The sequence below is a fragment of the Antennarius striatus genome, chromosome 5, assembly GCF_040054535.1.
Source record: "Antennarius striatus isolate MH-2024 chromosome 5, ASM4005453v1, whole genome shotgun sequence".
Lineage (NCBI taxonomy): Eukaryota > Metazoa > Chordata > Actinopteri > Lophiiformes > Antennariidae > Antennarius > Antennarius striatus.
This window is the reverse complement of record NC_090780.1, coordinates 13,882,277-14,170,634: the sequence shown is the minus strand read 5'-3', so window position 1 is coordinate 14,170,634 and position 288,358 is coordinate 13,882,277. Positions and strand designations below refer to the sequence as shown.

The window sequence follows — 288,358 nt, the reverse complement described above, 5'->3', positions numbered from 1 at the left end:
TTGATCATTTTCATCAGCAGCTTCAGCCATGTGGACAGAGAGATGGAAACAGTTGGCATGAGTAAACTTTGAATTGGAATTGTTTGGACAAATACTTCTAAATTGATGACATCTTAAAAAATGTGAATGGAGCAAACAGCGTTTTGAAGAAACCCATTGGATGCTGTTGCAGTTGGTGGAAAATGTATTTATCACCTTGCACTAGTTCGTTATCTGTTATACATAATCTCTGAAATACTTTTTAAGTGCTCCTCTAAAAGAGTTTCCTTCGTTCCACGCATGCACACACTCTAACAAGCAACCCAGGCTAAGATTACCTATCACATTACAGCAGCTTTGTTGGCATGACAAAGAATGGAGTAAGCATTCACTCAGATGACAAATTCACTGTAATGTGTCCACTATGTCTGTCTCAGTACTGGGACTGCTGTTTTCCTTTCATTGTTGAGTTATTGCCCACGTTGTCATCAAGGTATCATCTAAGATATTGTTCAATGTCCTCCCTCACAAGACAAAACAATAAAAAGGTATTACATTTTGAAAGAAGCACTTCTATGTAATTCTTTTAAATATTGTAGAAGTATTAAGCTTTTAGTCATATGGACAAGTAGAATAATTTGTTTTGGACAGGTTTTCTACTGCGTCCCACTGGGTCTGTTTCATTGTGTCTAATTGGGTTACAATGGACAGATAAAGATGGAGCTAGCAGTGGAATAATGGCATTAGTACCTTCAGATTGAGCAGTAGAAATCAGTCATCAATCCAAACTCATTCAACCATGATTGACTAGTGATAACGACTTCAAAATGAAGAGCACTTTCCCCTCCATGTGATAACCATACATTTTAAGAACGGGAATTCACAATGTAATGGAAAGAGTACACTTTATGCGCATTGGCATCGGTTGTTAATCAATCGGATGGAATCTCATCATAAAACCAGCTTTCCATTGACCATCTTTCTTTTGAGCAGCGCAATTAGAAATGACTGAATGACTTTCAGTGAGGAGTGTGCTCTGTTCCTGGAATAATAATTGGTGACGGGGACTGTTTCCTATAAGTCAGCCAGAAATACCCATGTAAAAAGTAGAAATACCACAGACTTAGAAAGATAGATGAGTGTAACAGTAATAGTGAATTTGTGTGCAGCCGTCTCCCGAGATCTTCATTAAGTGACATCAGGCAGAAAGCTCGCCTGATAACCTTTCTGTCTGGAAGCCACCAGTGTCTACTTGAAGAAGACATCATTGGATTAGGTATACCCTCCCACAGGCCGAAACATCTGATATCCAACTGAAACGTACCATTATTAATTGCTAAGTGCAATTAAGGGTAGACAGATGTCAAACAGTGATTACACATCATCCCAGGCATACTTTAAGGTCTTACAGTAACCTGCACCTTTGGTCTTCTTTATAGACATTTACGCTTTTAAAAGGACTATCTTGGGAATCTGCAGTGCACTGGCATCGTGCCCGGAGTTTGCCCTGCCTCATGCCCTATGCCAGCTGAGATAGGCTCCAGCTCCCCGTGACCTGCACAAGTGGATGAAGCGGTCAGGAAAATGAATTAATTAATTAATAAATATTTTGAGAACGACAGCAGACTGCATACAAATATTCTTGATACAGTTCTGGCTGTGAGTCTGTAATGAATACGAGGTGTTATCAGATGCCTGGGAAAGTTATTCATTATTCAAAATTGTGTGTAACATGGTGTGACCATGACATTTGTTTTACAATATATTTTACAATATACGTATATACTAACAATACATTACATTAAATAAAATCTTCACTGTAAAGAATAAATTGGAGACGTGATTACAGAGGGAATTACACACCTGCAGCATTTTTGTTTATAAAAAGCTAAATAGGACAAAGTCTAGATAAATGTAAAGATAAAAAAGCAGGTTTCAGCATTTTGATTTGCACACTAACTCATGAGTTATTACCATATTTTCTGGACAATAGAGCGCGCCTGTACATAAGCAGCATCCACTCTATTTTTAAATTTAAAAGAAAGAAAGATATTTAAGCCGCACCAGGCTATAAGCCGCGGATATCTTTGTTGAAAAATTAGATATTTACTGCATATACAGAATGATTTTGTACTGTATGAGTATGGTCTGGGCCCTGATGGACAGGTTTTTACATCTTATAAATCTGAAACACCATGACGGCCCAGCTTTGAAATCTTCAATATCGTTTCACATGCGATTGTTTTTGCTTTCAGTCGGATCTGTATAGCGGATACACCTCGGCCACCTACTCTGTGTGTTCTCCCAGTCCTCCAGTACATTTCTTCTGAAAGCTTTTCTCAATTTTTGGCATTGCATGAGCTCTTCCCGCTGCTCCCTTCAACGTCATACCATAGATTCATTGACGCTAAGCAGTACGGTGTCCTTCCTGGATAGCAAGCTTCAACTTCCAAACTTGCATCATATGAACTTCTTCATGCGGTTTCCATTGTGAAGGGGTGACAATTTGAAAATAATTACCAGTTAGTAATTTGTCGTGCGTGTTATATCTGCTAGAGAAAAAGTTACATAGGCTGTTCTTCTTTAGACTTATTTCTTGGCTATTTTTATTCTAATGCTGGTTAGAACGCTTCTAGCATTGGAAGAAAAATCCATAGAATAGCTGCACTTTTGTATAAGCCGCATGGTTCTAAACTTAGGAAACAAGTAGTGGCTTATAGTCCAGAAAATACGGTAATTATGTTTGCAAAATATGTCAATGCTTTTGACTAAATACCTTTGAATTTTGGGTATGCAGGAAAAGCCTAGATGTCCTATAATTTATGCATATCTTTCATGAGTTTACTACACATGATCCTGTTATTGCCTCATTTCAAAATGTGACAAGTGTGAGGCAGACGGTCCAAATTATAATGTCACATGTTTTTGGGGAAAAAAAATAAAATTATATTTTTATGAGAAATCTACAGTGAAGAAAACTATTAGCAATCTAAAAGCTAAAGTTTTCTCTCCACTACCACACTGGTCCTTCACGAGAGCAACACAGCTGCAACATCAGCAACATTTTTATCTACTCTATCTCTGAATTTACTCTGTTAAGTGCTGCTTCAGGGAAACTTCATAAGATAGGAGATAGTGCACTGCCCGAGACAAATCCTCCTCCAGGCTCCTCTTTTTCTCAGTTCAGAAGCCTCCTCTTCTGAATCTTCACAGTTACTCTGTCTATCTTTGAATTTGTTGTTACTTTTAGCAGATTTTTTTTGTCTTTACACAAAACGAAGTATGGCCTGTACCATTCTTTAACTTGGCTAAAAGTCAGTCAGTCAGTCATCTTCAGATTACCACCGCTGTATCCGCTGCAGCGGGTCACGGGGAGCCGGAGCCTATCTCGGCAGCATAGGGCGTGAGGCGGGGGACACTCCGGGCACGACGCCAGTGCACCTCGGAGCCACACACAAAGACATACAACCATGCACACACACACTCACTCATTCCTACGGGCAATTTGGAACGGCCAATCAACCTGGAGCGCATGCTTTTGGAGGTGGGAGGAAGCCGGAGAACCCGGAGAGAACCCACGCAGACACGGGGAGAGCATGCAAACTCCGCACAGAGCGGGACTCGAACTCTGGGTCCGCCGTGTTGTGAGGGGGCAGCGCTAACCACTGCACCACTGTGTCGCCCCTTGGCTAAAAGTAATACTTGGAAATATTACTGTGAATGGAAAGGGTGGTTTTTAATTTAATTTAAAATAAAGCTTTCCAAGAATGATTCAATCCTAACCTATCAACAATTATTGAGAGTGTTGGTTAGCTTATTGTAAAGGTCCATTCAACTGTCAACATAGCTCAACTATTATAATTTTATAGTTAGTTTGAAGACCATCCTGAATGTTCTTTACTTCTACATTTGCTACTTTGCTCAGGTTCTATATTGTAGCTCTCAGCATATAAAAAACTAAGTTGACATGTATGTATTCAGAAGAGATGGGCAGTGACTGACATTAAACTGAAAGCAGAGAGAAACATTAACACAATATCTGATTGGATGGATGGCATAAAAATCTCTGATTTTTCTAATGCAAGTAAGTTTTATGGGCAATTACACCAAACTAATGCAACAACTAAATGTGATCTGGCATATTTGTTTTTTATTCCCAAATGAATGAATATTGTGTCATAGACATGTGATTGATATTAGCAAGAGTGAGATAATGTGTTGCTGTTATCAAAGCTGTCACGTCAGTGTTGCATTGAAAGGAAGTGTGCTGGTATGAATGAAGACGCTTGAATGCAGGGAGAGAGAAAGCAAGCAGTAATACAGTGGAAGTGGTGCTGTTCATTTGTCAGGAGATGGATTGCAGCCATTGAGAGGAGAAGCTTTTAATTTGGTTCTGGTGTGGTAATTAGGTTTCAATTCGCTGTGCTCACTAAGAGGAATGGGGAGGGTAATGAAGTTAGTCATCTTACTGTTTGTGCTTTGAGAGAGGAAGAGACTGGGGTTAAGTATGCAGAGTCTCCATTTGTTTTGTGGCTTTCTCTCTCTCTCCTGCTCTAATTCATTGTATAATGCTGTTTATTGTAGGTATTACAGCACTTGCATGCATTAGTTAAGTGGTGTCGCTACATTACTGTAATGGGAAGAGAACATGGAAACACACTGAAAACTGATCTACCACTTCTCTCCTGCTCACCCTTTTCAGTCTTAATAATGTCTCTGTGGAAAATATTCTTCCTCTATCTCACTCATTCCCCATCATTTCCCCAGTGTCTCCTTTCCTGGATTTTTTTGGGCTCATGTCTGGACTGAGTTGATGTCACTAATGGCTTGGTATAATCTACAGAAAAGACAGAACAGGGGAATCTCATGTTACATGACCAGGGTTAAAGAGGAGGAAAGGGAGAAGAACAGAGAAGTAGAAGCAGAAGAACTCATACATGTCTTGATAATAAAAGAACATGTGTATCATGTTTAAATCATGTGCTCACAGACATGACAGTTAGCCTCGGGTTCCTCAATAGCCACGTACGTCTGCAACTGCTTATTTTCTGTATGTCTTCAAGTTTTCTGTCTCTTTTTACAAACTTATGTTTTATGCATGTGTCTGTTCATTATATGTATGTTTGGCAAAGGGAACAGTAGCTACAAGGTGACCCCTGGGTGACCCCTAAGAAGCTTGTAGGCGCCGGGGTCCAGTCTGACTCTCGTCACATGATCTCCTGCTGCCCTCCCTCCTCATTTACAATGGAGTATTAATCTGAACAACACACACACACACACACACACACACACGCACACACACACACACACACGCACACACACGCACACACACGCACACACACGCAGACACACACGCAGACACACACACACACACATACACTCAAAAAAAGTCACATATACTTTCCAGAAAAAAAATTATCCACACTAAAAACACGTTCTTTGTCTTGGGGCCGTGTTTTCTGAATGCTTGTCAGCTGTAAAATGTGGACAATAGTCAGTATGTGACTTCCATTTTTCTTTAATAACTTGAATTTCATGATTCCTCCACAGAGCGATCCGTGTCTAATCTATTAGACTCCAACTGCTTCAACTTTTTTATAGCTATGAACCCATCATCACATTTTTTTGTTCCTGTTGTCTTCACCCTGTCTGTCCTCCTGACTCTCCCTCTCATTGATTTGTCACTAAGAGATTAGTGAAGTTAGAGATGGATGAGGTAGCCTGCAGTGAAGCTGGCCTTTGTGTTAATAGAGAACGTGTGCCTCCTGTCAGATTACTCGATCCGGTTTTTTTTTTCTCAACTAGAAGCAAAGCCCTCTGCACCATTTTATTCTATAAATCAGTATTTCCACAACTGGCTGATATAAGTCAATATCCTGTTCCCTGACAAGCCAAAGCTGCCTTGTTCTTAGTACTCCGTTTTCTCCCATGGTAGGGGCCCAGTGCCTCCAGCATCCTTGGTGTGTGGGCTGACTCAGGGCCAGCTTCCTGTTATAGAAATTTGCGGAACCACACTCCCCCCACACACAGGCATCTACACCCTTAGTGGCCCTGAAGCCGTCTGCAGGTAAGTGTGTGTCTCTAAATGTGCCATACATACTGTGATGGACACGCTGTAGAGTCAATAAAGCGGAAAAGGACTGGTCGAAATGAATGAAAAACATTATATTTGAGAAATAATATTTTAATGCAGCGGGGGTTAAGACATACTAGTAGTAATGCATGGGAATGCAGCACTGTATGCAGTGTAGTTTGTAGTATGCAGTTTTACACTGGAGCGCAGCATATTGTGAGGCTTCAGTAAATAGAAATACAGCACATAGTGTCACTTAATCCACAGCGATTGTGCTGGAGCTCTGTGTCTACATTGTCACAGCAATCTGAGTGGCATTGTCCATGTATGTGACCCGAGGCAGTGGTTCATGAAGGAAGTTTTTTCTTAAATGACAATAAAAAGCATAATAAGATGGTGTAAGTGAGCGGTTTGATCATGTTTATTTCACAAAGGATCCAGTTTAGAGGAGGTAGACTCTGTACTCTTGAGTACTGCCGGGTGACTGTGTGAAAATCTCTGAATTGGTGTCGGTGTTCACAGGATAGACATGTGGCTTTAACTCACATGAATGCAAGTGCACACTGCAGTAGAAAGGTTTCTTATTGGTCCATTGTCCTATCAGTGTGTGACATTGGATTATGTGTGTGTGATTGTCTATAATTGCAAATGTCAAAGTGTGTGAGCTGGGACTGATGTAAGGACCTAAGCTTGGACCCACATTGACTGTGGGACCCTCACAATGGCTGAGGTCTGGCTGCAGCACAGATAAAACATTGTACTAAAGCAATCCCCTAACCCCCACATGTCTTTGGTCATGGTATGGTGGAAGATCATGGAGGATGGCTGCTTGGATGCTATCTCACTTGCTCATCAGCAGATCGGGAGAACAAGCCAAAGAAGGTCTTGTGAAAGGCTTCAGTTGGACTGACAGCTCGATGGATGGAGGAGAAGAGGAAAAACTCTCAGTGTGTGTTTTCTCTCTCCCTCCAAATGTAGAAATTACATTTATACACCACTAATATGCAGCACATTATATGTATAATGTGCTGCATTATACATATAATGTGCACATATATATGTGCAATGTGCACACACACACACACACACACACACACACACACACACACACACACACACACACATTTATATATATATACACACACACGGTGGTATGAAAACATCTGGTCACCCCTGATCATTTTCAAGATTTTTCTTTATAAATCATTGGTTGTTCGGATCCACAATTTCAGTTAAATACATCAAATAGCAGACAAACACAATGATTTTTAAGAAGTGAAATGAAGTTTATAGGATTAACATAAACAAAACTAGGCAGGTGCATAAATTTGACCACCACAACAGAAAAATTACATCCATAGTTAGTTGATCCTCCTTTTACAGAAATAACAGCTTCTAAATGCTTCCTATAGCTTCCAATGACGGTCTGGATTCTGGTTGAAGTCAGTCAGTTCAGTCAGGTTTGATGGTTTCTGAGCATGGACAGCCTATTTTAAATCACACCACAGATTTTCAATAATATCCAGGTCTGGGGACTGAAATGGCCATTCCAGGACGTTGTTGTTCCTCTGCATGAATGCCTTGTAGAATTTGAGCAGTGTTTGGGCTCATTGTCATGTTGAAATATCCAGCCATGACGCAACTTCAACTTTGTCACTGATTCTTGAACATTGTTCACAAGAATCTGCTGATACCGAATGGAATCCATGCGAACTTCAACTTTAACAATATTGCAGTACCTGCACTGGACACACAGCTCCACAGCATGATGGAACCACCACCAAATTTCACTGTGGGTAGCAAGTGTTATTCTTGGAATGCTGTGTTGTTCTTCCGCCATGCATGTCGCCCATTGTTATGTCTAAATTTTACATTCAACAGTCCACAGCACTTGATTCCAAAATGAAACTGGCTTGCCCAAATGTGCTTTAGCATACCTCAAGCGACTATTTTTTTGGCATGTGCGTAGAAAAGGCTTCCGCCACATTACTCTTCCATACAGCATCTCCTTGTGCAAAGTGCATTGAATATTTGAACGATGCACAGTGACACCCGCTGCAGCAACACCATGTTGTAGGTCTTTGAAGCTGGTCTGTGGGTTGAGTTTGACCGCTCTCACCATCCTTCATCTCTGCTTATCAGAAATTTTTCTTGGCCTGCCACTTCGGGCCCTAACAAGAACTGTGCCTGTGGTCTTCCATTTCCTCAAAATGTTCCTCACAATGGAAACTGGCAGCTGAAATCTCTGAGCTAGCTTTTTGTATCCTTCCCCTAAACCATGATGTTGAACAGTATTTGTTTTCAGGTCATTTGGCACTTGTTTTGAGGCTCCTAAGTTGCCATTCTTCAGAGAAGATGCAAAAGAGAAAACAACTTGCAACTGGCCACCTGAAATACCCTTTCCCATGATTGGCTTTACCTGTGTATGCAGGTCAAGAGTTGAGCTTACCAAACAAATTTTGTGTTCCAATAATTAGTGCTAAAGGTACTCAAATCAATAAAACAAACATATACAGCATATACACACACATACAGCATATATGTACTATGTACTATATACAGTATATATATACATATATAAAAAAGAAGATGCACGTATCATCCATACTGTATATACTGTATATGTGGGGCGGCAGTGGCTCAGCGGTAGAGCAATCGTCTTGAAGACAGGATCGGCCAGCCATCGGGGGCTCGAATCCTGCTCCTGCCAGAACATCCAGCTGACGGTGGGAGGTGTCGGCTCACCTCCTAGCCACTACCGCCTACAAGATGCTCATTTGGGCGCGACCCTCGTGCACGACGCGTCACTCCGCCTCCCTTGTACCAATGTATGTCCTCTCTGTTGACTAATTGCATGCCCACAGCCCCCTAGTGTGTGCTGTGTTCAGGGGCCTGCAACCTGTAACCCTGTGTGTGTAATTAACACATACTGTATATATGTACATGTGTCAGTGTAAAAAGAATTTTCCCAAGAGGGATGAATAAAATATAGATTATTATATGTGTGTTTGCTCCTTATAATTTAATCCTTGAAGAGAATAAGAATAAGACATTTCAGGGAATCTCGACCAATTTTTAAGCGCATCCAAAGACAACAATCGAGTCAAATGAAGTCAGCTTTACTTACAAAGCCCTGAATCTCACCAGTTGTACATATCAGTTGGGTTTGTGATGAACAGCAGGGCTAAATATTCATGCTACTTACTGTTACCACTAATGTTTTTCTGTGATACAGATACATGGATGCTTATTGTTTACCTCTTTAGTGTACGAACTCTACAGTTTGTTGGATGTGGCGGTGCGTTTTTGATCGTATCTCTGAATGTTCGTAAGTCAAATTTTAAGGACTACCTATAGGTGTGTGTGTGTGTGTGTGTGTGTGTGTGTGTGTGTGTGTGTGTGTGTGTGTGTGTGTGTGTGTGTGTGTGTGTGTGTGTGTGTGTGTGTGTGTGTGTGTGTGTGTGTGTGTGTGACTGAATGACCAGTTAACGGGGTTAAACTGTTTGGGAAACACACATTTTCTTCAGACTCGTTACGTCGTAGCAGCTGGACTGCCTGCAGTGATGTCTGTCCTCATAAAATGACTCCTCTGCAGGTGACAAACAGTCCCATTATATCAGGGCTGTGTAAAGTACAATACAAAAGGGTGTTCTGGCCACGGCAACAATGGCAGTGAAATTAAAGATGTGAAGAAACTGCTGTGAGGAAATGGTACAGTGGGTTGTGGTGGGATACAGTAGGAGGAGAGGGATCTACTAGGTCACACACTCAGTCCAGCAGCAGCTACAGGTGAGACATATCCATGTCTCTTACTGTCCTTTCTCTTTTCACTTCCTCCTTTTTCTCTCAGTGTTCACATCCATGTCTCCAGTTTCTCCTGGCCCTATTTTCATCCCACGCCCCACCTAAGTCTGTGAAAGTGCATCTCCTGTTCATAGAAACCACTGATGCTCCTGTCTGTGAAAGTGAAAGTGTTTTAATGTTAAACACAAGGGTAAATAATAGCTTTACATTTACTATATGAGAGAATAGAGAACAACAAGCATATATACTCAAATTCATGTGGGAGACAGACCCTCAGCGAGGCAGTGGAAAGTTTAAAGGAGCCTCGCACACAAACACAAAAAGAGGAAGTGAAAATTAGGTTGATGCCATGGAGGCTGATCGGCTCCGCACTTGTCAGAATGGCAATCAACTCAAAGTAAAAAAGTGAAATAACAATGAGGAATAAGAAAAGACAGCAGTACGTGTGTCCCATCAGGGTATCTTTGCAACAGTGACATGCAGTGAGGTTCATGGTTGGTGAGGTAATGACTTCATCATAATCAGATGAAGATGTAGCTTATTCACCATTTAATAAGCAGCAGTGAGTGGGTTATTTTTAAAGTCTCAGCAGAATTATTAACACATACAAACTGTAACACACAAATAAGTACATTTGATTAAAAAAAACTTATGTTGTGTTGTTAACTACATGTTTTTTTATATGTTATGTTTACTTATAAATGAAGTCCATGCGCAGCTCCTTTTGAACAAAAGCATCGAAAAAATTTTGAGTTGAGATATGTACAGTAATCCTCTATTTTTATAGTAAGGTAAGGCGAGCGGAAAACAAAAGAATGGCTGCATTTGACTCGCTGACTATAGATTGCAGTTTGCGGTCACTTCTTACATGGCCAAGGAAGAAGACTGCTCGGCCGAATCCATGGGAGCAATAGCGCCCCCTAATATGAGGCACGAGAACTGCATGCCTCACTTGGTGCCTTTTCCCAGCGGTTTCAGGACTGCTCAAATCAAGAAAGACGTTACACACATGCAGCTGTTGACAAAAAAACCTGTACATTATATACATTAGCTAAATTATGGAAATTTTGTTCACAGAGCAAACGTGTTTGAACATTTTAATAGCGACATATAGAGAGATAGCATTATGGCCTCACTGTATAGCATGCCAAGCACAGGTGGTCAAGCCATTGGTCAATCCATGGTGAGGTTCGGCTGGCTGGTGCCTCACCGCAGGTCTCTTCTCAGTATTCAGCAATAAATGTGAAAATGCAGCGATTTTGAGTAGAAATAATGTAAAATTGGTTACATTAAACGGAAAATGACTATATGATACACATCATTGGATAAATATAACCATTTAATTTATTTTTCCATTTTCCATATTTTCCTTTTATGATGGCAGGTGAGACCGTGCCTCACCTGCCTCCCGCTGACCGCACGTCACTGCTTTGCAATCATTATGAGGTGAAATCTAAACTGTTTAACTTTGTTTATGGAATCTTTTGCACGTGTGACTGTGGGTCGTTGCACTTCCTGTTTTGCATTTGTGAGATACTCTGAGAAGTCATTTGCCAGCAGTAGGTGAGTGTTCTAATGAAATGCTTGGGTTTGGAAAAAATATCTGAATGGTGTACACTTCTAACAAGATCATCTAAAATACAGGAAATAACATTTAAGGAGAAAATGCCCTAACTCTTTAAGAATTAATCAAATAATTTGTCCATGCAGCAAGATAATTTAACATGTGCTAAAATTATTCAAAAATCAGTTTGCTTAGAAATAAAAAGGAGAGAGATAGTAAGACATTAAATTACTTAAACTCATGTTCCCATATCTAAGATTTTAAATCACTGGACCATTTCCATTCAATTAAATCCTCATCTTGTGATACTTTCATAATGTTCGGTTTGGTTGGGTTGTGTGCAAAAACTTTCCAAATTTGACAACTGGAGAATAAAGTTTACATTACACACTGCATTTGTACAGACCTGTTTGGATCCTGAATATTTTTCCACTCAGGTGGAAAAAAATCGAGGATCCAAAAATTAAAAAAAAAATTGGTATTTGAACATTCCAAAAAATTCAAATACCACATTAGCAATCCCTTAATTATATAACTGATTTATCACCTCTGACATAAAATTGGGAGAATTTTATTTGTAAATTCCTCAAGTTTTAATTTACACTCTCCTGTTATTTGTTTAGATTAATTTACAGTTTAAAATTAATATCAAATGAAAAATATTCGAAAAGATGAAAATGAGTTTACAATCAATTGGACAAATTCCTTATACGTATATACTGCATTGCATGACATTTTTGCTTTAAACACAACCTAGACAGATTCATTGGTGAATTAAGTTGACCGTGGAGTGTACTGATGCCTACACTGACCTTGAACACCACTGCATTTTCAAAGCACAACTACCACTATACAGTTGATTACAGTCCACCTCTTTCAATTACGTTGTAGTTTGGACACATATGAAGACGTAGCTTGAAAATACAAGGAGCAGGATTTTCAGCTATATAGAGCCATCCTCCTCTCAATGGACACTAATTTTCTTGACAACGAGACGAGTCACATTGTCTTCAGCCACGTATCTGATGTGCAGCTAGCAGGTCTGCTGAAGCCTATGCTAGCTGAGTACAGGCTAGACATGGGATACACCCCAAGGGAGATACCAGCTCATCGCAGAGGAGCAACAACGTTCACGGACAATTTTACAGCAACCAATTCACAATTCAATTCGCTGCATGTTTTTAGGGATGGGAGAATGAGAACAGAGACATGGGTACAAGATGCAAACTCCACACAGGATGGCCCCAGGTGGAAACAAATCCAGGACCTTGCTGTGAGGCAACGGTGAACCCACTTGTATTCTGTTGTTTGACCCCAGATAGGTACACAGACGTAGCTGTATGCCCTTTACCAACTTTCCTAGGCTGGTAACTTAATGGAGCTAGCAGCAAAATGCTTGCTTGGATGGATGTTCAGAATGAGAAAAAACTGTCTGTGTCACAAAATCTATCTCTGTTCTCTGATTACCATATTTAGGATCATCCATCATCCAAATTTTTATTATTTTAGTTACCGCAAGGAAAATGTGGTTAGCTTATATGCAACGGGTGTGCATTTGCACTTCAAAGTCTGTTCACTACACACACATGCACCAAAAGAGATTGGCATCAATGATGATTTTAAAATTATTTCAAAAACACTGGTTTGATGGGGTTTTTTAAGAAAGACAGAGGTGGGGGGGCTTTGGGGCTTTTCCTCTGCTCTGCAGAAGATGTATTAATTGTCTGAGTCAGACTTTTTATTTTGCATTAATTAAGACTAACAAATTATGCATGTTCAATGTTGCAGACTGGACTAAAGATGGGTTTATTTTTATCTCGGGGAAAACGTTAGCCAGGGGCAGCCACTCCCTCGGCCCTTTCTCGATCCACTACAGAATGTGTTGATGAAAGCAAAATGTGAAAAAGTACATTGGAAACAGACTTGGGGAAAAGATCAAATCATACATGATGATGTGACTTAAGTCTGTTGGAGCTTCCACTGCAACAAAATATTGGATTTGTTATATCTGTGTGAGCCAGTAAAGAGACTAATAATAGAAATGCCATACATCCATTCTGGTTTCCACATTGTTTTTATTCATATGAAGTTTGACTGGTGTTTTTCAACGTCTTCTTGTTTTGCACTGGTTTAATGGTATCTGACTAGAGAACTGTCACCAACTGCTAAACTTGATTAATCCAACTATGTGCATGTGTCTTGGATGAAAATGCACATAAGTTTCCTTTTTCTTTGGAAATATTGTTCAAATGTGGGCTAAGTTAAAGCAGGATTTTAGTTCTGCCTTTGAGTGTGTCTACCTCCGACAAGTACAAAAAAATTGTCTTTCAAGGAGGTCCAATGACACATCAGGTGCATTAGTTGTTTTCAAGCAAACATATATGGGTCAGTGTTGGTGCTGGCTGCTTGTAATGCCCTGGCCCTGCTTTCTACCTCCCAATCGAGATACTCCACCTCTCACGTATCCTGAAGGCTGATCCCTGGGCTATTTTTCAATTGTGTCATAAGATAGTGGGGCCCAGACACGCCGTCCCAGTGGTCTTAACACACAGGCCATTTGCATCCTTCTTACAGTGATAGCTCTGTGGAGCAGATGTATTTCTCCTTCCCTCCCTTTCTCTTTTCTGGACCCTCCCACCCTCTTTCATTGGTGCAAACAGCAGAAGAAAAGAGGTGATTGTTTGGAGACAAGAGGAATGAATTTGTCTGCCCAAGAGAGGAGAAGAAAAGCCGTTTGAAAGGGACTTGTCAGTGGTTGTGGATCAGGTGCTTGGAGGGTGTCCCACTTTTCAGAGAGAATGCACTGTGTGTCAGCATTTTTACCTTTTCTAGGGAGCTTGATCTTTATTCACAGTTTGAACGCCTGCACAGTTAGTGTGTACGTATGTCATCATAGATAAATGGGGATACATAGACCGAGATTCCTTCCCTTTTTTCATGACATCTCAGGGAAGCATTCCTCCTGTTTGGAGGAAGCTTTACCTGACTTTGTAAAGTTGATGTTGCATGTCCAAGATATTCGATAAGGTTATCTATCTGGAGAAAGCTTAGAACCCTAAAATTCACACAAGTCTTTAGATTGAGTGAGAGTTCTACGTGTGTCTCTGTGGATATGGAAGTGTTTTATTTTTCATTTGACCTCTGGGACACAACAGATTCTGTCACCTATTCTGAGGATCTCTGATCTCTCTTTTACCGCCCTATTATTGTTACTTTGTACTTTTTCTGCCTCCTGGGATCCCAGCAGAGACAACACCTTTGTGTGTCAAACCCAGATCTCCCTGAACCTCATCTCAAATTGCAGCATTGGTACGGTTCAGACACAACTCACTCACATTTTCTTTGAATTTAATGTCCTTATGTTTAGACAAGCATCCTAGTTTCATATGCTCAACATTGTTACCTCAAATGAATAAATCTGAAAAATGTATGAAGAAAATGTAAAACACAGTTTAGTTAAATTTTCCGCAGACAAAACATTTACATGACAGAGCCTCAAAATCAGCACACTTTATGTCATCTTACTCAAATTTCTCAAAATATTTCATCTTTGTGCCAGGGACCAGATGCAACCTCCGAACTAAAAACAAACAAACAGATAAAACTTTATAAGCCAGAACAAGACAATATCCAAATACATTTTTAAATGGTACAAAGACAATACATCTACAGTGGTATTGTATTACCAAACTGATTTTTACTTAACTGGATTTTGTAGTGGGTCTAATGGTTTTAACAAATAAATCAAAGTTCCTAACCTGTACAGCAAATGACTATCATCTCCTGTATTTACTATATTTTATTTTACCTAAAAGATCATTGCAGGGGCATCCTCATTGTATATAAAATATGTATGAATAAAAGCAACAATGTGCTATAGGAAGAAAGATAAAATATAGCACAAGTATGCTATATTTGAATTACAAAACAGTAATACAATCATCCAAATACAAATTGTGTTGCAGATTGTGTTTGCAGGTGTGGGTACTGTATATTGTAAGAGAATGGTAAACTAATTCTGTTCTAATCAGTGCAACACAGCAATAATCTCTTCTTAAAATTATCATTACTGTAATGCTATAGGTGATAAAGATCATTCTTATTAAAACTTAAGATACAACTAAGCAATGTTGGTCCCAGGTCACATCCAAAGATGGCCAACCAACCATTTGATAAAGGATACAGTGATGGACAATGTAGGGATGACAAGTTACTAACCTCAGGGCAGACTGAGAGGGTAATATACAGTGATTTTAATGGAGAGGCTCCAGATTTTCCATTTAGCATCTCTGTACTCCATAAGAAGCAAGTATATTGATCTTCTTTGTGTTTTTGGGTTTCCATACGAAATGCCAAGTATTGTTCGGACCTAAGTAAGCAGCATGTTCAAGTACTGTGTGAGGTTACGATTGTAACTCCGACAGATTCTAAGGTATTTTTACTCAGACCATTCTTAAACTTTCTTTGAATTTTCATCATAGCAACCTTTGTCAACATCATCCCTGTGGTTTGGTAACTGAAGTTCAAGTGATCAAAGAAAGATTGCCGAAGTTCAATGGGTAATTGTGCAGACATTGCAGTAAAATATTACACTTTCTGAGTTCCCCTGATGCCTACCGCTTGCATTTGAATAGTAAATAAGAAAACAGGGAGTGTGTTCCAACCATACAACTGTACTAAATTGACTCGTGCAGTTCTTCAGTGGGTTTTTTTTTAATTTTCATCCTGCTTTTATCAAGTTCAGTCTAGTCACCATTCAATGCAATGTCTGGATTAAGTTTTGGATCCAATTATTCTTTTTACTGATTATGTTAATTCCCTCATCTGGTCTTTATAATCTTTTTAGTGATGTAGATGAAACATTATGCATAATATTTTACAAAGGTTGTTTATGATGAATATTAAAAATAAAAATAGCATGAGAATGGTCTGAGTAAGAAGAGTAAGTGTTTCCAGTGTGAGAGGTCACAAAAGAGATTGTATGTTGCAATTTGGCTGACATTTATTGTGTTATCTAAATCGCTCAATGTCTGAGGATTTCATATCTGCATAAAGAGATCAGAAATAATTATCTGGTTTTCTCTTCATTTGTTAAAATCGTCAAATATATGGATTATATTGCTGCTAAATTTATTTCACAAATATGTCACTTCTTACAAAGCAAACTGTTGGATTCCTTACATCCAACATCGTCAGGCATCAAACTTTATTGATATCTCCAATGTGGTGTTCTCTGTAATCAACGATTTCATTTTCAGGTAGCTGCTAGGTTAATTTTCAGAACAAAGAACTAAAACTCTGTACAGGCTGATAATTGAGAACATCCTTTTGAGATTTTTGTGTGCGTTTAGAATAAATGAAAAATTATCATAGATAATGCTAAATTTACAGTAAATATATAAATAAATATATGTCATTTTCTTTTATAAAAAGAAAATGACATATATCATTCTAAAAAAGAGCATCATGTAGCAGACTTACAGAGAAGAGAAGTCCAATGCCCTAAGAGAATTGTTCATTGTAAGTTATGGGGGGAAGATGTGCTTCTTGTCAACAAAGGTTATGGTGGGGACTTCAATACATTAATATTAATAGTTGAGAAAATTCAATGGCTTAGATAATCACTGCAGTAACGCCAGCAAACTGGTGCTTATTCATGAAAAATTGGGATAGAGACTCATAAATAATTTAGTATAGAAAATTCTTTCACCCTTCAACAACTTCAAAGATGTTTCTCACATTTAACATGAGTTCAGCCTGCAGAGCAGGTATTTAAAGATAGAGTGGATGGTATCCCAAAAATGGTCAGAAGAATAATCTACCTTTAAATATTTTAATAATCCACCTGTAAACATTTTAATGAAATGATCCCACCCTCACAATCTATGCAGTAATTACAAAGTCCAGTGATTTCTTTCCAGCAATAACAAAATCCTTTTTGATTTCATCTATACTAATAAAAAATGTGAAATTAAGACATTGTGGTTATATGGTATTTTATTCATCATATTAATTCTTCAACCGGTGTACTTTTGGGACTCCCGAGCATTAGTGGAACAAAAACATAATTACTGATTTCATAACTTCTGACAGAGCCAGATTGGTAATCCCCCCTTGTTCTTGTCTTCATGCTAAACTAGAATAAATGAAGCTGTAGCAATAATTCAGTCTGGAAGTCTATGGCTTTGCACAGTTAGGCCACAGTTTATTTCTCACACCATCCTCTCATTTACACCTCTCATAAACACTTACTCTTGAATCCCTACTGTCATTAACTCTCAGTCAATTGATTCAGGTGGTCACCTGTCCAATAACAAACTATCATCTTACAGATATCAATTTAAATATGATTCACTGTACCTTTAGTCCTTTCCTGTTACTGTTATATCTGTCATCCTACCTGTCATTTCCCAGTCTTTACATATTCAACAACTTTATCACTTCATGAGCCTAAACATGCAGTCACAGCGGAATCATTAGCTGCCACCACCACCTCCACCAATCCCACCAGAGCTTGGACTTCATGTGTAGATGGTATTTATCCCACTGCTTTTCCAGAAAGATGCCCTACAATCACAATTTTCTTGAAGAGTCTTAGCATTAAAGATTTTCTGACAGGCCCATCAGCAAATATCTACAACAATAGTTGATGATTTTTATTTCATTTGATATATTTTCCTGATTGATAGACATGTTTGTGGCATTGCGCATTTTTGCTAACTCTCAGCCGAAAAACCACATAGGTGTATTACCAAAAATATTCAGTTGTTTCTTAAATCCATCTGGGTTCAACAGGCAAACATAGAAAACTACGTAGTACTTGATGCACATAGAATGGGCCTAAGACACAAATAAGCAGTACTAACAAATAGGCGTAGTTGCTAATATCTTTAACTTTGATTTTTATTAGTTGCGTTAAGCCCCACAGTGAGCTGGTGTCCTGTCCAGGGTGTACCCCACCTCTCACCTGTCCAGCAGACCTATCACCCGCAAAACGGAAAAACAGTTGTAGATTAAACAATTGCAATTGTCTCGTCTACAACAACATGGATAGATGGATGGAGAGTTGTGCTAAAGAAGAGTGACATTTACATTTTGACAGCATCTAAGTATGAAGGTTTAAACATTAAACATTGATTATTGAATAGAAGGAGCAGGAGGAATAATGAACTTGACCTCTTTATTTCTTATTAGTATAAATGTCGACCAGCTCAGAGAAAGCGCTTCAGGTAAAAATATATTCAGAACTGGGATAACAATATCCGTATTATGATTCAGGTGATATAGTAAAAGAAGACAAGAAGTGAAAATAAATTAATTATCTGAATAACAATAATTATTAGAATAACAATAATTATCATCATAAACAGTGTCAATGTTTTTGTTTTGTTTTTTCTTTTGTGAAAATTCTTTTAAAACTGTTCATCAAAGGAAAAAAAATAATCCAGCATATTTCATCTAATGTTGTGAAGGGGATTTCTCTATCTGGGACATCCCCTTCATTTTCACACATTTACAATATTCACAGTTACTATTCGGCACATGCTGATCCACACCAAGCTCAGGCCGTCAGTGGGGATTAAACTATGAGGTGCAATGACATTTATGTGTTAACATGAGCGCTCTTGCCTGACAGGAAGTCAAATATCTCACCCCATCAAAATATGTACCTGTAAATAATGTTAATAATAATCATATGTTAAAGAAAATGTCCTTTCGCCCTTAATACATGTATCCACCACTGACCATTGGCATAATCACTCAATACAGTCTTCACGACATCTCTGTCTGTAATACCATCATTCCTGCTCATACAACCAGGTCAGGTTCCCCAGCATTACTATACAATAGGTCTTCTCCTCACCCCCTCATCCCATGGCTGTCACCATATTAGAGTGGTGTGGGTGCCCAAAAGAAGGGTGAATCGGAGTGGGTGTGGGAAGCATATGTCCAGCATGGCTGAAAGGCGGCAAGTGGCTCATAGACATGTGTCCGGCCAGACAGGCAGTGCTGAAAGGAGAGCTCTTGTCATGCAGGCTTTTGGGAAATTCATCATAGCTCTCATTGCACCTCTTATTCTTTTTGGATTTGTTGGACATTTTGCGATTACGCGTCTGTATTCCCTCCTTTTTCATGGTGAGTGGTCGATTCACCTGTGCAGAGAGAGAAATAAAGTACATGAGTGATCAGTTTAAAGATCGTAGGAACAGTTTAAATCAAGAAGTTATGAGATAATCAGATCAAACATGGGGTAACTTTTGCTAAGCCCTTAAAGGATAACAACAAATATTATATATTTTTGTTGTTGTAAAATGGCCAAGAATAAGAATGTGTTAGTCCATCCATTAATCTTTCCATGGTACCTGCTTGGGATAGATAACCTTTAAACAAGTATATATATTTTCATTTAAAAAAAGAAAGGCTGCATCTTTTCCTAACTCTACTTTGGAACTGTAGGTTCTAGAAAGCGCAGCACTGTTCATATTATTGTTAACTGTGTGTCTCATTGATATGTTTTTAATGATTGTAACTCCTGCTCCATGTTCCATCAGGATTTGGTTTCACGGACTTTACTTAACCATCAGTTGATTGCTATCAACTCTTCATGAGATTTGTTGACCGTACAATCATAAAGAATACCGTCTGCAACATGCAACCCTATTTTGATGCCTCCAGTCTCCTATTCATAATGAGACTCGCCTTACGGAAGCCCCTCTCACCAACAGTCCCACCATTGTGAGACTCAAAAGGATTACGCCAACCATGGAAACAAGAAAGCACAAAGGAAACACCAACAAGTCCAACGGTGCCTGGGGTTAGAAAAACCTCTTCTCCATCTCTTCTTCCTCAACCACCTTCATCCACCAGTGTAACCCTCCTGCCTTCCCATCTACTTCACCCCGTTAGCTTTGCACAGGCCCAATGTGGCAATTAAACACAGACTTACGTTATGCAACTTGAAGTAGAGGCCGCAGGCATTGCACACTGGGTCTCCATTAGCATTGCGCCGCCACAGTGTGGTGGTGGTCGTCTGACAGTTAGCACAACAGGTGCCTGCTCGTCTAGCAGCAGACTGGAGAAAAATATGGATGAAACTTTGATTAGAGGTCAAAAGTGAAAACAACAAACAGGTCAACACATTGAACATTATATTTATTTTGTGATATTTATTGCTTTTCATTAAAATAGTTCCACACAACTGTTATTGAAATCATATGCTAATTATTTTATTATTCATTAAATTAAAATTCACTCATGAAAACTATGGTAAAAATACACAGTCAAAGAGGCACATTGTGACATTTTAATTAAAGTATGTTGTTTTTTCAGACAAACATCTCAAAAGCTCAAATTTTTAAGGAAGAGTACCAGTAAATACAAACAGACACCTAATTTTTTTTCAAGTGAGAGACTGACTATTCAAATAATTGTTCCTTTTGATATATGTATATGCAGACCAATTATTTACCTCCGAGATGATTTTGAGAGAACATTTTTAATTAAATTTATTACAATGTCACAAGGAGAATGCTTATTTGTTATATTTGACATTTGAAATGTTCCCTTCATACAACTGAAACTCATCACCACCGTATCTAAATTATGAGTGAGGAGCCCTTACAGCTTCTTGGTAATCCATTTCCTTACCCCTGAATCATGATTTTGGTGTATTTCATAAAATTAAAATAAAAAATTTAAATAAATAAATAAATCACATATTAATCTGCTCCATCAATCTGCATAATGGATGTAATAAATTTATTATCAGACAACATATGAAATATATAGTATAAAACTTTTTTCTATATTAATAGGTTCACTCTGAAAATCGAGAAAAAATGAGGGGAGTGTTGTTCGGTTGTAGATCAAGTTCCAAAACGTTTCCAATCATCTTTTTCTCATTCATTCTACTTTGCTTTAACTTCCATGGCCGGAGAGCTTGACCACCATGAAACTGCGTCTAGGTCCTGTCGTTGGGGGGACCGCAGGAGGAAACAGGCGCTGCTTTATCTGGACCGGTCAGATATCCGGATAGGAAACAACTGGAGGGCTGCTGCTGCCGCGGAACACAAGCCGCTGCGGCGCACTGCGCGCCATACGGAAACCATGCCTGAAATACGGCTCTGCATGCCCGAAGGACGCACACAGAAAAGCACTCATGTTCGACTACAGCAGGTAATTGTTTCAATGCCTGGTATTCCACTTTAGTGTCCTGTTTGTTCCGCACCGATGTAAACTCAAAAATTGACAAATAAGCAATCTGATCAAGTGAATCACCAAAACTATTTGAAAGACTTAAAATAGACCCGTCATACTATTTATTGTGTGTTTGTATGTTGTGTTGGCTTAAATAAAGCAGAATCGATCAACATAAACATTGTTGTCTTCAGATCAGATACTGTTTTCGGGTTGGGGTGACGAGCCATGTTCTCTTCAAAATAAAACTATTAAAAATGATTTCGAAAAGTTCCAGGTGTGATTGTCCACAGCGATACACACTCGTCTGTTAAATGTGGTTTAATGATCAGTGTGTGTTGACTGTGTAAACACGGGTTTGATTTCCCAGCTGCCTGCTGCTGCACCACACGACCATAAACACGACTAGTTCACTGGGTTACACCAACACACTTTGACTGCGATGTTTTATTTTGAAATGGAATTAAATTGAACTGAAATTTACGTCAAACTTTATTTTAACAGTTAAAATTTTAATTACATTTTTTGCATGACCATATAGAGCCAATACTTCAGGCTTGTCATAGTTATAAATCAACTAGAATTAGCTTATCATTTCAAAAAATGTATGGATTGAGTTTGAATTCTAATATTTTAATAACCATTTGTAGACATGAAACATGAAATATAACTGGTCTCACTGATTCCCAGTAACACTGATGTTTGAAGCAGATCATAATGGGAATATTTGAATCAAACCAAATCTACTTTGTTCCTTTTACACTGACCCCCTCACAGTCATTAGGAACCATGTTATTTCCCAGAAGTAAGATTTATGTGAGCTACAAAAAATACTCCTGTTTCTACCTTTATAACAAATCATTATCTCAAAAGAACATTTACTTTTTTATTTTAAAAGTTCAAAATATACTGATTTTGAGACTTGTATTTTTTGTTAAGCTGTGCAGATTTTCTGTGTCAAAATAAAATCAAATTTATCTCACAAATTTCAAAAAGTGTGATAACATTGTGAGCCTAGAGCTGTCAGCAGAGGGCCTGTGTTGTTAGGAAAGAACTTGGCCTGCTATCAATGACAGTATCAGAAGTAGCAGTAATAATGATAAGAGAAACAACACAGATAGTCCAGCTCTGCTAACTGTGTGAGCGCAAAGAGCAAGAGGTGACTGAGAAACACAATTTCTGGAAACTGATTGGGAAAATATAACTTTCCTGCTATTGTGCCCCACCACCACCCCCTTCCTCTACTTCCGCCTTACACTCTTTATTTATTCCCACCTTCTCCACACACACGTACAGTTTTTCACTAACACCCTACCCCCCCCCCCTTCTATAAATGATGAGACTCACCAGTCTACGTTTGGGTTTGATGAGTGGTCTATTCTGACCATTCATCTTGTGGTACAGCCCACAGGCATTGCACAGGTAGTGTCCGGTGCTGTCACGTCTCCACAGAGGTGTGGAGGTGGCTCCACAGTTGACACACTCACGCCCCTCTGATGAGAAACACACATGGAAATTTGTGAAAGTTTCACCTCAACCCACCTTTTTGTTCAATCACGGTTGTAAATGTGGTTTGGTCTCGAAACTGCGAAATGTCCAATATGTATGCGTAAACTACATCTTTGTGGTTTGTGTGGACACATGAAATTTTTTATGCAATTGGGTGAGAAGAAAATGCATTTCCACAAAAACCACTTCCAATTACAGATTTAATGTTTTCAGTTTGTTTGGCAATAAAGAGAAAGAAACTGTGTCTGTGTGCTATCAGGAGTCTGCTGAATCACATGAAGGGATTCTTTCGCAAGCAGATGCACTTCAGCAAGAAACACAATAAGCTGAAAAAGAAGATTCTGTAAAATCAGCCAACATAATTCCTTTTGTTCAAAACTATTCACCGAGTGTCTCCTAAAACAACCTGACAATGACGAATATATAATTTTTACTCTATAAAGGCAGAGTCCTCTAATGGCAGTTTACCAGATTAAATCTGACTAAAAATTTGAAGTAGTAAGAGCGAACAACAGCCTTCAAAGATCACAACACTGGAGTCAATTTTAGATGAATAAAATAGTAAAATGTTTTAAGTTATTAACAGCGAGTAGTATCATAATTATTTTAAAGTAATAAGAGTGAAAATTTAGAATTAGCTCTAATTTGAACATGTTCTTGGGATTAGGTCACCTTTACTTTGTTCAATAGCCTGGTTGAACTATCAAGTCTGGGAGTCTCCTACTCTATAGTCAACGTATTAATGTCTTATGTAACTGAGAAGAGACTCTTGGCCTAAATACTGAGGTTTTGGCTCTTTTCACCTGCAGATCTTCCTTTCACACCACTGCGCTGGATTTGGTTCATTGAGGAACTGCAGTCAGGTCAAACACAACATGCTTTTTAAGAAAGTTACTAAAGAAATGTCAATGACAGTGCTGGGTCATTACAAGCATTCATTGAAAAATAGCTTTATCCTTTACTATGACTTTGCTATTCCTGAGATAATTTTTGCATAAATCACAGTTTGCATGTTGCTGCTGCCTCACGTCAAACCTCCCTCCATTTAGAAGTTATGAAATGGCTTTTTGCAACAGTAAATATCCGGGAGAATGATGGAGGCTGCATTTGTCTGTAAATGTTGCTCCTCAAATATTTAATGTTATTTAAGGTGTTACGGGCAAACGTGTTTTATCATTCAAGATTGTGTGTCGTTAACGTTCATGAACGTCTGATTTTATATTACATTATAAAGCTTTTTTTTTTTAAATCACCAAATATCCTTATCTGATTTAAATATGGCAAACAGTAACACTGCGACACACTGCAAAGCTGCATAACATCAAAATAGTTTGTAGCGCAGAAAAGGAAATGTTCCGCAGGTGACAACAGGAAATATTTGTAAGCGGGTTTTTAAAAAAAAAAAAATTACTTCTAATTTTCCTTATTTTTTTGTATCAGACGTACTCACTTAATTTTCTCCTCTGACAAAACCAGCAAATTTAATTTTCTCGACAAAACATCCTCAGAATATTTTACATTATTTTACATATTTTTATTGTATTTTTGGATTTCGGTTCGTGGTGCGTTCACGGACTTACCGGTGCAGGACCGTGTCTTGCCTTTGTTCTTGTTCATGAAGCCGGGGGACGCTCCGAGCAGGCTCCCGGGGTGAAACAGACTGCTGCCGTAGTCGTGCGCCGCTGGGAGAGAGTAGGTGGGATAGGTCGGTATGGGGTGGTGGGTGGAGGGGGTCTGGGCGCTCATCGAGGCCAGGGTGCTTCTCAGCGGGCTGCAGCCCTCCATCTTCATCCCCTCCGTTAAAGACACCTGGTATTTGATAGATTCCTTCTCATCCATTCTGGTCGTGGAGGGAGATGCTGCTCCCAGGTCCGGCGACACGTCCTTTGGTGGCGTCGGGGGGAAAGTATACAGATGGGGGCTGGAATGGGACGGGGGTGTTAACTGAGACGTGGAGACTGTGTTTGAGTTGCTGCTGCACGGGTAGACGGCGGAGAGGCCCCCGGTGGACGCGGAGCCGTGGTGGTGCAGACTGGGCTTGCTGAAGGGACTGACGGCCCAGGCGTTGTGGTGGTGAGCCGACAGGGCGGCTTTCCCTCCGTCCAGCCATGAAAGCCCCGGGCTGTGGATGAGATGAGGCCGACAGACCTGAGAGCCAGTCAGACGAGCTGGAAAACAACAACAACAACACAGATTGTTTATTATAGCGGGAAGAAATCAGATCAAATGTCATGTAAGTTTGCAATGGAAAATAAACGCGAGTGGTCCAATGGGAAAGAAACAACAACAAAACCTGTAGAATCTACAGGTTTTTTAATTTTAAAAAATCCGGAGAATTAAACTGGTATTTCCTACATGTACATGTACTTTAAAAAAAAAGTCATTCCCGCGCTGTCGGGTTGCGTTAATTAAATCTGATTATGTAAATTAACACAACATTTTTTTAAATCAAAGTAATAAAGAAGCAACGTTGCCTGTTTATTCATAATTCACATTGTAGAGCGTCAAATAAGAGATATTGGCATTTGACGCTTAGTCGTCGGTTGTTTTGGAAAAACAACAGCTAAATATTTAGTCATGACACCTGCTGTCACTCATATCTGTCCAAGCTGCCCCACCATCTCAGTTGCTCCATCCTACCGTGCGCTTGGCTGTAGGACACTCTGGCCCTGGCAGAGTTGTGGTAGTACGGGTTGCCTTGTGAGTCCAGGTGATTAAAGAAAACATCCACTTCATCTGGGGGAAGGAGCTGCGTCGTGGGCTCCATGTAGTTGTGTCCCAGGCCGGGGTGGTGCGCGTCTGCGTGTTGCCCGTTCAGAACAGTGTGGTGATGCATCCAGCGGGGCTGATCAGCCGCCACATCCATCTCTGAAGCGCGTCGGGTTCAGCAGTATCCAGGCAGAGAAAAAAGGGTAAGCAGTACTTGTCCTTTACTCTGTCCATGCGCTCTAGGCGACAGATGTGTTTTGGTTCCTGTGACTTTCCCTTAGTTTGACACTGGAAACCTACAACAAGCAAACATCAGGTGTTAATAATTTAAAGCTGTCGCTCAGCCTTAAAGCATCAGCTCTTCAGACGCAGAGCTCCCGTGGATAATGCTGCGATGCAGCTTCATAAACATCCATATTTGGTTGACATGAATTCGTCTCCTACTTTTGCGCGTTTTCATTCAAAACAATCGGGAAGATGCGTTACTCACTACCAGATTATTGTATCCACAGCATCTGATCAGCGCCTTTTCAGGAAAACTGTCCCTCGTCCAGGTTAAGCTCCTGCTGGTGTTCTCTAGGTTTGGTGAGTGTTTGTCAGAGTAAACTCCTCCATCCACCGGGACTTAAAGCAACACGTCCACCCGTGGCTGACAGCGGGGCCAGGCTTGTCTCTCTCAAAGGCGGAGCCACTATTAAATTCTTCATTCAGCCAATTGCGCAGCAGCTTTGTAAAAGCTCAGAGGCGGTTCTTCAAGCCAGAAAAATCACTGAGATGTTTCTATCATATTCACGTGGATAGGTGTATCCTGTTGCTTTATGATCAAAGAGTGTAATGTATGATTATTGGTCCTGTCTGTGGAGATTCTGTCATCCAGGCCATAGTAGATCTCTGTGTTGAATCTAGTCTTCAGTTCTGAAGTGAACTGAAGTTTCGTGGATGAAAGTCTTCAACCTTTTCTTACAAATTCTGCTGATTTATTCAACACAGACATCAGCAGTGATATTTCCAAAGCACGGTAGGATGTAATATTCTATCCATTTAAACCAATAGATCTTCTACGTTTTTTCTAAACAACGATTAGGTATAATAATTTCTGAAAGGTAAAGCAACCACGCCAGTGGGTTGGATGATACCGATCTTAGATGAATCTATACTGGCCAACCCAGAGGCAAGGAGTCACGCCATAGCGCTGCTGTCCACATCCTTTATGTGCTTTTAGAAAGGAGACTAGAAACGACTCGCTCCCTGCATGAGAGTCTCATGCAGGAAACTTTCATCAGTGAGTTGTGTGTGGCACAGCTTCATGTGCAGCATTACCCCCAATGTTCCATCCACAGGATCGAAGAAGACGTTTAAAAATAGTATTTTCAAACAGATTAAATTCACTAACGATATGGTTAATTTAACACCTTTTTATTGTTTGTTTTATACATAAAGAAACAACAAAAATTCAACTTTAAATATAGGTAAATGGATTATCATTTTTATGGCGTGATGCGTGTTACGCAACATGTCTGTTCATCTTTTACCTTTGCAGAGATGTGGAATCTCTCTCTCTCTCTCTCTCTCTCTCTCTCACACACACACACACACACACACACACACACACACACACACACACACACACACACACACACACACACACACACACACACACACACACACACACACACACACACACACAGAGATTGGCATACAATAAATGTGCGAGGAGCGCGCCCAGCTCCGGCCGGGCGACTCGCCGCCTTCGTGACGCCGTTACCTGACGTCAGAGCATTTTAGTAAAGAAAAAAAAAAGAAATCTGAATTTCACTTTTTCCAACACAGAGAGAGAGAGAGAGAGAGAGAGAGAGAGAGAGAGAGAGAGAGAGAGAGAGAAGAACAATTTATTTTTAAAATCACGTTTATTCACAAAAGCCAAATTACCAGTTAATCACGTCGACACAAAACCAAAAGATTTACGCAAAAAGGAATTCACATTTAAAAAAAAAAATTATATAAAGAAAGAAAAATAAAGAGAATGTTCTGTAATCCCACAGGATGAAATCGAGCAAGGACACAGTCGATATTTTCATCGTGGCAGCATTAATAATACATATCAAGTTGGCCCACAGCCTCCTGACTGCTTTGATTTGGAAGCACTCCATGAATGATTCCTGCATGAAAAAAACAAGGTGGACTATACAGATTAGATTAGATTAGATTATAAATAAATTGAAAGTGTTCTCACCTTGTCATCTTGGAGACATACATAAAAAACAACGTGTATGCTATATCCACTTTTCAAATATTTTTGATGTGTTGTTTTCTCTCTTTTTTTTCTATGTCTGCCTATACCTTTCTGTCTATCTGTCTGTCTGTCCGTCCGTCCGTCCGTCTGTCTGTCAGGAGATCCAACAGTTCCAGAAGGGTGACCTCTCTGCATTTTAGTAAGCCAGTGGCCAAATCTTTCTTTAAACTCTAATACTGGCGCCAACATCCGCCTGCTAACTGAACTGTGATGGTCAAATCTCTTGATAACTGTGATGGTCAACGATGAAGCCCTCTCTGCTGAGGGACTGGACCCATAGACCTCGCAGACGCGCCTATTCTCATTTGTTTTCTTTATTGCAACTCATGTTAAACAAACGTAAAACGCGTTTTAAGAGGGAATCACATCCATCTACATTTAAAACACTTCCTTCGACTATGGCCTGTTCAGATCCACCACGAACAGCAACTCGGGGTAGAAATTTAAGGCTCTGTGAAGAACCAAATGTGATTATTTATACAGAGACCAGTCTTTTCAAATCGTCTTAAGAGGAAATCTACCGTGTAGAGTGAAGAAAGCGGAACACACCGGAGGGACAAGCGTGGTTGTATTAGAGCTCATCAGCATGATAATGTTGAAATACACATGCTTGGAGTGTGAGCCCTTCTGATCTGACGTGGAGATAAAACCTTATCGGCTGCGAACATCCACTTCCATTTTAGTATTTGACATTAATTCAATCCGCCTTTTTTAAACTGCTCTTTCTCTCACCCGAGCCCTGGAGAGAGGTGGCCATGCATGGCATCTAAATACCACTGATAGTCATATCATAAAACGAAAAACACAAATGAAACGTCACTATGTTATGTTATGTTATTTTATGTTTGTTATAATTTTGTCCTTTTTTTTTAGGTACTGTAGACGTTTATGGTGTGAGATTTAATCGAAATTATAATTTATTTATAATATTATGTATTATAAATAATACATAATATAATATATTTTATTAATGTCAGACGTATTTTTCATCTTTAAAGTTGTTATTAAAGCATCTGAACAATTATTTTCTCCTCTTTTTGACGTGTGTTTTTACATTTCAAGAGAGAAAGAAAAATCCAATGCTGGTAGGATCCTTGGGTCCCACTGATTTAACCCATCCTGGGGTAATTTTTCATCGGTGCTGGCTAATCTTTGTTCTTTGTGAAGATAATAAATAGCCTAATCGTTATCAGCGCGCTGCTGGAGGTGTCGGGGAGAATGGGGTTGATCGGCCCGGGAAATAGGCTCCAAAGTGCCGCGGAATAAATGGCATTTCTTATCTCTCCCTCCCAGATTATCACCGCCTTTTCAAACTCGCGCAACAAATACATCTATTGCTGGGAATGCATCATTTACTGGAGCAGATCTGTGTAAGATAGATGGAAGATGGGGGTGTGGGGATTGGGGTCTGCCTATTAATGGTCTGCATGTGCAAAGACTTTATTCGGTGTATATTTATACAGCATAAATACAGGTCACTTTTCCATTATTTTTGGGTTATCTGCATGAGCCATCTGATGTTCTTTGTTGTGATAGCTTTTTTTAATGGTGGATTTACTGGCGTTAAAAAGAACCGCTGCAAGACGGAAAAATATTTTAATATGTAAAATAACCATTCAAATGGTTATTTTACAAATGGTAAAATAAGACAGTGTTAGGTTATTTAACCGCGGGTATATAAAAGGTTACAAACAGAAGAGGTTTTATTTTGTTAATTGTATTTATCATGATATAAATAATTTCACTGTGTTCTGTACATGTATACACACACACACACACACACACACACACACACACACACACACACACACACACACACACACACACACACACACACACACCGTATATGTCAGTCACTATGTACATGAGTGTGTGAGGATTGATGCCTGAAAAGGTATTTTTCCATTATATACAAACTGGATGCTTAATAACTTGGCAGCTGCAGAAGCCCTGGGTGCTGCTGATGGTCTCCAGGGTAACAGAGATAACAGCACAGTCATTTTCCATATCTTACAGTCTATTATATTCAAGGATTAGTTCTCCTTCCTGAAAAGGTCAAACATAAAGTCAAACCAAACTGGAGTGCTCCTCCTCCTCCTCCCCTTTCCCCGTTACAGTGACCGAGTGTTTTCCATTTTTTTCTTAGTTAAACCTGTATGATGACCTTTGCTGACATGCTTTGATAGATGCACACCTCCCGGCACAGACAACGGTCCTCCTGGAATTCTCTTTTAATATTCTCAGGACCTGCAGTGTTTGTTTGTGAGGAGCAATGATTTATACTTCACTATACACTAAATGTAATGTAATGTATGTATATACAAATATAAATTATATTTGGTTAATTGTCTTTTGTCTGTTCCTTTTATCAATAAAAGCAAATATCCAAAGATATTATACTTCAATAATTGTTTTATGAAATTTATACCAGGCTGTTGTTAAAGATGACAAGATAGCGTAATTGTTTAGGAGACATTCTTAAAACATTCTAATTCAAAGAAAAGGTTTGAAGGAGCAAAGTCAAGAGGCAGTTCTGCTCGAAAATCCACAACAAATTTTAGCTCTAATAACCTGAGAAAAATTGGAGGCAGTCCAGTCACAATGAGCTGGTCCGAGTCAGAGAAATTACCATTATATTGTCTTGGAAATTAAACAACAAATGTATAATTTTATGACTTGACAGCACAGCACAAATCAATAATAATAATAATAATAATAATAATAATAATAATAATAATAATAATGTTATTATAACAATTTAGATATTATTAATTTTTTTAAGTTAGCATTTAGAGTTATGTTATGTTCCTAAATTACTCTAAATGTATTCTGTATTTGATCTCTTGTATATTAATTTGATTACCTCTGTTTTAATGATTTCATTTTGATTTCGTGTAATGTGACTCTCAGGAAGGTCACCCCCCTTCTTTTCAGCGTGAAAGTGTCTTTGTAAGAAGCTCGTAGAAGTTGCTTTCAGAGTCATTCAGAGGGAGACTCTCAGTAGTTCACTATATTAAAACGTATGTATTTGCTGCAACCAGACGGACAGCGACACCTAGGGAGAAGCAGCCGGTATGTTTAACAATGCAAGATGTACAGCGACCTCTTCCTTTTGGTTTTGGGTTTTTGATTTGTCTTTCCTTCCAAGTGTGTTGCTAGCCTATTGTCACAGCACTACAAATAAGCCATCATTTATATATTCATTCTTATATACAGTATATAGGGGATGCATTGAGAACTCCTTTCAGTGTTTTCCTCCAGATTCCATACACTGTCAGAGTATGACAGAAGAATCTGAATTAGTTGCTGAATAAACATTACTAATTTATTTCGGCGTGGTCCCTGGAAGTTTTGACGAGTACGTAAATGACGATGATGTCAGCAAAGCATCTAATGGGAGAATTTGGGTGTGTAATGTCTAATGGGTGTGTTTCACAGTGCCAAAATTAAAAGATGAAATGAAAAAATATCTCTTGGATGAATACAATACATTCATTCATTCATTCATTCATTCATTCATTCATTCATTCATTCATTCATTCATTCGTTCATTCATTCATTCATTCATTCATGCATTCATGGATTCCTTCATTTTAAACCGCTTCATCCGCTGTGGCGGGTCACAGGGAGCTGGAGCCTATCCCAGCTGACTGACGGTGTGAGGCGGGGGAATCTCCGGGCGCGATGCCAGTGCACTGTGGAGACACACAGAAACGAGATCAAATAAAAATAAATGTTTTAGTATAAGTATTTAAATGTACTGTACATTTCTGCCAGTTCCATTATTTTTACTTAACTATATTTTAAAACTAAACACGTTCTACATACAGTAGATCACATTTGTTGATATATTGAGTTACTATTCTCTGATTAAGATTAATAATCAACAAACCAACAATCAGTCAATCAATATATTTTAATGCTAGAAGGTTTACTGAAATTGACAAACAAAGAGTGTCTAATTTAAAATGAACACCTTGTTTACAAGGAATGAAGAAAATAATACACCTGAATTAATCAATATTTATAATCAGTACAACAAGAACAATAGTGATTATATTTATTCTAAACTGTTGAAGGATAATTCTGAACGTTGAATCTTTACTGTCAGAATATTTTTTGCATGTTACTCTGTTTTTATTAATTTTCTTAATGGCTTATCCTGTTTAGGATCACAGGGGTTGGAGCCTATCCCAGCCTACACTGAAAGACAAACAATCATGCTCATATTCATCATCACTTGAACATAGTAGTTCAATGGATGATGTAGTGGTGGGAGGAGAACCCACCCAGACACAGGAAGAACATGTAAACTCCACACAGAAAACTTGGATTTGTATGCAGGACCTTATTGCTTTGAGGCAACAGCGCCGCTATTGCGCCGCCATGTCACCCTTACTCTGTTTTTAATTACATTTTTTAGTTTTTCTTCTGCCTGAGGGATTGGCCGACTGATTTTGACTCAGGCAAGTCCACATTCTGTGTCAAAAATATTCCCTTTACATTAATGCCAGTGCAGCAATGCAGTGGTCACCTGTTGTGCAGCTTGTTTTCACCAGAAAAAAGATTGTGCTCGATTATGAATGTTTAAAATGACCTAGTCTCATGAACTGGGCTCTTCGTTTATAGTTGGTTTATGTTGATTTCAGCTGTGTATCTTTTTATTGTCATTACCTGATGTCTTGTTTAATTGTGTGTAGTCTTGAGAAGGATCTTTATTAAGTCACCCAAGGTCAAAGGTTCACTGGCTCACTTCCTGCACCGAGAGCAGCAGGAAGTGAAAGTTTATAGGACCTTGTCACTAACAACCTGTCAATCAGATTCTGTCTCACTGGAGCCGTCCAGGGAGTTGTAGAATTCAAAACACCCCCCCCCTCCCTTTTTTTTTACAGCACTGAAAGTTCACCCATTTCAAACCTTGTGCGTTTATTTTGTCTTTAAGTAAATCAAGTTCCAGTGTTTTGGTCCATGTTCAAATAAGTCTGGCCAGGGAGCTTCATTTTGTCACTTGATATTGATGCTTAATGTATTTTTCATAAGTGTGATATAAAATGTCTTAATTTTTAGATCAGTAGTCACTGCAGACTTTTCATTCCTCCATTGAGATCCATTAAAATCATTTTCCATCAGGAGATGGCTTTTGTGCAGTTGAAGCATTTCCTTGAAATTTCTTGAAATTTTCCATATAAATATAAATCACAACTGGCCAAGGGCTAGAGAAGGGGTACACCCCGGGTGAAACACCATCTCAACATGAGGCCACATGAAAGACAGACAACCATTCATGCACACACTCACACATACGGACAATTTGGAGTTAACAGTTCATCTAAGCTGTGTGTTTTTGGTGGTGGGAGGAAGTCGGACATAACAGAACATCTTGGATGAGCAGGCTGTTCCTCTGCCTCATTTTAATTGTCTTCTGTGGCAGTCACTGATCTCCTTCAGATTACACCGTCTACACAAGATGTAGTCTACCTGTGTGCTCCTACCTCCACTCTTATAGGTCACCCTATGTTCCTGCCTCTTCTGGAAGAAAGTATTCACTACAGCCATTTCCATCCTTTTTGCAAAGTCAACTACCATCTGTCCTTCTGCATTCCTCTCCTGCATACCAAACCCGCCCATCACCTCCTCATCACCTCTGTTTCCTGCACCAACATATCCATTGAAGTCTGCTCCAATAACAACTCTCTCACTTCTAGGTATGCTCTGCATCACTTCATCAAAGACCAACCAGAATTTCTCCTTCTCCTCCAGCTCACATCCTACCTGTGGAGCATACCCACTAACAACATTGAACATCACATCTTCTATTTGTAGCTTCAGACTCATCACTCTATCTGACACTCTTTTCACCCCCAGGACATTCCTAACAAACTCCTCCTTCAAGATAACTCCTACTCCATTTCTCTTTCTATCTACACCATGATAGAACAACTTGAACCTCGCTCCTAAACTTCTAGCCCTGCTTCCTTTCCACCTGGTCTCCTGGACACACAGTATGTCTACCTTCCTCCTCTGCATCATGTCAACCAACTCTCTACCTTTTCCCTTCATAGTTCCAACATTCAACGTTCCTACTCTCAGTCCTATACTCTTGGCGATCCTCTTTTCTCTCCTCCTACGAATACACTCTTCCTCTTCTTCTTCGACCAATTTCCACCGGCACCCTGTTGGTGAACAGTACCGATGGCGGTCGTTGTTAACCTGGGCCTTGAGTGATCCGGTATGGAAGTCATAGATTGGATTTGCATGTTTAATTTGGCAAAAGTTTTATGTCTGATGCCCTTCCTGACACAACCCTCTGTATTTATCCGGGCTTTCGACCGGCACAATAAGATACTGGCTTGTGCCCTCTTGCAACTACTTCAAATTGGATGATACATAGCTATTAATCATATGAAAGCAGAGATTCCAAAATATTCCAATAACTACAAAATTTAACTTTGTGAACAACTCAGTTTTTATACGGGGAAAACAGCTTCTGGAAATCTTAATGGTAACTCGCACTTTCGCTAACTCACTACACATACACAAAAACATCGTCCTGGACCCCACGGCGCATCTGAGCTGTCTTAAAAGGTGCCTGACTAAAAATAAACACGGTAACGTAAGAAAACAGGATTTACAAGACCGTCTGTGAATGGTTTTCCACGTTTCCATTCTTCGTTGAATCCTCTGTTGTCATCAGGTATTGTTCTTTTTTTTTCTTTGGCATCCATGGTCCATCACACATCCGCCGGTTTGTTTACAACAGCTACCCGCCTGGCAAAGCGTCGCGCTGCTACATGCGTTGCAAGCTATGACGCAATCCTTCATTGACAGAAACGTTAATATGTAGGCCTATTAAAATGTTAATATGTAGGTCATATTCAAGAAAGAGTGTCACTAAAAAATGTTTTATAAGTATTGAATTTAGATTCGGGGAGGACTTTGCTTTGTGTGTTGTAACCACCTTATCCACAGTGGTAACTTCAGTCAGAGAGCAGGTGACATACAAGGAACAGTTCAGATTTCTGGCATTTAATCAGTAACTTGCAGCATTACAGAACCTAACTTCGTGAACGACTCGGTTTTGTACAGGAAAACAGTCTCCGTAAATCGTATTGGTAACTCGCTCTATCGCTAACTCGCGGCACATACATGAAAACATTATGTAGGACCCCATGCCGCATCTGAGCTGTCCTAAAAGGTGTCTGACTAAATTTTTAAACGTCACAATAATGTTGATAACGTAACAAAATGAAGGGAATTTACAACAATAAGATTTGTTTGCAAAGATTTTTAGCAATGACTAGAATATCTGTCTATTGTTTTCTTTTCAGGATTATTTTTCTATTTTGTGATTAATCTCCAGGGAGTCGCAAGGGAGGCGCTAAAGGGTCGAATACGGCTCCGGAGCCGCGGGTTGCCGACACCCGGGTTAGGGTGATCGACTTCCTGACTGATTATTCCAGTCACTGATGTCTCCGAAACTGACTGGGTGAACCATAATAGATATCATATAGACATTTGAAAGGAGAAATTGAAGAGACTTCTCTCACCCTTAGGCTTTCGCTGATGTCTTGCAATATAAAAACTTAGGTTTTAGGTTGACTTTGGAGACATACAGAGTTTTATCCTCATATTTACCATACATATACATGTATCTTGATTATTAAAGTTTTACAGAAGCAGTGGTAGGAAACAAATTGCTTCTGTTGATTTTTGTACACAAATATCACTTTATTTTGTACAAGTGATTTTGTATTTATCATTTATATTTAAAAAAACAAAACCCTAGCATGCAGTGCTCCAGATGGTTTATGCTTCATGATCAGAATTGATTGTGGTTCATCTGTCCATCTGTTATAATTAATATATCATATAATATTATTATTATGAAGGTTATGACTGGATTTTAGTAGTTTTTGGTCTTCTTTCTGGTCTTGAAAATCTAAGTTACTGTATTAGCTTTGCATGAAAATTATTGAAATAGCTTTTCTTGGATGACTATCAAGCTAATATTGATACTAGTGTGTTTTTAAATTTGTTCAAGCATTGAATGTCAAAATTTCATAGAACTATAGCTTTCAGGTGTGGTGTCAGAACAGTTTTATAATTTGGAATATTCTGTATTTGTTTCCTTTATATTACAGTTTTACAAACTTATTTATTGTTCCATTCACCACCTGGACTCTTCAGGGATGTAACACCATGTTGAGCTAAACCCTCATGGTGATATTATTTGGTAGTGAAACTTGACCATGTTTCATCAAATCAACTCCATTTAATCCAACATCATCTCAGGATCGGTTCTCATTTACAATGACAAACTGATATTGATCTCCCTGTCAGAAATTGGTTCCAGTGACTCTGTCAAGCCATCATAACATTAGACAAGTAAAAGCTCCAAGTGAAGGTGAATTAGGCCTTGAAGCAGTGGACAGCCATTGTAATGAATCAAAGATAGTCACAAAAGCTCTTTAAAATGTGTGGGTTTCTAAATGTGTGAAGAACAAATTGCAAAAAAAAGTCTGACTGGAAGCAATTGATTCAGGACCCTGGTGGAAAAAGTAACCATGAAGAAAATTAATGAACATGAGAGAAGAAGCAAAAAGATCCAGAAAGAGAATACAATGACAATATTTTTGAACAATCTGTTTGCTATTTTTGATATGTGTCTAATATACATGTCAGGATATGGTGTATATAAATTGTTAGTAAAATAGAGGAGTATGTCACCTGAAATAGACCCTAATGTTTGTCTGCAAATACCAGCATTCAGCCGGTGAGTGAGACAACACGAGCAGAAAAGGGTGTGGGTGCGTAAGCATTTTTCTATGTTTTTGTGTGCATCTCTCAGTTCATTGTGTTCTTCAGAGAGGGAGAGTCAATGAAGTCCCTGACTTTTCCTCCTCCCGAGAACACATACCCGCTGCTTTGCTTAAGCTGATTTTCAGAGCTAACCCATCCTGCCTATTTGGCACACACACACACACACACACACACACACACACACACACACACACACACACACACACACACACACACACACACACACACACACACACACACACACACACACACACACACACACACACACACACACACACACACACACACAAATATACAGAGCGAATAAACAAGATTGTACATCTCTTCCATTGCTGTGTTCTTTGATCTGCTCAACTGTGTGGAAAGGTACCTTAGATATCAGCCATTCATTGCTGCTGCACACAAGCATGTACAGTACTCTCTGCTCTCTCTCTCTCTCTCTCTCTCTCTCTCTCTCTCTCTCTCTCTCTCTCTCTCTCTCTCTCTCTCTCTCTCTCTCTCTCTCTCTCTCTCTCTCTGTCTCTCTCTCTGTCTCTCTCTCTCTGTCTCTTAGCATTTAGATGGCTTTGCAGTGCCCTTTGATGCTGTTAAAATGGAGGACACTGAAGTCATGAGATTGCAGCTGCAGTCTGTTTTGTTGCTCTTCCACAACTCTGCAGGTGCAAGAAAGAGAGAGAGAAAAAGAAACGGGGCTGACCATTATACTTTAGACTGCTTTACCACATCCTCATTTCTTTCTTTGTGGCATGCACATATACAAACAAACATGCAGGTCTCATGGTTCAGAGTGTTTGCCAACACAATGTGCGCGTTGGTTGGTTTATTATTTTTGTTTTCCTGGTATCTCCTAGATTATGATGAGCTGCTTTTGACTTCCTGGTGGTTTCCTTTCAAATATGTTTGTGCCGCTCTGCATTATCAGATAAGATTACCCTTTGATTTCAAAAACAGAGTCTGCCTGATCAGCATTCTCAATCTCTTCACCTTTCCTCTCACCACAGTGTTTTCTCCATTTTGGTGGATTATAATGAACACAATCGAAGCCAGAGACGGATGCTCAAAGAGGAAACTGGTGTGAAGCATTATATAAATATTTTGCTAGACATAAGGTTCTCATCAGCCTTGTTAGATATATACAGTATATGCATTATAGCAAAACACGTTTAGAAAAGGTAGCGTGAGAAATTTGCACAAAATTATGAGGCACTGCAAAAACTGCTGAAAACCTCTATTTGGTATCTCTCTCTAATAAATTCGACTCTTGGAATTTTGGCAAATTTATACAATATTTCCAAGCTTAATTTCATGGGGGAGCGGGCCAGAATAATTTATTTCTGGTTAATGTGGTTTATCATTAAATGTCTTGAATTAAGGTTTAAATCACTCACATCCTTTTATGATTTAATCTTAAGTCAGCTCAGCAAGAAGTTCTAACCATTTATGAAATTCAAGTTTGTCTCTGTGGTGTGGCATGATAGTGTAACAGCTGTCTTTTATAACCAAACATAGTGCTCCAGTGGGCAATATGAAGACGAAGCACAGGCTGGGTGTCAACTACTTAATGTTAATTAATTAAAATTGTACTTATTGTAAGAAACCTTCACACACAACCCTATCTCTGGTGTCTATTGGCCCTACTTCAAAATTATTCTCATCTCCAAGTCTGTTTGCAGATCTAGAAATGACAAGAGATGGAGTGAAGCCTGCTCCCCCTCCTCCTCCCCCCAGCTCCTCACCACATCAGGATACACTTGTTCTGGTGGATTCCGGTTTCAAACGTAACATTGCCTTTCTCTGCTTTTCTGCAGGACCAGTATTAAAATCAGGCACACATTGTCTGTCAGTGACCCTGCGGTCAGAGAGGGGGAGCCTCTAACGAACTTTTATACTCACGCACCATTAAAACCTCACCCGCTCTTGCTTCCTCCCCTTGCACTTTCCTCCCTCCTTTCCCTCCACCTGACAGCTTACATGCGAACCCTTATCATGAGAGCAGATGAAGGAACATGAAGGTCTTTTTGCGATAAGCCACCATGTTGTTCTCCTCTTCTCGCCCCTTTCAAGCTGTCACATCGCTGATTCGTTTAGCTCTGCAGACATGCAGATGTTGATTCGAAATAGTCTGGATATTCTAATTCCATTCTTTATTGTGACATTAAAAAAAGTATTTACATTTCTTGAGATCATCCTCATGCAGTCTGAGTTTGTCCTTTGACCTCCAATCCAAGATATGATACCCCCAGTGTTGAGAAGATGCGATGCAGTCAGGCCTTTTATTACTTCAGGTAAACTTCAAGGGGAAAACTCATGTAAAGTCAGTGCTCTGCTGTTTTTGTAGTTATTCTAAGACAGAGCTGTTGCAACTATCAGTCTGAGAAATAAAAACCACTGCTAAATATCACATATATATACATATATTTAGCTTGAATACACGTACGTACATGACATAATTTACCTTCTCAAATTGCAGCTTTAACACTAACATTATGTTCTACCCAGTCATTCTTCTTGACTGTATATTTTCAAATATTACACAATGCATATTGTTCTATTCTTTCTATAGACACAGTGTCTCTGCCTCGTTGTGTTTGACTCAAAGTTTCTCATGTGAAAGTTCCTGAAAGACAAATGGGGAAAAAAAACCCTTAACTTTCATCTTTGTGACACAACATTGCCACCTGGTGCTGAACAGGTGTTCAGCACCAGGTGGCACCAAACATTCCTGTCTGGTGGAAATGAATTAGTGTGAAGCCTGATGGCTTTCAAACAAATGATCTGTAAAAGCAGGATGCGTTTAACACGCTACATGAAATACCTGTTTACTGTTTACTGTCCATGTAGACATGTGTGACAAAGGATTAGCACAAATTCTGTCAAGTGACACCATATGTGATAATCATGTGAGTGATAAAGCAGTTGGATGGATAAAACTTTTTTTTTCTAAAAAGACAATTTAATAAATAAATGAAAAGGTACATTTAAAGCTACATAAATTTTAAATCAGTTTTGCTGATTTTATCTGTCAAGTTTCCATGAGCATCACAACTATTTTAATCAATTTGAGTGTCAAATAATGAGAGATACTCGAAATATGGAAGGAAAGAGATGCTTTCAACAAGTTACAAAGAAAAGTTGTTTGCCTATTCAATTTAAAGAATTCATTTACACACAGTAATCAGTGCCACATCTTGCAGTGGAACTTCCCGCAGAGGAGGGCAGACCTTCTCAGAGGGATGTGCTAGCTAACCGCTGCCCAGGCTGGGCTTCCGGCCCTAGGGCAGCGCACTACACTGGTACCCTGCACATCTTGCAGCACCACCTCTATCACTCTACTACAGACACCATGTCAGGATACTGTGGTGACATTACGCTGGGCCTCTGTTCCTCCCTTGTCAACAAGACTGATGGATGCAGAGAAGACGAGAGGAGTAAAGAAGACAGCATGACCTATCGAAATTTACAGAAGCTGCAGCTCTGATTATGAAAATTGGAATTGTGACTTTTTGGGGGGGAGGAAGAGTCAACAAAAGAAAAGCAGAAAATGAGTAAAAATATAATAATAATAATAATAATAATAATAATAATAATAATAATAATAATAATAATAATAGAACGCAGTGGGTAGCGCTGTTGCCGCACAGCAAGGCGGTTCCAGTTTCAAGTCCCACTTTGTGCAGAGTTTGCATGTTGTCCTCATGTTTGCGTGGGTTACCTCCGGGTTCTCTTGCTTCCTTCCACTTGTAAAACATGTACTTCGGGTTAATTGGCCGGTATTATATTGCCCACAGGTGTGAGTTGGTGTGAGTGTTTGTATGTCTTTCTTCATGTGGCATCGCGGTGCACTGGCGTTGCGCCAAAAGTGTCCCCTGCCTTATGCCCCCAGTTGCAACCTGGGACAGCGGACAGAAGTGGGTGTAGTAGATGAATGAATGAATGAATGAATGAATGTCGGAGTAATGAATAAAAACAACAACAACAACAATAATAATAATAATAATAATGATAATACTACTACTACTACTGCTAATAATAAAAGTAATTATAATATAATTGATGCAAGGGACTTATTTTTAGTTGAGAAGTCCAACATTATACTACACAACGCTATGTAGAATTAAGAGATATCTTTTTCAAATTTCCATTTTTTTCAGTCCAAACTTAAAATTTAATGTAAAAATTTTAACTGAAATGTTTCTCTGGCTTTCTGATATGTTCATGAGCCACCAGAGGGCAGAACATGGAGCATTCTACTTGTACACCCCTGTACCTAAAGAGAAAGCTGATACATAACATAATGTAATAATTGTGTGTGTGCATGTGTGTATGTGTGTGTGTGTGTGTGTGTGTGTGTGTGTGTGTGTGTGTGTGTGTGTGTGTGTGTGTGTGTTGTGTGTGTGTGTTTTGAAATACAGTGGCTTGTTGTGTGTCTCTGTGTTCTCCCCCTACAGTCAGAATCAATCAAAATCAGAACCAAAATCCTTTATTGACAGCTCAGGAAATTGCTTTTTAACACAGCTGCTCTGTTTCAGCATGTAAGGACAAAGTCAGAATACAAATTGAATTTAGAATTAAGAAAAAAGAGAAAGGAAATTATAGATAAATAACAGAATGAATAAAATAATATAGAATGTACAGATATATAGATTTACCATCCACTTCATTATTACTCTGTCAGAGTGAGGCATTGTACAGTTTGATGGCCACAGGCAGGAAAGATTTACTATGGCGTTCAGTGGTATATTTAGGAAGGTTCGTATTATTACTAAATGATATCCTTTGTCCCATCAATGTTCTGTACAGTGGGTGGAACACATTGTGGTTAATATTAGGCATGCTGCTTGTGGGAGTGACTGACAGGTCATCAAGAACACTGCTAAAATAGATGACACACACTGTGTTAACACACAGTGTGTGTGTCACCACTCATAACCATGTTCAAACACATAGACAAGCATCACATGTGCACAGCTAAGCTCAGTTTAGGCACACACTGAGTCAAAACTCCCAGAAAAGCCTTTGTGAAGCGCAGCCAGATGGGGAGCCGCCTGCCTGACTCCAACTTCAATAAGCAGGTGAGACTGTGTGTGTGTATGTGCGTGTGTGTGTGTGTGTGTGTGTGTGTGTGCGCGTGTGCATGAGTGTGTTGACTTAATGGTAGGGGGTTGTTTTGTGCTTTAGTCTAAATCTCGTAACAGTCAGCATCAGTGAGTCAAGCTCAGAAAAAATGACATCGCCTACGATGGGCTTCTATTTGTTTAGTGTCAAACCACCAGCTTTGGGTTTATCTCTGTATTAATGCAGTTGAAGCCTGTGGAGAGACAGAAACGGCCCGTGAGCTCTCTGTCTCATGAATGATGCGGTGAGGTTCCAATTTATGGAGCTGTGCAGACCAAGCGACTGTTAAAGCCTCCTGCAGGCTCAGGAGTGTTAGCCTCAGAAAGACGTTATCTGACATGACATCATCTGACCTAAAATACTAAAATACAGAGCTAAGGCAGATAAGACCACACACAATCTCTGGGAGATGACTGTATGAACCATTTGTGTTGAGTTTTATTTGTGACATTACACCAAAATCCTCTTATAAATGTAGGCATGATTACATGTAGATTAATGCTTTTACAATGCATCTCGGTAATTAATACAGTACAACAGAATTTATCTTTAATGTAAAATAAAGATTTTGTATGTGTGACAACAACAAAGTCTACGAGCATTAATTGTTTATTTTTTATGACAAATGGTGTAAAAGTGTTTTATAAAGAGAAGTCCTTTACTACTGTGACATATACTGGTACCTGTTTCTATAGTCTGTTAGCTGCTGTCTGAATGTAACAAGTGGATTGCTTTTACGCTGCTCTACATATACTGACTCTGATTTCAAACTGTGCTTTATTGTTCTAAAGATGTTCCCAGACAAATCCTATGTCTTTAGGATTTTCCTACAAAGTTCCTGGGCCGTGTCTTCATCTCCACCCTCTTGAAGGAGTAGCGTTCCCCGGTTTGTCCGTCTGTCAGGATGTACCACGTCCCCCAGTAGATACCATTGGTCACACCACTGTAGCGCCCACGGTAATACCGTCCATTCAGATTAGCTGCCAGGCAGGAATCAAACCACCAGCCTGCGCCGTAGTACTGACCACAGTTCCCAGTTGCGTAGCGGTCGTGGTCTCGGTCAGCAGTGCTGAAGGATCTGCCATCATGGTTGTAACGTTTGCTATAGCTCAGTGCATTGCCTGCATTGCCGGAGTATTCCCGTGCTGTTAGGCGATATCTGGTAGAAACAGAAACTTGTGACATATTTGTCATGATGGTGCCACAAAACACAGAGATGAAAGTGTCCTTTAATACAGTGACATCACATTTTTATGTGATGTCATATAGTGCTGCAAATCAATGAGAAGCAACATTTAGAAGACAAAATGTTTTTGGTGTTTTTTGTTCATATTACAATCATAATAACGAGGCAAATGGAGGAATTGAGTATTTAACTCTTACCAAATGTTAGCAAAGGCATGTCTTTCTAATCCTTTAGGTTTTACCTCTGTGCATCTGAGGCCACTTTGAAGTTGTTATAGGTTGCATGACGCTTCTGCTGGTACCAGTCCTCCAGCTCGATGCGAAGTTGATGTTGGCCAGTGGAGGTGAGAGAGAAAAGTGCTGCATTCCCCAGCCAATGCTCTCCCAACAGACTACCAAATCCTTCCTGGTATTCCTGCCATGTCCTGTTAAAGTCCAGTGAACCATCCTGCCGAATCTGGATCACTGTCCATCCACCGCCCACCGTCTCCATATCACATTTAGCCTGAGCCAAAATAAAGACTTTGCTATAATTAAGCCGGAGTTTTTATGATCCACAGTTGACATAGACATCTCTAAAAGACAAGGGTTTAGATCAGGGTGTTGTGAATCTGAAACACCTCTAATGCTGGACTGTGTAAGTCAGGCTGGATGGTGTAGATCCCATTCTCTTTGATCCCAAGCTTGTAAATAGCTGCACAGTCTTGAGGATGTAACCTCTCCACAGGAGCAACTGAAAAACACACGAAGCATGGTTTAATGTAACTCATCATTATGGTCAAGTGGCATCATGTGATCAGCTCTCATGCCCTTACCTGTGGGTGGATTCTGTGTGATGCTTTTCAGGAAAAGCAGCAGGTCTTTTTCCCCCTCTCTTCCCATGGCTGTGCTCTCTGTCAATTCGGGGAGAGAATATGTTATCAGTACGAAACACCAGATTGTTGTCAGAGGTTGAAAATACACTGCCTGGCCAAAAAAAAAAGTCACACACTCTAATTTTTCGTGGGACTGTCTGTAGCTTTGATTGCAGTGCGCATTTGCAGAGGCATTGTTTTGACAACCTTGCACAACGTCACAGCATTTATTTCTGTCCAGAATTGCATTAATTTTTGGCCGAGTTCTTGTATTGAAGATAGGAGTCAAACCACTCTACAAGGTCTTCTCCAGCACATCCCATAGACTTTGAATGGGGTTAAGCTCAGGACTGTGGGGCCAATTGATGTGTCAAAATGATTCCTCAGCTCCCTGGACCACTCTTTCACAATTGGAGTCCGACAAATTTTGTCATTGTTGTCCTGGAATATGATTGTGCCATCCAGAAGAAAAAATCCCTTTATTGGATAGCCTGGTCATTCAGTACATTCAGATACTCAGCTGACTTAATTTTTTTGCTGAATAATATTGCTGAGCCTAGACTTGACCAACCGAAGCAACCCCTGATGATAACACTGCAATTTGCTTATTGAAACCCAAACAGTGACTTTTTTTTTGGCCGGGCAGTGTAGAAGCTTTGTCTTTATATAGTACACAGATGGGTTCCAGTGTGTATGACAACTCTTTTAAGCTACTTCACATCATGAGACATGCAGTGTCTCTGTGTGTGCATGTACACAGACTCTTCTCATTGTTTTAAGTGCAGCTGAATTCCTATGCACTCACCTATGACCAACACTTAGCAGGCCTCATTGAGGTTCTGTTTACTATATGTGGGGGAGTGACAGCATTGGCATATTTGTGTGTGTGTGTGTGTGTGTGTGTGTGTGTGTGTGTGTGTGTGTGTGTGTGTGTGTGTGTGTGTGTGTGTGTGTGTGTGTGTGTGTGTGTGTGTGTGTGTGTGTGTGTGTGTGTGTTTGGGGATATAAATGTGAACTACTCACGCAGTCTTTTGGCCATCACCCCAAGGGCCTGACTGTGACAGTGGAGGTCACACTCAGTAAGTACAGCTGCCATTAATGCTAGGATAGCACCAAGGGAGTTGTTGTCTTGGCCCCCATGACTCCATGGGGCCCCTGTTTCCTGGAGAGAGTGCATGCAGCGCTGCAGCCGAACAAGACGCTCTTTGGGGCCACTTGTCTGGAAAGATAGTACTCACAGGTACTCTCTGATAAGACATTGTGTCATCATAGCAATCATGAGGAAAAACTGCAGAATAATTTTTGTTTGTCATAGACAAAGGTATTAATATATTTTAATGTTTCAGACTGAAATATATTATACTATACGTGTGTGTATAAACATCCATCCATCAATTCAGAAAATTTCCTCTCAAAATGAATCTGAACACAAACCTCATCTGTCATTTCAACTTACATCAGCGATGGTAATCACGCCCCTCATACACCTGTTGTTGCATGAGCTCAGCTCAACCAAATGATGAGGACATTTTTAAAGCAGGCCTAATTTTATCCCTTCTTTAAATTCTGACTGCCCATGGCTGTTAAGGTGGTGCCAAGTTTGGAGGTGCTGACCATCCCATGAGAAATGACCTGTTGGCCTATGCCTGACACATTTGAAATGTGCAGTGGGTCAGCTCTTTCACTGAGACTATCAAAGTTTCTCAACCAAGGTCGAGAAATACTTGATTAAATGTTGCCTTATTTGTATTTTCTTAAAATATCACTGAATCTTAAAATGTTTCTACTCCAAAAAATAAAAAATTCAGCACATGACTGCCAACTTCACTGATGCCTCTTACCTTAGGCTGAACCTGAGGAAAATTGTGCCTGAGCTCCACCCTCCGAGGAGCATCTGAAATGGCTGGAAGTGCAACCCCCATGGTGCAGGCTGTTGTCCCAATTTGACCCTCACAGGCCCAGGTACCGACTCCTGCTTCTGGGCCAGATTGGATGGGTGCAGCCACAAGATTGTCCCTACAGGGACGGCGTGTGCAGGCTGGAGATGCATCTGAGGACAGCAATGCTCCCACATATAGAGACAGTAGAGGGAGCATACTGACAGAACCAAATGGCATCATGGGAAATTGTAGAAATGCACACATATCTTTGCGAACTCTTGACCTCCTGGACAAAATCCCTTTTTCTTCCTTGTCTGAAAGTGCCCCTTCAGATGGGAAGTGTTTACTGACCTTTTAGTTTAGATCTTTCTATGTTTTTTCTACTTTTCTTCCTTTCTACTCATTGTGCTTCTTTCATCCTCTTCTTTCTTATTTTCTTCCTCAATCCATCCCACTCCTGGTCCTCCTCTGTCCTGTTTTCTCTCTACTTGTGAGGTAGCTTTGGCTCAGATTCCTAGATAACTGCAGCACTCTTTGCTGTCTGACACAGACCAATGCACCCACCCCCTGATCCACAAACACACACACACACACACACACACACACACACACACACACACACACACACACACACACACACACACACACACACACACACACACACACACACACACACACACACACACACACACACACACACACACACACACACAATCTGTCCATCCACTTAACTCATCTCAGTCTCTCTGAGGTTCACGTTTAGGCAAATACACAGAATAGAAATTCTGCTCTCTTAACAAATAATTAATAAAATGCATATACAAACTTTTCTTTTCATGTGATTTACATTTTCACTTTCGTATGAGATTATAGCTTTTTCATATCTTGAATACTCATGCTCCGATGTTTTTAAAGTTTTACAACAGCCTCCATACCCATTATAGGCAGACTGAAACCTCTCCTTTCTCTCACTTTTTGATCTGCAAATGCAGCATGTATGCAGATGAAAATCCAGCAGATGCTTCAGGTATGTGACTTTTTTCCTGTTGTACTATTTTGTCACACACGTCCTTTTGTGATGCAGTATTTGTGTTGACAAACTGAGTTCCAAAGAGGCCATAAACATTTTACACTCTATAGGAGCAAAAGGGCAGGAATTCCTCTATAAACATCAGCCATCAGGATCCTGCAGAGCCACACTTCAACTAACAAGGAGTACAAACACATGGACATGATCTTACAAATGAACATGGATCAGGACAAAAATCAGGTTAAGATCTATGACAAGATCAGTAAAGAAAAACAAGCTCATAATGTGAAACAATTCACTTTATTTAGTTCAATTAATTTTTTTTGGACATGTTATAACAGATTTCACACCTTCATATTTGCAACATCATCAACAGCATCCAAAAAAATTCAGATTAATTAAATTCTACTTAAGTTCTTGATTTGTCCCACATGGGGCATTTCTCCCATAGGAAAATACAAAAACAAGATTAATACAATACTAAAAATTTGAAACGTATACATAAGTCACAAAAAAGAAGATGCTAAATTGCAGGTGTGTTTGGTTTGATCATTGAAATCAGTAGGCATTAATGAAATTACTTTTTTCTAATTGCCTTGTGTTAATATAGTCAAAACGATAAGTATATATACGTGATTTTATTAGACAGTTAACTGTCTGACAGATACAGTATTTCTAGTATAATCTATGAAGAAAAATCTATTCTCACTCCATAAACACACTCTAGCTTGTCATTTTCTTTGGAACACCAATATTTCTTCAGATGTCTGTTCCTTCTAGAGACTAGTGCACCAACCATACAGTGTTCATTACAGTATTTTTGTGTAAAACTGTATTTTTATGTACAGGGCAAGAACACAGTCTTTGCTGCATGAAGAAGAACCCTATATCAATGCCAGTGCTCGACTGAGGAGCAACGTATACATGTGACCTAATAACTGGGAACGCCGATTCACGTCATTCACTCGAAATGAGTTGGTAGCGCCTTCTAGTGGTTGATGGACGCAGCTCTCTGTGACGAGGATTTTCAATCTTGAAGGGTTTCCACAGCTCATTCCACTAAGCCTCTCACGTGACCTGAAGCCAATATTGGCTTTAGGGACATTTTTTTGCAAGTCAGTCTTTTCACGTAGAGTTCTACTTGAGTACAAATTGATTTGGACAACAATCAGGATTTACCATTGTACTTAAACTCTACCCTCCAAATCCAGGCTTTCATTAATTTTAACAAGTTTACATTTATGTGATACTTTGTGATCCAGAGACTGCTCAGTACCTGACAATAAACAGAGAGAATAAACATAACCATAAACACATGTATGACCCTGTCACCATAGTTAGTATTAAGGCATCATCTTTCCTGTGGTTCCGCCATGTGCCGGCAACCCATTTGGAGCGTCTCCTGGCCTCTGCTAGGATAGGCCCCAGCAACCCCCAGTGACCCGCATAAGAGGAAATTGTAGTATAGAAAATGAATGAATGAATGAATGAAAGAAAGGAAAATGAATGACATGTAAATGTTTGTTAAACATTTACATGTCATAAAAGTACATTACACAAAAATTTTAAACCTCTACCTTCTGCAGCAATAAAAAAAAGGATCCTGAATGTTCAGCACATTCATGATTCTGAGGTCCTCACTCATTTCAATTAAAAAAACGAAAAGAATTTAAAAATGTAAGACTTCGATTACTTGACATGTTTTAGATACACCAACAGACACAGTAAGTTAAGTTTTTCTTTTGTTATTCCTTTGCTAACAAGTAGTAGACTTCACAACTTAATGGAGCCCATTCAAGGAAACAAAAGAAAAATTAAAGAAATCAAAGAAAATGATTTAGAGATCAAATCGTTCAGCCAGTGGTGGACTCGCCTTTGACGGAACTTTTGGTTCGCTGCGTGTGACGTCAGACGCACGCGACGTTTCTCCCTTTTTTTGAAAGAGGAAGTGACAGAGGAACGAGAAGCTGTGGGGCTAGATGTCGACAGTCGCGTCGTTGGCAGGCAGTCATCTTAGCATTTTGGCAAATTTGTGAATCATTTGGCGAAAAAACCTGTGTGCCACACTAATTTATGGCGTGGCATTTGTAACTGTTCCATAACAGAGAGAGTGTGATTCTTGGAGATTTTGAAGGAGCTATTGTCAAATTACGCTGGTAACGAGTTGAGTCCCGGCGAGGTAGCCAGCTAGCCGACGGAACGCCTAGTTAGCCACGAACGCCGACTGATCTGTGCAACAATAGCTAGTTAGCTCGCAGTTTGGTCTGTAGCCTTCAAGAAGTCACAGCTCCGGTGTGCTACAAGTTGAAAGTAAGTTCTTCAGTCCACCTTCTCTTTATATGTATAATATATACTCACTTATTGTGTTATCCAGCGTCAAATTAACACCAGCGCCGTAGTGGCTAATGGTGGTGTAATGTCTTTTTGAGAAGCTGGTTGGCAAAACAAGGCCGACTTTGATTCCTTTGGTCTAGCTGTGACAAGAAAGGAGAACCAGGTGGATGAACAAAGCATCTAAACGTCAGTTCTAATGATACCTCAAAATGACAATATCCCGTTCGGCCTAATTTACATAGAAAGAGGGGGTGAGGATGAACGTGTCACTTCCAAACAACGGTTCCTGACTAATGAAGTGACGAAGTGGGTTTTGATAATGTGTTTTTAAAAGTGTTGAATTTTGAGTTTGTCAATTGAGAATTTGTCTGTAAGCAGACGATATGAATAACCTTTAACCTCTACCACAGTGTTGCTATGCTGGCCTGTCCTGAGTTATCCTGGTAGTTTTTGTTTTGGTTGTGACTCATGTCACACAAAATTGAGTGACAGAGTCGATCTTATGTAATTGTGCAAATTATTGGATGACATGTTTGTACTCTGTGATTTTTTTTTACTGCTACGCCTTTCTTTGAAGGGCACAAACAATTCATCTGAAAAACAAGATACTCGAGTTTTAATGTTAAGTACTTGTAATTAATATCAGCCTGAAATAGAAATGCACCATATCCATTACATGAGTTGTTATGAATGGGATACCATTTGAATGTGTTCTTATATTTATGTGGGCTTTTTGTGGGTAAAACTTTTGACAGACGTGGTATCTTACAAAATTGATCAAATGTTTAATCACAGAGTGTACCTTAGTTTGTTCTGCTGTAGTGGAGTACACGTTGTGTTGTTTTTATAGTTGAGGTCTGTAGAGTCATGAGAAAACTTTCCCTCAGTTATTTGTTTTTCCAATTGATGCACTACTATTTCTGTTACTTTACTGTATAGTACAGTAAAGTAATAGAAATAGTATTGCTTCATGTTGCTTTATTAGTGTGAGGGAAATACTCCCTTCCATTATTTTATAAAATTACTGTAGAGCACCTTATATGTTTTAGTGTAATGATTTTATCACATTTAGAATAATTTGTTCACCGGTTTCTATTGGCATTAATACTCTGAGAGTTTAAGGTTTATGGGTAACCCCGAGGTTTTGGATGATCTCTTTATCACATGGGAACTAAACGAAGACAGACATTACAGAACATAGAACTCTGATATGGCCTCCCTTCATGAAGCATTGGGAAATCTGTTTTCCAAACCTATATATAGTCCAGAGACTGTTTGTGTCAGAGATGAATGACTGACACACTTTACATCTGCACCCAGCTAATTATGTCCAAACCTGAAGGACAGTTTAAGCAGAAAGGTGTACGCTAAATTCCAGAGTGCTGTATTTGCTCGAATTTTTTAATTTTGAGCTTATCAAGATATATGCAGTCTGTCATCACTTGTTCAAACTTGTCTTACCACAATGTCAGTTAATATTAGTAAATGACTGAACTCAAAGAATCTTGTTTAATTCATGAATGAAGAGAACTAATTAAACTGATTTTCAACGAGCCCCTTCTCAGCAATGACAGTCGCCCTTTGCAAACAATGTGTGCTACCTTGCTGTTTTACAAAGGTTCAAGATCCATGTAGAAAGTTTCTGTAATCATGTGACTGGTCAGACTGTGTCAACTTTAGTTATTTACTGCTATTCATGCTTCTGTCAGCTACTCTTTACTGCAGTCTGGTAGGCACTGGATAAGTGTTCTGGATCCATTCAGAATGAGTACAAGTGCATTTTTTCAATTCCTGATAAAAACTTAAGCATCGGTGTTTCATTGGTAGCAGGATTTGGATTTATTTTATGTGATCATGGTTCTGTGTATTTGGTTCAAGGTTGTATTTCATCTCTTTGTCTGGACTTTTTAATCTGAGTGAGGCTTAGGTGTCATAATTCAAGTTACAACAAAAACTTGTTTGAGTTGTGGATTGGTATGCCCAGAATTTCTTTTGCTCATTGTACACAATGTATGAGGACTTCCCAGAGGATCTAATTGTGAATGTACGGTATTCGGTTTTCTAATGTTTTTTTCTATCCTTGCTACAAAAAATAGTGAAAGTAATCATTTGCTCCCACAACTACAATGAAGAAATGTTATAGTTTTGTTTCAGAATTTCGTTATTATAGTCAAAAGTACCTTTGCTACTTTTGGTGTAATAGTCATCTATTGTACTGTATATTACTTTGACTTAACAGCTCAGATAATTGTATTCAGGGGAGATGCTCTTGTAGTCAAAATATATTCCCATCAGACAGCAGCTAATGCTGCATACAGCATTAGCTGCTGTCTGCCATACACAGCAGACTTACTAAATTGTATTGTGTTGGCAAATGTGTGTGAGGGTGTGTGAGTGAGATAAAGCAGTCCCCTGTGTAACCAGTGCTCATGTTAACTTGTTCTGTCTCTTTGCACAAGTAGTAATTAACATAACCTCTCAGTTCTGGAATGTAGATATTTTTATGTATGTTACTGAACCTGCAGTTTATTTTGTAATATAAGGTATTTTCAGGAACCAAGACGTCATATTTTAAGCCATGCTGAGATCCAGGAAGGTAGCGATATTACTCAAGAAAAATAGAGGCCAGATATTATTAAGAGGGTCCAATGATCCTCAATTGTTTTGCAAAGATCAGAAAGAATTTGTGCAGTAAAGTGTGTTTTATGAAATCAATGTTTAATGTATTCCAAAAAAAACATTAAGAGGATTTATGAAATCTTTCTGTTGGGTTTTCCGCAGGTTCCGAAAAATTGTTAAATAAGGTATCACTAGGCTGCAACTACAGTATTTCTAAATCACACCAACTTGAAAGAGAGCAAGTAACTGTACAGAATCAGATCACTCTCCTGTTGGGCAATAAATCTGGACTTACTTACAAATATGACAAATTTGTTACTACCTGATGAAATTTTAAATTACTGAAAATTCATCTACCGGTACCTAAAATTGCAAAATTACAATTACTGTACTAACATACTGTATATTTTGCCAAGTTTATATTTTTGAATTGTACATTGCTTCAAATTCATGTTAAATGTACAGTTTGCAAATATGGTAATTTTATATTAATGGACTGATATAATTTGTCAGTTAATGGCTGATCATGGTCACACAAATATCAAAACATGCTGTACTAGCTGTCTCGTAAACAAAAAAATGTTGTAATTTGTTTTGACTTATTTATGAATAAGTCAGAATCAAATTTGGGTGCGAACTTGACCCTGTAGTGCAAGAGCAAAACAGAAAGAATGATGTTCTTTGTGATTTGCCCTAAAACCTACGGAACACATGACTGGAATGAACTGCATTCAGGCATTATTTGTACAGCGGAATTCAATCCTGCTGACAGGTCTTTAGACAAATATTTTCCAGAAGGGCCTTCTGCATAGAAATGGATTTAGTTTTACACACTGATTGTATTGAATTTGAAATTTGGAGGAATGTGGTTGGAGTGTGGCAGTGAAAATGTTTGGAAGCTCATTGGGTTCTCTATGTGCTAAACTTTGGTGTTGGCCTTTCAGCAACTGTGGAAAGATGACATCCAGGAAGAAAGTGCTCTTGAAAGTCATCATTCTGGGAGATTCTGGGTGAGTCACAGCAAGGCACATTTCCTCTTGTCAAAACCAGTACTGCAAGGTAGAACCAAGAAGCATGCCCTTGGTTTGGTGGAAAAACTAAAAGCCAGACTGTTCAGAGTTGAGTCACTGATGATGGTAAATGCATTTCCTTGTTTATAGTTTCCTATAAGTACAACATAGCAGTTTTCAACCTACTTCAGATTGTGAAATATGAGGAGTTTTTCAAAGACCATTTTAAGGGCAGTTGATGTTTTTCAGCAGTTCTTTAACTTTGTGATCGTAAATATGGAATGAAACTGTAATCTTTGAAAATCTGCCACATCTTTCTGATTTCTAGTCTGTTTGTTACAGTAATTCCCTACATTACGTCCCTCATTCTTTTTTCACTCAGCAACAGACCATCTCTGTGGTAACTGACAGAAATTTCAAATGTCTTACAACAGTTGCACCAATCAGGGATCAGATTAAATTTGTTTTTGGACAGGAATAATGCTGTTTAAGTTCACTGTATTTTATTGTTTTTAGTCTTTATTTAAAGTAATATTTATTTATGCTTAAAGTGAGTGGCAAACTTAAAGAAATGTACCGGTACTTAAACTAAAGTTTTCCATTGCTTACTGAGAAATTGACCACCCATACAAGATGCAGGTATTGTAAATGCTTTTTATTGTTGGTTTTCCTCTTAAGTTATAGGAAGTACTCTTTTAAAATAGAAAATGTGTATTTTAGAAAATGAGTACTAGTATTAATTTTAATGCCCAGAGTTTATAGTTTGATAGAAAAAAGCTTTATTGATCCCCCGCTTGGTACGGAACTACACTGTGTCCACACTACACTGTGTTTGTATGTATCTTCATCAGCAGTATCCAGAGGTGGAGACATAGTGGTTTTGAATTGTCTGTCTACAGAAAGTATGTTTTACTCTGCTGTCTGTTGCTTTCCACTCTTAGTGTTGGAAAGACCTCCCTCATGAACCAGTATGTGAACAAAAAGTTTAGTAACCAGTACAAAGCAACAATAGGAGCAGACTTCTTGACTAAGGAGGTGATGGTGGACGATCGGCTTGTTACAATGCAGGTACATCAGTTACACTATAACTGTAAAGGTACCTTTTTGATGCATTTGTTGCAGTGTTCTGTAATCAACAATGTTATTTGTTTGTTTGATTCTGTGGTTTTCTAGATTTGGGACACAGCGGGCCAGGAGAGGTTCCAGTCTTTGGGTGTTGCGTTCTACCGTGGAGCAGACTGTTGTGTGCTTGTGTTTGATGTGACTGCACCCAACACCTTCAAGACACTTGACAGCTGGAGGGATGAGTTTCTCATCCAGGCCAGCCCTCGAGATCCTGAGAACTTTCCTTTTGTGGTGCTAGGCAACAAGATTGACTTGGAGAATAGGCAGGTCGGTAGATAATTCTTACAAAATGAATTAAGTTTTTGCAACACTGCATAAAATGTCTGCGGGGGAGTTTTGGAGGGTCCACGGGGAGAGAAACATTGGAACTTTTTAATTTACTTCGACATGATTCAGTCTTTCCAAACTATGTTTGCATTATGATGATCTTACATCCATTTCACTGAAATATAGATTGAATATTGTTTCAAGGGCGTGTAATGAAATGGAAGAACTTGATTGCACAATGTATATTATAACTATGCATTTACTTGACTGAAATCACATGGAAATCAGTCGTTGTGTTTCTGCTACCTTAGAAGAAGACTACCACCCCACTACAATAACTTATATTACATAAAAGTCTCTAGAGACGGTCTTTTTTACATCCCGCTCCAATGCGTCGATGTAATTGTCAGTATTCGTGTGTCCGTCCGTCAGTCCACCAAACATCTTTCGCAACCGTTGCAGATAGAAAGATGAAACAAAAAGCACATTACTCGGGTGGCATAGGGGATGAAAATAAGATGATGCCCTTGACCTTGAGAAAACTATGCCAAGGTCAAATTTCAAATTTTGTACATTAAGGAACCAGATAAGATGGAAAGACGAGGGAGAAAGCCAGTGTAAGAACATAGATGAAAGTTAAGGGGCGGCAGTGGCTCAGTGGTAAAGCGGGTGGCAGAGCGGGTCGTCCAATGTTCTGTGATCGGCGGTTCGACCCCGCTCCCGCCCAAAAATGACGGGTGTCATTTTTGGGCGCAGCTCATTTGGGCGCTCCACAAAAAGGGGCTGCCCGCCACTCTACCTCCCTTGCATGCCTACAGGCCCCTTTGTGTGTGGTTGTGTGAATTACAGGGGCCTGTACACACTAATATGCATGTGATTGATAAGACTAAAAAAAACTAGAGTGTGCATTCTTAATTTCCCTTCGGGGATAACAGTATATAAAATTTTAAAAATTAAAAAATTAATGCTTTGATCTATGAAAGTAGGTCAGAGCACTAGCTTTGATCTTTGACCTATGCAAGTAGGTCAGGGTAAAATTTTGAATTCAGGGGTGTCTTGGGATGTTGCAGTCTGTGACTGCGTTGGTTCTTGTTCCATTTTAAACAGTAAAGTGAGGGTGAGATAAGGGGTTCTCAGTTGGTAGCTGCCATTAAATCCCACCTACTCAACCTTTGAGATTCCTCTCTGTATTAAAGTTTTCTTCTTAACCGTAAATTTCAGCTGCTCATATTGATAAATCCTTTCCTTCTCGTGTGCAGGTAACCACTAAAAGGTCTCAAGCTTGGTGTCAGAGTAAGAACAACATCCCCTACTTTGAGACCAGTGCTAAAGAAGCCATAAATGTAGAACAGGCATTCCAGACAATTGCACGCAATGCCCTCAAACAAGTAAGTAACAGCTAATATTTGTGTAATGTCCTTACAGGAATGATAGACGACTAAAGCTCGATTGTCTGACTTTGTTGGCTCACTTTTGCTAATAATTTTCTCGGCTTTGATGTCTGCCAGGAGACAGAGGTGGAGTTGTATAATGAATTCCCAGAGCCCATTAAACTGGATAGGAATGACAGAGCCAAAGCTTCAGCGGAAAGCTGCAGCTGCTAAGGGACAACATGGACCATGTTCTCTCCTGGTTTCCTGTAACACCCTCTCACCTGGTTACTTCACCTGCACCTTGCTCCCAAGAAAAGGACTTCCCTCCTGGTCTTCCTCCTCCACAGCATTGTTTCATTCCATCAACACAACCCCTAATGCAGTATACTGCACATGGATGTATCCTGGCCCATTTGAGTATAGACATTAATCCATTGATGATCATCAAGAAATAATACAGCAAATCAAATACCCAAAGGTCACTGGAGAAAAATGGCACCCATTCGACTTCAGTCTGTTGACTCTATCATGAGTGATCTCCTGACCTGCCCACCCATCATATTCCCTACCTGATTGTGGCCCCAAGTCTCATGCCGAGTGGGCAAGATGGAACCAAGTTCAAAGAGTGCGTTTGAGAACTCAGATGGACTGGCTGATGCTCTGTAATGTGAGATGATGTGGGCTAATTTCAGCATCCCATGTATCTTATAATCTCTTTGTCTTTGCCTTCTTTTGCTTGTGAAGAAAATAACCAGTTGAACATTTATAAATATATATTAATTAGCTGATGTTCTTTCGTAAGCCAATCTGAAACACTTAATGGTTTTTCTTTTTTTGCACTTGTGTTTTTTGCCTTTAAATCTAATGTAGGGATGACTGATTTGGGGCAATGTCTCCCACCATATGCCTTTTGGTAAACTTCAAATTATACCTCTTTACCCTGACATCGAACCATTGATCATCCATTGAACACTGGAGTGAATGTACTTCCTCTTCCCTTCCAGGTTGTGTGTAAATTGGTTTAGAACTGCCACACACTTCAGTAGAAATGTTTTATGACAATAATAAGCGCTAATAATATAGTCGCAGTACAAAAATGGATTAATCCCTTGATGTATTGATATTTGCCTTTTATTTAACATTACTTGCACTACTACCATTACTGCTGTATGTGTTTGGTCTGCAATCAGACATCGTTCAACTCTATGGAATTCTAATATGTGTCACCAACACGACATACATGTGTCTTCTGTCATTTCTTTATTGCTGTTCTCTCTCTCCCTCTTTCTGCTTGTAGCTCAGGTTGGCTAAGTACGTCTTATTTTTAAAGGATTGTGTATTACAGTCTGTAAATGGTAAACGGATAATAGATTGAACTGATCGGATGTTTTCTCTTTCCATTTACAGAAAATATTCAACTTTGTGAGCTATGGTATTACTCTCCTTTTAGAAAAAAAACTGCAATGCCAATGTTATCAATGAAAATTGGGATGTCAAATAATAAAAATCTTGAATACGTATATCAATTCTCTAGCATTATGTGTCTCAATTTCCTAATGCATCCAGACACTGCCCTACTTTTATAGTGAAATATATCATGGTAGTTTTTAGATTTTCATGAAATCTGAAATTAAAACATCATGAACTGGAGGGTGATGGCCTCAGAAGTCAGAACTAGCATGGACCACACAGTAACTCTAGAAAATAAAACAAGGGGACATCTAATATCCAGAATTAGTAATCACTAAAATTTTCTCATGAAATGCATTTGTCCTGACATTGTCAGGAGAGCAGTGGTCCCCAAACCAAGGCCCATAGGCCGGATGCGGCCCACCTCCACATTTGACATGGCCCCCGGAACAGTACCAGAAAAGTGCCCCCTGACAAAGCGGTCCCAGAGCTGATCGATCCATAATGGAAATGGCACCTTGCATTTTTAACAGATTTGACAGAAATGCTGAACAGCCTTAACTTGCAGTTACAAGGTCAGGGGAAACTCACTTATGACATGTATTCCCACATAAATGCATTTGAGGTGAAACTCGCGCTGGTTTTGAAACAAGTGAAAAAGCACAACTTCATCCATCTCTTCTGCTACCCAAAACCTCACTGCAGAGAACCCAATGGGTGTTTCTGGAGAAGAACCCCTTCGTCGGCAAGCCCAGCCTTCTTACCAGTTTGAGTTAACTGAGTTACAGAATTGCGATATTCTGAAAGACGCATTCAAGCCTGACAGTCTCATCAGCCGCTCTCCCACACGACATAACTGGAAAAGGTTATTAATGTTTGGTTATGGAAGACAATAATTATCTACATTTTGGCACCCCTACTCTTTTAGGCACTAGGCACTTTTATTATGAAAAGGTTAAGATGACACATGCATAAAAGTGGAAACAGAACGTAATGATTTGTAAAAATATTAAAACCACACACTTAATTGAAAACTGCACGAAGATAACATGAAAAACGAAATAAGAAATGTGAGTATTTTGAAAATTAAATAAATGAAATCATTTTCTGCCACCTCATCCGCCGTAGCGGGTCACGGGGAGCTGGAGCCTATCTCAGCTGGCATAGGGCCGTGAGGCGGGGGACACTCCGGACACGACGCCAGTTCACCGCGGAGCCACACAAAGACAGACAACCACGCACGCAGACACGGGGAGAGCGTGCTAACTCCGCACAGAGCGGAACTCGTGTTGTGAGGCGACAGTGCTACCCACTGCGCCGCCCAAATTAAAAATTAAATTAAATCGAAATTAGAAACTTGACGCCAAAACGCGTTTAAAAGGTAAATGTGGGTATATCATCGCATGCTGAAAAACTAATAAAATAGCAAATATTGGCTTAAAGTTGGAACTAAGTAAACTGATAAAGAAATAAACTGGAGTCTGAGCTATTGGTTCATAATATTTATGGCCAAGCCCATAATTTGTAATAACTACATTTCCGGTTTTAGCCGGAAGAGGCCTGACGAGTGGAGCTATTTCCGCCTTTAGCCACCTCTCTACCAGCTGAGAAATGGTAAGAAAAATTATACATCTAAATGTGCTGGAAATAGATGCAAATTATCAGATAATTAACTGAAATATTATTGGTATGACGTCTCCTTGACTATTACTCCATGTTTGTTGAAAAGATCGTCTCATTTCTAGTCTTTTTTTTGGGCGAGCTAAGGTGGTGGTGAGCTAACTTGCTAACGTTAGCTGGACGAATCCAGAACTAAAATAGAAAACAATTGACTTAAAAGAATGGTAGTACGCCCGGAGGCACAGAGGTTGTGGAGCCAGAGAGGTCGTTAAGATTGCTGTGAGATTTTTTCCTCTATAAGGACTGTGAACTGCTGTGATGGACAGTAGGATCTGTCCACATCTGTTACATCAGCTGACGTTGACACAGCCGATGATGCTTCCCCTGAGCTGGATAGATTCAGTTAAATCCTAAAGAGAAATCCAGTTTCTTCAGAGTCAACTTTCAAGATGTAATGTAACCTGAATGCATGAGAATCCACACCAACATGCTTCATCTGGACCTGGTCTATTAATTAACTGTAAGTGAAATGACTGATTCCCATGACGTTTGTCACAGAGCGCTGGTGCAGGACATGTGATCACACTAGTTTGTCTCGTTGTTTGTTCTTGAGGCATTTGGAAAAGTTGTCAAATAATTTTGATATTTTCTTACGTAAGAGTAAGTCTTGGTTCAAGTTCAGAGCAAAAACCTTTTTGACAGTATTAACATTTTGACAGTATTGCGAAAAATTTAATAAGAGTCAAAATTAAAACAAGGCGATCAGAGACTGCGACATCCCGCTGCACGCCTTTCAACATTTTACGCTGACCTACACATTCTTGTGCCTCTGGCTTCCTAAAAATGTTGCTTTTTGTTGTGTGATTATATCTCATCAGATATCAGAGATGTGTACCTAAAAAAGGTATACATAGCGCCATTGTCGTGGTTAATGCGTTCCAGGAACCACACGATTAACAAATTCCGCGATAGAGCGAGGAACTATTTATCTTATTATTTACGGTAATTTAAACGTTTATGAACCCTCCCCATACTGATATTAAACCACCTTCTATCTGTATTACCTTTTCCCATACTCTTATCGACTGTTTAAAGCACTTCTGTGTCTCACGGAAGTCCGTGACTCACGGAACGGAGCGCACTTCCGGATGTCGTCAGCCAATAGAATGCACGTACGGTATCACGTGACTGCCTTCCAAAAATCTGCAAAAGTTGAAATTTGACCTTTACTTAGTTTCCTCAAAGTCATCATGTCATTTCCTTCCCATTTGCGGCCAGAGTAATGTGCTTTTTCTTTCATCTATCTGTAATGGTTGTGAAAATATTTGGTGGACGGACAGAAGGACACACAAACACTGACAATTACAATACATCACCGCTTCGCAAGATGTAACAAATATATATGTGGCCCTACTACCAGTATGTGGCTGAGATAATAAATATACTGTTTATGGATTAATAGTGTTTACAATTCTACAAGTGCAATTTCTCATTGTAAGGTGGATGAGTTGATTCTTGCTGGCATCAATCGGATTACAGTTTCTAAAATGCTGAATTTTCATCTCATCATCTAGTTTCATCTTCACCAACTCTGTTATCTGTAATCATTATATAGTAAACCCAGAATTATTGAAACACCTCGTCATGTTCAAAACACCTTGGATTCCAGGCTTATACAGGTGAAGTAGTACTTAACCTAATAAAAATCCAGTGAAGGACTGAAGGATACTGCTATCAGGCGAAAAGAAACCAGAGAAGGTTGTAAAGTCTTCTGTTAAATCTGTTTGTGAATTACAACAATTTTCCTCAGGAATGATAACAGTCTGTTCTTTCATGCTGTCCCTCTTCAGACGGCAACCTTACGCCCGTACCTCAATGCAGTGCGTGCTACTCTGCAGGCGGCACTCTGCCTGGAGAATTTCTCCTCACAAGTAGTGGAGAGACACAACAAGCCAGAGGTGGAAGTGAGGTGAGTGTAAGGTTCCATTCAGGTTACAAGACTTTCAGTTTAGATTTTTTTTTTGTTCTAATCATATTCACTTGTTTTGATGACCCACACTAAAAATTACAATTGATCCATTTTGAATTTGAATTTGTGGTCTTCAATAGAAAAATGTGAAGCTCATGTATGCTCCTTGTGCATCCATTTAGTTTTTAACACAAGACACAGGTCACTTGTAATTGTGGTGTGAACTGTCAAGATAACTAAATCTGCTATGATGAGTTTTGTGATGTTGATTGTAGCTTTAATACAACTGTCTTACAATTTGAATTGTACGGAAAATGAATTGTGTGTTTCTCCCACCTTCAGAAGTAGTAAAGAGTTGCTTCTCCAGCCTGTTATCATCAGTCGAAACGACAAGGAAAAAGTTCTAATTGAGGGCTCCATCAATTCCGTCAGAGTCAGCATCGCTGTCAAGCAGGTCAGCAAGGAAGCTGTGATTATGTTTTCAGATCCTGAACAGTTAAGCCAAAGATTGATGCAAAAATGAGACCTGTATGTAATACAAGACTGACTTCTCTGTGTGAATATTGTGATTTTGCAGGCAGATGAGATTGAGAAGATTCTGTGTCATAAATTCATGCGTTTCATGATGATGAGAGCAGAGAACTTCTTCATTCTAAGGAGGAAACCAGTGGAGGTATGTGGGCAATGAATTGGGGCAGTCGCATTCAAATTATGTGGCAACTTACTTAATTTGCCCAGGAACATTTCAGATCCCCTGAGTAAGCCATGAATAAACCAGAGTCTGAATAAACCAGTCTGGCACTAGAGCTGTAAACCTCGTAAGAAATGAAGCAGATGATGATGATAGTGACTGCAGTCAGTGACAGATTAATTGTAAGGACAGGAATTCAGTTTTGCAATTACATGAATTCCCCTTGAACAGCTCAGTCAGCGGAAATCTTTTAGCTACAAATAATTTGTAAACACTCTGGAAATAGATTAATAGCAAAGAACAGGAATCCGTCTATCTTCTCGGGTTCATGTTTTTGTTACCCATGTCCCTTTCTTCATGTCAGGTACACTTTTGATGAGATTGTTAACGCTCTTCCTAAACCATCCATTTTCATTTTGCAGGGCTATGATATCAGTTTCCTCATTACCAACTTCCACACAGAACAGATGTACAAACATAAACTGGTGGACTTTGTCATTCATTTCATGGAAGAAATCGACAAGGAAATTAGTGAAATGAAACTGTCTGTCAATGCCAGGGCTCGCATAGTCGCTGAGGAGTTCCTCAAAAATGTAAGTTGTTTTTATTTCTTAATATTATTTGCTGACTCAGTTTAGAAAAATGTTTAGTTTTCTTTGTCTTGGTTTTTTTTTTTGTATTTGTGTTTTTGGGCTTAGATGTTGTTTTGTTTTACTTTTGCAGTTCTGAGAGAGAGAAAGACAGAGAAAATCCAGGAAGACATTCCTTTTACAATCTTGGCCGTCACTGTGGAGTGTTCACGTCGTGGGAAATAGAGGGAACAAAGTATCATCAGAAACATTAGATGCACAGTAAAGATGTACCACCTGATGGGGTTTTGCTATTAAACCTTAAAATGATCTTTTGCTGAAAAATATTAATGTTTGTTGTACATAATGAATATTCACACCTGATATTAATGTCTGTCTTTAGATTATAGGAGGGCCCTTAAAATAGATATTTGTAATCGATATTAGTGAGCACAGGGTAATACGGACTTTTCTTTAAATATCTTTAATATATGCACATGAATTTATTTTAGCTGTTTTGTTATGACAGACCATAAAAATTGAAGGCAATCAATTGGTGCACATTTCTTGTCACAAGATAGAGTTAACCCTATTGTAAATGGAAATCACTAAAATTATGGTGCTTGCTGGAGTGGAAATAAATAAAACCATTATCCTTTGTATTTTAGTCATGTTCAATCTGTTTTGGCATTGTGAGGTTATGAAACACAGACAGCAGGGCTCACACTTCATGGTTTATTGAGGATGATCATCACCACAAGCAAGGCATTTTGAAATACTTTCAGTACATAAAACAGTATCAAATGTATATTATAGGAATTGTACCAAGATATCAAACAAAACTCCACAATACATTGAATTATAGATAAAACAATAATGTCTGTACAACTCTTCAGTATCTTAATGTTTATCCAAATTGGCGATCATTTATAAGATAATTATAAAATGCTGCCTGTTCAAGTGTGCAAATTTGGAGTTAAAGATTTGTCAGTGCATTGTCCTTGAAAAAGTCCACAAAGTTGATCCCAAATCCCATGAGGTTCTACCGTCATGAAGATGGGCTTATTTTCAAATTTTAGATTTGAGAGCAACTTGTCACTTTATGCAAGATGCCATTTCAACTCTGTGGTGTATGACTTTCATCTGCACCTCAGAAATATTTCCTTGGCAGATTAACCAGGACTAGTGGCTACATCCTTTGTCTAATTTAGCAAATAGCAAGTCAAAACATTAAAAATACCCACCAGTTAAGGATAAAGGACTTTGATTAGTTACAGTATCCTCGTGTATTTTGGGGCTTATGAAACTTATCTTTTATACAGTGAAATTATCTTCAGAATACAGGAAGCAAACATCAATATGCATTGCACGCATTATGTAGAAGCTATTAAATATAACCACAGATGTTGTTTGAACAGTAACAGACAATCACAAATATTGGCATTTCCCTTTAGTTTTCCTCACAGATTAAGCTACAGCAGGAAAGTAAAGTCCACAACAACAGATGTAGAAAAATGGACCGAGTGAAAGTGCTTTGCAGTTTGAGACTGGGAATATTGTCCTTTTGCCAGAGATGCAGCGGACATGTTGGCAGTGGGACAGCACCATCCCATTATGCTGCTGGAGGTCCTAAGATTGTAAAACAAGGTTTCAGTGCAGAGGATCAGAAGTGAGCTGGGACAGTTTGCAGAGCGTCGTCTGTGGTGCGCTGCACATTCACATTCTGAAATGGTGATGAGAGGATGGATTAGAATCTGAAATTAACTGTATGTCATTTCGTGTTTATTTTTGCTCATCCAGTTCCCTTATATTCATAGATCAGTAAAAAGACTGATACAATTAAAGACATTTAGAGCAGAAGAATTGGTCTTTCAGGCATAGCTACATAGTTATTAAATGACGGCAGAGAAATTCTTAGTTATGGAAATATGCTCATACTGTGTTAGAGCCATCAATGATTAATTTAAAATAGGTGTTCATCAATCAAGACAGGTAACATTTGACAACTAGTTCACCAAGAACTTCATCTCCACTGACATGTGGTAAATGTATTTTTGTACCTCCAGACACATTACCAGAGTGCAGATAAACTTTGACAACAGAAAATCATTGATATTACAGGGAACAGTAACAAGAGAATGTCTTTAATCAGATTTTTATGTTCATATGTGAAAAAAAGTACATTTATGAAATGATGTAAATCTGTTATCCAATACCCAACTAACATCTGAGATCATTTAAAGCTGTAAACCTTTATTTCAATGCCAGTCTAGTGAAGGATTGACAGATTACAACGCAACAGTACTAAATGAGTTAACAGACAACATGACAATGTTTATTTAAAAAATATTCACATTACATATGCAACAAAAATCTATGTCAACATGAAGTGTATTGGTCTCATGTCGATTGTACACATACGTAGTTAAAGATCAGTCATGTTATACGAGAGACATGAAAAAAGTATACAACACAAAACAGTGTAATCTTCATTATCATGCGAACAGTTTAAGTAACACTTAGAAGTGATTAATATGCTGTGACTACGTTTTTGTAAGCAATAAAATGATCAATAAACCTTTAATTTCCCGTTCATTCTATCACTACATGATTGAAGTGTTACAAATACTTGCAGATTGTTGATAATCCACCTCTGAATCATTTACTTAGAACATTTAAACTAAAAGTTTGTTAGTGTTTCTTTTCAGTGAAATATTTTTCATGCAAATGTTTATTGTGTTTGTAGAGCAGTTCTGGTGCGTGATCATACTTTCGTGATGATGTTTTGCGTGTTATCATATCATTGCGTGTATCTTCTCAAGTAAACTCAAGGCCACCATAGAAGAGAACCCGACCAAAATAACCCAACCTCAGACACACACTAAGTCGATACACAATGAAATGAAAACAAGTATAAAATGACTGCTGACAAGATGGAGGTACGACATGTCACATGTCAGTGCTAGGAGATGCTTCAGAGGATTTTGGCGCTATCAGGGATTACCAGTGGATGTAAACTGAACATGGATTCCTCTGCGGAGTGTATAGGATGAGCACGGACTGCTGGACCCATGGAGTGCTGAGTCCAGAAGGAGATGTAAACTAAAATGATGGAAGACTCTACAGAAACCATTAAAGAAGGGCCCTTCTGATTTTACTGAGACATTCTCCTGATGGAGTCACTATGTTGAGACTGATTACACCTGAATCAGATTCAAGTTGTCATCTGCTGAAAGACACTGCTGTTTGCTGTCTGTGATACCCACCTCTGGTCTATCTCTGTGTGTGTTCACACAGTCCACACCTAAATAGATAGACTCTACTTTACACCCTGCATTGAGGGAAAAAAAAAAAAAGGATTATTAATACAACCGGCAGAGATAACTTTGTCACAACGTCATTAGATTGCAAATGAGAATATTTCAAAAAGCACAAAATAGTTGTCCTTTGAGACAAAAACAGGACAATTTAAAAAAGGATGATCAAATTCCAATATACAGCTGGAAATTCTCACCATAAGCCATGGGGGTCAATTTCAACACCGTGTGCAAAGGGCAATTAAGATAGGGCAACTCCACTGTGAAGGCAGACAGAGAAAATTACAAAACATCTTGATTCGTTTATATCAGCATCAAACCACTTTACATTAGGTTGCAGAGGGATCACAGTCGTTTTCCATGCCATGTTTTGTCATCATGGACCACAAGTCCTTCATACCTGCCGTCTTGTCCAGGAAATACGCGAGAAAACAACGCATAACAGCCTGGTGGCAAATGACCAGAACGTTCTCCTGCCTCTCCAGCTCCATCATCACCGGCTCCAGCCGCTGCACCAGGTCCTCATAAGACTGATGGGAACAACAGACCAGTCAGGGACGCACACTTTCCAGAACAAACAACTTAATCCACTAGGTTTGAGCATTTAGTTAGTTCACAACAGAAAAAATGTGTCACTGGAGATGTAGGTACGGATTGAACAGTGCACTGAACAGTCTTTATTCCTCTGAGTTTCCAGAAAACGTTTTTGTGAGCAAAAACAAACTTGAAGCTCAACTGACTCCGACGCATTTTTAGATCATTTCCTTTAGTATTTTTTTAAAATCAAATTAGTTTTTGGTGCCTTCTGTAAGACATCAGCCCACTCCACGTAGTTTATCGGTTGAACAGATGCTAATCATTTGAACTGAATGAGGACATATCTGAATGAATGGTTCTCACCTCTCCTTTAGGATAGCGGTAGCGGTACTTGTCTTGATCTCTTAGTGCAAACTCCAGTGGGTAATGCTCTTGGATCTCTTCATACATCATTTCCTCACACACACCCTTTTGAGCAGGTAAAAGATGCACTCATTCAGCTGAAAATGCTGTAAATGGTGTTAACTTTGATGAATGCAGAAATCAACATACAGCATCTATTTCATTTAGAGACTTCCACTGCTCATATGGCACCCCCAGGGATTCTGCTGTCTGGATGGTTCTCTTCATCTGGCTGGTCCACACTTTTAGATCCTTGATGTTCTGGTCCTGAAGAAATTTCCTCAGATGTTTGGCAAACTAGAAGATGAAGTGTTAATTTGCTTTGAATCCATCTTAACAAAATAATGACACCTCTCCACAACCATACACACATATTTTAGGCTGCATTTACATGTGAAGAATCTCAGAGAGAATACATTAAATATATATATCGACACCTCTTTTCCTCGGGAAGACAATCCAGAGTCTCCTCCAATCCGTCCCTTGATGTTCAGGTCGCTTTCACCATGGCGGCACAGGTAGATAGACCTTGGAGTGATGTGGATGTTCATCAGGTAATAGACGATTCGGCTCTGGATGTGGTCGAGAACGCGATTCACCAGGTACCGGCGGCCCACATCCATGATTTTTATATAGGATAGATCCCTGGAGCAGGAGAGACAAGTCAACCATTTCTGATCTTCAGGAGGTTCCTTTGTTTGAAGGACATCATTTTGTGTATCCTTACCTGTCCAGAATCTCGTCCAGAGGCTGATAAGAGGACTCATAACACTTGATTCTCTTCATAAAGTCTTCGACAGCTTCCTCTGTGTTGCAGTGGATGTAATCTGGGCTGCCCAATTTAACTTGCTACAGACAGACGAAGTGAGCAGAGGTAAAAAGAAATTGAGTTTTTCTTCATTCTGACATTTTCATGAAGTAAAGCAGCGTGGTTGTTTCTTTATCAGTCCATTGTACTCGGGCTGCTTGTTGTGTAGATGTATTGTTTCTGTTTTTATATGCGTTTTATTTATGCAAAAATGTTTATATCTGTTGGAAATGGGCTGTCAATGCAACAACCTTTCTTTCTTTGTTAATATAAAGGTCACAAATTATTAACAAATTTGAATACAAATGAAATACGTAATTTTTTCATAATGAAACAACATATCGTCTACTCCTTCACTTGTTGTTTTGAAACTCAAAGAATAAAATGAGACAGAGCTTACCACTATATTTTGTGCAATAACATCTGGGTCCTCACACACAGACTCCACAAAAAATACCTGGATTAACGAAAAAACAGGACAACCTTAGTTGTCTTCAAGTCAAAGTCACTTGTTGGATGCAACACACACCTTTTTTAAATTACCTTGAACCCATTCTGCTCAGCAAACTTGACGATGGTCTCTCTTCTTTCTCTTGTTGTATTTGTGGCATCAAAGACCTGAGACAGCAGGAAAACCAATCCTTATGCAGCCCTTTAGATCACATGACATTTTGATCATTAACTAACAGGACCAGCATTTAAGACTCACCGCCACCTGTCCTCCTTCAACACTCAGGTACTGCCGGACATCATTTAATGCCGCCATAGCGCACTGACTGTGGACAGATGGCAGACACAGTCACTGGTAACACAAGCTTTTCAAAACTACAAATCATATTCACATGATAATTCTGAATTCCAAAATCTGTGTTCACAATCCATGATAATGCATACCAAGTAAATCTGACTTCAGAATCTCTAGGGAAACTGGCCAGCAAAAAGAAAATTAATGTGGACTATGCTTTCATTTCAGAATAAAAAATATAAGGCGGTCCCAGATTCTAAGAACCTTTTTTTGCCAATGGCTTCAGAATAACTGACAGAACTAAAATTTGTCATCTCATCTACTGACGTATCCACGTCGTGGTAACGTACATTCCATTTATACCCATTTTTTCATTATTTGACTTCAGTGTGATTTCACAGATGGGCTCCCCACTTCTTATTTTCAGTGGGCAGAGAATTCTGGCTGTCTCTATGCTAACTGAGCTGACAGCAAGTGAAGGCAGCGCAGACTTACCGTCTGATTTTTAGACCTTCCTCATTATCTGGCCGGAAGAACTCAAAAGACTTATAGGTCTTCAAACACTCTCTCCGGTACTGGCCAACATTGAACTCTGTTGAAGGTTTATTTTTTAAAGAGAGTATAACTGGTTTGCACACCACATTAATATGTAAAATATGAGTGTGATTGTGTTGTAACAGCTACCTTTGGTAGGTACACCGATCCAATTTAGATACCGTGTGAGCTTCTTGGAAATGTATGTCTTCCCTCTGGCTGGAAGTCCAACGGTAACAATGAGGGTTGGACAATTTGTCATACATACTGTCAGAGATAAACAGAGAAACACAATATTTTTAGTGGATTAAAAGCTCTTCACATACATTTAAATGATAATTTTATTTCTGAAGATTTTTTTTTTCAGCTGTAAATATTTATAAGTAAAACATTTGTTGGAAAACAACATCATGACAGAATGAGCAGAAACATGTAAGGTTCTTTCTAAGTTTACTGTAAATCAGAGCACATTAGATTCTGACAAAACACTTAAAGGCAAACATATTGAACTGTATTAATAATATATATGATGTCACATTTGATGTCAGACTTGATTGCTGGAGATTTGCTGCTCCTCTTGGAGGAGGTTGAGGAAAGCCAGCGTTCCAGTGTCAGACGCTGGATCAGAGTGTCTGCAGTCTGTTTTAACAGAGGAGCCTGCAGAGATTGACTCAGCAGAAACGAGATGACCCGCAGAGAGACGGAGAGAAGACAACCAGCTGATTCCACCACAGCTGCACGGTCCCACGGCCACGCCACAGGCTGACACCTACACTACTGGAGTGGGATCGCTGGGGAACCCGATGCCTTCGTGTCATGCGTGCGTCATGTGGTCAGCTTAATCTCAGCCAATAATTGAATTCATTGCATGTGACATGACACTGGTGAAAACCGACCAGGTACGGCGAGCATGATGCAACACCAAGAACCCAACGGCGAGGATCGATGTTCGGCTTTTTAAATGCGCCACATCTGAAACAACGGCGAGTAAATGTTGCCAAATGGAATCCATACGTGGTCAAAAGTCAGGTTTAGGATAACACGGTTGAAATGAAATGTGTTCGCAGCAGAAAACATGTTGAAAGATGCCCTGCATCACGTCCGGGTCACATCCTTTGCGGCACTTTGCAGAACCTGAACCTCTCACCTCGTCTCTGCGCAATGTGGCCGTTTTTGCACGGCATCCAGATCTTCCTGAGCGGGTTCTGGGTGAGTTCCCGGGGGGAAGGCTCCACAATGAACTCCTCGTTGTCTAACATCACGGATGTTGGATGTTGCGCTGCTAGGGACACATTGAGATGTCGAGCTCCTGCACCGCCCGTCTGATTCTGCAGACCGGGGGGAGGTCAGCTGAGACGCAGCGGGCTCTCGTTACCGTAACGACTGGAGAAGGAGCGCAACGCCACGGAGGCGCAAAACAACCAGGCGATTGAATGAAATGCTGAAATGCAGGCTAAACAGCATTTAATAAGGGTTAATGTGTGATTATTGTGTTCACGTCTGAATTGTTTATCATTTTTGTTTCCAACTCTAATTTAATTGGCTCGTAAGCAGATGTTTTAAGACTGGAAGGGTATGTTGTGATACGAATAAGGTGTCTACTATTTGGTTTTTCCCTCTTCTAGTAATATAGATTGAAACGGTGAGTGCAGGTCATGGCAAATGTTGACTACATAGAGAACACACGTAGGTCTTTCTATCATTTTATAAACTAAAGAAGATGTAAACGTGTATCAATACTTGCAGAGACTCTTCTTTAGATATACTGTATTGTGTTGATGCCTTAGTCCTCTTTTACAATGTGTATTTTGTTGTTTGCGGGTTTCTGATTATTTTGTAAGGTCCTCCAGTTGTTTACTGAACCTTCACAGGTGTAACTGCAACAAAAACAATTCTTCAAATCATTGCCACACGTAGATCCAGAACATAAATAGAAGTCAGACACGTTTTCTAGGAAAATCTTTTTTTTTTAGTATATTACCGTAATCCGCAGTGAGTGAGCAAAAAGAAGCAGGAGAAAAGCAGAGTTAAGAGAAAAACAAAGTTTCTGACCACATGCAGCACACATGGGCAGTGAATGCAGCAGAATGTTGAGCCAATCAGAGAAGAGTATACAGATACTGCAACCAATAGGAGAGCTAGATCGGTGATAATGAGCGCATGCTCAGCGTTCGGAGCTCGTGTTCACTAAACGTTATCGAATCAGCACAATTAAAACAACAAGTTCAGGACACACTCCCACAGGTGCACTACCAGTAACTCCTCTGTAGATTAAATGTGTTATTTCACCAAGAAGGATTTAAAATTATGAAAAATATTCATGTTCAAATATACTGTACATTTTGATTTTTTTTGGTGAAGTTGTGTGTAGAAGTGGATGTTGAGTACAGATGCCGATTCTGGATCATTTACTGACTTAATTGAACAAGTTGGGGCCTTTTAAAAACATTTTTTACCAGTTTTGTTCCTGGATGCCAAACTTCCCCATCACTTCCCCTCTTTTCTTCCCCAACAAGTGCATTTTAATCTGCACCAAGCACAAGTCTCTCCGTCTCCGGAATGTTCCCGCTAACTTCTTCTACCTACATCCAGAATTTCTTGTTCTCCTCCAGTTCACATCCTACCTGTGGAGCATAACCCCTAATCATATTATACACGACACCCTAATTTTCACCTTCATCATTCAATCTGACAATCTTTTCACCTCAGATGCACTCTTGAACTGACTCTTCTCTTAAAATGACCCCTACTTCATTTGTCATGGTAAATTGATTTGAATCCTGCTCCTAAGCTTTTAGACTTAACAGTTTTCCAGCTGCTCTCCTGTAAACACAGTAATATTACCACATGCCAAGTAACAATAAAGACCTATCAAAACATCTCACATTTCATATAACATCTGCACATAGTGGTCCTCCACCATATACAATTGAAGCTTGCAGAGTAAAACATGGGTGCCTAATATATAACTGACATAATGACTGTAATGGGAAATCAGTTTTCCTGATAACTCCTACACTACTGATGATAAACGCATTGATTCTAAATGTTAATAATAATTATCCATGCTGAAAATTATCCATTTCTTATTTTGTCAAGGATCATATTTGGGTAAAATGTCATCATTTGGTCCAGTCGCGGGTTTAGTTACCAGGTAAATATCTCAGTTTGAATTCCTGTTTACAGTACAGTAACAATAAAAAAAATGGACAATCATCATTTTCAAAAAGCTAACCACAGAGCCTTGCACTATACTGCTAAGTGACTACTCTATTATTAAACCATTGGATATTCGTTTAAGGTCTTCTTTTCCTTTCGGCTTTTCCCTTCAGGGGTCACCACAGAGAATCAATTGCCTCCATCTAACCCTGTCCTTTGCATCCTCTTCTCTTACACCAACTATATTCATTTAAGGTACCTGACTAATACCAAATTTATATATCCAATATATCATATCTTCATCCTGATCTAAACATACGGACTTTTAGTAGTCTGCGGTGTTTTTAAGTTTGTCAGCCTGACACAATGTAGAGTCACAGCCGCTAGGTGGCACTGTGTGCTCGCTTTAAAAATCAGGGTACAATAATGCCACTTACAACAATTAGCCATAACATTATGATCACTTGTATCATATTGTATTGGTCCCCTTCCTACTGCTAAAACAGTCCTGACCCTTTGAGAAATGCAGTCAACCAGCCCTCTGAGGGGATGCTGTGGGATCTGGCAGAAAGACAAACAGCAGATCTTTAAGTCCTGTAAATTGGGAGACTGGAAGACAAAATCAGCACCTACAACCACTTCCGAACCATTTTTGCTTTGTGGCGGGGGGGAGCATGCTGAAGAAGCTACACCATGACTTGGTAGGCAAACATGTCAAATCAACTTCCACAGCAGAACATTGCCCAAAGCCTCACACTGCCTTTGTTGGCTTGCCTTTTTTCCCCACAGTGCGTCCTGGTGCCATGAGTTTCCTTCTTAAGAAAGGCCCATCGATCCAAGGGCTGTAAGAGTAAATGTGATTCATCAGACTAGACCACCTTCTGTTGCTCTGTAGTCCAGTTCTGACACTCACAGGCTCATTGTTGGCTCTTCAACAGTAGACAGGAGTCACCCTGACTGTTCTGTCTCTGTGCAGCTCCATACACAACAAACCGTGAATCTTGGTGTATTCTGACACTGTTCTACCAGACCCAGTATTAACTTCTTCACCAATCTGAACTATAGTAGCTTGTTTGTTGACTCACAACAAACAGGGCAGACTCCATCGTCCCTCACCCTGTCGCCAGTTCAACACTGCTTCTTCCTTGGAACTGTTTTGATAAATCCTTACTGCAGACAGGAACACCCCACACTATCTGCTCTGACCCAGTCATATAGCTATCACAATTTGGCCCTCGGCAAACTCGCTTACATCTTTACACTTGTCAATTTTTCTTGCTTTGAACACATCAACTTTGAGGACAAAATGTTCACATATTGCCATATAGAAATACATACTGATCTGATTTGAAAGCACATTTGTTTTTCGTTCATTTTAACAAAAAACAAACAAACGACAACTTCTCTTTATCTTAAATTGCTTTTGTTTCATTCTGTTCTGTTTGTCCTAACACTAAACTATACAGAATGGACGGTTAGAGCAATATCCATGCTTACTTGTAATCTTTATTGAGCAGCCGGGTTACAACACATGCGCTCTACTGCATCTCTGTTCACAGCAGTGTTATAATTCAATAATTCAATTCAAACTTTTATTGATCCCCAGAGGGGAAATTCTCTTTACACTCTCAGTACATGCATTTCTGTTAGTTTTCAGCGCATCACACACAGTGTTGTTACATTCAAATGTGTCCTCAGGACAACCCATACAAGAACTACAATCATATTGTAACATCTTTCCTTTTTTTCTTGAAGTTACATTCTTTCTTCAAAATTAAATAATTCTCAACATAAAGCATAAAGTCCATCCTTAACAGGAAAAATTACTTCGAAGCATCATAAATCAAAATCACCTCAGTGGGTTACAGTGCAACTTAACATTGGTATTTTCTTTCTCTTACACCAAAGTTTTAACAATGACATTATACATAAAAAGTTCCTTTTGTCCTGTTTTCTTGGTACAACACATCAACATAGCACATCATTAACATTACTTATTACACACCTTGTCCTTTTCTCACAATCATGTGTAGCCTGTCAAACTACCATGTTATCACTCACAATAGTCTCTCGGGTAATGGGGTCTAATAACCTGACGACCTGACCGTGTAGTGACAGTTTTCTGGTCTCCTACTTGAACCTGTTTCACCACGTCTTGTAGCGTGTATAACACAGTTCCTGTTGTGTGTGTGTATCTGGTGTACCGTAGTTGCGTCTAGGATGACGGCGGTTTCTCCTCAAAACACCTCCAGACTCCATTTTGACTTCACAAGATCTGTGACTTACAGATTTAATCACCTTACTCTTGTACTCTTACAAGAGTGTCCATGTCCTTCGCTGTGCGGTTGTAATATTTCTCTTGTCTATGTCTGTTTTCTATGAGTCCTTGTGTGTTGTCTGTTACCTTAGGCACTAACAGAATGTCTTTGACAGGAAGAAGTGTCCTGGTCCTCCTGCTCAAAAGTCTCTGTGCTGGGCTTGTATTAACACCTTGGCTCGGGGTATTGCGATGATCTAATATGGCTAGATATGGATCTTGTCAAGCTGCTGCAGCTTTGGCTGTTTTCACTGCAGACCCTGCTTTCCCTTTGCTCTGAGCGTATCCTGGTGAAGATGTTCTGTGTTCAAATTCCCACAGTTGGCTAAACCTCTTAAACTCCTGTGAGGCATATTGTGGTCCATTATCAGAAATGACTACATCTGGTATTCCTTGTCGTGCAAAATGAGCTTTCAACTTTCTGATAACTGTACTGCTCTTAGTGTCAGGTAGATAATCTACTTCCCAGAAGTGTGAATAGTAGTCAACTGTTATCAAATAGTCCTTGTTATGAAATGAAAACAAGTCAGTTCCCACTTTGGCCCAGGGTCTGTGTGTCATGTCATGAGGATGCAGTGTTTCCCTCTGTTGCTTAGGATCTACCGACCTGCATATGTCACATTTTGAGATGAAAGTCTTTATGCACTCATTCATCCCTTGCCAATAAACACACTCTTTAGCACGCCTGAGACATCCTTCAACTCCTAGATGAGAGGAGTGGATGCGCTGCGTGATGTCAGCACTGAGTTTGTCTGGTATCACTACTCTCTCCTCTGAAGACTATACCTTCCTGACAACTCAACTCATCTTGGAATGAGTGGTAATGTTGCATATGTTGGATGTGCCCTGAATTACTCTCATGAAAACCTCAGCAGCTGTGATGTACCAAATATTTGGGTCTGCCCTGTAGCTTGGAGCAGTCAGGCTCCTTTCTGTACCCGGACCAGAGCAACAAAACTACTCCAGCTGTAACTTGCAAGAGGGTGAGTGTTACTTCACTATCACCTGGGACCACCTAGAGAATGCAGATATTTGTGTCCACTTTTCAGATTGTCGATGTTTTATGTTTTCTGATGCATGCGCTCTGTTCACTGGTGCAAGCGTGTGTGTGTGTGTGTGTGTGTGTGTGTGTTTACCCTCCAGATTATAATGATTGTGACGAACTACAGGATATGATGGATTTAAAGACTGATGATCTTACACTGGTGCAATGGCAGTTACTTCATAAGAGTCATGTGTTTGTCCCCAGTTCCTAGACAGCAGTTCTGGGCTGGGCAGCCATGACCTTTGGCCTAAAACCCACTGAACACCGGTGGGGTGACCGAACAAGCGTGATGGACTGAACATCCTCCAGACTGGCAGCAAATCCAACTAGCTCTGAAAGAAGAATGGATACCATGACATGGCATCTACTGTAGACAGTTGTGACTGTCCATGAAGAGTATTACTGCTGTAATTCTGATGGAAGACTCCCTCATTACTGATTGTGTACAATGTTTTTTCAATCAGACACAGAAATCATATTTTTAGTGTTGTTTGTCTTTGTTTTGTTACTGACTGAATTACGATAATCATAGAGTTCATAAAACTAAATGCTGACTGCTATTGCCATATTACATTGGAATGTAAGCATCAATAGAAAATGTTTGAGCTTCACCAGCATTAATAAAGGACTGAAATAAACAACTAACAAAACAATACATACGCAGCAAACGCAACTTCGGGTTTGATCTTTTCTAATATCCTGATATCCTCTGTCACTGGATATTATCATATAAATTCCAATATTGTGCAAAATTTCTTGAGTTTTGTTCCTTTTTATACCAAAAACCAATGTCATGTCAGAGTGTAACATTTACATTAACATGTAGTTCTCCCTCTCTAGAACTCTTGGGGAGACTTTTAAAAAGATGACAGAATCTTGACTGCAGGGATTTGCAGGACTTTGTTATTTAAAGTGTTGCTGGTGGAGTTAAGGTCAGGGTAGTCACATTCTCCTGTACAATACCAAGAAACCATTTACTTTAGGGACATTGTTTTGGGCAGTTTATGGAAAATATCTTTCATTTTTCAATGACCTTGTACACAAAGATCAAAACATACGATTATGTAAAATACAAGTCACATAATTGGAACCAAAGCAGACTATGAGGACAAGGGTGTCGACAGTCTTTGGAATACGAGGAGTTTTATCAGTCCATGCTTTTTTGAATGTTGTTTGCATCAAATTTATAACACCATCATCATGAAGCTCAGAGTGGCGCCTCATAGTGGTCAAAATTATATCCAATCGTTCCAAAATACTTTAATGAAAAAAACTGGAAAGGTGCAGAGATTTTAAAAATATATCTTAGCTTGAAGCATGACTTTAAATGATTACATTTATCAAATATGTCTACAGTGCATTTTTGATAGCTATTAAAAATGTTTTGCTCATGACAGTTATTGCAAGAATCAGCTCCAAAATCTGATGGTTGCATGTATTCCACATTACACTAAGTTTAACTCTAATTTTAAGAGACGTTTATCTGCAAGTGACAGATATTGTCTTGGAAAAATAGGGATTGAGGGTAAAGCCCAGTCTTTTGTATAACCACCATTCTATGAAAAATAATCTACGAGTTTTGTTTGATCTTGCTATCAATGCTGGTAAAAAAAACATTACCTATCTAGAAGAGGTAATAACGGTAAAAATTCTGAGCTTAAAATGCTCCTAAATACAAATCATCTGCTGGAAGATCATAGTGAGTGGGCGCACCAGCACTGCATGATTATTACACATAGACATGGAGGCTGCAGCGCCGTCTGAAGCCTGTAATGAGATTCTGAGTGAGCGGGTGAACTTTCCCCCAGATAGAGAGCAGGCAGGGAGGGAGGCGCTGAGAGGGAGGGAGCAAGTGAGGGAACAGGGAGGAGAACGACAGATTTATGGTGATTATTCAGAGCAGGAAGGACTGAGATAAAAACAGAAGAAAACAATGACTCCTGAGGAAAAAATAGAAATGAGGGGAGTGAAGAAAAGGCTGATTTTCTGCAGCGGGCATCATCTAAGGAATGAATACTGTATAGATAGATACACACCCTGGAGAGCAACAGACTTCCATGTAGTGCATTCAGGGATGTGATCTGTGAAGCATATTCTTCTGTCTGCAGTCTTTAACACGACCCACTTCAGGAAAAAAAGCTAGCATGATGCTTTCACGGCCAGGGTCATCTAAAATAGATATTTATAAAAGCAGCAGGAGCATACAGCTAATATGACTGACAATCATACTGCCAGTATAAAGGCTGTTTTTTTTTTTGTCAATGCATAATCCAACAGTTCAACTTCACATAATATGTTGTCCTGCTGAGCCCTACCCATCTACATGTTGGCCAGCAGACAGGCTGACGATATCCTCCTCACATGTCCATCCTGAGCTCTGATCATCCCATCTACATCTGTCACAACACCGCAGTCTCCACTCATTTTAACAACTCTGACGTACTTCTCCCAGACCAGCAGTGGAAACCTCCCTTCAACAATCTCTACATCTGAACACCTTTACTAGAATTTTCCTTTTCTGCGTGACAATCATCAGCACAACAGTTGAGTAACGAAATATTGATCTGGCTCTGCAGAATACACAACCACAACAATGCCATTGGTTGGTTTTACAAAAGGTGAGTCATTACACTATGGGCTATGTATATGCCAAGGTATTGCCAAAGGTTCAGGTACCATTCATATACACAAAATCGTTTGTAGCATTCATAACAGGAACTCTCACAACAGGAAATGTAGTGGGGTGGACATACAAACAAACACAACAAAGTTCAGACCAGGATTCTGAATCAAAGATTTGACATCTTCTGAAATCTCCTTTCAATCTGTCTCATCCACTGCTACAAAAGGAAGTATGCATTTACAACAAAGACATCATTAATGTATTAGTTCTATGCATAACTTTGGTGGGAACAAGACCTACTGACAGACCACATACAGTGTGTTGCATTTATAACAATCGTCACTTTACAGGAAGTGTTGGGAGTTTTACTCTCTTTCTGACACACTTTATGGTAGAATAACCACCCGGTAGTTCCATATTAATGACTAAATCAGCTTAATCCAACAGTTTAATCAGATGGGATTCATGAGTGAATACAGGTGGGATTAGAGCTCTCTGACACCATACATGACGAGAGACGAGCCTGTGTTTACTTTCAGTCCAGTAATTAGCTCACAGGCTAGCAGCTGCACACAGACAGCGGACCGGAAGACTCCATCTACCAAAGCATCACTTGCATTCCCAAAGCGACAAACTAATTCTTTGCACCGTAAAACTTGCGGTATAAAGTGTGTTGTAAATGGAACGCTGTGTGTCGCAGGCCGCCCCGCCTCTCCTCGGTTGGAGCTGACAGCTCTGGAGCATGTCTACGTGACACAGGCTTGTTTACTTACTGCTAGCACAGCCGCTCCGCAGCGCCCTGAGCACACGGCCGATAAAGTGGCAACAAATACTTTAAAAAAAAATAAAAAACAACAACAGTGAGAACTCAGCGGGAACTGCTGCCTACCTGCTCTGTCCCGTATGTTTTTTGGGCGGCAGGAGCCCCTCATGGTGTCGGTTTGAAGCCTCCTATTCCCAGCCTGGTGGGTTCGGGTCCTTCCAGCAGCTCAAGCTGCAATGAATGAAGCGAGTGGAGAGAGACGCGCGTGTATATTTAGAAGCGCTAAGGCGCGCGCGCGTGAGAACGTACTCATGTTGTCGTTACAGCAAGGTCAGTGATTACCCAGCAGGAGTATGTATCTAACATTAAGAAGAAAGAACAGCTCCAAGGTTGTGTTCAGTGCTCTTACTAGGGTGGTTATTATTATTATTATTTTTTTTTATTATTATTATTATTATTACTATTATAATTACTATTATTATTATTACCGTTATCATCATCATTATCATCATCATTGTCATCATCATCATCACCAGCCTATTGTTTGTCAGTGTTGTTACTGTAGCTTTTATACATACTATAAATTTTAATCTTACTGTTAATGCACACGTCTATGTTCCTGTTCATCACTTCTCTCTGCATCTCTCTTTCTCTCCATGAGGGCTGTTGGGCTTCTGTAGAATAAAGAGTCAGTGTGTACTTCTCTTGGAAAGTGCCTTGATGTAACCTTTGTCGTGATTTGGTGCTATATAAATATAATTGACTTTGACATCACTTGTGTACTGTACATACCTCCATCTTCACATCTACTGCTATGTCTATTTTTAAATAATTCTCAACATGTAGACACCTTGTTTTTTTGACTGATTTATGGCAGTCTAGAGTCTGACGACACAACTTTAGATTCAGAAGTAAAAGAGAATCAACCATCATGACTCTATCCAGCTAATTCAAAATGACTAGAAGCAAACATGTTTGAGCTAAAAAATACATATGTGAGAATATCTTGGCTGGCACAGTGAAAAACATGAAAATAAATAGTAATATAATATGAAAGAAATGCTGGCTAGTCCACAACGCTATATCGTCACCAGCAGTTTGTAGCAAAACAACAGCAGATGGCCCACATTCTGGTCAACCATGTGACCGCTCTCAATCAGAACTGAGGTGTTTACCAGCTGCACCTCAGAGACAGGTTCCAGCCAGCCATTACTACTGCAGCAGATGCCACTGCCACCTGTAATAAACCTATACTTCCAAAACAATAGTATTTAACTACAACTGTCACCATGAGATCCGTTGAGTTTATTTTAGTTGCATGACTAACTACAACCCAATTCTGTTTCTGGCAGACCGATGTTGGGAATATGCCAACTGTGGATGGATTTGGGCAAAATTAGCTTTGGGACAGTGCCTGTTATCTGGCACCCTCTGAGGCCTGTTGACCTGTCACTACACAACTGCCGATGAGGGTTTTATCTGGGTGCAACCTGCAAAGAGAGCTCCGTCAAATCATTTACACCTTAACTTACAATCTCATGGGGCTGAGCAAGATAAAATCCAGGCCTGTGTGAGTTCACCGCTGGAGGACAACGATGTCACAGCTCTGAACTGGTCAGTCATGAACCCAGATTTGAATCTCACAAAAACTTGTGTAATTGACAGTAGCTAAATATTAATTAACATAGAGTGGTGCCTTCCCACAGGATGACATCAGGAGATTGTGCCAATCCATGAGAAGGTGAACTGGTGAAGTTATTCTGCTTTTTGTTCTGTCTTACGTTGAGAAGGTTACTGAGTTAATTAAGACAATTTTTAACAGTTCAATTCCAAAAGTGGGTATTTTTTTATTCTACACACTATCTAATCAAACGTTCAAATAAACACAGTGGTGTACCTTTGAATGTAAAGATTTGAAGACTTTTTGTGCATCATTGACCACATAAGCATCAGGTGGTGCCTGTAACTGCTTCTAAATCTCAGACAACAAAGGGGCCCCAGAAGCCTCTTATTTGCTGTGTCAGCTGGTCGTTGGTCATCACATAGGTGAAACATCAGTGAGGTGCATTCTGGATTACAATGTAATCTTGACCCTGAAGAGTAAAATGCAGTTCTAAATGTATTATTTATAGGTGAAAATCATCATAGAGGGCCCTGCAGCAACATTTGGCTGAAAGTCCTCATAACATGTTAATCCGAACAGGTTGAGGGTATAGGTAAAAAAACAACAACATTTTACATGTGTTGTGATTTGTTAATTTCTGTGCCATAAATGAAAATGTCAGTTTACTTTTACAGCAAGATGGTTCTGGGTTTAAATTCACAACTGAGGTCTTTCTGCCTTTCGATGTCCTGTCATTGTCTACATGGATTCACTTCTGTGTTCTGGCATCTGCCCACGATCCAAAAACATGGGTTATAGGTGAATTGCTATCACTAAATTGCATATTAGATGTGAAATTCTATGGGGGTTTTTTATCTGCAAATTTCTTAGGCCTTTGCGGATCAGTGATCTGTCTGGGGTTTACTCAGCTTTTCACCCAATGATAGCTGGGCTATGCACACTCAACTGCAACAACAGATTTCTCTGCCTCTGCCAGTTTCATGTGCAATGTTGAGGCCTACCTGCTTGTTTTAAGCAAACAATACAGCAAGTAATTCAAACATAAAACAGGAAGAAGGGAAGGGGAGTGAGGAAAATGGTTACGAGTTTGTATTATATTTACATGATGAAAAGTTTAGATACACCCATCAAGATAAGTCTATTGTCGTTCAAGGAAATGCTACAAGTGTTCCCATGTGAGCAACTGTACGTAGAGAAAAGGATTGCAGTTACCTCTGTGAATCTACAAAACATGCAGTCTGACATTCTAACCTAAATGTATATTTCTTTTTTAATGAAAAGACACTGTCTTTTTAATTTAATCTCCTAAAACTCTTAATGTTTTACCTTCATTTTCTTTATTATTGTACATTTACACTTCAAACAGCAGACACTGCAAACTGTAAACAGCAAAACCCTGACAGAAACAGATCTATGCATGAGTTCTCTCCTGATAGAGGTCACTGATAACATGAGAACAAGGCCTGTAAATAAGGGACGTAATGAGCTTAGATACCCTGTGATGAACTAGCACTTTACCCGGGGTGTATCCTGCCTCTCATCCATGGCCAGCTGAGATAGGCTCCAGCTGACCCATGACCCTAGAGTATAGAATAAAATAAAACTCAACATTATCTACGTGATCAGCTGACATGATTAATTTTATATACTCTATACTTATAATGTGCAAGGTTTCAGCAGGAAATATTGACTGTGGGTTGGACATATCATGGACTGTGGTAGGCCAGCACTTTCTGTCAAGGTTGTCACCAACACTACGACACGGGTAACTCTCCGGTAACCACCAATACTATCCTGTAGAGTCTTCTGAGGTCTGCCTGGATGTCTACTGCCTTCGACTTTGAGGCAGCACTATCTATGATTGAAGTGCTTTGCTGAATATGGCCAGACAGTGATCTGCCGAAGAGTTGATTCAAGGTCAATGAGACCAAGCCTCTCCCTCAGGACAGCTGCTCTTATGCTACTGTCTGGTCTTTCTTTGTAGATCCTCCAAGGACTCAAATATTAAAACAAGGTCATCCGAATATAATAACTCCCAGGGACAGCTAGTACAAAATCCCCTTGAGATGGCCTCTAAAACGATGATAAATAAGAGAGGACTAAGAATAGAGCCTTGTTGGACCCCATCTTTAATCACAAACTTTACTTCTGGTGTGAGTGTACATGGCTTGAAGTCTACCAACTACCCACTCAGGCAGATCAAGCTGACTCATAGCCTACCTCAACACTTCACGGGGAACACGGTGAAGAACGTTCTCATGATCCAAAAGCTTTTCAACTTTACCAAAGTATTTCTGTTGTATCTGGCGGACAACAAAGATTGCGTCACTTGTACTTGTTCCACTCACAAATCCAAACTGCAATTCATTGATAAGTTAAGTGTGAGACGTAATAAAAGCAGAGGTTGTACTGCTGTGTGATGAATTTTTAATGTCCTTCTATACTGCAGTCACATTTTATTTCCTATAATACTTTTATTAAGGTTCAAACCCATGGGTGAGTGAAGATTTTATGAGCTTATTTTCCTGAGTTTACTCAACTTATTGCAAAAAATAATTATCTTCTGGCCAAAAATAAATGAGTTATTGGTGAAGTGCAGGCAGCACAAAGGCCTTAGCAGAGGCTCTCAGAGGTAAATGTTTAAGGGTGGTATTAGACCAAACCTGGCAAGAGTGTATGGAGACCTGAGTGGAGAATAAAAATGGATTCCATTAAGTACCAGGAAATCCTAGACGACAGTATCTCTACCTCTGTGATGAAGCTGAAGCTGGTACCATTGGACAGTCCAAAATGACAATGACTTTAAATTGCACCAATGTTTAATTTTAGACAAAGTCATAAAACATTTGGAAGTGATCGTAAATCATTTGGTTTGAATCCTATATAAAATGTAGAAAACGAATGTTAAAGAAAGGAAGGTGTTCCTGTTTTGTACCAGAAAAAACTAGAGATGTTTGTTTATAAGGAGTTGATTCTCTCTGTATCAAACAAAGTGTACAGTAAGTTTCCTTTACAAACATCACAAAACACAGCTACAAACATAAAAAGAACAACTTTATTTCTTATTTTTGAGTTATTTTACAGATACAGAAAACAATTGAAGACACTTAGACTCTCAAGTGCAGTTTTACAAAGGGATAAAATGTAACAAACAATTAACATTACAATGAAGACATGCTCAGTCTGGATTTTCTAGTTTGGGTATTACTCTTCAAATAATCATTTTCGCATGCTCTTCAGAAAACGTGACTTCTCTGTGTCTGCTACACACCACTCCTTCACCATCTCCTCCGCTGCTAGCTCCTTGTGCCATTGGTCTTTTCCGTCTCTTGTTGAGCAGAGGGTTGTTGGACATGTCCAGGTCCTTGATCTTCACCTGGTCATAGTCAACACGCATGGTTGCCAGGGCGCTGGTCATTTCCTCCTGTTGGAAGCAGAAAACCATTCGAGGTGAAAATCGGTTGCTTTACTACCACCCTGTGGTCAGATTATAAAATTAAACAACTCAGTGAAGAGTGTCCCACCTTCACGTCATCCCACAACTCCTTGTCCTCTGTCAGAACTCGAGAGGTGTGGAGTGGGGTCGGAGGGACCACCATTGACTGCTGTGGTGTAAAATACATTCAAACTTTGTCAGCAGGGGCAAGAACGGACAGGGTTACAGACAAAGTGCTTCAAAGGTGGAAACTTACACTGATCCAGGGATGATTCACAAACTGTCCGATGGTCATTCGTTCATTGGGGTCAGTTTTCAGTAACTGAATGATGAGCTGTTTGGCTACAGGAAGACAAATAAAACAGTTAAAAAGTAAAAAACAATTAAATGGATATGAAAGGGGACCTTTGCTTTTGACATCCAGATATTCTACGACTTTTAGTGAAATAAATGCGATTGCAGTGCTACCAATATTTTAGAATAATAACATTTAATTAATTATATTTGTTTTAACTTCTCATTATATTGAAAACAAAATGAAAGTTGACAGATTTTTGGGTGCATCTTGATACACTTACACATGTACTGACCTTCACTTGTTTAGTCCACTGTGGGCAGTGGCAACAAGCTGGAACTACATACACTGAGCTTCTTTCTCCTCCTCATTCTTTTCTTCTTTACACATTCACATTCCATTAACAAACAATACTGACTTTGCTTCTCTCCTGGACGCTTTGTGCTTTCTTATCAATTAGGAGTTTATTGATGGTTGAAGATCTGGTGTTATTACATATTTATGATAGATGCAACCACTTTCAAATCTTGCAATTACAATAGCTGTAATTGTTAATTTCAGTGGACATGAGTGTGTGTCTCTCATTCTCACTCCCTTTCCCCCATCTCCATCTGTCTTTCTCCCTCTCAGGGCAGGCATATTGTTGCCCATCAGCAGAGCCGGGTCTGGTCTGCCTGATAAAAGGGCAATGACTTAACTGATGAGCAAAGATACTCCGTTGTGGAGCCTGCAGATGTTGAGCGACATCATCATCCAATTTTGTTTCTGTGTCACATTATGGATGGATTTTCAACACTTGTGAATCTACCTCTTTCTGGGAGAAATAAGCTCATATATTCAAACAGCCAACACATTCTCTCTTTGCTAACTTTGTTTTTACTTTGGTGCTGAACAGCTTGTGTTTAATTAGTTGGGTGTTTTATTTTGTTGCTGGAGGAGAACAAAAACCCACTTGTGACATGAAAGTGAAAGGTAGATTATGTAGTGGGATGAAAATCAAAACAATGTACTGAATGTCACCAAAATATTTTTTCATTGAAAATTAAGCTCAGGGAGGCTACAGTCACTATTTATGAATTCATACTCAAAGCCTGACCTTCTTCAGAAACTTCCACCCACTCGGGGTTGGGGAACTCATATTGTCCAAGCCTGATCCTCTGCTTCATGCCTGGTGAGATGGCTTGTCCTGTGTTTGAGTAGAACGGTGGAAACCCACACAGACTAGAACCAGAAGACCAGAACAGACCATTAACCTGGAACACCATAAAGTTTCTTTAGGTCAAATCCTTTTGCAGACACATATGATACTCACAGAATGTACATGATTACGCCCAAAGACCACATGTCACATGACTTATCATATTTCTCTGGGCCAAGCACTTCTGGGGCTGAATGAACAGACAGATACAGAAAACAGAAACACAAAGAAGTGGAAGTGCAGATAAAAGCAGGCTAACGTAAAGACCAACAACAACAACATGAGAGTGAATGACTGCCATCATGTCTAAGTACACATTTATAATGACTGTTCAAACTTACCAACATAATATGGAGTATAGCAGGGTGTTTGAAGGAGGTTTGTCAGCGTTGTCTCCTTAGCAAAGCCAAAATCTGTAAGTTTTAGTGTGGCGTTACTCTCCTTGGTGGTATAGAGCAGGTTTTCAGGCTGGAGAAGAGTGAATGGCCACGACAGATTTAAACAATGTGTTCAGATGGAAACTCTGATGATCTCTGACATGAACAACTTACCTTTATGTCCCTGTGAGCTATGTCCATGTTGTGAAGGTATGCTATAGCTGTGCCGATGTCATGCATGATCTCTGATGCTTCTGAATGGACAGACATGACACAGATATAAAAGTGTGCTTCACACAAAGGCAACCTGTGAATGTAGAGTTATTATCTCAAGCCCACCTCTCTCTGTGAAGGCCTGGTCGCCTCTGGCCTGAATGCGACTGAACAGCTCCCCTCCCTCCATACTGAGAGGAAATCAACAAAGAGATCAGAACTAGGACAGTGAGGGGACTCCTCACTGCGCATCACTTTAACCATGGTTCACAAAGCCAGTCAATGTGCCTCACAATTTACTGCTCAGATGAGCCAAGTCAAATTGGGCCATAGCAGACTCAGATGAACAAAACTGAATGGACGTGTCAGATGGAAAATCCAAAGCCAAATGCTTAACTTATTAATTCTTCCATTTTCTTCAAGACCAGATGATCATAATTGTCTCGTCTTTACTCAGTTATCTGAAATACATGCTGTGGGTTATGCTGGGGCCTACACCAGCTGGCTGTTGGTGAGAGATGGGGTACGTCCTGGATGAATCACCAGCTCATTGCAGAGCTGCACATAGACAAACTATTATTCGTGCTCCCTTCTATGTGTACAGATAATTTTGTGTATCTAATTCACCTAAGCTGCATGTTTTTGGATGTGGGAGGAAGCCGGAGAACAAGGAGAGACCCCATGCAGACACGGTGGAGTAATCGGTTGGATGGGGGGGCGGGGGTGACTTCTCACTGTGAGGCAACAGCACAACCCACTACACCACTGTGCCGCCCAACTTAAGAAATATTGAAGGATAATTTAAACATATTAAATGTAAATAATATAAAATTCTTTTCAATGCCACAGACTGAGTTAGCTGAGTTTAAGACATTACATATCAAAATGACTATGAAATGACTATACTACTATAATGTAGTAGTGCAAACTATTTCCATACTACAGCAAACTTTACTTCCTATCAATCGTCATGTTGACCAGGTGTGCAGTGCCATCAAGTTATTCAAGCCACATCAATGCATTAATAGTTAATGATGCAAATGAATCCTGTCAAGACGATACCGCGGTGAACAAACAGGAAAAGAACACTTTCAGTGGGTATTTGATTATCACCATCTGTCTGTCCGATGTTTTGTCAAACACCAAGTTTAATTTTTTGCTCAAGTTAAATATGGAAAGAACAAAATAAGAATGCATACGATGGTAAGGAGGATTGGAAATATAAACCCTACCCAAGGAATTTAAGATAAGATACAGGTGATGTAATTATGCAAGGTAGAAAAAGATTTCTGATATGTATTGGAAAAAGTGGCCAAACTTGAGAAATCTTCTTTTGAACCGGAAGTCAGCTGTGGGCAGAAATAACACTCCACTAGATATGATTTTAAACAGCGTGGTTCTGTGGCTGTTGAATTTTTCACATACTGTTTGGAGCAGCTTTAGGTCTGTTAGGACTTTAGGACTTGATCTCTTGCATAGACATAAAGTTGCATAACATTGCAGAAAACCACATATCAATTTTAGCTTAGATTTCTTTCTTTAACGGTCAAAGTAAGTGAATGACAGCTGCCCCCTATGCTCACCACTCCATTACGACAAGGAGACATGTCTTCCCCTGGTGCATGTTCTCATATAAACTGAGAATTCGGACGATGTGTGGACCTCCAGACGCTCGCCAGTGCAGCTCCACCTCCCGTCTGGCTTTTGGAGTGTCAAACAGGATCTGCTCCACAGCACAAAAACATTTAAATGCGTCTGTTTTATAGTTGACAGAAAGAAAGGTGTTATATCTGCATTAATATCCCCTATAAGACATCAATAAATGCATGCATTATTCTAAGGACGCTCAATGTCTTAATTGTGACTACTGAAGCTATTAATCAGCAGCAAATCAACATTTCAAGCAGATAATAAAAGCTTCAGACTACATTTGGCATTATGCTTAATTTGAAAAGACATTGTTGTGGCTGTGGTATCACAGTCAGTGGAGGGGATCATATTTTCTAGACATACTGACACCAAGCCAAATGCTGGTGGACACTGTGGTCAAATGGCTCAGCAAAATTCCACTTTCGTAAAGGCAGTATTTCAGCGAATGACAAACAAGAGGCTCCATTTCCAGTTTGGGTTTCCTGTAGGTTTTGCATGCTACCAACCTACAGCTGTCGACTGAATTTTTACCCCTGAGCTTCTGAGAATTTACATTTCTCAAGATGACCGTTAAACTCACTGTTTACATTAAACCGTATGCTTTATTCATGAATGATGTATGCTTTATGTTGAGAAGACTACAGTTATGTCAGACGAGGTCATGAAGTATTAACAGTGTTCAACAGCAGCGGACACTGTGTGGAATCCACTGTCAGCATGACAGTAAATTTGTTTTCAGGTATCTATGGTATGTTTTCACAGTTGAGTTCAAATTTTATTTGTGTCCTTCAAATATCAAAAACGTCACCTTTCTGGACAAATGTGTAGAATATCTGCATCAATATCAAGGACTTTGGACCTCGATTAGCACTTTTCAGGCCTGAAGTAAATTGTTGCTTTGGCATGCTGTCTGAAATTACCTGATGTTACATTCATCTTTGAATTCACCCTACAAGATACCACAAAATACAGATCGCCAGCAGTGCAACTAGACCCATTTTACTAGGGCAGAGTCCTCACTATTGATATTGACAGTAATGATTTTGTGTGCGACCACAGAAGGTCATATTTCAGTTTCAGCAAGTTATTATTTGGCGCACAATAATGACGTCTTGATTATATTATTATAATAATGATTTCATATGAACAACAGGAAATCAAGACTGGAATATTCATTGGCGTAATGGTGGCTTTTGCCCCGGAGGAGAGTTCCGTTTAGCATCGCCCCTGGAGCTCCCATCACGGAGGAACCGGAGGACTGTTTACATCACGAAGCAAACACACACCTTGAGGGCACATTTCTCTCCTGTTTTCTTGCAATAACACTCCAGCACTTTGCCACTTAATCCCAGACCGAGAACCTGAGCTGTGACTTTATAGTCATCTGTCACCGCATGTCTCCTGAACTCCACTGTGGAGTAAGCTGGAGGTGGGGGGTCGTGAGGATCGCTGGCCACGCTGCACCCCTGGCCGTCGGTGCCACTGTGGAGCGCTGCTGCGCTCTGCGCCGCGTCTGGATTAACGGACTGCCCCTCCTGGTTATGATGCATTTTTTTCCCCTGTAAAAGCCAACAATGATGTGGAGTAAATCACATCATATCTTTGTCATGGATCCTGTTATCCTGCTTCATCCGCGTACGTCCAGAGGACACAACAGAACATTTTCAAATTCTGTTGGGATGAAATGAGTTATGCAATCTGTGAATCCTCCTTGGAATACAGAAAAGGGCGGCGGTCTGAAACAGCACCGTTATAGTGGAAACAAAAAATGAAAAAGAGTCAGATTGGATGACTTGATGTATGTGACCTTTGAGTGCTACAAAATACAATAAATAACTGAGAGGAAGGAAAAGGCTAAATTGTCCGGTACTCCCGTGTGGTGCGCTGACGGCGGTCCGCCTCGTCCTGCAGGCAACACCAATTTCTCCGGTTCTCCACCGTCGGGGCGGGTCAGTCCCGAATCATGTTCTTAAAGGGACCAACGCGTAAAGACGCACGGCGGAGACCAGAAGATGGATCTTGTGACAGGTTGTGACACTCACTTCACATAGTAAATCTTTTTGTGATGGAGATAAAGACGAAAATATTTGCAGCTGAAGACAGAAGGACGTTGCTTTTTTTTTAATAGAACTGCATTGTAGTAAATCTGTGAACTCTGAAAACTATTCTGTCATAGTAGTAACATACAGTCACTACAGCAATTTAAGAAAAAGTTGTTAACAGGTAATGGCATATATGGTACATTTGACAATAAAGTTGACTATGACTGTGACTATGAGTAGCACAGCAGGATGGGAAGATGAATGAAGTGTAGGGACTGAACGTTGTAAAACTACAACCTGCTCATCTTTTTGTCCCATTATATCCAGCACAGCTCCGATAGGACAACCTTAACATTGTCTGTGTATTCTGTTGTTTGTGGAAGACATTCTGATGTCCTCATCAACAGCAATACCAGTCTTTTATTATTTTATCAGTATTTTTTAAATAATTGTTATTGGTAGCACTAGTAATACTTGTGACCAATAGCAATACAAAATATAATGTAATGATATTTTGCTCTAGTGACTAGAGCAAAATATCATTACATTATCATTAAATACAAAACATATGTGTAGTTTAAATGCATTAACATTCTTACAAAGCGTGTGACTAGTAGTTTATTGGAAATTTACAAGAATACAATAAAGAATTGTTTATGCATTTCTGTAATATCATCAAATTATAAAATACAGTTAAAAACTGAAAAGAACAGTTTTATTTTTGAAGATTGCTAACATTGGAATGATGCTGTCTATTGGCCAATTAGCCAAAGCTAATGTAATGCTAACCCTGTAGTGCACGATCCAGAATATGCTCATCCTTTACAGGGAAGGGCATGGTGACGCGCAGCTGCCTGTTCTCCTCCATGGTGCGCTGGATGGTCTCGTAGGCGTTGGAGTTTCCAGACCAGCAGCGACGGGCAACCTGTGGCACACAGAAACAGATTAGAACTGATCACTGATTACCTGTAATTTGATGCCACCCTGCTTCTCTTTTGTCCACTCTCTCTCACCCCATTGGACACGTCCCAGTTGAGCATCAGGGTGGCTCGCTGTGCTGCTTCCTTTGAGCCATCCAAAAGCAGTCCAAACCCTCCATTCATGACCTCACCCCTGTGGGTGACACAACAGATAAATCAGAAACAGAATGACAATGGTTTTAATGAATCGCATCAACTTTTCACACAGATTGCTCTTCATAAATGTCCAGTCAGCCTTACCAGCCAACACCACCACCGTTATGCAAGGCTACCCATGTTGCACCCCTGAATGCATCACCGACAAAGTTCTGGACTGCCATGTCTGTGAGGGGGAGACAGCGTGAGCTGTGCCTTTGTCTTTTTCAAGTTATTCTTACATTGTGTCTGCTTAATATGAATAGATGAAAAAGGGAGAGGACGATGTACAGAAGGATGATTAGAAGTCACAAACATTATTGTGTAATTATTGTGTGTTTCTCTTGAGTACCACCTGAGCGATTGAACAAAGAACCTCCAAAACCTGGTGATTTGCATTGACCAGTTTGTTGAAAGACAAGCTTACTTAAAGATTTAACGTGCTTATAAACCTGGATAGGATGTGTTGCTGAGCAGGGGGAGCCTCTTCTACAGGTATAAAACATGAGTCTGCACCAAGGGAAAGTTCCAACAATACGGAAATCATTATGGAATGCTCCAGTTGCCAAGAAGGGTTGCTCCAGCAGGTCCAGTGACTTAGACCTGTGGCCCTCACCTCCCATTAAATGAGGTGCAGCACACCCAGAAGTTTGCATGTGGGCAGAAGATGAAAGTGGAGGTGAGAACCTGATGGATGTGCTCCTTCACCAGGTTCTCTCAAACCAAGACAAAGGGCTCAGTGCTACTTTGACTTTAATTTGCATTTCATTTCCTCCTGTTGTGTAAAAAGTTGACCCAGTCAACATGTGAGTTGACCCACTTGGTTTACGACAGTTAGGTCAGAGCAGCCAGCTGCACCTCAGTGCAAGAAAGACAAAAGAGATGGTGCCTGATTTCCAGCAACATCCCCGTCTCCACGGCCAGTAAGCTCAGACTGGATGGAGGTGGATTGTGTTGTGCCATAAGATGACCGGCTGACCATTAGATGAGGTATAACTACTTCCCTTTGCTGTTAGCCTTTACCCTATTATGTATTATATACTAATTATGCTTTTAATGAATGTTTTTATCGTTATATAGTCTAGTTGTTGTCTGTGTCAGTGAGCAGCTGACCACTACTTGAATGTCCTCCATCATGAATCAAGTTCAGTTTCATTGAGTTGTGTGCAGCTGCAGTGAGCATACCTGCACAGAATGCCGATCCATCATAAACATTAGACGTTTCTCTGAAGGGGCTGTCTGTGCCGCTGACATCATGATGATCTCTGCTAATAACCACAGGAGCCTGGAAAACACAGTTGGGTGACATGACGTTTTATGTGACTCCAGTTAAAAACTGAACAGTAAAACCACAATCATCTTCTTAGCAGCCAAATCATCCTCTTACTGAAACTCTTCCGTCGGTGATAGCCTGGTTGATAGCCAAAGCAATGGAGACTCGTCCCTGCTGATCAGAGTAGAGGATCCTGGCTTGGGATCCCACAACCTAAAGATACAGAATACACAGTGGAAAAAAATAATTGTTTCAGCTGGGGTCTTTTCATATGCTTGCATTGAAAAAACGTGGTGGTTACATAGTCATGGGCATCAAGTAAGACAAGCAAAAAGTCTCATTTTAAGCTATTTGTAAAAGTTTGAAATTACTTTCAATCCTGATAAAACATCTCATCACACAACAAATCAACTCCCCCCTTGGTAGCTACAATTTCTCATGACGTGACTCACCATTTTGTGTTTTCCTGCCTCTCTGATCCAGCGGATGTTATCGTTGTACTGTTGTCTGATAGAATCTGTCACATTGGCGCTGATTTTCTCCAAGACCGTTGCAGCAATGTTGTCAGTAACAGCAAGATCCTGAGGATCTCCAGATGTGCACACCCAGCGAAATGGTCCAAAGCCCAACGAGAAAATGTCTCTGTGGTAAAGACAGAAGGAGAGAGATGAGAAACCATTGTCTCAATGTTGGATTAAACAGAATAAAAAGCCTCACCCCATAATGTGCTGGACATAAGAAGGGTAGCGGAACTCAGTTGCCCCTCCATCAAGCTTCTCTACCTCTGCTCCTACAAAAACAAAAGACAGTCTCTTTGTTAATCTGAAATGTACTCAAAGGTAATGATCACATTGCTGTGAGGTATGAGACGGTTTAATTGCTGACCAGCTCTCTGGGCCTCCAAGAGAAATGCGTTGCCATAGTCCCAGAAGAACATTCCAGCATCAGCCAGCTTGTTGATGGCATTAACATGTCTTCTAAGACTACGATCAAATGTGAAATATGTTATTTCAGCTCAACAGGCCTCCGTACAGCATGTCAGAATGCCTCGGTGAGAGTGCTCTCACCTTTCTTGGACCATGGTTCTGAAACGATTAGGATCAGTCGACATGAGCTGATCCGCCTGGCGGAAGCTGAGCCCAACGGGGCAGTAGCCGCCCTTAAACGGGTTGTGAAGGGAGGTTTGATCTGAACCCAGATCCACCAGAAGCTCCCCGGTGGTTTCATACTCCAACAGCAGCCTCTCCCTGATTACAGTGAAAAAGTTTGGACAATGATTCCAAAGGTAGCACAACAGCATCATCATGTTTCTCTGGCAGAAAATGTTCATTTCTCACTCACCACAAGTTTACAATGTTGCCATGGTAACCCAGACTAAGAGGGGTCTTGGAGTTCTTGGCCTCTCTGAAAGACATTAAAGAAATTCTGTTATCATAATTGATGAAAATATAAAGAAGAAGTAGTGACTGAATTTTATGTACATTTACTCAATCATACAAGTTTTAAACTTTCAAGGGAAATATTTAATTTGACAGCCACTGGTTGAAGTTACACGTCAAATAAAACAAGGCAATGATAAAATAACATCTTAACTTTAACCACTACAAATTATTGTAGTTAAACTAATTGTTATCAAACAAATTATTTGTATTATTTGCTAAACTAAGACAACCAACATTCAAAACAACACTCCAGTTTTATAAATTCTCAGCTACATCTTAGATAAAAAACATGTATTAATTAAAATATTGAACTTCTCTTGAATCATTAAACATCATAACACTTACAGAAGCTATGTATGTTTAAAAACAGAAGTTATGTTTTCCCAGTGTTCCTTTCAAGAAGATTTACCTTGACCTGGATGACTGAGAACATACATCAGTGTTTTTGATTCAGGAAAAACTGCTGAATGAAACTTGGTGGGAGAGGTCCAGATTTTGGTTCATTTTTCTACATTTCTTTCTGCTCTGAGGAAACAATGCATGAATCTTGATTTTTCTTTCAGAAATGTTTTTATAGGGGGTAGTATGTCCGGTAAATTGTGATTGAAGGGATATGAATTGGATATTGGAATTTTTGAATTGGATTTTAACTGAATTTAAAAACTTGGATTTTAACTTTCACTGAATTTAAAAACTTGGATTTTAACTAAATTAAAACTAAATTAATTTGAATTTTGGATTCAGGCTTCAGTGAATTAAAGCGATCCTTGGGCTTTAACGAACCTACAGTTCAGATTCCACCGAATACCATTCCAGTTATACATTCAGTACTGTCACTACTTTCACTATTGATACTTTCAGTAGCATGCTACCATATATGGGGCACCTCCATCCAATGTGTTACCTGATGCGTTTAATGCAGTAGTCAGTGCTGCTGGTGACCTCCATCACCCAGCCCTGTTCATGTCTCTTTCTGAGAGGAGCCTCATCAACCTGTACAAAAATAAGACCTTACAAACTGATGGAGTATTTCTGATTCTTGCTCAGTCAGCAGTGAGTACTGAAGCGAAATGACGATGCCAGCTGACCTCTGCTACGACGCCAATACAACCAGCAATGACAGAAGCCTTAGCCTGAGCTCCACTCATCCCCCCGAGGCCAGATGTAACAAAGACTCGGCCCCTCAGGTCACTAGAGCCCAGGTACCTCCTGCCAGCATTCAGGATGGTCAGCTACACCGACAAGCACAAGGACGGCCATTAAAAACAGTTTCAATGTGTTTTAAAATAAAACATTTAAGTTTCACATCCTTGCTAGTATGATGTAACTACTTGTGATCACTCTTTTCAAGTTGAGGGATCAAATATTTCATAATAAAAAAGCAAAGACTAAAATAAATTAGACAAAATATTATTCTGCATGAATGATTTTGTTTTTCTTTTGTTCCAGACAGCTGAAGTTCTGAACCATCCAAATCAAAACACTAATCCTCGCTGTTTTAAATGTTCCCTACCATAGTGCCGTGAACGATCCCTTGGGGACCAATGTAGCAGTAGCTGCCTGCTGTCATTTGACCATACCTAAAAACAGGCAAGCAAAATATACAATTATATCAAGGCATGAGCATCAGAAGAGTAGTAGTGGTGGTAGTAGTAGTAGTAGTAGTAGTAGTAGTAATAGTAGTAGTAGTAGTGGTGTTTGTAGTAGTGGTAGTAGTAGTAGTAGTAGTAGTAGTAGTAGTAGTAGTAGTAGTAGTAGTAGTAGTAGTAGTAGTAGTAGTAGTAGTAGTAATAATAATAATAATAATAATAATAATAATAATAATAATAATAAAACAAAACCAAGAAAAGTAGCTTAAAGTCTTTTACAATAAAAAAGATTGGGAGATTAAAATATAAAACATAAAAGGTAAAGTATAGCTAATTAACATCCTGACATAAAATAAAGGAGAAGCTAAATAACATTATGAAAAGCCCCTCTGAAGACTTACATTGACACCCCCAGGGCAAACATCTTTTCATACTGATCTCTGGAGGAGTAGTTTGGAATAACCTGAGTGACAAAACAAGAGTCACAGTTATGCATAGAAACGAGAGCATCGCATTACCACATCAGATGTTTGTTGTTGTTGTTTGTTGGGCAGTTACCATTCCATTGGTGATGATGGCGCGGGGTGAAGACGGCAGGCTGGGGAACAGACCCAAGGGATGTCCGCTGTACATGACCAGAGTTTGTTCCTCTGTCATCTCACTCAGGAAATGCATCACCAGTCGAAACTGCACACACACACACGCACGCACGCACGCACGCACGCACGCACACACACACACACACACACACACACACACACAAATATTAATATACTCAGACTCCATACATGAATACCCCTCCATCATTGGGGTACAAGCTTATGTAGATCTCACCTGGGCCCAGTTACTAAACACCTGCCCGTTCCCGCCATAGGTAACAAGTTCCTGAGGGAACTAAAGGTAAAGAAAAAAGGAATCTGTTATCGATGAGTTAAACTGAGGACGTGACACAGAGTTTTATTGTGCTAACAGCTCACCTGAGCCACTGCTGGGTCCAGGTTGTTCATGATCATTAGCATCAAGGATGCTGCTTGACGTGTGCGACAGGGATACTGATCAATGGGGTAAGCCCTGAGATATCGGAGAAGAAAAATCACATCAGTCAGAATATTCTGATTTTTCTAACATAGTTCAAATTGTTAAATTGTTAAAATACCCACTCAGAACTGATCATTGATTCAACCAAATACTTCATCAAAGTATTTATCACATGAACGTTCATAATGACCTAACACATTCCCTATCAGATGAACTCTTGTTCTCAGGTTGGCTCACCTCATGGGTATCGCGGGACAGAAGCGGTACATGTAGATGTGCCCATGCTGCCGCAGCTCTTGAGCAAATTCGGGTGCAAGTGTTGCATGATGGGAGGGGGGGAAGTAACGCAGTGCATTCCTCAAAGCCAACTAGAGCACAGAGGGATGTTAACAGTTGAATAGTAAACACATGCTATCATTAGCTTCAGTGATGTCTGGCAGATGAGTAAATCTTTGACAAATTGAATACTCATTCAAACACAACAAAACACTCACTGTGTCTCTCTTATAATAATTGACAGAAGCCTGTGCTCTGTGTTTGGGTAATCAGTGGTGGACCACAGAGATCACTCTTTGGGGGGGTGGGGTGCTCATGATCCAACAAAGGTGATGCAACAAGTCAGAGTACACAGTGTTGTATGGCAGAAGTTCTTCCATTGACACTTTTATTGTACAGCAAATACAATAAGATTACTCATATAAATATAATAACATTATTCTGTGATGATGTCTACCAACTGCTGATTTTTTCTTCAAAGGGTCTTTGGATAGTTTTGCAGATTTATTTGCAGTGCTTTATCACTGTGGAAAGTATGTTCATTCATTCATTCATTCATCCATTCATTTTCACAACAGCTTCATCCGCTGTCGGAGGTGGGAGGAAGGCAGACAACCCGAAGAGAACCAACACAAAATCAGGTAGAACATGCAAACTCCACACAGAGCGGGACTCGAACCGCCTTGCTGTGCTGCGACAGCGCTACACTCTGTCTGTCCCCAAGTGACAAATAAAGTCATTTAAAGTTGACTCACCTTGGATAAAAATCGTAGTATGTGCTTGATAGTAAGAATTTTGCTGTTCCATTCAATAAGTCAGGTGACTAATGGAAAGCCTTTAATAGTTACCAGTATTGTATAGAAAATGTATATTCACTCACCCGTTCCTCCTGTGCTGTAAGGTTGGGGGTCCGCGTTGGTGCATGTGGTATATTTGGGTCCCTACCTCTATTAAGGGGCAAAGGGTCCAGCGGTAAACTGCTGCATATCTCCTTCAAAGAAGACATCCTGCTGATATTTTTCTCACACACTTGAGCTGAGACCTGGAGAGTAGAGATCAAAAGGTTTACAAGGGTGCACCCTCACAACAAATGATCCTCTATGGAGAGAGAGGCAATAGTGGCTGCTAGGACTTTAAATGATTTCTCCTCATGATGTGCTCTCATTGGCTTATGATCGTTTCTCCCCTTTGAAATCCACCAGTGGCACGGCATGGATGGATAAGGGTATATGGTAAATATTGATCCCTAAGGGAGTTTACAGGAGCACATGGTTCAATAGACAAACACTGGCAGTGACCTCTGTCCTCAGTAAAAGGTTGACCCACAAAGGGGGGTGTAAACATCAACTCATTACCTAACCCCCCCCCCCCCCCCGAACTGATCACCTGAGAAAATACACATACAGAGCTCAGTGTGAGGCTGCACAAAAGAGAAGATCCCCTCTAGTCTCCTCTAGGCTCTTTATTTTGCCGGTGGGATGCATTAGATTTGTGTCCTTCCCGTTCCAGGCATTGCCTTCACATTATGATAGAGTGTTACCTCTCAGAGTTGTGGAGGAACAACAAGTTGAGGGATGCTCATTGATATAGTAAGCACTCTTGAATCTAAATGTCGGTTAATATATTAGTTTTGAAAAGAGTTTTAAAAAGATTTCAAAAGATCTATTTGACACCATCCTAAGCTGCTGTGGCTTCTGGTCTTTGCATTCACTGGCATCACAATGCTGATGGGCCGTCAGGGCCAGCAAAGCCTCCTCTGCTGGCATAACAACCAGAAATCATAATATTTATGATAAAAATAAATATTTTATTGAATTTTCCTTAAATATATTTCAATGTATGTATAAATATTATAAATTAAGTTAGAGAGTTTTTATCCAATCAGAATTCAGCAAGCTTGTGTTGGCAGGTTGAATGAAATGTAACTCATTTATACTTATGCTGCAGCCCCATGTGGCTTGGTAAAATAAAATCTTCAATTGAAATGTATTTTAGTTGTGTTTGTTTTAAAGTAGTTATAAATCAAGACTGAGATCTTGAATCTTTAAAGTATTTTCTTATTTTTAATCCTTTTTGATGCTCAATGTTTCAGTCGTCAGAAGGAGCAGAGGTCCCATTAAACTGGTAAAATAAATATTTATTTTTCATTGTTTAAATAATGCTTTTTCCATTTTTAAAAAAAAATTCAGGTTAAGGCTCTGCTACACGCTCCAAAAGCCCAAAGGAGATGTAAGGATGTTTGCTCAATAATTTAAATTCAGCTTTTTAGTTGATTAGAAGGAGACTTTCAACTCATGTTTTTATGATTAAGAGTACAAAATGTGTTCATTACATACATTTCATTTTCTGTGCAGCACTTCATGGATTTCATGAGCAACATAATACAGTTGTTTACACAGAGTAAAGGTGTAAAAAAACAATATATTATCCAGTAATGAATTATCTTGAGATGTCAAAAGTTATTTGCGGTTCCCAGTGTTCTCTTTTCTGCAGGAACCAGTTCCAAAGTGGTACCTTTACCACCCTTAAGTGGCAAAGGTTGCCCACCCCCGATCCAAACAATGACATTCAAGCAAAATCATTGAAATCAAAGTTACCGTCAAAGTTACCGTCTACAACAGTTGTGTGTTCATGTATTTCCTAACTAGGCAACAATAACTCACAAGAAGCAGACACATTTTATTGTAAAACTTTCAACAGTTACTTTAGTCATTTGAGACTGTGTTCAGTGCAGCTGAGGTACAAGATTTAATTCTGGATACAATTTATCACAAGACAATTGCGCTCAAGTAACACACAGATCCAATCACCATTTTGAACCACATCTGAGTAAAACGGTAGATTTTGAAAAACTCAAACTACTTTTCACTCTGAAGTCATGTCATATGTACTGCTTTCACATCGGTTCAGATGCCGATGTAGTCGATATGATAACGAAGCTAAGAATAGATAATGTACAAATGACAAGAATGTTTAAAGAAAAGTTTCACGCTGTCTGACAAGACTACTCACCTCAGTAACATAACTCCACCCTTCAGACTAGTGACTTCTGCTTTGTCTCCAAAACAATTCCAGGCTAAACTAGTAGAGCCGTTTGTAAGCGAAACAAAAACCTTTTCCATTAATAGTGATTTCTCAAGTACATATACAGTATGTCGTTTTTGTAGATCGTCCATGTCTTCAAGCTGCTCTTACACCTTGCAGATCACAAGTGTTGCTGGATCCTATCCCAACTTGATTTGGGCAAGGGGCGGGGCGGCTGGACCACACAAAATAACCACTTGTGCACACAAACTTATATGATCAGTTTGGACACATCAACTCACCATAAACTGTGTGTGTCTGGACTGGAGAGGAAGCTGGAGAACCCGGAGACAGAAAAGAATCGAACCTGGAACCTTGTTGCTGCGAAGCAACAGTACTACTCACTGTGCCAACCTGCTGTGAGTCTCCGTTTGAGGATTGTTTGGATTATATTATGCTTTAATCCTACATCTAGTCAATTGAAAAAGAGTGAGCTCCAAACTGTGGCTGGTACACAAATGATGAAATTGGGGTAATTCAATTTTAGAGAACATTTCTACTGTCAGATATGATAACAATGGTAAGCTTTTTTCCTACCTGTGATAATATACACCAAATCCGATATTCTATGAGCCAACACCATCACAGTTTTTCTCCAGTGCTGAACGAATGACTTGTCAGATTTCAACTCTCATGTCATGTTACCACTAAAGCTTATCATTAGCTTTCCACTGAGTTCTCTGTGTTGAGTTGAGTGGCTTTAGAGTCTGGATCAGCGGTAAATGTTGAGGCAATTCCTGCAGATGCAGAGTTTTCAGAGTTCTTGTCTGCTTCTAATGATTTTTCTTGAGGTAAATTGTCATCGTCTTGAGGATAGAGCTCCGGGTAACGCTGCATACACTCCTGCATGGCCCTGAACTGCTCCAGACATTCAGAACCCTTCATCTCCTCCTTGCTATAATGAAAACAGGAGAACGCATCCTTAAACTCAGTTCCACAAGGTCCACTGGCCATTCCACCCAGACAGGGGCAGTTCCAGTTGATCTCCCCATTTGGAAGAATCAGACCTATGTGGAAAAACTGCTGACATTGAAATGCATTTTTTAAAAAACTTTATCTGAATTGTAGCCTGGCAGCCAGAAGCAGATTGTTGCTGCCTCACCTTGGTCCTCATACGGGTCAACGGTGTTTTCTTCTATGAGCTCAGCGCTGCTCGGCATTTCATGGTCCTCTTTGGTGACAAAAATGATTCGGTCTTTACCTTTTGTGCAAAATGAGGAAGGACAAAATGCATTAATGGCTGTTTAAATTTTTACAGTGTCCTAAACATTAATGACTAGACCCTAACTGACTAGTCATCCAAACTTTTTTTTTGTTTCTATTAGCTTGTTAATTGTATATCACAAGTTATCAGATAATAAACTGATATTTGATTGGATGGCAAAAGCAATTTTTCTTTGCATTTTAATTACACTGGCAAGTCCAATAATAGTTAAGAATTTTTAACTTAAGTAAACCCATGAGACACAGATTCAAGAAGTGGAATCGGATGTGATTGTTTTAAATCCAGATTGTTTTAAATCCAGACATTTAGAGAACGTTTACACACAACAGTCACCTGAGATTTTTAAACATGACTTTTCAGCACCATCTGCTGCTGTAAATCAAGACTTAGACTTACCAACATGAGTTGGTGTGGCCCGGAAACAATTTACACCCAAATTTGGTTCTGAATAAGATCTTTTTTTTCCCTTTCTAAACAAAATGTTTTAATAAACAGCTTTCTACCTGGATCCTTTTTATGCTTGTATGTTTTCTAGTATAACAATAGTTAAATATCGCAGACAAGTTCTAATGACTATGGATACAGGTCAAGTCATTCTCGAATAAAGTGGAAACACTTTAAAATTTAAATTAAAATCGGACGGTCAGAACACGTTTCTGACAGAAAAAAATTGACGACAAACACAAACATCTACTGAGTGACTCTTGCGGTGATATTGCGTGGAAAAGCCTTTACGCTCGTGGAACGCTTCGTGACAGCGGTTCTTGTCAAGGTTAAAGGACGTGATGTTCGCGTTAGCACACAGAGCTAACACCGCCTTGTCTCTGCTGACACATTTAACGAGCCGTCAGGATCTTGTAAATACACCTGAAACAAATGTCATGTTTTAAAGTCGCGCCGACATCCACTTTTAATTCAAACTATCACTGAACTTCAGCTCCTGTTCTTCCGATTCCAGATGAGTACAATTAATAGTTACCTTCTTGTCTCACCGAGTCCATTTCCCCACGTCGGAGCAGATTAATTCTGCTTCTTTATTTACTGTAAAAGCTCACTGAATAACGATTCCCGTTGACGAACAACACAAAAATGTAAATGTCACAGAATTCACGCTCAGCATCAAAAATCTTAGTTTTCATAACTGCGCCTGCTTGAGCGTCTAACTTCTTCTCTGGTTTTCAGCCGCGCAGGCGCTCAGGGGCACAATGCTGCCCCCACCTGTTCAAAGTAAGAACAGAAACACGTGTATAAAGTGTATAAAGACAAAACCTGTCACTGCACCTAAATGCAACATTCTGCAACAAGTCACACACCTCTTAAGATTAAGTGACATGTACAAGACTCCAAAGTTAAAAGTTTTTTCCACAAAATGTTTTATTGAGAATTCTCTGTTTGTTCTGAAATACATTTATCTTTACATATTCAAAAGATATTTATCTTACATTTAAGATATTTAATGCACGGTCTATGTACAAAAAAATCAATGAATTGACACAGCTGTGGAAATGCGATTAATGCAGGGGCACTTAAAGCAAACCAAAAATTTGAATGTGAATAATGAGTAATACTTTTGCTCCCTACACAGTAAAAATAGTTGTGATAGGTCATCAGATTGGTATTCATGTAAAGTTGAAAGTTCTTTTGAAGGGTGGATGAACTCCAATAAACTCCACATCTTATAAGACGCTGTTCAACAATCGAATCGGATAATGACAGCACCAGATTCAGCATTTGACCGTTCAACTCCTGCTCCACATCCTCTCAAGATAGTGTGACAGAAAAAAAAATTATATATATATATGCATAAACAAAAACAAACAAAGCAGACAAATTGAGTGCTTTTATGCACACAACAGGCAGTTGACCTCATCATCCGGTCGGGTAAGCTTCCATACTGAAGCCCTGTATTATCAGTCTGAAAAAAAGGACCACACCCGCAGGAGAACCTTAAAATTAATCTTGGGGAGCTATAATCTTAAGTCACGTAGAAAAACTGATGAAGTACAACTGAAAAGTCAGTTTTTGTGTTATATTTGAAGATTTGTGGAGGAAATATGGAGTTGTGTTGTCCAAACACTTTGCGATATTCCATTGGGCCTGAGGTTCCTGAAGTCCTCAAATGTCCTAAAAATTCAAAAGTTGAGGATGCAGGTGTTTTACACACATAAATGTAAAATTATTTCTAGAAGAGAAGGGCCCCCATGCTCCCGACTTCACTCTGTTCTTTCACAAAGATCTCAAAGTACTGATAGATGATGGTCACAGCCAGAAGGATTCCTGTGCCAGAGCCAATGGCTCCGAGAAAATCAGCCATGACTGATAAACCACCAATACACAGTCCACCAAACGCAGCAGCAGTAGGAATGTACCTAGAACACAAAGCAACATGATTCAGATAAAGAGAAAAATTGTTTTACCATTCTATCTTTGCCAATTACATATTAGCCGACATAACTACATCTTACGAACTACAATAAAACCTAGAACTGTACAACAGCAGATCTAGTCCAAAGGAACAATGTTAAATTAACAGTGTGTATATTGTCATTTGAAGTGAAGGAGTGCCAGTGCTGGACAGAGATAACAACTATCCACTATGTTAATGTTAAATTGGCAGACAAACATTCATTCATTTTCCCCCTTTAGGTTAAAAATAAGCAGGCACACGTTAATGCAATGCTGAGGTTATAGAGCCTTTTCACACATCTCTGTCAAGGGATCCCTCAGCTCAATATGATGATACACTATTGATTACAGTCACTCACAGCTACATGGTCTTAACAACAAGATTATGAAACAGAATAGAAATCCATTCAACTTTCAAGGACTAGCATAACCTGAATGAGAACATACACCAGTATGGCAAGTCTGAATTCTGTAGTTGTGCTGTACCGCAAAAATTAATGTATTGTCTTATACTGTATTACTAAAAACTTCGACAAGACCTGCATACACACTCAACAACACCTACAAAAAAACAACTTATGGACAAAAAGAACCTCTTTTTCAAAAGTCTTCATAAATACATGCAGACTAACGAAAACAAACTAGAACCAAAGCAGTCACAGACTGCAACGTCCCGCAACACTCCTGAATTCAAAATTTTACCCTGACCTACTTTCATAGATCAAAGTAAGTGCTGTGATCTATGGTCTTACACTAGACTTCTCCCTCGTCTTTTTATGTTATCTGGTTCCTGAGTGTACAAAAGTTGAAATTTGACCTTGACCTAGTTTTCTCAAGGTAAAGGTCATCATCTCATTTTCATCTCCTTTGCTGCCCGAGTAATGTGTTTTTTGTTTCATCTTTCTATCTGCAACAGTTGCGAAGGTATTTGGTGGACATACTAACGGCCGAAGGAATGGACGAACACCGGAACACTGACAAATACTGTACAATACATCACCTCTTTGAAGTGGGATGTAAAAATACTGACAAAAACAAAAAGAGAAACTTAGAACTGTAAATCATCTGGCATCGCTACTCAAACTAGGAGGCACGGCCACTCCTCAATAAAGCAATGAAGGCCAATTTTCAAAATTCATATCCTGTATTTCACGATTGCGTGTTTGTTTTAAGAATGTGTTCAGAAACTATACTACAAAACATTTAATTACTGAGTGACTTATTGTTATTCCAGAGATTCATATTCCCATCTCATACGTTTTCCCTCTGAGGTTTGTAGGGCTAATGTGTACAGATTTAGACCTCATTACAAATTAGTGTTTAAATCCCATGTTGATTCTCAAAGGTCCATCAGTGCCATCTACTGTTTCAGGACCTTTAGTGACTGTATGTGTGTGTATGTCCTTGAAGTCAAAGTTATACCAATGTTACCATTCCTGATTCTACCTTCATGTTACAGTACTTCATTTAAATTAATAATTTAATTTTAAATTATGTGAAGTCACCATGAAAGTGTACATTCACTCCAAGTGATCAAATTGTTCAGTGAATTATTTGTCCGATTGGGTCTATAAATAAAAAGAAAAATATATCAGCACATGAAATAGTTTCTAATTTTACCTGTTCAACTCATGGACCATTGAGGTTTCTCTGTGTCCCCTCATCACCATCTGCTGCTCCTTCAGTTGTTTTGCAACCTTGTTGAAATTGAACAAGATAACTTTAAAACACAATTTAAAAAAACCCCCAAGGCAGTCAGAGACTGCAACATCCCGCAAAGGGTGGGTCAGGGTACCCTGAAAGTAGCACCTGACAAGTACATAGCTTTGACCTTCCAGGTTAGGTCAAAGCTATGCACTAGCTTTGACCATAGATCAAAGCTAGTGCATAGGTATATCAAAACACTAGCTTTGATCTATAGTCTATAACTGGCCTTCTCCCACTTTCTATCTTATCAGGTTCCTGAGCGTACAATTTGAAATTTGACCTAGTTTTCTCCAGGTCATGATCATCATCTCATTTTCATCCCCTTTTCTGCTCGAGTAATGCGCTTTTTGTTTCATCTTTCCATCTGCAAAGGTCGCGAAGATATTTGGTGGACAAACCGACAGACGGATGAACGAACACTGACAATTACAATACATCAATGTTTTGAAGCGGGATGGAACTAAACTGCTATGATAACCTATTCAAAAGTGGTTATAACTTACATCTTTTGCAGAAGAACCTGAAACTTCAATCCAGGTTTTGGAGAAGAAGGCACAAGATCCAAGCATAAAAACAATATAGATGACTGCATGGACTGGGTCGTCCAGAACAGAGCCAAATGACTCAGGGGGGGAGAGGTAGTAACAGAGTCCACCTACAGGGTAGGCACGAGCTGGACCACCCGTTGAAGTGTCCTACAAGCATGTGAAAAGAAAAATTCCCAATGTCAGAAAAATTTTAGGCTTCTGAGGTTATCAATTCATTTTTGATGTTGATTCTTTACATAATTTGAACAAGCTGAATAAAAAGTAACATGTGTACTTACAGACCATGTACCAAGCAGATTAACCAGAAAATTGCCACTGAAGCGCGTGGAAAGCATCTGAGAGATGACATACAAGTTGGACACCAAGGCAGACTGCAGGATGATGGGAATGTTGGAGGTGTAGAAGAGCTTGATGGGATAGGTATTGTACTGGCCACGATAGCGAGCTGACTTGATGGGTAGATCGACCCTGAATCCCTGTGAGGAGAGGTGAATGTAAAGGACAACCGCAAAAAAATACAGTACTCCATAAGTTTATAATTATCTTGTCCACAAACAACTCCTATTTCAAACTCAGCTCACCTGAAAGTATATCACTACTGCAAAGACAAACACTGTGGCAATGAGGTTCATGAGGTTGGGCAGGTTTTGTCTGTAGAAGGCTTCCCTCAAAGCACGCACTTTGTCTGTTCTAGTGGCCAGCAGATGGAAAAGAGCAATGATTGCTCCCTCAAATTCTGTGCCTACGAACACAAAATGTCACAGAAATTAGGCAAATATCTGTAAAGGGCAGCAAAGCAACAGTATGGGCTGATCACTGCTATAGCATTTACATTTGATAATCAAAATCACATACTCAATAACACTGCTCTTACCTCTTCCAGTGTTCACAGTCGTGGGGCTGAAGGCTTTCCAGACAATTGTCTCGCAGATGTTAGTAGCAATGAACAATGAGATCCCTGAACCAAGACCATAACCCTTCTGGAGCAACTCGTCCAGCAGCAGCACAATCATACCAGCAACAAACAGCTATAAAACAGGAGAGACAAAGTCAGCTGAAAAACTACTGAGGCAGTCACATGACAATATTTCAACACAACTGACATTTATCTAGAATCTGTTCTGCTTCTTCTGATTATGTACACATAGTGTGACCTTTACAAAGTAAATCTAATTTTAATTTACGGTTACCTCAAATCCAATTCCAACCATACAACAATGACTCTATGAATCTCTAAGCTGTCCTTAAAACAATTGTGTGAGTAAAATGATAGTTTAAAGCAGTAGCATCATTTTCATTCTCTATAATACCATGATCGTTACATGTTGATTAGCTTAAATGCCAGCACTATCATCTGAGAACTTGTCAATAATGATAAATCAACAACTTACTTTAGAACACAGAAAGAAATGTGCAGTTATAACCCACATCTCTTCTATATTATGAAACTCTTTTGTCATATCATAATTACATTTCAGTGCACATTGAAAAGTTACAGCAATTAAATATACTTTATATACTTGAATAAACATTTAAATTACACAACTGGTACATAAAATTCCAATTCTAACCTGAATAATGATGAGCAGACAGATTCCTGCACCCATCTCTGAGGGATCGCCATACATTCCTGTCATCACATATACGATGGCTTGTCCAATGGTGATAATCATTCCAAACACTGAAATTATTAAGGGATTAGACAATCTGCAGGCAGAATTACAGATCTTAATGATGACTTAATAAATCCCCCACTGATGACAGCTTACATTTCTGAGCTCCATTGAAGAGGGCTCTGTCTTTGGGTGTGTCTCCAACCTCAATGATCTTAGCTCCAGCAAGCAGCTGCATTATCAGGCCTGAGGTGACAATAGGTGAGATACCCAGCTCCATCAGGGTACCTGAGGAAGATATTCAAATTACTAGTTAGGAGCAGAAGCGAAACCAGTCGCTTGATTATACATTCAACCATTAATCAGACAAATACCTCTGTTTGAAGCCAAAATTACTCTCATCCAGTAGAATGGATCTGCAGAGTCTGACGACATAATGCCAAAAAGTGGGATCTGGCAGAAAAATGTTCAGTGTGAGAATATTGTTTTAATCATTAATGTTTAGAAATCACCGTTAACCCCCCTCCCCCATAGCATTTCCTGTTTAAATAGTTTTACAATGGTTTGGATATAGATTTTAAATATGAAATCAATCAGGAGAAGATAAATTATATAAATGTATAATCAACTTTACTGATCCCCTGTGGAGAAATTATTTGTGTGTGTGTGCATTCAAATAAAGGGAGGTAGAGGCCAAAGAGCAGCTTGTAGAAGGATGTTGACTTGCTTAAGGGCATCTCAGCAGTGCTAAGGGGGCGAACTGGCACCTTCCACTGACAGTTCACGCGTTCAAGTCCACATAGGACTTGAACCCAAGACTTGGTGGACTAAGTAACTAATGCCCCATCGATCAATGATTTTTATGTCATCATGAAAAAACAATTGATGAATTAAATATTGATAACAGTTATCTCCTCAAATTTGGTTTATTTTGTGACAGCAATCATGGCTTACATTCGCTTTGTTAACAATTTCAAATGGTGACACTTACCTGGCAACACACCAGGAAGATGAAAAGAGTTATAGCAGTCCATAATACCTTCTCTCTGAACTGGATCTGTTAAGACAATCAAATGAAATGAGGTTTCATTATAAAAACATCAGAGGCTTCATAATAAACATGTGCACCAAAGTACAGTCATGTTTTGTTTTTTTGTCTTTTTATTACTAGGGCGAATTTAAGTAGAACGAGTGTCATACACACCTTTCTTTCAGGTTTTTGAATTTCTGGCAGCACTGCACAGAACGGCTTTATCACCTCCAAGAACTTGACTGGAAACATACAGACATGAGTGTTTAACCTGAGTTCACTAGTAAGGGCAGGTCGTCGGAGGGACGTGGCAGTGGATGGTGGGCGGACTCGCGTCGATTTGAATTTACAATAACCAACACTAATCACATTTGATCATGAAACAATCCATTTTATACCAAGGTTTTCTAGATATTGTATACCTTTTCATAAACCTGTTTCTCATTAGCATTAGAATGGTGATCTGTGAACACCACGCTCAAGATAACGCCGGTTATGCTATGCGTCGTCATCACTAGACTCTCACCGTCTTTGAATGAGTGGCTAACAAGTTAGCTTTGAAGATGTTTCTCGCCAAAAAGAACCACTTGACACATGTATTAAAAGGAAATTAAAAGATCTTGTTTCACAATTTCACAGAACCCACGAACAACTTTTCATCACTAAATAGTCAGCAGCACATAAGCAACTACCAAACTAGCTAGCTAGCAATGTAAGCTAGCCTGCTATCAATGCCATGCTAATACCGTTAGCGAACTAAGTTATCCAAAACAGTTGACAGACATTTTAGGCCTTTCTACACCGGCTCTCTATATAAATACTTATGCAGCTCGAATGTTGAAGCCATACTCACTGCCCATGCTGACTCCCGACAGTCCACCGCTGTGCTCCTGAACTAGCGTTGAGTAAACCTGCCTAGATTCAATCACACGACTGAACCACCAGGAGGTGAGGAGAGGAAGAGAAGCTTAAAGACACGTCACCACTACAAACACTAAAGCCAGCCCTTTAAAGGGGCCGTGTCCGTAGAGCAGTACAGTATCTGCATTGGAACGGTGTTTTATTCTTATTGTATTGCCTGCATTCACTGGGACATGGCTTTTGTTTTCTAGAACAAGGAGAAGAAACATCCTTTAAATTAATCATCCCCTTGGTGAAATTATTTTTCCACTCACAAACTATTTTCATACCCACATACACACACACACGCTCACACGTATATATATGTAACTAAGTATATACTGTATACAATATATGGGGGCGGCGGTGGCTCAGTTGTAGAATGGGCGGTAGAGCAGGTCGTCCAATACTTCAAGTCCGGCAGTTCGATTCCTGCTCCCGTCCAAAAAAAAACCACACTCAGAGGTGAGCTGACAGTAGGAGGCGTCAGCTCATCTCCGGAGCACTGCCGAGGCGCCCCTGAGCAAGGCGCCGTCCCCCTTTGAAGTTGCTCATTTGGGCGCACCATGAAGGAGTTGCCTACCACTCTACCTCCCCTGCATGCGTACAGGTCCTTTGTGTGTGTGTTAGTTTGCCACTCATTTCCCTGCGGGGATTAAAATCAGTATATAAAATTAAAATGAAAAAAAAAGATCTCTATATTGTATATATATACTATATATACACAGACACAGACACACACACACACACACACACACACACACACACACAAACACACACACACACACACACACACACACACACACACACACACACACACACAGCTGACACACACATTGTATTATATATTTTATTGACAAAGTTACATATTACTTAGATGATTTTATAAAATTCTGTGGTGCACTGGTGTCACACCCCGAGTATACCCTGTCTCACCCCCCCCAGTCGGCTGGGATAGGCTCCAGCACCCTGCGACCCATGACAACGGAAGAAGTAGGTCTAGACAATGGATAGATGGATTTTTTAAATTCGTTCATTCATTCATTCATTCATTCATTCATTCATTCATTCATTCATTCATTCATTCATTCATTCATGCATTCATTCATTCATTCATTCATTCATTCATTTAATTATTTATTCATCATCTGATCTGCTTCTTATGCTTTTTGTGGGTCACAGGGGTTGGAGCTTATCCCAGCTGATTTACAGCAGGGGACCCTCTGAGTGTGACAATGGTGCACTGTGGAGATTTTCTAAATTTGATTTGTATTTTAAAATTTTGAGTGGCACATATTATTTTTTTAAGGTAATCAGCAGTTGGAGAAGCTACGGTTATGGCTTCAAAAAGTGAATCTAAAATAAAAATCGACAGGCCTGTCTCCACCAGAGAGCAGCAGTGACCTGACGAATGAGGACGATCCAGTCCAAAGGACGCCGACTTGTGAATACAGTCTGTAGAGCCTCTCTCAAGCCAGTCTATCAACAAGTGTAGGGCCACGCACACTCAACTACTGTACAGCAGAACTGAAGAATGCCAAGTCCATGGAACAGCCTTGAAATAAATACTTAATATTTATAAACATGATCCATTACATATAATCCTAGCTACACAGTAGTGTGCAAGTTCATCGGTTGTTTTTGCATTTAAGCAGATGTGCAATCAGCTGAGACTGCTTGCTCATGGAACCACAGAGAAATAAATAACAATTTCTAATAGTTATAGGACACAGGTAAAAATAATTTATCAATGATGATACCTCAGTTCTTTACTTACTGATGTCATGAAACCTGGAAGGAAGATCAACAGCCCTAAGCTATTTTCACAGAGTAAACAGACAAACCGGACTCTCCAGTCATATCCCTGTTGATGCAAAGTTAAAACAAGCCTCAATATAAAAGTCTAAAAACAGACTATGTACACATTTTGCCGTATAAAAGGAAAGTTTATGAGCAAAACTCAACAATGTTGCATTTAAAGTTTTGGCTTTGAACCAGTCAGTACCAAAGCAACATCTGAATCACATGACCTGATGAGGTGGCACTGCAAGACAGGTTGGTTGGCATTGGTTTGTTCAGTATGAAGAAACAAAGGAAAAATAGAAAAGGATCTACATGTGAAAAGGGCGTGTAGGAAATGGTGCATCATTATTATTCATTTTGACTGCTGCAATTGAGTTGCAATAAATTTATTGAACCAAATTTAACCAATTTACTGTATTTTCTAAACAGGTAGTTTCTCCTTATTTTTAAACTTTAGGAAAGCCCACTCCGTGTCCCAACATGTCTTAAAATTTGATATATGGTCTTACTCACACTGGCCTTCTGCCTCATCTGTCTATCTTATCCGGTTCGTGATTGTACAAAAGTTGAAATGTGACCTTGACCCAATTTTCCCAAAGTCAAGGTCATCATCTCATTTTCATCCCTTTTTCCACCCGAGTAATGTGCTTTTTGTTTCATCTTTCTATTTGTAGCCACAAGAGAAAACAAGACTTGTATGCTACTATATTGTAGGTTGGACAGTAAGAAGGGAGAGACTGATCTATACAGGTTGGCAAGACAGAGAGACAGAGTTGGGAAGGACGTGCAGCAGGTAGGGATGGAAGAATATTGACAGGTGGCAGTAGTGTGATGGGAAGATGGAAAGAGTACTTTGAAGAGTTAATGAACAAGGAAAATGAGAGAGAACAAAGACTAGAAGATGTGCTTGTTATGGACCAGGTAGAAGCAAAGATTAGTCAAGATGAAGTGAGGAGGGCGTTGAAGAGGATGAAGAGTGGAAAGGCACTCGGTCCTGATAATATACCTGTGGAGGTATGGAATTGTCTAGGAGAGGTGGCAGTACAGTTTCTGACTGGGTTGTTTAACAGGATCTTAGATGGGGAGAAGGTGCCTGAGGAATGGAGGAGAAGTGTAAGATTTTCAGGGTTGTGGCAACTACAGAAGAATAAAATTGATGAGCCATACAATGAAGTTATGAGTAAGAGTAGTTGAAGCTAGACCAAAGGCAGAAGTGCGCATTTGTGAGCAGCAGTATGGTTTCATGCCAAAAAGGAGTACTACAGATGCAGTATTTGCTTTGAGGTTGATAGAGAAGTACAGAGAAGACTAGAGGGAGCTGCATTGTGTTTTTGTAGATCTGGAGAAAGCTTATGACAGGGTGCCCAGAGAGGAATGGTGGTATCGTATGAGGAAGTCTGGAGGGACAGGGAAGTATGTTAGAGCGGTGCAGGACATGTATGAGGACTGTAAGACAGTGGTGAGGTGTGCTGTAGGTGTGACAGAGGAGTTCAAGGCGGAGGTGGGACTGCATCAGGGATCAGCTCTGAGCCTCTTCTTGTTCGCTATGGTGATGGACAGGCTGACAGATGAGGTTAGACAGGAATCTCCATGGACTAGATGCTTGCAGATGGCATTGTGATCTATAGTGAGAGCAGGGAACAGGTGGAGGAGAAGCTAGAGAGGTGGAGGTTTTTCCTTGAAAGGAGAGGAATGAAGGTTAGCCGCAGTAAGACAGAGTACATGTGTGTGAATGAGAGGGACCCAAGTGGAAGAGTGAGGTAACAGGGAGAAGAGATCAAGAAGGTGGAGGATTTTAAGTACTTGGGGTCAACAGTCCAGAGTAATGGAGAGTGTGTAAAAGAGGTGAAGAAGCGTGTACAGGTAGGATGGAACGGGTGGAGAAAAGTGTCAGGTGTGTGGGGGATAAAAGACTTTCCGCTAAAATGAAAGGAAAGGTGTACAAAACTGTGGTGACACCAGAGATGTTGTTTGGTCTAGAGTAGGTGTCACTGAGGAAAAGACAGGACACAGAGCTGGAGCTAGCAGACATGAAGATGCTGAGGTTCTCTTTGGGAGTGACCAGGATGGGTAGGATCAGGAATGAGTACATCAGAGGGACAGCACATGTTAGAGGTTTTGGAGATAAAGTCAGAGTCAGACTGAGATGGTTTGGACATGTCCAGAGGAGAGATAGTGAATATATTGGTAGAAGGATGCTGAATTGTGAACTGCCAGGCAGGAGGCTTAGAGGAAGACCAAAGAGGAGGTTTATGGATGTAGTGAAAGAGGACATGAACAGGATCTGCAACGGTTGTGAAGATATTTGGAGGACATACTAACCGACAGATGGATGGACGAACAAATGAATGAACACACGAGCACTGACAATTACAATACATCACCGCTTTGAAGCGGAGATGTAACGATGTGCTAGCTGAAAAGAAGCTTTGACTTTGATGTAAAGTGGAAGAATGTCACAATTACAGCTGTTATTTACTGCTTGTGTTTTTTTCACTGATTCAGCTCATTCTTTGTCTTGAGAATTTAACCTCTAACCAAGGCAACTGTTCCTTTCTCTTGTTTTGAAAATTAATTTACACCCTCTATCCAAACAGGGTAACCTCTCTGTCTCAAAAAGTGAGATATAACATTCATCTGCAATTTGTTTGTTGTAAAGTTTGTATTTGTGCTTTTCACATCTATTGTGTTTTCAAAGCTGATTACCACTGCAGTAGATAGTAGAATTCTGAAATAGGGAGGGAGCAGCAGATGTCAGGGGCTTTAGAAGGGTAACAACTGGTGTTTACGGTGACATGATAATGTGGCCTCTGCTATGTTATTGACGTTCTTGGAGAGTAGGGGGGACAGTGCATCCACACAAGGAATGGAGTGGGTGTAAAGAGTCACAAGATCACCATGAGACCCAGCAGTGTGAGTCTCTCACTGCTCTGCTGTTGTAACCCACTTCAATTATTTCCATTCCCCAAAAACAACAGTAACTTAAATGTCTGTAACTTTACTTCATATTGTTATTATCTCCTAAATATTGCTCATATGACTGATTTTCATTTTTCAGATTATTTCTATGTACTGCTGGCTTGACTTTGAATATGCTCTCATATTGTATAAAATGCTGTCTTGGCATTAGACAGAAGGCTGATAATCTCCACGCTTGTAGTGTATTCTTTATGTCCAGGGGGGTCAAAGGTTGCAAATTTTAACTGTTGGATTTGATTGTCTCTATAATCCACTGAAGATCCAGCAGACAGAAGTACGTTGTGTCCTTGACCTCATGAGCTAAGTCAAATAAACATGAAGGAATCAAAGAAGCCAAGTCATCTGTGAACCAAATTTTTCACAGATTTAAAGGGTTGATAAAGAACATCTTGGCCCTTTATCTTCACATACAAAAAGTAATTAATTCCTGAAGGTCTGATATGGAGAAAAGGTCTGTGAAAGTGGCCTGCTGAGATCAGCATTCTAACATCAGCATGCTCATGTATTCAATGGCTTTGTTAGCAACTTGATAATAAATAGACATCATGTCAAACATTCACCATCTTTGTTTTTGCTAAATCTATGCTAATTAGTTCTAAATGAACCAGAGCAATGACTAGTGAGGATATTACAATTTTCATGCATTCAATTACAAACCAAAGCATTCAAAAATTCAATTTTAATCTGATTCTTGTAGTTGATGAAATAGCAGTCACTTAAGTCATTCTGCACAAAACATGGAAATCTGTCTTATATTTTTGAGATATTTCAGCTGAACTGACTTCATTTCACTTACGGACTGACTGCTACCCATAAGGTATGAAAGGTAAAATGGCAAAGAAATCATCAACGTGCCTTTAATCTGGCTCAGAGGGAAACGAGTGAAAAACATAAATTAGGTGGTCTAAAGTGAGCAAAACCTTTCTAAATCATCACACCATCAGACGTGATGGGGTTAGAATCGAGGGGTCATTTGCTGTTTTCATTTTCTCTGTACCCCAGATCTCTTTCTAACGGCTGCAATGCTTCTATCTTATGTAACCAGTTTAAAGGTTCCCTCATCAGCTCTTAACATAAACACAACCCTGACCTTGTTCTAATGAGTGGTAAATAAGTAAACCTCTTAGGCGTTGCAAAAGCTTGAATAAAAACAATACACAGAGATGTACCGTACACACATTAGACTATTGCACTGCTACAATCTCTGTCATAGTAATTAAAAAGTACTTATTGACACAAGTGTACTGCAAATAAAGGTTGAAAGTATGGCTGAGGGCTTATCACTGGAACACACCTGCTCCACCCACATACAGACAAATCAACTCACTGTTAGCCATCTATGGGCAGCACAATGACTTCATGGAGAGTCTGACATCACAACAGGTCATGAGGAGGAATGTATACATGAGGAGGGTCAGTGTCACAAGGTTTTACCCTGGAGACGCACACTGACAGGAGGATGAGGCCACAACATAATGCAAATGTTTACCATCGCTGACTGAATTGTAGTCATCGGACTTGATCCAGATTATTGCAGATTACAAACTGTACACTCACAGCCCTACTTGCCTGTCTTGTCCTGTTGAAGTTATTTTGAGCACACACACACCCATACACGTCACAGTGGTTGCTGTTGGGAGTGTGCACGTAAATATATACCAGTATATTTGTTCCTCTTATTGGGGAGTTTGACTGGTCAGAAAAATGTCAATTAAAAATGTCCACAAAGGATTCACTCAGTCACACCTATCACAAGTTTGCATGCTTATTAGAGACTCTTATTTAAAGTGGAAATAAATGTCCGGTTTGAATGAATATTCCTCTCTATAAACTGGACAGTGGCATTGACACATGGACATTTACACATCTGATAAAATCCAGATGAGTTATGAGTTTCTTCTTTTTCCTATTTTTATTCCAGGTACCTCTCACAGGCTCTCTCTACTTGTGTTATTTGATTTAATATAATTTAGAGCATATAGCCAGCCGGTGAAATGAAAATCAGATTAAATTGGTGTATGAGCACAAGGATGACAGATAGTTCCATGTGTACTGCATTATACAAAGCAGTAAACATCTTTTCACACTAAAGACTGCAATGGTAAATATCCATGTGACTTTGTACATCATTAATTATTGGGCCATACAAATTGCTCAACTGCTAGTACTTCAGATGGGGCAAGGGCTCAAGTTAAGGAAAGATCACTGCAAATCAATGTCAAGTTGTCACATTTCCTGTCCTGATGGTCTTCCCTGGATGAAAATGCCTACACAAAGACAACAAGGATTGCTGATTGATCAGATAATCATGAAAACATTGTAAATGGTAAACAATCGTATTTACAGCAACCAGATGTCAGCGCATCAGTGGGAGCTGATGTGCTGGTGCCCAGTCCGCACCAGATGCATTAGGAAATGTATTACTCTTGCAATCCAGTCTTACAACTCTCTTATTTTGGCAACATGGTGTTCAAAAGGTAAAAGTAAGAATAAGTGAGATATGCTGAAAACAAATGACTACAACAACAACTTTGTAAGGTTATTACATTTCAACTGCTGTTCAGTGGACTTCCAGGAACAAAGGTTTTGGGGGAGAGGTCAGTCTCTGCATGAAGACTATGTCGGCAATGGTACTACTGCTATGGAGATAAAAGTTTGATACAAAACCATTATAAAAAATGAATCAACTGTGAGGACAGAGTGCAGAGTATTCAGGTTAATTATGTCATAAATTTTCCCTCTGATCGGCTACCATTTTATTCCTCCATGTGGCTGCTTGTAATCTGATCAATCTGTTGACCATGGTTCAAGGTGAGTTGCGTAATGAGCTGTGACATCATAGTCTTGAAACATGTGACATGTGTCTATCGTCTGAAATGGCGCTTCACAGCAGAGTTGTTTGTATAGCTTTAACCTCTAATAAACTGGTTGAATTGACTTTGTCCCAGAGACAAGTTTGGGTTATAGACTCACAACTGCCTTCACAGTCTCAGGTTTGGTTTACTGTCTGCTCTTGACCATGGGTGTGAAAACAACCTGGTTAGACTGTTCCTTCTGAAGTACATCTCTATGCTACTGGCAGTGCACTGTGTTAAAATAGTACTGGCTATTATTTTTATTTGCAGTATTTAGCAATGATTCCCATTAGGATTAATGTGTATCCCTCTCACCATTGAGCTTTTACAACTTTAGACAAACGGATACATTAAGGTGTAGTCGGACACTGAGATGACACAAAAAATGATGTTAGATTTAATAATTTTATTGCACCATCTTCTCACATAAACATGTCCAGTAGTACCTAAATAAGTTTTGATTTTCTATCATATTTCATTCACAAATCTCAACAGCTCAAACACTTCCAAAGTAAAAAACATCTCATGAGACCTAATTCTCCATGCAACACTGTCTCTTATGTACATCTGGTCTTGATACAGGGTGTGCACTGATATCACCTCCACAGAATGGCCCAAGGGGCAAGGCATGCAGCAACATAGCTGCATTCAGCTGTAGAAATAGCTAAACTGGATGCACAAAATACTCTGTTTAAAGGTAACTTAAGGTAACTTTAAATCAACACTGATCCTTACAATTAAAATAGAATAACTTTTCCATTAATATAGATGTGTAGCCAAGAAATGAGTTATGTTCCTTTTATTTCTTTTGTTAAAACATAAATCTTACACCTCATTACCTTTTTTGAGTATGTACAGAAATAAGCTATCAACATTGCAGAATTTGATTCATTATAACAGTGATACCATTTTGGAGATGTAACCATGGTAACCTCAGCCAACTGGTGTCACGTGCACAGCCACTGTTTCATATGAATTCAGATGCACTTTGCTGCAGCTGCTGTGCGGTGAGGAGTCACATCCTGTGTCACTGGTTGGTTTCACAGGGAAGTGTCTCCTCTGTCAGTCAGAGACTGCAACATCCCGCGAAGTAGTACCTGACAAGTCCATAGCTTTGACCTTTCAGGGTAGGTCAAAGCTAAGAATGGTTGCGAAGATATTTGGTGGACTAACGAACAGACGAACGGATGAACACACGAATACTGACAATTACAATACATCACCGCTTTGAAGCGGGACGTAAAAATCTTTGAACTGTGAATACGTGTCATATCATGCACTCAGATCACTGCAGGTCTCCTTGCAATGAACACACGAGCATTTGTGCATACTAACACTAAAGAGCGGTGCATTCTTGCCTTATCTTAAGAGTGATATTTATCACATTACTGTTTGGCAGTGGGGTCAATCAGTTCATGTAGTGCATTGTGAAATCATTGAGATGATCCAGTGACACCACGCAACAGTAGATTGTGAATTCAGTGTTGGGCTAAATTATATTCTCTTGCAAGATTAGGGAATCAAGCAAGAATCTAGTGAAGACAAGAACGTATCAGTTTTTACTGCTTCACATAACCTAGTCATAGTCATTGTATTAAAATTAGTTGCATGCCAAGTATCATTCATTCATGTTACGCAATATCTCTGAATGAGAAATGAGGTCAAGCCTTCAATGTATTGAGGTGTAGAACTGCTAAAAATACCGAAGTTGTTGCTATAGCAATGAATCCCTGTCAATTTTATTTCAGCATAGCTACACATACACAAGACAAACAACCAACACAAAGAGAAAAAAAAATCAAAGGAAGAAATGTCTCAATGCTCACTGGACCAGCTGTCATCAATTATAAATTAAATATACCTTTGACCATCATTGTAAAAATCAATTGAAGAAGCTTGAGTCTCTTTTTTTATTTTTTAATTCCATTGTAAAAATAATTTGAAAAACTTTTAGTCTTTGACACACTAGCAAAATATACTACAGTAATCCAATTCTATTTGGATGTCTAGATGGTGAGAGGAGCAGGGAATGTTTGGTTACTATTCGTGAACAAAGATGACCTCTCTCAAAGTTTGTTTGTTCTTTCTGTTGATGATGATCTCAGCTCATAATAATAAAAATGTCACAGCCCCAATTCCAGTTTACCCTTGACTCCTCTGTATCCTGCATTCATTCCTATTCAATCCACTCATTCCTGTCACCTGCTTCCCATCCCCAATCAGGCTCCACTCTACTGAGCGCCGCTCAGACCTCAGGTTGCTGATAGATTGATCAACTAATCCTACTCTTCAGCTTTCTTGGACTTCCATGTGATTTTGTTTGTTTCCTGGATTTTGCCTGTTTTCCTGTCCTTGCCCGATCTTCTGCCAACCTGTTGTAGGATTTTGATTAAAACTGTAAATGTGGACTTCTCCCTGTAAACTGCAATTGGGTCCTAACCACACCCGTGACAACACATAATACACTCAAGTTGTCATTGTTAAAAAAAACCTGTTAAGCGAGAAATGGTTTTAAAAAATCTGTCAAGCGCCACCCATGTCTCTGCATTTTGATGGTTTGTAGATATTTTTTTGCAATGCTTGAATTAATTACTAAATATACTGTACAGTGTGTGATATTGATATATGGGTTATCATTAAGCCCTGAATCTGTCTGTTACGGTACTTTGTCCATGAAATGTTAATGTGAACTGAGGCAGATAAGTGCTGTGTAAATCTCTAAGGCCATGCAGTTTGGTTGGGCATGATTCACAAAACTAGCAAGTCCTTTGTGTTAATGTGTAAATGGCTGTCTTTGCACACGTACACTGCCCGGCCCAAAAAAAGTCACCATTTGGGTTTCAATAAGCAAATTGCAGTGTTATAATCAGGGGTTGCTTCGGTTGGTCAAGTCTAGGCTCAGCAATATTATTCAGCAAAAAAATTAAGTAAGCTGAGTATCTGAATGTACTGAATGACCAGGCTATCCCATAAATGGATTTTTTCTCCCGGATGGCACAATCATATTCCAGGACAACAATGCCAAAATTTGTCGGACTATAATTGTGAAAGAGTGGTCCAGGGAGCGTGAGGATTCATTTTGACACATCAATTGGCCCCCACAGTCCTGAGCTTATCTCCATTCAAAGTCTATTGGATGTGCTGGAGAAGACCTTGCAGAGTGGTTTGACTCCTATCGTCAATACAAGGACTCGGCCAAAAATTAATGCAATTCTGGACAGAAATAAATGCTGTGACGTTATACGAGGTTGTCGAAACAATGCCGCAGCAAATGCGCACTGCAATCAAAGCTACAGGCAGTCCTATGAAATATTAGAATGTGTGACTTTTTTTTTTGCTGGGCAGTGTGAAGCGGCAGGGATGAGGATTAGCACCTCCAAATCTGAGGCCATGGTCCTCAGCAGGAAACTGGTGGACTGCCTTCTCCGAGTGAGGAATGAGGTCCTTTCACAAGTGAAGGAGTTTAAGTATCTTGGGGTCCTGTTCACGAGTGAGGGAACAATGGAGCGTGAGATTGGACAGAGAATTGGGGCAGAAGGAGCGGTATTGCAGTCGCTTTACTGCACTGTTGTCACAAAGAGGGAGCTAACCAAGAAGCAAAGCTCTCCATCTACCGTTCAATCTTCGTTCCTACCCTCACCTATGGTCATGAGCGATGGGTCATGACTGAAAGAACGAGACCGCGGGCTCAGGTGGATAGCTGGTGTCTCCCTTAGAGATAAGATGAGAAACACTGCTGTTTGCGAGGGGCTCAGGGTAGAGCCGCTGCTCCTTCGTGTGGAAAGGAGTCAGTTGAGGTGTTTTGGGCATCTGGTGCAGATGCCTCTGGGACGCCTCCCTAGGGAGGTGTTTCTGGTACGTCCAGGTGGGAGGAGACCTTGGGGCAGACCAAGGACCAGGTGGAGGGTTTTTTTCATATCTCAACACTGGCCTGGGAACGCCTTGGGATCCCCCAGTCAGAGCTGGTGGATGTGGCCGGGAAAGGGAAGTTTGGGGCTCCCTGTTGAAGCTGCTGCCCCTGCGACCCGATTACGGATGAGCGGTGGAAGATGGATGGATGGATGGAGTGTATAAGCACTAATCAAACAACATTCCATGACCTTCTTTAAGGTTGGCAGCAGATATGTACGCTACGCCAGCACAGAGAAATGCATTCATTTGTCAGCAATGAGCCAGCCATTTATTTAAAATGGGTCTACCGTGGTGCTGAAGAGTAACAGTATCCTAGAAATACAGCCAGTTTCTGTTTACATACCATACTTATCTCCAGTCTTCAACTATTGGAAATGCAATTAGGACTGACAACAAAGCTGCTGATCCTGAGTTGCTGCAACTTTCACTACAGAGTTCAGTATTTGAACAGTCGACTGAGGTCATCGCTTCTCAGCTGTTTGTGGTTGTTGACTAGCGCCTTGTAATTCTTCCATGTTAGTGTTGCAGCTTAATGGAAGACTTTGTTTCTTGTTTGAAATGGATAATCTGACCCCTGGTGGAAATCTCTCCATGATGTCACAGAATGGCAGCCAGGCTAAAAACCTAAACTGCTTAATGATGAACTCTGTTACTGTTATTATTCACTCTAGTGAGTTTAGGAAACTTTGAATTCAGAATGTTTCAGCATACTTGTGAAAACATATTACACATTTTAATCTTCAAGATCTGCATTCAATCAGGATCTTTGTCTTAGTGGTGGAATGTTATGAGTTATCCATATCTGAGTACTGTACTTATATTTTGTTTTGGCCTTTATTATTTTTCATATTTGCAATGTGCTTTTTTTTTTTTAAAAAAAGGTCAAAGGTCCAATTTTTTAATGTAGAATTTTTTTAAATCCACCTCAATAAACCAACTCCATAGCAAACATTTATCCTCATCTGTTGCCATTTTTGCAGGATATCATCCAGAAAAACAAATAAACCATAATTGATATTTACGTAACCTTCTCCTGCACCTCCAGGGAAACATAAAAATATTATAAGCATAATTATGCTAAATCTCACCATCCCAAGACTCTTTTTATTTCTTAGCCCAGAAGACAAAGTAGCTTATTTAACCTGACACTGACTAATCTCCACATGCTCAGAGTTCAGACATGTCTGAAAGACCCTGCATATAGCTCTTTCAGTCCTCAGCAGTTAGTGTAATGAAGAGAGAAAACAAAGTGATGCTTGCACTTGTATTGTAAAACTCATATGAGGTAATAGTTAACCGTTTTCTATGGGATTCAACACAAAAGCAGGTTTTGACATCACTGCCTCCTTTTGTTGTGGCAACTCATGTATATGCTGTCAGCTAGTATTTACACACTTCACTTCCCATGAATGAATAGCATTTCAGACACTATACAGCTTGAATCAATACCAGACAAACAAGTGATTTTTACCACAAATGAATGCCTTTATTTTTCCAAGACACTGTGAACACACAGGTATATAAGAGAGGTATTGGCTCTTGCAATAGTAATAAAATAAAAATAAATTGGTATCAGAGCAGAAGATTAAGAGTGGTAATATGGAATGTAGAGGTTTCCATTATCCCAAGTTTTAAACAATCCTTTCAAATAAATAGCCTCTATATATTTGTAACTAGTGTTTTAAATCAATATATTTTCCTTTTAGTCAAAGTTTCAGGAATGAAGAGGAGAAAAGCAGATGAAAACAAAGACAGTGACAAAACAAGGACATCAACCACATAACAAAATCATTTATAGGCAAAAAAAGGTACAGGGGAGAACAATGAGAAAGTAAGTCCCTTAATGATTTTGTTCGTCCACCAGAAAGTGTAATCCAAGTGCTTGTCTAAAGATATACAAACAGAAATACAAAATGTCCTTCTCAAGAGCTTAAGTTGCTACAAGGCTGCTGACCTATCCAGCCATGGTCAGCATGTTACAGGCAACTTATCCACTAATAATGTGCTGTGCTGTTATGGACCAGCAGTCCAAATGTAATCCAAAACAAACAAAAAATGCGATTTCACAGGTAAAGCACCATGTCTGACACCTAAAACTACACTTGAGCTTCAACAACCTCTGGTTCACTCTTTCTCTCTTGGAGAGAACATAATAAAGAACTGTCTATACCAGAGTTAGGGAGGCCTCAGGATGCTACAGGAGTCACTGTGTTTGTTGAAAGATCCTGCTTGGAAAAACACCTTTTCTACCACTTTAACAAAGAAAAGGACCAGTCCCAAAAAGAGGAAAGTGCAAATACCGGCACAGACAGCCCTGTTCTCTGGCAGATAGGGGAGGGCTCAGCAACGACCACGCGAGCCCTTCCCTTGGCCCTGAGGTATCTGACGTTCCATCCAACTTCAGGAGGGTCAGAACCCTTTTGTAGGCGTAAGGATGATGACCCTTAGACAAGCAGGGTTTCACCTCAGTGGGCTCTTCCCATGATGAAAATCTAGAACACTGCTGACTCTAGCTAACTCAGTCAGTACTATGATCCTCCAGCTGGGAAATGATGGTGATCAGGTTCTGGAGCCCAAAGATGAAGCCACTGTCCTGACCTTCGTGTACCACACTGTCTTCTCCATAGTGCCGACAAGTGGTGTGAGCAAAGTCAATCATGCGCACATCTACCATCGGACTGCTTGCTTCTCCTGTGCTTTGGGAGCGACCGCTAACGCTCTTGCTGCTCCCTCCGGCCACACTGGCGCTGCTACCAGATGAGGAGGAACGAGGGTAACCAAAGGCACCCCTTTCCTCTTCATCTTCTTCTTCTTCTTCATCAGACAGCTCATCCTCGTCACCGTCTTCCCCACCACGGTGTCTGGGTCTACTGGATGTCCTGGGAGTATCTCCATCGTAAATGACGAGCAGAGAGCTGGAGTAGAAGCGGTAGGACTCGCAGGACTCCAGGACAGCTTGCAGTTCTCTGAGTCGGCGCAGAACTGGGGACAGCAGCTCCCGGCGCAGACGACGCCCGTTGTGGAAAAACTGGTAGATAGCTTCCTTGAAGCCAGCAAGGGTCAGTTTACGGCCGTGGTACTTATTCATGAACATCAGCTGGCCCAAGTCTGACTGGTACACCTGAAAGTCACAAAGACACATTAGCACTACAGTTCCACATGTAACTAACCTCTCAGGATATCAAAGCAGAGCAACTGTGTTGAAACTTACCTGCATGCCACAAAGACGTACTCCGATGGAGGCTGATGTACTCTGCTGACACTTGCGAATCTGATGGGCTTTCTTCTCTTCTGATGCGTCATCCCCATGTTGGCGAGTTCCCATCTTTAAGTCTAAGACGCATGGTACTGTGTAGCACCAAGTGAGGTTCTCCAAAAGAATAAATTCTGTAAAGGGAGTTAAGGAACATATGGCCATACAAAACTAATACTTATATGTCAGTGTGTTCTGGGACGGGTACTGAGTTTTGAATAGTTGAATTGTAATATCAAATAACACAAAGAATGCACAATTTTTTTTCCTGTCGTACATACGTTTCTGCACATAGTAATATAGTACTAGCACCAGAAGGTGTCAGAAATAAAACAAGAGGCTGTTTGTAAATGTTATTAACAAAAGACGAAGTCTGCATAGCTAACACCAAGCATATGGGGAGTGTTTTTGGTTAGGGTCGACTCCTGCCGTGTGATTATTGTTCAGGATTTAAGCGAAAGAGCATCATGCTTATATCAACATCTGAGACCCCTGTCACAGTATACCTCGGCTGCGGTTCATTCATGAAAGGATACTGTATTGGTTACGGTGCTTCGCGTTCTCCTTCATCCGCTGTAAGTGCTGCTGGTGACATTTGAGACTCCATGGATTGTGTTTGATCTGTGACACCATGTTGCCTTCATCTAGGCTGAAGTACAGGACCTCTGCCTGCTGCTGCTGAGGAATCTCATCACGATTATAACTGAAAAGGTGACAACACAGGGAAATCTCAGCTTTGGGAGTACAGAAATTGTTCACAAGTGTCTTATTGTTCATAAAAACATCACAGTGCCGAAGCAGGTGCCCTCACCTCATGATCTTGTCGTCTTTACGGCTGTGTCGAGCCCTGTCCTTGCTGTAGTTTTCATTTTCCATAAGCAATGAGGACTGTTTCTTGTTGCTCCACTTCAGTATCTTGCTCTTGGGCTCCCCGTCTGCAGAGGGATCTTTGTTTTCCAGGTCCCCTGATTCACTATGGAGGGGGTAGGCAATGAGGCAAAGGTTCCCTTCCTCATCCTCTTCAAAACTTACTGACACTACACCTGCAAGAGTGAAAAAAAGAGCAAGAGAGTGATTTTGAGTAATACTATAATCATAATTCATAAAATGATAATCGTCTACACATGCAGACATTGAATGCTATGTGGATGTTGATGTTACAAACATAAAACAAAGATGTGATGTCTAAAAGGGACATTAGTTAGTGGAGGATCACCTATCAGTGTTCATATGGTATATTCCTGAAGAAGCAAGACACTAAATGCCAAGCAAAACAAAACTGTTTACTCAAAATGAGTAAATGCTTGTTTAATAACTACAATACGATAATCAATGACGTTTTAAATTAGTGTAAAACCCAAATTAAAATAGCGGATCATTTCTGACTTACACAAATATCTAACAGCTAAGTGGCCCCCAGAGAAGTATTCCTCATCCACTTCTCAAATAACTCGCACTGTACTATAATTTAAAGTTATTCTATTCAAGACCACAGGTTTCCCATGAAACAACAAGTAAGCCTGCATTGAAGCTGTTTTTTGTAGTATGATTAGACATCAACCTCAGCTATATCAAGAGGAGTAGACAGGCAAAACGGAAACAGTAAACTTTAATCCCACTAAACCGACACTGTAGTAGACCCCCTTCAGCACCCACTGAAAGTCCCTAAAAGGGCCTGCACATCGCCAGTGTCTGCACAGCGTGGGGGAGGTGAAACACTGAGAATAAACATCGCAGCTGCAGCAGCTGATACAGACAAGCCACAGGAAAAGGGGAAGTGGTCCAAGCTGAGACTGAAAGCTGCACAACACAACATAGAACAAATTGCATGATACACTTTGCATCCACCAACAAAAGTGGTAGCAAAACAACAAATCAAAAACAATGAAACAACAGGATCGATTGCATTTTACTCAGAAAAAATCCTTAGCGGACAGAGCCAGTTTAAAAAACGCATCAGAAATGCCTGTTAAATGGCGGGCAGAAGGGCCCGGCATCCTCAGCTCTTCTGCAGCCCGTAGCCTGGCTGATGTCATGCGCACTGACATCACCGACTAGCAGGAAGGCCCTGCCTCTGAGCCTGTCCTGGTAAACTGCGCCGTCATCATGCCACCTTTGTAAGTGTGGGAACCTGTGAGTCACGCTGACATACTGTAGTTCACGAGAAGGGCCCATTAAATAGTAAAAAAGAGCAATCGTTGTGATCTTCACAATCCGATAAGGATAAACTGACCATAATGTTTTGGCAGTGGCCGAGCAGAATTGCAGATCACTATCAATGCTAATCCTTTTTTAGATTCCGAAGTCCTGCTTGTCCAGTCCCTGTTTCAGGTCTGTTACCTGGAAGTCCAATCCTGTGCACCCTTTGCTTAATCTACACTGATTGCTAGACATCTTTTAATGTGCATTAATTGTATTACAAAAAAAAACAAACAGTTTACACAAGGGTGTCCCAGAAGCTATTACAATCGCTTTATAATTCTATATTGCTGCATTATATTAACACACAGTGAGAATTAGTCATATGTCACCATGAGCATTAGCATTTGAAGTCGCAAGAAATCCTCCACTCTTATCTCCAAATCCCACTCCTCATGTGCTAGTGTGTCTTTTTTTTAGTCCCATGCAGCATTATCGGAGAGTCAGATACCACACCAGCATCTTACCTCCGTCATATCGCTGCCGTGAGATGACTATCTGTATGTACTAGGTTCATGATGACTGTGCTCGACCCTGGAGACATCTGGGTAACACGATATTCCAATGAAAAGCATGTGAGAGAATGAAGCATGGAGTATGGAGAATTTGGTATGACCACATTCCTATAATACACCAGATGATTGTGAACTGCAGACTGGTAGGTTTGTTTAAATTTTGTTTAGGTGGAAGTGTATCTCATCCTGCAACAGAAACTGACAGGGCCATAGAAAAAGCTCCGGAGGTGCCTCCTCCTGGTAAATAGCCAGGCCATCAGTTTAAATACCACTTGAATCCCCTCCCTCCTGTCCACCAAGTACACACGCACACACACACACACACACACACACACACACACACACACACACACACACACACACACACACACACACACACACACACACACACACACAACCTTGAACCCTGCGGTAGCTTTCACACTGAGTGCCAATGTACTCAAGTAACATTTAACAACCAACGAAAAAACCTCCATGTCCCCCGATAAAAATAGAAAAAACACCAGTGTTGCTGTTCCGGACATCATGTTCGATGAGGCCTCACCGCAACCACAGCATCGAATCCACTCCCAAAATCAAACATTTTAGCCTTCTGATTGAAACGAATGTATAACGTGTGATGTACATGAATTAACACAAACAATAAATAGACAAAAAAAACCCTAACACGTGATTCACATAAACATAACACATACAGCCAACATGACAACCAACGTGGTCTCCAGGTTGAGGATGGAGGGCTTCCTACCTTTATACTGGGGGGTGAACTTCCTCATCTCCGGTGGAAGGCTCTTGTAGAACTGGTGCTCCCGGGGGATGAGCGGCTTGCAGATTGTTTGCTCCCCAAATCGTAGCACACACGAATGGCCTCCCACCTGATGGACGAAGGGTTCAAGCATTACTCCTTTTCCGAGATAAGGAGTCCCGTCCGCCTGCATGAGGGCTTCCAGAGCGGGACTCATCCTCACTCCGCATCGGATAACTGAGCGGGGGGGACCCACGTCGTTCGGGAGGCAAGAGGCTCGGCAGTTCGTCAGATTCCCGTTCCTAGAGCTTTTACCGCTTGAATCACAAGAGGGCGCCACTGAAACCGAACGCAGCAGTGAAAAACAAAGGGACGGACAAGAAAGACAAACAGCGGCAAAATCCCTTATTTCCTCGTCGGAGGACAGTTTATAAAACTCCTCCGTTGAATTGGATACTCTTTAGGTTTGAATGTGTCATAAAACGGGACAACAACAGCTTCAAAGCTGCTTAAAACGTTTCCAGGCAATGGACGTAACCTTCGCGACGCTCTCTTTTCTGTAAATGAAACTGACGTTATAGCTGACAGGGAAAAACAGCATACGCACCCAAAAAATCCCGCCCCCTTTAAAAACCAGCCAATCACAGATCCGTATTGGTCGTTGGGAGGAGCAAAGTATGTAGGAGAGGCTCGAGCAGATCAAGCAAACAAAGAGGAAGGGAAGAGCGCAGGGGGAGGGGAGAACAGGAAAAATACTAGACACGAAAACAAAACACTGATGGTATTTTTCTTTTAATTGTTCTGCAGTGAACTTGCAAGTTTCATCGTCCTTGTTGTTCTGGAGACCGGCTGTTTTTCTGTTTTCATCTAGTTCTTGCAACTTGAAAGCCACTGACAGTTGAGAACATAAATACGTAGATGACAAGGAAATTGATCATAAGCAGTTTCTTTCTTATTACATTTTCGTATTTTTAATATATGTAACACCTGAACCAATGTTCAGTAAAAACTGAATATTGGTATTTCAATTGCACAATTATCTACTATACAGTGAATATATAAAGAAGAAAGAAAGTCAACTTTATTGATCCCCTATGGGGAAATTATCTTTACACTCTTTTTTACATGCGTATATGTATCAAACCATGCATACAAAGTTGTGTACAGGCCCCTGAACAAACACAACACACACTAGGGACCCGTAGGCATGCGGTTAGTACAACTGTTGGTACATGGGGAGGCAGAGGGAAGGGTTGCGACTTTGGGGTGCGCCCCAAATGAGCAGCTTGTGAGTGGGACGGCGCCTTGCTCAAGGGCGCCTCAGCAGTGCCCTGGAGGTAAGCTGGCACCTCCCACTGTCAGCTCACGCTCCGAGGATGTCTGGTGGGAGTACGATTCGAACCGCCGATGTCTGGGCGATGTCTGGTCTGAAGACTGCTGCTCTACCGCTGAGCCACTGCCACCCCAAATGTATATACTGTATATAAATGTATATATATATAAATATTTTTTGTGATTATTTGTAACACATGTACACACACACACATACACACACACACACACACACACACACACACACACACACACACACACACACACACACACACGCGCACACACACACACACACAAACTTTGGGCCAGCAGGCATGAAAATATTGGGAGGTAGAGCAGCAGGCGGCTCCTTCGTAGTGAGCCTAATGAGCAATTTGTGAGGGGGCGGTGTCTTGCTCAAGAGCAGTGCTCAGGAGATGAACTTGCACCTCCCACTGCCAGTTCATACCCTGAACTTTATGGTCCACATGAGCCTTGAACTGGCCTACCCCCAACACCAGATTTAATGGACAGAGCTCCTGCAATACAAAACTGATTCAAAAAATGCTTAATAAATCCAAATAAGTTTGAGATGACCGTATAAAAAAAAAAGATAAAATATCCTTCATCTATGTCCTCGGCATGACTGGCAGATTGCAGAGACTGAAGTACCATGTTTACAACTTGGAAGCACACATTACACATATGCCATGACAACAACAGTGTGTCCTCTGAGTAGGGTTGAAATTCTCCTAGCAATGAACTCTGAAGTTTGACATGTACTTGGATGTGAATTCTCTTTAGAAGCTGGACACTTGCGATCATGATAATTCACCACATGAGACCCCATTCAGACCAAAAACAAACTTGCATTAAGAGAGGACTAATAACTGAAATTTAGGGGCGGCAGTGGCTCAGTTGTAGAGCGGATGGTAGAGCCGGTCGTCCTATGTTTCAAGATTGGCGGTTCGATTCCTGCTCCCGCTCCCGGAGGTGAGCTGACAGTGGGAGGTCAGCTCACCTCCGGAGCACTGCCGAGGTGCCCTTGAGCAAGGTGCCGTCCCCCTTACAAATTGCTCATTTGAGGCGCACCAAGAAGGAGCTACCTGCCACTGTACCTCCCTTGCATGCCTGCAGGCCCCCTTATGTCTGTGTGTGTGTGTGTGCTACAGGAACCTGTACTCACTAAAATATGTATGCATGCGTTTGAACCACTTGCTAGAGTGTGCTTTCTTAATTTCCCTTTGGGGAGGAAACCAGTATATAAAATTTAAAAAATTAAATAAAAAAAAAGATTGTCAATCTTCTGCAGCAATTACATTAATGCCTTTGAAAATTTTCATCCACTTTTAAATGAACACAGCCATGCACAGATGAACAGAACCCATTCCATAGGGAACCCATATTGTCCTACACTTTGGCAGCAGATAATAAGTGAGTAAACAGCATTGATGCTGCTGATGGTGTGAGCACAGAAAAAAACATAGAGGATGAAACTGTGATTTTTGCCTTTGCCTTTAACAGGATCCACTTTTGAAAAAAAAACCGCCTAATTTTTCAGTGCACTTTTGCAGCATAACTTAATTCTTAGTTACCAACCTGGCCCTATAGCAGCAACTTTTTGGGCGACCATTACTATGAAAGCTATGTGTAAATGGAAAACAGTAAGAAAACATAATAACTTCAGTTCTAGCCCTAAACCAAATTTGTGTTTTTGCCATGATTGGCATTGAGCAAAGAAAAACATATTTGGTGTTGGCTGTCAGACTTCTTTTCCTTTCGACTTTTCCCTTCAGGGGTCGCCACAGCGAATCATTTGCCTCCATCTAACCCTGTCTTCTGCATCCTCTTCTCTCACACCAACTACCTTCACGTCCTCTTTCACTACATCCATAAACCTCCTCTTTGGCCTTCCTCTAGTCCTACCTGGTAGTTCAAAATTCAGTGTCCTTCTACCAATATATATCCACTATCTCTCCCCTGGACATTTCCAAACCATCGCAGTCTGGCCTTTCTGACTATATCTCCAAAACCTCTAACATGTGCTGTCTCTCTTATGTACTCATTCCTGATGCTATCCATCCTGGTGTTGGGTGTTAGTAATGGCTTTAAAATACTGCAAAAACAATGATTAAAATTAGAACCAAGGCAGTCAGAGACTGCAACATCCCGCGACTTACCCTGACCTACTTTCAGGGTAGGCAAGTGTACCCTGAACGTAGTACCTAACTAGTGCATAGCTTTGACCTTTCAGGGTAGGTAAAAGCTATGCACTAGCTTTGATTTATGGTCAAAGCAAGTGCATAGGTAGATCAAAGCACTATCTTTGATCTATGGTCTTACTCACACTGGCCTTCTCCCTCTTTTTTCTATCTTATCCGGTTCCTGAGTGTAAAAAAGTTTAAATTTGACCTTGACCTAGCTTTCTCAAGGTCAAGGTCATCATTTCATTTTCATCCCTTTTGCTGCCCGAGTATTGTAGTTTTTGTTTCATCTTTCTATCTGCAATGGCTTTGAAGATATTTTGTGGACTAATGGATGAATGGACGAACGGATGGACAAACATGCAAACATTGACAATTACAATACAACCCCTTCATGAGATTTAGCAAGTCAAACACAGGTAACTGAGAGATCTTTAGATTTACAAATCAAGATAGAAATTTCATTGTGAGAGGCAGTTGACCCGACTAATCGGAGTGGTGTGCCAACCCAGACAAAGCTGAGGTAGAGTAGAGCAGCAAGCTCAGACCATTGGACTGTTGCAGCCTAATCACATACTAATCTCTGATGTTCCAGTTCTGCACTGGGATTATGGATTGGAAGAAAGGACCTTAGATTCAGGCAATGGTGGGATTAAATGATCAGCACTTGAACACAGCGTGCACTTCTGGTTCACTAGTCTTACAGGTAGAGGCTCCCTGGTAGTCAGCTGTGAAATGTTGAACAAAAGAAGACAAAAGACAATGTGCAGAGCAATGAGTGTGATTGTGTGTTCAGAGGTACATGTTGTGTTTCCCAGGCATTCTGACCCCTGGATAACCAGAACAATGCTGACTTAATCATTCCAGTCCATCTTTCAGGAAAGACCTCAGGGGGTGTTTCGTATTCCTGCGCAAAGGATTTATTTGTGTGATGATAAATTGGCCGAGTGTGCAGAGTGGGCCTCAGCACTTAACATGTGCATATTTTTGTGTGTATACAGTGCACCCTTGCGCATTCACGTATTAACGCTCACGACTCCACCCTCATTGTTGGCCGGCAGTCATGTGATATCGTACGCACATTCTATTGGCTGACAGCACCCGGAAGTGCGTTACATTCCGTCAGTCTTGGACTTTCGTGAGACACAAAAGCGCTTCAAACAGTCAATAAGAGTGTGGGAAAAGATAACACAGATAGAAGGAGGTTTAATATCAATATGGGGACGGTTCATAAATGTTTAAATTACTGTAAATAATAAGATAAATAGATTCCGATCTCGATTGCAGATTCCTTAATCGCAAAGAACGAGGGCGCACTAATATGGAATTTGTAACATCATTTATGCCCATGCATTATGAAAGTCAGAAGTCTCACTCTGAAATATAACTTCTGCCTCTTTTTTCAGGATTAAAACTGTATGTCTAGCATAGTAGTCAGTGGGGAAGGTAGGAACACTACTGGCAAGAGCTTTTTCACTCAAGGAAAAAAGATTATCAATGATTAACCCACTAAAAATCACAATATTACATTATGAATTATCCAAGACAATGTACCATGTGTGAGTAGTCAACTCAACAAGGACTTAATGGGTCAGTGTTATGTAAGATCTGCACAGTGTCCTCCCATATCATGGGTCCTTACCCTAAGACAATGGGTTTCTACTGTACCAAGTGGAGCCTCCAGCCAGCTATTGAAATGAAGTGTTGCAATGCCCAAAAACCTCATCTTTGCATACTATATAATGCATGGATGTAAACTTTCTGCTAAATCATTGAGATTTTTAAACCTCACCATCAGTCATGCTTCAGAAATCACTACATATATTAGACAGAGAGAGAGAGAAAGAGAGAGAGAGAGATAGATAGAGAGAGAGAGAGAGAGAGAGAGAGAGAGAGAGAGAGAGAGAGAGAGAGAGAGAGAGACAGACAGACAGACAGACAGACAGGCAAATAGATAGATAAACTTCATTTATCCCTACATAGGAATTCCCAGATGCTTAATTTTTGACAAATTAAGTATTTCCCCTTAATTGATCACTACTATTTGCAAGGCCTTACAAACTGTTTGTAAATTGGTGTGTTTTTGCACAAAATAACATCATGACAGATAATAAATGCAACAGTATTGCAATAGATCCTGAAAACCTGACTGACCATCTTTGCTATGAGAACACCGTGAGCTTTGTAACAACTGTATTCAGTCACTTATGTGACTGCAGTTTGACCCAGTTTCCATGCTGGTTATACTGAATATTGTATGCTAATTGTAGAAAGCTATTCACTTGTGTAATGACACCTGTAGTCGGGAACGCCCTCATAAGAACTTTGTTTTGGCTCCTGGGTGTGCTTTGTAGTTTTCTGTAGACAGACAAGATCAACAAAATTAACCAGTCATTACACATTCTTGAAGTTCTATCTCCTGCATATATATCTATATCCATATAAATATACATATAGATACACGTACACTATATAGATAGGTATGTAGATAGATATAGATACTCTTAAGAACTCCTTCATCCCCCCCGAGCCATTAAACTGCTCAACTCCTCTTTGGGGGAGTTGAAGAAGAATGAAGTCCACACGAGAGCTGAGGGATGACACAGACAATACAGCAAAAACAATACAACACTATAGACATTTAACTATACCCATTATTTATTTCTATGCCTATTTATGATTTTCTATGTATATATTCTTGATGGGTTACTTATTACTCTTTCTATTTGGTGTTGTACTACTTTCTATGTGCTGGTGCTTTCTGTGTGCTTTTTCTGGGTTTTGTGTACTTACTGTGCTGTGTGCGACGGAGAAATTAATTTCCCTGACAGATAAAGTTATACTCTACTCTACTCTCCCTACTCTATGTCTGTACATATCTACTGTATATCTATCTACACCTATATTTATGTCTAAATCTATGGAGAGAGAGAGAGAGAGAGAGAGAGAGAGAGAGAGCGAGAGAGAGAGAGAGAGACAGAGAGAGAGAGAGAGAGAGAGAGAGAGAGAGAGAGAGAGAGAGAGAGAGAGAGAGAGCGAGAGAGAGAGAGAGAGAGAGAGAGAGAGAGAGAGAGAGAGAGAGAACAGACAGTTGGTATTGACAACTGTTGCTGTCAGTGACCCCAAGTCAGGGACAGATTTGTTTACGCTTGTATTCTCCAGCACCATCCATGCTCTTGACTCTTTCCCTGTGCTTACAATGGAAACAAGTGCTTCTGAAAAAGGATGGCATTTCCACTATGTTTTGTAAAAACTTTGATGTACAAACTTACATGTTCTGAACAGTTTAAACTTTCAACAGGACTTTTTAATGACAGGACTGCAGGCCAGTCAAAACATCAAATAATTAAATAGTATTATCTACCATATACGCACTCAGAATTGTGAAAAGACAACTAAAATGTCGGATGTAATCCCTTATTGGTTCATAAACTAAAAATAACAGCACATCAAATTTGGAATATATGAGCTTTCTGTGAAGAAGATTTTTATTTTATTTTTGCAAAAACACTTAAATCACATTCAAACATTTTACAATTCTACATTAGATGAAAGCACTAAAGTGCTTCAGAAGAAGAAGAAGATTTTTTGCAAAAAATCTTCAATCACATTCAGAAAATGTAGAACATTTTACAATTTTTCATTAGATGAAACTTCAAAAACACTCAAAAAACACTAAACACCAATAAACAAAAGGAAATACAATTTAAAAATTAGTGCATTATATCAGGAAGTTTGCAAAAGTGAGGTGGTCATCAACTAAAGTGCATAGGACATTTTTGTAACAACAGATGTTCCTAAAGTTAATCAGGTCTTTTGTCATTTTATAGAAACCAAATTCTAGTTTTAAGCGACATCTGATGTTACAGCAAAAAACAGTAGCTGCTTCTTGAACAGTATTGTTTTCAATTTTCCTCTTCCTAGAAGAAGAAGTGTACTTTATTGATCCCCATACGGGGAAATTACATGGTCACTCAGGTTAGTCGAAGTTTGAAGTTAGTGAAGTTTCCTCTTGCAGAATTAGGTTCACTGTACAATACAATAACATTCAGTGTGTTGGTGGCCCTTATAAAATTATGGTCATTCCAACAAGCTGCACCTCCCCTTCAGTGGACTAACAGAGGAGTTCAAAGTCACCTGCTCCAGTGAGGTGATAATGTACAGGGACTCTGCAGACACAAAGGTGGCCTCAGCAGGGATCCTTGTCAAGACTTGGAGGAAGTGGCAGGAAGTGGTACAAGAAGCCGTCAGCAGAGCAGAGGCAAGGCTGAGGTATAGAACCTTGGTCGGAACCATGGCAATGGGAAGGGTAGGGCGTGGCAGCTTTCCCAAGCCACGCTACAATCGTGTCTGTGGAAAGGAGAAGCGCCAACTGGTCAAAGATGAGATCCGCGCAGAGGTGGAGGAGGAACGCTGCAGCAAGACGGTCGGCATGTCCAAGCAAGGTGCGTGGATGAGGTGGGAGCATGTGGATCCTCGCAAACTCACCTGGGCAGAGCTCTGGAGAGCTGAACCTCTACAAATAAAGTTTCTCATACAATCTATCTACAATGTTCTCCCAAGTCCTGCCAACCTTCATACCTGGGGCCTGGTAGACACTCCGCAGTGCAAATTATGGCAGAGGAGGGGCAACATGGAGCACATCCTGAGTTGCTGCCCAAAGGCATTAGGAGAGGGGCGGTATTGCTGGAACCACGACCAAGTTTTAAAATCCTTGGTGGATTCCATCTGCACAGCGATACAGAACAGCAAGGCCCAAGTTGCCCCAAAGCAGTCAATCATGTTTGTTAAAGCGGGCCGGAAGGCAAACCACCACCCAAACTGTTCAGGAGTGCTCCTCGCTACCGCAGGTTGACCTGGGAAGGCAACTCAAGTTTCCAACTAACATACCTACCACTTCACTCCGCCCAGACATGGTATTTACATCGGAATCCACCAAGTCCCATGGGAGGACCGGATTGACAAGGCCAATGAGCGCAAGAGGGCCAAATCTCTGAGCTCACCAGTGAGTGCCAAAGAAACAGCTGGAAAGCCCACTGTGAGCCCATTGAAATCGCATGCAGAGGTTTTGCTGGTCATTCACTCCAGAGAGTGTTCAAACTCCTTGGAATTAGAGGACTGCAGTCGAGGAGAGCCACCAAGATAATCATTGAGACCGAAGAAAAGGCCTTGTGGTGGCTGTGGATCCGTAGGGGGGATCCGTGGTGTGCTACTTGGACACAAGCCGGGGAGTGATCGCCCCTGGCTGGGTCGCCCGGGTGAGGGTATCTGATAATTAAAGACCCAAAACACCCAATGAACTCAGGTTCATCACCAATGACGTGTCCAAGTATCACCGTAAGGTGTATTGAAGACCAATCATCGTGACACACACAACAATAGCACAAATGTACTGACTGATTAATTACAAATACGATCTCCAAATTCCAGCCTGTGGAATAATGTTATGTATAATTTGTAACATAATGATATGAATACTATGTTAGTAAATATTCATTTGATTTAATTATGACCTTACTTTGAAGTGCTGCTTTAAAAACCCCCCACAAACAATCACAAACACACCATCACACCCTGGCAGTTTCTTTGTCTTCTTTCTTCTAAACTTCTTTGAACTGTGAGACATATTTTTACAAGCAAATATCTCTATGTATTTTCTTAAAAATATATCCAAAGAAAAGAATTCTGTTGATGGCCCACATTGTCTTAATATTTAACATGAGACTTGATCCACAAAGCCTCTTGCAGTAGAGAATGAAGGCAAGTCAGAAAATGACCTGTCTTGTTTTGTTTACACAGGGAGAGGTTATGAAAAGCAGAGGCTGAAGCAGAATGATAATTTGACCTTTGCTTATACAGATTCATAATATTGGAAGATGTATTGATGTACGTTTTCAGACAGGGTACATTAACAGCACAGAAATATGCACTAATTAAAGTGTTCAGGTACCCCAAAATTGATTATACGTATCAGCCAGTTGGGTGTATTATTATATTACTTGCTTTGGAACACCGATGTAACATCAGAAGATTTCTCTGTTTCTATAAGTGCATTCCTGAAACTCATTAAATTGTGACACATGTGATTCATTTGTCTAAGACCAGAGGACAGCTAAAATGAAAAGCTACACCTGCATGATCATTAAGAGCATGCCTCCACTTCAGGTGACTGTAGTGTTTATAATCACTGCACTTTCCATAGATTGTTAGGAATAATAATTCTTACGAACTAATGCTATCAGCGTGACATGTCCAGCCTATCAATGACCAAATACCTTGACCCTAGACTACTTTTCAGGCAGCAGTTGTCTGCTCCTGGTAAGTGTGCAGGGGATTGGTCTCGTTAGAGGAGGGGACCCAAAGGATATCTGATGGCAAACAATGATGTCACCCTGTAATATGAGGCACGTGGATTTTTCTTTTGTAGTAATACTTTAGTGAGTGCGTGGACAACTCATGCACACACTAGGAGTGTCACAGTTTATGTTTCTGTCTATTGTGTGGGCCATCACTCACTTGCTCATGCAGAAAATAGTGAAACGTGTGTGGCCCAGATTGCACACCCAGTAAATCAATTCTAGTTCTGCACCAGTACATCACCATGGGGATAGTATTGAAAGGACAGCATTATTATGAGCAGTGCAAGAGGACATTGTTGAGATTTGCTGGACTGAGAGATGTTTGGGATGCAGACTCATTTACTGAAGGAGGGTTTACCATTCCACAAAGATATGTAATGTTGACATGTTGACATGTGAAAGTGTGTCAGCTGCCATCAAACAAAACAAACCAGTCTTGATTTCCTCTTCATTATTACCCTTTTGTTTGCAAACACACAGAGGATACGTAATACACTTGTCTTGTCTAAGATCTGGTTTACCAGGTTCTGATTGCAAAAGTCCTTTGGCTACTTTCTGAGTTCCTGCATGAAAACTGTTCCTGGAGGGTTAACCCACCCTCTCCTGCCCCACATCCTGCCCGACTCTCTACTCTCACATTCACGCCTACATCCTGTCAGTCTCATATATGTGCACCATAATGAATCAGCTCAGTTAATCTATAGCCAGTGTAAAATTTCACACATCTGCTCTGCAGATCATTGCAAACAATGTCCATATTTATTTTAACAGAATTTGCTCTAAATAACAGTCAATATTTTGAGTGCATGAAAGTAAAGATGAACACATAATTAGTGGAAAAAAAGAGCTTCTGCTCATGTTTGTCCTGCTTCACAGATTGCTGTTCCTGTCATGAAACAAAGTTCCTTTTTGCTACAATAATCCTTGCTCTGCGACCTCTCACTGTGCACATGGTCTTAGTAGCAGTCAACACTCTCCCTCTTTGGGAGGAGTCTGTAGCCCTCTCACAGTTTCTGATAAACCAAAACAAGAAGTTAACTTTGAATTCCTTTAAAATGTGACAAACCAAGGCTGAATCCATGCACTCCAATCACACTTTACACTTACTCAAATCATCTATCTATCCATCCACAGCAGTGTACAGGTGAAGAGTTCATCACATGATAGACAAATACATGCAAATGAAAATCAGTACGAGCCCTTCCATAGGTTTACAGCTGGATAGTCAACACCGTAAAAGAAGCTCACAGAGAACAAAACACAAACAACATTTTGTTGGGGCTGGTGAAATAAGACCTTGTTTAGGTTATTTACAAAGTAACTAGTATAAAAGTATTTTAACAAGATGCAGCTTATTGGAGAAGGCTTTTTGGATCCAGTCCATACTGACAGAGAGCAGAGTGCTGCATGCCTGAAAACCTCGGTGGGTGGAGACTTTTGAGAGGAAGAAAACAACTTTCTAACTTTATGGTCGATGGCAGTTTTTCTTTATCTTGGAACATGAAAAGCTTTATCTCTGTTATCCTTCTCTGCTGCGTTTGCATAACCTGGAAGTAATAAACAGCAACAGAGACGTATGAATATTAAAGTTTTGACTAAACATTCACATATGTGCTTTGTGTTTTCTGGTGTTGTTTTAGTTTTTTGTGATCTGTAAGATGTTGTGGATGTGACTGAGGTTTGAAATTTAGTAAGTTAGTCAAAATGATAACATTAACTCTGAGCGTGTGTGTAGCTCTCATGCCTCACTGTATATAAACAAGTTCCATATGGCCCAGCAAGCAGACAGATAAAAAACAAAAAAGAGTCCGTGTTCTCTCAACAAGACCACTCCTTCTGCTCTCCACATGTTAAGACATCACGTGGCAGCCATGACCGCCAGAATCCAGAGCCATAATATTTTGATTTTCACACACACACACACACACACACACACACACACACACACACACACACACACACACACACACACACACACACACACACACACACACACACACACACACACACACACACACACACACACACACACACCAGTTTATATACCTTTTCTGACCGTAAACTTGTGCACATAGAGGTTTCATGCCAAAAAAAACAGAGCAGTGAGACATTTAACATTCAAGTAACTTCTACACAAAGTTACAAGGAAATACTTCAACATTCAAAACTCTCATACGACAAAGCAAACTCTAAATTCAAGCAGAATTTTTCATTTGATAGAATGTATCTTGGACCAATTCTCCGACTTCTAGTGTGTTGAACACCTACTGATTTATTGTATTTCAAAGTTGCAGAGGTGAAAGTGGAAGAATAGTTTCATCTAAGACAGACTACTCCTGCTTTTTCCTGCAATTCATATTAAACAGTCAAAATATAACAGTGGATATTTTGTCTGACATAATGTGGTGGAAGCTTGTGACAGGATAAAGCACGATCCTTTTATGTGCAAAGTTCATGGAGGTGAATACAGTGAAAAGCAGTGGTTTCACTGTCCGATGTACACCAATTATTCCAGGAAAAATGGGATAAACATCATCTGTTAAAGGTCAAAATCAAGACTCCTCCCCACTGGGCTGTCTTACAAAGTGTGTTTTTGTTTTCAGTCTGCCAGTGCATTCTCGGGAGTTCCCTCTCAAATCAGTTTTTATGCAAGTCCGGGTGCGCACGTGTATGCATCTTGGACAAGTACATTCATGCTTGCGTCAGTGCAACTGTGCAGTCTTTGGAAGGAAGAAGCGTATACAGAGTTGTGTTCTGCGACATTGTGCAACAGCAAATAAAACCCACTGAACAGTAATCTAAACCCATTACAGTACATTATAACAGAAAAGAAGCAGTATCTACAATAGTATGGAAGGAAAATGAGAGACATACCACAGATTGTACAGATTATCCTTCAACATTCAACAAATGTTGAAGGCATTTCTTGCCACTGACTTCTCCTTAGTGTTAATGCCTGATGAATGTCCCTGAATTTGAAAAAACGTCATTCAAGGGTGCTTCTCCCGCTGTTCGGATAGAATCGCAAAGCCACTAGAATCTCAGTGAGCTGGTTTCAGTGAGCTGGTTAGCTACATTAAACGACAGTTGTGGACATATATGACTCTAAATATTTGTTGATGAATATTTTTTATACTTCAGCGTTTTTCTAATTTAGTTCGTTTGTAAATTGTTACTTTTATATCTGAACAGAGTAACTTTTTCTTGTTGTTGCTGTTGCCTATATGGCCTGGACACTCTTTTAAATGACATCATAAGTTGGGACTTTTCCTATATTGTTATACCTTGTGGGAATCAAAGAACATTTCTTGAATACAGGTAGTCGTCGACTTACGACCGCGATTGGGCAGTCAATGATGACTGAAGTTTGACTGAACATTACTTTCACTGAATTGTCAGTGAAAGTAATATTCAGTAATACAAAACTGCTACTTATACATACCTAATACCTTCACTGTTCTGAAGGTAAGAGCTACTAGAACACAAGTTACTTAAAAGTATTGACCTTTCACAGCATGTCAATGTTAGATGTCCCATCTCAACATATGAACAGAAATTCAAATGGGACAACTCTCTCTCTGTCTCTCTCCACGACTTCTGTATGACTACATGAGACATAGCATAGCATGACTACCTCATCACTTCCATTTAATTGTACTTGGTGCCCTTGATGGTCAGCACTTCAATACTGTTAATTACTATAATCATAGTGAGAGCAAATCAATATCCCACATAGGCAAAAGCACTCTAGTTTGGGCTTCTATTGACTGTGTTCCCATTCTGGCCTGAGAGAGCAATGAGATAGGTCATTGCCCCATTGCAAGTTTGAGAGTTTTGAGCTGACCAAGCCACCATGCAGTTCCTCAGTCTCTCCAACCTAATCCATGTGTAAGTGGAGTCTGTTTCTTCATTCTGTTTTTTAACCAAATAGAACCAGGCTGGGTCAAGGTGACTTATCTTGTAGCAGAGATCTGTGTCTTCAGGAACAGCTTCAGGGACCAAATGCAATGCAATTGTAGAAGATTAGTAGAAAAAAAAAACAGCAAACAAAAGACATAATTTCAGTTTGTGTGGTTTATTTATTATTATTTATTATTATAAATATTATTATTATTATTATTATTATTAGTTTTCATGTGGCACTCTGAGCTTTGGTTGTAGGATATTAAAACATGTTGTTGGAGCTCTGTATATCTTGCCTTAGTGAAGCTATGCAACTTAATAAATACCTCATGTGTTGTTCAAATCACTCCGAAATGGTTAGCCATGTACCTGTGCATATTTGAAAGTGCTGACAAAATGTCCCTGTGTTATGAGTAATACTGATAAAAACCAGATCATGTTACACCCTTAGGCCTCATTATGGTCAAGTTTGTTTCCGGTTTTTGTCAAAGTTCTGTTTTTGTTTTGTTGTTTGTATAATTTGGCACTCATCCTTGTCTCTCGTTTCAGGCACATTACTTCCTGCCTGTGTGTTTTCCCACCCTGCCTTGACTGACTTCACGTTTTTCGGTGACAACATGTCACTAGAATTCTCTTATGTTCCCTCAGATTTAGGGCTGGCTTTGTAACTTTTAGCCTTGTTTTTGGTTTATCCCCTATTATTCTGTTGCTTGTTTTTTTGGACTGACATTTTGTGCACTGAGTCTTGCTCTGACTTAAAAACCTTGTGTTGTAAGAGACCTGCTTCTGAGCCCTCTTTTGTTGGCTCTAACAGAACAACTATTACCTGTAATGATTGAGTCATTCTAAATGAAAATGTCAACAGAACAAACAGATACAAAATGTGCAACAAGTAAATTTGAATACCTTTCATAACCAGCTATTTTCTCAGAAAGACACTTTAGCTAAGCGGCACACTGGCGCAGTGGGTAGCACTGTCGTTTCACAGCAAGATGGTTCTGGGTTCGAGGTTTTATGTTCTCTCTGAATCTGCATGGGTTCTCTCAGGGTTCTCCAGCTTTCTCCCACCATCCAAAAACATGCGCTTTAACTGTTTGTGGCATGTAAATCAATTTCAATTGCCAAATTTTCTGTGTTGCTATCATCGAGGCGGGGATTTATCTGTCACTAAAATATTCAACTGCTTCTCAAAATGTTCATTGATTTAAAAAAAAAAAAAAGACTCAATGCTTTCTAAATATTTTTGATCAATTGTTTTATTTATTTTCATTTATTTGTTTATTTACTTTACTTTTGAAAGACCAAATACATCATTTCATTTTTCTTTAATTTGCTTAGAACATACATTAGTTCGCTGGCATGGTTAATGCAGTTCATGTTTTCATTAATTTCCTTCACCTCTTATGCTATTTAGCATAAGCAGTGAAGCATAAGCATAAGCCTGAACGGTCATAACAGCATAGTTTAGCGGGAATCTGTGGAAATTCCACAATAAAACAATAATATCAGACTTCATACCAAACATATAAAAACAAATGTATTGGTATTTTAAACCAAGCACACCCAATATAGTCAAAAATCAACGTGGTGATGAAACGACTTTGTGTTGGCAAATCATGGATTGCGCTGGGCGGGCATTGAGAAGCCATAGATGAATGTTGGCAGGCTAACTGGAGAAATAAAGATAACTAATTGTTAGTGATGGGCAGATGAACCCCCGTGAGGCACTGAAGCTTTTCATCCCAATCGGTTCACTGCAGTTCGAAGCTTCATGAGGCTTCATTTGCTCTAGTATTACATCTACTGGATGCTAAAATATCAGCTGGCATGAGTTTGAAGTGGAATAAAAATGTCAGCAAAATAAGGAAGTATGCAAAACATGTATATTTCAGTGATGGCAATACACTGTGTGTGTGTGTGTGTGTGTGTGTGTGTGTGTGTGTGTGTGTGTGTGTGTGTGTGTGTGTGTGTGTGTGTGTGTATGTGTGTGTGTGTGTGTGTGTGTGTGTGTGTGTATAAAAAATCAAAAATCAAATAAATGAATCTATTAATAATTCCCGTAGGGAAATAACTTTTGTTTAATTCCAAATGCTTGCACATGTGTACAGTACACACACACACACACACACACACACACACACACACACACACACACACACACACACACACACACACACACACACACACACACACACACACACACTGGCAGTATGGAAAATGATCATTTGGACATGACGAAAATGAAAATACAGTAAACATGTACAGTGAGGGTAGGGTGGTTGGGGTTGGGGTACGGACAATGATTGTGCTTTTGTAACGTTGAGGTATAGCCAGTGACTAGGCTTGGGTCATATCACTGGAACAAAATTTTTGTCCACTGTGGCAGGTCTTAGGTGATTTGTTTTGTTTTTTTTTAACAATATTTTCACTGCCATAGAAAACACCCGCCTTATGTCGCTGTCAAAACTTGTGGCACAAACCAAACCACTACCTGAATCTGACCCATGTCCACACGTAGCCACATAAGTGGGTTGATCAACACGTTTATAAGCATAACAACTCCGAGAACGGGACTGGGACGTGTGGAAATTCATACCGTTCACTTTATGACTCATAAAGAAAGAAACAAAAGAACAAATATCCAACTGTCATGCATGTTCATCAACACGTCTTTGACGTGGAGAAAATAGCCGGTTTTAACTCCGTCCATTCTTTGTGTAAATGTAGACACGTGTCACACACTAACGTCACAGCGGTTTTCGTCGCAGGAAGACACCCCCGGATAGAAAAAGTTTCGGTTATAGCATCCATACGTAAATGCATACCCGCCGTTTTCAAAAAACTTCACTTTGTCCAACGTTTTGTCCAGGATATCTGCGTTGTCGTCTTGGCATTGGCGTAACAGCAAATAAAACCTCTCTTCCCAATGCCTTCGGACATATTGTTCACGTGATTCCTTCTGGCGCAGATGCGCCGTGATTGGTTGGCGCTGTGATTGGTTGTGCGCTTGATTGACAGGTAGTGGGTGGAGTTAAAAAGCATGACAGCGTGAGGTTTTCAATTGACCTTATTCAAATACCGTGTTGGCCCGAATATAAGACAACCATAATTATAAGACGACCCATTCTTTTTCAAGACTCAAGTTTGAAAAAAGACCTTTTGAACACCACATACAGAGGGAGTTTGGTTCCGTCTGTGAGGCAGGCTAACATGACGGTAACGCGGCTCTTGTCATTTCCAGTGGATTTGATAATAACAGATTTCTCACCTTTCTTGTGTACAGTGACAGGTGTTGGAATGTCAAAAAACACAGGCGTCTGATCAGCATTGCCAATCTGATCCAGTGGGTAAGAGTTGATCACATAGCGCTGAAAAGACAACAGCTTCTCTCCAAACTCAGAGGGCAGGCGCTGGGCTAGACTTGTTCTGCGTCGCAGCGTTAGTCCATTACGCCGCATCATTCTTTTACACCAGCCGAGGCTTGCTTTGAAGTAAGCGGTGGGTATGTTTAGCTCTTTGGCTATTTCCACGGCCTTGAGCTGAATGACAGCTTTGCTGATGGGCATCCCGTCCTTTCGTTTCTCGTCCACGTACGTGCACACCCTCCTGCCGAGTTCTTGGAAGCGGCCGCTCTGAGGACCGCGGAAAGCTTTTCTCTGACGGTGAGCATTTTTTAAGCGATCTTTTTCAACTCTCCAGCTCCGTGCATTACACTCTGTGACACCATATTTCACAGCCGCTTTGCAATTGTTTGAAGACTCTGCCTCATTTATCACCATCATCTTGAAGTTTGCATCATAACGTCTCCTCAGCTGCTGGTTAACCTGGCCGATCTTTGACCCACTTTTCTCCAGCTTGTCGCTACGTTTCTCCATTTTCTGTTATGTCTTCTCTTATTTTCTTCTCTTTTCTTTCTTACCGCTATTTTTTATTTTTCTTCTTCATGCTACCGCTATTTTTATTTTTTTTCTTTGTGATGGAGGTTTGCTTTGGCCTGGGGACTTAAGTTCAGCATTCGCTTTAAAGATATCTGGCGCCATCTAGCGTTGTGAATGGATATAATGTCTAGACCCCGAATGTAAGACGACCCCCACTTTTTCAGTCTTATTTCAATGCAAAGAACACCGTCTTATATTCGAGCCAATACGATATATAGGTTGGGGGACATTATAACATCATAGTTATAATAGCAAAATAGTCTCAACTTCAAGTGGAATCAAGAACCAAGGCAGTCAGAGACCACAACATCCCGCGACTTACCCTGAACTACTTCTAGGGTAGGTCAGGGTACCCTGAAAGTACCATAGATCATAGCTACTGCATAGGTAGATAGAAGCACTAGAAGTCACATTGCTCTGCATGAATATTTTAGTGTAGATTCAACACAGTACGCCGATTTAAAAAAACAACTATGATCCAACTGTGATTACAGCTCCACAAGGGTATATTGACTTCCCAGTATTATGTTACTAAGGCCCCGTCCACACGATGACGGATTTTATGAAAACACAACTTTTCTGTTTGGCATGCTTATAGCTGTCTTTGAAAACGCACTGGTGCGTTTACGTGTGGATGGAGATTTTTTTGATAACGCTGTCGTGTGGACACAAATCTTTTTCGATGCGTTTTTAAAAAGTTGTGTTTTCTAAAAAATCCATCATCATGTGGACAGGGCCTTAGAATTGTTTTTGAGATATGTCATGTGGATCTGGCCAAGAACTCCATGTTCATTATTGGGTCTTATTTTAAGAGAGATAAATGTCTGCTAGTTTAACTATTCAATTGGCTGCATTAGCTCACACTGTAAACTACCTTGTTTCAGTTTCTCCTGGGCTGTAATAGGAGGGAACATGACAGACCAGAAACACTGCCAAGCCTCGACTTCAGACATTAACCCTTGTATGGCAATCTCGTTTGTGTTAACTCGCCTAATATTGCTGGTCCCGAGCGCCCGCATCTTGAGCTGTTTTTTCAGACAATATAGCTTTTAAAAAGTAGTGGTAGATATTGATTCTATTACAATGACAGACAGTGTATATAGTTTTAATTCATTTTGGCATATACAGAATACTATTTTACAGAAAAATTAACTGAGTCGTAATGGATGCAAGAATTGTGCCAGCAGGGGGGCAGAAATGATCTTGGTCCCATTTTGACACATGCTAGAAACACATACATAAACACTCATTACATAACCTCTCAATTCATCCATGATTCCATGTTCTTATTACCTTCAGGCTGGGTGGATGTAGACACAACATATATAATTTAAATGTGAAGCGAGTCTTCACAAAAAAACAACCAGCAATCAAAACACAGTTGCATAATTTTTATTTCTGTAAACATTAAAAACAGGTCTCATATAATCAATAAGACCAACACCAACTCAAATCAATTGTCTCCATCTAACCCTGTCTTCTGCATCCTCTTCTCTCACACCAACTACCTTCATGTCCTCTTTCACTACATCCATAAACCTCTTTGGTCTTCCTTTAGGACTCCTGCCTGGCGGTTTAAATCTCAGCATCCTTCTACCAATATATTCACTATCTCTCCTCTGGACAGGTCCAAAACGTCTCAGTCTGGCCTCCCTGACTTTATGTTCAAAACCTCTAACATGTGCTGTCCCTCTGATGTACTCATTCCTGATCCTATCCTGGTCACTCCCAAAGAGAACCTCAGCATCTTTATCTCTGCTACCTCCAGCTCTGCCTCCTGTCTTTTCCTCAGTGACACTGTCTCTAGACCAAACAACATCGCTGGTCTCACCAAAGTTTTGTACACCTTTCCTTTCATTTTAACTGAAATTCTTTTATCACACATCACACCTGGCACTTTCCTCCACCCGTGCCATCCTGCCTGTACACACTTCTTCACCTCTTTTCCCTACTCATCATTGACCCTAAGTACTTAAAATCCTCCACCTTCTTGATCTCTTCTCCCTGTAATCTCACTCTTCCACTTGGGTCCCTCTCATACACACACATGTACTCTGTCTTACTGCGGCTAACCTTCATTCCTCTCCTTTCCAGGACAAACCTCCACCTAGCTTCTCCTCCACCTGTTCCCTGCTCTCATTACAGATCACAATGTCATCTGCAAACATCATAGTCCATGGAGATTCCTGTCTTTAACCTTGTCTGTCAGCCTGTCCATCACCATAGCAATCAAGAAGGGGCTCAGAGCTGATCCCTGATGCAGTCCTACCTCCACCTTGAACTGCTCTGTCTCCCCTGTGATCTCCATCATCAATTGGTCAAAAACAGTCACTATCCTATCCTAATCCGTTCATTAAATACTTTACAAAGCTAGAGAATAACAAGATTAAAATTTGAAAAATGAAATAACCTAGATTAAAAATAAGGTCTTTAATATATATAATAAGACTACAGTCATGATGTGAAACTATTAGACACTAGACCAAACCAGTAAGGTGAGCCTTTTCTTCACCATCCAATAAAACAATATTTTTAGCTTGGGAGGAGGAAATGCATTTCTTGGTCTCTGTGGTGATGGGATCTGCCTGAGAACATTCTGTGGTAGTGTCTCACAACTGAAAAGGAAACAACTCCAACACACTTGCTTTTATCTACAAATATGTTAAATGAGATAATTCTATGAGGTAGCATAATTTTCATGCTCTAAGCAGTAGTACTCGGTGCACTGCTTCCATGCTTATTCTAAGTGCAAGCGATGATGAATGCACATTTCTGTACAGGGTTCATCACTTTCTCTTCTCTGTATCCAAATGTCTCTGTATACAAATTTTACTCTTTGTTCTTTAACCACAGATTATGTTGGTGAAAGGAAAGCATTTCTTTTTCAGTTTGATCATTTATTTCTAACTCATGGACACAGTTTTTTCTTTAGATAAAAATATCAAAATGTTAGCATGTCACTCCTCTCAGGCCATAGTAAAATGAAATACCCTCTCAAGGATTCTTCTCTCGAGCATATTCTCGTCTTTTGCCACCCACATCTCACCTACACCCCCACCCCTCCCGTCTCTGTCTCTCTCCCTTATTTGCTGCAGTGTGGAATTTTCCAAGCGCAGCTATTGCTGCAGTGCTCAGTGTGATGGTGTGAAGGAAGACGAAAGGAAAGGACACAGGAGGAATGGCGATACTGCTTAACAAAAATTGCACCAGAAAACAAAAACAAAAAGTGGACAATAGAGTAAAGACAAGATAATACCAGACAGGCACAGAGATGTTGAAGCATCTGAATGGAGAACCACTAACACCCAGTGTGGAGGTGGACATGTTTCAAGATAGTAGCAGATGGTGAAAAAATATTATGAATTAGAGAGAGTATAACTCATCCTACACACCATCGTCCTATGCTGTTTGGCTTCTCTCTCGTCTACCACTACTTTGCACTCACTGATCTCCTTCAGATTACACCGTCTACACAACATGTAGTCTATCTGTGTGCTCCTACCTCCACTCTTACAGGTCACTCTATGTTCCTGCATCTTCTGGAAGAAAGTATTCACTATACCAATATCCATTCTTTTCACAAAGTCAACCACCATCTGTGCTTCTGCGTTCCTCTCCTGGATACCAAACCTGCCCATTACCTCTTTATCACCTTCTTGCACCAACATGTCCATTGAAGTCTGCACCAATGACAACTCTCTCACTTCTAGGTATGCTCTGCATCACTTCGTCAAAGTCCAACCAGAATTTCTCCTTCTCCTCCAGCTCACATCCTACCTGTAGAGCATACCCACTAACAACGTTGAACATCACACCTTCGATTTGTAGCTTCAGACTCATCACTCTATCTGACACTCTTTTGACCTCCATGACATTCCTAACAAACTCCTCCTTCAAGATAACTCCTACTCCATTTCTCTTCCTACCTACACCATGATAGAACAGCTTGAACCCTGCTCCTAAACTTCTAGCCTTGCTACCTTTCCACCTGGTTTCCTGGACACACAGAATGTCTACCTTCCTCCTCTGCATCATATCAACCAACTCTCTACCTTTTCCTGTCACAGTTCCAACATTCAACGTCCCCACTCTCATACCTGTACTCTTCACGTTCCTCCTCTCACTCTTCCTGCAAACACACTTTCCATTTCTTCTTCTTCTACCAACAGTAGTCCAATTTCCAGCAGCACCCTGCAGATGAACAGCACCGATGGCGGTCATTGTTAATCTGGGCCTCAACTGATCTGGTATGGAAGTGATAGATTTGATTTGCATGTTTGATTTGGCAAAAGTTTTACGTCGGTTGCCCTTCCTGACACAACCCTTTGTATTTATCTGGGCTTGGGACTGGCACAATAAGACACTGGCTTGTGCCCTCTTGTGGCTACATTATTCAGACATAGAACAAAAACTGAAATTGTGCATCACATACACAGGTAGCATCACCTAACTAAAGAGTAGACTCAGACATAACACTGAATCGTTAAGATCATATAACTATACTTCTTTCACAAAAAACAACAACAAAAAATGAAAACTGGGTCCACAATTAGACAGAAATAAAGTTGCCTGGGAAATGTCTATAGTTTAGGGTCTTTTTTATGTATGTGAAATTACGTGTTATGTATGCTTGATTTCAATTTTAAAAACACATGACTCTTTGCCCATAACTCAGTTATTATAATATGATAAAATGTAAAATGTGCATTCATTGATCAATTAGCTACTAAGGACAAATAGTTCCCTGCATTTGGTTGGTTGGAGTCATACTGTAGTCACATACTGCAACATTTTTTGTGTGAAAGTGGAGGAGGTGATAGGAAATGTATCATGGGCCTCTGTGGTGCTGGGGTCATAGATGCAGCTGAGGTCATTAAGTGGGTGAATGTGTGAGCCAGTTGCTGGTGCAGTATGGTGGGACAGAATGATAACTGACATTGAGGGAGGGGGTTAATAGAGGCACTACAGAGTATGGCCATCATCACCAGTGAGGTATAGGACGTGACGTCATTTACCTGTTAAGGCGACTATTCAAGGCTTCTCATCTGCAGCATCCACAGTATGGAAAAACATCCAGTACTAAAAACAGACACATACAGCATACACACACACACACACACACACACACACACACTGAAATACAAGAACAAACTGAATTATGTATGTATGTATGTTTGTATGTATGTATTTACTGCATGTACAGTGTGCCCCCGTTCTTTGCGGTTAATGCGTTTCAGGAACCACACGTGATTGAGGAATCCACAATCAAGATTGTAATCTATTTATCTCATTATTGACGGTAATTTAAAAATTTATTAACCCTCCCCATACTGATATTAAACCACCTTCTATCTGTATCACGTTTTCCCACACTCTTATTGACTGTTTAAAGCACTTTTGTGTCTCACAAAAGTCCGAGACTAACGGAACAGAGCACACTTGCTTTCAGCCAATGGAATGCACGTACGGCACCTCGTGACTTCCAACTAAAAATCCACGATGAGGTGGAGTCGCAATCGTTGATGTGCGAATGCGTGAGGGTGCACTGTAAATATGTATGTGTTTTCTTAAACACTATAAGCAGTGTAAATGTAAGAGAATAGAAAAATAGTATATAGTTAAATAATGTTTTTTTTTACTTCACTTTGTAGATTCTGAAATGGGTTATGAATATGCTCACCATTGGATTGGGGTATTAAAGAATGGTGTTTTAGCCAAATGTATGGACATTTAACACCAGAGATGAGTTGATATTAAATTTTAAATAGTGACAACTTGACATTAAATAGTCAAGTTGGCATAGATTCCAAGGTTCATCCAAGATAACAAATACCAAGCAGCACAAATATGTAGGTACAATAGAGGGCTCCCCACTCCTTTGTGACTAACTTCATTATTTTTTTTTGCTCTCTTTCTGTTACCTGGTAGTGAGTAGAAGGTGCTTTATGAGAATCCTGATGGTTGGAGTTTGATGGCTGGTGCCACAGATGCCACTCTTGTATTTGTATGCACAAGTTTAGGAATACTGAAAACAAACTAAAAGAGGAGAGCAGGATGGTCTAGAGTGGTTATCTCCACTAACTGAAGATACAATAAACCTGCAAATGTTGAAGGGGGACAAATACTGTAGATATCACATTAGATTCACTCTTAAACACATTACTACATCCAGCTTGTTCTGTAGGAATGTGTCTCAGCCTCCAGGAGTTTCAGCCTGTCTGACTAAATTTGTCCCATTGAATAATCCTGAGAGTTGCATAACTCTGACCCAGAACCAGCCTTGACAAGTACCACTGGTAAATCCCAGAGATCAACAGAGGGATTGGCAGAAAGGACAGAGTGAACAATGGCTAGATGAAAGAGAAGGGTTTGTGGATGTAAAGCTGTTGGACGGGAAGCCAGCAAAGGGCATTTGTCCCTTTCCTTTGAGAGCACAGACTGGGCAAGAAATGCGGTGGCGTCAGACAAACATACATAGACTTACACCGTAAAAACAAATGTCACAGCAGACATTTAAATGGACTGTCTTGATTGCATTTTCCTTTAAGGAATGTAATGATTGCAGGGCTTGGGACATTGGAATGAAGTAATGAATCTAGGTGTACGAGTTGTCAAGTGATGATGAAAAGGTTCCCTTAAGAGGTGGGAAACATTAAAAAAAAACAACATAAAAAAACTTAGAAAGTGTGAAATAAAAGAGTAGGGCCAATCCGGAAATGTTAAATTTGACAAAATGATATGAGCAACCTTTAAACACAGAGCTAAAAAGTGTATACAATGTGTTCCAGTGAATATGAGGACACATTTGCTCTTAAGGAGCACAGTTTAAATATATATTCAGAGAGAAAGGGGAGATGGCATATGACCCCTTTCCAATTGCATCTCTGCATACATCTCTTGGATCAGTTTTCACTTTTTGCCCCAAGTGAGTTACCTATTACAGAGAGGAGAGGAGGATATGTATATATGTAATACGTTTATCAGTCAGGTGCAAAGGAGAGAAACAAGCAGTTGAAAAAAAACACATTTTCTGCATAACATACAATTTACATAAGAATATATATAAATGGAATATATATATAATATATAATATATATATATATATACACACATATACCTGTATACATATACACATACACATACATATATATGTATATATACATATATACAGTATATATACATATATACAGTATATATACATATATACAGTATATATATATGTGTGTGTATATGTATATATATATATATATATATATATTGCTTGATGACGGTGAAATCTAGTTTAATTTTGCAAGGTAGGCAATATGCTGCTTTATTACTTTAAAAAACACTGTTAATACAAGAGATGTTGATCCATCCTGCTATTATGTAATGTCCACAAAGATACTGCACTTATTTAACAACAGCTTTCAGCATTAACCTGTCAGGTTAAAGCAACCTAAAAGCATTGAAAAACTCATACAAAAAGGAAAAGACAATAGTTGTACGTTTTACTCGCAAGGAGAACAGGTAGAGAAGTGCTCAGGTACAAATCTCCCCCTCGTTCTGAGCATCTCATCCGAAAACCTCTGCGTTTATTTCAAAATGGGCCACTTTGTCGTGATGAGTTTAATATTCAATTGTGAATTTTTTCTGCCCATATCTAATTTCTTTGCCCGCATTCTTACCCTACTCTTAAACTGACCTAGAACTGCCATCTACATTCTCACTAGTTAGACTTTAGGACAACATCCCATAACTGTATACATGGATTTGAGTGAAACATGCGTAAGTTAAGAACAAAAGTAAAGGCAGTGACAATGTGTGCATTTAGAACATGTGTTTAATATGCATTCAAGTTTAACCAGCCTGAGCACAGAGTTGTCAGAAACAGTTGGGGTATTTACTTATACGTATGCACAGCAATATCTTCTTTCAAACCCCTGTATGTAACCCTTACAGAATTCACTCCATGGCACACTGGCCTCCCATGGAGCATGTTCAAACCCTCAGCAGCCAACAGTCACCTCTCTCTTATGTAACGTGAAAATTGAGATGTCAAATACTCTGTCACCAGTCAAAGCCAGCACTCCTTCTCTGGAAGACACTAAAAATATTATTGTTCAGTCTCAAGAAATGCAAAAAAGAACAATTTGAATATAAATAAATGTGAGTGCATTCATGTAAAGTACTGATACTCTGGGATTTTTCACTTTTTTGCATGAGCATGTCTTTTTATCAGCCATTTATCTTCTGTGGTGAGCCAGTTTGTCGGCAGTGTAGGTGGAACCCCGACTAGCAATCAATGATGAGAAGCAAAAGCAAGCACAATGGGGTCAGTGACAGTGACACTGTTGACAAGAGGTTCACATAGACCTTTCACTTAGATAAAATTCAGTCTAACTGATCTATGTCTGCATGGTAGAAGTACACAACCTCCAGTAAACATTCGGTGAGCGTATTGACTTTAACAGATTGATATTAAAAGACGACTGAGTTCTTGCAGGGGTATGGTTCATTCTTTCTGCAGTAAAGGTTGAGAGAAGCTTTGAATGGGGGTAATTATATATGAGATATGTAATGATGACTCATGCTGACATGCTTCAAGATAATTACTACTATCTGAACCACAATTTTAAATATAACCCTAATGTACTTCAACGAGATGTACATGAAAGAGTATCTCAGTCTAATACATTTGCACTAGTGCTATCCTTTGGTTTGGATTCAGCACGGGACTCCTGACACATCTCATGTTGCTCCCTGGGAACTCTTAACAATGGTAGGTGTAATCAGAGACCTACTCCCACAGGAAAGAAAGAAGCTGTTGTTTATGTTTATGTAAAACTTAAGATTTTACAAATATTCACAAATGCACACACACACACACACACACACACACACACACACACACACACACACACACACACACACACACACACACACACACACACACACACACACACACACACACACACACACATATGTATATAAATGTATATGAAAGTACATATGTATATACCTGTACATATGTGTAATGTAAATGAAAGGTTGTTGCTTCTGTCTGCCAGGAGTCACTCCAAATTTGAAACCATAAATCACAGCAGGCTACATACAACACAAAGGTACGGAATGTGTAATACTGCATGTGTTACGTGGTATTGTGTGTCAGTGCCCCCTCAGGGCTTGAGCGCCTCACTCATTCATTATAACCCCTTCACCTTGTGTTCTGCGACCCAGGGATGATAATATAAAACCAGGGAACCTTTGATGAATGATAACTCAGTCGGCTACTTAACACCTCAGAACACCTCACGCGATGTGCTCATACACTGCTACATAGAATGAGTTCAGTGAGATAATACTGACCCAAAAGACTGGTTTTGAGACTCCCAGGAGAAACAGTAAGAATAGAGTCTCAGTCATATTTCAACATGGGCAAATGATAAGAACGCCTGAGGTCCTGTTAAGTGGGGCATTGGTGCTTTCAATTAGCGATCGTATCAAAGGGTGCTATTTTCAAGAAGATGGATCAAGTTCGCAATCAAAAACAATCTGAGCTAGAATAGTTAAAATTAAGGCCCCATTCCACTACTTTACTAAAACTAAGGAAGAGTACAGTCATAAAGAAAAACTGAGTCAACATTTAACACAAAAAAAGAAAAAGCATAAACAGGAAGAATAAACAGGACCCACATGAGAAATAACTTTCAAAATAAAACAGCGAATAATGAAACACAAAACCCAGGACCATAAATAGGACAGCCTAAATAAAAGATGGCTACTGCTCCGGTAAGAGATGGGCATGTATTTTACATATCTTCACAAATGAAAATGCTAAAATTTGTAGGAATATATGAATAATATTGACATAAATAAATATGCAATCAGGCTGTTATACTCTGTAAATCACTATTCATTGTGTTTTTACCCACACTATTCTAATGCATTTTTAGACAATAGATTTGTAAATCTTTCATACAGTTTGTGTTAATTTTGCCCCTGTTACATCCCCAGAAGCAGTGATGTATTGTAATTGTCAGTGTTTATGTGTTTTTCTGTCCGTCCACCAAATATCACAACCGTTGCAGATAGAAAGATGAAACAAAAAGCACATTACTTGGGTAGCAAAGGGGATGAAAATGAGATGATGACCTTGAACTTGAGAAAAAACTAGGTCAACTTTTGTAAAAAATTTTGTACATAACTCAGGAGCCGGATATGATAGAAAGATGAAACAAAAGGTGTTATATTCAAAGAGGCAAGGGGAGGAAAATCAGATCATAACCTTAACCTTGCAAAACTAGGTCAAGCTAAAATTTTCACTTTCATAACTTTTTAGGTACACATCAAGCATTCATTGCTGTGACCATTATGAAAGTAGGTCAGTGTAAAATTTTGAATTCAGGGATGTCGCGGAATTTTGCAGTCTCTGCCTTGTTCTGTCCTGCAAATGTGTTCAGTTTTGTCACTAGTTCATAACAGCAGCAGCCAAAGGCTTGTATAGTGCATTACCATTTTTCGAGGGATTCCAGAGAAAACCAGACATCCAGTCTAATTTCCAGCAGAAAAGAAATACACTAGCAAACGGCTGAGGGAGTGAGTGCTCTGACTGTTGTGCTTGTTGGCTGACGCGTGAAAGCCTGTGATATTTATCGTAACCATAATATAACTTATCTACTTATGATATGACGAGTTGTGTCCCATTTCCCAGATTTCAACCATCACCCCTCATAACTTTGTTGTGTTGGACAAAAAGGAAGCAGCATTCAAAACTGATGCATTAAAAGGAGGTATTGGGCTTGGCCCCAACACTTCACAAGCTTGAATATAAAAGCACAAGATGTAAATGTGATGAGATTTTTGTATTTGAATCACCCAACCTTTAATTAACTCCTGTGAATGTATAAGAGCCTTCACTGTTGCTGTGGGTTTTTTTAGACAATGCATTTGTTTTCTGTGCAGGACTCTAGTCACATAATTTATGACAAAGTCAGCAAAAATGAAGTGAGCTCAGGGAAAGTGCTCGTTATTACCCTGGTACAAGAGAGTGTGATCTGTATAAACAGTGAGGACGACAGGTGAATATGTCATTAAGTCTACATAAACACAGGAGGGCTGGAGACTGATTGGTAGTCTTGGAAAGATGTGGTTGCTTTACCAAGAACTTCTAAATCATCAACTGCTGTGCTGACAGTCCTACGTCATGTCAACTGGCAAAGCAGTGCCAAATGCTACGAGTTCCTCCCTGTTGGCTACAGGTATTTAAAAGATGACACTCCTGTCTCTGTGGACCTGTAGACATCAGAGTTGGGTCGCTGGGCTTTAGATGGATCAGGTTCCCTATCATCAAAAGACTTAAAGGACTCATCAAGTCATAATCTGCATTCCGTCAAATGACAGACAGAACTGTGATGGCTTTGAAAATATGTTTTTTTGTTGGAGTTAGTGCTGAGTCAGACTCCAGCACCATTATTGTGTGCCTTCCTCACTTGAGTAATTCAACCCAATTGCAAGAGGAACATGTCGATCTTGTAGTCACAGCAACAGTAATCCTTGACATAACACAGCAGGCCTTCATGCCAGCACACTTTTGAAGTTATTCCCAAGCTATAAATAAAGACTCTCCAGTGCAATGAGAATTTGAATGAGAATTCTTTCACCCACATTGAAAGACTAGTAAAGCAAGTACTTCTCAGTAGAGAGTCTGCACTCCTGTGGCATCTGTCTCACTGGGTCGCATTATGCTGCTGTCCATCATCGACTGGAAAGAGATGACAGGAAGGGGGAGTAGAGAAGAAACACCCGGCACATGCTTTCTACCAAATGGCGTCTCTGTAAAATGACATTTCCAAATGCATGACTTACGCCGACCGGGGAAGTTTCTTGGTTTCTTGGATGACATTCAATGTCTGGGTTTGATGATGATGATGATATCTTGGCATCCTCCAGGTGTTTGAGTTCACTGATATGCTGCCTGAAGAATATGTTTTTTACATGTGGGTATGGTTTGACGTACTTGTAGTTCCTTGACAAACTAAATCAGGTGTCCCAGTTTACTTTGATCACTTGCAAACTAACACAAAAAAATTTAATGCTGTGGTCCTAGGGCAAAAAGTTGAATCAGATTCAACCTTTGAGGCAACACAACCCTACATCACGCAGCAGTGTGACACAGGGTTGTGTTGCTATCACACAACCAAGTGAGCAGATTATGTTAATAGTGCTGTTGTTAATGTAATTTACAACTCAGATTTTCTGCTATGTTCTCTGGTGCCTAAAACCACACTGTACTGCCAGGAGACTGCATGGAAAAGCGTCTGCGAAAAATTTGTTATTCCCATAACAGGAGTCAGATATTGGGTGCTGTACAAATTGATGTCATGGTCTAAATGGTTATACCAGGTGTGTCAAAGTAAAGTGTCACAACTATGCGCTAATGAATGCAACTACTGATTTTTTCTGTATTTTGCCCACAATGTAGTTTGAGGAACAAACCAATATCATTCATTAGCTGATATATTTGCTTAGTTATGTGATTGGCTGTATCATTCATATAGCCCAGCCATGTTGGGTTGTGTTTCTTAGCTTCTTGCTGCACTGCCAGCGTGTCTTCTTCCAACACCCCTGTGGTTCGCATGGCTAGAGCCTACTCCCACTATTTACATTCAGAATAAATAAGATACTCTTCACTTTAAGTACAGTGTTACCTCAAGATCTGGGTTTAAACTGTTTTAGGACTGAACTTGTAAGTCAAACAACTAAAATACCTAAAATAACTAAAATACTTTTAATCCATTCCAGTCTTTTTAAAAAGCACCAAACCCATATTTTTATCAACCAGTAGACATGCATGCTTTACCTAGCACATACAAGCTACATCTTTACTTCGCAAAAGAGAAAGAGATCCGGTCTCAGCTGATGTTGTATCCCTCCGCCGGTTAACAGTGGTGTCCCGAAGCATGCCTAGTACAGTATTTCAGAATTTGCTCAAGGGTTAAACAAAAATATGGACAGTGCAATGGCTCGTATCAAATGACTCGTACTGTATATCGAGCAGCTCATATCTCAAGGTTGTACTGTACCTGAATTGCTTGAAAAGGAACATGAATCTCCTCCTATTGTCTCACTTAAATGATCTCAATTAAAATGTTTATGAACTATGGCACAGGGATAATCTGCTGTGCTAAACTGTACCAGACTATCTTAAGTAATGATTTAAAATACACTTTTTCTCTGATCATGCCATTTTTACTAACTCAATGACCTAAAGTAAACATTATTAATCAGACAAAACGGTCAACACCACATAGGTGTTTGTGTATTTGGCACCAGGCCAGCAGCTGACTACAGCCACATTTGATAGCAACACTGTGTCTGTTTTTTGTGTGCCAGTGTATTACAAGGCCAAGTGACTTCTATGGGCCAGTACACTGATGTCTACTTGAGGGAACAGAAGTGCAATCTGAGGTCTGAAAAGAGGAACTATAGCAGGGAGTGATCTGGGTAAATACAGGAAGTGCTCATCCTGTTCTCTGTCTGGAGTGCTGATGCACTAACTAAACATAACTGCTGAGTCTATGACATCTGAGTCGTCACGCCGTAATCATAACAAGAGAAGCTGATCTGGCTGAAAAGATGCACTGTGTGCACATACACACTTCCAGCGTGCACACATGAACTGAAAATGTCTACACAGAAAATTTTCCTGATGACACTATCTGTACATTTAGTGCAGTCTAGATAATATATCCATGTGTAATAATAATGTGTAATAAAGCAGCATTTCTTCCAGGAGAGTACTCGAGACCACTCTGTACTCATTTGTGTTCGAAAGCTCTTTTTTGCGAACCAGACCGCTAAGGACTACTGTCTTTCTTTCTAAATCAAAATAAGCATCTTCAGATCACTGCTGCTCTGGCTTGGTGGCCTGCATGCTGATCTCGCTCTGTCTTTTCTTCATCTTACTTGCTGATTTGGGTTAGGGTTGGGGAAAAGTCTTCTCTCTCATCATGTGTTGTGGAAACAAATAAGTGGCTGCGCAAAAGTGTTTTAATGTTGGTATTATTGTGACACCCTTTTTATTTTAAAGAATTAAAATGAATAGGTAACAGAAAATAATTCCAAGATCCAATCTTATCACTTTCCATGGAAAGACCCAAAGACTAATTTAGCACCAATATATTCAACTCTGTTAGTTACGCCTGAATTGGCTTTTTGTGCCAGCTAAAGTCGTTGATATGAGTGTTAATTGCTATATTTGGTAGAGACTCAACTGTGGTAAAAACCTGACTGCTGTACTCAGTGAATGATTAGAACACCATGCTTTAAGCACGTTCAGTGTTGAGCAGGCCAGAGCTGAAGTTGACCTCGAAGAGCTAAAACACACCAACATGCTAACGCTACACCCTGTGTTATAGCTCATATTCTTTTAAGGTGTGACTGTTAAGGAGTTTCATTATGCTTAGGAGTTAATGATTCACAATGAACTACAGTATTTAAATGTTTTTTTTAATAATATCTTGAGCTTACTGTTGGAGAATTACAGTGACAGATTTTGTTGTTTAAAACAACTCAAGTTAAATTTAGTCACTTCATATACGTGACTAAAAAAACATTTATAATAGCAATGAAACCAATGTTGTTATACATATTAGAGTCATTTGAAACAAACTTAGGTTTTCATGTAAATCAATACTGATCATTTACCAAGTATATGTCCGTAGCTTAAAAGAGAGGAATATTATTATTGCTGTTACTTATCTGTCATCCCTGAAGAACACGTGTTATTATCTTTAGAAATATTATGTAATTCTTCAAAGTAAAACCACATAAAAAGTGTTTAAATGCAGAATTTCTCCAAATTAAATAACAAATCCAAACACACTCGCTCCTTCTGTTTGCTATGCAAACACGCTAACACACACACACACACACACACACACACACACACACACACACACACACACGCACACACACAAAGAACAGCACTTGTTTTGATCGGAGTTCACAGAGTTCAATTTCCATTTGCTAAGGTGTGTATAAATAAACTAAAGAGCGACATCTGAACTGTTAGAGCATCACTGGCAAAGAAAACGTGGTGAAATACTGAACAAGCGGTGAAGACTAATTAGGGGATGAATAATATATTTTGTTTACAAGGTTAAAAATACAGATGGTGGTCTGACAACAGCCTGTACAGTAAGAAGATTTTGAAAGAACATTTACTTCTTAACTCACAGACTACTGATCTTGAGATTAAAGATAGGTTGCAAAAGATTCATAGAAAAACTTATAAAGTCACAAAGTCCTGAAAATCCATGAAAGAAAGTGAGGGAAAATAGTAAATTTGGTGTGTGATTATGAAGTAGCAACAAACTGCTCTCTAGGGTACATTCCAGTAAAGAAATTATGATATTGATATACGGTTTTATATTAATTCAACGTTGATATTAATATTACTACCTTATGCCACTGTATCAAAAGCAAACTCTGTTCTTGCATTAGGTTAAACTTGTGTACATAAAGTCATTTGTATGTTATAAACATGAATATACTATAATATATATATATATAATATATAATATATACTATAATATATAATAGTAAAACATCATCTAGTGTATCCTATTTTTAAATGACATTTACCACGAAGACATTTAATGTACTGATTATTGTACAATTTCCTCCGGGATTAATAAAGTATCTATCTATTATGTCATCTCCAACAAAATGTGTCATGCATTTTTAACTTACTGTATTTTTACAGAAATACCCCAACTATACACACATTTAACAAATATCACCGTCCTGTACGAATTAAAGATTGGATCGTTGTACCATACAGTAGACCAATAATATATTGGACAATGGCGCCCCCTGCTGAAAATTTAGTCACATGGTTTCTTTTCAATTACTGAAACTCATGCTTGGAGCAGTGAACTAAATGCTTTCTGATTGTGTTAATAATGAAACTTTGCGCTCACAGAAAAAGGAAGTGAAGTTCAAAACCAACATTGGACAAAATATGTCAATTTTTAATTATAGGCGTGTGGCAATTTTTAGATTGCTGAGGTCTATTTCTACTCTATATTTTGTTCCGCAACTTACACAGCATGGGGGATTTAAAACAAAAAACAGGGTTACGTCAAAGATCACATTAACGTCATCTTTTGCTACTAGATTAGTAGAATGTCCCACTATTAGATACTGTTAAAGTACATGGTGACACACAATTTTGACTTGTAGATTATGTTATAAATAAAGTATCTATCTATCTATCTATTTACCTGATTTCTGATGCCAAATGTCAAAACTCACATAATTATTTGTTTTATCCTTTAGAATGTTATGTTATGAAAACAGGTAAAATAAGGATAGACGCAGAGTTGTTGCCCAAATGGATATCTGAGAACTTTAGAAAAGCATCTTTTATATTAAACTCATTAATAACAACAGATGTTTATCATCTGTTTGTCACATGGCCAGCTGGGACAAGATCCATACATAGGTACATAGATGTCATTTACATACATGTACCTACTGTGTGTTACTTTGCCACCCTGCAACTTAAAGGAATTTAACTATTTATGACTGTAATGGTGATCGCATGTCCAGTCCTTTCCGATAGAAAGATGAAACAAAATGCACATGGGCGGCAAAGGGGGTGAACATGAGATGATGACCTTGACCTTGAGAAAATTAGGTCAAGGTCAAATTTAAACTTGTGTACACTCAGGAACCGAATAAGATAGAAAGACGAGGGAGAAGGCCAGTGTGAGTAAGACCATAGATCAAAGCTAGTGCTTTGATCTAACTACGCTTTGATTCAGTGACGTGCAGTGAGATTCATGGCTGGTGAGGCACTGATCTCATCATAATAAGATTTACAAACATATGAACCTACAGTGTAACTCAGTCACCATTTAATTATCAACAGTGAGTGGGCTATGCTTGAAGTCTCATAGCAGAATTATTTACACGTACAAACTGTAACACACAAATAAGCACATTTGATCAAAAAATAGGTTATGTTGTTTCCTACATGTTTGTTTATATGTTACGTTGACTTATAAATGAAGCCCATGCGCCGCTCCTTCTGAACAAAAGAAGCGAAAAAAAATTATATAGTAAGGCAAGGCGAGCGGAAAACAAATGAATGGATCCCAGGGATTTGTCCTTGGCAAAATCTCTGGGATCATCAGCGCCCCTACCAATGGGGCACGACAGCATCGTGCCTCACGTAGTGCCTTTTTCCAGCGGTTTCAGGACTGCTCAACTCAAGAAAGATGTTACACTCATGCAGTTGTTGACAAATAAACACTGTGCATTATATACATTAGCTCAATTATGGATAGTTAGTTCACAGAGCAAACGTGTTGGAACATTTTAATAGTGACATATACTTTAAAGAGATAGCATTACGGTCTCACTGTATAGCATATCAGTACAGCTACTCGAGCCATTGCACAATCCATGGTGAGGTTCAGCTGGCTGGTGTCTCACCACAGGTCTCTTCTCTGTATTTCAGCCCTAAATGTGAAAATTCTGTGTTTTTGAGTAAAAATAACCTAAAATTGGTGATGTTGAACAGAAAATAACTTTATAATACACATCACTGGATAAATATAACCATTTAATTTATTTCTTCCATTTATTATTTTTTTCCTCTCATTATGGCAAGTGAGGCCGTGCCTCACTTGCCTCCCCTGACCACACGTCACTGCTTTGATTTACCCTGACCTACGTCAGGGTAAAATGTTAAATTCAAAGACTGCAAGTTCCCACAACATACACTGACCTATCCTGAAAGTAGATCAGAGTAAAATTTGAATTCAGGGTTGTCATGGAATGTTGCGGTTTCTAACTGCCTTGGTTCTAATAATAATAATAATAATAATAATAATAATAATAATAATAATAATAATAATAATAATAATTATTATTATTATTATTATTATTATTATTATTATTATTATTATTATTATGAACACATCAACTAACATCACAAAGATGGCTGTTGGGAATTTTGGTTGTCAATCTGCTTTTGTTAATAGACAAAATGTTACTCCACATACAGTATTTATGTTGAGCCTAATATACTCGTTGTTTTTTTGTGTAGTGTCACATCAGAGGAAACTTGTCCTTTTACGAGCTCCAGTAGAAGTCAGGAAGGGAGAGAAGCTGATTTTGCAACTTCAGAGAATCATCACACTGCATCTCAATAAGTTCTAATTTCAAACGCTCTTCCACTGCTATGACAACTCGTTGTTGTGTCCCTTGAACGACTGAGATCAAACAACTCTTCTGTAATTCAAAAGTTTTCATCGACTCCCCGCAGAAAATGAACAGCTGCGTAGAGTCTTTGGTATCTGTGCTTTTGTCACATGCAATTAAGTAAAAATCAAAAGAAGACGTTTTTTTGTCACACTAGGTGGTTTAAGTTGCAAACAAGTCAAGGCAACTGTGTCTCTGGACATGCTCATATTGTTGAGTTCCAACGTCTTTTCATAATTTATGTGATTTTAATGAGGTAATGTTTTAAGAATTCACCATCCTTACACCCCATAGCTGACTATGGTGACATTGTCTTGTATGGAAAAAATATTATTGCGTTTGCAGGCTAACTGCCATTTTGTTTAGCCTTCTCTGCTCGATCAGCATGGATGTAGGACTAACATTCTGTTTCAGTACTCATGCACACAATATCCTTTTCACTTCTATAAGGACTTATTCATTTTCTCATATTTTTTGTTCTTTAAATTCTCTTTCGGCGGCACGGTGGCACAGTGGTTAGCGCTGCTGCCTCACAAAACGGCGGACCCGGGTTCGAGTCCAGCTCTGTGCGGAGTTCGCATGCTCTTCCCGTGTCTGCGTGGGTTCTCCGGCTTCCTCCCACCTCCAAAAGCATGCGCTTCAGGTTGATTGGCCGGTCCCAAATTGACCATAGGAGTGAGTGTGAGTGAGTGATTGTTTGTCTCTATGTGGCTCCGTGGTGCCCGGAGTGTCCCCCGCCTCACACCCTGAGACTGCCGGGATAGGCACCAGCTCCTCCGCAACCGCGATTAAGCGGGTTAAGAAGATGACTGACTGACTCTCCTATTGGCAAATTTTCTGGTTCAAAGCCCTGGTTTTTATGTTCTGCACTTGTCTGTGCGGGTTCTCCAGCTTCCTTCCACCATCAAATACATGCAACTTAGATGTCTGTGTAGATTCTCAGTTATCCAGGTCATGATTATCCAAAGCTGTTTAAATCAATCCACTGGACTTTAAGTACGTTTCTTAAAGTCCAGTGGATTGATTTAAACAACTTTGGACATGCAACTTAGGTGACTTGGTCACTGGAAAATTTTTCTGTAGGTGTGTGTGTGAGTGGTTGTTCGTTTTTCATGTGGTTCTACAATGTGCTGGCGACTCCTCCAGAGTATACAACCGAGATATGCTGCAGCATGACTCGTTACCCAGACGCAGATAAGAAGATGATTGATTTAATTAATTTGGAGGGAGAGGTTGATATATTGATGAGTTCTCAATGAATATGAGCAGGTCCACTGGTGGTGACAACTCAGTCAAGTAATATTTTGATGCCTGAGTCATATTCCATAATATTTTAAAAATAGATTAAAAATAGATTGCAGATGGCCCATGGGCCGTAGTTTGGACAAACCTGCTCTATGAGGCATTTGATCAGCATGTATCATCAAATGCACTTTATTTACATCAATTTTATCCTTGTCACCATCAATTAGTATTTGTTGGCTATTCCTAACTCAACACGTTAAGTTTTTTTCAACATATAAATGTGAAGACATGTTAGCTGAGTGGTGATCAGAGGCAAAATTATAGAATTTCACAAGGTCAGCAGTGGTAGAGAGTAACAACACTTCATGTTATCGTTCTGTTCGTTCTTTTTTTTTTGTAGTGGGGCTCTGCGGCGATGCAGTGCTGTCCCTTTATTAGTCATAAGATGTCTTGTTGCCAGCCTCCCTTCTCTCTTCTTCTCTAATCTCTCTTCCTTATTGTCTCTCATTCTCTCTCATCATCTCTTTGTTCCTCAGTCATCCCCAAGGTGACTTTCCTTCCTTTTCAGATGCTGCAGCTTTCCCTATTTTGTTCAGGAGGGACTGAGTATGGATAAGACATGAGTGCATAGGAGTGAAGAGAAGGAGAACCAAGAGAGGAAGGGAGTGTGTGAAGGAAGAGGAGATTGATAAGATTATCAAGCAAGAGGGAGGAATCTATAATGCTGTTTCACAGGAAAAATCAGTGAGGCAGCAAACACTTTCATATGCAGCACATGAGCAAACAGATTTTTTTCTGGCAACAAGAGACTGAGATATCAAAAAAGATGTTTACCTTTCCTCTAAATAAGTACCGGTGATTAACAATTATCACATCACAGTTGGGCACGGCACTGTTCAGTGTATGGAAGTATGCAAGTATGTGGGATAAAGTTTCTAATTTTAGGGATCTGAGAAAAGACGAGGAGTGAAGAGAGGGACAAGAAGGAAAGGGAGGGACAGCTAGGAGAAAAGAGACAGAATAGATCAGGAGGGCCCACAGGAAGATGGAGGGAGGAATTTCTGAGCAGGATGAATCAAAGCAGCTTCTAGATAAGATTATCTTAATACAGCTGCATTGGTAATAAAAGTCCAGTAACAAAATTTTCTAAGGACTGTAAATCATCACACAGAATTTTCTTCTTCCGTGGCAGATCAAACTTCTGAATTCCAGAGCAGTCTACCATTCAAATGAATCATCATACAAATGATGTTTGGTGACCATTCAATATGTAATTTTCTGTGAAAGTGAAGAATTTGGATTATTTCATCCTTCATTAAAGCGGTGACGTAATTGTCAGTGTTCGTGTGTTCGTCCTTCCGTCCGTTCGTTCACCAAATATCTTCACAACCGTTGCAGAGAGAAAGATGAAACATAAAACACATTACTTGGGCGGCAAAGGTGATGAAAATGAGATTACCTTGACCTTGAGAAAACTAGATCAAGGTCAAATTTCAACTTTTGTACACTCAGGGACTGGATAAAATAGAAAGACGAGGGAGAAAGCCATTGTAAGACCATAGATCAAAGCTAGTGCTTTGATCTACCTATGCAATAGCTTTGATCTATGGTCAAAGCTAGTGCATAGCTTTGATCTACCCTTAAATGTCAAAGCTATGCACTTGTCAGGTACTACTTTCAGGGTACCCTGACCTACCATTCGCGGGATGTTGCAGTTTCTGACTGAAATGGTTCTTATTAAGTTTGTAATTATTACATTGAAAATTAAAACAGTAATTTTTTCTTATTTTTTCTCTTTGTTAGTTTCATCACCTTTAGGTTCAGTGAGCTTAAAACTGCCCATAAACACATTTCTCTTCATTCTAAAATTATAGCAGGTATTGTTAAAGTATGAAAATATAAAAGTAAAAGAAAATTGAAAATGCATTAAAATCGGTGTTTTGAATTTTCAGAGACATATTGGACATAAAACATGTGTGAATAGACACAGTAAAATGAAAAACTAATACTTAGATCACCCTTTTTAATACAGATTTGCCATTGTTCTATATAATGACACTTAATATAAATCTTATACAATACTGATATTTCCCTATACACTTGGTCATAAATGTACAGTACAGTGCACACATACAGTATTAACACAAATACATATATTTCTCTTTAGAGAAACTTATTAACTCGCTGAGAGTTCATTATCATGGCTGATTTTCTGTCCGGCAGATGATTGTGACCAAAACAAAACTTTTTCTTTTTGGACAAAAACCAGAAACAGAAATTTCAGTATTTACATCCCTGAAAAACATTATACATTAACAAACAAGCATTAATGTCTTCTGTCTGGCTCACACAAAGTGTAAAAGAGGTGGTAATTGTGAGTCCAAAGCTCAACAGGCTCTCAGTCTAACTTTAAAGAGTACAAGACCTACTTAATGAGATAAATCTTTACCTACTGTAACACCCATAATACATCAGATGGTTGATGGGCTGGTTTTTCATTCTATGTCCAGCATATTCAGAATGAGACATGAAGCCCTGAGGAGAAAGAGAGACACATACTGTTCATAATGCAATATGTCCAGAAGCCGATAGGGGCCTGTCTCAGCCATTCAAGGTGCCGTCCAAAAGGAGTGACTCTGCTTTCCAGAGCAAAAAACTGCCAGATGAGGAAATGCTCCACGCCAGAGGTTGTTACATTCACCTGCACTCACTGCAGAGACAGTTTCCCCCAAGTATCGCACTTATTCACAGTAAGACTGGAGGGATTTCATTTCAGTAGTATTACAGTGGCCTGCATAATTACAGTTCTGCGTAATTTGCTTTCATATAATGCCCATTGGCAAGCTGCTGTTGATCTGAAGATTAACGCCCTATATCTGAACCATAAAATAAAAACATACAATTCTTAGTTCACATTGCTGTTCACATCCAAGGAGCCATTGCTTTGTACATTATTTATTGCACATAATTATTGACACACACATACACACTGCTGTAAAATTAAAATGTCAGTTAAAACTTGAACACATTCCTCTCAATCACGGTGCATCCTGGAAATGAAATCTGAATCTGTTTTTCCTGGTAGTTTTATGTGACCCTGTAAAGTTTGAATCTGAATGTTTGCACCTGTAATTTCCCTGCTGCCCATTACACAGTATGTGCACTCTATCACAAATGTCAATCTGATAAGACTGTAAACATCTCCAGGACATTCAGCACCATGAGGATATATTAATGACTCAATTAAGGCATGACAGAAGAAAAGCAAAAGGAACACAGACTTCCATTAAGATATTTCTCACTGAGATAAATTGTGCATGTATATATTGGTGTGCTTTCACAGTTAATGACTAAATATACTTCAGTGTGCAAGTTTACATCTGAGTGTGTTTATATGCGTCTATCTGTGCATATGTACATGCACATGCAAGATGAAGGTGCTTACATGAGCGACAATGAGAATACATTTACTATCATTATCCTAACCCTACTCAAAGGGTGTACACTACTATTTTTAGTAGCCAAAGTCAAGTAGTTTTCATAATTTAGGGCGAGAGTTATCATGGAGATGTAGTGACCACCTTGTCAGTCAGGAATTGGACTAATGAGGCCCTGTGTAGGGACGATGGAGAATGGGCTCTAATTAGAGCTTAAGATTCACCTGTTTCCACATCTGCATGGAATCAGAAGTCATGGGAATCGTCCTGACCTTAATAAACTACCTCATTCTCATTTTTCTCACATCCATGCTCAAATCCATGTGCATCCCATCTACAGCAAATTAGGAAGATATATTAAATACATGAAATACACGCACACAAACACACACACACACACACACCCTCACCCACCCACACGCACGCACGCTCGCACACCACAGTCTGAAGAGCTGCCTTATTCCCTCACTACATCTGTGAGGCATCGATCGGTGCCATCGCTGGCCTCTACCCGTGACTTGCGAGCTTTCCTCTGGCCTCCCCCTTCCACCCAGGAGTTATGAATAACGGTCCCCCCACTTGGAGCTGGGTCCACCTGTAGAAGGGACACTACCCTCTTCTTGACTCGAGTTTTGAGGGCACGGCGTAGCTTCTGCCTGGTGAAAGCATAGAGCAGAGGATGAAAAATAGTGGTCCCATAAGCCATTGCTAAGAAGCAGAGGCGCAGCCGCACCAGGTTGTCACTGGGACCCAGACACAGAATCAGAACATTGACTGCAGACAGAGGGGCCCAGCAGCCAATGAAGGTGGAAATTATTATAAGAGACATTTTCAGGACACGACGTTGACGTTCTCGGCGGTCTCTGTGTCTGCGTACTGCCCGCCTCAAGGCAATGATAGCGGAAACTGATGCCTGGACACCCATCGAGGAGGCAGGCAGTGGTGAGGTGGCATGGGTCTGGGCCGAGGCTGAAGCTGGGACCGGAGAAGCTGGAGTGGCTGGTGTGGTTGCGATGGGGGTGGTGGCAGCAGTACTGACAGTAGTAACTGTTGCTCCACTGTCAGACATCCCCTGGGGCATGGAGGAGAGGGGTGGAGGTGATGTTGGTGTCGGGGTAGGGGAGGGAAGAAGAGGAGGATGGGCGAGGTTCTGGTTCTGATTCTGGTTAGAGGACACTACCTCTGTGGGCAGGCTCAGACTCTTTCTCTTCTTGCTCCTGCAGCGTATCCTGCAGGTGGAGTCCTTGGCACGCGTACTCCTCATCATGTGGGAGCCAATACGAATATTGAGGGCTTGCAGTATCCTGGAGTACGTGAACAACATGACAGCCACAGCAATGAAGAAACATGGCACTTGAAGTAACAAGTGGTAGTACATAGCCAGGCCTGTGTAATATCCCTGCCCTCCTACGCACAGAAGTGTCCTGTTCTGCCAAGCTGGAGGTGGGTGTTGAGAAGGGGAGAAAGGATGACTTGTGGGTAAAGAAGAAGGGGAGTGGGAGGAAAAAAGGGGGGTCAGTTCAGTAGTAAGCTCAAAGTCACTGTTCTTTCCTTCCCCTGCCACATCCTCATTGTCCTCAGCCCTTGAAGAGAAGAAGTCCCCCTCAAGGAAGGGCAGGAAGAAGACAGCAAGAGACACAGCCCACACTGCTGCCAGAAGCAGCGCTGCACGTTTGGGGGTCAGCAGACGACTGGCTGGACGCACTGAGATATCATATCGGTCCAAACTTATCACCAGCACATTCACTGCTGTTGCCACACTGGTGAATGTGACACAGGCCTCATGGAAGCAGCACAATGTGGCCAGGCTGCTGACTCCATTCTCATTAGCAGGTAACAGGATCACAGCCACAGTCAGTGGCAGGCAGAGCACGCAAACTAGTATGTCCAGCACATGCAGGTTGACTGTGACAAGGTTGCTGACTGAATCCACCAGGTTGGATTGAGCACAGTATAGTACAAGTACTGTCAAGTTGCTACTGAAGCCCAAAACCAGCTCCAATATAAGCGCAGTGGTCAAAGACACCTGGAAACCAAAAGGGTAGGGTGTGCTCCATCCCTCCTCTACGCCTACCTCACTCCCTCCATCCAGCAGGCTTACCCCCTGACCATCACTGGTCTCTAGGAGGTCACGATAGCCTTTGGTCTCCATTGACACCACTGCAGTCCGTCACACATAGCAACAGCAGCAGCCACACCAGACCATGCTCTGTCTCTCTTTGGCTCAAATGAGGCAGTGATGAGGATGACAAGCAGCTCCCTGGTTGATTCTATAAAAAAAGAAAAAGAAAAGGGGTAAATAAGAGACAGAGGGCAGAGAAAGATCAAGCACTTACAACTCAGCTTGTCTCACATTCACTCAAAGAAACAATGTTCAAGGAGAACAAGTTAGTCTTGCCAGATGTCATAAATGAAGGGTAGCTATGAGTTGACATATTGATGTGAAAGTGATCTTGGAAGTAAATAGGAGTGGAGACAAATTCAAGCTCTTGCTGATGACCCATGATGTCTCACTGGGCTCGAGCAGTTAGACAACAACATGCTTTGCATAGACAATTGCAGCAGCTCAGACGGGAAGTGGAGCAAGATATCCCTGGGGGGCCTAGGAAGGTTTGAGCATTAAATGAGGCCTAACAAAGGACTCAGGAGGATCGCACCACATTTAGATAAACCAGTGGGGATTCATTTACTGCAGGGGTGTCAAAGTCAGATACAGGCAAACCTCGGTTTCCGACCACAATTCATTCCGGAAGGCTGTTTGAATACCAATTTATTCGAATTCCAAATATGTTTTTCCCATTACAAATAATGTAAATGGTCTTAATCCGTTCCAAGACGCTTTTTTCAACATAATATCCATCCATTTTCTGCCGCTGTATCCGCGTATTATGTGTTATTTCATAATATCATTTATATATCAAATTGTATAGTAATGAAACATGTCAAAGAAATGTAAAAGAAAGAAGCACACACGAGAAAGAGGGTGTTGAGTACGATCCTGTGACGCTCTTATTTTTGGACTACCTGTTGTACCCGGAAGTGGTTGCATGTAAATATAATGCTCTTGTTCTGTTGAGTGCAACATGTGTAATGTGCCAGTGTTCAATTGTGTGTTCAGGTGAGCGTAGCGGGCTCCGATTCAATAAAGAAGAGAAAAACTTATTTTGTTCTGCTTACCATTCACCACACAGATTCCGGATGAGCAAGTCTGGTATCGTAACAGAAAGAAAAAAACAAACAAACCATCAACGTAATCAGGTTGGCCTAAGGTACGAGTTACCGTCGTCTTTTAGACAAGTTTACGGTACCATAACTCTTACCATAGGCAATGGAACACAATTTAGGGAAAAATTATTGAATACAGTAAACTAAAATAAAAAACACATTAGAGTTAAAGCATTAGAACAATAAAGATAAGAATTTTTACATTTGTGGTGGTGAGCAGTGGGCATACGTGAATGTTGGAGAGGGAGAGGAGGAGGAGGATGGATGTTACTGCGTTTGTTTCGCATTTGACTTCCAAATTTTGTTCGACTTCTAAGACAAAAAAATTCCGAATTCTTTGGTCGAATGCCGATTTGTTCGATGTCCAAAGCGTTCAAAAACCAAGGGTTGCTTGTACAGAGGCTCCTCTACGTACGTTCATTCGTTTTGTTTTTTTGATTTTACGTTTGAACTGAGTGTTAGATAATTTTGTAAAAAAAAAATTTTTGTGAGTGAATTTTTGAGTTAAACGCACTCCCCGTAGTATGAGACGTTCAAACGATCTTACGTTTGACACTGCATCCATTGTTTACATAGCGCAAACGACAGACTGAATGTGCCTTGCCTCTTCCCAGTTCATTGCGTGTTACCCTTGTGTTGAGACGTTGTATTTATTTGAAATTAATGTTATCATTTTATAATGTTATGTTTATAATTAGATTTAGGGGTGTTTTATAAGATATGGTAATAGAATTTATGGATGTACATACAGTATGAACCGTCACACATTACTGGAACGTACAGTAACAACTTACGTTCATTTTCACATTATGTTCGGCCATTCGGAACGTAACTAAAATGGAAGTTGAGGAGCCTCTAGACATGGAGGGTCAAAAAAACAAATTTGCTACAAGCCGAGGGCCGCACTGGTTCAATGTTTATAAATACATATTGAAATGAACATAGCCTATTGAACCAAGAACTAACACAGTGAATATTATTTAATGATGAAATAAATAAAGCAACATTTGCTATGGCTCTGTCAGTAACTTCAAGCGGAAACCTTTTCAACAGGCAAAAAGCAAATAAGTAAATGTCCTTCAAAAACAAAATATGTTCCTTATATCAAGATAAATGCATAAATTAAATTGTATGCATTATAGACTGAAAATACATTATTGTACATGCACAATAATATTGTGCTGCTCTACGATCCTACCAATCATCGGTTTCAAATGGTAAAAAAAAAAAAAAAAAAATCAGTTGTATTCTTTCCCATGTTTCTTATCTGCAATTTTCTCTGAGTCCATTCAACTGACATAAATATGTATAAATAAAATAAATTACAAAAATATATGGCACGTAGACAAAACAATACTTCACCTCAAAGAGACATCATGTCTTATAGAAACAAATGTAAAAATTTAACTGAATTTAAAACTGAAAATGGGTTACTGCTCGTGATGCTCACTTGTCTGAGGCCGACCCATTTGATGGTGCCTCATCTTTCGTTCAAGTTCATGAATGTTCAGGCTCTGAGCTGAGGAAATCCTCAGGACTGAGTGAAGGTGTTTATCAGTCAGACATCTCCTGTGTGATGTTTGTTCAGCTACATCAAAGAGAATAGTTGTCCAAATAGGTCTATGTGACGAAACATAGAGAGCATCCGAGCAGCTTGGATGCACAGCTGGGGAATTGTGTCGGGGATGAAACCTGCAAACTTAGAAGACACACAGGGTAACTTTTTACCTCTCTGAACATGTACTCTGACTCCCACCTGGCTTGAAACCCCCTGCTCTCAGCGTCCACCTTCCTTTTAGCCAGTTATGAGGAGGGGAGTAGCTAAATCCGACCTCTGCTATGACTGCTGATAAACATCCATCCATCCATTGTCATGACCACTTCATCTGCTGTCGCGGGTCACGCTCACCTATCCCAGCTGGCTTAGGTCAATTAACCTGAAGTGCATGTTTTGCAGGTGGGAGGAAGCCGGAGAACCCGGAGAGAACACAGGGAGAACACACAAGCTCCGTACGGAGTGGGGCGCAAACCCGGAACCGCCTTGTTGTGCGGTGACAGCGCTACCCACTGCGTCACCATGCCGCCCTGCTGATAAACATTGAAACCCAAAGCAGTGACTTCCACTACTGTCCACTACCAGCCTGCAGGCCATATCAGCCTGCAGGCTGGTTCCAATAGTAATTAAAAATCATCTGGCAGGCCATAAATAATTTGCCACGGGCCAGATGTCGCCCGCGGGCCTTGACTTTGACATATGTGATTTACTGGTTAGTTACAGATCATGCTCCATGTCGGTGGGTTTCTTGCAACTGTGTAACCATGCTTCTTATGCTTCTTGAATTTTATTATTCAGAAATGACGCTTGATAAGACATGAAAATCAATTCTGTCCTGTTAAAACGACAATATATATGTTTTTCGAAAGATCCACCTGTGCTTAGTGTTCTGATGGACCGCCCACTATGCTATCAATATAAATGTCTGCACAAACCCAGCAAATGCCAAATCCTCCATTTGAAATCCTGCATGTTTTCTGCAATTAGTATAAACTTTCATTGTCTGTCACCTAGGAGAGTGACATGGTCATTGTTCGCTGGTAGAGAGACTGTGAGATGAATGTCAATGTAGCAGGAACCCAACTGACAATGGAAGCAGTTAATAGTTCTCACAGGGAGACGTAATGAAGATGAATGGATCTATGTTTTACAGACAGTGGCACTTTAACAATGCTCCAGGAAACCAGTCCAGAGATGGACCTGCTATTTTTTCCCTATAAAATCGCTTTTCATCTTTTCTATTTCTTACATCCCTTATATTCCTTTTTCAGTTTACTGGCTAAGAGAACATTAAATATATACCATGCTGTTAGGTCTGGTTGGATATTCTCATGTCCTTGGGGAGAAATCATTCAAACTGTTGGTTGATTAAAGAGAAGACCATTTTTCATATACAGCAAGAAAATCTGTTCACTGACTTTTTGAATGAAGAGCTACAAGTGTGCCCATACCAGCAGCACTGACCCATCTGTTATTGCTGTCAACCTTTCCTCTGTAACAGCTTTTGTTCTCACCCTCCTATCTGCCCTTTTGCCTTTGTTTTATTTCACAGTTTTTCCCTTCATTTGTCATCTGCAAAGACCTCCAGGCAGAACAAGACCCAGTGTTGAACAGTGGTCTATCTTAATCCACTAATGGGTTCCATGGGGTTTACGGTGTTGCTGGAACATTGATTTAAAACATCATCAATCTGCCAATTTAAGAAGCCTGAGGCAGGCTAACAGAAGCACATTCCCTGTCTCTTCTTCTCTCCGTCACATGAATGCTGTGCAAAAAAAAATTGAGTGAATTTATTGAATACTTTATTCATCATCAAGTGTAAGAAAACATCTGATTTTATTTCTTTAACCCAAGGAAACAATACCATGATTTCTGCAACATTTGTGAACAAATGCAGTAGTGTTTCAAAAGTTGAATGTAAATTAAATAGATTCTTCCATCCCAAACACTGTCAATTTCCTGTGGAAAATTGTCCTCTGGGTGAAACAAAATACAGTTTAATAGATTAATTTCACGTCCTTTGAGTATGAAGTGGTCAGTTGTTATCCAACACATGTTTAAGACCATTCGCCTTGAGCTTATAGCTCATGAATATTCAGTTTACTGTGACCTTATCATGGCATTAGAATCAATTGTTTAGTCTTTGCTCCATCTGGTCAACATGCTGACAAGGAGAATATTAGAGGAAAGAGAAGCACACTTAAACCACATGGTCCAACGCCAATCAATCAATGCACGTATCAATATTCCATTTGCAAAGCAGTATCTGCATCTCACAGGTAGGTTACTTGTACTAATTAGTGTCAGGAAAATAATTGAACTTACTGCCACCAAATCTGTAAAACTGCATAAATAACATTGTAAGCATGTCAAGCCTGAAGGATATCAAAAGACAGACATGTTAATTTTTTCTGTGTGCACCAGAGCAAAACTGTCTTGTAATATCCATGCCAATCATCTGGAGAATGATTATGTTCTCCTGAAACAATCGAGCAGAGCCTTAACAAGTATTACCGTATTGGCCCGAATATAAGACGACCCTGATTATAAGACGACCCCCCCTTTTAAGGAAAATAATTACAGTACTCGCCTCCCATCATTCTCCGTACATTAAACTCTGCGACACCATATTTCACAGTCGCTTTACAATTGTTTGAAGACTCTGCCTCATTTATCACCATCATCTTGAAGTTTGCATCATAACTTCTCCTCAGCTGCTGGTTAACCTGCCTGATCTTCGACCCACTTTTCTCCAGATTGTCGCTACGTTTCTCCATTTTCTGTTATGTCTTCTCTTATTTTCTTCTCTTTTCTTTATTACCGCTATTTTTTATTTTTCTTCCTCGTGCTTCACCTATTTTTATTTTTCTTCTTCTTGACAGGGGTTCGCTTTTGACTGGGGAGTTAAGTTCAGCATTCGCTTTAAAGATATCTGGCGCCATCTAGCGTTGTGAATGGATATAATGTCTAGACCCCGAATGTAAGACGACCCCCACTTTTTCAGTCTTATTTCAATGCACAAAACACCGTCTTATATTCGGACCAATACGGTAATTATGCTATTTCATGACTGAAGGTAAGAATGCAACAGTCAGTCCTGTGACAATACATACTTCATTCAATGTGATGAACTGGAAAATAGATAAAAAGGGCAACAGATAAAACAGAAGACTTTGTCTATATTTACTCGTTGTTGGGTAAGAGAAAATGTATTTCATATGATGAACTGCTGTAGATGAGTCAACACAATGATTTGTTGTTTCCAGGAAGAAGGTGACAAAAGAGGGCAGTGAACTTAACACTGTCATTTTCATGAGTGTTGTTGTGTTTCAGTGGGAAATGTCAATATCCAGGTTTAATTCATGTTGTAGGTCAGTCTCGGGCATTTTTTTTGGTTAATGTTAACAGAACACAACCCACGGTCCATCAATGTCTGAAAAATGTTTTGGTTCTGATGAGTGAATTGCGTTCTGATGAGGTCTGCTGCATTTGGAGATTTTTTTGCAGCTTAAGGCATGGCTGAGATTCTTCTAAGAACCAGTATAGTTGGTGAAATACACAACACTCTGTGACCGACCTGTCAGAACGATGGGTGTCAGAGGAAGCTAAAAGCATGTATTCAACAACATGTTTTATTCAGAAATATGCCAAACAGGCAATATAATGTGAAATGTGTTTTATGATTGTTGACAGTTTTGGTAGATGGTAACTCGTTACAATAAGAAGTCACCCAGGACCAAATGAGGCATGAAGGAGGAGAAACTAATGCTGATAATCATTACTTAATGAGTTACACATAATCAAATTGTAAAGAGCAGTTACTGATTAGCTAATTAAGCAACACATGAAGAATAGATCAGCCAGGATAGCTTATGACTAATTATTAAGGCCTTGCCTAAACATATCTATTGGAAAACAATACACAGTAGTTGATAATGATTAGTTAAAGAAGCCTCTCCTCAATCATCAATCAGCAGCTTCAGTTACAATCATGCACTGAAAGCTAAACAATTTGATTGCTTCCAAATGGAGTACCTACAGAAGTACCACTATTTATAGTTGATTCTGGTTTTGCAGATTATTTCATCCATTATGGTGTCTCTGTTAGAGTTTTTTCCATACTTTTCTCCAAAAAAACAATAAAGCATCTACGACCCACTGTTAGGGTTATTATAGGTGGTGGGTAGAAGATGACAGGTTGTCAAGACATTTTCACAATATCAGAGGATAAATGGTCAAGCAAATCAGGTTGTCACTCTTCCTTTTTGAACAATCTTTCATGCACTTTGAACGTAATATCTAAGCTCTTTTCCTGCCTAGATGTTTTTTTTTATAGGAGGCTGTATTGTTCCATTGAATGTAGCTGCAAGAGGGCACAAGCCAGTGTCTTATTGTCCCAAGCCCGGAGAAATACAGAGGGTTTTGTCAGGAAGGGCAAACGATGTCAAACTTTCGCCAAATCAAAGATTCAAATCAAATATATGACTTCCATACTGGATTGGTTGAGGGCCGGGCTAACAACAACTGACATCGGTGCTGTTCACCTACGGGGTGCTGGTGGAAATTGGATTACTTTTGGTTTAGGAAGGAGAGGAGGAAAGTGTGTTCATAGGGTAGTGAAAGAGGACATGAAGGTAGTTGGCATGAGAGAAGAGGATGCAGAAGACAGGGTTAGATGGAGGCAACTGATTCGCTGTGGCGACCCCTGAAGGGAAAAGCCGAAAGGAAAAGAAGAAGGCTGTATTGTTCCATTCATCACTTAAACAAATATTTGCTGTTCATTCAGCCCAGACAACATCTAAAACACCATGGTATAAGGCATTTCATTCTACTAGAATATTAATTTTGTTATGCATGTAAGATGAGAGTGTCTATGCTAAAAGACAGGGCTTAAACTAACACTTGTCACTTGTGTCTTCTTCTCTTTTTGGCCTTTCCATTCAGGAGTCCCCCAAGAAAATTAGTTGCCTCCATCTAACCCTGTCTTCTGCATCCTCTTCTCTCACACCAACTACCTTCATGTCTTCCCTCATTAATCCATAAACCTCCTCTTTGGTCTTCCTCTAGGCCTCCTGCCTGGCAGTTCAAAACTCAGCATCCTTCTACCAATATATTCACTGTCTCTCCTCTGGACAGGTCCAAACCATCTCAGTCTGGCCTCTCTGACTTTATCTCCAAAACCTCTAACATGTGCTGTCCCTCTGATGTACTCATTCCTGATCCTATCCATCCTGGTCACTCCCAAATAGAACCTCAGCATTTTCATCTCTGCCACCTCCAGCTCTGTCTCCTGTTTTTTCCTCAGTGACACAAACAACAAAACAACATCGCTGGTCTCACCACAGTTTTGTACACCTTTTCTTTCATTTTAACTGAAACTCAGCACCCTGTAGGTGAACAGCACCGATGGCAGTCGTTGTTAGCCCGGGCCTTGACCGATCTAGTATGGAAGTCATAGATTTGATTCGCATGTTTGATTTGGCAAAAGTTTTATGTTGGTTGCCCTTCCTGACACAGCCCTCTGTATTTATCTGGGCTTGGGACCGGCACAATAAGACACTGGCTTGTGTCCTTTTGCGGCTACATTAACACTCGTCACTTGTTTAAGCTCATGAAAAAAAATAGGATAAGGTTGTCACTGATACAGATGATACCTACTTTTACTCCAGTACACTGTCAAAAATTCATCAATGTGCAATCAACTTTTTCATACAGATAAAGAGTTTAAAGGACAATAAAAACAATTTGTTTTTGAGGGGTATTTTTGTTAAACTCTCCTTTTAAAACTTTTAAATGATCATTTTACTCTGAGATTGTGGCAACATAATTGTAACAAAGACAAGTTCTTTAGTTGTATTTACTCACACCACATCACAGCAGCGAAAAGAATCGATCAAAATGTCACAAAGTAATCACAAGTTAGGGTTAAGGTTTGGGAAACTATCCCAGCTGAACTGGCGCATGAGGTGGGGTACAGCCTGGACAAGTCACCAGCTCATCACATTAAAAAAAAGAAAAGCCCTCAGACTCAGTTTACTGTCATGCAGACCACTGTATGATTTGAATTTTTGTAACCCAATATCAAAGGATAGAAACAATTTTGACTTGCTTCATACAAGATACACCTCAGACAACTACACTCAAAAACAAGCCATTCGTGTTTTATACTTGTCTTAAATTATGCAGAAACAGTTGGTTAAACCTGGTGCCATGACTGCTGGCCATTGTGCTGTACTGACTCACCACTGGGTCAGAGTGTCATGGAAATGCATAGAGACATAAAGGGAGATATTCTTACCATATATTAAATATTTTTCATATTTTGATGCATACATATATTCTTATATAAAGATTGATAGTGTTTTGTTACTGAAGAAATCTGAATTGGTGGGACCTAGGAATATCAAATCCATTTACAGTTGTTAAAAAAATGCAAAAGTATTATTTAAATAGAGATCTTGCTCTGAAAAAATGCCACTCTTAAACCAGACACCAAAGGTTCCATTCAACATTGATTTTTAATTATTGGAGAAACCTGTAAGAGTCTGCAGAGAGCTCCTATAATGGTTTGCCATTATAAAACTCAATAAGAATGCCTTAAAAATTGAGAAAAGAAGCACGGCAAGTATTTCTGAAAACTCAGATGGACAGCCATCAGGTCCTGAAGAATTTCCACTTTGCACACTCTTAATTACTTCTGTGACATCTACAATAGGGATATTATCCTGTAGTTTAGCAACCTGCACCAGATTTATCTTGGGGATATCGAAGTTATGGAAAAATGGTCTCAGATTTGCAGACTGGAATAATAGCAATGGAAGCAAGAATTTATTTCCAAATGGTTTTGTGTGCTTCAGACCTCTTTCATCACAGATTATGAATATGTACTGATTCTCAGTCCTCTGACGTAACTAATGTGCTACAACTTTCCTTGCCTTCTCTCCATATTCTTGTGTGTGTGTGTGTGTGTGTGTGTGTGTGTGTGTGTGTGTGTGTGCGTGTGTGTGTGTGTGTGTGTGTGTGTGTGTGCGTGCATGTACAAAATGTACGAAGTGGAGTGTAAAGATAATTTCCCCATGGGGATAAATAAAGTGGATTTAATCTTTGTAATCTTAATTATTTTCTCATTAAGGTGGGCACTAATGCATAACATTTAATAATACTTGTGGGCTAGTGAAGTGCATTGAAAAAAGAGAAGAAAAGTAAATTCACATTAAAAAAAAAGTAATCAAGCAGCAGAATAAATTCAGATGCAAGTGTTTTGACAAGAGGCATTTTAATAAATAAATCACCAGGATCCTCCAGATTCTTAATATTATGAGATTAAAATTTACAGGGTTAGCATAGAATTGCTGAATGATTTACAGGAAACCTCATCTCCTCCTTGGGTCATCACATGCATGCTCTGAGGAAACTGTCTCTGTACATCTTTCACTCTGTTACTACTTGTTTAGGGCTACTATAAAGGCACACCATTATTTTCACCTCATTCCTCAGTGATCTACGTGACAATGACAATGACTCAATGACTTCAGTGTGCAAATTACTTAAATGTCAGCACTATGTACATATTTCTGAAGTGGTAACAGCTTCCCACAGAGGATAGTGATTTTTATAATTAATTTCTATAGTGATTTCTGCGTTAAAAGCATGGTGTCGCTGTGAGTAGCGCTGGTGCCTCAGAGCAAAAACGGATTTGATTCCTCTCTTTGCAGAGTTTGCATGTTCTCCCAGTGTGCATGAATGGTTGTTTGTCTTTTGTGTGGCCCCAAAATGAGCTGACAATGCGTCTGGGGTGTACTGTACCGTAAAAAGAAAATACCTTAGCCATGAGCATTGTCCATTTTATCTGAGTGCAAATGAAAATCTTGCTTGTTCAATGAGGATACCATTCATGGAGATTCAATCTTTTTCCGTCTTTGGTGAATATTTCCTTGTAAACCTGTAAAATATCACTGCGAAGTAATGAGACTGGATTGGACAATACTCTTTCCATGGAACTGAAACCATCATTGACATTTTAGAAAGGAACGGGAAGAGAAGACATACGGGAAATCAAGGGTGAAGACCAAAAGAAAGCAGAATGATGGTGCATGCACCACACTGACTTATGGATGTCTTAAGTATTCTTAAGTTCTGCAGTGAGACAGTCGATCAAAACCTTAATTTTCCCACTCTATTCATCCAGCAGCGCTCACAGCAAGCAGCCAGCTGGGCAGCAGCACCCCTGGCAAGCACCCAGCAAACCTGCATGGATTAGCCAACAGCACAACCACTCAGTCAGAATAACAGCATCCCATCCTACCTAATGTGTTTCTGATCAGGGCAGATTTTTACCATGAGAACACACATACTGAATGCTGTTTCTATACTACACATAAAACCAACATTACTACTGATGTGGAGTCAAGCAACAATTCTGAAAATGGGTTATCATAGCTCCCAACACAGGAATACCATTTAACCAATTATTGCATCACATCTATCCACCCACTGCAAGCCCACCACTCTCTGCTGATACAGTGGAAGATGGATTGCCACCTGAGGGGAATGACATCTAGTGTACTTAAGAAATGCTGAATCCCAAATGCACTTAAGCTGGAGACAAGTTAGGAGAAAAGGACGGGGGTAATGGGAGGTAAGATGGAAGTGAGAGGCAGGTGATGTGAAGGTCTGATAGATGGGGAGGACGCTTTTGACTGTGCAGATGAATGCTGAGTTGTGTGATTGCTGGAGAGGAAAGTTTGCTCCCTGCTCACTACCACTATCTATCTGTTTTTTGAATGGTCCCAGTTGCACCACCTCATCTTTCATGGCTTAATGTTTTTGCACTGTGTAATATTTTAGAGCAATGTCAACCCCTAGTCTTATGTTCTGTGACTTGTGGACTGGGATGTAAAATAAGGACTCTTAAGTCCAGTCACTTTGCACCTCACATTTCTGACAGGCTGCTAACAGAACATCAATAAAGAAGCTAAAGAGGGCAATCTGGAGGACCAAGGGAAAAACTTTTTCCGGAACATTCATAGCTCACATTATGTGATCACATCGCCTGAAAGTCTGCTTGATGGATATCATCAAAGACACTCATTGGGATCCTAGAGCGGGTTGTCCAATGTTCCTAAGATCGGCGGTTCAATTCCCGCTCCCGTCCTTCCCGCCCAAAAAAACACCTAGCGTGTGAGCTGACGGTGGGGGGTGTCAGCTCACCTCCGGACCACTGCCGAGGTGCCCTTGAGCAAGGTGCTCTTGAGCAAGGCGCCGTCCCCCTTCACAAGTTGCTCATTTGGGGCGCTCCACAAAGGGGCTGCCCGCCACTCTTCCTCCCCCCGCATGCCTATGGGCCCCCTTGTGTGTGCATGTGCTACAGTGGCCTGTACAAACTAACATGTATGCATGTGTTTGCAGTATTTACTAACAACAGTGTGCTCTTAATTTCCCTTCGGGGATCAGACCGGTATATAAAATTTTTGAAAAAATGAAGACGAAATGAAAATCAAGTGGGAAAGCTGTTAAAATTAAAAAAGTTAAAAACTTTGGATAACTATTATACTACCATGTGTTTACTAGTCCTTGTCTCAATATACTAAACAATCAAAATGAATAGTAATAATTCATTACTATTCATTATAAATAGTATGATAAAATGGAGCAGCATTATAGCCTTCCTTAGCCCAACCAAAAAGAAAACTTTTTGTCTATTACAAGGATTTTGCAAAATATCATTAAAATATTTGAATTTCCAGTAGATATTTTTGGTGATCCTGGTCATCATCTGTATCCTGAAATTTTAATGGTTCTTCACCAATCTGGGATAAATGGTTTTAAAAATATTTGTTCTAAGTGTTCTAACTTTATGGACAGTGCCTATCTATAATTCTGGCACATTATGGAATCAGTTAGGTGTCAAAATTGATGCATGTTCAAAAGTTGCCCAGCTAAAGGCAGAGGAAAAACGTGATTAAAATTAAATATTGTTTTCTTTTAACTATTAGTCTAATAATTTTACCAGTGTGATTTCAGACAATTTCATGTTTGAGTACTTTTATAATTAAAGCCAAGCTATCATGGTACTGGTGCTTTTATGTGCAATGATATAATGGGGTACCTGAGCTGACTTGGTGGAGGTTTGCACTCTTTGAGTGCTACATGGTAGAAATTTTATTCTACCGCTAATTGCTCCTACCTAATGTGGCGTAAAGGGATTGATTGTGGTTAGGTTCTGTCTCTCTTGAGTTCTCAACTATAGTGGCACCTTTCATCAGGTGTTAATGGATGTAATATGGGTCTAAAGGGTGTGTTGCATGGGCCAAGGAAAAAAACACCACATTGTAAAGCTGATCCAAATCACAGTGGGACACAAATAATTTTTCACATTTATGAAGGTTGTAAAATCTGTTCTGAGTGTACCCCCAAGTACCTTAAAATTCAGAACACGGACGGAGAGTTCACGAGTGACAAAACAGGCAAGTGTAAAAATTTTACACTATACTATATATGATAATTGTTAAATACAGTATAGGTCAATTAAAAAAAAAAGTGATTTATCAATATATTACATCATATGTAAGTACAAGATAATATATAAAGAACAAGAAGAAAACAACAATTTTGTTGTTGAAGAAGCTTTGACCCACTCATCAGGTAAAACACCCACATAGACATATATCTATACTACTAAACTTACACAGCAGCTCCAACAAACCACTCAGAATTGATCTGATTGTAATTCTGAGCTGTACCGTGCTCAAATTAACTATCGTGAATCATGTGCTATTTGTAACCAAAATATCTCCAGCGTCAGTGGAAAAACAAATTCAACAAGTAAGAGTAAACCAATTCTAAATGAGCATAACCATTCCTGTTTCATTTATTTTATGATTCATCATACGTAATTTTGGGATTATATAAGTCATATATTGTGTTTGAGTTTATACATTTGCACAAGATGGAAGAGTGAACTGTACTGAGTTTGTCAGAACTATGTGCTCTGAGTGTCCTTCAGACTCCTGCTGTTTTGGCTGTGCTGTGAATAAATAGCCCAGACACGGTTCGAGGTCTGTGGTTGCATTGACCCTGTTCTAATCATGGCACCAAAATCAAAAATGTCTGTGTTTTTAAGCTTGACTTGCTGTTAGAAAGAAAACTGTCTGAGCTGTCCTCTCACAAGTGCTCTGCTAAATACAGACACTGAAAACTTACCTGAAAAAGATGTCTCACACTTCTGTTCTTCTATTTGTTAACATTTTTCACATTTTGTTTAAAATCACTGGTTTATTGATTTTGCACTTGAAAATGGGTTAATTTGCCATATGTAGTTTTATACAGACTGTGAAAACCATATTGCATCTTATGGGTCTGGAGGAACTTTTCTAACCTGGAGTGCCTTTTTTCACAAGGTCATCTGAGGAGAACTGAAACAAGGATTCAATGCATTTTTTCATCTTCACCTTAAATTTGATCATAGATCAATCTCTATACTTCAAAATGTTCTGTTCTGCCATCTGAAACGGTCTCACTCAATCAGTAAGTATTGAATGAGAACAGAAGACGTCTGTGACACCCCCCACCCCCCCCAAAAAAGAAAAAAAAAACCATTTGGAGGTAATGGAATGAGAGGAAACGAGGAAGTGAAGCTGATGAGGTGCTGGAAAATAAAGACTGAGGTTTTCTGTGGCATGTTAAAATGATTGAGCTATTTCCCTCAACAAGGCAATTAGAGCTCAATTAATGGCATCTATCTCCTGCAGACAAGGCATCATTGGCCCCGAAAGAAGGGCATCACTGCAGGGATCTGTACTATTACACATAATGACTGAGGTCTAACCTGTGGCAGGGAATCAACATACAGATGTACACATACTGACACACAACCTAGAAGATCAGTGATTCCGTTTCCATTCCCAGGTCAAGAGGTTTGAGTAGAAAACCCGGGATGGCACAGCAAGTTACGGATTTCCATTTTAATGTCTGCCATCCTCCAAAAAAAGCCGGCAGATGTATCTGCAGCATGAAATATTTATTATATTATTCTTTAACATGGCTTAAAATCTGTGCACGAAAGCAGCTGCATTCCTGTGTACAATCTATAGTGTGGAAGACAGTAAGTAGATGGAGTTTCTATGTTGAATCTCTGTCTTCCTTTGATACTCTATTGCATCCTGGTGTCACGGCCATGAATGTTACCTGGTTTATCCATTGTCCCCGTTGGACTGCATGTGTGTGTGTGTGTGTGTGTGTGTGCGCGCGCGCGCGTGTGTGTGTGTGTGTGTGTGTGTGTGTGTGCGTGTGTGTGTGTGTGTGTGTGCGTGTGTGTGTGTTTATCATTCCTGGTCTGTCTCTCAATCACCTGGAGCCTGTTCACCTACACACTGCACAGCAATCAGCTCATCAGTCTGCAGTATATCGACCACTTACCGCTAGAATGCTGTCTCTACTCATGTGGTAGTTTAAATGTCTAAGCTTTTCATTTACATTCACAACAAATTCTTCAAAACTTTTTACATAATTTTTGTGTGTCTGTCCTACGTGACTCTTGTCTATTAATACTGATAAGTAGACAATTACATATGGATCATTATTAAGAATTCTCAATCAAATAATTCGTTTAGCACTGAGGCTCCCACTACCTTGAGCTTCCTTCAACTACGCAGCTGCTTTCATCTGGAGAGTGAAGCAGTAGGTAGAATATTTCCCCACCAGTAGCATCAAAGCTTGTCTATAAATACATGCACAGACGAAAACACACAATGACCCATTTGCAAAGCAAACACACACTGCCACCATGATAGTGACTGGAAAATTGAAATACATGATTAGGACTGAGATTCACAGCAGGGACTATACTGTACATGGAAAGGATACACACATACACATGTGTACAAACACACAGCAAGACAGGAAAGGTAGACTCTACTGTACTCTTTACAATAATCTGGCCATTTCTATTCAGTCTCAATGTGATTTTTAATTTGGACAATAAAGCATCTATAATATATAAAAATGACAAAATCCCTGAGAGATTTTGAAAGAATTTACACAAAAGACAAGCTTTGACACATCTATACATTAGAAAAGAGAAAAAGGACCAGATGAACTGTTGTTATAATAATTATAATAATAATAATAATAATAATAATAATAATAATAATAATAATAATAATAATAATAAGAAGAAGAAGAAGAAGAAGAAGAAGAAGAATGTCCATTCTTGAGTAGTTAAAAAACATATCCATTACAAAGTTTAATATGTTAGAGAAATATATATTGAATGAAGAGAAATAAGGAAACACCCAATTGTGAGGAATCAAATAGAATAACAAGAGGACATACTGGACAATAGTCATCATTATCCCTGCCACATCGTGCTGATTTCTAAAGATAAAACTTGTGAAAAAAGACATTACTGAAAGAAGTGAAGTGATGATGATAGATGAGTAAAAGCACAGAGTAATAAAAAATGTTAGCTCAGCGTGGGAGCAGCTGTTAGCATTAAACATCAACATTAAGATACTAACCATGTTCCAGATTGCTCCGCAACTGTGTATTCAGCAGTGCTTGATAAAACTTGTTGACATGGACAAACTATCAACAGATTGTAAAAATTACATCAATGCTCACAGATCCAGTACAAATATTTTTCATGGCACAGAAGCACATACAATACAGGTGGACTGGTTGCTTTGAATTGCCAACATTCTTGATTACAATTGGTTGCACCAAGTCAAGAGAAGTGCTACAGCAAAGGAATGATGGAATTTTAATAACTTTTTCATATTTATTTTTAAACTTACGGGATGAGTCTTGAAGAATATATAGTGATATAAAGATAGACAAAATTAATTTGAGGACAGTAAATGAAAAAAAATGTCTACCAAAATGTTAGAGAAGACTTTTATAACTCAAAAAAGAAACACTTGATTCCACCCACTATTAGACATACTTCATTCATTCAGGTCAACTGATGTAAAACTAGAGGACTATGGAAATAAGTGGAGAACTTGTTCTTTCACATCTCAGCCGGGAGAGACCCATCACAGAGGACTCTGACTCACCCACATCTTTCCACATTTCTCACATTTCTCATCAACCCGGGACCTGATTCAAACAGTCTGTCTCGTATTCAGCTTGGTAAAACAGGGCTGAATCACAAATAATAGAGTGTACTATAGACTCTAAATCACTTCACGTTGTTTCAGTGTGACACCCAAATAAGATGTATAAAAAAAAACAGAAGTCAGGCACAGAAAATTCAAATGCAGAGAATCCGTCAGAAAGAGTGATCTCATGGGATCATGACAGAAACTAGAATGATGATTATTGTGCGATCATTTCTATCATACTTAAACGTTCGGGGAAGCACTTACACATTTTGAAGAGCCGAGTCTTTAAATGCTCTTTAATATCATCGACGGACCACCTCGATGTCAAGCGTGGCGTATCCATGTGACTGAGGCATTTATCAACAGTCGTGGGTCCGTGGAAAATGTGAGACTTGTGGATACATGCCCACTTGTACCAAATCAACCCAATCAGGTCTGTATCTAACATACATTTAGGTCTTATTTCCCCGCACAAGTGTTGCCAGGATTGTTCCTGCGCTGAGGGGAAAAGACTATTTGTGATGAAGTACTAAAGGATTCTCTTTGTCCCACAGACGCTTCATACCCGAAAATGCAATCGAAGCTGTTCTCAGGCCCCGCTTTAAGTACTGGGCTGACTGTGATGTGGTTTGTTTTTTGAGGGCTCCAGACTGGAATCCAAACAGTCCAAACAGGTCCTGTTTTCCCTCCAGCACACATCCTGCCACTGGTCTCAGACTGTATTCCATAGAGAGTCAAGGTCCCTCTCAAGTCCGGTTGTGTCATTTTAAAAACACACCATGCAAATACGGTATTTGTAAAGACGTTATCAAAAATACTGCTGAGGACAAAATGAGTGCTATTCAAATAAATGCTGTAGTTGAGTGTTAAACTTACCGATTTGTTGAGTGGGAATTCACTTTACATCTTACTGCAGGAGCCGGTGCGGTGCGCTGCGCTATCGCCAACACTGGACCCCGATTCACTCCAGCGCTCTTCAGGACAGCCGGCTGTCAGCTACGTGACCAGAATAATTTCCCTCCGTTTTGTCATAAATATTACAGCGGGAGGGGGAAAACCCTCCACGTCTGCAGATATAGAGTGCAGCAGCGGCTGGTGCCCGCTCACAGATCAGAAAATAGGCCTCTAACAGGGTTTTACGGTGTTATTTTAATTCAGCCACTCCACAGCGCGCCTACACATGTCCACTTTTACGCAGCGGACTTTACAACACCACATATTCAGACCGACGATTGTGCGCAAACGGCTCGCCAGAGCGCAGTTACTCCATCTCCCTGATCTGCAAGCGGATGGGGCAAAGACAGTGGGAGGATGGAGAGGGATTTTTTTATTTTTTTTTTTGGAAGGGGGAGGAGACAGGGATGCTGGTGGAGAAGCGGTGGTGGAGGTGGTGGTAGTGGAGGGAGGTGGGGATGGGACGTGTGTGCGTGTGTGTGTGTGTGTGTGTGTGTGTGTGTGTGTGTGTGTGTGTGTGTGTGTGTGCGCGTGCGAGGGAGTGATGGGTAGCCTTTCACAAGGACAATCTCCTCAAGGGTGAATGCTCCTCTGTAGTAATTCAACAAGATTTCCCAATTACTTGACTCCCCCTCCATCTCCCTCTCTCAAACCATATCACACACACACACTTGGTGTAAATTCTCACTGATGTAGTATCCACCTGCATCAGTGACACGTTCCACCTGATCTCCCTCAATGGAAAATGACTGGGTTCAGGCCTGACTTGGTAACTGGTCTATAATTCTACCCCCCACTGTGGAGGAGACATTTGGAGGCTTCTCTTTGCTCCACACTGCAGCTGATAGTGAGAGTCTTCTTTGTTTACACTAGACCTCAAAACTCCATGCGATAATTTCATTGCCAGGGGAGGATGAATTAATTAAAGAGCAGACATGTGAGGCATTATCTCTTTTTTTACCTTCCATTATCAGCACACTGTAAAACATATTTTCCCAGCTGCCGTACAGTGAGCAGTCTGTGGCCGCTATCAGGTGTGCGTAGGGTGAGGGTTACGGATTGTTACATTTGTGACCTTGAGCACCTTGTAAATGTTAGCTGTCTGTCACTGCAGTTCTTACGATTATCCCCAGACTGTTGTTTCAGTGGGGGGTGAAAATTGGCGCGTATGTGAATATGATAGATAAACAGAATGGGAGTAAGATAAAGGTGTGAACACCTGCAGGCTCTGAAGTCTTCACTGTTTTGAAAATTCTGTGGAGGAATGTGTTCTTAAAATGTTTAAATTGTGACAAAGTTTTCCCCAAAATAAACCCATGAAAAAAATGACATTTGATAATTGGATTTCATGAGTTAACAGTACCCGAAATTTCTGTTTGACCCTTGTTTGCTAAGAAAACTGAGGTTGATGGTTTATGGATAATGGTTGATGGTTGCACAACTTTAAAAAATCCTTATTCATATCTCTGAAACTACATTAAACCAGGGGTGAGTTCCATTTCCACCTTTACATATTTATTTTCCTCACTAAACCAAACATACTCTTTTCTGTATTACTGCTGTCATCATTTTCATGACATGTGCATTGTATATTGTATATTGTGTTATTTTATTTCTAATGTCATAGCTTGGTAAATATACTCAGTCATTCTCTTTACTGTAGTTTTTACTCTGGTGTCAATTGAATTTACAGTAGAGCTGCAGCCAAACAAAGCAGAATGTCTCAGAATATTTTTCTTCTCATCTAACATATGTGACTATTGCTGAAAATGTTAAGCTATGCTTTCAAACAATGAGCATTGGAAACAACTGAAACTAGATTGCTATCTTGTGTAGGTCCACCTCAAAAAGGAGATCCACTCTCAAAGCATGTGCTGATAAAATAAAGATTCATGACAAATACATGTTATATAAGACTATATTATCTGGTGCTTGATGAAAGCTGTATGATTGATTCAGGTCTGTCTCAGAATGGTCGGATTCGCTGCTGTGCTTCACATCGGTATAAAAAATAAATATCTCTTAAGAGTTTGTGAATAAAAGATGGTGAAACATAACAGAATAGCTGTTTTTCCACATATCCTAGCTTTCCTGATGCAGTGATCCCCTCTGTAATCTTGCAACCACATCTTTATTTCCACAAACTCAGAAACACAGTGAATTGCCCTTGGTACTGATCTGAATATTCTGTGAAAACAGTCACATACAAATGTAATGCTAGCCAGTGATAGGGAGCATCTGCCAAACACCCACATACCATATGCCTGCGTCACTTAGCCAAGAAAAAAAATGCAGAACAAACATCTAAACATGCAAGCACAATAAGCAAACAAGAAGACACATGAAGTTGACGTAAAAGCTCAAAAACGGACAAGTGTTTTTAAAAGCATGTGAAAATGCTCACTTACTATTCACACAGTAAGTGTTTCTGTTTTGGAACAAACTGTAGACCACAGTATAAAAAAGCACAGCTAATGGGAATGTTGTCCTCCTCATAGTATGTTGTGTGTTTGTGATTTGCAGTACTATGATACAGTACTTTGCAGTACTTTGTGATTTGCAGTACTATGATACACCCTGTATATTTACTGTTTTGATGTACACACCTTGTGTCTCCTTTGTGTATTCCATCACCTCATCAATTTAACGGAATTCCTCGTAAATGCCTTTCAGCAACACCAAGGCAAGGGCATGAACTTTGTGGATGTAACTGTGGGATTAAGCACTGGCAGCAAAGGAAATGTCCAGTGAAGAACACCTGAATGAGGCATACAGCTGAGTCTATAGAGAATCTCTCCTGTGCCTGCAGAAGATTTTGTTCGATAGGTTCATAAAATGCTCTAAGTTCAAGTACAACCCTGCTTTTTGCTTTCATGGAGTGATGTCAAAACAAGTGACCCTTTTCTCTAATGTGTCAGAGCAGAGAAAACATTTCCGTCACATTTCAGTCTGGTTGGAAACATTTTCAAGCTGCCTCCAGTACATAAAGTGAGGACCAGACCTCTTTCAGATCAAGGATGTTTGTTTTTTTATAGCCAATAACGCTCAGTGCTATAACCTCCATGTTTCAATCAATAAAAAATCAGATCAGTTTTTCATCTAAATTTATTGTCTTTACAAGGCTTTGAACATAGAACATATGGACATGCCTCTAGATAAAGTAAAATGAAGTGTTCATTGGAGTAATAATATGTTTAATTTTTGGATTTACTGTAGCGTTTGTGGGTTAGTGAGTGTGTCCCTGTGTTCTGCCTCGCAACATGCCTCGCAGTTTAAAGGGTCTTTTACACCATCTGTCTGGCAGGGCATCAAAGAGCCCGACAAATCCTCTGGCAAACCAGGAAACGTCAAGGCCTGGGGTCAGCCTGTAGGCAGCACCACTGACCCATCCCAGAAGGGGGGGGGGGTCACACCAAAGCCAACATTACAGCTATTTTTACCCTCTGGTTCTCAAACTGGGGTTTAGACACATTTATAATTTATTGTATTGTTAGTTAGTTGCAGCATCACATCATAAAACTTGGAGAATTTGATTTGGGCACCCCACCACCCAAACTGATGACTACTGTCAAGATGAAGGCATTGAAGTGTCAAAGTCATCATGGTGACTTATAACAGACTGGACAGTTTTACCCAGCATACAATAATTATTGTACTTGTACAATAATTTTCAATAATCATGATTCAATAATCTGCACAATTTACAATCAAAAACAGCAAAATTGCACAAATGTCGATAATGTGAGCTTTTGATAAAACTTTCATTAACAGTTTCTTTTTTTTATTAAAGCCTCTTTTGTGCCATTTCTCCTGTGTAGAGTTGGGGGTCTGGAGCCTATCACAGCCGACAGTGGGTGGGAGAAGGGGTACACCCTGGACAAGTTGCCAGGATACAGGGCCACTGTCAACACACAGAGCTAGTATCTGTGTTTAGATATTTTCACTTGATATTATTCCAGCTAGTAAAACTGGTTGTGGTGACAAAATGACTTCTGGGGCTTCATGCCATACATTAATTGACAATGAGTATGGCTTCATAGAGAGGCAAGGATGGCATCTGAGTCAAAACGTAAGCTGCATTGCCACCAAGCTTACAGACATGAATGGGAAATTGACCCTGTAATGACAGCAGTATAGGCTGTTGGTACTGTGCAATGAAAGTCCAGAAAGTCACACAATAAAGCTCGACCAAGTTTGTCATTTATAAGTGGTGTCTGTTTTTATTAATATTTAAAGTAGTTTCTTTTGTATTTTTCCAGCTTTGTCATTTTTAGAAAAGATGAAGCACAGAATCTAACACTAATTGCTTCAAGCTGATCAATGGGTTTTGACTCTGCAGTGACTCAGAGAAAAAGATGTTTGATTGATAGTCTGAGATGGAGCTCAGCCTACACTCCATACAAGAGGAGAGTATTCTCTCTCAGTGGCGTTATTCTGCAGCTGTTGTAATAAAAAGGTAAAACTGTGAAATACTCTACACAGTATCTACAGCAGAAGATTAATGAAGGATATGGCAGTGACACCCCCATAGGAATCAGGAGCCAAGTTTGTGCCATAATTTTCCCTAAATACATGTTCCCATCTGGCAACGCCGTTGAGCAACAAAAAGCACACAGGGAGGGCCAAGGTTACACCTGTAAAGCTCTGTGCTGGTGAGAAGGTATTTGAGCACACAGGGCAGAAACACAGTCAATCCTGATCTAATGGCCAGAGAGATCCAGCATTAACAACACTGTTTTGCAGGACTGGATGAAGAAAAAATATCAGAAATCACTGTCTGTTACTTTTAAGACTCATCTCCAACAGATGAGTCAGGACATATATTGTAACTTGTGGTTCCCAACATGAGGGTTGAAGACCCCATCAGGGTCGAGAGACATCACTGTACCACTGAGCAGTGGCTTTGTAAATCTGAACACGTGATCATGATGCCTCACCAGCCATGATCTTCACCGCACATCACTGGTCACTCTACTGTATGCTCATACAGATGAGCAGTAAAAGCACTGAACAGCAGAAGTAAACGGCTAAATTGCTTGCAATAAAAGTGCTAGCATGTTGGTATTATATTCACTTCTTCAATTTAGCCTCTTTAGATTATAGTACCAAAATGTGCTAAGAAGCACTAAACACAGTATGCCAGTGACAGAAGCTAATGGGAATGCCCTGACCTTTAAAGGTCATATGAACATTTAAAGATTAAGGTTAAGTGGTGACACTAAATTACCCCAAGTTTGCCCTCTAGGAAGTCAACTGCAGGAATTTCTATTCAATCCAACAACTGGCCAGACAGAATATCCCAGACCACCAATAATCCTTCAATAATTAGTCTAATGAAATTAACTTAATTTATTTTTAATTACTGCTTCCCCAGAATTTCCCACTTGCCAAAAGACAAAGAAGGATAAACCTGGGTGTTGATAGTAAGGATAAAAGCTTCATATTCAGAGATAATTGGACAGGCCCTTCACTGCAGCACACTTACATTTGACCCTATTAGAGTAAAAGATGGCCAACCAGAAGAGAAAATTAATGAAGCTTATGACAAGCTATCCAAATTTATGAGATTGTATGAAAGGTGAAAGGAGGTAGTGAACAGTGAGACGGTTTGTGAAAGCATTCTGAGTGACTAAACGACCTTGAGGTGACGTTTGAGAAAAGACAAACATTGAGCATGGGGTAGACAGAGAGGATTACAGGTGAAGAGAAGTACAGAAGACAGAATGAAGAAAACAGAAAGATGGCACAAAATGCAGAAATTAAATGAGTGTGAGACAGTGAAAAACCAAAGATCTACATTTTCTGTTTGATCAGAGTCCTCAACTAATATCCTCTATTATGAACGAGGAGAAACCAGTTTACCTTTCAGCAGCATAAAGAGGGGAAGCAGGGCAGAGGAAGGTGCATCGCTAAATGCCAACTCTGAAGTGTATTTGTATAGCTCATGGTGTCCTTCCCGCGCAGGGGGTAGACTGACAGCTTGATGTACCCTCTCATTAGTGTACCCAGACCTGCACCGTGGGTCTAATATTGACTCCACCATGACTGGCCATTCACCTTTAGCTGGTGTTTGGTAGTGACTGTAAACTATCATTTTATTTGGTCACCCTACTGTGAGTCTACTGGCTGCTGCTGTTCAAGTGAATCTAATGGGCTGTGAAATTAATTTTATCTCATCACACAATATGGTCACAGAACATTTCAGGACTATCCCATCTCCCTTCAGGCTAGATTTGGAAAAAGCATTTTCATCCTAAATTAAATACAGTGAAGTCTCTGAAAAAATGCTCAGATATTCAGTTAACAAATTTGAGATTGTAAATTTCAGTAATAGAGAAACATTTTCTTGTTTGATAACGACTTCATAACTGGGCACATAACTCTGCATTCACCTGTGCTCCTGCAGTCAAATCCAGTCAAGGTATTTCTGGTTTGATGAGACCACAAAGGGACGGTGTGATGGATGGAAGATGAGACGTGCACTGACCTGTCATTTCAACCTCACTGCCTCCACGCCCTGGCCCTCCTTCCTGACCCCTGCCTGTGTAGTCTGCTCTCCCCGGGCTGCTTCTGACATCCATGTTTTCAGCTGAAGTCTCTTGTTCCCTGTTCCCTGCTCAGGGCCTGTACACACTAACATATGCATGTGATTGGATTTGACAAACTAAAGTGTGCTCTTAATCTTCCTTCGGGTATTACTAAAGTATACAAAAAATATACATATATACAGCCTTTCACTTCCTCCTATCTACGGCTGAGCTCCCCGGTGCCCCATCTGCATTCATAAGATTGATAACAGCATGTGGTCAAGATTCTAAACAAGCCACTACTACTTAAAACTGGTATTAGACTTTTATGCCAGTTTTTCTCCAGAGCCCTAGGGTGCCATTTGATGAAATATATGGCTTAAAATATACCAGCGAGGACATACAGCGTAAGAGATAATCTGTCTGTGTGTCTCCCTTTCCCTCTCAGTTTTTCAGACGTGGTAATATTAGGGTAACAGAATTATTTATGTTATTCAAGACACAAAGGCAGTTATTTAGTGAGTCTGAAATGATCACATGAGGTTTGTTAGGGAGCAGAGGCCGAAGATACATAATAAGATAATTATCCTTTGGGTGTAAAAAGAAAAAAAAGTTTGACGGATGTTTGAGGGATTCAAAAAAACCCCAACAGACAAGGACAAATTACGATGTTCCAACACTTGAGCAAATAGACCCAAATCTGGGACATAATGTGGATGGGGGAGATTTAAAAAATATTTAATATATTACAAGATGCAGAGACAAACCATGGACACACCAGAGCACACCATTCCATCCTACTAGGGCCCACTGTTTGTACAGTATGTTATAATGTGCGTGTTTTACAGGATCCTATCTAATTTTTACCTTGCTGTCTTCCAATAGCTGGCAAATTCCACCACATTTCTATTGTAAGATTTCTTACAATAGAGAGGAAATCAGTCAATCCCAGGAGGGGAGGCAGAAAGTGGGGGTGGGGGTACATATGTAGAGAGGAGAGGAGGTGAGAAACTAAAAAAATCTCAGGCCATTAGTAGTTTGAGGATAAATTGAAATAAAGCAGAGGCTGTTGAATGACAGCAAGGAGAGATGAGAAATGGCATATGCTAATTTTGGCTTCTGCGCTTCAGATTTCCCATGAGGGCCTCCAAATAATGCTGATGCATGTGACACCCAGGTGGCCTGTGTTTATCACTGCCGTAATGAAAAGAATATGCTAATAGCTGACTCATCTGTGGATGAAATTTTTAAAAAAAAAAGTAAACAACACCTTTGCAGCAATCTTTAAGTTTTTGGAGGAGTCGGACAGGGGGGAGCAGAGAGAAAATACAAAGAAGAAGCAATGAGTTGTTCTGTGCAAAATCTTGATAATTAGACACACTTTAACATACAGGCAATGCCTCCATGGCATTGAAATTACATTTATCAAGGCCTCTTTAGATACAGAGAATTTTCAAAAGACATTATCCACAAATCTGCCACATAAAATATGAGGTGAGCATAGATAGCAGCAGTGTTTAATACCCATTTCTAATTGAAACTGCTTCAGTACTGCCAGCAGCCCAGAGGGGTTAATGCAAACGCTCAGATCAATGAATGAGTAAATGCTTCAACTGGTACAACCGTGAGTTTCTAAGTGAAGGACTGACAGGACAGAAACTTGTGATGTCCCATTCACACTCACAAATCTTAGGAGATAACCTAGAGAACTCTCAGGGTCAAAGAATCAGGGAAATCTGCTGTGAAAAGCACACACAAGCTTTACACTAATCCCATAGTGCCTGCTTTTCATTTTTGTCCTGACTCTCACACATGTGCTTATAGATGAGAAGCTTAAAACAGTGCTTCCAACATCTTGTTCAATAGACAGACATGTTCAAAAGCGTATAGCAATAAAATTTAGATTGAAGATACATGTGAAGTATATGCTCAAATGGCTCAGGGAGTAAAAGCCAGTGTGAGCACATTTCTAGCATGTTTCATTGCTACAGCAACAGCCTTTGTACTTGTGGAGAGAAGTGGGTGGCAGAAAAAAGAGCAAGATAGAGAGGAGTGACATGCAGAGAGGGGGAGAGAAAGAAAGAGACCTCTGCATGGTTTTTCTTGGTGTGGTTTTACCAATGACACTCTGCCAGCCTGAGGCCCTGGGGCTTTAAACAGTAAAGGTCACTAAAGAGTAAAAATGAACAGCTCCTGAACGTACAGTATTTGTGCAGATTCTGCACATCTGACGGCAGTTCTGATTCACACAGGCAAGGGGCGCCACCACTGAGAAACATGTGTTAGGTCCTCCACAGGACCATGGTAGCTGTGAAATACACATGAGGACTTGCATGTTGAAGGAGAAGGGGGGTTCAATCCCCACTGTATTTAAATGACAAGTGATTGAAAAACATGCTGACGTATTGTGATATGGGCTAATAGAAATAGAAGTCATTTGACTTAGCTCCACTTGCAACACTAACATTTTTACAATGAGGAGAAAAAAATCTCCCCATCTACAGTATATATTTGAATAAGCTCACTTCAAAAAGTCTCACGCTGTCACGTTGTCACCAACTCCACCCACTACTTGTCAATCAAGCGCCAAAGCAATCATGACGCCCAACCATTCACGGCACATCTGCCAGAAAGAATCACGTGAACAATACGGTGTAAGACATCTGTTATGTTAGAAGAAGGAATAACCATACATGGACTTCCCAGTTAACTAAACTTTAGAGTGTCACAACTGTTCCAACAATTTTCATGTTTTGAGCAGAGTCCAAACAGCAGGAACAACACAGAAAACGGCAACAAATTTTAGCTGGCAAGCACAAACAGTCTTTCCAGCTATGGTTTCCGTTTGGAATGGGACAATCAAAGTAGTATCCAAAATGCTCCTCGGGAATCTGACAAAAACGCTCTTTAAGTAACTACATACAGTTCTGTTCATGTATACAGAACTATCACTTCTCTAAAAATTTTGACAGGTCCCTTTTCCTTTAATGTTAGCTCCTAATCCCTATCTCACGATTGGTTAGCTTTCTTTCTCCAGTTAGCCTGCTAACATTCATCTACGGGTTTCACATCCATCCATCTTCCACCGCTTATCCGTAGTCGGAACGTGAAGGCAGCAGCTTCAACAGAGAACCCCCACAGCCACGTTCAGATTACAGTTCATCCAGCGGTTTCTGACCGGACCAGCAGATCTGACGTGTAGAGAAGTGGCCTGACCCTCCAGCAGCTGGTGGACAACGCCGGGCCAGCGTTGGCGGATGCCCAGGATGCCCTGTGAGCTCCCTGCTGAACATCCAGTCCACCAGGGTGGCTCAGAGGGTGCTACAACTGTGGAAGCAAAGACTCTCCATGAAGGAGAGAAGCCTCCTCCTGGACTATAGTACAGGGACTGTGCCGGACAGCAAAGATCCTTTCCCTGAGGTCCACATCAGTCCCCTGTTTGGAGGACTGGGGGGTCCTCTCCTCGGAGATAAATGACAGATCAGCCTGCACACGGCCAACAAAAAATACTGTACAAACAATGTGTAAAAGTAATCAACAAGAGAAGCCTGTGTGACAGAGCACCCACTACCTGGGCCAACAGGATGACGGGAAATGGACCTGACCCACAGTGGAGACTTCTGTACAAACCTCCCCTCAAGAAAAAAACAGCCGACCTCCAGTGGAGGATTTTACATGGTGCCATCGGTTCCAATGCTTTTATCTCTGTTTTTAACCCTGCGGTGTCCAGCCAGTGTCCCTTCTGTCCCCTTCGTGAAACAGTCTTTCATGCTTTCAGTGAGTGTAGGAGACTTGCAGTGCTCTTCACTCTTCTAACGAATGTTTTTAATTTGTTCAGTGAAAATTTTAGTATCAGGAAATCCATCTACGGTGCTGCGTACAATAAATCGAATCAAAGAAAGTGGCAGCTTTTAAATTTTGTCTCTGGAGAGACAAAACTCGCAAATTATGTGACCAGGAAGAGGAGAATTGAAAACAATACTGTTCAAGAAGCAGCTACTGTTTTTTGCTGTAACATCAGATGTCGCTTAAAACTAGAATTTGGTTTCTATAAAATGACAAAAGACCTGAATAACTTTAGGAACATCTGGTGTTACAAAAATGTCCTATGCACTTTAGTTGATGACCACCTCACTTTTACAAACTTCCTATTATAATGCACTAAGTTTTATATTATATTTCCTTTTGTTTATTGGTGTTTAATGTTTTTGAATGTTTAGTGTTTTTGAAATTTCATCCAATGAAAAATTGTAAAATGTTCTAAATGTTCTAAATGTGATTGGAGTTTTTTTTGCAAAAAATCTTCTTCTGAAGCACTTTAGTGCTTCATCTAATGTAAAATTGTAAAATGTGTGAATGTGATTAAAGTGTTTTTGCAAAAAAAATAAATCTTTCTTTCCTTCTTTCTTTCTTCAGTCGGACCGGAGTCCACCACGGTGTTTGAGGGTTACCGCCCCTTGAGGCACTCAAGACCTTGAGACCACAGCTCTCAGCTGCAGCTTCAGCAATGGAAGCTTTGAACATCAACCCTATGGAGGCTGCCCCCAGCCTCCATAGGGATGTACGAGAAACTCCTTCGGAGGTCTGAATTAAAGGCCTCGCGGACAGAGTGCTCCTCCGGATGTTCCCAGTTCACCCACACAACTCGTTTGGGCTTACCAGGTCTATCCAAAGTTTTCCCCCGCCAAAGGACCCAACTCACCACCAGGTGGTAATCAGTTGACAGCTCTGCCCCTCTCTTCACCCAAGTGTCCAAAACACATGGTCGAAGGTCAGATGATACGATCACAAGATCAATCATTGACCTCTGACCCAGGGTGCACTGGTACTCATTAGAAAAAACATTAGAGAAAGCCAAAAACGAGAACTTATTATAAAACAAATTCAGGCGAGCCTTACATTTACACATAATTTAGCGTAGTGCAGATTTTTGAAGGGTAGTCTTGAGTCATAAAATCAGTGTGTGTGTGTTTGATTGTTCAGAGAAAGAAAGTCCTTAGGCGACCCAGAGAGGTAGCGGAGAGAATATCACATTAATTAAGGTTATTTAACCTCCCCTTGTGTCATAGAAGTTTGCAATCAGTTTTCAAATAAGAACCCCACAATCATCGACAAACACACACACACACACACACACACACACACACACACACACACACACACACATACACACACGCGTGTACAGTTCAACAGAAATAATGGATAAACCAGGTAACACTCATGTCTGTGACACCAGGGTGATATAAATGATGAAAGGAAGAATGTCTTGAACTCAATGAGGAAAATAGTTTTTAAATTAAGTTTAGTTGTGAAGATCAGGATGCCCTCACATTAACAATTCCTCCTCTCACCCTCCTCATCACCAGGTCCAAGCCTCTCACATCCTATTTTAACCAGTTTTCAGTGATCTGTCATGCCTCGAGTGTTCTCTCTCCAGCTTTAATTCTTCACCGCCTCATAAGAATTTCTAGGTAAGTTCGCTCAGGAAGACTAAACCTTGCACACTTGGATCCCAGCATTGCAATATTCACACCTCTCATGCGGTCTTAGTTTACTGCCATCACATTTTTATTTGGTTATCATCTGTTCACATCAGCCTTCAGGTCTCACCACCTCCACCAGCTCCTTGGTTGGAAGCATCTCATTTGTCTAACTACTTTATTTGGTAATCTACCATGCGACAAAACTTTGTTCCTTTTTGTTCCTCATTAAGATGAAGCTCAATTCAATTTTCTGTCAGCTGTTCTCACCGTCCTTCACTTATTCAAAGGTTCAGTAATTTTGTAGCAATCCTGTCCTAGAAGAGTGGAGGTTGTTACAGCAGCTTGTCAAATGGAATGAGATGACTAAAAGCAGAATATGGCTCCAATAATTTGGTGGCCACATATTTATGTCCACGTGATTTGTATGTACATACGTTTTATTTTTCAAATTATCTGAGCTTGAATGAAGCTTTGAAAAACAAATTAGAAAAGAAATAATTTTATAACTACTGTACATTGTACTTATAATTATAACTAATTATATCTATATACTGTATATATACAGTATACTATATATATATACTGTATATAGATAGATAGATAGATAGATAGATAGATAGATAGATAGATAGATAGATAGATAGATAGATAGATAGATAGATAGATAGATAGATAGATAGATAGATAGATAGATAGATAGATAGATAGATAGATAGATAGATAGATTAGATAGATAGATAGATAGATAGATACAGAGAAATACAGAGAAAGACAGAGAAAAACAGAGAGAGAGACACACACACACACACACACACAAACACACACACACACACAAACACACACACACACACACACACACACACACACACACACACACACACACACACACACACACACACACACACACACACACAAGCCGGAAACCGTGGAAATTCCACGATAAGACAATATTATCAGACTTTCCCACATGAGAAAACGTTTGGTTTCTTATGTACAGTCTGTTTGCATTATATGGCAATAGACATTAAACAGAAAATAGAGTATTTTTTGTGGTGACAGCAGTTTATTTAATTCCACGATGCTCAGGAGTTCTTCTTCACATGATTCCTTCTGGCAAATGCGCTGTGATTGGTTGGGCGCTTGATTGACAGTAGTGGGTGGAGTTAAAGCGTGACACTGTGATGTTTTCAAGTGAGCTTATTCAAATATATAGGTGAGGAGATGGTATTTTCCATTTCATATTTAGGTCAAATAGTTAGGTCAAGTAGTTAGGTCAAATATTTAGGTCAAATTTTTGCAAACATTGTTACAAAATTCAGAATTTGTACTCAACAATTTCAAGCTAAAGAAAAAGAAATGGAATATGTAATAATTTAAATTAAATATCAATTAAATGTTTCATGGCTTTGAGTAATTTTTAATAAATGACATGCACGACAAAGAATGTCAGCAAGAACACACTAAATTTGTGCTCAGACATTTGTTTCACCACAACTCGCACAACTCAGGTGATGTTTCATGTGATTATTATTATTAAGTAAAGAGAACACATATACAGTATTTAATTTTGTTGGTGGGGGCAACTACACCTACTTATCATAATTATGTATATGCATCTAAAAATACTGAGTACATGATTTTCTGATGTTTTGGTGGATACATAACAAATACCATCCCATAACAGGATACACACCCATTGTTACTGTATCACTATCTTTACTATATGATTATTCTGTTAATTTAGTTATGTGATTGTGCTAAAACACAACACAATGCCTCATTCTGTTTCTCACCTCCACCTAATTTGCTTAATTCCTAGCATGTCTACACCACCCACGCCTCAAACCTCCCTGCTACACTCATTGTGACAACTTCATACCATTCTCTATGTACTGTACCTGTCCCTTAGGCTGTGTCTACATAACAGACAACAGGAGCATACTGAGCTAGTGGGAAAATCCTCCCTGAATGTAAGACAATGAATGTAACTTCAAATGTGCCTAAACATGTAAAAATAAGCAAATTAAAGGAATTAATGAGATACTGTACACACTTTTAGGGCCCTTACCTAACGTGTGTCATTTGATTCAACTCTCTTCAGTGGATTTTGACATGTTGACAGATCTTACGAAACAATGATACATGACATAAAAAAGAAATCTTGTTCTTGCCTCAGCGTAAGTGACAGAAGATTATGAGAGGAATGACAGACTTGTGTCAGGCCTGTTGAGGTGTGATGCTGCAGATACTGAGTCAGTACGTCTTCATCAGGGGAAATCAAGCAAGAGCAGAGAGCATGGAAAATCAAGGAAGGAGTCATGACCAATAGGCAGAAAATGCTCTCATTAGGAAAATGATGACATTAAAACATCTTGATTAGTCACACACGCACGCGCACACACACAGATAATGATATTGTATGTCTTAATTTCCATTATCCTCTTTACTGAAAAGGATTGCAGTGAATTTTCATCAACAGAAGTACTCATTGTGTTCAGTTCTGTAATTAAGACCTTATTTAATTTTAGTTGTCAAAGAGACTAATGAGAAGGTCCTGGGTTGACAAGTGTAAGAGATTAACAGATAAAATCAGAGAACAAACTGAACTTGTTTTTGTCAAACAACAGGTTTATTAGAAATGCATAATTAAATGTTCCATAATTCTATAGAATCAAAATAGTTCATAAAAGCAAAACATTTCATCTCCAATAACAGAATAAAATGAGCTCAGGGTAGGTAAACATGAAATTTTGATCAGAAACACATTTTTCCCAAACAATAAAAAACAAGCTTATGTACAAAATAATGGTGGAAAAATGCTTGATTCTTCATATTTAATACAACCTCTATTCACAATGGTCATCCAATCATAGCTCTGCCTGCATAGTTGCCATCTAATGAAACAACATTTTATTTGAGTGATCAGGGGTTCAGTGGCCTTGTTCATTCTCTGCATTATCAAGTCACATTGTCAAGGCTTGGTGGGAGATGAGTGAGCTGATTTTGACTACGCTATAGAACAAATTCAGCATAAAGACTGCATGCATAGAAAACAAAGAAGAAAAAAATGTTTAATCCCAAAGAGCACAGTAAAAAGGATTAAAAGATTACAATTATGTTGAATGCTTTAATTATGTTGTTTTATTTTCTGCTTTTAGAATGGATCCATTTACTTATTGTTTGTTTTTTATTATTTTGATGATGTTAGCAAAAGGAAAGCTGTTGATATGCTCCAAATTTCAAATTAATTCAAGAATTCTTGATAATTTGGGATTTATGGCACGGTGCTTTATATTTTATTAAAGTTCTAATATTGTGATTTTACAAGCAACAATACTGAATCCTGAATCATTTGCAACCAAACTGACTTGTATTACTTTGCAGAGAGCCAAACTACAAATATTTATACCGGTGACTTCTGTTGAGCGGTAGAAACATTTTGTTGAGAAAACCATAGAAAGATTTTGAGCAATGAAGCAAATAATTCCAAAGCCCTTAAGTTGGAACTCACTCGGAGCTTAAGCCATTTTTCTGCTTACACAGTGACATGAAACTTGATTTGACACATGATGAGGCACTTGGGAAAAATCTCAATTGATTCATTGTTAATTTTATGCATTTACATTAAAAGGTAACATTTTAAATGTTTTCCATCCCATCATTTGCTATTTGCCACTAACGATGACTGTCAGCCTTTCAACACTGTGGTGACATAACCTGAATCTGCTTGTCTCAAATTTAGCTGCAATAACGCTATCAAAAATGAAAAAAACAAACAAACAAATACAGTATATTACTAAGACGGAAGAGTCACTTGGTAATATGAACATTAAGACTTTAGGATATTGAGCCAACATGTTTAGTTCCCAAACAGATATCTTTATAGCAAAGGAAGTTTAAGTAGAATATTGTTATCTATTAAATTGTTCAATGCACTGCCTGCTGATTACATTGAATCAAGACAAAAAAATGTTAATTAATGTTACAAGCCAAAGGCAGTGTACAGATTTACTGCTGATCACATAGCATCAGAGGCTTATTAGTATTCCATTACACTGACTTTAAGTGAATAATACCCTCAGAGACTCAGTACAGTTATGCAATATGGATGCAGTGCTTTAATGGTTACAATCTGTTTAAGATGGGAAAATGGTCCTGTTACCCTGAGTAACATTTATCTGAATCCTTTTTTAAACACCTTTTCTGTCTTCAGTCAGTGCTGAAAAATATGTATTGTGTTCCTTAGATATATAGTAGCTGTATATTATTCTGAACAGACCTGATGATGGGCTCCACAACGCCTTCAACAGCAGCACAGACTTGTAACTTGACTCGCAATCATATCATTTGTCTCACGCAGATGTTAGCTTTCATTATTTGTATGCAACATGAAATGGATAAAAGTCCTGAAGTGCTTCAAAAATGTTCGTTCCAACAAAGAATAAAGTATTGTGTTAACCTAAAAAACCTATTGTCCTTTTATATTTTATTTAAGTATTTATTATTCTTTTTAGAAGATAAGCACCATGTTACCCCCTCTGAACCATAGGTTTCATTTTGGCTGGGTTTACAGAAATAATAAATAAACAAAAGCAAATCTTGACCACAGACATCAGACAAAATATTGATCTATAAAAGCAACACCAAGGCCAGATTTCCTGTGGCTGAGGAGGATTTAGTCACAATCACCGAGATTTCTTCAAACGAGAAGGACCTGCATGACAGATTAAGGGTTAGTATCCACACATACACACAGTGTGTGAATGTGCGTGTGTGTGTGTTTGAGTACCTTCAACCTCCCCAAGACAGACTTCTTCACACTCCTCCAAGTGAAGGAAGCGGTTGCTGTTTCCTTCACAGCCACTGTAGATGAAGGGCCTGCAGGCTTGGACCTGACTGTTGAAATACCATTGCAGACTGTACCGACCACAGGGCCCCTCCTCCATGGGCAACAGGCACACTTCTGCTGAAGCTACACAACACACACACACGCACGCACACACACGCACGCACGCACGCACGCACGGACGCACGCACACACACACACACACACACACACGTCAGGAGCTTACACACATAGAAGGGAACAATGAGAAAAGGCCACGCCAGATGGAAATGAACAAAAAAATCAATGATGAAGAGTATAGTGGCACCCAACACAAGCCTTCATGATCACAAGGCTCAAAACTCCAAAGCAACCAGTTTCTGTCAATGTTTCTCTGTGCTGAATGACGTCAGCTGGAACCTATAGGAAAAGCTCTGATCCACGAGGCTTCTTCAGTCCAGTTGACTTTATTCAATAGAGACTTGCCAATACCTGGAGGAATGAGAATCTCCACAGACATCTTTCATTTGTTCTTTTTGCTTGAAGTAACTCACCATGACCCAGTCTAAGACATGCAGGAAGGGCCAAGCACAAGGAAGGCATAATCATCCTGAAAAATTTCCAAAAGAGGACGACAGAGGAGCTGGTTTACCTTTCTCACTGACTCTCCTCTTGGCCCTGACTGATCCAGACTCAACAGCTTTCTGACCAGCAGCTACTGCGGCTCTCTTCATCCCAACACTGGCCATTTTGGTTTGCTTAACTCTGTCTGTCCTGTCAGTTTTATCTATATGCTTGACAGCCCCACCTGTCAACACACACAGAAACACAAAACTCATACAAACAGATACAGATCGGCACCATAATTAACACATTCAGAATAAATGCAAAGTGAAAATACATTCATGTGGTTGCAGGGGACTGGAGCTTGTGAAGAGTCATAAATTCAGGATGGTGAGTGCTTGAAGGAGGCTGCGTGATTAAATATGCACGAGAGCAGTGCCACAATGTCATGAAATGAGAACAAACCCATACAATATATCTGATACACTGTCCTGGCGGCAGAAACTGGAATGATGTGACTATTCTAGTATTATTATTGTCAGCTAGTATGATCTTAGGGCTATTTATACGTACAACTATCTTCTAACCCACTGCTCCCGATGATCTCGCTTTTGCATTCTATTTTTATTAATGACACAATCATTTCTGTCACTTTTTATGCAAAGCAATGAGTGGAATACTTTGAAAACCTCCCAAGAGAAACTGTATGAAAATGAGCTTTGTTATCTCCTCTTTTAAATGGCTGGATCTCACCAATCTGTGACAGGTGGTGTTCAGTCCCCCCTCCAGTGTGGCTGTTTTGATCTGATAGAAACTCTCAGTCACTTCTGACACAGATAGCATACAGAAAACATGCATGACCTAGTTCTGTTTCAGCTCTTCAGGATTCAAATCTTGCATTTATTTGAGGAACAGCAAACACCAACATGAGTTGATATGTTTCTTTAAGGATCGTGCACAGGCTGTGTTAAGTGGTGCTTGGTGTGATGGAAAATGTGCTTATGAACTACGTGATAGCTTTGACACAGTATAAAACACAATACCATCACTCCCACTTGCAGAGGGAGGGAAGTAGATCAGCTCATCCAAGGGGTCATCGTAGGACTCGATGGAGTAGATGTGCTCGTAGTCGGGGTCATTGGTATTTACCACCACGTGCAACTCACGGCCTGAGAGAACAGCATCACAGGTCAACAGAGCCTTCAGCTCCCTGATGACCCCCTGACCTTCAAATATTCATTTACACAGAACAACACCATCTGTCCTTGTGTGGATATGTTTACAGAAAAAAAAAACGTGATATGTTGGACATCAACACACATGGAGTCCTCGGTTTTCTTGAGAAAACCACCCAGAGTTCAGAGGCCTCCAGACGTAGCACCACCAAGTAAACCTGCTAGACAGGCACGGAGATGGACAGACAGCCTGAAGATGATAGGCAGTGGACAACACACTCACCCGCCTCACCCCTCAGGGCCAGCTGTTGCTCTGGTGTGGGCCGAGCACTGACTGGGGGCTGGGACCGAGGTTGTGGGCCTGAACCTGAGAGAGTTGGATAGGACAAAGAGGCACGAACGAAGACACCAAGGGAGCAGACAGACCAGGAGGGACCACATCAGGTGTTACACAGGAGGGAGGAAGAGGCCAGACAGGTAACATGATGAAAAAGGAAGGACAGCACATCCCGGTAGTAAAACATTCAGCCAACAAAAAACCCTAAGCACCAGGAAATCATTCCCCAATCCAACACACATCACCTAAAAGGATTTACAGTTATGGCAAGACTGTTAACCAGAGGGACAGTCTTCCAAAACCTGCCTTCAATCCTTTAAGGGCTCCAGCCAACTTCTATATGGACTTGTGTCTCCAAGAACATATCAGCTCTGATCCGATAAAAGACAGCAAATTCATCATTACAGACATGGATGTGATGACACACACACACACACACACACACACACACACACACACACACACACACACACACACACACACACACACACACACACACACACACACACACACACACACACACACACGTAAATAATAACAAATCAAACATGAGTTAAATGTTGCTTTTGGTCTCATTTTATGCTATGTTGTTTATTTGTCAGCAGTCCTGTGAAGCTGCGACAGCTGGTTCACAGAACCGTTTTTCTTTAGTTAACTACCTTTAAATGTATAAAAAATCTTAAATATAATACATTTTCATTGACTCATTGATTGCAGTTGAATTAATTTTAACCTCGGGGTGTGGAGGCTAAGCCAAGCTTTAATCCGCTGAGGTATTCCATTGTACTTACATGAATGACGCACTGATGTACTTCCTGGTAATCAAAAGTCTGACAAAAGTCTGACACGCCCAGAAACCTAACCCGGCCAGCATTGGTTCCTCCTTATACCTGAGCACCAACTATCCCCAGGACACCAAGTAAATCATTTAGCTCCTACACGGGGACAAACCCATTAAAAAAAAAAGAATATCTATATATATATATATATATATATATATATACAGTATATATAGAGTGACGTGGACATTCATGAACGTCCACACTGAAGAGTCTTTTTTTGTTGCTGTTAATGGGTCAGCTGTGCGTTCGTTCTCTGCTCAGAAGATCGCCGAGATGTGAATAAAAGATGGCGGATGGCCGAAAAGGCTGCATGAGGTCCGACAGTGACAGTGGCGCTTTTACGTCTAGGTGTAATATGCCAATAACTGTAATTCATAGAGCGTGTGCAGGGATATTTATATTTACTTCTCTGTTATGGTGGAGGGGTTTTATTCACCGAGCACATGCAAGTGCGTGTGCGCACACACACACACACACACACACACACACACACACACACACACACACACACACACACACACACACACACACACACACACACACAAAAGACAATTAAGAAACACTGCATTACGCTTCAAAAGTACGCCCGTTGATTTCTTATTTTTCTTGATTTAAAAAAAAAATTGCCCTGCACCCTGAGCTTAATATTAAAACCCATGAATAAAAAAAAAAAAAAAGCAGTTGGATTGAGATTTAAATACAAGTAAGGAGAGGACAGAAAGCATCCATGGACTATGAAGATATGGCAGGCAGAGATATTTTCAGATCCATCCAGGAGGAACCAGGTCACCAGTGTTTTTCAACATCTTGTTATTTGTTCAAACATTTCCTTCCCACCAGGAAATTAAAATCTAAATGCAAGAATGAAGGCGCATTCACTGACGCATATGTAATATAAAAGATTGACGGTTCCCACTGCAGACTCGGCAGAAGCATATGCGTTATATACCACTGTGACTCATACTAAATCACAGCCCTTCTGTCCACCCTTCTCTGTTGTGCAGCAGCTGAATGATGAACTCACCTCCACAGGCTGAGGATCCAACAGATGGACAGAAAGGGAGGAGGAAGAGAACGGATAATGAAGGTCAGTTTAAAGCGCTATGGCATTGTTTCAGATTCTTTTCTAAGACAATCTTGTAAAGTTTAGTGGAGGCTGTGACTCATGCACTACACTAAACAGTTTGAAGAACTTTATGTTAAAAAATAAATAAATGAAAGACTTACCACAGTGCTGATTCATCTCGGAGCGGACGTACTCTCTGACTTCCTCCTCCTGAACACAAAATAAAAAGAAAACAAAAATAATTACAAAACAATATGCCTTTAATATTGTCTCTGCATGTGTGTGTGTGTGTGTGTGTGTGTGTGTGTGTGTGTGTGTGTGTGTGTGTGTGTGTGTGTGTGTGTGTGTGTGTGTGTGTGTGTGTCTGCGCGCTTTCGGTGTCAGCATCTTGAGATTGAGTCCTGCTGTAGGGCTCCGGCACTGACCGTCATGCCTGGTTCTCCTCTGTCTCCCTTGGCTCCATCTGGGCCCATCTCTCCCTGCAACATGGACAGGAATTAGGACACACCCCAAGCACATTGATTCATCACACAGACACAAGCTTAGGTCAAAGTCCAAGAGAAAAGTTGATCTTAAGGATTCTGACCATCAGCATTCTGTCCTTGTTATTAGATAATAATGTAATAATATGATGTTTTTAAGATGTTATTTTCAATTTCCCATTTTTGGTCCAAATTCAACTGTAAGAGTGACAACGGCTCACAAGAATGAAATGATTTAGAAAAATTGTGAAACATGTGACACTACAAATTTTGCAAGTATTCAAGTGCTGTATAATGTTAACATTTTTATTTAAATGTCATAATCCTTCCAATAATTTCCCAGACACATGTGTTTTCTTCCAAAGCTGTCAAGAAATCAATTAGTATTCTTAGCGTGACACTAACCATTTCACCTCGGTCCCCTGGGATGCCTGGGATGCCACGTGGACCCACAGTCGCCGGACCAACTGGACCTCTCTCCCCCTGACACAGGCAAAACACCATGACAACATTTTCAAATGATTCTGTAGCATTATTAAGACTGAGCAGGTTTCATTTGGCTAATAACTCCCGAACTATACAAAGCACACGTCAAAAATTATGATTAACCTTCTGATGATCCTTCTCCAAATGTATGAATTACGACAAGGAATGTGCTCAATCAGACAATTTCCACTCCATGTATGTTAATTTATAAGGAACACAATAAAACTGTGCTGTTCTAGTTACATTTTGAAGAGAACACTTTTAGCTCAGGAAGGCCCCGAGCATCAGGACCGCCAACCAACGGCCTCATCAGCTCACATTTTGTCACTGGTCCAAAATACAAGAGAAAAGCAGCCAGCACCAGTGTTCTCTCACACTGTAATGAGAATAGTTTTGACTTTATCCATGCAGATTTTACAAGCTGAGCAGCTTCTCAGGAGGCTGTCAGTGTGGCCCCGCTGACAGTGACGCCTAAAGTTTTGAATCCGGTTGTCTTGTTTGCTACTTTCTCACTGTCGACTTAAATGAGCTGAAACATCAGGCCCAACATGTCTAAGCTTGACTGTCCATTTAAATTTCCAGTCCCTATTCTGACTGGTTCAGAATGCCTAATACTAATACTAATACTAATACTAATACAGTGGTATCTCTACTTACGAAGGTGTCTACTTACGAAATTTTCTACTTATGAAATTTCTCAGCAGGAAAATATTACCTCTACTTACGAAAGAAATTTCGACTTACGTAATGTAAAAGCACAGTATCGGCTGATACTCAAATAAAAACACAGTATCGGCTGATTCTCGAATCTCCCACAGGTTCCTGAACGCAACATTGTCATAGCTGCACTGCCATTGGCTATTATCTATTACGTATCTTCCTGGCATCCCATTGGCTAAGAGGGATGCCACTCCACCTCTGTGTGGCGCTAGAACGGTGCTTATGGAGTGTCTCGGCATTCGGCACTCGACCCGTGAGGTAGTCTGGTAGTTTTGCACAAATATAATAACTTTTTCAGTACGTATTCGCTATGGACCCCAAAAAACGTGACGGAGAAAAGAGGAAAAGAAAAGACGAAGAAAAGAGTTTTTTGTCCGTACAAATAAATCAAGAGATAATAGAGGAGCATTGAGAAAGGGATGCATTTGGTTGATCTCACCAAAGAATACGGCTAAAAATCTACAATCGACACGTTATTAAAACAAAAGGACGTTTAAGGCATCGTGAGATAGGAGCGCATGAATCAAAGAGGGCAAAAAACAATGGAGACAGCTGTTGAAAGGTAAATAAACGTCATTATTATTCTTTACTCTACTCTTTGTTTTTTGAGTTATGCACAACTCTCATTTATTGTATAATAATCTCATCGTAACAAGTATTTGTCACATATTTGATGCATTTTTATGCTTTATCAAACATTTAGGTCGGAATTTTTGTGGGCTTGTAACGGATTAAAGCATTTGCATGGAAAACGCGTCTCTAATGTAATTTTCTACTTACGTAATTTCTTCCGGAACCAATTAATTTCGTAAGTAGAGATACCACTGTACTAATACTAATACTAATACTAATACTAATACACTAATACTAATACTGCTGTACATTTCCTGCTACTGCTGTTTCTAAAACTATAACTACTACTGCTACGACTACAACTACATCTAAAATAAGTATTTCACATTAAGTCCGTTAGTCACATCATCCTTCATGTCACATCCCAGTACTTTTCCACCTGCCCCTCCTCCTCCTCTGTTTGCCCGCCTCTTCCTCCTCATCAGGCCAACCCCCCTCACCTGTTGCTGCTGCAGCCTCAAGCTGCCAGTCAACTCTCCATTTATTCTGCTCCCCGCCATACCTTCTTTGCCAGATTGTTCATCAATTATTATTCTGATTGAGCTCTTTTTAATGTTAGCCATTGTTAATACACACAAACCGAGCAGCAGGAAGTTTTGTTAACTCTCTATTTTTCTACTTCTCACCAAAATGTAAAATTATCAGTCAAACTGATAATAGTCACCTTCTGTCCCTGAAGACCCTCTGGACCTTTTGCACCCAATGGTCCCTGAGATCCAGTCAGGCCGGGAGCCCCATCCACACCTCTGGGACCAGGAGGTCCAGGTATCCCTGGTGGGCCCTACATGATCCAGAGACAGTTATTTATTTCAAGTAGGTAGTTGTGCAGATGAATGATTCTGTACACACAACATGTAATTAGCCTAACTCTTAGTTTTGTATGTATGTAAGTTAAAGTAACCAACTCACCCTTTCGCCTTTGTCTCCCTGAGTCCCTTTGGGTCCTCCCAGCCCATCAAATCCGCGGTCTCCCTACACAGACAGACAAAAGGTTGCGCTTTCCACCAGGACGAATGTTTGGTACAAATAAAATATTGAGGAGCACATACCTTAGGACCAATTATCCCCTCTTTTCCAGGTATCCCTGGGGCCCCAGAAGGTCCAAGGTCCCCCTGGAATTCACATAGAGCAGACACTGAGACCTGATGACACCTGTTTTTCTAATATCGATCAGTCATACCTGTTCGCCTTTTCTTCCTGGTAGGCCTGCCCGTCCATGAATACCAGCGTTCCCCTGAACATAACCATAAATTCATTTAAAGTGAATGTACCTTTATTAAATGGACTTAACACACATAAAAAAAGGAATACAGTATCTTTTTTCTTCAGTCGTGTGCACTACCATTCAGCAGTTATATGTTAAGATATTTCAGTTTAATCAGTCACTGTTTGGACAGAAAATACCTGTTGTGAATATGGTAGCAGCCAGTGAGAAAATATCCCCACAAAATTTGATTCATGCTCATTTATTCCTTTGCATTTTTTCCTCTGACTCAACCATATTTTATCTATCTTTCTCAATCACACCTTCTCTCCTTTTGGTCCATCACCTCCACAAGCACCCTTGGGTCCTCGGTCACCCTGGAAACACAGAACTCTGTCATCAACAAAAGTGCATCAAGAGATGTATGAGTCATAAAGCACCCAGACAGAGTGGCCATCTTTACACACTCTGTGACTTCCCACTCTGAATCATTAGATGTTCACTTACTGTTGACACAGACTCAAGTTGCATGTGTTTGAACACAGACAGTTGGAAAGCTGACTTTCTTAATGTAGAATTTTCAGATATCTGTTCTTTATTTTTGTACTTTACTTTGACTTCCTACAGTTTAAAATAAATATTCATACTTGGTTTATATTTTCAAAGCAGATTAGTTACTTTAGAAAAATATTTTTTTGTACTTTTACGTGCCATCCCGAAAATAAATTATCTGAACTTCAATGGAAGTTAAAATAACAAAAAGAAATGATCCATCATAGATAGATCAATCATTGCATACGAGGCATGACAGACAAAAAAACACACAGACACACACACACACACACACACACACACATGAAGAATACCTTGATTCCTCTGATTCCGATCACACCAATCTCTCCTTTGTCTCCCTTACGACCCATCAGTCCATCTTTACCTGATAAACCCTGGAAGACAAATCTGAGGTCATCTCTCATTCTTTTAGGTACAAAAAGAGAAAATTATACACAAAAATCTGTATTTGTATGAACAGACCAATTCCCCAGGTACTCCAGGTTGGCCGGCTTCTCCCTGCAAAAAACACACGATTACAGAGAAATTATTACTTGTACCTACTTCTGATCATGTTAATACTATACTGATAATGTCCCATACCATACTCTTTTTAAGTAATTTCATGCAGCTGCCAAAAATCAAACTACAATCTATTCAAAAAAGTATTGCCCCTAAACTGATCCATGGTCTTTGAAAACACGCTGTCTTTCTGGGCTGGCCATTAAATGTTAATGAGCTTCCTCTGTCAACACCGTGCACATGACCCTACTGATGTCTGAATGTGACTAATTGTGCATGCACCACCATGGACATGCTCTTATGCACATGTGCACACTGTAACTACGGGCACTTTTACTTTTAACTTTGTTGCTAGTTCTTTCTGTATTATTTTTCATTATGACTGGAAATTTTCATCTATTCATGGAGGTACTTTCACCCCCAGTCAGCTTATCGTAAAACCCCTTAAGTCATTGTGTTGATGGGAGAACTGACTGGGAGAACTGAAAAATATCCCTTGTGGAACTGTGAAAAAACATTTTTGAAGATTGGAAAAGAAATCAACGGAGGAGACAATGGATGAGTATTGAGAGCAGATAATAAAAACCCTGTCTCCCGACAATCATCATAGACAATGAGAGATTACTGGCTAACAGCATGAAGGAGCTAACAGGACTTGTCCAGAGTCAAACAGTGTATCGAATTTTTGGTTACTGGTTAAACATGCCAGATAACTATGTTTTCATTAAAGGATCTTCCCACAAAGTTTGGTAGCATGGAATTGTCCAAAATGTCTTGGTACACTGAAGCATTCAGAATTCCTTTCACTGCAACTAAGGGGCCAACTAACTACAGCTCCTGAAAAAAATCCTCCCACTCCACAATCTCCCCTCCATCAAACTTGACACTTGACACAATGAGTAAGTATAGTTTACCTGGAAACCGTCAATTCCAGACTCGTCTTTTAGATCAGTTTCTCTGCTCCTCCTCTCTGATTCTCTCTCTCCTAATCTTCTTTTTCACAACACTGAGCTACTCTCTGCTCCTCATCCTGTCTGGTCTTCTCAATGTTACTCCTGATGCCCAAGCAATTTTACTGACTCGACTTCTTCCCCGAATCCTATGTGCTCTATGTCCTCACAGGTTTTCCCAGGATCACCCCTCATCCAGTGCTGTGGACCTGCTCCTCTACTGCCTCCAGCATCATCCATCATCTAATCATTGGCTGGGGTTCTGCTTCCTTCTTTCTTCCTTTGTCATCATGCATTCATCAATGTGTCTACCCCATTTCCCCCTTTCTCCTCCATTCCCAATCTTTCTGTCTCTCTTTCTCCTCTCTCTCTCTCTCTCTCTCTCTCTCTCTCTCTCTCTCTCTCTCTCTCTCTCTCTCTCTCTCTCTCTCTCTCTCTCTCTCTCTCTCTCTCTCTCTCTCTCTATCTCTCTCTCTATCTCTCTCTATCGCTCTCTTTTTCTCTGTGACACCAATGTGTCAAGTCTGACAACCATCCTCCAGAAGCCAGGGCCTGCTCGAGGTTTCTGCCTGCTAAAAGTAAATTGTTCTTGCTAATGTTTGCTCCTGGACAAATCAGTTAGGTTTCTGTAAATAGGCCTGAGAGACTGATAGAGCAGCTCTATATGGAAAGTTCTATGAGATGACATTATTTGTCATGATTTGACGCTATATAAATAAAAACTGTTTTGATTTGACAGGTGGCATCCGATCACGGTTCAACACCAGAATTCACTGAGCGATCCATTCTTTCACAAATATTTGCAAAAGCAGTCTGCATGCCTGGTTTCCTGATTTTATACACCTGTGGCCATGGAATTGATTGGAACACCTGATTCTGATTATTTGGATGGGTGAGCAAATACTTTTGACAATATAGTGCACCATGTATATACACTGGCATTCTCTTATCTATTCTCTATTTAGGATTTCTTTTGACCTCTTCATTCTTAAATTGGCCTTATTCTGATATTCTCTATGTTCTTTTCTGGAGCAGTCAGTAGGGTTAGGGAGGACTACTATATATGTAGGGACTTGAAAAAACATAATTGGACACTTTTAATTACAGTGACGATCAATACTGAGTCACTTGCCTTCTGTCCACCGGGGCCACGGGCACCTGGGAATCCAGTGGATCCTCTTTCACCTGGCTCTCCTCTCAGACCCTGATGTCAAAATGTAATGGATCATTTGCAATCAATACAATGACAATCTCATCTCAGATTTGGGTTAAAGTGTTTAGGACACTGATTATATATTATCATCGAGGGATTCATATTTCTGATCCTCTTTTGACTTTTCAATGACCAGTCAATTGCCTCAGCCTGGTAGACCCCCTGAGACACATGAAAAATGACATTATATCATCCAGCTGTGACTTTAATAAAACACTGGCATCAGGGAAATGCTCTGATTAAAATTTATACATAACAGGAAACAAAAATTTCTGGACAATTATTAAAAAATCATAAAAGTTGATATCAGGCTCCTAAATGCAACAAATCTTGTGATTCTCTCTGCTTCATGCCAATGAAAATCAGTTGTTGACTGGAGGAAAATGTGTTGGTGTCTCCTGAAATATTTTGCTCGCTCTCATTTTCACATTGTGAAACGCTGCCAATTTGGCGCCATGTATCTTTGAGAGTGAATTGGGTGTGCTGATCATTCCCAGTTCCTCTAGTTACTCCTGTGATCATGAGATCATCAGAGCAATGAAAAAGCTCCAATGAATGAAAAAGCTCCAAAAAAAAAAAAAAGCTCCAATGAAAAAGACGTTGAGCTCCAGCTCAACGTCTCCAAGACAAAGGAGATGGTTCTGGATTTCCGGCGGGCACCTCCCTCTCCACAGCCGGTGATCATCAATGGCAGTGAGGTGGAGGTGGTAGAAAACTATAAGTACCTGGGACTGCAGCTAGACAGCAGACTGGACTGGTCACTCAACTCCAACTGTGTGTACAAGAAGGGGCAGAGCAGGATGTACTTCCTAAGGAGGCTGGCCTCCTTCAACATCTGTTCTAAGCTCCTTTTCATGTTCTATCAGTCCGTAGTCTCCAGTGTGCTGTCATACGCCATTGTGTGTTGGGGTGGGGGGGCCAGGAAAAGAGATATGGACCGTCTGAACAGACTCATCCGCAGAGCGGGCTCAGTGGTTGGGCTGAGCCTGGACTCTGTGGAGACGCTTCTGGAGAGCAGGACCATGTCTAAAATTAAGGCCATCATGAACAACACCAGGCACCCCCTACACACCACCTTCTCCCAGCAGAGAAGCACCTTCAGCGGCAGACTGCTGTCACACAGCGCCTCCACAGAGAGGCTGAGGTCCTCCTTCGTGCCCCGTGCCATCAGGGGGTACAATGACTCTCTCAGGAGGAGCGGGGGGGAGGTGGCGAGGTCAGCACGGGGTTGAAAATGGATTTAATTTAATTTAAATTTAATTTTATACTGTTGTATATATATATATATATAAAATTTATTTATTTATTTTTTATACTGTTTTTATATTTTAATTCAATTTTATACTGTTTAGATTTTATTTTATATACTGTAATATTATTATATTTTATACTGTTTATATTTTTAGTTATAGTTTAGTATATAAGTCCTGTTAGTGCTGCATGTGCCTGTCTGTTAGTGTAATGTATGTCTTGTGGTATGTCCTGTGATGTCAGTGTTTCCTTTTCTCCTGGTGTTTATCCAGTATTATTTGTTAAGTAATGCCTGAGCAGTGGATATATGCAATTTCCTCTGGGATTAATAAAGTATCTATCTATCTATCTATCTATCTATCTATCTATCTATCTATCTATCTATCTATCTATCTATCTATCTATCTATCTATCTATCTATCTATCTATCTATCTATCTATCTATCTATCTATCTATCTATCTATCTATCTATCTATCTATCTATCAATATATTTTAAAAAGTAGAAAGAGGCGAGTTTGTGTCCAATGTGGGAGTAGTTCCTTAATCTCACAATCCAACTATAATAATCATGCGCTAGAAAGGAGTCAAACTACTACACACAAGAACTTTCCAAAGCTGGGATGAGAATATGTTAAAGTTTATGCACATTCCACTATTTCATGATAGATCAATGGATCAGAAATATAGTTAAAAAGTAATTAAATTTGAAAATGTTCATTAGTCTCTCTTTAGGAAAAAACAAACAAAAAACTCACGTGCTCCCCTGTGGGACCCTCCTGACCCTTCACCCCCTTTTCTCCTTGCACACCTTTGGGTCCCCTGTCACCCTAGAATCAAACAGTGAAATCAACCACAAGTAAAACCAAATATATGCTGTAAGAAAAGTGGACATTCTTCTTAAAGGAAGCCTTTGGACCCATCCAAACTTTCACTAACTGCTTCGCCTTTGTTGCCCTTTTCTCCAGCAGGTCCTCCCACAAGTACTGTGTCTCCCTGTGAAAGACAGCGATAAGTATCGAACATCACCCAAAGAAAAAAATCTTATACACAATGTGCCCTTTGTTACATTTACATTTTGATATTCTAACCCATTGACATTGTGTGTATTCATATATTCCGTCTGCTCCCTACAGAGCAAGTCTCATAAAAGAGCTCTTTCTAAATAGCACCATAGACACAAATACCTTCCTCATTCTTCATTTCTGTGTCACTGTTGCTTATCAACATAAACAAAGGCCAGATATACAGCCAGCAGCTGGGCTTAGTGGACATTGAAACAGACACACCTTCTCTCCTTTGTCACCCTGCAGCCCAATGTCTCCCTGGAAAAAAAAAAAGATCAAGAGTAAAACATCTTATTCAGATGTCATTTTTATTCAACACATTATAGGAGCAGAATGCTCACAGGACAGATGACAAAAAAATAAAAATTAAAATACAGGACTGGACAATTCACCTTTTCTCCCCGAGCACCACGGATCCCTGAAGGACCCTGATGGAAATACAAACATACGTACACCATGTCTCATCATTTATGATACGGATTCAGACTGATGACGTCTGAATATGTAAAACCCAAAAAATCTCTGTTGGTACATAACAAGTTGAAAGATGGATAAAAAATGAACTGCATGATTTGTTACCGTTAGCCCTCTTTCACCATCCAAGCCAGGACGACCTTCTCCTCCCTAAGACATGACAGTGAAAGGCACACAAATGTTTTCATGTCTATTATCCTGAGGCAAATTCATTTCAGATCACACCTTCAATGGTACAGTGAGGTAACCGATGTCTTACTCTAGCTCCTGGATCTCCTCTCTCTCCTCTGGCACCAGGGGTTCCAACACCAGGTTCCCCCTGGCAAAAAAATAATATTCACACCCTTCAAAATACCCTATTAAAATTTAAGCACATAGATGAGAAAATCTGTTGGCTTGGAAAGTCACCTTGTCCCCTTTGACCCCAATGGTTCCAGGAGCACCCTGGAAAACATTTATTACACTTATTTAGTGTGTTTATAATAAAAATAGCACATTTTCTTACTTGCTGTCTTTCAGACCTCCATTTCACAATAGCAAGCAGTTGTTCTAATCACTCTAATCACAGTGAAATAAAAACTAAACTCACTGACTGTCCAGGAGGTCCAGGAGGACCTGGGGCTCCAACATTTCCTGCAAGGCCTACAAAGCCTTGGGGACCCTGAAAATGACCCCAATAGTTGAAAATAATGCCTCACGGACCATAAATGAAAGCATGTAGTAGTGTATAGTCAGCAATTTCACCAACCTGCCCCCCTTGTGGTCCAGCAGGTCCAGGTGTTCCAATTTCTCCTCTCAGACCAGGTGGCCCAACAACCCCTGCCTTTCCTTCTGGCCCCGGAGGACCAGATATGCCAGGAAGGCCTGGATCTCCCTGAAATCACGACACGATGACACTCTTTTGGCAGACTCAGTAATTTAACCTTACTTTCCAAAGGTGTATTCTTTGACCCACCTTTAAACCCGGAGGTCCAACCCGACCAGGAGTACCAGCCAATCCAATACCCTTCTCTCCCTGTAACACATACATGGTCATTACACTCATGTGGATATCATAAGATTTCACGGTCAAAGTTAACTTCTGAAATTCATACAGAAACTGACCTTATCTCCTTTCGGTCCAGGAGATCCCTGTGCCCCCTGTATGGAAAACACATATAGCAGGATAGGAATAAGAATACCTGGCTGATTTTTGAGGACCCATTCCAGTCCATTCAATTCCCATTCATGATTTTATTGGTGTAGCGGGAATAGCTAATTCATAACAAAACATCCACTGAAAATGCTAACTTTAAAGTGAAAAGACACAGCACAATTGTAAAAAACAATTTAATTAAATGTTGTACACATGGACAAGCTAAAGTCCTCAGGCAAATTGTAGCATCTAAGGTATAAATGTATAATATGATGTAATGTTGACAGATCAGTTCACATCAACTGGTAAACCCCAGATCACCCCCCCCCACACACACACACTTTGATTTTACATAAATAGATTACTCACATCTTCTCCAGGATCTCCTGCCTCTCCAACCGTTCCCTAGTAAGACAACAGCTGACATGTCAATGTGTTGCTGTTGTGTAAACATGAGTGAACCATGATCCAGCAGGGTGGCACTCACTCTCTCTCCTTTGATGCCAGCACTGCCTCGGTCTCCTTTGTTACCCTGTCAGACAGTAGGCATCAGTTCTCGTCTACTGAAAAAGCACATTTTCACACTGACAGAGTAAATTTCAGTGCCGATGGCTTGTCCTGACTTACCTTTTCTCCAGGTAGACCTTGCTCTCCAGCCACGCCTGGCAGTGTCTGACCAGGAAGACCCTACATCAGTGTAAATGAGAGACGTTACAACAACCTCTTGTTTTCAGCTCAACTGATAATAATTTAGTATCCATTGCGTCTATATACAGTTTAAATTTTATGCTCGTAGTAACCTGTTTCCTTTAGTGCATCTACTAAAATACTAAAAAAATGTCAGTATCAGTACTTCCATGTTCATGTCGCTCAGAATGACTCACCCTCTCTCCTTTGGGTCCAGGAGGTCCAGAGACAGCCTTTAATAATGTAGAGATCAGTTCAGCACAGTATGGGTTGAAGTTCATGAAAACACGTACACATTCATTTAAAGCCATAGAATTCAAGTAATCTGATAATAATTTTGAGTTCTACGACAGTAAGATTATTAACCTGTCAGTCCCTGCTGATATTTGAGGTTGAGCCTTTCTTGAGCAGCAAACTAACATACATGGCAAAGAACTTATTTTTGGTGTCAGTAGAGAGGTAATTTAGTCCAAGTGAAATTGTACCTGTTATTATTTCACAATATTGCAATATTGCTTAAATGTAACAGGAGACGGTCTACTGGCCAGTAATTTAAGATGCAAAATGTATACTGACAGTATAGAGGTCTGAAATTTAAAGATAATGTGAACTCAGGACAAATTTCCCCCTAATATAAATTTCTCCTTTGATTAAACAAAGGAGAAATTTATATTAGTATCCTCACTTGGTTAAGCAGCCTTTTCAGCCAAGAAAAAATACTGCACACATCAACTGGACATTTTTAGACTCTGCTTTATCACTCAACCATTTGGCAGAGAGACTGTAATTGGTCATTCTGGGTTCAGTGTTAAATGATGGTGGAGACTTAATATGTCAATTGATAATATACAAGACATATTTGAGCTCCTTCCTCTGATGCTAATGAGAATCAGATAACAGCTGCTCTATGTGTTCCTCTGGATGTTGTTTTTGTACTCATGGATTTATATGATGTTAATACAAACATTAGCTGAACAAAATAGACTTTGTCTTACTGTTTTGTTGCATATCATTGTAAAAAAAAAAGTACTGTAATAGGATTTAATTAACTTCATTTATTTGGTGAATTAACACCCCCTCTGCTGGATTCAGTACCTGGTTGTCACATTCAAGGGGTTTATGTCATGAAAGAACTGCACAACCCCAAACTGAAAGTGTGGTATCTGTATTTTTAGCTGTGGAGTCATTAACAGATATACAATACAACATATAAGTACTAACAGTGTCTTTTTATGATGTCCAAAATTTTTGTTATATCTTTACATAATTGAAATTTACAGGAATGCTGTCTGGGTGGAGAATTAGTGGAGCAAAGTGGACCATGAATTCTTGGATAATAAAATAGACAACTTTACTTGTATCTGCTAACAAAGACAATTTACTCCTGGGAGCAGGAAAATAACACGGTGTCCCTTTGCTTCTGTTATTATTTGGGTGCATGTGAACAAACAGTGGAGCCACTTAGCAGATGAACAACTGCAGCCTGGTTATTTATCAAGCACATTGACTCAGTGACAGCATCACTGTAACTGAGTCAATGTGCTTGTTCAATCTAAGGTGCTGAACCTGAGGCTCCCAGCCAGACATTTATCACAACACATCATGTCAACATCGTGAACAGCAGTAGTATCAGTGATGGCAGAGTATCGGTAAAACAAACTCTATTTTTGAGACTTTTTTAAAAAAAGACATACTTTTTTACTTCTTCACAATGATTTAAAACTTTTAAATGTAACAGGAGAATGTGTCTGCTGGCCAGTAATGTAAGATGAATAGTGTATACTGACAGTATGGAGGTCACATCTCTCCTCTGGTGAAAGTTAAAGATAATGTGAACTCAGGACAAATATTCCATTAAACAAATTAAAAATGTTTTTAAAACTACCCTTGGCAAAATCTGCCAGTGATCAGCCAAATTTAGACAGAGAAATCATTGACAATGATTGGATATTGAAACCCCAAACAGGAAAATGACTAAAGAGAGGAAGATGCCCTCGACCTTTAATTTGACCCTCTGCATCAGGACTACTCTATTGTAGCATGTCAGCAGAAGTTCAGATACCTGCTACAAAAAAAAAAAAAAAATGGCCACAGAGGCATCGCATGAAGGAAATTGTCATAAAAGCAAAACTGCCCCCAAAAAAAATCAATCGCAGCAACAAACATGACGGGAAACATGTCATGTTTATAAATCAACTAAATTAAATTAAATCAGCTAAATGAATTTACGTTAATTTAATTAGATTAATTATTAAATTAAGTAAATCAACTACATTGCTGATAACACAGAAGTGAGTGATATTGTGCCATCTCAGTGAATGCTATCCTGTCGTTACTGAGGAGATATGGATAGAATAAACCCTGTCAGAGACAGAAGGACGACCGTAACCCCTATGCCCTCTTCTGTATTGGCTTAAAGAGAATTCAAACCTCTACTGTAGACAGAATAGACATGTTATTGTAGAGGGAACACAAAAAAATAGTGACTAAGTATACCTCAGGCAGATAAAAAGTTGTTTAACTAGATCAGCAAGTGCGAGACAAACTTCTCTTTATCAATACAGTCTAAGAAACAGGTTGCATGGGAAGATGCAGTTCCACTGTGACTGCTTAATCTCAAAATACCATCAAGGAATTTGAACTTAATATTAGACTGAGCAGCTACAGTGATTACAAACATCACATTCAATTAATTCAACAGAATTTTAAATGGTAGCTGATGCTTTTGTTTTCACATTTTGAGCTAAAATGGTTATTTTGACAGACTTGAGCCAAAATTTTCAAGATAAATAAACATTAAACAAACTACACTATTGTCAATTGTATTAACTTTACTGGACTCAACCACAGACCACTGATAGAACTTCCATCAATGTGTTTGACAGAAAATGTGTTTCTTTTAGTTTCTGAGCAATCCGGAGCTCAAGCTGTTCCTGAATTAAAGTGTCAGAGTTTATAGACAACTAGAAACAGCTAGAAATAACTGACAGAGAGGCTCTGGGCCCGCAAAGATAAGATGTGGACAAATAGCAAGGGACTTTATCTGGATCACCAGATGGTCCCGACAGCCCCTGCACCAGGTGAACATACAACAGCAGCCAGAATTAGAATAGGACCACCTGGTGTTGTGTATCAGATGAAACCTCTTGCAGTAGGAATCTAATAATAGCACAAAATAAAGGTTTTTACTGCCTCGGGCAGCAAATATTCAGCTGCTTGGATCTCATCCAATGCAAGGATCCACAAAACTAATTTAATTGAATATACTAGCCAGAGGCTCTGCAATAGCTAGATCATGCTCTCACCTTCCCTGGAGGGCCACTGTCTCCCTGCTCCCCTTTTAAACCAGACTGGCCTGGGGGTCCAGCAATGCCCTTAGGAACAAATAACAATGAAGAAGATCTAATGAAACGTCACTACATACATAGATGCATTCACACACCCACCTGCTTTCCTGGTAATCCAGGTATTCCTTCCTTGCCAGGAACTCCATCCCTTCCTGGAACTCCTGGTTTGCCTGCTTCACCCTAAAGGTCGGCACATGTTTCAGGAAACTGGATTTAACTACAAACTTATGCAGTGGCAGCTGCATTTAAACATTACATAACTAAAAACAGTTTCCCAAAAGGCCTCTGTTTAAAAAAGTAGTTTAATATTTTTCTCCAAAACTAGCGTCCAGGAATATTTTCAAATTGTTTCCTAATTTCTTGCCTCTTTAATGAGTCGGTGCTCCGAAATATGGTTCAAGGGTGAGAGGCGGGGTACACCCCTGATGACACGCCAGCTCATCGCTGGGCCACACAAAAGACAAGCAACCATGCACACTCACACTCATACCTAAGGACAATTTGGTGTGACCAGTCCACCGCTACCCACTAGTCCACAATGCTGCCATCTTCACTTATCTTTTTTTTAATATTTGCTATTCCAATCAGATATTATTATAGAAACAGAAAATAAGAATTTCAAGGGGCATATGACTCCAGTTGTCAACAGCAGGCAGTGTTTGTTTTTCAGTTGAAAATGTAACATTATGCGTTTTCAAATTACGAGCAGAAAATCCATTTGAAGCTGCCATCAGTCAAAAAAAAGAACTACACATGTCTTGGCCTTTTCATTTAATTACCTTCCCATTTCAACCATTACTGAAATGCCTCTGGCTCCAGACCATTCTCAATTTTACATTTATCCCAGTGTGCAGTTCAGTAGCAGCCAAGATTGGATACTCACCACCTGCCCCGGCAATCCTGGGGGGCCCTGTGGACCCTGTGGGAGTGAAACAAATAGAATGCTAAGAGGTAACATAATATGAAACACATGAGTTTTCTAAGGAATGAGAATACAGGATGCATTTTTTTCCCTGTACAGCAGACTTACTACAGCTCCTGGAGGGCCTGCTGGTCCCGGCACACCTGTGCTCCCTTGAGCACCGGGAGGCCCCTGTATGGAGTAGAATTAAAGTTTCACACTGTGTGTCTGTAAAAAAAACAAACAAAAACAAAACAAAAACAAAAAACCGTCCTTTTAATTGCTTGTCTAAAAGAAGTGAAACACCACTGGACATGCTTTACCTGGACACCAACACCTGGCTCTCCTGGATTTCCCTGAGAAAATGAGAAAAACAAGAAAACGTCCTGAGTTTGACAACCAAGTAACAACAACAAAATTCAGTGAACAAGTCACAGGATATGCAATGAGAAACACACCTTCACACCTGGTGGACCTGGAAGCCCACTGGGACCCATGGAACCCTGATTGAAACACAACTCACTCTTACATGAACTGCTGCTGTAAAAATATGTGTGTTAATGATTCCGAACATGCGATACTTACAGGTGGTCCCCTGATGCCAGTCTCCCCTGGGTTTCCCTAGAAGCAACATGCACACAGGTCATATTCTGAAGGGACAATTAAACTGATAAAAAGTATTCATATCTTTACTGACAATTAGTTGAGACGATTCATACTACATTGCCTAGACTGTAAATGTTCTTTATGACATTATTTATATGTAAATATGTGCTATTTTCTTTGTATTTACAGTGTTCAAAAACATTTAGGGGGACACTTAATTCTCATAATATAACAACAAAAAAATAACAGCTGCAGTGGAGAAGTAAAAGTAAGACAGAAGTAAGAAGCCTTGTTCTCTCCACAGATGATAGCAGGTTCACACTGAGCATGTGTGACAGGTGTGAAAGAGTCTGGAGGTGCTGTGGTGAACATGCTGCTGCCAAGCAACATCCAACATGACTGAGTTTGTGGTGTGACAGTGATAGTCTGGGGAGCATATATGGTATGTGTACATACCATATATCCTACACTGTACCATGTAAATGCTTACACTGGTACAGTGTCGGAAAATGCCCAGCATCATGCAGCCACACTGTAAGTGACAACCCATTCCTAATCTATAGGGTTCTATACATCACTGGTCCACCCTACAACAGCTTCAGCTCTTCTGGGAAGGCTGTCCACCAGGTTTAGGAGCGTGTTCACGAGAATCTTTGACTCTTCTTGACCAGCGGTGCATTTAAGAGGTCACACACTAATGTTGGAAGAGAAAGCCCGGCTCTCGGTCTCCACTCTTATTCATCCCAAAGGTATTCTATCCAGTTGATGTCAGGACTCTGTGCAGGGCAGTCAAGTTCATCCATGTCCTTATAGATCTTGACCTTGTGCACTGGTCATAATGGAAGAAGAAGGGGCCACCTCCAAACTGTTACCACAAAGTTGTTCAAAATGTCTTGGTATGCTGAAGCATTCAGATTTCCTTTCACTGCAACTAAGGAGCCAAACCCATATCCTGAAAAACAACCCCACACAATAATCCCCCTCCACCAAACTTTACACTTGACACAATGCAGTATCGTTTTCCAGGCAACCGCCAAACCAGACTCGTCCATTAGATCGCTGGAGGGAGAATTGTGATTCATCACCCCAGAGAACACGTCTCCACTGTTCACTGTTGGCATTCTTTACACCACTGCATCCACGCTTTGCATTGCACTTGGTGATGTATGGCTTGGATGCAGCTGCTTGGCAATGGAAACCCAATTTCTCTGCACACGTGAAGGCCACGTGGAGTTTGAAGGTCTTTAGCGATTGATTCTGCAGGATGTTGGTGATCTCTTTGCACTATCTGCCTCCTCATCCACTAACCTCTCCATCAGTTTATGTGTTCTACCACTTTGTGGCTGAGTTGCTGTCATTCCCACACACTTCTACCTTTTTATAATACAGCTGAAAGTCCACTGTGGAGTAATTAGGAGTGAGGGAATGTCCCCATTGAATTTGTTGCACAGATGGCATCGTATGACAGTTCCACACCGGAATTCACTGAGCTCCTAAGAGTGACCCATTCTTAAATAAATGTTTGTAAAAGCAGTCTGCATGTCCTAGCTGCTCATTTTATGCACCTGCAGCCACAGAGGTGATTGCAACTTCTGATTATTTAAATGGGTGAAGAAATACTTTTGGCAACATAGTGTAGTTCATCAAGATTCAATTTGTGATTTAAGTGTCCCCTAAATGTTTTTGAGCAGTATACCTTTAGTTGCTTAAACTGGATAGGACTAAATTACCATACATCATATATAGATGTGTCACGGACAGACATAAGAAGACAAACAGTATATACAAACAGGTCAGATAACAATGATAACAAAAACACAGACTTGACAATGTCGACAAAATGCTACTAACATGATAAGCTCTGAAGAGCCAGTGCTGTGAGGGATAAGCTCACATCAGTCAGCAGGTGAAGCTGCATGCACGATAAGCCGACTCAAGTGAAACCACAACACAGCACCTTTTAGAGGACACCCAACTGAATCCCCCTTTACCCACTTTGTATCCTGGATGCTGGAAAAACCTTTGGTTTAAGAGGGTCAGCTGACTTCTCCTTTATCTGCCCCGAGAAAAGGTTATGTTTTCAATGGTTAAAATTCTATTTCCGCATAAAAATCTAGAGTTTGAGAAGGATATTTTGGGGACAGGTGTTTGTGATTAATCTTTTATGATGGTTCAAACAATATCTCTAATCCCACACCTCCCCCCTCCCAGAGTGAGGATGACAATACAAATGAATTCAAATGTATGTTGGGCTAAATGTGTGTTCTTCAGAATGGCCTTCTGGCTATTTGCTGTCGAAGCTAAAGCCAACTGGTACTGGTTTATTCCCATCACTCCCTCAGCCACAGCTCAAGCATGCCAGCCAACAGCAGAGAACCTACCGGTCTGCCTACAACTCCTGGGAACCCAGGCAAGCCCTTGATAGCAGCAGGGTGGGGGACAGGTGGATGGTGCATTTGGAAGAGGGGAGACAAACAACACAGATAAGGAAATGGACAGAAAAAAGCTGCACATGAAGAGAGAAAGAGAGAGAGGTGTTACGTAGCTACACAGCTTCAGCAACATCCAGGATCCATGAAGCCAGAGAAAAAGGAAGAGAGTTTTATCAGTTTAATGCCTGAAGCCACTCAGTGGTTTGTCTGTAGCTCAAGTCTGAGCGATGTCCCCTTTTATTACTTAGATTCCGGGTTACTCACAGGTTGGCCTCGAGGACCAGCAAGCCCCATTGGGCCCTGCTCCAAACACGGAAGGAAGGAAAACAAAGTGTGAGTAAGTATTTGATACTTTTCTGCTCTTTAGATGTGTTTTCTGCAGACAACCAAACAATCATGGCATAAAGCACAAGTGACTTTGGGCTTTTTATTGATTTCTGTTAATACTCAATGGAAAAGATGAATCCTCAACGTGTCCTCTGACGTTTTTTGGAACCCTGCTGGTTTTTAAAAAGGTTAGGCAGGTGCATCATGTCTTTCTTGTCACACTCCCATATGTACAGAAAATTACTAAACATTTAAAAAGACAAATAAATAACAACATTCATTTGGGATTTGTTTGTCGGTCTATGAATTACAAGAATACAATGAATAGCAATTACCATTTAGAAGCAACAGTTTTTTTAACTACACATGGTTACTGTAAAAAAGAAAAACAAATGCAAGATATTTTCAAGATACAGCTGAGTAATTAGGAAATCGTCTTTGACCTTGGAAAAACAAATCAACCAAACAAAGCACATTTAGATGTAGAGCTCAGCTGTCATGTGTTGCTTCACACTTACTGGTTTCCCATCCGAACCAGGTTTTCCTGTCTCCCCCGGAGCTCCCTGGGACGACAAACCAGACAGTTCTTATTATAAGGGGAGTTGGAAAGTTACTTAACCCCCATTCCTTTGTTAAGCCTGGAGTAATGTATAATATTTTCAATGAATGATCAACCTTCACAGTTAACTTACAATTATCTTTCCATGGATAAGTCAAAAAACAAGATTTATAGCAAAATCAAACAATCAAAAGACTATACTCTACTTCATGGTCATTATACTGTAGATTCTGCAGAGATACACTCCCAACATAAAATTATTATGGTGGGACAGACAGACATAGCAACGAATATATTCTCTATTATGTTGGGGGATGACATTAAAAATTCAATCAAGTCAAATTACAATCAGATTTACTCCCTCCAGGAGTTTGTGATTAGAACTCAAATCAACATTCCATGAGATTCATCTCACCTGCGTGCCGTCACGTCCTCTTTCTCCAGACTCCCCTCTTTCTCCTTTATCACCACGGGGACCGACTGGACCCTGAAAGACACATCAAAAGTGGCTCATTTGCACACGGATTTTCAAGGCAGCGCATGCCCTGACACACGGTGCGGATAACATATATTATTGGTATTATTGGTATTGTCATCTCACCCGGTCTCCTTTAGCTCCCACCGATCCTGCAGCTCCAGGCTCTCCTTTCTGTCCTGCAACTCCTGGAGCGCCTCGGACCCCAGGCGTACCGACCGATAATGAATCAGCAGATGCTCCCTACAGTACGCATGGACACACACACACACACACACACACACACACACACACACACACACACACACACACACACACACACACACAGTATCATCTTACTGTCTGCACGAAATATTAATGTTTTCCTACTTAAAAGAGTGCAGGGGAGTGTACCTTTAGGCCAGGTGGGCCAGCTGGCCCAGTTTGTCCAGGTTTACCCTGAAAGACAGACAGAAAAGAAAGAACTTTAACAGTCATCAGCATCAAAATAACATTATTATCCAGGCCTCAACTCTGGTTTTCCTCCTTCTTTCTCCATGTGTTTTTTCTAGTTTACCTTTCTCTTGTGTTCCAGTATTTGAGTGTCTTTCTTGATTGGATACAGTACGCCCTCATTACTCGCGGCTAATGCATTCCAGGAACAACACGCGAATAACGAATTCTGTGATATAGCAACAAACTATTTATCTTATTATTTACAGTAATTTAAACGTTTATGAACCCTCCCCATACTGATATTAAACCACCTTCTATCTGTATTACCTTTTCCCACACTCTTATCGACTGTTTAAAGCACTTTGTGTTTCAAGGAAGTCTGAGACTCACGGAACGTAGCGCACTTCCGGATGCAGTCAGCCAATTGAATGTGAGTACAGTATTACATGACTACCTACCAAAAAATCCGCCACAGCGAGTCTTGCTGTGGGAATGCGCGAGGGCGCACTGTATTCATCTTTTTTCCTGGTGATCTTGTTCCCCTACATCCAAGACAGTATACAGTACTCCCCCCATTTCACCCCCCCACCATTTTTGGCATTTCATCAGTATGCACTATATACACCACTTACAGATTCTCCTTTGTCGCCTTTCTCTCCACTTGACCCCTGAAACACAGACAAGCATAATCGTAACATAATTATAATAAGAAAAAAAGAGGATAATCATTTCTTGCACCAGTTCTCCTCTTCACCTTATCTCCTGGTTCTCCTGGTTCCCCCAGTTCTCCAGTTCGTCCAGGAACTCCTGGTCTTCCTGGCTTTCCTGGCTCTCCAGCAGGTCCTGGGGGTCCCTCAGGGCCTCGCTCACCGATTGCTCTACCTGTAGGTCCAGTGGCTCCCACAGGCCCACGTTCCCCTTGATCTCCTTTGGATCCTCTCTCTCCTGGAAAACCTCGAGCGCCCTGGTTCACAAACAGACACAGAGTGAGAATAGAAAAAAATGGAAAAAACAAATTTTGAAATCATACTTACATCTAAACCAGGTGGTCCTCTTGGTCCATGTTCCCCCCTGTCTCCTTTTTCCCCTTTCTCTGCCTTCTGAACTGTAACACCGGCTGTATTATCCATCCTGTCCATAACCACCTTCAGATCAGACACCTGTGTAAAGACCAGAATTTTGTCTTAGCAAGTAAAACATTGGTTTCCACTATATTCATATTAGAAACATACAAAATAATTGAGAATAACGAAACTGGGATATGTAGGTTTAATGCATAAACGGTATTACTATTCTTGAAGGGACTCAAAATGCATTTTCTAATAAAACATCAATGAAAAATATTGACTGAATTATTAATTTAAAAAAATATTATTCTTAAAATGGTCATAAATGTGTGATACATGTTCTACTAATCCACCAAAAAATAATATTAACAACTGTGTACAATGATTGTGCCACACAATCTTGAAATCAAACAAATATTTCATAAATTTGTTCAACTGCAAATACAATAAACAGACCTTAATGCCAAAGCCGGCCAGAGCTTTCTGTACATCCTGGCAAGAGAAATACACAAAGATAATTCAACAGTGATGAAGACTTCTGTCAATATATGTTTCTACAGGTCATGGCTGAGTCATGACAGATGATATGCTGACATCTGACCATTGTTGTCCCGGGTCTGCCGGGAGCTCCATCCTCTCCTGGGTCTCCCTGTCAATAAAAAGATATTACGTATCAACACAGAACACATAAAACCTCACCAGTGTCACACTTAAAAGGGATGGGCTTCTAACTTACAGCTTCACCTTTGAGGCCAGGTGGACCTCTCTCCCCCTGAACCAAGAAAGTTAAGCAGTCAAAATTACAGACTGAATGGTAACTAATGAAAAACTAAGTCCAATAAAGATGATTATAACTCACTCTGGCTCCCCCAGCTCCCGGTATCCCAGGTACGCCCTGGAAGACAGAGCAAGGACAAATGGAACTGGTATTTTGATTGTATGTCGCTGCAGACATTCCAGTTAGAGTTTTCTTACATGTCTGCCAGACATTTAATATATAAAACTATTATTTATTATAATACCACAATAAAAAAATACTGACATTTTCCAAAATTAATAAGCATGTTCATTAGTCACATTGAAATTACTATGGTAATAATGTATCATTCTCTAAAAAATTCCCAGTGTGAAACATGCTGTGCTCTGTGCTTTTCAATTTCAATACCAGCAAAGTAGATGGCTTGTGGTGGACTACAGCTGCTCATTGTGTTTGTGCTTAATTTCATTGAAAGAGAATCAAAAATATTTGCCTGTGTTCCTTGGGTTAAGTGTGACTTTATATCTGGAATTCATATAGCTGTCTGAATCGAAATCCCTTACTTGCTTGTGTGCGTTCTCCACACATTTTCAAACTGGCAGTGCTGTAATTCTAGACACCAGTTCAAAGATTGGCACTGTGATTCATGTCGTCAAATCAATATTTAAGAAAGGTAAAAGAAGTTCACAATCTCTCCTGCTGTTCCTTAGGTACGCTGTTGAACAATAACTGAATTGTTTTGCAGGACATTATCATGTCACGGAGAAGCTGACCTCTGAGCTCACGTACATAAAATGTAATAATTCCATCATTTTGCCCCATAAAAAATTTGCATACCTCATTTGACCTTTGACCAACACATCCTAATCAGTTTGTGCTCAAAACAAAGTGGACAGGAAAATTCGAAGATAGTTCCTCAAGAGAATTTCTGCTATGTCCCATTCACAAAATTGGGATAGACAGTATGGATGGACTGACTGATGTACAGTCTGAAAACACATAATGCCTCTGGCCTCAGTTGTCCGGCCTGGTGGAGTATAGATAAAAGCATCAATAGATAAGCCTGTGGGAGGGTGGCAGTCGCATAAAGAGAGAGAGATGTAGATAACAAACACATCTCTGCCGCTACATGTGAGACAGCTACACTTATAACATGAACACACGATAGATAGATGGCATGTCTGGCTGGTCTGTAAATGGACTGCATCTATTATGGCATGCAAGACGTGAACTTATTACATGAAAAGAGGTTCATTCCTGTGTAAAATTATCTCTTATTAATGCATCGTAGCTGCTGGTCGATACATATATAGAGTATAATTAACAGTAGTGTCAGAGTGCAGTCATTCACACTCACGGGGGTTCCAGGAGGACCCTGTGGTCCTGGGATTGGTGTTTCTCCAGTTCCTTTAACATACACAACCTGGAAGATATTTGACAGTCAAAATCATTCCCATTCATCACATAGTATTTACTGTCACTAAGGGTAGAGAAGGTTAGGTGATCATCTATGTTTGGTTTTCTCTGAACAATGCAATAGATTTTAGTGCAATATTTGTGTAGAAGCAACTCTTGGGCTGGCGATGAGTTAATACTATTTTGCAGATGATTTAGGCCATTAATATGGATTCAGGGTTACACTATATATTTTTTAGCAGTATAATACATTAACTTTTAATTTTGGTTTTGCATTTTTTACCAATATTAAGGAAATACCCATAGGCCAGCTTTAGTTGATAACTCCTACTGATAATGATGAATGAATGATTAAAATGGATCTAGGTTTCCATGATCAGAGACGTAGTTTGTCTGGTTTGATTTGGCAGGAAGTTGCAACACAAAAGCAGTGTATCCGATTGTCATAGTGGTTAAAAATGGAACACAAGCACATCTTTCTCTCCATTCAAAGGCCCAAATGCTGCTGGAAATTTCTGAAAGCAATCACCAGCATTTTGCGTAATTCCATGAAAATGACAGTGTTGGCATGAGCTCTCTGAGTGTGTTTTTATTTTCTACAGTGTCTAGAAATACCTGTCCAGGAGGTCCGATGCTGCCCGGTACACCAGCAGTTCCAGGAGGGCCAGAAGGTCCTGCAGGACCGGGAGGTCCCCGGTCTCCTTTCTGCCCGTCACGACCCTAGAAATCAAGTGAAATTTCAGACGTTATTGTCTAAGGCGGTCAGCTGAGACATTAGATGGTCACATCTGTCCAAAACCATAGAAACACACCATCACTTTAGGACTGTTATTATGTCACTGTCTTTTTAAAGAATACTTCTTTTACTCAAACCCACCAACACCCCGTCATCACACAGTCTTTGAAAATTCAAAGATTCATCATCTTATCAGCCTGTTAGGCTAAGCACTAAAAACTGTCTCACATCATCACATGTCATTTGTAGCAATAAACAATTATCTTCACTTCATTCACTGCCTCCTGATTGTAATCTTATTGCATGCAGAATGTCTCTGCTTCTTACTGCTCTGGTGGAATAAATGAAATAATCAAAGCAGGTGGCTACGACCACCCTCCACTGATGTCTAGAGATAATTACTATGAATTTGCACATGAAAACAGAACTCTGACATTTGGTGCTTCACTGGATTCCTCTCAGAAGTGACACCTCCGTTAGAGGCTAAGCTTGATCATTAAAGACTAGTGAATGTATATGGCTGCCTTAGAGAAGTCTATTGATTCCACAGTGATTGAGTGTGATGCTAGCATCAATGTCAGAGTAAATCACAGTTGATAAATACATGCAGCAAACCTGATGAGTAATACAGCAAAAGTAGGAAAGTCAGAATCAGTGATGGATTCAAGAGGTGAAATACTGTAGGGCAGGCAAAGCTGGTAGGATTCAGTGTTAAGAAAGCAAAATAATACAAATAGATAATAATACAAAGGTGATTTATTCATACTAACATCTCTTCCACCTGCTCCTGATTCCCCTTTGTCACCCTGCACATTAAAGACAGCACAGTCAGAGTCACAGAACAGTATCCACTCCTCATTAAAATAAAGAAACAGCATTATTACAATTTAATTCTAGTAAACAAACCATTTAATATATGGTTTGCTTGCCTTTTTAGTCAATTTTTGTTTGTTCCTCTTACATGAAAGGGTTCCTCATTCAAAAGCAGTGTGCTCTGTGCGCTTTTAAATAATGTTTACGTACAGTATGTATACCGAGTACTTTATCAAATACCCTCTATTTGAACAGACAAATGAACCTTACAACATTCATAAAAAGACAATGTGATAAAATCAGATCTATAAACTGATAAACTATAAACCGATATACAGCCACGAACCTTTCTCCCATCTTCACCTGGAACACCATCCTCACCCTGGAGGGTCATAGCAAAATGCATTTAAGACGTCAGTGGAGCAAATTGAGCAATGGCTGGTCTGCTGCAGGAGCACTCAGAAAACCTATTGTTATCACGCCAAACAGGCATCCGGCAGTAAACTCCAAATGATGCAAATGTTCTGCTTTGATCAGTAAAAACAGTTTGTAGGAAAAATAAGGGTGATGAGTTACCATTTTGCCAGGAGGCCCAGATTTACCATTTTCACCGGCTTTACCCTGAAATGCAACAAGAAGCACACATAATCCCATAAATGTGAAAATAAACAAAGCAAAAAACAAGAGTGTTTTAAAGATGCAAACATCTAAACATAACGGTTTTAATGCGGGTGCCTTTGTACTCACAGGTACCCCTGCAGTGCCAGGCGGTCCAATGGGCCCTGGGGGTCCCTGTTCTCCTCTAAGTCCTGGTAAACCCTGGTAAATGAAAGCAGGACAAATCTCACTGAGTGGTTGAATCTCACTTTAAAATTACAATGTTGTGATATATAGTGCTAAGTAGAGGAATCCTTGTCACATCATAGGGAACACATACTGTACTTCTACCAGTGACACATGTGGGAATATTTAATAAGCATGAGAATACACAACATTTACAAATTATGCAAAATAATATTAAGACGCTTCAGATAAGTTGAAAGTTGAGTGGCAGTGAAGTCACAGAAAATTATTATGGGGAAATGTTACATAATAATCTCTATACAGTCTACTTATGCAACTGGCCACAGGAGAGCCTGAACTGAATATTAATGCCTCCACAGTGCCCTCTGCAGCAAGTACTCATAAATTGCATATACATGCTTTCAACTCGGGGATAAATACAGCTCTCCACTGAAAACATGTGACTGAAATAAGAATATATTCTTATCAACAATTTACTTATTTACTTAATTTACTTTAAGTATTTTTTTAACTATTGCTACTGGCAAAATATTAGAATGACTGCATTTTCCAAAAACTCACATCTCTCCCAGGATCACCTTGTTTCCCAGAATCACCCTGCAACAAGAACAAGGGTGTATCAGCTTCACGTTCACATTCACCACCCAGTGATGCTAAGAAATACATTACGTTTGGTGATGGAGGACTTAAAACTGAGGTACCCTCTGACCAGGTGGTCCAGAAACACCTGGTTTACCATCCAGCCCAGGACGCCCATCCAGTCCTGATGCTCCCCTTGCTCCCTGATCAACGGATGTTTGAGGTCAGACAACAGAAATGACATTGGAACCAGCAACTTTATATGCTTAATAATAAGCTCTTTAGCAGGAAGTTTTAGCAGCATGATTAAACTTTAGACATTGGAGCTCTTTGCCAGGCCTTTATCCCACTGGGAATCTAATGTCTTGGAAACCAACTGAATAGGCATTGAGATGTGCCAACGATGAGAAATCTGAAAATCCTTCCTTCAATACCAATAAAATTACATGGGTCACTTTAATAGGAGTAGTAAGTATTCATTGGTATCAAACCTTTTCTCCGAGACCTCCCCTCTCCCCTGTATCACCCTGGAAATACATACTGAATTAGAAAGGAAAGTGATGCAAACACTGGTTGATTCAAATGATTCAGACGTCTACTAGCATCTAGTTATGAGAGCCAATGTTAAGTAAGAATACAAGTCAGCAAACTCACTCTTGTGCCTTCAGGCCCTCGTTGTCCCTCTGACCCCTGACAGACAATGGGAAAGAAGAAATCACAGTGGATCATCATAACAGATGCTTCAGTCCATGCAGTGACTCATCACTAATCACTCATCTGTGGCTCATTGTTGCATTGACAAAATGCAACGAGTCAAACTTACTTTTAAGCCTGGGGTCCCAGGAGTCCCTGCTTCTCCTTTCTGACCTTTGCTGCCATGATCTCCTGGGTTGCCCTGAAAACCACACAAATAAAATTTAACTGCTTTTGCAAAGATAATTTTCAAGAGCTTTCCAGTGGTTTTGGGTGGTACCGTTACAACACATCATATTTCCACATATACCTTCTCTCCTCTCTCTCCTTTTAGCTGGCTTTGAATGTCAGTCTGTTAAACAACACAAACACAGATAATTACATGCAGCATCTGAGAACCCAAATGAATTGAAATTACATTCATTCAGTGGTTAAGCAGAAGCTGTTCATTGATCTAGATTAAGATCATTCCTAAACAGATGAAGGCTATGAAGAATGTGTACACTTGTTAACCCTTCTTGACATACAGTAGATTCCAATTTAAACAGTAAAAATGTTCTGTTTCACCTGATTAATTGATGTAAAGTGTTTCAACAAAAACCTTTCTTAACTTAAAACATCCTTCTAAGAGGTGACAGTGTCACTGCTCAGTATGAAAGCACACTCTTAAAAGTTTCAGACTCAAAGATACAACATTCAATCAATTGAACTCAGCATCCTTCTACCAATATATTCACTATGTCTCCTCTGGACATGTCCAAACCATCTCAGTCTGGACTCTCTGATTTTATTATATTCTATCACACATCACACCTGACACTTTTCTCCACCCGTTCCATCCTGCCTGTACACACTTCTTCACTTCTTTTCCACACTCTCCATTCTCTGGACTGTTGACCCTAAGTACTTAAAATCCTCCACCTTCTTGATCTCTTCTCCCTGTAACCTCACTCTTCCACTTGGATCCCTCTCATTCACACACATATACTGTCTTACTGCGGCTAACCTTCATTCCTCTCCTTTCCAGAACAAACCTCCACCTCTCGAGCTTCTCCTCCAGCTATTCCCTGCTCTCACTACAGATCACAATGTCCTCTGCAAACATCATAGTCCATGGAGATTCCTGTCTAACCTCGTCTGTCAGCCTGTCCATCACCATAGCAAACAAGAAGGGACTCAGAGCTGATCCCTGATGCAGTCCCACCTCCACCTTGAACTCCTCTGTCACACCTACAGCACACCTCACCACTGTCTTACAGTCCTCATACATGTCCTGCACTGCTCTAACATACTTCTCTGCCACTCCACACTTCCTCATACAATACCAGTTCCTCTCTGGGCACCCAGTCATAAGCTTTCTCCAGATCTACAAAAACACAATGCAGCTCCATCTGGCCTTCTCCGTACTTCTCTATCAACATCCTCAAAGCAAATACTGCGTCTGTAGTACTCTTTATTGGCATGAAACCATACTGCTGCTCACAAATGCTCACTTCTGCCCTTAGTCTAGCTTCAACTACTCTTTCACATAACTTCAATGTGTGGCTCATCAGCTTTATTTCTGTGTAGTTGCCACAACTCTGCCCATCTCCCTTGTTCTTAAAAATGGGCACCAGCACACTTCTCGTTCAGTCCTCCGGCATCTTCTCACTAAGATTGGCAAATCTTTGTGCTTTAGTTGAGTCTTCTTCTTTCGGTTTTTTTCCGTCAGGCGTCGCCAAGTGAATCAATTGCTTTAGTTGGGTGAAGGTTGAAAATGCTTTGCAAATCATTGTATTCCACTTTTAGTCTCTAAAATCTCAGCTGCCATGAGTTGCACTTTGTTCAGAATTTATCAGCTATATTCGTATTTCATCTTTCAAGAACATGTGATACACTCACCACTTTTCCTGGTGGTCCTGGTGGTCCTGGTGGTCCCTTGAATATATTGAAATATGTGAATCCTATAACTGTAGATAAAAAGTTATAAAAAAGTACTTTCTGAAAATATAGGAAAATGGCAAACCAGTCCTCCTTTATCTCCTCTCGGTCCTGCAGGTCCAGGGTTGCCCTATGATCGAACACAGATTATTAAAGTTGCTGAGCAGCTGATCTTCCCTGCGTTTTCTTTCAAGGATTCTCAAGATCAAATAGCACAAGATCTCGGTGATGATACATGTTGTGTGGCTCACATTTATTCCAGGGTCTCCTAACTCTCCTTGGTCTCCTTTTTCTCCAGGTTTTCCTGGCTGACCAGTCAGTCCCTGACAAGCCATCAATGAGAACATCTAGTCACAGAACTTTCAACAAACTTAATTTGGTAGTTTTGGAATAAATATTTAAGACCAAAAGATTTCAGAGACACCTCTCTTACCCTAAGCCCTCTTTGTCCCGGCTTCCCTGGAAGACCAGACTCCCCCTGATGAAAAGCAAGTTTGAAACAAAAAACATAAATAAAATTTATGATGTTTTTCATTGTTTAGATTCCAATAAGAGGAAGAGTTCATACTCACAGGCGTGCCTTCATCACCTTTTTCTCCACTTGGTCCCTGCAAGACACAAAATGAATTAATTCACTTGGAACAAATGTTTCAAAACTGCAACCTCAAATGACAAGACAGGATAATTTTTAACACGGACAAATTGTCAGAAGATTGCAGGTCATGCACTCAAAGGGAATTATTTCTATTTCTAACATGGCATCAGTAGAAAGAGATGCATGTTGGGAGAAGGAATAAAGCTTTATGAATGGTTGATTAGAGCCCTGAGGGAAACATGTAATAGCCGTAACTGCTCAAAGAACTGAATGTATCATAAAACAAGTAAAAACATGTTAAGAGATGAAAAATATGGTTATATTTATATATATAGTATTTAAACGACAAATTTCATTCATTTATTCAGTCATTCACTCATTCATTCATTCATCTTCTTGTATCAGTAGTAGTAATAGTAACAGTAGCAGCAGAAGCAGTAGTATTAGAGGAGTAGTATCATAGTAGTACAGTAGTAGTAGTTATAGTAGTAGTAGTAGTAGCGTAGTAGGAGTAGTACTAGTAATAGTAGTAGTAGTAATAGTAGTAGCGGTTGTAGTAACAGTAGTAGTCAGCAGACCCCATACTCCACCTCTTTTCCAGGAACCCCAGGTTTTCCTGGGGTTCCTGGACGCCCATTCTCCCCCCTCTCTCCTGGTTCACCTGCTTCTCCCTAGAGAAGAGTTATGAGTCCAGATGAACAAACAAACGAGTAGATGTAATGAACAGATCCAACGCCCGCAGGAAGGACAAAAACACTACGTAGCAGTCCTCTCACCTTGATACCCGGCCTTCCACTGATACCAGGAAGTCCCTAGGGAAGATCACATGTATTATGTATTTTCTATTTGAGCATTTTGGGGGCATGACTTCTACTGACTCAAGAATGGTGGCACAAGAATGCTTGATGAATAATGGATGTTACTCTTTGGAATATACTGTATGTCACAGCAGCTATGACTCAGTCAAGACTGAGTCTTTTGCATTGCAGTTCAGATGACTCCACTGTCAACTTACTCTCTCTCCCGATTCTCCCTTAGGTCCAATTACACCTGACCCACCTGACCCTGGAGACCCCTGGCAAAATGAGAAGAAAAGGAAATCTAACATATAGAGAAGCATTTTGTATCTACCTCACATTTTAATCTCCCTGCTGCTCACTTTCTCTCCTTTCATTGCCGGCTCTCCCTTTTGTCCTCTTGACCCCTCAGCACCAGGTGAGCCTGGCTCCCCCTGTGGAAGAGCAAAGGAGAACAGGAAACCTAGTTGAAAGAAGTATATTAAATCAATAATAATCTCTGTGAAAATGCAAACGTTAGAATCTAATATTACCTGCTCCCCTTTCTTCCCCGGAAAACCTGGAATCTACATGAGTATAACACAGTTGTTATCATAGAAATAGAGTCATTTAGTCTGAGAAGGTATTTCCAGAATGAAAACTAAGACTTTATGACATGACATCATTCTTATCTGATAACTCACACTTCTGCCTGGCTCCCCCCGTGCACCTTCATTTCCCTGGGAATAGACAGTTTCACTTGACATTTCATCTTAGGCTTGAAATTCATTAATTCCGATTATGAATCAATTGGAGATAGAATTACGTTCCCATTGACCTGCTGCTAGTCATATGCAAACATTTAACAGAATCAGTCTCACCTTTTCACCTAGCGGTCCACTGGGCCCTGGTAATCCCTGAGGACAAATGAAAAGGCTCATTTTATGAGAGATTTAGAGCAAAACTAGGAGACAAAACTCCAAACTTTTTATAGATAATAGTAGATGGCAATTAGACAGTACTCACTCTCAAACCTGGTATTCCAGCAGGACCTGGCTTTCCTGGGTCCCCCTGTCAGACAAAATAAAATCCATCTTAAAGTATAAGGTTTCAACAGGTGCACTGTTTTAAGTCAGAAGCTGAACTCACTCTTTCCCCTGTTTCACCTGCTGGTCCTCTCTCACCCTGCAAGGGGACACATAATCAGATTCAAGGATCTCAACTTGGCCCTGCGTTGAACTGGCAACTTGTCCAGAGTGTAACCCACTTCCCACCCGATGTATGGTGGGATGGCTCCAGTGTAAACTCATAATCTCGATTCGGTTCCAAGGCTGAAGATGATTACAGATTGTCGCTTCTTCAAGAAAATGAATGAAAGAATGATCTGAATTTGTGCTGCATCATCCACAGTCATGTGACTGACCGTCCCCTCATGCTGGAGACTGAATTTAACCAAATTAAGTTAAGTAATTTATTTTCCTTGTGGATTCTGTTCGTAAATGTGGTTTCTCGAACTTTGTTCACTTTATGGAATTTGCTATGTGAATTTATTAGACTTTGGATGTCGGCCAGTGGTGGCTGCTGGTCTTTCAAAGAGGGTAAGCTTATTGTTGGCATACATCATAAAATTTGTCAATTTATTTATACATAAAGTCTGTCCTCTGTTCCTTTTCAAGTTACTCCTCATAAGGAACTGTGATGTGGACTATGTTTTTTTTCTTTATACCAATACTCTTTCTTAGTTTCATTTAAGTATTTATTTTCTATTGTTTTTGTGATCCTCATGCTGTCTGCAGTGGGGTTTGGGGTTTGAACTGAACACGAGTCCACTAAAAAGGGATGGGTGAAATATTTGTATAAGAGTTTGCATGAGATTTCTTTGTGAAAGTTTTTCTGTGATCAGAGTTATTTAGATCCTTTGAACTTACACCTGTTCGCACTGATGTTGTTATAGGCAGATATAATGAGTGTACATAGAGTAGAGGATGACAGCCTCCCGTGTGTCTGCCCTCTCCTCCCAAACATTTAAAGGCAAAGTCTTCAGACCCACGTGAGCCTAACGAGTTATTGTTATCATCATTATTATTGACTGTGGTGTACAACGGACTGAATTAATTGTTTTGGGTAAGCCAAGTGAATTCCGTTCTTTATTTTTGTCAATCCCTGCATTGACATTGCTGAACTTCTTCGGCTTTTCCCTTCAGGGGTCTCCACAGCGAACCAGTTGCCTCCATCTAACCCTGTCTTCTGCATCCTCTTCTCTCACACCAACTACCTTCATGTCCTCTTTCACTACATCCATAAACCTCCTCTTTGCGCTTCCTCTCGTCCTCCTGCCTGGCAGTTCAAAACTCAGCATCCTTCTATCAATACATTCAGTATCTCTCCTCTGGACATGTCCAAACCATCTCAATCTGGCCTCTCTGATTTTATTTATATTCTATCACACATCACACCTGACACATTTCTCCACCCCTTCCATTCTGCCTATACACGCTTCTTCACCTCTTTTCCACACTCTCCATTCTCTCGACTGTTGACCCTAAGTACTCCACCTTCTTGATCTCTTCTCCCTGTAACCTCACTCTTCCACTTGGATCCCTCTCATTCACACACATATACTGTCTTACTGCGGCTAACCTTCATTCCTCTCCTTTCCAGAACAAACCTCCACCTCTCGAGCTTCTCCTCCAGCTATTCCCTGCTCTCACTACAGATCACAATGTCATCTGCAAACATCATAGTCCATGGAGATTCCTGTCTAACCTCGCCTGTCAGCCCGTCCATCACCATAGCGAAACAAGAAGGGACTCAGAGCTGATCCCACAAAATTCTAAAATCAATTCAGGTGCAGGAGCGCATACAACACAGCTAATCTTGTAAAGCATCAACATCTGCCTGAAACACCATGGAAGCAAAATCTACTGTCAACTCGGACTCAGAGAGGGAGACAACAAGGAGTGACAACACCTCGAGGTGCGGAGGTCTGGACTTGGTCTGTCATATCTTGTCTCCTCCACCTTCTGTAAACTGTTTTCTGACATTGTACATAACACGAGGCACAAATCTGTCTCGCAATGATCATTTTAAAATGTTTTTGAACAAGCTGTGGCAGAACCCATACTTCCACTCTTGTGGAGACCAACACGCTCATACATGACTGAGTTGATCTTGTATGATGTGACTCACCCGGTCTCCCTGTGATCCTGCCTCACCCGGCTGTCCTCGGTCACCCTGTCAACATTCAGGTAGGGAGATTTTGTTCCTCTCTCTGTTCCATAAATCACAAGTGACTTTCCTTACAATAATCTTACCTTAATCCCAATGTCTCCTGGAGGACCTCGAGGTCCCTGAAATAATGAGCAAAACAACATAAATGAATTTCCTTAAAAATGTTATGTTTTTATCCTGTTGATTCATGCAGGTGTGGTTACAAATGTAGTTTACCATCACCAATTACCAAAGAGGAGTGAATGCATAACGGATCCACTATAAAGCGTCTTTGAGTGCCTGGAAAAGCACTATATAAATCTAATGCATTATTATTATTATTATTATTATTATTATTTTTAGAAGGCTATCACAAAACAAGATATGTCAAAAACTGAAAAACTGTCACTGTGTACAGCATCACTTAGAAATGACTGTATTTTTTAATGACTCCTGAAGTGTGACGAACTGAGGAGTCAATGACGATTGCCTTTGGGGCATTTAAGTTCATGTGGATGAAAGCAGCAGCCAGCTGGGGGTTTCTAACAGATGATTCAGAAACACTACAGTTCTCTGAGGTTTCATTTCCTGTTTATTTCAGCTTTTGTTTGTATTTCCAACTCCGTAGTCCGTAGTTACATTGTTCACAAACTTGAAAAAATCCAAAAATCTTGGTGTAGCTTGATAACAAGCAGACTGACTAAATCTGTTTTGACAAATTTTTCTTCTTCGTATTTTGGTAAGAGACCTAACATGAATGGTGGCTGTTGTGAATTGAAATACAGTAATCCCGTGTAACTCGCAGTTAATGCGTTCCAGTACCACCCGCGAAAAAAGAAAAGCCGCAATATAGCGACTGCATTTTTAAAAAATATTTACATATAATGTAAATGTTCATGAACCCTCCCCATACTGATATTAAACCAGAAGCACGTCTGGGAGCCATTGCAAGGGTTTCGCAAAGAAAAAAATTCCACTTCACAAAGCAAAAGTAAACTTGCAGGAGGAACCATGAGTCTCGGAACGCAGTACACACACGGATGCTGTCAGCCAATAGCATGCGTGTACGGTATCACATGACTTGCTCCTTTCCTCTCACTCTCTGTCTTGTCCTTGTTGAGATGTAAGTTTCAATATATATATACAATATATACAATATATATGTATATAATTTTAAAAATATGCAATGTAGTGAAGCCACGCATCTTGAATCGGGAATAAGCGAGGGAATACTGTGGTTAAAAAGTGGGAAATGTTTTATTGTCTGGTGGGCAGCAAGCTGTTAAGTTCTTTTTACATTTGCCAAATTCATCAATGCCACAGACGCTCTATTGTAGTTTGATTCATTATATAGTTTGTCTGGTGCAAATAACAATATTCAACCAATATTTTAATGGCACATGCACAAAGTTGCAAGATCCTGCAGAAGGTGAAGCATATATTTTCATGTGTGGCACTATGGCATCACAAAAAAATAGATTGAAATTTGCCTGCACTATTTTTGTGCTAACTGCAAAGTCCATAAATTCAGGGAAGCTGTGACACTGTATAATACACATATCTGATTGCATCATGAGAGTGATCAGGATTCTGCAGACTTTGAAGGGGCCCATGTGAACAATCTAGTTTTTACTTTCTTCAGAAATTTAAACTTTTATGTTCTATGCTCACCCTGTCCCCAGGCTCGCCATCTCTGCCAGGAGGTCCAGACAGTCCATCAATACAGTCACCCTGCAAAACACTCATTTCTGTGAGATAAATGCCACACATGCTCAGCCACCCACACAATGACATGATCTGCCGCTACCTTTTCTCCTTTAATACCCTGTGGTCCTGGTAACCCTCTGGGACCCAGGTCCCCTGGAGATCCCAAAATACCCTGATGACAAAAATGCAATTAGTAAATGCAAGATACACACCCGGACGCGCACAGAGTTAATTTGAAAGCCAAACGCGTCAGCACATTCGAGATGATTAACGGCACTTACTGGGGAGCCCTTCTCGCCCTTAACAGCTACCCCACTGCCAACTCCTGGAGGTCCCTGTCAGCAAAAAGAGATAAGTGTGGAGAATCATTATGCTTACGTGTTCAAGGCATTTCTGCAGTGATAGGGCAAGCTAGTGACGGAATGACTCACCCTCTCTCCTGGGCTGCCTTTGTCTCCCTGTAGAAAGAGAAGGTGATTCATATTGTTCAAGGAAAAGCTCTCTAATTATTTTACCCACAAATTTATTGGTTGATTTATATACATACAACCAATATCTCCCACCAATAAGACAGAGGAAAAATTGAAGTAACAACAATGAGTGACTGGTCCTTTGCTATAAAATTAATACACAAATGAAAATAATGTGTATTGTGTTTGAGTTTGAGTTTCTGGAGATATGTGCTACCATTACCATCCAATTCTACTAGCAAATTAGGAACATATAACACCTATAAAACTTGTGAAACGCTGGTGATGCATCCAGGGTGTACCCCGCCTCTTGCCTATAACCAGCTGAGATAGACTCCAATAGACCCATACTCAGAATGAAAACAAGATGATTGTATTTGTCTAGTCTTCAAGATGATGAATGACTGAATGAATATCTACCACTCCAAATTGACCGTAGATGTGTGTGCGTGTGTGTGTGTGTGTGTTTGTGTGTGTGTGTGTGTGTGTGTGTGTGTGTGTGTGTGTGTGTGTGTGTGTGTGTTTGTTTGTGAATGGTTGTCTGTCTATGTGTGGCCTTGCAATGTGCTTGTGAACATCCTGTCTCTCTCTCCCGTAGTCAATTGGGTTAAGCTCCAGTAGATTGTGATAAAAAGCAAATAAACAACTGAAGACGAGACGATAACAATCCTCTCATCTTCAAGATGGATGGATTATTCTTTATTAGTCCACATAATGATTTTTCTGTTCATCTGAGATAGATGTGAGCACAAATGAAAATCGTGCCATTTTGAAGCAATTGAGGGCCGGCTAAAGTTCATTTTCTTAGGTGTCGTGTAATGGAAAGAATGGGTGGCAGAAGGAAGATAACCTTAATGGAGATTCCAAGTGGTCCTGGCAAACCTGGGCGACCATCTTGACCAGGTACCCCTGGGAGTCCATTGCTGCCTTTGGCCCCGTCACTACCTGACCGACCTGGAGGACCCTTTGTAAACGACACAAACACTGAGGAGTGGAGCAATGATGACTCACCCCAAATCAAGTCACTGAACAGCAGCTGGACATCACTTCAGAAAGATCATTTAGCACAATTGTGATCATACACAGCAAATTAACGACTGTGGCAAACATGTTCCTACCAGCATTCCAGGAATTCCAGGCTCCCCTTTCCTCCCAACAGAACCCCCACCATTCACGACTGAGCCCGGTTCACCCTGAAGAATCAGCAAAGCACACACATACACGCACACACACACGCACACACACACACACACACACACACACACACACACACACACACACACACACACACACACACACACACACACACACACACACACACACACATACATACATACCACAATGAAAAGTGATAAATACTTGTGAAGGTTATCTTAAAGGTTTTCACTTTGCTCACCCTTTCACCTTTACTGCCCTTTGGCCCTGATGGTCCTGTTTCACCCTAGAAGAGCAGGAAACACTTCCATAATCAGAAACACACATCTCAACTGTCTCTGCAAGTCTGGAGGATCAATTACTCACCGGGTCTCCTCTGATTCCAGGCAAGCCCTGTGAGCCCTACAGCCACAAAACCGATATCCTACTGTCACTGCTATGCTGACACAAAAACATGAACACATCGTTTGGCCTCTGCACTCACCGGAACCCCTGCATTTCCAGGGGACCCTGATCTTCCTGGTAATCCAGGACTTCCATCAATGCCAGGAAATCCCTGAGCAGAAAACACACTTGTTACTTAACTCCAAATTAACATGGGTGCACAGAAATGGGGCACAGGTGGGCATATGGTGGTTGCAAGTGATGGAACAATGTGTCTGCTCCAAGCAGTGCAAACGGTGAACATCAAGAAACATCTAAGATTAAATCCACTTTATTGATCCCCAGTGGGGTACTCATCTTTATACTCATCATGTACATGCATATATATATATATATATATATATATGTGTGTGTGTGTTAATCACAGCACACAATGTTGTGTACAGGCCCCTGAAACAAACACACTAGGGGCGTGTAGGCATGTAATTAGGAACAGCAGTACAGAGGCAGAGTGATGGGTCGCTACTTTGGGGTGCGCCCCAAATGATCAGCTTGTAGGGGGGACGGCGCCTTGCTCAAGGGTGACTCGGCAGTAACTGGGAGGTGAGCTTACACCTCCCAGTCAGCTCACACTCCAATGCATGGCTGGCGGGAGCGGGAATCGAACCGCCGATGTCTGGTCATAAGGCGTCGGCTCTACCACTGAGTCACTGCCGCCACAAGGAACTCATTTTGGAGCCAGACTTAGAATAAACTGTCCATCTCTGCTAATTACAAGACTGTGCATCTACTAAATATGTTTTTTTCTACTTTTAATTTGGCAAAAAATATACTCACTCTCTCTCCCTTCTCTCCTTTTACTCTGACTGAGGGGTCAAAAGGGGCTGTTGGACCTGGGAGTCCTGGACGACCTTCAAGTCCTCTGGGACCCTCCCTCCCAGGTAAACCATCACGACCCTTCATCACACACACACGCACACACACACACATGCACACGCGCGCACACACACACACACACACACACATTAGTATTTAATACTATTTTAGACACTCAGGTTTATCGAATGACTCACAGAGTCTCCCTTGCGTCCATCAACACCATCTCTACCCCTGTCACCCTGTAGTGTAAAAAAGGGAACCTTAATAGCTGAAATCACCAACTGTGGCACAAAGAAACACATTTCTGCATTATACCTTCTCCCCAGGATCTCCTTTTTCACCCTAGAAGAAATGAGAAATATTTAACTCAACATTTAACAGAAACGGAGGGGGAAAATGATGGATGTTTCTGTTACTTATCAAATCTTCCGGAAAAACAAAAACACCTGTGGACACTGGACAGCACACTGGTCTGGACCCGGACCTCCCTAAATAAGACAAAGACAAAAGGTGAGAGTGTTGGTCTTTTTCTTCAACACTTTAAGTCAGTTTCATCTGTCAGATATCTTACAGTCGGATTTACAATATTGTACAGACAAACCTCGGTTTCTGACCACGATTCGTTCCTGAAGGCTGTTCGAATACTGATTTGTTTGAATTCCAAATATATTTTTCCCATTACAAATAATGTAAATGGTCTTAATCCGTTCACACTAGAAAACGACCTGTTTTCAACATAATATCCATCCATTTTCTGCCGCTGTATCCGTGTACTATGTTATTTCTTAATGTCATTTATATATCAAAATGTATAGTAATGAAACAAATAAAAGAAATGTAAAAGAAAGAAGCAAACATGAGAAAGAAAGAAAGAAAAAACACCCCCAACTTAATCAGGTTATTCTAAGGTCCGAGTTACCGTCGCCTTTTGGACAGAAGTTTACGGTACCTTAACTCGTACCATAGTCTATGGAACGCAAATTAAGTCAAAAATTATTGAAACTAAAATAAAAAGCACGTTACTGTTAAAGCATAAGAACAATAAAGATAAGAATTTTTACCTCTCAGGTGGTGAGCAGTTGGCATATGTGAATATTGGAGAGGGAGAGGAGGAGGAGGATAGATGTTACTGCGTTTGTTTTGCGTTCGACTTCAGAATTTTTTTGGTCGAATTCCGATTTGTTCATTGTGTAAAGCGTTCAAAAACCAAGGTTTGCTTGTATTGCCACAGAAAGATCTTGGTCATTGTTACATCAATTGTTCACAGATTTTAAAAAAACTATTTAAAAAATGTGTACACTTTCATGTATATATTCATACGTGCACTTTGTTTTTCTGTCTTACCTCCGTTGTTCGGGCAAAACCACAGAGCATGTTTGCCAGATCAGAATAAAGTGTCTCCAGCTGGGCTGCATCACGCACATACAGGAGGTTCTGGGCGCTGCCAGCTGACACTACTCTTTGTAGCTCCTCCGTATCTGCCTGGTCAACACCGACTGCTAGCACTGTCACACCTGGCAAGCACACACACACAAACACACACACACACACACACACACACACACACACACACACACACACACACACACACACACACACACACACACACACATACCGTCAGATTTGTCCATTGATTAGATGCAGATTTTTGCCATTATATGCATACTTTAAATATGTGTTGAGTTTAACATGTTAGTCAATAAAAGTAGTTCAGAATCCTGTAAATGTCCTAAAATCAAGCAATTGTGTAGCCGTAACCCACTACAGTTTTCTGGAATGTACAGGTAAGTTTATTTCCCTTCAATAAATGACCGCTCCTGCACACCTGTAGCCTTTAGGTAACTGGCTGGAAGCACAAGGTCATCATCTGATTTTTTGTCAGCGATGATAACAACTACACCAGGGACCGTCGGTCTCCGACCAGACGTGGGGGTCAGGAGGTACTGTCTGGTGAATGTCACCGCTTCACCTGCAGAGGGAGACAATATCACAACTGTAGACGAGCACAAACTACATGCTAAACAGATGCAGAAATTAGGCTCTACAAATACAACAATGGCATTGAGAACGTTTGGGAGTGACTCAAGTAAAGTTTTATGTGTTTTGCACCAAATCCAGGGGACCCTTCCAGGTGTTAGCGAGGATTGAGAAAAACTGACCAATGTTATTCCCTGGGCCTTCATCGAAGGGCGTGGACTCAATCTCTTCCAGAAGTGTGTCAGATCTGCTGTGACGATTAAGCAGGAACCATATTTTGGGCCTGTACCCATACACTACAACAGCCACCTAAAACATGCAGACGATCATTGAAATGTTAGCAGCACACATCTAAAACAAACATCTCACTGTCATTTTCTGAAACAAATTAGTGAAAGGAGTTTTTCTTCAGAGGTTGATGTATTGATCAGGATAAATGACAAGTAATGCCTCATTTAGTGGACAGTGACCTTGTCTAAATCAATAAAAACATTTTTTACAGAGCAGAAATTACTAAACCTACCATTTCAATTACTGGTTTCTAAGTGATCGCTTTATATGTTGATGATATTACTTTATTTTGAAATACTGAGCATTATTTGTTAAAGATACGTTACTACTCAGTTGTGGATGTTTTGTATATTATTATTTCAACAAATTTTTGATGGACAAAAAAAAAGAAGAAGATGAGTACCTGTGAGTCGCGGGCTCCAATCGTGTTGAATAACCCTGCAGCACTTTTAAGGAGTTCACGCAGTGATCTTGCGAGACTAATGCGGTCGACAGACGCTGGCACCAGGAACACCACATCCAGACGCCCACCCACACACACTGAAGACCAAGAAAAGAGCATGGGTATTTGGGGTATCAAGAGAGGGTTTTTTTATGAAAGATTTGTAAATTGGGTGGATGCTGGTGTGTTACCAGTGCGTTCGTCCACAGAGCTCTCTGTTCCATATCCACTAGCAAAGGTGGGCTGCACAGTAAAGTGATATCGAAAGCCCAAACGCAACCCAGTCACCTGGTAAGAGCTGGATGTAGCAGGTAGCGTAACAGACGAACCGTCACCAATATCTGAGACATGTGAGCAGTTATCATTGTAGGACTGTAAAACATACATAATAAGAGTGATGTGAGAAATAACTTGTGTTCACAGGTTTCACCTGACTCTTCTTTCCAGCGTAGAATGTATCCTGTGGCGCCTGGTAGGGGATTCCAGCCAAGTCGCACAGAATTCTGGGTAGCCTCTGCCACTCGTAAAGTTGTGATGGGAAGTGAGGGCGAGGGGGTGAAGGTACCAGCTGTATAGAGAAAATGTATTGATGTACACACTGTCACACTGGACATTTCATTAAAATTTATTGCTGAAATGAAGATTTTCTATATGACGTGACAGTAAAATCGTGGACACAAAATAGACTGTATTACCATCTTAACTCACAAATCAAGGTCAAAGAATTTGCAAGACTTTCAAGGTGGCAGCTAGTGGTGAAATATCGACGTGTTTTAGGGGACGATCACTGTTGAATTTTATTATGTCCAGTATTTAAATTTGATGTGTTTTATCTGGCAAAGATGCCCAGTGCATGACATATTTTTTCATTAAAATCTTTGTTGAGTGACTTACGTGTGGTGACCCTGACAGACACAGGGTTTCCCTCTCTGTTCTGAACTAAAGCCATGACCTGCACGTCGTACTGGACTCCAGGGTCCAGCTGGTCTAAATCCACTGCTGTCACATCTCCCGCCACCAGCCTACTCTGGGTTTCACCTCCTAAAGGAAACACGATGTCACAACAGTGCATCATGTCCAACAGACCTGTTGCTATAAAGCATCCATTACAGAAGATTGGAGGGTACTCATTCAAGTAAAACTTAAATCAGACCCCTCTTAGAAATTAAAAAAGAAATGATCCAGCAATACCATCCAATCTCCTCCAGGACACACGATAAGCTGTTGCCCCCTGAACACCAACCCAAGAGACTCGAACAACTTCTCCTTGGGACTCCTGGACCTGCAGTGACGTCACAGTCCCGATCACAGTCTGGTCTGGCTCTGAGGGTCAGAATGAAAAGAAAAAAAAAAAGGTATTTGTGTTCCTCTATTCATAGGCTAGTTTGCAGGTTTCCCCAATGCACAGGATAACAGCAGTGATGTGGATGTGACAGATTACTGGTACCTGTTTTGACAGTCACGGTGGCGGGGGTCCCTTCTCGGGAGCCAACCAAAGAGGAAACTAAAACCGTGTAGGCTGAATCTGACTGCAGTCCATCAAGGGTGAAGCCGGAGACATCAGCAGGAACACTACGAGTCCTTTGAATTCCTGCACCAAAAAAAAAAAAAGATTTAAACAGAAAATATAAACGTTTCTTCAACTGTACATATATGAGGAACTATTACCATACTACCCTGTTATTAAGCATTTGGGTGGACATTTTGCCTATGAAATAATGGTTCCTTGCCGTTGTCACTGCGCCAAGTGATCTTATAGCCAGACGCTCGAGGGGAAGGTGACCAGGCAATGCGTATCCTCTGAGATGTTACATCAATAATGCGAAGGTTGGTCACTGATCCGCTGTGAGGGTTAGTCCGAGAAGACAGGCTGGCCACCTCTCCAACACGTTGATCAACCATAGCAGCAACACCGATTACCAGTGCCTCGTCTGGTTGCAGACCTTCTATAGTGAAGGCAGAGGCCTCTGCCCCCACAAAACGGGACTGCTCTGCACCTACAAGCCAAGAAGAAAGTGAGCAGTGAAGCTTGAAAGTTCGCAGCTTTTGCCATGTGAATGAATAAGACATACAGTATGTCAAACTCAAGGCCCAGGGGAGCAAATGTGGCCCGCCACATCGTTTTATGTGGCCCAGGATAGCATTAAAGGTCAGTGTCTAAAAGTAAATACTGGAGGTCAAACATGTTCTTTAACCTGAATCTACATTTCCCACAATGCAATAATTCTGCCCATTTTAACTCTGACAAAAACGTTTTGAACAAAGGTAACGTCCTAACTTATTGTTGATGTTATTTTTCTTTATTGTCTTGAATAGTTTGATCCTTAATTGATGGAGTTCTGTGGGTTTCATGTCATTTTCATGACAAATTAAAAAGGATTTGTTTTAACAGAGCAACAAGCAAATATATTTTTACTGTGCAATTGTAATGTTTTCTAACTTGAATAAGTAATACCTTCAGAGTTATTTAACATTAAGGAGAAGTTACATTTATTTTAGATTACACTGAGTTACATTTAGTTGTATTTATAAGTTACATCTGGCCCTTTGAGGACAGCCATTATGCTGATGTGGCCTGCTGAGAAAATGACTTTGACAACCCTGGGCTAAGTAAAATTTAGAATCTCTAATCATAAGAGACACTGAGAATCATAAACTCACACAGAACACTTACTATTGCCTTGTCTCCAGGTAATCCTGTACCCTGTTGCTCCTGCAACACCTGTCCAGGCAATTCGAATTCTGCGACTGTTCCCATTTATCACCCTTAGGTTAGTCACACTGCCAATGCTTTGCTCTGAAATGAAAGACATGTGACCTCATGTGACAACATTTACTGTGAAACAACAGGGACAGAGAATATTTTCAATATCTTTCAAACTTCAAAGCTTTTTAGAGGGAATAATAGCTGATTTCATGCGATGGGTAAAAATAACAATTTGGAGACAATATGTCATCTGGTAAAATAATAGATTTGAGTGAATAAAAGGGGTTGTGGAGTATTTCGTTGATTTTTGGAATACTGTAGGTGCAATGTGGTGTTCTTAAAAATGTCAATACTTTGAAATACATCTGTCACAGTCACGACATGTTTTTAGTTGTTTCCCATCTTTTTTTCCCCCTGCAGGGTACATCTAAATTTTCCAACCAGAAATTGCAACCACGTGTTCCTCCCTTGAGTCATCTCCTTGTGTCGGAGTTCTCCCACCAATTAAATAAACGAAGCAAGAAGAGAAAAAGGGGGGAAATTTGTTGTTGTCTTTTGCTGAAAAAGAACTCAGACATCCTTTTATGGTGACAGAGGAAATTAATCACATCTGGATTAGTTCTCAGTTCACTTTAGTGCTTGCAGAGGCTATTCATGAGTGTGTCTGGATACATGCACTGTGCTAATATTAATACAGGCAAACGTTACTATGACGTAGCAGCAGGTTTTTCTCTACAGCCTGTTAAAAATGTCTGAGCAGGAATATCAAGACACATTTTGTACCTCTACTGTGTCCAGGTCAGAAAGTCAAGAACAGTTTGTTGTATATTTATTATTAACAGGTGTACTTTAATAAGAATTGTGTATTCATTATTTAATGAACAAAATATGAATTATGGTATCTTTTAGATAATAATATAATTTATTCACTTAATTGCTCATGGAATGATTGATTTATGTAACAAATCAGACACTGAAAATAAAGATGAATGATGTAGAAAGTTTTTCTTGCCAATACAGAGACCCTGTTTATTATTCAATCACACACAGTTTAATATGTATTCACATGTGTATGAAACTCCGGGAATCCTGTGATTTATCAAATCAGTAAAACCAATCCACAGCACAATAAGTAACAGGTACCCAATAAGAGGGGGCGATGCTGATGAGTAAATAACTTCTGAGAGGGCTGCCTTCATGTATCCTCAATAACGAATTCACTAATGACTTCCAGTTCAAGTGAAGATCAAGGAACAAAAAATCATCAGTTCAAATTATTAGTATGCACCCTGTGTGTGCTCATCTGGACACGACACTCTCCTTACTTCCAAGGTTCTGCAAACAGTCCTCCCAGACATTCACCTGCAACTCATCAACTCAATATTTTTTTGTTAGTTTGCTCAGTCATTTATAATTTTAGGTAGGTTAAATCGACCTAAACAGCTGCGATATTGCTAATGATTCCTGTTTTGGGCAATATTCATGTTTTTCACAAGGAGGAATTTAAATTTAAACAGCAGGGCAGATCGACATACATCTGGTGCAAAAAGTAGGAATAAGTTACAGGTGTTTTGTTTTAACTCTCCTGGTAACTCTTTAACTCTTCTGGGGAGAGGCATTACAGAGCTTCATGAAACATCATAACAAATACTTTTAGGAAAACTGAGGTCGGAACTTCTGTATTCAAAACAGGACTTGCAGGCTGACAGGGGGTAGCTGTGTGATTTCTTGTTTTTTTCTAAAAGACATGCTGTTGGTCAGTGCAGTGCCCCACCTGTACAAACTGTTGTCACTAGAGGTAACACCTTCAGCTACCTCCACGGGTGTAGAAAGTAGCTTATCGTGTTTTAAAAAAACAAAACAATGGCCCATGGCCGTTTGTAGTTCTGATGGCCATGCGGGAACACTGGTCAGGTCCCTGGAAAACACACCTAGTTGGTACAACAAGATCACAGGCCATTTTCTTGAGAAAGGATCCAGGGCAGAATTTACGTATAAATAAATTGATAATTTTTATGATGTAGGCCAACAATGAGGTTCTTTTCTTTGAAAGACCAGCAGCCACCACTTCCACACATGACTGACATTCAATGGATTATCAAGTCCATTATGTCTTTTCACTATTGAGTTGATACCATATGTCTTAGGGCTTCATGTTGCCTCATCATGTTTAAACAAACAAGAGAATCCTCTCTCTTCTTTGCAGTCATCAGTACCACAGCTTGGAATGTAAAAGACAGCCCATCTGTTTCAGGTTTATTTCATTATGTTCTAGAAATGAGAAAGGCTGACACGTGTTCTCAAAGAATCCATGAATGGATTTTTCTTTGACCGAAGCCATGTTTCATTGCAGATGAATATGTTCAAAACATTTCAAAAGCTTTGGCAACTCTATGTTTCAAAGTGAACCTCATGACCACATGTTCATTAAAATTTCATTGTCGCTGCAGTTTTCCTGTGGAGGATGATGAGCCACAGTTGCGTTGCCTTTTTGTTCTGTTTTTCATAATATTTGTGTGGTTACCTCTTGTTTGGATCTAGTACTCATGCAATGTACATTCTTTCTAAAGGTTAGGGGAAGCATTTACTCAATGAAATCAAAATACAATGATTGAAATAAAAAACAATTATATGTTAATAAATGCCTACAAAATGGGGTGTTAATATATTTTGTATTTGTCGATACGAGTTAGGAAATAGTGTGGATACTGTCAGTTCTCCATGAGTCAGTGTGGGAATGAAAAAGAATGAAAAAGCAATATTGACTTGTTGTTTACATGTAAACATTTCCAAAAGGTAGTTGAAATCATTTTGCGCTCAAACTACTGATGAGCTGCATCTTCAGCCATCACATTAATTATTACTTGTCTAATTGAGTACAAGTGTATTAAATAAAATCAAATATTGATGCACTTTAAAAGCAAAACAGTGTCACAGCTCAGCCCACCTGGTCTTATATAGACGGTAACTCGTTCTCCTTCTCTTTCTCCCACCAGCGCTGTGACGCTAATACCATGGGACATCCCTACCATCAGGCCTGTCAGGTCAAGGGTCGTCTGGTTTCCAGGTATACTTCTTATTTCCTCTGATCCAGCTGAAGTGACATAAAATACACATCAGCCTCACATGCATGTTTTCATTCATGATTGGGAACAAAGTAAATTGAAAATCAAATGAACGAGTATACCCTCTGAGTTCAGTATAACGATGTGGTACTGTGTGGCTCCAGCTACACCTGTCCAGCCCAGTCTGACGGTGCTGCCCAGAGACTCGACAACCCTCAGGTTGGACACCCTCCCCACTGGTTGTTCCTCTACAGAATCAAATCACCCATAACCATGACAACTCAACTCAATTTATAACCCCACCAATAAACTTGATCTGGTTGTTTCTTGGCAGCTTCTTACCTCTTGATGCAGTGGAGACAGGTGTAGCCTCCTCACGGCCTTCGTACAAGGTATACAGAGTGATGACATATTCTGTGTTGGGCTGCAGGCCTGTTATCTCATAGTCGTTTGTGTTTCTAGGAAAGGACAGGCTCTGGAGTCTGTCTCCTGTACACAAAGCAATAATAATATTTTACTGTAATTTATTTCATTCATTGCTTTCTACATCTTTTGACTTCATACTGGACCTGGAATCTAATCCATGAGTATGCAGCATATCAGTAATATTATGTTGTGATAAAACACTAATAAACTTTAGCATGAACAGAAAATATAAACATAATCAAAACTCAACTGACATGAGAAACAGGTACACTATCTATAATAAAATCAATGCAATTCTTTTTAACATTTTTTTCCTTTCTCAGCACATATTAAACGAGTTTTGATCATCAAATGTGAAATTCATGCTATATCTCATAAGTGCAAAATGTTTAAACACATATAAAAAAGTATGGACAAACACATGCATGAGAAAAGCTGACCTTCCCCCTCCCTCCACTCCAAGCGGTACCCTTGAGATGACTGAATGATTCTCCAGGTAAGGCGAATAGATGAGGGACCGGTGATAGCGGCTCTGAGGACCTGCTGCTCCTGACTCTCTGCAGGGAAAGCATTGACATTTATATAACCATATAATACTGCATAAAGAAATTATTCTATGATAGATATGCTACAATAAAAAATGTAATTAGATTTGTCATTGGGTTTTGTTGGAAATTTTTTCTGCTAACTGGGTTATTCTTCAATGATGTCAAAATTGTATCACATATATGAACGTAGGATGTTTCTTAAATCTTTGTGTAATAAAATATTGTGATAGTAGTTCAGTTACTTTCTTTACCAAATTCGTTTTGCCGTGACACTAATAGTTTATGCTTTTGGTGTTATTCTATTAGCCCTTTAAGCCTAGTCTATTATATTAGATAAACTTTATTTTGTAGACTTTATTCTCTATCTTATTCCACTTAATGGATTACAGAAGAGCAAATTCCCCTTCCATTGTTAGCTTATTCCCATTACTGTCAGGAATGGGAATAAGCTAACAATGGATGGGGAATGGGTCAGTATCCTTGACCCTTTGGAAAGGGTATCCTTGACCCTTTGGAAAGGGTCAAGGATACTGATTAACATCTTTTTGCTCTTCACATCTTATCTCTAAAGCGCCTCCATACTTCACATCTTTCTGAGACACATAACAGCTTGCTTTTTGATATTTAAGCTCAATGAACGCGTACAGATGTTCAACAGACCCATTTCATTCCAGTTTGTTCAAACCAACCAAAAAGCTTTCGAGACAGACAATAAGACAAAAAGGAAATAGCAGAAAGACTTCAGCAGAGGAGTAGCCCAGGACAAAGAGAATCCACTTCAAATCAGTTTTTGTAGATGCAATCTATAACGCCTCTTATTTTAATAGCAAAATGTAAATAAAAACACTCAAATTGATGATTGAGCTCTCATAAAAATAGAAACATACAAAGATTAATGTGTAACTGCTGTCTTAATTTCCCTTCGGGGATCAAACCAGTATATAAAATTTAAAAAAAAAATAAAAATTAAAACTCATAAGCTAGAGAGTTCTTGTCTATGTGAAAGGATAAACTGTGCCAGTCCTCTCTCCAGTCACGGTGTCCCACATGACAAGCTGTCTCTCCCCGCCTGCCATCTGGGAGACCGAGGTTCGATAACCTGATGGGGAGGTGCAATTTTTAGGGGAGGCTGTGGCTCAGCGGTAGAGCGGGTCGTCCAATGATCACAGGATCAGCGGTTCGATTCCCGCCCAGCTATCCTGGAGTGTGAGCTGACAGTGCGGGGTGTCAGCTCACCTCCCGAGCACTGCTGAGGCGCCCTTGAGCAAGGCACCGTCCCCTTTATAAGCTGCTCATTGAGGCGCACCATGACGGAGTTGCCTGCCACTCTCCCTCCCCTCAGCTACATTTCTTACAGGCCCCTTGTATGTGTGTTACTGGGCCTGTAAACACTAAATAAATTCAAAAGTTTCACTACTAACATTGTGTGCTGGAGTGGATTAATAATTTCCTGTAGGGATCCATAAATGTGTTTTTTTTTAAAAGCTCACATTTTCATTCATTCATTTTCCTACCCACTTCATCCACTTGCGTGGGTCACGGGGAGCTGGAGTCTATTCCAGGTGACATAGGGCGTGAGGCGGGGCAAACTCTGGGCGCCATGCCATTGCGCCACGGCGCTACACAAACAAACAAACACACACACACACACACACACACACTCACTCACTCTCTCCTACAGGCACTTTGGAACGGCCAATTAACCTGAAGTGCATTGAAGTCGGAGTGCCCGGAGGGAACCAACGCAGGAACAGGGAGAACATGCAGATTCTGCACAGAGCAGGACTCCAACCCGAACTCGCCTTGTTGTGCGGCAACAGCGCTACCCACTGCGCCACCGTGCTGCCCTTCTTCACGTTATTAGAAGACTTCAAATTATACTGAAACATCTATAACATATATACAGAATTTTGAAAAATGTAATGACTAATGAAGTACTTCTTGGTTTACTGCTACAAATCTGAATGTCAGCGTTAATTCAGACAATGGCAGTATCAGGAACATTGATTAGTAAGGCATGTTTTTGACTCTTTAGGATCTTATTGAAGTAATTAGGATTTAAAGAGGATAAAGCAATACATGAAACATTGGACAGACTAACTTTACTACAAAGTACAGACCTGCATTATTGAGCTCTATATTGCTAAATAGTTAGCTGAAATTAGAGACTGTACTCTCAAAGTAGAATTGTTTATTTGTACAAAGCCATGATTTTGTGTAAGCAACTCATGGACACACACTGTCATATGGATGTTATGTAAAGAGACTCAAAATCTACGCCCCTGTACTCGCAACCTAATATAGCAGCAGGGTTAAAGCTACAAAAATTTTATTACTTGTAAAGATGTCATATGACACAGATATGGCTTCATGTTTTAGACTGAGGCGGACAACTACAAGATGGATGGGAAAATAATTGTCAAGGAAAGACAGCTGATGTCTGACGTGTGTAAGCATAAATTATAGGAGGTATGTAGACAAAAACTGTGGTATTTAAATGCAGATTTAAATACACTTTTCCTGTTTGACATAGATGACTGGCTTAGATATGACTCTTTTCAGACAAGTATGAAGTGTTATATTTTCAGAGAAGTATGTAATATTGTATATTGCAAAAAGCAACATAAAGTTCAGTCTCACATGACAAATGCATGGAAACCACTTTAATGGATGTTCCAACTGTTTGTTTGTTTTCTGCCATCATGCCATGTGTGATATCTATCTATCCATCCATCACAGGTCTGCTGAAATCACCCAAAAAAACAACAAACTTTTACACTCCCTCACACCTATGGATAATCTGGTGTGACCAGTTCACCTAAATTGCATATTTTAGGAAGGGGGAGGAAGCTGGAGAACCTGGAAAGATCCTACGGAAACATGGGAAGAACTTACAAACTCTGTACAGAAAGGACTCAAACCCAGAACCTTTTTACTGCGCCACAGTGCCGCCTACAATGTGTGACATGGTATAAAAATATGATATAAAGTAAATATTAAATGGGAAAATGTCCAAGGAAAACGTAAAATCTACAGACAGTGGCTGGGTGACACGTACCTATTGGCCTTTTAGGCCCATCAGGCTTTACACAAACTTTTTGGTCACTCCCAGAGGTTCTCTCTGGGAGTGACCAGGATGGATAGGATCAGGAATGAGTACATCAGAGGGACAGAACATGTTAGAGGTTTTGGAGATAAAGTCAGAGAGGCCAGACTGAGATGGTTTGGAGCTCCTTTAGCAGCAGACTGCTGTCATCGAGCTCCTCCACAGAGAGACTGAGGTCCTCCTTTGTGCCCCGTGCCATCAGGAGGTACAACCACTCTTTCAGAAGGGGTAGGGGGGGTGAAGCTGAAGCTACAGTGTCATCAAGGTCAGGCAAGAGGGGATAAACAGGGGGTTTGAAGGCAGGACGCACTGTGGAGATACTTTGTGGGGGTCCTTGGTGTCAGTCCATAGTTCTGTTCATCCCCTTTTTCTTATGCTTCTTCTATATTCTATGCTTCTTTTTATGTTATGTGTATTTATGTAATTATGTAACGTATCTTAGTCTGTGTCAGCTACTGTAATGTGAATTTATGTATTTTTTGTGAGTACATGATACATTGAATTTCCTTCGGGATTAATAAAGTATCTATCTATCTATCTATCTATCTATCTATCTATCTATCTATCTATCTATCTATCTATCTATCTATCTATCTATCTATCTATCTATCTATCTATCTATCTATCTATCTATCTATCTATCTATCTATCTATCTATCTATCTATCCATCCATCTATCTATCTGTCTCGACAGATAGATACTTCATTAATCCTGAAGGAAGTTGCGCAATGATAGTAGCGTATGATACACATATAATACTAGATATTCCACAAAGCTTAATTTATTAGATATTTTTTAAGAAATATCAAGTCTTCATTTAATGTGGGTCTCACAAAAGCAAGAGAATAAGATTTAAAGTGAAGAATTTCTTTCTGATGACATAGACACTCACAAACTGCTGACACAACATGCAGTTGTTACTCTATTGGTTTAAACAGGAACAAACAAGAGCCAAACAAGCTGGGCTCAAGTTTAAGTTACCGTGGAGTCTCATACACAGCAGGATGTACATATGGTATCTTCTTTGATAAGGGAATTAGGGCTATTCATGCCTCTAAGTATAGTGGACCTTCAGTAAATCAGCCTCCATTCAAATGACACTGGGCTGCTTTAAGTGACACCATATGGGCGCTGCTCATGAGACACACGGCATGTGTGTATAATGAGTGTGTAGGTGTGCTGGAAATGTCCCTTAAACACAACTAAATGGTAACATGTGGAGTTTTACAGAAGAGAGACAAACACCAGGGGAAGTCGTCTATGCTCCTATTAGTATGCAAGACACTAAAGCAGGCAGTTACTGCTACTTATTTAGAAAGTTACTAATAAAAGAAATGAAATGACAAAGAAATATACATCAGTTTGTTACGCATATCATCCGTCAGTTATTAGAAGGAAAACAGTAAAATGAAAAGCGAGAATAGATCCTGACAGATCATCGAACACACCTACCTATCTTGAACCTGGCTGTTGTTCCAGGGCCTTCAGTGTTGCTTTCATACAGTGGAATGACAGTGACCATGTATTCAGTGTCGCGCTGCAGGCTGGACAAGACATGAAACTCACTGTCACCAGAAACCTCCACAGTCTCCACATCTTGACCTTTAGGAAAAGAAAAACAAATTTGTTTGGAAAATTTGTATAACTATAAAAAAAGAAAAACAGAGTTTATTGGCAGACACAGAAAGTTCTGTTAATGTTGGCTTCCTCTATACCTGTAAACGGTCCCCAGACCAGACGGTAAGTCTCCCCCCCGCTGACGCCTCTCCACCGCACACCAACACTGCTCTCTGATAGTGTCTCCACTGATAGCTGCTGCACCGCCTTAAGGCGCACTGACACATGCAAAAACATGAACACGCAGCCATTTTGAGTAACACTTACTAATTACAATGCAACACAATAAACACAATACTTTTGCTGACTTGCGAGTTAATGCAAAAATATTCAACCACATTACATTCAATCTACAGACTACATAACCAAATATGAAGTGTTTCATTATGATACAACAGTATAATTTTAAAAATGATCTAATAATAATAATTGGTTGAAATAGAGGGACTTACAAGTTCGCGCATTGAGGATGGATGGGGATGCAGAGTTTCGAGGAAAAAGTGGGTAGAGGCTGATGACGTACTCTGTGTCGGGCTGAAGTGACTCCAGGGTGGATGAAGTGGAGTCAGCAGACAGAGACTGTTCCAACAGCTGAGTTGCTGGCTGACCTGCTCGTCCACGCATAGCACAGACAGGAAACAGAAATGGATGGCATACAGGAAACAATCACAATCATATATACATACATACATATACATACATTACCAGAAAAAATGAGCACAAAACCAACTGCAAACCTATGACATTCCGAATATTACAATAGCAGAAAAACAACTGCTGTATTTGTCATCTAAGTATAAGTAAATCACACACATGCACTTCCTGTTCAATACATGAAAATGTGTTTCTGAAAATATCTATTAAAAGGCTATTCGGTGACTGAACCTTGACTTTCTTTCCACCTAACACAAATTACTTAAAAACAGGCAAATAACATTTTTGGCAAAGAAACATTTTAAATAGAAAATATCTTCTTTTTTAAAACTATTTGTTTGCGTAAACATGCTTTGGGATAATTCTTAATATACAGTATGATGTGGTTACACTGCATTGATTTGTGCATGTAATTTAGAATTTTAAAAAAATCACTTTTAATATGCAACAATGACCACAGTTTAATAAACTTGCCCACCTCTGTAAAAAGTCAAAGGTTGAGGATAATATACTATTATTTCTCTAATCTACGAAACATGGACCTCTGATTTCTTGTGTAAAACATTGTATTCTCTAGTTGTGACAGCTGGGACATGTATTACGATGCTGATTTGTGTCTTTTTTGCCATTTGTGTGTATCTCTGATGTGTTCATGTTCTATAATTTCTTCCATGTACACACCCAGCAGATTTGTGTCTTTTTTGCCGTTTGTGTGTATCTCTGATGTCTTCATGTTCTATAATTTCTTCCATGTACACACCCAGCAGACATTAGGATGGGAATAGGCTTTAACTCTTTTTATAACATGTACATCAACAACATTCACAGAAGATCATCTGTCACACGTGAAGGTTTTCGCTGTCAGCCTAATTTCTGTCAGTCTAATTAAGAGTAGTGATGACTAAATATACTTGATGTGTTAATAATAGATAATAATTGAGTGAGTCTGACAGCCAGTGCCTGCAGGAGAGGAATTGAAGGAGCTCAAAGTAACCAACACTCAGTTCTGACAAATATACATTCCTAACATGTTTCCAACTTGCCATCAAAAGGTTGATTATTTACTACAGAGTTTTTCTAATATCTTTCCTAAGAGCCTTCCTCCAAAATTAGGTTCTGTGAGATGATCATTTTGTCACAAATGACAACAAACATTCAGAAGAGTCTGTTGCTTGTGAACTTTCCACTGAAACATAAACGGACATGTTAAGACCAATTTAAGCGCCCACTTCCCTATACGATCAACCCAGCAACACCTTCATACTCCATATGTCCTCTTTGTGGACTTCAATACAACTGCGGAAATGTAGTAAAGTCTGTCTCTAAGAGAGCGGGCCTTTTGAACGGAGCTGTCAGTGTAGGTTTTCGCCTGACCTCGTGGTCCGTAGGTGAGTCTGTAACCCTGGACTGGAGATGAAGGTTGATCCCAGCCGATAGAGAGAGAGATGTAGCCAGCCCGGATAAGACGCAGGCTTGACACCACTGGCAAAGACCCTATAAGAGGGATAAAAGACATTCAGCAATTTGGTTGCATGAAGATAAAAATGAAGATGAAGATGAAGAATAAGATTGAGAGAGCTTGCATTATTTTATAAGATTTCTTGACTCACTGGTTCGTTGTTTAGCAGAAACAGACTCCCCCACAGTGTTGGGGTACTGGGCAATGACTGTCACCAGATAATCAGTTCCTGCATTTAGCTCTCGTGCTGTAAAGGTCCTCTGAGTGGCAGAAACAGTCGACTGCAGGGACAAGACGAGACAAGACAATATATTTTTAAACAACTCACACTATAAAGAAGTCATAGACAAATAAAATCACAGCGATATCAGCATACATGATATTCTTCTGTCTTCCAAGGTACAAAAGAAGAGATTTTACATATAGGTCTTGTATTAATCTGTAGAACATCTGAATGATAGAGATCCCCCCCCCCCCCCACTGGGCAAGTTCCTACCCAGTCTGACAGCAGGTCGTTCTCTAACAAAGCAGGGTTGGTTTTGGATGTTAAATATTAAATTTCAACTTTACATAACACCTTTATTTCTCCAACACGTGAACTCACCTGACGCATCTCTGCAGAAATTGGCTGACCCAAGCCAGAAAGTGGCACATACTGGACAAGGTAGCCCGTCACGGGTCCACCTGCAAAATTCCAGCGAAACCTGAGAGAATCTGACGTCTGGCTTGTGAACTGAAGGTTGGATGGACCAGACAATGCCTCTAAGAGAAGGGATGAGGAGAAGGAACTACAATATAAACATAATTAAGAGACATATTGTGTGTATTTTAAAAATAATTTGTATAAAAGTTAGTGGCAGTACCATCACTAGCATAGACTCCTCCTGCCTTGGAACACACTCGGGGGCTCACAAGAGGAAGAAGTGTGTTTAGGAGTTTGAATTCTCCAACAAAGGAGGTGAAATCAGTGCTGGGTTGGGAGGAGATCTGAGCTAATTCATTCTTGTCTGCACTCTTTACACCTAAAATATTGGCCAGTCAAAAAAGAAACCACAGTGGTTCATAAGCATGTCAAAACAAATACAAATGATTGAGTTAGAGAAGAGAAACTGTAGGTGAGACACACCAACTGCAAAAATATATACTCCTTGACTACGAAGCTTCTGTGCTGGTTCCAGGACACTGTCCTGTGATTTCCCATCAGTGATCAAGATGGTGATCTGAAAGTTAAGGGGGTGGAGTTACAGACACGGAACCACTGTATTAAAAAGATTGCTTTGAAAGTACTCAGAATGGTTGCTCCTCAAACCTTTGGGACATCTCGGATGGATGTAGGATTGAAGAAGTTATCAGCGACAAACTTGAGACCGGCACCAGTGCGAGTGTTTCCACCCTTATATCCAAGATTTTGCACAGCCTTGATCAGATCAGTGCCACTCAGGTAGGTTGTAAGTGTAAATTCAACTCTGTTAAGAGAGAAATGAGCATTGGTACATATTGATAGAATTCTGTACTTGAAGCCAGCGTCTTTATCATTGCATGCATAGAGACTCAATGAGGTAGATATTAATCCTGTCAGTCACCTGGAGGTGTCACTGTACTGTATTGCCCCAAACCGTATTCCTAACTCGCTGACAGAGTTGGCAAATGGTTTGATGATTCCAGCAATAAAGCCTTTCACCTGCAGGAAGTTAGCTCGACCAATACTGGAAGACCCATCCACAAGGAAAATGATATCTGCAGCTTGCACATTATTGCACACGCCTGAAAGGAGATTGAGACTATATGTGCACATAAAGACATACATAATCTGACATGGATACACATGAGAAAAACTTTTGAGGTCGGTGTCAGGAAGTTGGGAAGAGATTTAGAGTTTGTTTATACCTTGAGCTTCGGCCCATTTCATAGAAGACAGGAGAACAGTTACACTGATAACCAAGCTCCACATCTTCACAACCTGGGGACACAGATGTCAAAAACATGTTTAATTTTGTTTAAAAAAATTTATAACTCAAAAAGCAGCAGAAAACCTGAAAATTTACAACTTTTAATTTTGTGTCAGTAGTAATTTCTATTCATTAATTTACAGTTGTACATGCTTGCGGAGCCTTGTTTATCTTAGGCTGCGTTCAGACTGCAGGCATGTCCGCTGTTTTTAGCAAGTGTCCAAATGCGATCTGGCTCTGTTCAGACTGGGCACATTATTGGCCGATCTGACAGGTTGCCATGGCAATGACATTGGGGCGGAGGCATGTGTGCGTGTAATGTGTGAGGTCATATGATTGCGACAGTGGCAACAGCAACAATGATGACGAACTTGGAGGATGGGTACTTTAGAGCAGACATGTCAAACTCACTTTCACCAAGGGCCACATCAGCATAATGGCTGTCCTCAAAGGGCCAGATGTAACTTATAAATGTAACTAAATGTAACTCAATGTAATGTAAAATAAATGTAAAATAGATGTAACTACTTCTTAATGTTAAATGACACTGAATTTATTACTTATTCAAGTTACAAACATTACAGTTACAATGACAAAATATGTTTTCTTGATTCTCTGTTATAACATAAATACTTTTAATTTGTCAGGTTATTAAACCCATAGAACTACATGAATCAAGTATCAAACTATCCAAGTGAATAAAGAAAAAATAACATCAAACTCAAGTTAGGACATTGGGTTTGGTTAAAATGAGTTTGTCAAAGTTAAAATTGAGTGAATTACTGCATTGTGGGAAATGTAGTTTTGGTCAAAGCAAACTTTTGACACTCTGACCCTTTATGCTCTTGCGGTCCACATAAAATGATGTGGCAGGCCATAATTGGCCCCTGGACCTTGGGTTTGACACATGTGCATTAGAGCAACGGTCCCCAACCCAGGGATCATTTGCACAGAAAGAATAACTTACATTGCTTGGTCGTTTCAGGGGCTTGTCCAAAAAACATATATATACATGATTACTAACCACAAGTGAAAGCATAATAATTTCCCTACGGGGTCACTAAAGTGTACTTCTTCTTCTCACTTCGTTTTATTTATTTCGGAATCTGTTTTACTTTGAAAAATTACCCAAGTCTCTGATACATCCATCTATGTCAGTGGTCCCCAACCACCAGGTCGCGACCCGGTACTGGGTCGCGGGCCATTAGATAACGGGCGGCACAGACCACATGAGTTTTTCTTTTTTTGTAAATGATCAGTCTAAAGATTTTTTATTTTGAAAAGTGACTTCTGTGCGGAATGACAAACAGACAAATGCATGCGCCTGTGCCGCTTGACAGGTCTCGGTCACGTGACAGGTTACCAGCAGTTACCCCTAAATTACGCACCCACAACTGCACCAGTGTTCTGGATTAAAGTCAAGTAGGAATATCCTGAGATCGCCTTTCTCTTCCTTTTCCAACCTCCTGTCATTGTGAAGTGGGACTTTCTGCAGTGAGCGTTAAGAAAACCAAACTGCAGAGTAGATCGGACGTCAGGAAACACACTTCAGGTGTCATTGTCTCCCGTTACCCCTAGATCAGTGGTCCCCAACCACTAATTCTAAGTATTGTAATTATTATTATTTGATTGACTTGTTCACCTTTTATTGGAAATGATCAGTATTTCTCCTGCGTTGAATGCACTGATTGTAAGTCGCTATATTTCAAAATAAACCTCATCAGTGCCGTCACTTGAATCAAGTTTTTAATATAATTATTTCTTACAATTATTTCTTTTACAGAGATGTTGATTATAAATTTATTTAAAAAAGGTTGTTTATTGTCTGTTGATGTCTGCATTTTACATAAAACCACTGCGGATGATTTATTTTTAGCCTACAGCTGTCTTGGCGTCATTAATGGTTATCAAGCAAATGAAGGCCAGTCCATGAAAATATTGTCTTAGATGAAACCGGTCCTTGGCGCAAAAAAGGTTGGGGACCGCTGCTTTAGAGTATCGGCGGTATCACTGTCTGGTAGGGGTGGAGAAAATCTCCCACACACCAGACACTGTCAACTTTTCTACCGCTCCGTAATACGTGGCGCTTTTCCTTCTGGAGCCTTGCTCTCTCATCGCGGACATGACGTCCCGGACCGCCACATCCGATTGGTGTGTTTGGAGCTGTTCAGACTGAAACGCATCAGTCCATATCCGATATGAAACTACCTCCTGAATGTGGTTTCAGTCCGTCCCACAAAAGTCGGATATCATGTGCTATGGGACTGTTCAGACAACAAAAGAGATAGCCAATATCAATCTGGATGGGCTAAAAATCGGATTTTGGCGACCAGTCTGAACAAGCCCTTAGAACTACCCCTTGCTTCTAAAATTTTGTAAGACCTGCCCCCAGGTCAGATCAGAGAACATGAGCTCATATCTAACCGTCTAAACAGCTGAAGGATGTCTTTGCAGTTTATTACATTTCACTCCCCTCAAATTCTAGTGGTGCTAGTCACCTGATATTTTCACATTCATGTTGAGCTATGTCATCGAGCACATACTGAGATTAATTAAGCCTTATAACTCATGAAATGTTTCCTGCCTGTGCTTGTACTGGCCCACCAGCACATCATGTAACACCTGCTAACCTAACAGCTTTGAATATGACTTTTTCCAAATGTCTGTCTAATTAATGGGTGAGGTCTTTTATTAAGATACTATTCTACTTAGGAAAATTCTACTTCAATGGTACTGTGTGATTGTACGTTGGTATCATGTAGCAATGGAGTTAAAACAGAATAATGTTGCTAGTTTTACAAACTTATCACCATCAGATAGTAGACCTCCAGTAAGTGCACATGTGCACGTAGTTAAAACCAAATTTCACTCTGACCTGCAATAGTCAACTAACAACATATATGATTCTATAAAACGATTGCTTTAGGAGTTTAAAAAGAAAACTCAAACCTGTCTGAGCCAGATAACACCTTGCATTAAGTAATACGTATCTACTGTGCAGAGCAGTAGCATCTATTGTCCATAACAGAGACCTTAACCCTTACACAATTAATTATAGTGACTAATAATAATAAAATGATAAACTTCTTCTTTTCCTTTCGGCTTTTCCCTTTAGGGGTCGCCACAGCGAATCAGTTACCTCCATCTAACCCTGTCTTCTGCATCCTCTTCTCTCACACCAACTACCTTCATGTCCTCTTTCACTACATCCATAAACCTCCTCTTTGGTCTTCCTCTAGGCCTCCTGCCTGGCAGTTCAAAACTCAGCATCCTTCTACCAATATATTCACTATCTCTCCTCTGGACATGTCCAAACCATCTCAGTCTGGCCTCTCTGACTTTATCTTCAAATCCTTTTACATGTGCTGTCCCTAAACAAAAACCCAAATATTTTTCCAAATATGTTTACTTGTTAGCACTCCTTACCTAAGACAGTGATTAATAGCTGGCATAGGCACAGAACCCAGAAAAATACAATCTCTCCAATGTCTGTGTAGGTTCAGACTTGAAGAAGTCTCTTGGATGAGAGACGAAACGTCTTTAAGAACTTTCTTAACGTCCAGTGGATTGACTTAAACAGCTTTTGGATAATCTTTCCAATGCTTCTGCTTCAAAATAAAAATTCAAAACAATCTTTTTCCTGTTATGTGAAAGGTTTTTGGGTCCACATGGAACCATTTCACAGTAAAGATTTGGCCCACACCCTGGCAGTTGGTGACTCCTGGGCACCATGCTTAAATAATTATGTCTCTGTAGGATATTTGACACCTTCAAAACCATATTATTTTCCTTCAGGGTGACCTTTCGTGTTTTCAACACAATGACAGTATAAAAAAGATAAAAAGCATTTCTCAACTGGATGGGGAACATCATTCACAGAGGATGGCAAACATACACATACAACATATACATCACAGACATTTATACACATGATCAAACGTTTTCAAGACACTGAATTAATTTTTAATTCTTTCCTTTTTCCTGCCCCACATAATTGGTGTAAGTTTGAAATACACTGGTTATATTATCCATCCATCCATCTTCAAGCGCTTATCCGGGGCCGGGTCGCGGGGGCAACAGTCTCAGGAGGGATGCCCATACTTCCCTCTCCCCAGACACCTTTCCCAGCTCCTCCGGGGGATCCCGAGGCGTTCCCAGGCCAGCTGAGAGACATAGTTCCTCCAGCATCTCCGAGGTCATTCGGGAGAATGGTTATATTATATCTATCCATCCATCCATTTTTTTGTAAATGAGATGAGATTGTGGGGCCACACATATATAAAGAGCAATTCATCCACACACTCACACAATGTGGAGTGATCAATTCACCTAACTTGCATATTTTTGCCCCGCGACCCGCTACAGCGATTGAAGCGGGAGAAAATGAATGAATGAATGAATGAATGAATGAATGAATGAATGAATGAATGAATGAATGAATGAATGAATGAATGAATGAATGAGAATGCATATTTTTGGTGGAAGGAAGTTGGAGACTCTAGCAAGAACCCAGGCAGACAATGGGACAACATACAAACCACACAGAAAGGAATTGAATCCAGAACCGTATTTTCATACTTTTTCATCACCCATCCATCCATTTTCTTGTACATGAAAAAACTTTATTCGAATGAAGCTCTAGCAACAGTTCAATCAACAAGGCAATTCAATAGTCTGTAGCTCCAACTGACTCATTCTGCTGTCCTTCTCCCCCTCCACCTCCCTATCACCACTCAGTCTTCACAGAATCATCAACTTCATTATTTGGTCAGCCTCAGCATACCACTCCAAACTGTCTGATTAAGGGATTTATCTTTCAATCTCCCTGAAGAGATCGAGTGAGAATTAAGTTTCTGACAGACATCCTATATAATTACTTCAACTACTTATTTGTCCTGATTGAACTGATGTTGAAAGCAACCCGTTAGAATCATCATCTATCGCCAATGTGGCATTTACACTGAAGATCGCTGGATAAACATAATTTTTTAAGCGAAATTCCTGGATGTATAACAATAACATGTAAAAACAAAAAAGCAAAAACATTTAATTTCATGCCTTGAACAAAATTTTGAAAATAATTTACAGGATGATAAACTCTTTATTCATGCTCAAGCAGGTGAGAAAAATAATTCACAGTATTCTTTCAAAACATTTTTTTTTTGTCTTTCTTGGGACTTTCTTGTCAGTGACAAAAACATCACAATATGCTAGAGGATATACTGTACATATTTCACCTGTCCAAGTATATTTTAAACTCCCTCCTTTTTTTAACAATAGTATTATTGTATTATAATGTGATAATGTTACAACCCTGTCTTGCATTTTTTTAGAACGTGACGAGGTGATCCAGAATATGCATTCAGACTCTGATATGCTTCAAAATTCAAGTACAACTTTTCAACTCTTCTTTGGATCTAACGTATACAAATCTCAAAATCTGTTTGAGATAAAACTTTTTGAGATATGTTTCAGACTGGTGACAAACACGCAAATAAACATGATTACAAAAGTTTTCCGAACTCTAATTTGTTGAATTTGTTGAGTTAATAATGCGGAAAAGTATCCACATGGTCTTTTGTTCAGTTATAAACCTCTATTGAAGAGTGAGTAACTCCACTCCACACAGTATGAGCTGTAACACTGCAACAAACTTGATTAAATTCAGCTCTGTTTCACAGATTTTGTATCTGTCTTTGGTTATTGCCCAGGAGTCAGAAACTAAAATCATTTGATAGGATAGGACAGGATAGGATAGGATAGGATGGGACGGGCCGGGATGAGATAGGATGCATTATGATGTGAATTCACTTTATTGTCCCCTTCTGTAAATTTTTTGTAGGCTCGGTGCTGCTGTTTTTGAGAATTGCCATACAAAAGTTAACATTAATTAATGAAATGCTGTATTGTGTCATTGTATGAACTTGTGTTGCACTTTAAAACCCATGTAACTTTATATTTGACAGTCAGTTCAAGGCCTAAATTTGGTCTTTAATTATTAATAATGTAATTGGAGGAATCCTAAATGTATGGAGGAATTTCTGGAGGAATCCATAATTTACTTTTTTTCAAATAAGCAATCTCTTTGGTACACTGTGCTATATGCAAGAAGGTAAAGGCTCACAGTCATGGTGTAGATGAGCCAATGCTCCAAGTGCTCCTGAATCAAATGTTGCTCATGAATCCACCAAAGGTGTCCTCTTTCTACCTAAAGACTTTCTTGGTGGTCTGGACAAGAAAAGCAAGCATTAAGTTTAACAGTACTGGATTACCATATTATGACTGCTGCATGCATCTGATATGGATCTCCAGAAGTGGCTACTAGAACAGATACATGTTTCAGTGAGAGAAATTAATTAAGGAAGGAGAGCACTTCTCATCACAGCAACTTACTGTATATTCACATTCACATATTTACAGAAGTGATGAGTGACACGGTAGCTACTGCGAACAGCTTACAGATGTTGAGCCGAAGAACAAACCCTCTGATCTGTTCTATAGAGTTATGATAGCTGAAATGAATGTAAAGAGCAAAACCACTTGAGCTGAAGGAATGAAATGCATAATAAAGGCCAGCAGTCCAACAGAAGACAGAAGTGAAGAATATTTTCTGCTATTCTTCTGAAAGTCAGCTCTACAGTAAAAACCTAGTAGGAGGCAAAGAAAGTACATGTCTGGGCACTCACTATGTTGTAGTTTTGCATGGACCAGTGTTACAGAGTTATGACAGTTAGACAACTGATAAAACTCATATCTTTCTCCTAAAATTTGAGTGTCTACCTAAATTGAGATTAACACACTTAATCTCATTTGTTTGTTAAGTACAACTTCTACAGTGTTATAGTAGCCACCTGAGAAAAGGTCTGGAACAAACAACAACTTGTCATATTTACTGTATATTTTGCTTGTTGTATGGATTAAACAAACAAGATTTGACATGGAATTTAGTGAGGCTTGGAGTTACAATTATTTTCAGAGCCAAGGCAGCTGTTACCCATTATCTCTAGTGTTTATGTGAAAATAAGATAAATATCTTCAGGCAATAGCCACGTTTTTACATGTGAGAATGGCATCTACTCGGTAGCAAAGCAGTCACTGCATGAGCCAAAGGTGCCTGGCATGCTACAATTGGTTCTCGAATGTGGTTGACACCTGAAACACCAGGTAACTGTGGGGGGAGGGACCGCAGCATAGACTTATGTATTCTGTCTGGGCTGCTGACCATATAGGTAACAGCGAGGGGGTTGAGGTTACAGCTGAGAGCTGAGAACTCATCTGAGAACTCATCTTCAATGAATGGCCTATTTTAAACTTTTTCATATATAGGGTTCACTGGATTATAAGGTGCACTGTTGATTTTTGAGAAAAATAAAGGCTTTTAGGTCATAGTGCGGAAAATACTGTAATGTTTTTGACCAAACACAAAGCAAACATACGTATAACACTAATATGTCACTACTGCAATCCCTCTGTCCTTTTATAGATGATTATTTTATAACATCTGCAACTATAAAATTAAATTATGTACAGTTAGCTCCTGATGAGACACACCATCGTAATTTTATCTCGTTTTCTTTTATGAACACATTTTCCGTCAATTGTTGAGACCACAGTCTAACCCGATTTCTGAGTACTTTCATGTTGGATAACTTAACAGATCATAACGGAAAGGCAATAAAAGGGTTTAAAAACACCAGATAATGACTGAAAAAACTGAGAGTAAACACTATAAAGAAAGCCAGTTTCCATTTTCCTGCCACTCCTACAACATTCTCACAAACACTACTATATTTCCAGAAGTTATCCAAATCTCAGTGTATATACAAACGTGCTGTTATATAAGTTGAAGAAATGATTGAAAATGTCACTAGACAGAATATCTGTCAAATGTGGGTATAACTTGCTTCCTCTTATAAACTTCTTCATAATTACAGCTTATGTGAATATATTCATCAAGCCTCTGTTATGTACATTCCTATGCTGGCCTCAACACCTGGAATTTTACAAGGGCGATTGCTTATGAGTGTGGCCGCACCCACGATAGACCACCTGGGAATAAAACCAAACACATGGGTGAAAAGGTCAATGACACAGGACCAAGAGGATTCATGAGAGGACTTATGAGAGGGGAAAAAACCTTTTAGCCACAGCACTGACAGAATAAACTGACCTTTTACGGACAAGAAGAACAGATTAGAACTCATCCCAGAGCTTCTGGTGGGAGCTGTACTGAGCTGTGCTTTCTGAAGACTTGACTCAAGCAGGATCACAAGACCGTGCTTTACTAGAGATGCCTTTCTCGCAGGGGGGTGGCAGGCCACAGGGCATTGCAATGTGACAGGGTGTAAGATTGTGTAAATGCCTCAGCATAACATCCATTCAGAGGGAGACACAAGAGGTCAAGGGGATGGAGGGGCTGCAGTTACAGGAGGGTGGGGTGTCACAGCAAATTATTAATCTCCAACAAATCTGCTCACGCACACTGCTCACGCTGTGTACTTATAAGCCAAAAGCAGAAAGACTTTCCTCTGAGATGTCAACAAGACAAAACCAGGGGACACGAACCCTGTCACCTTTGAACTCTACCCTTTTGTCAAGTACAGCATCTCTTAATCTCTTCAGAAATACATCATCGTTCCATTTCTTCATCCAAACTAAACAAAAGAGTTAAAAAATAAATGATTTTGGAACTATTATGACAAGTACTTTCAGAAGGGTCACTGATAGCATCTTCTGGTAGTATTTCATAAGCTTTGCATTATTGTCTACAAAAACCAGATGGATAAAGTTAAATATGAATGGAGAAAAAACAACAATTCCTCTAATTTATGGCTATTTTATGTCAGTAAAAACACTGTAAGGACCACGACCACCCAAAACGCATGCAGTTTGAGCAGTTTGAACAAAATACCATTAGTTAAAATAAGCTGAAGATCTGACATTAATGTGCATACCCTGGAACTCAGTGAAGACAACACAGAATGTTCCCTCACAAAGGCATCAAACAAACTGTAATCAGCAACAGTCCTCCTTGGATGACACACTTGGGATCAGTTCAGCAACCAAATGCCAGAGTAGCATGCAGACACTTAAATCGTTCCATTCAATATCATTTACAATGCAGACACTTAATTAAGGATGGCTGCAACAATGCAGTTAATGAAAAGAGTAGAATGTAGAAATAACATGATGATTATTGCAAATATTTAGACAATATCAAAAACTCTTTGTCAATGGGGGAGTTTTGGCTCAAAACCACATCAAAAAGTGAAATGCTCGAGGGCAAAAACTGGGAATAGCACCAATGAAAACACAAAGACAGAGGAGGAAGAAGAGCGGTGGCGTTCTCTTCCTGTGTTTAGCATCACTAAAATGTGGACTGCAGCAGGAGTAATGTCCTCTCACAAACACATGGGTTCAGCTGAGGTTAACCTGCTTGTTAACTCCCTCACTGTCCTGTGCAGCACTCAAGTCTCATGCAAACAGCGTGTGCAAGGAGAAGTTCATATAAAAGGCAGTTCTGTTACACATGCACTGATATAAAAATATATTTAAAGTTTTTTCTCGATGCATATGTAATATCTCAAAAAATTTGAATTACAGAAAGGGTAGATTAAAATGATGAAAGTTCCACTTAGTCGTGTTCAAAATCAATTTCATTGCTGCAGGGTGAGGAATTGTAGCTGAAGGAGTGGTGCATTGGACACAATACAGTTAATAAATTTCTTCCCCCGAGCGTGAAATCTATTTTCAGAAATCAGTGACGAAATGTGTGACATAACTAAGATATTATATGTCCCGATCATGTAGCAGCCTGTTGTACACATGCTGTTGGTAAATTGTGCCGAACATGACCTCAAGTGGGCTAATCCCACTAAGATATAAACCCACGCAGAACCCAAGTTCAATACTAATTTACCTGTGAATCTCTGCGGTGCACACGAACCCACATCCTGCCGTTCCGCGCCTTTCCACCTGTGGCATGTCCAAACACAGCTCTCTGTGTAGCGTATGGACACACCACTATTCCCAGTCACTGATGTCCAGTATAAAAGCTTCAAAAACAATAGAAACAACTTCCACTCTTGTCCTCTGCTACTTAGTAGCCGGACTCCTGTCAGTGTATCTCTCCTGTCACAACTGGAAGCCCTTTTCCCAAATTCCAGCTGCTGCCGCGCTGCCTTGGCTGAACACAAGCAGCAGCCTAACAGTCCAGACTTGTACGGATGCCTGAAGGGCTCTCCTGATTTTCTTTGTACCTCTTTTCTCCTTACAGCTTGTCCCTCCCAATGCCAGAAAAACGCATATGCAACCATGTGGATCTGACATGAGAGGCGAAAAAATACTGTTACAGTACTTGTCATTGGGGGGAACAGATTAACTACATGTATCTATGCATTTATAAGCATGTGTTAATCACCAGCAGTAGTTACCAACATAAATACAGTAATAAGTTACGATAAGTTTCAACAAGATACCAACATAAAATTACTCTGATTATTCTTTAGAAGGAATTATTAAAAATAGTGATATTCACAATGTGATATTCACAATGTGATCTAGCATTCAAATACTGTATGCAACTTGCTCCTCATCAAACTCTTCCTTCTTTGCTTTGCTCAAAATAGTATTAAAATTGCTGATAATTTACTGACATTTCCTGGAAAAACACACAAAAAAATAGTATTTGCACAACTTCTCCCAGTTTTGGTGGCAGAGGTAACTAACCGCACAGGTAGAGCAGCAGCTCTACTCTGAGCCCCTCGCGAACAGCAGTGTTTCTCACCCTATCTCTAAGGGGGACACCAGCTATCCGCCTGAGAAAGCCTATTTCAGCCGCTTGTATCCACGATCTTGTTCATTCGGTCATGACCCATCGCTCATGACCATAGGTGAGGGTAGGAACGAAGACTGAATGGTAGATAGAGAGCTTTGCTCCCTCTTTGTGACAATAGTGCGGTAAAGCGACTGCAATACCGCTTCTGCTGCCCCAATTCTCCAATCTCACGCTCCATTGTTCACTTGCTCATGAACAGGACCCCAAGATACTTAAACTCCTTCACTTGTGGAAGGACCTCATTTCCTACTTGGAGAAGGCAGTCCACTGGCTTCCTGCTGAGGACCATGGCCTCAGATTTGGAGGTACTGACCTCATCCCCGCCACTTCACACTCGACTGCAAACCAGACCAGTGAGTGCTGCAGGTCACAGGCCGATGACGCAAACAGGACCATATCATCTGCAAAAAGCAGCGATACAATCCTCAGGCCACCAAACTGTTACTCCTCCTCACCACGACTACGCCTTGATATGCTGTCCATGAAAATCACGAATAGAATTGGTGATAAAGTACAGCCCTGGCGAAGGCCAACAGCTACTCGGAATGCATCCGACTTACTGCTGAGAACCAGAACACAGCTCTCACTTTAGGCGTACAGGGATTGGATGGCCCTGAGGTGAGGCCGGAACCCACATTGTTCCTCCTCAGTCTGAGGTTCGACAATCGGCCGAACCCTCCTTTCCAGCACCTTGGAATAAACTTTCAAAGGGAGGCTGAGCAGTGTGATGTCCCTGTAGTTGGCACACACCCTCTGGTCTCCCTTTTTAAAAAGAGGAACCACCACCCCAGTCTGCCACTCTTTCGGCACTGTCCCAGACTTCCACGCAATGTTAAAGAGGCGTGTCATCCATGACAGCCCCTCAACACCCCGAGCCTTCAGCATTTCCGGGCAAATCTCATCAACACCTCGGGCTTTGCCACCGTGAAGTTGTTTAACTACCTCGGTGACTTCGCCCAGAGAGATTGACTGGAATCCCCCATCATCCTCCAGCTCTGCCTCTGCAACAGAGGACAGGTCAGTTGGGGTAGTTGGATTCAGGAGTTTCTCAAAGTGTTCCTTCCACCGACCTACAACCTCCTCAGTCGAGGTCAACAGTGTCCCATCCTTGCTGTATACAGCTTGGATGGTCCCCCGTTTCCCCCCCCCGAGATGTCGGACAGTCCTCCAGAACAACTTTGGTGCCATCCGATAGTCCTTCTCCATGGCCTCTCCGAACTCCTCCCACACCCTCTGTTTTGCCTCCATCACAGCTGAGGCTGCAGTCCTCTTGGCCTGTCGGTACCCTGCAACTGCTTCAGGAGTCCCCGGGGACAACATGCCCCTGAAGGCCTCCTTCTTCAGTCCCTGACCACCGGGGTCCACCACGGTCTTGAGGCACCCAGGACCTTGAGACCACAGCTGTCAGCTGCAGCTTCAGCAATGGAAGCTTTGAAAATCGACCAGCCTCCACAGGGAAGCATGAGAAGCTCCGTCGGAGGTGTGAATTGAAGTCCTCCTCCACACATTCCCAGTTCACCCGCACTACTCGTTTGGGCTTACCAGGTCTATCCAAAGGTTTCCTCTGCCAACTGACCCAACTCACCACCAGGTGGTGATCAGTTGACAGCTCAGCCCCTCTCTTCACCCGAGTGTCCAAAAGACACTGTCGAAGGTGTGGAAGCGAAATAATGCATGCTCAGGCCACACTTCAAATCAGAGGAAACACATTTTCAAGTTTGGCAGCGAATAACCAAATCGTCCAAAAACCAGGAAGACAGGAAGTGGGTCAAGTTGACATGGGATGGTTACCTAGGTTTGGATAGTTGCCAGGAACAAGTGTTTTCCTGTTTCCCCATGAATAAGATATGCATACCTCTCACATACACAATGGAAGACTGTGACTATAAGAGGGTCAGGAGACATGCATCCAGGGGCTGTTCCTGATTGATCTGTACTGGTGATCTGCGTATCAATAGAAGAATTCCCGTTTTGGCTGTAAATCCACTCTCTGTGTGCTTTAGTTTTATTTTTGTATTTTATCTGGATAAAACACTCTCACTACAAAGGTCAGATGATACGACCATAAGATCAATCATTGACCTCCGACCCAGGATGCTCTGGTACCAGGTACACTTATGAGCATTCTTGTTTTCGAACATGGTGATAGTTATATACAATCCGTAACTACCACAGAAGTCCAACAACATAACACCGCTCGGGTTTAGATGAGGGAGGCCATTCCTCCCAATCATGCCCCTCCAAGTGTCTCCATCATTTCCGACGTGTGAATTGAAGTCCCCCAGGAGAACAATGGAGTCCCCTACAGGGATCCCATCAAGGACCCCATTTAGGGACCCCAAGAAGGCCGAATAATATGAGCTGATATTTGGTGTGTACGCACAAACAACAGTCAGAGTTTTCCGTGCCACAGCCTTAAGGCATAGGGAGGCGACCCTCTCATGTACCGGGTGAATTCCAACAAAGCGGCGCCCAGCCGGGGGGACTTGTGAGTATCCCCATACCCGCCCTGCGCCTCACGCCTGACGCAACTCCAGAGTACAACAAAGTCCAACCCCTATCCAGGAGTTTGGATCCAGAACCGAGGCTATGCGTGGAGGTAAGCCTCACCAGATCCAAATGGTAACGCTCCACCTCCAACACAAGCTCCGGCTCCTTCCCCACCAGTGAGGTAACATTCCACGTCCCCAAAGCCAGCTTTTGCCGCCCGGGTCTGGACCGTCGTGACCCCCTGTCATCACTGCCACTCATATGGCAGCGCACCCGACCCCATCGATCTGCCCTGCGGGTAGTGGGTCCAGAGGGGTGGGAAAAGTCCATGCTGCCTTTTCGGGCTGAGCCCAGCTGGGCTCCGTGGCAGACCTAGCCACCAGGCGCACGCTGACGGGCCCTCTGTCCAGGCCTGGCTCCAGACGTGGGCCCCGAGCTTCCTCCAGGCAGGGTCACTTGTTTCCCTTCTCATTCTTTCATGGGAACTTCTGAACCATTCTTTGTCTGGCCCTTCACCTAAAACCTGATTGCCTTGGGTCTCCCTACCAGGAGTACAAGACTCCCGACAACATACAGTAGCTCCCAGGATCTTTAGGGCACACAAACCTCTCCACCACGATAAGGTGATGGTTCCTTGGAGAGGTTGATAAGTATAGTTGGCATAGTTGATGAGTAATATTAAATTAAACTAGCTGCATTGGGAAGCAAAGTGTGTGTGAAGAAATCTCAGGTTAGTTAGGAATGTAGTTTTAGTTTTGTTGACAGTGCTCGCTGATGAGCAAATGTTTCTCCATAATAACTGTTTAAAATAAGGATTTGCAACGTAATGTTAAACCACGTTTTTTTTACGGGCCTAAGTGGAGTAAGCTTTTTACAGGCAGAGAGCAGTTCTCAAAAGTTCATTAGAAAGGAGTCATCTGGATATGCTGAGGGTAATACTAATTTCCTTCACTAGGCTTTGTTGTCACAACAAACACAACAATAGGTACTAAATTCACTGGTGTTGCGAATAACTTTAAGACAGACTCAGTTCTATTAATTTTTCAGTGAAGGCATCATGTGAAAATGAGCCACTACTCACAATGCCATGGCTTGAAGAAACTTTGCATTAATTAATACATTTTTCTACAGCTTTCCAACTGTTGCATGTAAAACAGTCTGTAGTTTTAATGGTATAATATATAACACACGAACGGAAGTCATCAATGGAGGAAACACCAATTACTGTGCACATGGTTTAAAAAAACATTCAAGGATGTGTGACCCACTGTACCGTTATAAGGCATCAGTGCACATTGTTCAAAAGCTTTTAGACTTCAACATGTCCTCAGCTGTATCACTGAGGTTTTCGGCTTTTGGGATGACTGAAGAACTCTTTATATTCCTGATCTCAATCCTGCCAGTGGTGAATGGAAGCCAAAATGATGGCAACAGTTGTGGTGGGACAGAAGAAAAATAGTACAGTATATCAATATGCAGTGTTTCTTTGTAACATCAGCTGTAGATTTGTTCCTCTGTTGAGACAACACAACTCAAAGTTGTATGTCTGGCTTTGTTAAACCCACTAATTAGTCACTGAATAGTATGTGTCATCTGGCTTTACCTCCTCTGTCATCACCATGATCCCCCCTTCCAAAAGCTTTATTTTTGGTTTTGGATCATGGCTGTTCTTGACGCAACTGTCATTTCTGTTTATTTTATGTGAAATCACAAGGTAGGTGCCACAGAAAAGCTGATTTGATATTTAAAAAGTAAATTCACTCACACTGCTACACATTTGATTGTAAAGAGTGATCTACTGCCACATTGTGCAATGTATTTTGTTATTTTGTATAATGTGTAGAATTGTCTTACACAGAACTTTCCACCTTGTGGGTGTTGTTGGTGTGAGGTCCTGTTTGAGGCCATGTTAATGGTTGGTGCGATTCAGCTCTTGCTTAGACTTGACAGATACAGCCTGAGCTCCTCTACAATTTGAGATTAGATTACTGTCTTAAAACTTTCTCATGAATCTAAACTTCTTGGCACCAGTTTCTTGTAAATTAAGCCTGGAAATAACAGGAAAGTGGTACCTTTAATCTTCATTTCTTTGCACTCTCAATGAGAGTGTAGGGTTAGGGTTTGGACTGGGGTAAAGGAAGAATTGCTTTGTGCTGCTCTGGATCTTTTCAGCAACAAATAAAACTTAAAACTGAAACCATGCTAAACTAATAAAAACACATTCCAGTATCCGTGTATGTTATTAATTATGTTATTCTTAAATTGATTTTAAGCTTGTGTTGGTTAAGAACAACAGAGAGAGTATGATTTGTGATAGAAACTGTCATATTACACTTTGAACATGGTCTCCCATGTAAAATCTGGTACTTCACATTGATTAATGTGACATTTTTCTTTTGTAATCATAAACAGACTACAGCATTTAAAAGTTTAAATATTAGGAAGGAAACCTAGCTCTGATAGCATGTTACATTAATTTCCAGACCTGATATGATTCTCCAGACCGGTACTAAAACATCGATGGGCTTTGAACAGGACTTTCATCTTACTTGTGTGTTTTTGAATGATTTGATCAGTTGCCAGCTGCTGTTTGTTGTGTATGTAAAGATTGATACATACATTGTCAGTACCTGCTTCTTTCGCTCGCAAGGTTGCTTGAGCCTATCCCAGCAGACTTGGGGCGTGAGGCAGGGTACACTCCAAGCGCGATGCCAGTGAACCATGGAGCCACATGAAAGACAGCAAACACACGCACACACTCACACCTACAGACAATTTTTACACCAGCCAATTCACAAGTGCATGTTTTTGGAGGAGGGAGGAAGCTGGAAAACCATGGTGATGAGAGAACACACAAAGACATGGGGAGAACATGCAAACTCCGCATAGAGCGGGACTCGAACCAAGAACTGCCTTGCGACGTCCCTACCCACCGTGCCGTAAAGATAGTCAGACAGAAAGCTATGAATGCATTTCACCTCAATTTTGTTCAAAGGTAAATAGACAGTAGATATAACTATTATATAACCAACCAGAAGTCACATTATATGCAGGTAGGCATAAATTGGGTCAGATTGGACCATGCACATTGGACTTATTAGAAGTTTCATGGTGAATGGTTGAAATATGCAAAAATATGTAAAAAATGAATGAACACCAACAGGTGTCGCCTTTTAATTTTGAGAGGTTGGAGTTGAATACTTAAATACAACTAATTATTTAACTGAAGTAATTTAACTCTTTACATTTTTGTTGGAGCAACATCTTCTCATACTAACATCCATTCATCCATTTAATTATGGATGAGGCAACCACAATCATCTACATCTACTTATTCACCTTGTGGGATGCGAGATACAACCCAGATAAAATTTGTGCCATTCTTCAGAAAAATCTGTAATATATGTAGAATTATAATTTTTCAAACTTAAGATTAAGTAATACAATCAGTTTTTTTAGTTAAGGATTTCTTCTCTTCAAATTTTATTATACAGCAGTTGTAATTATCAAAAGTTGAGGAAAGAAGAATTTGCTACATTTTCCATATGCTTTTGAGTCTTTTTTGTCACATGGAGAGTAATGGAAAGCTACTAGCTGATGACATACAACGTCTGTCTTTCCTGCTTTCTTTTATGATTGACACTGATCTCCTCATTCTCCACCCTGACTTCTCCACATGCCAGGATGATTTACTTCAAAACTATGTCAGAACATGGAGGATAAGAGAGATTACTGTACTGCAGGAAGTCCTTTTCTCTTTCCACTTCATAAATACACTAATGTATGAGTATGTTTGGTGTTTTGTCTAACTGCAGTAACAAGAGACAAATGTGCTTACGTTCATATCCTCTGAAGTAGCCTGAGTGCCTAAGCTTGGAGATATTCTTAAGGACAATAAATCTATGATCCTGGTTGTTTTCCTGAGGGATGGACGTTAAATCCTCATCCTCTGTCAGGGGCTCCTAGCTTTGTTCTTTCAGGCATAGTTGCAAAGTAGAGAGGTAAAGGAGCACTTTATCATCGCCTGCAGCTGTCTCTCCAAATACCACCTGTCCAGGTAACAAATAGCACAGTGACTAAAAAAGAAACTAAGAAAAACTTGCCTTTAGGTTTCTAGCTGAGATAAAGCATGGTTAACTTGCTTTGGCGGATGTCCAAAACAAAGAAAAGATCTAAGTAACATGGTATAATAAATGGTTTTTATTTAGAAACACAACACACACTTTATATCACAGCTCCAAGAGTAGGCCCAGGTAAGACTTCATAATCGATCAATTATTATTCATATTAAAACCATGATTTCATCTTACACAAATACTGTATATTTATTAACAATAAATAATCATCCATTGCACTACAGACAAGTCACTGCATGAGGAAATGAATAGTGTCCTTGGTAGAATATTAAAGGGACCAAAAAGTAAATATTATAAAATGAGCAATTAGACTCTTACAGTGATTCACGCTCATTTGTCTGAAGGCCCAGTGAAGACAGGGGAAAGAAGTAAGAAGTACTTGAAATAATACATTGAAAATATAAAGATTAATTTTAAAAAAAACCACTGAGTAAACATTCACCAGAGTCACTACTAGGAAGGAAAGGAAATTAAATTAATTATTATTACTTGTTAGGGGTGAACAACATGTGGAACAGATAGATGAGTATGAAGGTGGAATTTGAGGGTGTGATGAATGCTATTCATACATGTTAGATGTGGAATGGAGGAGAAAGAAGAATTTGGGAGAGCTAGTTGGATGAAAAGAGTCTTAGTATAACCAAGGAGTTGTGGAAGTGGACTAACAGGTGGGAGTCTCTTGCTTGTCCCAGCTGACTGTGGGGAGGGGTTTACACTGGACAAGTCGCCAGGTTATTGTAGGCCCTTGCATGGAAAAATAAACAACTGTTCACACCCACACATCTGACTGTGGTTGCTTAGTAACCAATTTACCTATGATACATACTAATTGGGAGGAGGAAGCCAGAGCACCCACAGAGACATGGGGAGAACATGCAAACTCCACAAAAAAATATTTCAACTGAGGACCCAGGCTTTGAGGCAACAGCAATACCGACTGCACCACTGTGTTTCCAACCTGTGGTGGAAATTGAATAAGGAAATCTCTTCGTGTTAGGTTTGGGTGGAAGTCAGTTGATGGAGAAGGGTTGCCAGTTTCTTGCAAAACATAGAGGTTGCTCAACAAGAAGCGGAATTGTCATTTATACAAAAGTAGTGAGGCAATGCAGCATAAAGCAAAGAGAAAGTTAACAGTGGTTAAGTAAATGGTATGAAGTGACTGGTATGAAAGGTTGGATACTAACATTTTGAAAAGCACTTGTACCAATTCATTGGGCTGAGCTGGGAACAATGTGGAGAGCACACTAGCTTTTGTTGATCAGGTCAAAAGAACATTTAAGGGCCTGATGAATGAATAAATTGAGAAAGAAGGTGTGATAATGGGAGATAATTAATTAGGATATCACCTGGATTTCAAGAATAAACTGGGAAGTAAGGAAAAGAAGTGATAAAAAAGCAGTTGGTACAATATAGATGGTTTACCTATGGAGGTATTAAAATGCTTAGCGAACAGTTTGTAATTGGATTGTTGAAAACTCATCTGAAGAAACAAAAACAAGAAACAGAAAGAACAATCCTGTGACTGATTTCTAAGATTCTTCAAAACTGCAGTGAGTACAGAGGTATAAAGTTGACCAGCCACAACATGAAGTTTAGGATATGGTAGTGGAAAATGAAGGGGAGTGACGATGATGATGATGATGAGTGAGCAGCATGGCTTAACGTCATGTTAAGCTTGTTCTGGAATGTTGATGTAGAGTAGTGAAAGTCAATGGCCGTTATATTGTGTCTTTGAAGATGGCGATGTAAGAGAAACTCAGATGCAGCACCGAAGTGGTCAAGAGTGGGACAGGACAGGACTGAGGGAAATGTGACAGTGGTGACCTTATTTGAGTGATTCCAAGCTGATTTGGGTTTAACTCAAAGACTGGCTTCACCAGGTTTACAGAAAACATCGGAGTCTCCAAGGAACATGATGTTTGCTGCTAACATTTGGATGTGAGTTGTGAGTAGGTTGTGGAAACATATGTATTGCAGAATAGAGAAATGTGGGTCTGTAAGAGCAAAACCAAACAGATGTGTTTCTGAGTGAGAGTGAGTACAAGTAAAAGTGAAAGTGATGGTTTATGAAATTGTCAAACCAGCTATCTTGCATTTTTTTCAATAAAAACAGATGATACTTCACCACCAGATATGACAGCAGCATTCACTGTCTACTTCAATTACACATGAATGCAGTTTGTAAAGGGATTGTAAAACACATTGACTCATTATTACCACTAATAGAGTTTAATAAATTATATAAAGACAAAGGTATCACGATAAAATTGATAACTTATTGAATTATCATGAATCACTTTGAGGATATAAAAAGTAAAGTGATGAAATAACAGGAAATGGTGACCCAATTGGGTGACCAAAGTAAAAGCAACATGGATAAAAGTCTATACTACACAACACATCAACACCTGTTCCCCATTAAATGAAACAACACAGAGAGAAACACAGAAACACCCAAAAACAACATAAATAACAAACACAATCCAACGTTCAGAACAACACAGCCTAAATCAACTGAGTGGTCTCAGAGTAAAGGACAATTTTGATTTATTCCATCCAACAATCATTACAAAAGAGGCCTACACTGAGCAAACTGTTTGTGACCATTTACTGTAGAATTGATTTTTAGGACTGCTGCCAAGCTTCAGTAAACATGATCACATTATAGCCTTTTAGCAACTATGGTTGACAGACGTTAAACGTTAATATTGAATTCTCACTTCCCCTTCTGACCGAAAAATTGACAACTCATCACTTCCCAACAATTTCCTCATCCACACTCTGCATGTATAAGATTTCAGTGAAGATAATCTGTGGATATTCTTTTAATGTATTCTTTTAATGACGAACAACTGCTAAAAGTTTAATATTCTTCGACATGACATCAAGGACAGTGCAAATGCATGGCAGCACAAAAGATATCAGCACCAACACCAGATGTTGTACAATGGGAGGAGTAACCCAGTGGTGTAGACAGGAACATGTGTGGCACCAAGAGAAGAATGGTTGAGAACAACAGAATTAAGAGTCTGGAACATAAAGTTCCAGACTAGCAAACAGCTGCTGGCTAACCAACCACACACGGTGGTGGCTCACAAGAAGTAGTGGGGCTAAGAGGCAAACCATTTCTGTTTATAAATGCGTATATGGTATAAACAAATATAGATACATGAATATAAATGAATAGCAGATGTCTGTCACAGTACATCATTTGCACTGTGACACATGGTTGTCTGTAACGTTCTCTACTTGCTGGCTGATGACAGCCAGTAACCTGATGCACTATACTGTACATGTCTTCAAGGATTTGCAGTGGAAACGCTGTGAGAGCAGACAAAATACTGCAGTTCAGTTAAATACTCAAGTTCTAATTGGAGCGGTAACATGTCTGGGCAAACTGATCCAACCAAAGGCAAAGTCTTTGATGATTCATCAGTTTGGCATGGTTGCTCATTTCCTTCGTAACAGTTTCGGTTAGCATCAATGTCTTTGAGTTTAAAAAAAACAAATGTGAGCAATTTCTTCAAACCCTCAATTAACCAGGAAGGAGGAAATTAACAATGCGGGCTTCACACATCTTTTCTTTCTAATATCTTGTTTCTTAGCCTCTGAATTTTGCTGTCTATTTAACGTGTCCTCGTCACCTTCTGTCAGCCCTTTAAGCCCCGGAGCTGCAGGTAAAGTTGATGCCCTTGATTGTTTGTTCATCACTCCACTACATCTCATGAAATCATTTACAGGGAATAACGAGGTGAGAACATAGACACCAAATTTTAACAATGTTTTGCTGATGTAATAAACACTTCTATCATGAGTAGTTAGAATAAAATGCTTTGAAATACGTTAACTCATTTTTGGGAGTTATTTTTTTCCTCTTTTTATAGCAGCTTTCGCTTTTCTTATGTATCAGTTAACACTTCAAGCCACCTCATAACTCTTTGTAACTACAGGTTTTGGGGTCTTTAAAGATTTAAAGTCAGTACTGACTTACAAATAAAACTTGACTGACACTGACAAGCGTGTCTTACAAGAATGAAGTGTGTTTTTCTACGGGTACATAATCTTTTTGGTGATTTATGCTCTAGTTGTCTGTAAAACATTTTTGTCCTTCAATTAGCATCAAAATGTATTTACAGGATAGCTCCCCTTTAACGTATGAACCATGACACTGCTAGCAGTTTATCAGATACAATCAGATAAACACTCAATGCTAATGTTATGTCTGTATGGTAAATATATAGCAATTAGCTGTTAGCTCAGCTAAGTAAAAAGACTGGGAACATGGAGGAAAAGTGTGACCATAAAAGCTCCCTTATTAAAGTGTGGAGTAGTTAGTAATCAGTAGATAAATAAATAAATAATAAGTAAATAAATATTTTGTCTTGACAGCACTCAGCCAAGATACAGTCAGTCAGTCAGTTTCTTAACCCGCTTAATCCGCCCACGCAGGTCGCGGGGGAGCATGTGCCTATCCCGGCAGTCTCAGGGCGTGAGGCGGGGGACACCCCGGGCACGACGCCAGTGCACCGCAGAGCCACATAGAGACAAACAATCACTCACACACACACTCACTCCTACGGTCAATTTGGGACCGGCCAATCAACCTGAAGCGCATGCTTTTGGAGGTGGGAGGAATGGATGGATGGATGGATAGATAGATAGAGGAAGCCGGAGAACCCGGAGAGAACCCACGCAGACACGGGGAGAGCATGCGAACTCTGCACAGAGCAGGACTCGAACCCCCACCCGCCGTGTTGTGAGGCGACAGCATTACCCACTGCGCCACCTTGCCGCCAAGATACAGCTGGTCAAATATTCTTTTTGTTTGGATTAATTAATTAATTTCCTGACCTACTCTTTGAGTCTCAATTCTAGCTTTTACAGTCCATATACTCCTCCTAATTTCTATACTGGTTTTGTGTTCCTGTGCTTCATTAATTTGAATATAATTGTGATATCCAGGAAAATATGAAGGTGACTGAAGTAAAGATAGACAACTAGAATGTGATGCTGATAGAAATGTTATGGTGTGTATTTAAGGGTGTGTGTATTAAAGGGTGTGTGCAGTGACCGTAATTCCTCCCCTGTCAGACCGATGATTAAGAACCTAACAGACATTCCAGCAAAAACCCATCTGTAACCCGGCCGACGGAGACACACAACAGCTCTCTGAGGTTCTCTAGTGTGTAGTAGCATCCATCCGTCCGTCCATCCATCCATCCATCCATCCATCCATCCATCCATCCATCCATCCATCTCTATCTCTCTATCTCTCTATCTCTCTATCTATCTATCTATCTATATATCTATCTATCCATCCATCCATCCATCCATCCATCCATCCATCCATCCATCCATCCATCCATCTCTATCTATCTATCTCTCTATCTCTCTATCTCTCTATCTATCTATCTATCTATCTATCTATCTATCTATCTATCTATCTATCTATCTATCTATCTATCTATCTATCTATCTATCTATCTATCTATCTATCTATCCATCCATCCATCCATCCATCCATCCATCCATCCATCCATCCATCCATCCATCCATCCATCCATCCATCCATCCATCCATCCATCCATCTATTTGTGTGTCTGTCTGTCTGTCCGTTTGCCCGCCTCCCTCCCGGCCTGTCTGTCTGACTGGAAGTATCCTGCACCACCAGTAGAGGGAACCCTAGGACAGCGGTCTGCTTCTTGTCAAGTCAGGTAATATTTCGGTCAGGAAGCTCTAACCTCCTGCTTGTCTTGTTGTCATGGTAAGAGTGACTTCACAATTGTGGAATGGAAATCCCCTGAATTTAGTTGGTAATTACTGAAGCTGTTCAATAGAAGAAAGCAGAATGTTTCCTCATACTTGTGAAGAAGGAGGGCAAATACCATCTTCAAAGATCAAAAACCAAAGGTTCTGCTTTGGAAATATTTCTCAACTGAATATTTGCAAATTGAGGAATATGTGTATAATTAATGTACAACATGTACCCTTTGATTGTTAACAGAAGATTAGATTACATTTTTGTTAATATTATTACTATTAGGTTAAGGTAGTAGATCAACCTTCAAATGTGAATACTTTAATGGAATATTTGTTTGAATGAAATTAGCTCCTGGGCTCTTACATGCATAACTGTTTCACATAAATGTAACATGTTCCTATTCTGATTGCTGTACAGACTGATAAGAAGCTTAATCAGTAACAATATAATACAATATACTATATCTATTGCTGATGACTTTCTAAATCCTAAATAATAATGAAAGACTATTCCAATTGTTGAGGTACATCTCATTATAATGAATGAAGCTTATGGGCCAGCCAAATGTTTGATTGG

At 40.1% G+C, this 288,358-nt stretch overlaps 12 protein-coding genes across 19 annotated transcripts; 2 read left to right on the top strand and 10 right to left on the bottom strand.

The window, feature by feature from the left end:
- Nucleotides 1-17,413: 17,413 nt before the first annotated feature.
- Nucleotides 17,414-26,490, bottom strand: gata2b (GATA binding protein 2b). 2 transcript variants are annotated; one of them, XM_068316334.1, is made up of 7 exons: nucleotides 26,326-26,490; nucleotides 25,767-26,131; nucleotides 24,707-25,294; nucleotides 22,965-23,110; nucleotides 20,368-20,493; nucleotides 19,285-19,573; nucleotides 17,414-18,400 (listed from the first exon to the last, which is right to left on the bottom strand). In XM_068316334.1, exons 2-6 carry the CDS (start codon nucleotides 25,990-25,992, stop codon nucleotides 19,289-19,291), a joined length of 1,371 nt encoding a protein of 456 aa, XP_068172435.1. In that variant the 5' UTR covers nucleotides 25,993-26,131; nucleotides 26,326-26,490; the 3' UTR covers nucleotides 17,414-18,400; nucleotides 19,285-19,288. The 2 variants fall into 2 exon arrangements, with proteins under 2 accessions (XP_068172435.1, XP_068172434.1); XM_068316333.1 differs by having other exon boundaries at nucleotides 17,414-19,573.
- A 15,037-nt stretch (nucleotides 26,491-41,527) lies between these two features.
- si:ch211-157b11.8 (fibroleukin) lies at nucleotides 41,528-46,463 on the bottom strand. Of its 2 annotated transcripts, XM_068315936.1 has the most exons (7): nucleotides 46,334-46,463; nucleotides 45,944-46,199; nucleotides 45,126-45,321; nucleotides 44,064-44,141; nucleotides 43,869-43,981; nucleotides 43,491-43,753; nucleotides 41,528-43,222 (listed from the first exon to the last, which is right to left on the bottom strand). In XM_068315936.1, exons 2-7 carry the CDS (start codon nucleotides 46,196-46,198, stop codon nucleotides 42,880-42,882), a joined length of 1,248 nt encoding a protein of 415 aa, XP_068172037.1. In that variant the 5' UTR covers nucleotide 46,199; nucleotides 46,334-46,463; the 3' UTR covers nucleotides 41,528-42,879. The 2 variants fall into 2 exon arrangements, with proteins under 2 accessions (XP_068172037.1, XP_068172036.1); XM_068315935.1 differs by having other exon boundaries at nucleotides 45,944-46,455.
- Nucleotides 46,464-48,960: 2,497 nt separating this feature from the next.
- LOC137595723 (ras-related protein rab7-like) lies at nucleotides 48,961-57,266 on the top strand. Its single transcript, XM_068315973.1, has 6 exons — nucleotides 48,961-49,322; nucleotides 52,910-52,975; nucleotides 53,917-54,043; nucleotides 54,149-54,367; nucleotides 55,627-55,755; nucleotides 55,876-57,266. Exons 2-6 carry the CDS (start codon nucleotides 52,923-52,925, stop codon nucleotides 55,969-55,971), a joined length of 624 nt encoding a protein of 207 aa, XP_068172074.1. The 5' UTR covers nucleotides 48,961-49,322; nucleotides 52,910-52,922; the 3' UTR covers nucleotides 55,972-57,266.
- Nucleotides 57,267-58,699: 1,433 nt separating this feature from the next.
- On the top strand, nucleotides 58,700-62,659 carry arpc4 (actin related protein 2/3 complex, subunit 4). Its single transcript, XM_068314536.1, has 6 exons — nucleotides 58,700-58,764; nucleotides 60,621-60,739; nucleotides 61,082-61,193; nucleotides 61,317-61,412; nucleotides 61,853-62,023; nucleotides 62,154-62,659. The coding sequence occupies exons 1-6, from the start codon at nucleotides 58,762-58,764 to the stop codon at nucleotides 62,157-62,159; spliced, it is 507 nt and encodes a 168-aa protein (XP_068170637.1). The 5' UTR covers nucleotides 58,700-58,761; the 3' UTR covers nucleotides 62,160-62,659.
- Nucleotides 62,660-62,721: 62 nt separating this feature from the next.
- Nucleotides 62,722-78,475, bottom strand: pfkfb4b (6-phosphofructo-2-kinase/fructose-2,6-biphosphatase 4b). Of its 3 annotated transcripts, XM_068314532.1 has the most exons (14): nucleotides 69,490-69,692; nucleotides 68,493-68,609; nucleotides 68,304-68,400; nucleotides 67,773-67,839; nucleotides 67,607-67,681; nucleotides 67,464-67,520; nucleotides 66,983-67,104; nucleotides 66,693-66,900; nucleotides 66,406-66,552; nucleotides 66,217-66,321; nucleotides 65,717-65,846; nucleotides 65,514-65,576; nucleotides 65,266-65,330; nucleotides 62,722-63,722 (listed from the first exon to the last, which is right to left on the bottom strand). In XM_068314532.1, the coding sequence occupies exons 1-14, from the start codon at nucleotides 69,599-69,601 to the stop codon at nucleotides 63,663-63,665; spliced, it is 1,425 nt and encodes a 474-aa protein (XP_068170633.1). In that variant the 5' UTR covers nucleotides 69,602-69,692; the 3' UTR covers nucleotides 62,722-63,662. The 3 variants fall into 3 exon arrangements, with proteins under 3 accessions (XP_068170633.1, XP_068170634.1, XP_068170632.1); XM_068314533.1 differs by lacking the exons at nucleotides 62,722-63,722; nucleotides 69,490-69,692 and adding an exon at nucleotides 78,376-78,475 and having other exon boundaries at nucleotides 64,130-65,330; XM_068314531.1 differs by lacking the exon at nucleotides 62,722-63,722 and having other exon boundaries at nucleotides 64,130-65,330.
- A 4,433-nt stretch (nucleotides 78,476-82,908) lies between these two features.
- Nucleotides 82,909-88,990, bottom strand: LOC137595706 (MAP kinase-activated protein kinase 2-like). 2 transcript variants are annotated; one of them, XM_068315945.1, is made up of 10 exons: nucleotides 88,329-88,990; nucleotides 86,976-87,115; nucleotides 85,519-85,583; nucleotides 85,354-85,430; nucleotides 85,144-85,270; nucleotides 84,917-84,992; nucleotides 84,701-84,825; nucleotides 83,566-83,651; nucleotides 83,398-83,478; nucleotides 82,909-83,297 (listed from the first exon to the last, which is right to left on the bottom strand). In XM_068315945.1, the coding sequence occupies exons 1-10, from the start codon at nucleotides 88,590-88,592 to the stop codon at nucleotides 83,085-83,087; spliced, it is 1,254 nt and encodes a 417-aa protein (XP_068172046.1). In that variant the 5' UTR covers nucleotides 88,593-88,990; the 3' UTR covers nucleotides 82,909-83,084. The 2 variants fall into 2 exon arrangements, with proteins under 2 accessions (XP_068172046.1, XP_068172045.1); XM_068315944.1 differs by having other exon boundaries at nucleotides 85,354-85,433; nucleotides 88,329-88,988.
- Nucleotides 88,991-89,684: 694 nt separating this feature from the next.
- On the bottom strand, nucleotides 89,685-96,949 carry uroc1 (urocanate hydratase 1). Its single transcript, XM_068315943.1, has 19 exons — nucleotides 96,698-96,949; nucleotides 95,779-95,909; nucleotides 95,481-95,574; nucleotides 95,338-95,397; nucleotides 95,062-95,190; nucleotides 94,905-94,966; nucleotides 94,428-94,494; nucleotides 94,003-94,146; nucleotides 93,819-93,907; nucleotides 92,814-92,876; nucleotides 92,540-92,719; nucleotides 92,358-92,455; nucleotides 92,190-92,262; nucleotides 91,925-92,114; nucleotides 91,587-91,685; nucleotides 91,385-91,484; nucleotides 90,305-90,386; nucleotides 90,098-90,197; nucleotides 89,685-90,009 (listed from the first exon to the last, which is right to left on the bottom strand). The coding sequence occupies exons 1-19, from the start codon at nucleotides 96,821-96,823 to the stop codon at nucleotides 89,869-89,871; spliced, it is 2,028 nt and encodes a 675-aa protein (XP_068172044.1). The 5' UTR covers nucleotides 96,824-96,949; the 3' UTR covers nucleotides 89,685-89,868.
- Nucleotides 96,950-98,491: 1,542 nt separating this feature from the next.
- Nucleotides 98,492-101,277, bottom strand: LOC137595670 (mitochondrial intermembrane space import and assembly protein 40-B-like). Of its 2 annotated transcripts, none has more exons than XM_068315891.1 (3): nucleotides 101,106-101,277; nucleotides 100,004-100,102; nucleotides 98,492-99,908 (listed from the first exon to the last, which is right to left on the bottom strand). In XM_068315891.1, the coding sequence occupies exons 1-3, from the start codon at nucleotides 101,125-101,127 to the stop codon at nucleotides 99,562-99,564; spliced, it is 468 nt and encodes a 155-aa protein (XP_068171992.1). In that variant the 5' UTR covers nucleotides 101,128-101,277; the 3' UTR covers nucleotides 98,492-99,561. The 2 variants fall into 2 exon arrangements, 1 of the variants encoding a protein (XP_068171992.1); XR_011035449.1 differs by having other exon boundaries at nucleotides 99,661-99,796; nucleotides 101,106-101,146.
- A 216-nt stretch (nucleotides 101,278-101,493) lies between these two features.
- Nucleotides 101,494-108,400, bottom strand: sec61a1a (SEC61 translocon subunit alpha 1a). Its single transcript, XM_068316237.1, has 12 exons — nucleotides 108,284-108,400; nucleotides 107,605-107,672; nucleotides 107,392-107,457; nucleotides 106,775-106,853; nucleotides 106,557-106,688; nucleotides 106,359-106,468; nucleotides 105,662-105,815; nucleotides 105,369-105,529; nucleotides 105,066-105,263; nucleotides 104,743-104,934; nucleotides 104,153-104,229; nucleotides 101,494-102,495 (listed from the first exon to the last, which is right to left on the bottom strand). The coding sequence occupies exons 1-12, from the start codon at nucleotides 108,288-108,290 to the stop codon at nucleotides 102,309-102,311; spliced, it is 1,431 nt and encodes a 476-aa protein (XP_068172338.1). The 5' UTR covers nucleotides 108,291-108,400; the 3' UTR covers nucleotides 101,494-102,308.
- Nucleotides 108,401-121,340: 12,940 nt separating this feature from the next.
- Nucleotides 121,341-127,143, bottom strand: LOC137595158 (inositol hexakisphosphate kinase 2-like). Its single transcript, XM_068315046.1, has 5 exons — nucleotides 126,595-127,143; nucleotides 123,944-124,175; nucleotides 123,669-123,835; nucleotides 123,091-123,266; nucleotides 121,341-123,000 (listed from the first exon to the last, which is right to left on the bottom strand). The coding sequence occupies exons 1-5, from the start codon at nucleotides 126,806-126,808 to the stop codon at nucleotides 122,398-122,400; spliced, it is 1,392 nt and encodes a 463-aa protein (XP_068171147.1). The 5' UTR covers nucleotides 126,809-127,143; the 3' UTR covers nucleotides 121,341-122,397.
- Nucleotides 127,144-165,872: 38,729 nt separating this feature from the next.
- LOC137595591 (G-protein coupled receptor 22) lies at nucleotides 165,873-187,349 on the bottom strand. Of its 2 annotated transcripts, none has more exons than XM_068315799.1 (2): nucleotides 187,002-187,349; nucleotides 165,873-169,513 (listed from the first exon to the last, which is right to left on the bottom strand). In XM_068315799.1, exon 2 carries the CDS (start codon nucleotides 169,393-169,395, stop codon nucleotides 167,701-167,703), a length of 1,695 nt encoding a protein of 564 aa, XP_068171900.1. In that variant the 5' UTR covers nucleotides 169,396-169,513; nucleotides 187,002-187,349; the 3' UTR covers nucleotides 165,873-167,700. The 2 variants fall into 2 exon arrangements, with proteins under 2 accessions (XP_068171900.1, XP_068171901.1); XM_068315800.1 differs by lacking the exon at nucleotides 187,002-187,349 and adding an exon at nucleotides 186,390-186,485.
- A 14,342-nt stretch (nucleotides 187,350-201,691) lies between these two features.
- Nucleotides 201,692-274,767, bottom strand: col7a1 (collagen, type VII, alpha 1). The gene is made up of 119 exons (XM_068314822.1): nucleotides 274,478-274,767; nucleotides 264,497-264,569; nucleotides 264,193-264,373; nucleotides 263,919-264,075; nucleotides 263,736-263,829; nucleotides 263,473-263,631; nucleotides 263,214-263,371; nucleotides 262,761-262,890; nucleotides 262,525-262,644; nucleotides 260,949-261,104; nucleotides 260,595-260,714; nucleotides 260,332-260,481; nucleotides 255,665-255,781; nucleotides 255,141-255,287; nucleotides 254,921-255,046; nucleotides 254,681-254,827; nucleotides 251,701-251,823; nucleotides 250,757-251,023; nucleotides 250,474-250,617; nucleotides 250,218-250,349; nucleotides 249,921-250,067; nucleotides 249,457-249,594; nucleotides 249,218-249,367; nucleotides 248,988-249,124; nucleotides 248,476-248,602; nucleotides 248,142-248,285; nucleotides 247,661-247,830; nucleotides 246,763-246,804; nucleotides 246,632-246,658; nucleotides 246,511-246,555; nucleotides 246,275-246,394; nucleotides 245,538-245,609; nucleotides 245,420-245,455; nucleotides 245,295-245,339; nucleotides 245,017-245,091; nucleotides 244,749-244,862; nucleotides 243,860-243,886; nucleotides 243,710-243,763; nucleotides 243,529-243,600; nucleotides 243,393-243,452; nucleotides 241,826-241,861; nucleotides 241,701-241,745; nucleotides 239,661-239,696; nucleotides 239,538-239,582; nucleotides 239,393-239,428; nucleotides 239,216-239,251; nucleotides 239,066-239,098; nucleotides 238,895-238,966; nucleotides 238,751-238,810; nucleotides 238,512-238,547; nucleotides 238,326-238,406; nucleotides 237,713-237,748; nucleotides 237,574-237,618; nucleotides 237,392-237,463; nucleotides 237,226-237,270; nucleotides 237,102-237,137; nucleotides 235,531-235,572; nucleotides 235,351-235,422; nucleotides 235,182-235,217; nucleotides 235,019-235,054; nucleotides 234,650-234,730; nucleotides 234,510-234,545; nucleotides 233,892-233,963; nucleotides 233,721-233,765; nucleotides 233,491-233,526; nucleotides 233,102-233,137; nucleotides 232,211-232,315; nucleotides 231,537-231,602; nucleotides 230,282-230,317; nucleotides 230,159-230,194; nucleotides 230,024-230,071; nucleotides 229,879-229,914; nucleotides 229,390-229,515; nucleotides 229,110-229,319; nucleotides 228,988-229,023; nucleotides 228,314-228,358; nucleotides 228,047-228,163; nucleotides 227,861-227,932; nucleotides 227,405-227,449; nucleotides 226,824-226,859; nucleotides 224,107-224,142; nucleotides 223,980-224,024; nucleotides 223,845-223,877; nucleotides 223,651-223,713; nucleotides 223,504-223,539; nucleotides 222,720-222,800; nucleotides 222,579-222,647; nucleotides 219,471-219,506; nucleotides 219,214-219,273; nucleotides 219,074-219,118; nucleotides 218,956-218,991; nucleotides 218,556-218,591; nucleotides 218,407-218,466; nucleotides 218,200-218,325; nucleotides 218,041-218,112; nucleotides 217,860-217,895; nucleotides 217,711-217,770; nucleotides 217,557-217,601; nucleotides 217,370-217,405; nucleotides 217,200-217,235; nucleotides 216,850-216,906; nucleotides 216,669-216,740; nucleotides 214,580-214,651; nucleotides 212,459-212,494; nucleotides 212,290-212,370; nucleotides 211,747-211,800; nucleotides 211,400-211,453; nucleotides 211,269-211,331; nucleotides 211,129-211,191; nucleotides 210,884-211,000; nucleotides 208,786-208,863; nucleotides 208,324-208,377; nucleotides 208,060-208,108; nucleotides 207,857-207,865; nucleotides 205,937-206,020; nucleotides 205,522-205,647; nucleotides 204,567-204,722; nucleotides 203,879-204,061; nucleotides 201,692-203,803 (listed from the first exon to the last, which is right to left on the bottom strand). Exons 1-119 carry the CDS (start codon nucleotides 274,508-274,510, stop codon nucleotides 203,775-203,777), a joined length of 9,276 nt encoding a protein of 3,091 aa, XP_068170923.1. The 5' UTR covers nucleotides 274,511-274,767; the 3' UTR covers nucleotides 201,692-203,774.
- Between the last annotated feature and the right edge of the window lie 13,591 nt (nucleotides 274,768-288,358).

Coding starts and splice junctions, on each gene's coding strand:
- col7a1 (XM_068314822.1), bottom strand. CDS start 274,510: ATGTGGGTTCGTGTGCACCGCAGAGATTCACAG. Junction 262,645..262,760: donor TTCTGCTAAACAACGAACCA/GTGAGTCAAGAA, acceptor TCCCTCTTATAG/GGTCTTTGCCAGTGGTGTCA. Junction 228,164..228,313: donor CTGGCCCACCTGGCCTAAAG/GTACACTCCCCT, acceptor TGCGTACTGTAG/GGAGCATCTGCTGATTCATT.
- LOC137595723 (XM_068315973.1), top strand. CDS start 52,923: ATGACATCCAGGAAGAAAGTGCTCTTGAAAGTCATCATTCTGGGAGAT. Junction 54,368..55,626: donor TTGACTTGGAGAATAGGCAG/GTCGGTAGATAA, acceptor TCTCGTGTGCAG/GTAACCACTAAAAGGTCTCA. Junction 55,756..55,875: donor CACGCAATGCCCTCAAACAA/GTAAGTAACAGC, acceptor GATGTCTGCCAG/GAGACAGAGGTGGAGTTGTA.
- gata2b (XM_068316333.1), bottom strand. CDS start 25,992: ATGGATGTGGCGGCTGATCAGCCCCGCTGGATGCATCACCACACTGTT. Junction 23,111..24,706: donor CAAGACACGGTCCTGCACCG/GTAAGTCCGTGA, acceptor GTTTCTCATCAG/AGGGGCGTGAGTGTGTCAAC. Junction 20,494..22,964: donor TCAAACCCAAACGTAGACTG/GTGAGTCTCATC, acceptor ATTTTTCTCCAG/TCTGCTGCTAGACGAGCAGG.
- LOC137595158 (XM_068315046.1), bottom strand. CDS start 126,808: ATGAGTCCCGCTCTGGAAGCCCTCATGCAGGCGGACGGGACTCCTTAT. Junction 123,267..123,668: donor GAAGCACCGTAACCAATACA/GTATCCTTTCAT, acceptor CTCCCTTTACAG/AATTTATTCTTTTGGAGAAC. Junction 123,001..123,090: donor TACGTCTTTGTGGCATGCAG/GTAAGTTTCAAC, acceptor TGTGACTTTCAG/GTGTACCAGTCAGACTTGGG.
- LOC137595591 (XM_068315799.1), bottom strand. CDS start 169,395: ATGGAGACCAAAGGCTATCGTGACCTCCTAGAGACCAGTGATGGTCAG.
- LOC137595706 (XM_068315944.1), bottom strand. CDS start 88,592: ATGCATCATAACCAGGAGGGGCAGTCCGTTAATCCAGACGCGGCGCAG. Junction 83,652..84,700: donor GGTGGAAGTTTCTGAAGAAG/GTCAGGCTTTGA, acceptor GTCTTCCTGTAG/CCAAACAGCTCATCATTCAG. Junction 83,298..83,397: donor AGTTGTGGGATGACGTGAAG/GTGGGACACTCT, acceptor TGCTTCCAACAG/GAGGAAATGACCAGCGCCCT.
- si:ch211-157b11.8 (XM_068315935.1), bottom strand. CDS start 46,246: ATGTGTGCATTTCTACAATTTCCCATGATGCCATTTGGTTCTGTCAGT. Junction 44,142..45,125: donor GGTGATGGCCAAAAGACTGC/GTGAGTAGTTCA, acceptor CCGAATTGACAG/AGAGCACAGCCATGGGAAGA. Junction 43,754..43,868: donor TACACAGTCCAGCATTAGAG/GTGTTTCAGATT, acceptor ATTTTGGCTCAG/GCTAAATGTGATATGGAGAC.
- sec61a1a (XM_068316237.1), bottom strand. Junction 105,816..106,358: donor GTCTGCTCATCATTATTCAG/GTTAGAATTGGA, acceptor CCTGTTTTATAG/CTGTTTGTTGCTGGTATGAT. Junction 104,935..105,065: donor ATCTGCTTGGTACATGGTCT/GTAAGTACACAT, acceptor ACATGCTTGTAG/GACACTTCAACGGGTGGTCC.
- arpc4 (XM_068314536.1), top strand. Junction 60,740..61,081: donor AAGCCAGAGGTGGAAGTGAG/GTGAGTGTAAGG, acceptor TCCCACCTTCAG/AAGTAGTAAAGAGTTGCTTC. Junction 61,194..61,316: donor TCAGCATCGCTGTCAAGCAG/GTCAGCAAGGAA, acceptor GTGATTTTGCAG/GCAGATGAGATTGAGAAGAT.
- pfkfb4b (XM_068314531.1), bottom strand. CDS start 69,601: ATGTTAGACAACGAGGAGTTCATTGTGGAGCCTTCCCCCCGGGAACTC. Junction 67,840..68,303: donor GAAGGTCTAAAAATCAGACG/GTAAGTCTGCGC, acceptor ATCTGTCCACAG/TCAGTGCGCTATGGCGGCAT. Junction 65,847..66,216: donor ACCGCTATCCTAAAGGAGAG/GTGAGAACCATT, acceptor TGTTCCCATCAG/TCTTATGAGGACCTGGTGCA.
- uroc1 (XM_068315943.1), bottom strand. CDS start 96,823: ATGTCTTCTTTGAAGGAGATATGCAGCAGTTTACCGCTGGACCCTTTG. Junction 92,263..92,357: donor CTTGGAGGCCCAGAGAGCTG/GTCAGCAATTAA, acceptor TTGTTTTTGTAG/GAGCAGAGGTAGAGAAGCTT. Junction 90,010..90,097: donor ACTGGGACGTGTCCAATGGG/GTGAGAGAGAGT, acceptor TGTGTGCCACAG/GTTGCCCGTCGCTGCTGGTC.
- LOC137595670 (XM_068315891.1), bottom strand. CDS start 101,127: ATGGACTCGGTGAGACAAGAAG. Junction 100,103..101,105: donor GGACTCGGTGAGACAAGAAG/GTAACTATTAAT, acceptor TTTGCACAAAAG/GTAAAGACCGAATCATTTTT. Junction 99,909..100,003: donor TGACCCGTATGAGGACCAAG/GTGAGGCAGCAA, acceptor TTTTCCACATAG/GTCTGATTCTTCCAAATGGG.